Source organism: Alosa alosa, chromosome 12 (genome assembly GCF_017589495.1).
Source record: "Alosa alosa isolate M-15738 ecotype Scorff River chromosome 12, AALO_Geno_1.1, whole genome shotgun sequence".
In the NCBI taxonomy this organism is placed as follows: domain Eukaryota; kingdom Metazoa; phylum Chordata; class Actinopteri; order Clupeiformes; family Clupeidae; genus Alosa; species Alosa alosa.
Window position 1 is genome coordinate 33,931,100 of NC_063200.1, and position 275,928 is coordinate 34,207,027.

A 275,928-nucleotide genomic window follows, 5' to 3' on the forward strand; every position below is an offset into this window, starting at 1 on the left:
AACTGCATATCCTCCTCACGGAAATAACTGGTGGGAAACTGGGAAACTTAATATCCTCATATTGAAATAACTGGTGGGAAACTGGGAAACTTAATATCCTCATGTGGAAATAACTGGTGGGAAACTGGGAAACTGCATATCCTCATGTGGAAATAACTGGTAGGAAACTGCATATCCTCAATGGAAATAACTGGTGGGAAGCTGGGAAACTTAATATCCTCATATTGAAATAACTGGTGGGAAACTGGGAAACTTAATATCCTCATGTGGAAATAACTGGTGGGAAACTGAAACTGCATATCCTCATGTGGAAATAACTGGTAGGAAACTGCATATCCTCACGTGGAAATAACTGGTGGGAAACTGGGAAACTTAATATCCTCATGTTGAAATAACTGGTGGGAAACTGGGAAACTTAATATCCTCATGTGGAAATAACTGGTAGGAAACTGCATATCCTCATGTGGAAATAACTGGTGGGAAACTGGGAAACTGCATATCCTCATGTGGAAATAACTGGTAGGAAACTGCATATCCTCACGTGGAAATAACTGGTAGGAAACTGCATATCCTCATGTGGAAATAACTGGTGGGAAACTGGGAAACTGCATATCCTCATGTGGAAATAACTGGTGGGAAACTGGGAAACTTAATATCCTCATGTTGAAATAACTGGTGGGAAACTGGGAAACTTAATATCCTCATGTGGAAATAACTGGTGGGAAACTGGGAAACTTAATATCCTCATGTTGAAATAACTGGTGGGAAACTGGGAAACTTAATATCCTCATGTGGAAATAACTGGTGGGAAACTGCATATCCTCATGTGGAAATAACTGGTGGGAAACTGGGAAACTTAATATCCTCATGTGGAAATAACTGGCGGGAAACTGCATATCCTCACATGGAAATAACTGGTAGGAAACTGCATATCCTCACGTGGAAATAACTGGTGGGAAACTGGGAAACTTAATATCCTCATGTTGAAATAACTGGTGGGAAACTTAATATCCTCATGTTGAAATAACTGGTGGAAAACTGGGAAACTTAAAATCCTCATTTGGAAATAACTGGCAGGAAACTGCATATCCTCATGTGGAAATAACTGGTGGGAAACTGGGAAACTGCATATCCTCACGTGGAAATACAGTGGGTCCCCGTTAAGTTTGGACGGGTTCCTTCATGAATCACGCACCCCATTTTCTCAGCAGAAATGGCACAAACTGCAGTTGACACAAACAACCACAAGGTGTCACTTGGGTGCCACTACTATTTTTGATGCACTGACTTACTGATTCCATGACGAGCGGGCACGGGGTAAACTTTAAAATTGATCACCGAAGTTTAAGCTTACACTTGACAAAACATTCTAATATGAAAATGTAGATGCAATTGTTGTAAAATGGTGCAGCTCCTTTAAAGAAAGCACCGTGTGCAGGGATGGAGAGAGAAAAGCGAGGGGGATAGGCCTATGTGTGTTAGAACTTAGCGTGTGGAAAAAAAGTACGCTGCTGTTGAGACTGGAGCCGAGTCATATTCAAAATAATGCAAAAAAGCAATTATCCTCATTCATTGCAACCAAAGCATGCCTGCTTGCCGACGCTCAAACGAAAAATATATCAAAGCACCTTTTCGCGCTGAATGTAGCAATAAAAAAAATGTTTAAACAGCTGGACAAATGATTTAGCTAATTGATTATATAACCTGTACACCAGCAATTGTTGAACATTTACCTGTACAAGTACATTGACAGTAGCCCAGCCTAACAGCATGTTGTAGGCCTACTGTAGAAATTTCACTTAAATTGAAACCGCAACATGCCTGCTTGCCAATGTTCAAACGCGACGAAAAAAAGATAATAAAACAACAAGAGGGTTGAGTCTGAATGACACTGAGTTTTTAGACACTGAGTTTTTGTAGTTAAGAAATATTTTCAGATAAAAAATGGTCATTCTTCAATCTCTCCTTCACTGACTTATGGAAAAGGCTTTAACGGCCCCAAAACAACGATCAATGATCATCAAATTTCTCACATTGCTCCTCATAACCATCTATAAAAAGTGTTTTTTTTTTTCTTTTTTGCACATCCGGTCCCAGGACATAACGCGACTGGACCTTATAATAGGCTCGAGATATAATAATCCAAAGGGGCAGATAGGGGCCACTGCACTTAAAACTTAAAAAAGATGAAGCTTTCAACTTTGAAATTGCGATCAGTGACTGGCATCGGGTGAACGAAGCTTTTCGAAGTTGAACAGGCTATTAAAAACTATTTGCGCACCTCCAAGTCACAGGAGAGACTGGGCTCTCCTTCTATGAAAAAGACGTTAGGCTACCTGCAAACTGGCCTATGATTTCATTGCTGAGTTTGCGGCAAAGCAAGAAAATGTTTTTTCCTGAGTCAGGATATGGCGAAGTCAGTGTCATTTATTTGTCCAATGTTAGCCTATAGATACAGACCAGTACATCTTATCAATAGTTTGAATGTCGGTGTGTGTTTCTGCTCATTGACAAATACCGCTCAGCACAATGATTCATGCCCACACTCTAAAAAAAATGCTGGGTTGTTTTTTTTCAACCCAAACGCTGGGGTTGAGGCTGTTGGGTCATTTTGTTTGGTGGTTTTACTCATATTGGGTCATTTCTGTAACCCAGCTTGCTGGGTTGATAGTTTATCACTGCTGGGTTGATAGTTTAGGGTTGTGTTCCTCCTGTCCCCACCTGACGGGAGTACACTACCCAGCACCAGGGTGACTTCAACACAGCTGCATAGTTATTTGAAGGTTGAGAAAAAAAAATCGTCAGGCAGACAGGCATATTCTTTCAACCGTCAAGTCCAGCAGCTGTCAAAATGCAATGGAAATCAGGTGATTTCGGAAGGTATGTATCTGCTTTTATTTATTTATTTTTATCCAGATGGATTTTAAAAGTCCACCCAGAGACATACCCTTTGTGATATCAAGGAATATTCTGCCTTCCATTTCGTTCAGCTTCAAGCAGGTTAGCAGGTGTCATTCCAGCTAATATTAGCTATTGTTAATGTTAAATCTACTAATCTACTAAATCTACTATTAACCCTTAAAGGTGTTCCGTCACAAAGGGTGTGACGGGAATGTTGAGAAATGAACATTCTAAAGAATATCTGGGTTCATTGAATTCAACATAGAATTTTAGAACCTTCAATTGTTGCGGAACTTAGAATGTTCAAAAACCTACACGTTTAAGGGTTAAGTACAGACTCATAAAAACATAGTTCTGTATTCACTGGGTAGGAACTGTTGAACAGAAACAAAACTTTTACAACGAACTACAATTAGCACACCAGCAGCTGGTAGGTAACGTTAGCAGACTTGGAAACTTTATGCTAATTAAATATGCTTCAGTGGGCTAACGCTTGTCAACTAGCTAACACAGTCAAGTAGTCTCTTCACAACACGTAACTTACGATAATAATCATGCCAAACAACATCTTATTAAATCATTCAGGGTAGCCTCATATTATAGCCATGTAACCTACTGGGTGGTTCTTGGTGTATAACATTAACTTGGATTCACTAACTGAATAATGCTTTCGGAAAATCAGATCATGCCGCTGTTTTCCTACTGCCTATGTACAAACAGAGAAGTCGGACGGACCCCCCAGTGTGAGGATGCTGTTCATTGACTTTAGTTCAGCATTCAACACGATAGTACCTCTCACCTTGGTCACAAAGATGAAGGCCTTAGGACTGAACACCACCCTGTGTCACTGGATATTTGACTTCCTCACCAACCTGCTCACAAGTGGTTAGAGGGGGGTCTGACATCTGACTCATTAACCATCAGCACTGGTGCTCCCCAAGGCTGTGTTTTGAGTCCACTGCTGTACAACATCTACACACATGACTGCAAAGCCAACAGTAGTCATACCTCCATCATCAAGTTTGCAGATGACACAGTGATCTTGGGCCTGATTAGTAACAACAATGAACAGCTCTACTTGGATCAGGTTGATGAGGTGGCACAGTGGTGTCAATCTAACAGCTTGACACTGAATATCAATAAAACCAAGGAAATGGTAGTGGATTACAGAAGGCAGCAGCAGAACTACAGTTACACACCACTAATGATCAGCTGGGCAACCTGTAGAGAGAGTCACAAGTTTTAAATACCTTGGTGTCCACATTACTGAAGGCTTAACATGGACTGTTAACACTCAATATGTTCTGAAGAAGTCCAGACAACGACTCTACTTCCTTCGTCAGCTAAGGAAATTCAAAGTTTCTACATCCATCATGAAGGCCTTCTACACTTCAGCTGTTGAGAGTGTTCTAACTGGTAGCATCATCACCTGGTATGGGAACTCCACAGTTAGAGATTGTAGTACTCTGCAGAGAGTAGTGCGCCAGCTGAACGCATCTATAAGAACTCAACTCCCTGCTCTACAAGATATCTATTCCAGAAGAGTACTCCTAAGAGCCCAAAAGATTCTGAAGGACTCTTTTCTCATCCTAACAATGGATTATTCCTACCGGCTGAAATCAAGAAGGATGCCTATGTAGTCACAAAGCCAGAACTGAGAGACTCGGGAGAAGTTTTATCCCCAGGCCATCCGAACTCTGAACTCACACTATACTGACTTTGCACACATTCACTCCTCAGCACTCTCAAACATTTCCCAACTCTGAACTCACACTATACTGACTTTGCACTCATTCACCCTCAGCACTCATGACCCCCCACACACACACACACACCTACAAGACTTTTAGCACTTTTACATCCCTCTCCCTATGCTACAGACCTTTTTATTTATTTTCTTATTTCATCACACGCCAAAACACACACACACACACACATATCTGACTTTCTCCAACTTTTTGCACACTTTTTATTTATTATTTTTGATTTCTCCTCCATCTACCCATGTCCTTGATTGCCTAGCCTTTCTGCTGCCCCCCCCACCCCCATCCCCAACACACACACTTACATCATCACTGTCATCACTTCACATACATACAGCACACTGCTTGCTACAGTAAGCCTCCTCTACATACTTGCTGCACACTGCCCCCACATACACAGCACATTGTCTTCAGGATCTTCTCCAACACACATCCTCTACATACTTACAGCACACTGCCCCCACCTACCCACACACACACACACACACACACACACACACAGTCACTGCTCCACTCCTCCCTTCCACACACACACATCTTCACTGTCATCACTCACATACATTACATACAGTACTCTGCTTGCAATAGTAAGTCCCTGCCCCCCCCACATACACAGCACATTATTTCATCAGGAAGCTTCCAACACACATCCCCAACATACTTACAGCACACTGCCCCCCAATACACAGCACATTGTCTCATGAGGAAGCTTCTCCAACACACATATTGCACACTGCCCTCCCCCACATACACACAGCACACTATCCCATCTCCCCTGTCATCCCCCAACACACACACCAAGACCCCTGGCAGTTATTAGCCCCTTGAGCCGTGGATCTGCCCAAGGTTTCTTCCTTGGTAAGGGAGTTTTTCCTTGCCCCTGTTGCTCTTGGGTGCTCCCTTGTTGGTGCCCCCACCCAATCCCAATCCTCCCCACCTTTTTATGCAGCCCTTGCCACTTAATCTACTAAACCCTCTTCTACTGCACTTTTACCCCATTAATGCACAAATAGGCTGACACCAGACATAATTTCACTGCATTTCTTACTTCCAGTAACTATATGCATGTGACAATAAACTTCCTTGTATCCTTGTATCCTTGTATAATGTGTTACGTTAGCTAGCTAACGTTAGCACTGCTGAACTTATGTTTGTCAGCCTAATGTTAGGCTAATGGTAATGTTAGTGTTATCAAGCTCATCTGACATAAACGCACGTTTTGTAGGCTATTACTAGGATTATGTTTAAAACAACTCTGTAATATTAGGTGGTCATGGTTTCCGAGTGTGCTGCACTAATAATTTGTCTCCTGGTGGATTTCTATATCTGTCAATATAATTCACTGGTAATGGTGCATGCAAGTCTTGATATAAAGTGCTGTAGGCTGAGTGATAAAAATGCACTCTTTTTTTCTTTGATTGACAGGAATGACCCCAAAAACGGACTTTGGAATCTGCCTGCCTTCGTGGAAGTGTCACATGCATTTTATACTAGGCTATCTATTCAAAAATAAAGAAAACTATCAAATGAATAATTGTGTCGAACTGTTTTATTTCATTGCATGGCTTTTGATGGCCATTTGATAGACTGTTTATACCATGCAAGCTGTTAACAGAAGGTGTTCTTTCAAGTATACAAACTTTGAGTTATTAAAAGTTTGTAACAACAGAGTATTTTAAAAATTAACCAGTAGTTTTTGGGGATTTGGTTGCATAACCCAAACATTACGTAACTTTAACTAAACAGTTGTGTCAACATAACCCAACATATTGGTTAAATTTCAACCCAGTTGTTGGGTTAAATTTAGTAACCCAATTTGCTTGGTTAAGATAACCCAATGCTGTGTTGGACCCCATTTTACTCAGCGGCAGCATTTTTTAGAGTGCAATTAATTCCCCCTGTTAAAGTGTTCGCCTTTGTTACACTATTTGGTTTCGTGATGTAGCCTATGATAAACACCATATGGCCAAATATGTGACTCAGCTAATGTTATAGGCTATACAATTGAATTTCCCCTCTTAAAGGCAAGCTGGTGTAGCTTATTAGACTAGGCTACTATTAAAATACACCGACGGTAGCCTTGGCTATGTGTAAAGTAAGCTAACGCATGATTTTATGCACGTAAGTGAAAAGGGCCTTGTATCTGTCAAGTTCGCACAGGGCCTCGCATCCCCTTGCGACGGCCCTGCAGCTCCTCCTAAGACAGCGAGGAAAAAAGTTAAAATACGCTTATAAACCCGGGAAAAGTTGACAGGTTTGTTTCGGTCCCGGTGATTATTTGTGAAATTGTGCAAACGACAGCCTTTTCAAGGCATTTCAAGGAAGTAGTCGTAGCATGCAAGCTCCCAAATTGACCCAGTAGCCTAAGGCATCAATAAATTGTTGGGACTGGGGAGGGTCATGCGTTTTTTCTCAATCACTTTGGAGGGTCATAGAAAAAATTCTTGCTGGCGAGGGAGGGTCACGTCTTTTGACTAACGCCCCCAAACTCCTCCGTAGCCCCTTAATTAAATAAATAACAAACAGTCCCTAATTGATTAATAGCCTAGGCCTATACCAGCAATTGTTGAACATTGACCTGTACAGGACATTGACAGTAGCCCAGCCTAACAAGCAAATGTTGCAAAATACATCAAAAGACGAATTAATCAGAAATAAATAATGTAATCTGCACGCTTTATTTAACAAACTGCAAGCAACAAGAGCATTGAGATCGCTGTAAGGCCAAACCCAAGAGCAAAGCCTATCTGTTAAGGCAGTCGATAGGGCTATATAACGAGCTGTGTGCCTGGAAAGACGATAGATGACGGCTCTGGTCATCCCATACCCTCCCCCACTTCCTGTAGCCTACCATTATGAAGGCCTGTAGCCTAAAAAACTCGTTGCCGCTTTGTGACATTAAGCTTTTTCACGTTAAGCCCCCTCCCCCATCCCCTTCTTTCACAAGCAGTGGGGAGCTGGGCACAAAGTAACACTTTTTGGTAGACAAAGGAGGGTTCTCCGCGCTTCTGTCGTTTGGCCACAACCGCTGCAACCAGGCCAGGACAGATATTTTAGAGGAGAGAGCTGGGTGCAGCTCAGATGTCTTTTTCATTTTCTTTATTCTTCAGTAAAAGGTGCAGAACATTATTAAACTTTGACTAACATTTCGATGTGTCGATGTTTTTGACTAACGAACATCGAAACGTTAGTCAAAGTTTAATAATGTTCTGCACCTTTTACTAAAGAATAAAGAAAATTAAGAAGACATCTGAGCTGCACCGGCGTCTCCCCTTCTAACACTCTAACACTCCTTCTCTAACACTTTTTGGCTTTGGCTAAAATCATTTGAGTTTCACTAGTCACATGTTTTAACAAGCAACACTTGTTATTGAACTAATAACAGACGTGTGTCGAAAATTGACTTTATTTTCCATACGGAGAAATAACATATGCAGAGTCTAACCAAGGTCAATCTTGCCAAAAAAGCCCTCAAACCTGAAAACACATGAGGCAAAAGTGCAAAACATCACAAAACTAACTAAAGTAACACGCCGCGATATTTTTGTATTGCAATCATTGTAGCCTACAGTTGTAATAGCGCTGCGTAACAGTCGCTTTTACTCCCCGGATGCGCCATTATAAAGAACGCTTTAACGGTCCCAAAAACAGCTATCAATTAATCACCAAACGCCTTATAAACAAGTATTGCCAGGAGCAACACCTTGCAAAAAAAAATGATAACAATAGGCCTAGGCCTTTATATGGCTCTGCTCTGCCTAGATTCAAACTCAGAACTACCTGAAAGTTGCAGACCTGTTCTGGAAATACGCAGCATTAACCCACTCGACCGTCCAGACAACGCCATTCTGCTTCGAGTAGGCCTGTTGGGTAGGACTGTAGCCTACACTGGTTGCTGTGGCACAGTCTTGAGTGACCGAATTTGTTTTTCTTTGAATGCTGTCATTTTGTTAACATTACTGTTAAGGAGATGCTGTAGGCAAAGTCTATATTTCAACCTCGTTAGTGTAGTAAAAAAAATCAGAACTATTCACAAGGTTTCTGGGCAGCATATTTATGTTCTGTTAGCAAGCGAACTTCTCATGACTACCGACAAAGTAGCCTACTGCCAGCTGACGAAGCTCTCATTTTAAAACATTACTGAGAGACAGACACTGTACAATCAAGAAACAGTGGACTAGCATGTTGCAGGGGCTGCTAAAAACACAGAGAAACGCACTGAAAACTCGGCCAATCACAGCCCTTGCTGTCGAATGCGCCGTCTGGTTCGACCGTGGAACTCCACAGCGGACTATGCTGCCCCCAAGCGGCTTGCAGTTGTACTTACATTTCACCATTCACCATGATCGTAAATGAAGTGTCAATTTTTAACTGGGACCCACTGTAACTGGTGGGAAACTGGGAAACTTAATATCCTCATGTGGAAATAACTGGTAGGAAACTGCATATCCTCACATAGAAATAACTGGTGGGAAACTAGGAAACTTAATATTCTCATGTTGAAATAACTGGTGGGAAACTGGGAAACTTAATATCCTAATGTGGAAATAACTGGTAGGAAACTGCATATCCTCACATAGAAATAACTGGTGGGAAACTAGGAAACTTAATATCCTCATGTTGAAATAACTGGTGGGAAACTGGGAAACTTAATATCCTCATGTTGAAATAACTGGTGGGAAACTTAATATCCTCATGTTGAAATAACTGGTAGGAAACTGCATATCCTCATGTGGAAATAACTGGTGGGAAACTGGGAAACTTAATATCCTCATGTTGAAATAACTGGTAGGAAACTGCATATCCTCATGTTGAAATAACTGGTGGGAAACTGGGAAACTTAATATCCTCATGTTGAAATAACTGGTAGGAAACTGCATATCCTCATGTGGAAATAACTGGTGGGAAACTGGGAAACTTAATATCCTCATGTGGAAATAACTGGCGGGAAACTTAATATCCTCATGTTGAAATAACTGGTGGAAAACTGGGAAACTTAATATCCTCATGTTGAAATAACTGGTGGGAAACTGGGAAACTTAATATCCTCATGTTGAAATAACTGGTGGGAAACTGGGAAACTTAACCCTTAAAGGAGTACGACGGGAATGTTGAGAAATGAACGTTCTAAAGAATATCTGGGTTCATTGAATTCAACATAGAATTTTAGAACCTTCAATTGTTGCGGAACTTAGAATGTTCAAAAAACCTACACCTTTAAGGGTTAATATCCTCATTTGGAAATAACTGGTGGGAAACTGCATATCCTCACGAGGAAATAACTGGTGGGAAACTGGGAAACTTAATATCCTCATGTTTAAATAACTGGTGGGAAACTGGGAAACTTAATATCCTCATGTGGAAATAACTGGTGGGAAACTGGGAAACTTAATATCCTCATGTTGAAATAACTGGTGGGAAACTGCATATCCTCAATGGAAATAACTGGTGGGAAACTGGGAAACTTAATATCCTCATGTGGAAATAACTGGTAGGAAACTGCATATCCTCATGTGGAAATAACTGGTGGGAAACTGGGAAACTTAATATCCTCATGTTGAAATAACTGGTGGGAAACTGGGAAACTTAATATCCTCATGTGGAAATAACTGGCGGGAAACTGCATATCCTCACGTGGAAATAACTGGTAGGAAACTGCATATCCTCATGTGGAAATAACTGGTGGGAAACTTAATATCCTCATGTTGAAATAACTGGTGGAAAACTGGGAAACTTAATATTCTCATGTGGAAATAACTGGTAGAAACTGCATATCCTCATGTGGAAATAACTGGTGGGAAACTGGGAAACTGCAAATCCTCACGTGGAAATACATGTACGTTACAAAGTTTGAATGAAGTTTCTAAGTTAAACTGTTCAAGAGAAATAGCGTACGGAAAAAGTGGTAAGCAGAATAATAAGAAGAAGTTGTTGCCCAGGAAGAACAGTACAGTGCATTTTCATGCACTGTAATTAGAATCCCATGCCAGGTGTTCAGGCCACCTGCAGCCACTGTCTCAGGCTGTCTCAGTCTTTAAGCATACAATATGGCTGTATTAAGACTACAGACCCTGTTCAACTGCTTCCTGTGCCCACAACTGTTTCAAAATAAAAGTCCCTTCACACTATCCAACTTTTTAACTGTTCAACTACTGTCAACTGTTCAACTGTTGTAACTGTCAGTCAACTATGACTCAACTATGACTCCCATCAACTGTATCCTCTGCCTTCAACTTTTTCAAAATAAAAGTCCTCACTAGCTAGTTAGCATCATTAGCATCGTTAACATTGTTAGCATAATTAGCATTTTAGCATAACTACTAAAAATGATTAGCTAAGTTAGCTGAGTCACATGGTTAGCATGTTAGCATCGTTAGCATGCTAGCATTTTTTTAGCAAAGCTGCTACAAATGATTAGCTAAGTTAGCTAAGTAACATGGTTAGCATTGTTAGCATCATTAGCATTTTAGCATAACCGCTAAAAATGATTAGCTAAGTCACATGGTTAGCATTTTTTGCAAAACTGCTAGAAAACATGAGCTAAGTTAGCTAAGTAACTTTGTTAGCATAATTAACGTTGTTAACATAGTTAGCATAACTGCTAACAAACATTAGAGCCATTCCAACTGTCAGTTATCCTGAACTATCTACCTATATAGAGCCTTTAAACTATTTGTCTATCAATATGCATTAAACTATCAGTCTATCAACAACTTTTAAACTATCTACATTTCATTTTTAGACTTTCAACATTCATGAAACTATGTGTATCAACATCCATTAAACTATCTGTCTATTAACAACTTTTTAACTATCTACATTCAACTTTTAAACTGTCTACTTCTAAACTATCAACTTTTATTAAGCTAAGCTGTCTGTCCTAGCTTCATTTTCATGCACTCGTAATTCCCTGGAATTACATTCTCTAGTTACAGTGCATGAAAATGCACTGTACTGTTATTCCAAGGCATTTTATTATTATTACAGTGCATGAAAATGCACTGTACTGTTATTCCAAGGCATTTTATTATTACAGTGCATGAAAATGCACTGTACTGTTCTTCCTAGGCTTCTTCTTATTACAGTGCATGAAAATGCACTGTACTGTTCTTCCTAGGCTTCTTATTAGAGTGCATGAAAATGCGCTCTACTGTTATCCGATTTCTTATTATTATTATTCTTCTAACGCTTTTTGTGCGTTTAATACAGCTTCAACCGTTTAACTTAGAAACTTCATTCAAACTGTGTTGCGTAGGTCTTACTTATGTGACTTAAGCTATGTATTTTTCAACTTTGTAACTTTTATACTTTTTAATCTATTAATTAAAAACTACTAAAATTTCCCCATTGATTTAACATTAGATTATGACATCACAATAGAGCAATTACAATCTTATGCCAGGTGTTCAGGCCACCTGGAGCCACTGTCTCAGGCTTTAAGCATACAATGTGGCTGTATTAAGACTGCAGATCCTGTTTAACTGCTTCCTGTGCCCACAACTGTTTCAAAATAAAAGTCCCTTTAAACTATCCAACTTTTTAACTGTTCAACTCCCATCAACTGTATCCTCTGCCTTCAACTGTTTCAGATTAAAAGTCCTCACTAGCTAGTTAGTTAGCATCATTAGCATTTTTAAAGATTGTTAAGACTTTAAGCAAAACTGCAAAAAATGATTAGCTAAGTTAGCTGAGTCACATGGTTAAAGATAGTTAAGATGTGTTAACATTGTTAGCATTTTTAATAAAACTGCTACAAATGATTAGCTAAGTTAGCTAAGTAATGTGATTAGTATAGTTAGCATGTTAGCATTTTAGCATAACTGCTAAAAATGATTAGCCAAGTTAGCTAAGTCACATGGTTAGCATAGTACCATGTTAGCATTTTTTTCAAAACTGCTAGAAAACATGAGCTAAGTTAGCTAAGTAACTTGGTCAAAATAATTAGCTTTGTTAGCATAACTGCTAGCAAACATTAGAGCCATTCCAACTGTCAGTTATCGTCAACTATCTACCTATATTGAGCCTTTAAACTATTTGTTTGCTAACACGCATTAAACTTTCAGTCTGTCAACAACTTTTAAACTATCTACATTTAACTTTTAAACTTTCAACATTCATTAAACTATCTGTCTATTAAACTATCTGTCTATTAACAACTATTAAACTATCTACATTCAACTTTTAAACTGTCTACTTCTAAACTATCAACTTTTATTAAGCTATGCTATGTCTGTCCTAGCTTCATTTTCATGCACTTTTAATTCCCTGGAATTACATTCTCTAGTTCTTATTACAGTGCATGAAAATGCACTGTACTGTTCTTCCTAGGCTTCTTCTTATTAGAGTGCATGAAAATGCACTCTATTGTTATCCGAATTATTCTTAATTAGAGTGCATGAAAATGCACTCTATTGTTATCCGAATTATTCTTAATATTATTATTAATTATAGTGCATGAAAATGCACTGTACTGTTCTTCCTAGGCTTCTTATTCTTATTCTTCCGCTAACGCATTTAATGCAGCTTCAACCGTTTAATGTAGAAACTTCATTCAAACTATGTTACGTAGGTCTTACTTAGGACATGGGTGCTATGTATTTTTCAGCTTTGTAACTTTTATACTTTTTAAACTATTCATTAAAAACTAATCAAAATTTCCCCATTGACTTAACATTATGATTATGACATCACAATACGGCTGTTAAGCAATTTGAATCCTATGGCAGGTGTTCGGGCCACCTGGATCAACTGCCAGTCTCAGGCTTTAAGCATACAAACTGGCCCTATTAAGACTACACATCCTGTTCAACTGCTTCCTCTGCCAAAAACTGTTTCAAAATAAAAGTCCTCACTACAATATTTCACTGTTAAACAATTTAACCCTTTAAACTACTGAACTTTTTAACTGTTCAGCCATTGTAACTGTTACTTGTCATCAACTATGACTCTTACCCACTGTAGCTAGTTAGCATGGTTAGCATAGCTAGCATGTTAGCATTGCTAGCATTGTTAACATTTTTTGCAAAACTGCTATGCTAACTAGGATGCTAACTGTTAGCATGCTAGTTAGCATAGTTAGCATAACTACTAAAAAATGATTAGCTAGGTTAGCTAAGTCACAAGTTTAGCATAGTTAACATTGTTAGCATGCTATTTTTGCATTTTCATGCACTGTATTTCCTTCAGGAAATGCTTTTCTAGTTATTAAATTCTAACACAGTTAATGCTGCTTCAACCGTTTAACGTAGAAACTTCATTCAAACTATGTTACGTAGGTCTTACTTAGGACATGGGTGCTTTGTACATTTCATCTTTAACTTTTATACTTTTTAAACTATTAATTAAAAACTATTGACAATTTCCCCATAGACTTAACATTGCCCTTTATGACATCATAGCAATTAGAATCTTATGCCAGGTGGCCAGGCCACCTGGATCAACTGTCAGTTTCTCAGGCTTTAAGCATAGGCCTACAGTCTCATTCTCTTAAGACTATTCACCTATTTAACTGTTCAGTCATTCCAATTATATTGAACCTCATCTAACTAGCAAATAATTTAACCATTTTAACTATCCACCTATTTAACTGTTCAGTCATTCCAATTATATTAAACCTCATCTACCTAGTGCAGTCATTCCAACAATATTAACTAGCTGGTATTTTCGAAGAGATATCCAATCCTGTAGTTGCAATGTACACATCCCACTCACTTTATACACTAAACTAGAAATTATATTGATTCATTGATTGATATTCTGCAAAAACAAATACAGTGGGCAGTGCTTCGACTTGGCCAGCTTCACTTTCCTTGGTCCTATGGGGATCACGCTGTATCACGCTGACTTTAATTTGTATTTTTCCAGTGAGATGCTGCAACAACCCATACAACCGTAGATGGCTCAAGTGAGCAGGGTGTCTCGTAAAAGAAATGGAGCCTGGAAAACCCTACACAGACTTCACTACAGACTTTAGCAGACTGGTTTAGAAATAATGTAATAGCCAGAAATATGCCTGCCCTGCCCTAATAAAGAAATATTTGGTTAACTTCGAAAGTGAATCCCGCTTTGCAGCTGTAGAGACGCCGGACAAATTAAACATTCTGGTTTTCTCCGAAAGTGCAACGATGATAGACAGACATCATTTGGACAAAATATAGAGTATTAACCTCCGTTGCTCCAGCCAAATGCCTTCCTGTTATGTCCTGTTATCAATGGAGTTACAGGCGATAAACGATTTTTGATGGTCACAAGTTTACTTCATTAGGGACTGTTAGTTATTTATTTAAGGGGCTACCGGAGGAGTTTTGGGAGCATTAGTCCAAAAAGACGTGACCCTCCCTGCGCCAGCAATACATTTTGTCTATGACCCTCCAAAGTGATTATGAAAAATCACTGTCAACTTTTTTTTCCGGTTTATCGCCTACTGTATTTTAACGTTTTTCACATATTTGGCCATAAGCCGCTATTATCATAGGCTATCCGAAACCAAACTACAAAGGCAAACACTTTTAACAGGGGAATTAATTGGGCATGAATCATGCTGAACGCTATTTCGCTACCTTAGAATAATAAGGTTCTATCTGGCGCTTTTGAGTAGGTACAACCGGACGATTGAAACGGGGGCTAATGAAACATTCCGGTTTTCTCCGAGTGCAACGATGATAGACAGTCATCATTTGGACAAAACATGGAGCATATTAACCTCTGTTGCTCAGCCAAATGCCTTCCTGTTACGTCCTGGTATCACGGAGTTACAAGCGATAAACGATTTTTGATGGTCACAAGTTTACTTCATTAGCGGTTTATTTTTTGGATTATTAAAGAGTGTTTTCATTTAAAGGTTTGACTTCTGGTGGCTTATTCAGTAGAGCATGTAGTGCTCTCCCCAATCCCAGACGTTCACATTGCATGTTTGTTTGTAATGGATGCAACCGCTGAGATAGGCTATCGCGCTTGACAATGAGTTGTTAACAGAACCAAGACATATAGCCCAGCAGCAATCTAGGGACTGATCGTTATTTATTGAAGGGGCCACCGAGGAATTTTGAGTGCTTCAGTTGGAAGTTGCATGACCCTCTCTTGCCTGCTAGAAATTGTTCAATGACCCTCCGACAGAATTGTTAAAAAAGACATGACCCTCCCCTGCCAATTGTCTTCCGCCCACCACAGCCACACACTTTGTGATAACGCTCTTAAATCAATCTTTCCCGTGAGCTTGCATGCTACCAGTCCTTCCTTTTCAAATGTGTTTTCCTGTTTGCACAATTTCACAAATAATCATATGTGATTAATAGTATGACAAATAATTCCTGTGCACGGCCAAACAATGCATGCCAACTTTTTCCGTGTTTATCACGATTTTAACTTTCCCCGCTGTCTTGCCGCTTTAATGTTTTCCCGTAGAATATCCCATATTTTAATACTCTCAAAACAGCCCTGCCATCGGGCCTGTCTCTGTGTTGCCCTGTTGCTACCCCTTGCCCTTCCAACGAAACAGATGTCTTCAAATCATCGTTTTTCCTTGCTTGAAGGCTTAACTTAGAGTGATGTTAACCTATTTAAGTTTAACGGGCGCTGATTGTCATGAGAGCACGACCCATTGACGCTTGCATGTTCGGCCTTATGTTCACGCGGCGCCTGAGGCTACTCAGCTGCAAGAGAAATTATTTCCCTGTTTGTATGTTCACTGCAGGTTGGCCTACCATAACTTACCAACTCTGCACTGTAGACTGGCTATTTATATTTTTCTGTGAAATAAGCAAATGTATTTGTTCAACTTTATGAAGCAGAATTACGCATAGGGTACTTGGAACATAATACATTTGACAAAGGGCAGATGAATGTTGCTAGTGACAAATTATTAACTTTCAGTGTTTTACGATGTTTTTGTCATGGTGAAGTGTTTTTCCCCATGCATTTATTCTAGGTTACTGTCAGTGACTGCCGTGAGAGAGCTGGTTCTGTGTTTCGTTCATGTCAGTGACTGGACGCTGGAGAAGCTGGGTCTGTGTTGTGTTGTGTTGCGCTGCGTTAATTTATTTTTATTGGGCATACCGTGCGTGCCGTCCACAGCTCTTCAGTTCTGACAAAGCCAAAATTACTCCTTTTGAAACAATGAGTGCAGGAAGCGCGTTTGTATGGTTATATTGCTTGACGGGGGGGGGGGGGGGGTCCCAAGCAGCTTTCAGCCATAAGGCTACTTTGAGAACATTTCAATTCACCCGACACTAATATTCATAATGTTGAAAACTAAAGCAGTTTAATTAAATGGAATGTTAGTTGTAAACAAACGAGCTACTTGGTGAGGCTTAGCCTCACAGATGCTCTCGTGCCTCGAAGAAAAATCTTCACGATAGGCCTATTAACTAACCACCCGATTCACGTTGGCTGGGGGGAAGGGGGACATCAGACAATTGTGCCCAGTTAATCCGGCCCTTCCCCCAAAAAATCACACCTTCCCACCTCTGACAGCTTAAAAGAAGTCAAGAGGACTCCTTACTCACAGACCTATTCACAAACCTGCGGTTTTGAAATCCTATGCAGCTACAGGAGCTTCCAATGCGGCGAGGAAGCAATTTTGCATTGTAGGCATAACTAACATGCAATAACGCCGCCAACAACAACCAAAACTAGGCTAATCATTGTCAACATGTAAATTAAATGTAACATTAGTGTGAATCAAATTAAAATGTTCTCTTTTGCAAACGTAGGCATAGTAACAGAATAATTTAATAATGTTACAAAGATACTACATCAATCCGTATGTTTCATTGGGCTACTAGGCTATTTGTTTTGCCTTGATTCATTTAGGCTAGGCCTTTTATTCAGGGGTCAGATTCACAAAGAATTTTAAGGCTAAAAGTAGCTCCCTAACTGGCGAAATTTAGGAGCAACTCCTAAAAATAATGGGCATGTCACTCCTAACTTTAGGACTCTTAATTTTTTCACAAAAAGTAATTCACGAAGCATTTTAGACCTAAAAGTAGCACCTAAGTCTCACAGTAAATCGGCCAGTGTTAATTCTACTCTACGGGTGTTCATTTTAACACTATTCCAGAGTTTATATAATCCTCACTCATCAGTGTTAAAATAGCACTTGCCATAGTGTTGCCGTATTAACACTAGCCTAGTGTTTCATAATTAACTCTATCAGAGTTAAAATTAACTCTATTGGAGTGTATCATTAACTCCATCAGTGATTCATAATTAACTCTATTGGAGTAATTAATTAGTTTCTAGAGCCATATATTTATCAAAATAAACATATTAAACAAACCACAGCAAATTAATTACTTTTCTTTTTTTATTAACATTTGCCATGATATGGCTCAAATCAATGTGCAAAGGTACAATATATATGTCAAAGTTTGGTCCATAAGCATTTTGTTGAGCAAAGGCCTTATACTCATACAAATCATTGACTTTAACAATAAAACAATGTTCCTCACAATCCATAACCACATATGCATGAACATGCTCTGCAACACTGAGTAAACATTTCATAAACAAGAAATAAAACAATATAATCAAGAGTTTTTTACAATTTCACAAACTTGTGTGCAATAATGGGCCAATTTTCCATAAGCAAGACAGATAATGCACCATGAAGTGATGTTACATGTGGGTATACCCAAAGTCCCTCCACTCAGCAGCCATATTGCAATGCATTTTGGGCCCTTTCGGCAGGCTTCACAACACCAATCTTGCTCCAGCGGCAAGATCACAACACATGATTGGCACAATCAATGTCTTCACAACACACCACATGATTGGCTCAATGTATTTACATGTCCACGCTTTTGCCAATGGAGGGGTGTGATATATGTAGACAACACCATAATGCTTACAAACTAACCCCATGCATTTCTATGGAGGATTTTTGAGTGCTGTGTCTCCTCATTAAAAAGTCTACCTCCTTAAAAGCTCATGGTGTTCATGTATTCCAAGGCTCCCGAGCTGTTCTTGACCAAACGCTTTACACTCGTTGCTTTTAGGCCATGCCAGATAGCCCGGCCCTCTTCCAGCATCGTGAAATGTTCCTGCAAAATAATGTGGGCAAGAACTATGATTATCCAGATCAATAGTTGAACATTATTATTATATATAACCTTAAATGGAAATGAGTAAAATCTTACATAGCCATTGGTGGAGTAAGGATCCCTGAGATTAGGAAACAGTCACAATGAGTGCATATCTTTTTCCTTGACTTCGTACTGATATCCTTCTAAAAACAATAGGAAAATTATATTAGATATATTCAGACAACATTACAAGCTAAAAAAGGAAGAGTGATTAAACATGGATTATGGATAAAATATAGACTTAACGCTTCTTGCCACTAAAATATGCTTAAGTGATATTACATTGCATTACATTTAGCTAACACATTTTTAACCAAAGCGACTAACATGGTAGCAGTTTAAGTTTTTTAAAGCAATTCTCTCAACAATTTTAGGACAATTTAAAAACAGTAGAGTACAGTAAGAATAAGTGCATCAGTGAGTGCTGTTTTTAAACAGTTGAGTGTCAGTTCAAGACAGGTGGTAAGTACTAGGATCAGCAAGACTTGTTGTAAGTAGTGCTATGAGAGGAGATGTTCTCTAAAGAGCTGGGTCTTCAGGAGTTTTTTGAAAATGGAGCCACTGTGTAGTTGGTAATAGATATCCCTACAGCTAAGGTTCTGCCTTATAGCATTTATCAACCCCACAATCACCAGTTCAATATTGTTTTTACACAGCAATTCTACTACCTAATACCTGGATTAAAATACATCAATTTACTGCACACCATCAGCACCTGCAAAAGGGCTGTGCACAGGGATTGTGAACTTTGATTGATTTCAAATGTATTTCTTAAAAAGGATCATAAGGATCTGCATAAACTCCATTCAGGATACAAAGTGTGCGTGTGAAATCATTAAGAAACATGCCTAAGGTCAGGCTGATTCATAGTCTAAACAAGCTAGAAAAAAGAAAAAAAAAAGTGTTGCAATATGGCTGCCGAGTGGAGGGACTTGCCTAAAAGGACTTTGGCTAAACTCACATAAAACCTCACCTTCTCGAAACTTTGAAAAGAAAAACCAGGCTGCAGTTTGAGGTACTTTTTTCTCCATGGTACTGGACATTGATGAGCATTTTGCTGACCCTGTTAAAACAAAGAAAATTATTACATCAATACAAGAACAACAATGATTTGACTATCAGCAGTATATCAACTAACCAGCAAAGGACTTCTAAACTTTATTCTGACATTATTTACCACAGGTTACCAAATGTTTCAACTGCAAGTGTTTTGTCTTAAAATATGTTCATATAATCCCTACTTTTTAAGCAACATGACTGGTAATAACTTAAATAATTTCATTAGGCAGTAAACATTTTACCATATCCATAAAAAACTGCTCATAATTTCAGAGAATAAACATTTCTTACTCTGCTCAGCTGTAGGGTTATGCCTGATGGACTGAATATCCTTATGCACGTGCTTGCAAGCTATTGAACCACAATTTCTACAAATATCTAAAATTAGTATCAGCTAGCTAACTTCTATACTCTTTGGCTTACCTGCACCCTTTATAAGTTAGGAAACAAAGAAATTGATCTAACCCAAATAAAGCCAACAGACTCTAACAGAAACTAATACCAGTGCCATACAGAGAATGGAGACTGCACCAAACCAACCAGGCTAACGGTTACCTTACACCTCTGTTTGCTACAAATGCCTAACAGTTAAACGAATGCCCTCGTGGTCTCAGCTAATGTTAGCTAGCAGCAATTTTTTTTATAACCAAGCAATAGTGTTCAGTTCAACCAAACGTCAATGAGTCGACAGACTGTTATAATTAGTCAGTCAACAGATCCATTTGTGCCAGGTGAGCATTTGCCAGCACACTAACGTTAGATCGCTATGAACAGTGGAGTTCTGGCTGTAACTAATGTTAATCAGCTAGAATGCTAGGCTACGTTAGCATGTTAGAGCTATTCCCTCAGTGGGTATTCAAATTCCAACCGCCTTTTCGAATTTCAGAAAGGACTTTAAGACGTTGTCGACTCCAATATTATATTAATGTCAGTTTACAGTTTAAGTATTACAAATTAACATAAACTTAACCATTTCAATTTGATAAGGTTATAACCCAATCGGGTTATGTTAGCTTGCTGGATGTTTTACCAATAATTTTCTGAGCTAGCTAGTGCTAGCGACCTTGCTACTAGCTAGCGACCAAGCTAACGTCACCAATATTTCATAGTAGGTAAAACACGTTGGTATGAAAACATATACCTGTGATGTGACATTACTTAATTGTGTATTTGTCATAGTTTTCATGCTAGCTTACAGAAGTAGAGGGAACAAATTAATTTACCTTTTACGATCCCACGCTGTACTTCAATGGCGTCCATCTTCTTTTCAAAAATCTCAACTGAAGGACCGGAAGTGTAAATGACTCCACCCCAGAGTTCGTACATTCACCAAAGATTGTTAAGGCGGAGCAAGATACTTCGTCGTAGTTCATGTCTATGGGCGCGAAATGGGGATCGAATCCTGTCTGCATAAAGAGGCGTGTCGATGACGTATTGATGAGCATACGCTGTAACCGCCAACAGCAGCGGCATAAATAACCGGGCGACACCTGATATAAAGTCGATTTTCTCCAGACTGGAATGCTCAAAAATGCTAAAAATGTACCTGAAATGTTCAGAAGGGTTTGAGGATCATGAAAACGTGGCCGAAATTCACATTCCTAACTCTATAGAACCAAGACCTTAGCATATGTGGTAAAATTCTGAGCTATGCCCATAGACTTCAATGGAGCAGTCGCTGCCTCTGCTCTGCATAAAGGGGGATTTTGACCCCCCCTCGTGCGATCCGGGTTCCCGGAAGTGGCTTATTCAGTTATTAATCATCTTCCGTCCTTCGCACTACTTGTGTAGCGCACGCATTCTCCGACCTGTCACCTGTCAGTCATCATCGGAAGAGAGGTGTTTGGAATTCCCGCGTTACAATCGTCAGCCAATCAAGGTGGTCACTTCAGTCAAGCTCGTGCATGAGTAATGACGTCATCCATAGCCACGAAGACTCCTAGTTTAGGAGTTGTCTGAAAGGCTTTGTGAATAACTTTTAAGAGAAAACTCAACTAAACTAAAAAATTTAAGTGCGATTTAGGAGTAGCCTACTCCTAGTAGTAAGATAAAAGCCTTTGTGAATAGCCTACGGCCCCAGTTATTCATCATCTTCCGTCCTTGTGTAGCGCACGCATTCTGAGACCTGTCACTCATCATCGTAAGGGAGGTGTTTGGAATCATGCCCGCGTTACAATCATCAGCCAATCAAGGTGGTCACGCTTGCCCATTTACCCAAATTAATGGTCGAATATTACTGATGATCATTGTTATTTAAGAACATGCAGTGTCGCGTAGGGTACCAAAAACATCTTGCTCGTAAAAAAGCATCATAACGCATTATCATTCTGGCGGGTCTGTTATTTACTGTAGGCTCAGCAAACCACATGCCTTTATTTTGGGCAACCCTGCATTCATTCATTCATTCATTCATTCAACCTTTATTTATTCTCGAGGGTCATTGAGGGAAGCCCCATTTTCAATGAAGCCAAATTACAGAAGCCGGGCAAAGCTCCACAAACAAGACAACATTCGAGGCCTTCTGTTGAAGAATTGTATATAAAGCCTGCGCTGACAGTAATCCTCCTGCCCCTGATAGGTCTACCACAGCTGTGGATAGTGTGGAATGTTCAAGTAATAACACAATCCAATGTGTGTCTCAATTGTCCCCCGCTGACCACCTCACACATTTCTCTAGATTTTGCAACGAACTTACATGACACAATGCCATAAAATATGCCAGTTTTAGGACACAGAATAATGTTTGTAATGATACCAGGTAGGCCAGGTATTGTCGAAGGTGCATGGTGAAGTGAAATTCTTACTTTGGAAAACAAACATTTGCCGATATCATCGCCGATCATCAGAATATTGCAACAGATTCTGTGTTCTGGACTGTAGGTAACTTGTTAAGCCAGTGGTTCTCAAACTTTTATTTCATTCCCCACTTTGATCAAGGGGCATGACTGATGATAGTGGAGATAACGTGTTATCCCGAGGCTTTTGCAAGTCAGCATCTTCGACGGTAGTCTATTAAAAATATAAGTTTTCGATGTCCCAAACGGAGAGCCATAGCCTACTTTATTGTTTTTAACGATATCTATGCTACTCACAAAAATGTAGGCATGGGGACATGATGAAGTAGGTTATGAAACTGTCGTGTGTTAAATTATTGTGATTACGAGCCAGTGGTTTTCAAACATTATCATTGACTGACATCTAACTAACTGCAACAGGCTCATATCGTCCCTCGCATTCGCAAAATGAGGACCAGTGTTTTGTCAAATTGCAAATAGCTATTCGCTTTTAACTATTTTTTTATGATAGTAGCCTATACAAAAAGCACTTCATACTATCTTAATCTTGGAATATGGGGAGGGAAGTGGCCTGCAGTCAGCCAAATATGAATGTAATTCTGCGCATAAAGCAGATGTAATTGTTTATTGTACAGAAAATAAAAATGACATGTCAAAGCAGTCAATTGACTACATTGCAGTCAAGAAGTAGGGCAAATTAATTTACTGAAACCAAAACGTGGTCGTAGTTGTCTAAGCCTCTATTATGAGCCTGTTAAAAACGCCGCCAGATAGTATTAAATCGGCAACAACATTGTTTTCTGCAGAAGCCTACCCAAGGCTACAGATTAATTCTGAACAGTTATTTCTCTACTGGCTCAATTATCACACCACTGTTTTGATTTGCGTAGTTGCGTTAACCCCAACACTGTCAATCATGTAGACAGCAAATTTCGATTTCGATTTTCGTGTAGTCAAGCCTTAAGCCATACCCAAGTAGCCTAAATCGAGGTAATGTTTAATTATGCATGATTTATTTTGTTATTGAATTCGTAGGCTGGGATTACTCTCGGCAACAATTATGTAAGGGACTGCAGGCAGAGCGATGTACAGTGGCAGAGCGACTCACAGTGGCTGAAAGTGGTACTAAAGCTTCACGCAGCTTCACGCCGCGTAATGCGCGAATGAAGTGGTCATTTGAAAGCGATGCCCACTGTAAATATCGCAAAAGTACCCAATGTATAACTCTTGCATATACCCTAAGTTCTGCAGCCTATGCAGTGTTGAATCTCTGCATTCACTTTACTCACAACTGGATGAGTGGGTGTAGCCTAGCTGTCATTTATATGATTGTTATAGTCGGCACTGGACATTTTCTTAGCATTTGTTGTGATGATGCAAAACAAATGACAAGTAGAAGTGTTGTGAATGATGTGTTAGAACAGCAACTGATCTAATGAGAATACCATTGTGTGTTTGTGTTTTTAATAGGTGACAGTATTGTTAGACCTTCTGAGAAGCTTCAAAAAGCGTTCTACCCACCACGAAATAAGCGAATTGAGAAGAAGGAGCGGTTTCTTTTGGAAATTGAAAATGCTATTACACAAGGAAGTTTGAACTTATCAAAATAAATCACCTTGGATAAAAGTGTCTGTTAGATTAATAAATGTAAAATGAAAAAGAATACTAGGTGTTGGATGTTTCACTTCTCTGAAACCTAACATCTAATATTTTTTTTAGTTTACCAATATGTTGCATGGATTATTGGATATGGGCTATATTAACTCTTGTATCTTGTAACTCTATGTATGCTCTGTTATAGCCACACCAAAGGGTATTTGTTAAAGCACTAGCAGTTCACATCGCCTACTTTTTAAAAAGATTAAATATGTATGTTAGCGAATTTCCAAAATTAACAAGATTACGTAGGCGGATTCGGCTGTTATAATTTACTATGAGGCTTCTCACTTTTCTTAGGATTCAATTGTTCTTTTTTATTTCGTTATCCTCAAAAAGAAACAAGCATGTTTTTCTTTTGCCAGGTATAATGCTAGGCTGTTGCAATCAACATAACCAAAATAACACACGAAAAGGAACACGCCTTCAATGTTGGTTTGGCTACTTAGCCTATGCCAGACTGTTGCATACAGCTTCAGAGCTGGACATATCCAGAGATACTGACCTTCGCAGGTACAAGGTAAAGGTAGGCTATTTAAACGTTAGTCCGAGAAACAAACACGTTTATTTAATTTTTTTAGTTTATTTAGTTTAAACGGAGGACTTGACTGTCACATTGTTCAATAGCCTAGGCTACTATAGGCCTATATTTGCGTTAATGTAGCCTACTATAGAAAACGCATAGGCCATCACTGCATTTGTTGTCCATCCGACTGCAATTCAATGCCTATTTCAGTATGTTTTCTCATTCAAATGTCTTAATCATAGACTGTAAAATATAAGGTAGGCTATTGTTACGTCTTACAAGTAGGCTATTGTTACGTCTTCCGGAACTGCTCCCCCTGCTTTATATTCACGAGCGCACACCATATCAGACAGCTGATTAGAACGGTATTGTTGCGTCATCCGGAACTTTTTTCCTGGCCGGAACAAATTCACTGTGACAGTACCGTTAATATTGTATACTTCTGCCTAACCAATGACCCATTCCACATGTATCCGTACAGCGGCCAAACCACAAGTGGCCTCAACATCACAAAGGTTTAGTTGGTTCTTCCCTTTTGTAAATGCTGGAATGCTCAAATTGGCGGCACACATAAGCATCCCCAACATCAAACCCTCTATCAGCTATTATCAAGTCACCTGGCAGTAACTTGTCCAAAAATCTTTCTGTTATCATTTTGTCACTGGTACCCCCAGCCTTTTTATATAAAAGATATAATACCAATCAAATGTTTTGTTGTGTTGTGGCTTTTATAATTTGAATATGTTTGACATCTGGCTGTAAAATCACTTGCTTTTTCAATCAGTCAATAATACATGCACATTTTCTAAATTTGTAACGAAAGGAGACAGGCAAGCTATTTCTCAACACCTCTCCACGCCAAATGTGTATGCCTGATAGGTTTAGTCCAAGTCTCAGTCTCATCATGATTGCCAACAGCTGTTGAAAAAGTGTCAGTTTCAAGTTTCCATTAAGGTGAGGGGCGATAAAACTTAACACTACCATCAACACTGTATAGATTGGTAACCCAGTGTAATATTTGACCTTTTCATCATTACCCTCAAAGGCATGTTCTTCCAAAGACACTTTCTTATGTTCGTCACGAAGATCTAGGTAGGCCTACTGATTTCTTAAATTTTGGCATTCCAAGTGGAGGCGTTGAATATCCTCACCCGTGAGGTCAGTTTGTACCCCTACAGTTAGACGTAATGGTTTCCGTAGGCCTATCTTTATCATGCCATTCATCTATTTCATGCACAATGTTTTCTTTATGAACGTTAACAATATTAAGTAGGCCTAGGTCTATCGCGGACATACTGTATCGAGGAGAGCAGTGGCTGCTAAGAGTCTCTGTTTTTGATCCCTCTTTCTTTTTTTCAACTGCTACCTCATGTCAAACTTTTTCAAAGCTGCCACCAATCTCGCTTTCTCTGGTGTCCTGACGAAGGAGAAAATGCTGGGAATTTAGTCCAGCGAAAGGGGATGGTCACTCTTTCTCCCTACAAATGAATTACATATCTGATTATGATAGACTAGTCTAGGCTAAATATAAAATTAGATTTACACGGATTTAGATTCTATACTCAGATTAAAGGGACATTAGGCAACGTTTTCATGTTAATTAATCATCTTCGTAGGTCGGTATATGGCTAAATGACTCATTACAGGGTGAATGAAGACTCTCTCGCCCGCCCCTACTGCCTGTAGGAAGAATATCCCACTTGCAAGTTCGGTGTATCCTACCCGCCGACCTTCAGTCTCACAAAGTCTCAGACATCGCGAGAAGCAGGATCAGTTTACATCCTGCATCCCCAGCACAGAGGCAGGCTAATGAAACGCTAGCGATTGTTGCAAACATGTGTATAATGGCAGAGCCGGTGAAAAAGCATGCGAAAACCCTTGACAGAAGATGCAAAGAAAAGGAAGAGAGCTTCAGACCGAGGGAGGGCTCGCACACGTATTGACACGTACAGACGGTAGGGGGAGCTTCGTAGAGAAAAAGCATCAGGCTTGCCTGGTATCCCATATGCTATCTTAATGCAGAGGAAGTAGATTGGGACCCAAATAGAACGTTCAAGCCAAAGATCCTTGATTACTAGCAAGATAGAGCAACGTAATTCGTTACTATGGGAGCAAAACGGGACAGTTCCGGTCTGCATAAGTGGGAGTGTCACCTTATGTCACTAAATAAACTTTCTCTCTTAATAAGCAATAAGAACAGATAAACATAATTCTGTTCACAGTATTATTGTCTATAATCATGTATGATACCAATGAATCATTCTTTAGGACATGATATGAATAATTTAATTAGTCATCTGAACCAAGCTAGCTAGCTAGCTAGCTAACGCTATCTTAAAATGCTATACAAGTGGATGGGAGTAGCTATGACAATACAGCTATGCGCTAACAAGTGACTAGTAGTTGAAGGACTTCGCTTAAACTTAATATACTGTTGCAAATTCACTTGAGTATACACTATCCACTTTAACTAATGTCAGTAATGTTATTCAGCTAGTTGTCATTTCAAAGAAATTACACTTCTCCGTTTAAAATGTTATCTTAGCTAAGAGGCTAGCTAGCATGCTAACAACCGGACAGTAACTGGCAGCAGCATGGTCTGATATTAAGTTATTTTATTACAAATCCGAACACTAAAAAATTACACTTTTAGGCTTGAAATGATCCCAAACACTTACAGATTATGACAAAATTTTCCAAAAAACCCTCAACAAATCCAGAAAGACATAATGACCAATTTATTGGTAAAATTCCACAAGTCTCCATTGACATTAGTGCAGCGAGGGTTTACTCTGGTCTGCATAAAGGGGGATTTCCCCCCCTCCCCCTTGCAATAATCGAACGCGGAAATTGTTGAGCGTTTGCACCTCTCGCTCCGCTTTAACCCTCTCTGTTCAAGCATTGTTTTTGTTTTTATTGTTGAAAGGGTCTATAGAGTACCGAAGCGTGATGTTGCGTTTCCATGACAGCAGAATCACTGGATCTAAACAAACTTTCAAAGTGACTTAAATAGCATTGAATGTAGGCATCATTTCTAGCTAATAAAAACAAATATAGTCATTTAAACGTGTTTTACCTGCAGCAGCTTAGCCACAACACGGATTCCCTGGCAGGTGTAATAGAAACAAACAAAATTCCAGTGGATATTTCACGTCTTTTCAAAGACTGGCGGCTGTTAACTCATTGAATGCCAAGCTGTTTTCGGAAGCTTTGTCCTAGAGTGCCAGCAATCTAGACCACTTTCTGGGAAGTGATCAGCGAGACCTGGCGAGACTGCCACCTAGTGATAGACCCACGAAAATGGCCTGGTTTTGAGCTGACGTGGATGAGCCACTGATTCGACTGATTCGTTTTTGGCACTCAATGCAAGGGAAGGAAAATTTTTATATTACGTTTTTTGGCAATCAATAAGTTAAGAGTGACGTTTTTTGCCAAAAATAAAGGCAAAACACGTGAATTTAAGGATTTTAACCGCATGCTGAAGTTACATGCAGGTCTCTTTTACGGAGAAAACCCATGCTAAAATAAAACTCTGTAGTAACAAATTTGGTTGTGTTGGTATGAATATATGTTGTAGTATGTGATTCCTACAGTATAAAAGAAACGTTGTAAAATTATTTAAATAGATTAAGAAAGCCACCGCTATGGTGATTACTAATGGTAGATCGATTTGTTTAGATCCAGTGATATCGCTGCCTTCACAACGCTACGTCATGGCTTGATACTCTATAGCAAAGATTCTACAACAGAGCTCCGCTATAGAATCTTTGCTCTATAGACCCTTTCAACAATAGAGTGTCCCAGTGACTTCCGTTTGACTTCCGCTACAAGGGACCTATCTTTAAAAAAAATATGAACGGGAGTTAATGGAGAGATAACAATTATTTTTTGGTCCAGTTTGAATTGTGCCACGAATTTCACATATGATGTGTGTGAATTTAAAAGATAATTTTTCACGTCAAGAAAGTACTGTTGTTCAATAGACTTCAAAAGTTATGTTGGTTTTGTGCAAATCCGCTCAGTCGACTACATCTCTCGTCTCGAACGATGTACGTCACCAACGTAATTAAACGATAAGATTAGCTGTTATGCTAGTTAACGGTTGCATCTTGCTGCCTGCTATGTCACTTAACAGTATCTAATGTACAGTCTATGGACGAATACAATTTACAGTACCTGATGTGTTTAATCCTCTGACTCATGGTATTTTCATCGGCAAGGAAAGCCCAATTAAGACCTGTTGCTGGTATGCTTGTACCAAAGATTCTATAGTTAACTTATCAACCGTCTCTGCTTGTACAACCTAGTGTGGCTGTGAATGAGCTAACGTCACTAGCGCGACTGATGGGTTTGTAGTCGTTGGAATTACGATCTTTCACAAAGTTGTAATCTAATAGTTACAAAACAAACTGCAAATGTCTTTACATGAAAATTTGTCTTTATAATTGACAAACATCATATGGGTAATTCAAGGCACAAGTCAACCGGGACCAGAAAATAATTTCTTTTTCGTCATAGACTGGCGTTCAAATTTTTTTGAAAGATAGGTCCCATGGAGGCAAACGGAAGTGGCGTCACTGGGACACTCAACAATGCTTGAACATTCTATTTGGTTACCAATCTACTTCCTCTGCATTAAGATAACATATGGAATGTTAAAAAGGAAGTCTTGTGGGGCCAACTATGATGCTGATAATGGAACTCTCTTGAAAGGGTCTACCCTCTCCACCCTCTCCATGTCCATGTTTGAGTACTGACTGCCCACTACTGCTTACTACTGTTTTACTAATGTACACAGCCTAACGTTGTCACTACTGTTTTACTGCTACACTGTTTTTCATGCTATATTAGCACACATGATCAATGGCTGCGGTCAGGCTTCTGCTACAATACTGAATGAATGAATGGCTATAACCCTATTACCTCAACCTGTTCTTGCACTGAAATAGTTTTTTTTTTTTTTTTTTGTCTACATTATACTTTACTCTCCTATTTGTCCATATTATTTATGCTGGTCTCTAGACCTTACTCTAGCACTGTTGCACTGTTGGACTAATGTTGGACTACTTTTTGCACCTTCACCATGACACTCACTCTCTTGAGCACCTTGCCATGCACACATAACTAAGGACTATGGTTAGACTACTGTTTGCACCTTCACCATGACACTCACTCCCTTTAGCACCTTACCAGTCCCGGCCCTGTCACTTCAAGCGTCTTATGCTTGATCACCCTCAAGCACATTGGACTTTCTTAATTTATTTTATATAGTGTATTTAGTATTTAGCTTTGTTAGTTTTCTTATCTTTCTTCTCTTCTACTGTCTTTATTGTACAGTGGAGTTTAGTTATATGTTTATACTTATACGTATGTTTACCATTTCTGCTGTAAGTGCATGTTGTGTGTGATGTCTGTATGCTACTGAGACCCTTGAATTTCCCCTTGGGGATCAATAAAGTATCTATCTATCTAGTGCCCTCTTCTTGCTTCACTCTTCTATTACGTCACACGAAGGGTAGTCGTTGTGACGTCACAAAAGTATTCTCCAGCTGGGAACGATAATGTCATCAAATTAGTGGAGATTATGGCGGTTCGTAGATGAACGAAATCTGAACGACAGAACAGTTAGGATGCTGTTTGGATTGCGAATGCTTTAGTGAAATCGCTACCATTTATTGCCTAATAAGCAAAGCTAGATTTGACGATTTGGTTTGGCCTGATTTGTAATCCTGATCAAGAACGAGCCTGCTGTTCTGCGCACAGGATGGATAACGTCTTGAAATTCTCTAGGTTTTTTTACTCGAGAAAGAAATATGGGCGTAAGATAGGCTTATGATCGAAACAAAAATACTGCCATGTCTCCAACATGTATTGATGTGGATTTCTATCGCTGACCCAGTATGCCGTGCTGCCAATAGCGCTGCTTCGTGGTTTCCCCGTGTGACTAATCTACCAAGCAGGATTTTTTTTTAACGGTTCAGCGGCTCACGGGTGAATTAACCCAATGTATATCCTTGGAAAGATCATATAAATTGGAGGAGGATGAACATGGATATGCAAATGTTTGTTTTAGAGGGATACAAACGTTAACGAGCTGACAGAGTGGAACTTGTGCACTTTACACACAAACTTGTATTCCCTTCCAGCATCGACCTTTGCTGCCCGCACACTATTGGAATGTGTCTGCCAATCATCTTCTGTGTCGGTTATCGTGAATGCCAGATTGAGAATGACAATTGCGATACCCTGTTTTGTTTCATCCGCACCGATGCTTGCCATCATGCAACAGTAGCCTACGTTACTGTTAATTGGAGTTCACTTTTATCAGGGGAATTTATTATCTAACTGTATTGGAAATCATGTCGGGCTAAAGGGAACTTCATCCTGAAACCACCTTCAATCCACCATACCAACCTCTAGCAGCTAACGTTAGAGGAAAACATTCAAACGCCTCTCCGCTGTTTCACAACCGCGTCAGTTTGAATAACCAAGCAAAATGGGGTACGTAGCCTTACACTGTTGTATGGTCTCTGACTGTTGTTTCATATCACGTCAATCATATTCCATATACTCTGTTGTATTTACAACAAATGTTGGCCGTCATTCAAGAAACAGAGTAGGATAGTTGTTTTGCATTGTAAAACGTCTGATCTCAGCGTCATGCTAACGTTAAGCTAGCTGTCAAATAGACTGCTACACGCCGTTCACGGAAGGCTAACAGTTAAACATAATGCACACAGGGCCAAGCATTACGAACCTAAGCAAGAGAAGTGCACCAGACGAGACAGTATGACTAGACCATCTCTTACCTCGCATTATAATTGTTACATTCAGATCTATCTGGTGCACCTTCTGTGCTAGTAAGAGTGTAATTTCCTAGCCTAGGCTCAACGTTGGTCTAGAATTCATAGTGGTCTGGCTGAAATCCGCGAATGCCTTCTCGTCGGTGTATGGCACAACGTGGCTTTGCTTTATATTACCCAAGTTTTCTTTGACAGCGCCTAAGTTCAAAAGGCAATAGTGTCTGACATTGCCCAAGTTGCCACTACTGGTCTGGGGTAAAGAAGTTGGGAGAAAACGCGACTTTCCCCCATGAGTTAATTAATATTTTGTTTCGAGCTTAACTGTCTCCGTACACTGTCCCAAATTCAGATGTTGCACGGAAGGGGGATGGGAATATGGTCTTCGATCATTCTGAAGGGGGCACATAATTTAGCATCATGCATCTCTACATTGGGACCTTGCTGCGAACCCATGCAGATCAATTCAATTTCCAGACCACACTGACCAATATTACAAATATTTCCCTGTAAGGTAAAAGTCACTTTGTTTGCTGTCTAAATTGTGTTCCTGTGGGGTCAGTCTGAGTTATTTAACCAATTTGCTTGGTTATACCTAACACACTTTTAGTGATTACCCGTGAGGCACAATGATATTGGCCCCAGAATGATGTGCCAAGACATTTGTCATTAAATGTTGTTTATAGTACCTATCAGCTTTGGTTGCACTAGTGTTAGTCATCACAATATGCCAGCCAGTACCAATAGCTTCAGCCTTCGGGGGCAGCCGTGGCCTACTGGTTAGGGCTTCGGACTTGTAACCGGAAGGTTGCCGGTTCGAACCCCGACCAGTGGGAACGGCTGAAGTGTCCTTAAGCAAGGCACCTAACCCCTCACTGCTCCCCGAGCGCTGCTGTAGCAGGCAGCTCACTGCGTTGAGATTAGTGTGTGCTTCACCTCACTGTGTGCTGAGTGTGTTTCACTAATTCACTGATTGGATGATCACTGATTACGGTCTCAAAAGAGCATACTTATACACTTAGTACCTTACCATTAGAGCAAAAATGAGAGAAAGCATTTGGGACTGCACAGCTAGGGGATTTCAATATCTTTCAGTTTGGAAAGGTAAAAAACTGTCCTTAAATCTATAGTGATTCAACCAAGTTTGCTTAAACAACATGCTTTCAGTGGTTTGCTGAGGAGCACAATGATGTTGGCCCTAGAATGACAAAACATTATGAAATGTTTTTACAGTATCAGAGTTGGGTGCAACATAGTTAGCCATTGTTAGTCATCACAGTATGCCAGCCAATACCAATGACTATAATACTTTACCATTAGAGCAACACTTTGGGACCACGCAGCTATATTCTAACATAATTGTAACACACAATGGCTCTGTTCGAAACGGTAAAAACTGCTGCCTTTTAAGATATGTTTTTGAAGGTAGTATCACTGAACACTTAATGCTCCCTACCACCCATGATCCTTTGCAGTAACGTCTGAAACAGCTGTGAAAAGTAAACAAAGATGGCGGATTACATCAGGTAATGGCTGCTGAATCTGTTGAAATGTGATTTGTGTGACATTACTTGGCTTAGATTTGTAAACACATCTGATTACTATTGTTGTAACCATTGACAGCGTCTGGTCTGATATGTGCCACCCATCAAACTCATTTCTACCTTTAGCCTGCTAGCTAGTTGCGCGTGTAAATCCTCACACCCCTAACCTTAAGAACGCTTTAAACCGCCGAGTTGGAAGCCTGGGCTTTTAGCTCAGTGGTTAGCGTGTTCGGTGGCCGGTTTGAGGGCCATGAGCGGTGGACGAATTACGACCTCTGTTACACTAGTCTAGTATATGTAGTTTTGGCAATTTCTTTACTGTGTTCTCGGTTTTTGCTCGCAGGTTTCACTGCAGAGCTCCCCCTACAGCTTTAGAGTATATATTTTACAACACTCCTCAATCGGTCAGTCTGCCGTTTCCTCTTTCCCTGTTCCTCTGACAACGGTTTACTCGCTTTCTGCTTCTTTTCGCTGGTTCTGCCATGACAAATGTCTCCGTAACTCCATCGCTACCTTGTTCTAGCTGGTGCCTGGCATGTAGTGCAGTAAAGCAATTTGTTACATTGTGAGACTGCGAGACTTTCTGTCTCTGAGTCCGGCAGCCCGCCGGCCCACTAGTTCGAATTACAGGGGGTACTGGGGGTACTATACCCCCCAATGAAGACCCAGTACCCACCAAAGAGACAGAAATATCCGTTTTGGGGGGGTCAGATAATTTTTCTGATATTGTGAAAAAATATCATTACAGTTGGCTACAATACAAGTCAACTCCTATTTTCACTAGGAAAAGTTTAATGTAAAGCGATTTCAGACACCCCTATTATGGACCGTACCATTTTTAACCACCGTGGTGCTAGAACCCAAAGATATAGAGAACGACTTCAACTTCTCAAGCAAGTGCCAACGGCGTTGATTCCTCCAGTAGCCTAAATTCGGTTTGCTGCTGACGTGCATGGGTAAATGTAAGTTGCTAGTAGACGTCTAGCTTGTTGTGCTATTTTACAACCTTCATGTATTAACGTGTTTCTTTCATAGCTCATGTCACGTCTTCATACATTTAATTACCGGCTATTTACCTGCTACTTACTTACCCACTGAGGCTAGTAAAGTGGACCTTGGTTAGTTACCAAGGTTAGTTAGCAAGATAATTCTCTATTTAAATCATTTATTATTATTTTACATTGTGGTGAGGTAAAATCGATTGTCATTTCCAAGGAGAGGAACTCCAGTCCATAGCCTAGTTGTCCATTGATTCTCATTTTATCTTGAATAAATTATTGTGCCCTTTTGAAATTAGTTTGGCACAGATCCTGTGTTGTTTTTATTATGCACAAGAGGGTCTGATGTAGCTAAGCCTACATAACATTAGTGAAACCTGTGGAAACATAAAGAGCCAAGTAGCCTAGGCTAAATAGTGCTAGTATTTGAATTTGTTTTTAATTGGTTAGTAGGCCTATTGTTTTTACATTCTGGTTATCGGATTCTTGTAGGTTACCACTCTGTAGTTCTTATGTGGTAGTATGTTTTTTCATAGTAGGCTATATGCACCTTAATCACATTAAAGATTGCTTAGGCTTCACATATCTCTAGGCAATTGTGTTGATTTGACACTGACTACCATAGACTATAATGGAAAATTGGTTTCTGTTTATACAGTAGGCTAGGCTTTATTAGAGGGTTGGATCTTACCTCCAGGTCTTATGAAATCTAAAAATAAACCAAATCAATATGTCATGAAATAAGCAATAGGCTGTAAAGGTATTACTTTTACTAGTAATTAGAATGGTATTTCAGTGCACTTAACTTCTAACTTTTGAGAGTTGATCAAAACCGTTCTCTTTTGGACATGGTAACAATGAGATATTCTGTAGCCAACTGATTATCAGTTTGTCGCATGTTTACACCTTGTATGTGTGTTGCACAACACATCACTTGGCGATCACGATGGGGATTGATATGGTAGTGGACCATGATGGTCATAGAAGAAGTGAAGAAGCAGTACCCCCCAATTATGGTGGGGTAATTCGCACTCTGATCGAAACGGCCACCATTCGCCCCAGAAAAAACTCAAAACCATTCCAATGACTACGAAGCTGTGAAGTTAAGGTAAATTCAGCTAAACAAACTGCATAGTTCTCCTTTAACGTCCGGCTTTTGCTAACCAAAGATTCTAGATTGCTACGATCATTCAATCCAAAGGCAGGCCATCCTTAATATATATTTTTGTTTGCAGTAACAGCCAAAAAAAAAGTTTTTAAAAAAGTAAAATTTTGGTCATGGTGATTACATAGATGAATTTAACGTCACTGACTGTGTATTCAACCCGTGCCTTCAGTAGCACGTCCTCAATTGTTTGAGTTTCCTCCACCAAAACTTTAGTGGTCTTCCTGAGGTCAGTCAACACGGTCACCGTTAGACTAGAGGGGAGAAGGGATGGGAAAAGATCTGGGAACAGTTAATAATAATAAAGTTTCATTTATATAGCGCCTTTCTCAGACTCATGGTCACTTTACAAAGTCAGCACAAACAAAGCAAGACAACACAAAAACAAACAGACAGTCAAAACAAAAAGAAAAAAATGGGCATTTGCGATGAGTCAAGCGGTGGTGGAAGTTCACAGTTCTTCCAGAACTTCGTCCCAAGTTAAAGCGGTGTCAAGATGTTTTTGAGCACGCCTGTTCTCACTATTACCAAATACCAGCTCACACACCATTTCTAACTTACCTAGCATATGATATTTTCATATATTAAGAAAAGATAAACAATTTTGTAGTGTATTTCTGGGATGTTCTGCCTTTCACACTAAAAATGTGATTAGAAAATGGACATGCCACTTGGCTTTTTTGCCAGCTTTTCAATGTATCAAGCTTTTTAAAAGTGTGGGGGTTGTGGGATAGGAAAATGAAACAATCTGGCCAAATTATAAATAACTCCCTACAGGGACATTGTAAGTGTTTTCTGAGAGGGGTGCGGACTATATTGGTGTCCAGGAGTTTCTCCCCCGAACATTTTTTGAAATTCTGATTGCTAAACACACCATTTTAATGCAGTTTGGGGGGGACAGAAGAAGCAGCGCCCCTCATATGTGTGGCTCATGTGACATGTAGGCCTACATGATCTACCTGCGATCACTTCACTATTTGACACTACCCTATATGGAGACATATCTCAGGTTATACATCTAGAAATCATTTCAGAAATTATGTTTTGTGCATATGGTTTAGCAGGCTACAATAAATTTCGAGGTATCACGGACACAGAATAGTGACAGAACTGTAAGCTTAAATTCAAAAACGTTTGAAGTCTACCCTAACATATGCAAAGGGAATATAAATAAATAGTGTTGCATTAATTAATTAGCTTAATTAATGTAAATTTAAAGATTATAATTTGGAGTTTCTATGCTTTTTCCATTGATGGTTACAGGAAACTAAGCTACGTAGTTTAAACTATTGTTGCTTCTAGTCCACCTTACCTCCAGTTTCACTTGCTGCAGGGACGCACACATTGCATGAGCGCTCATAATGAGTTATACATAATGGAAATCTTAGTTCTCATCTTAATCTTAATTTCGCGGCTACGTGGACCTGTAGGTTAATTGTTGAGGAGGCCCATAGTTTGAGAAAAGCTGCAGATCATAGACAGAGAAAGCATAATGCTCTGAGAACAGTAGCCAAAGGTCTTTCTGCAGAAACAACAAGTGCCTTGGTGCGCGCACCGCCGTCTCCCTGCATCACATTGTGACAAAAACTGTCAGTCAGACAGTGAATTTTGGTTTACTAAATTAGCATAATGCGGTAACAATTATCATTTCAATTCTACCTGAAATCTGCTCACTGCAAACATAATGCAGACCCAAGCAGCAGCACAGCCTTGAAAGACGCACAATTTGAATTTGATCAGAGCGGCGCTGATTCTTCACTGGCTAACTTGATGTGATTGGCTGGATGACCGTTCAATCAAATCAACAGACCTATTTGTGTCTCTGTGTTTGCGTTATGGTAGATATGGTTCCAACTCTTTACGGGAGCGTTTATTTCCATATTTTACTTTAATTTTAATCTGACAAAAAGTGTGGGGGATAGAATCGTGTTCCAGCAAAAGCGTGTACGTTATAAACCCACATCCCCCACACTTGCTACGCGCCTGGAGTATTGTCACACAAGAGAAAATGTAACAGGTGTCATATGGCATCACAATGTGCTGCCATATGACTTTTGTTCTGTCCCCAGTCAAATTATGAGGCGGCAGCAACCAACCAAAACAGTCCTGTATGATCACTAGATCATACCTGTCAACACTCCCGTTTTTCCCGGGTTTCTCCCGTATTTCAAGGTCATCTCCCAGTTGTGTTATTTCTCCCGGAAAACCCCCGTAATTTGGATGGCCATCAAACTTCATTTTAAAATCATTGATCCATTCAGGTTGCCAGATTGTGTATGAAATACACCCTACACATACACGATCACTTAGTTTCAATTTCAACCGTTTTGTCATAGGCTAAAACCTGGCAACCCAAAACCCAAATAAAGAAGCGGGTACCAACTGCGGGTACCAACTGCGCAGCGTCTCGTCGTAAGCAAGCGGGCTAGTTGAATGGCCTACTCCAGAACTAGCTGTTGTGAAATTGTTGGGAATTTAATTGATTAACACATCACATAAACTGTTATTGAGTGTTGTTGATACACTGAACTTGTGCCCTCGGAACCAAATCTGACAGCAAGCACCTTTGGAGTTAGCCTAGGCTGCAGGCAGCTGGTGGTCACACAACTGGCATGTGTAAGGTAGGCCTAATGGTAAGGTAAAAGCAACGACCGAAATGCAGTGTTGAAATACGTGTGCAAACACAGATCCGGTATAAACACTGACCCCCCCCGAAAAAAAATCTCCCGTTTTTGGAAAGCTAAATGTTGACAGGTATGCACTAGATGGAATCCCTCAGGAATCACCTACGCTACAGAGAGGTTGTAGAATGGTTTGACTGTTTGATGATAACATTATGATAAGACCATCTATGTCAAGAGCAACTGTGTGTTTCATTGTGTCATTATGCAAACACAAAGCTTAAGAATTCAGGAGATGAAGCATTAAGTGCTGATGTGATCACACTGATCACACCAGCTTCCAGATTCCGGTACAATGCAACATCACCTACACATGACAAAGTATGGCATTAACAAAGAGCTGCCTAACAAAGAAGCAGCTATTGTGGAGTAGATTGCTGGTTCAGCGACACACAGGCAAGTACACACACATGCACACACATACTCTTTACATTTACACTAATGTTTCTTCGAATAACATTTGTAAGAGAAAACCAAACAAGTTATAAAATGTGATAAATAACTTTGAAGCTAATTTTGTTAGTGATGACCCCTTTATCAACATTATCAACACAATAAGTGTTATTATATCTGACACTATAACATTGACTGCCCCTAACTATTAATAGCCGCTTCTACCAAAGCAGTCTGTCTCATGATCAGAAGTTTCATGTTCCTCTGACAGCAAAAAATAAAATCTACCCAAGTTATTAATCTTATATTAAGATTAAAACATCTATTTAGTGTTGTTTTTAGTTTTTTGACACACTTTGTGTCAATTGGGTTCTAAGGGTTAATTTAAGAAGACTTTGACTTATTTTTTAGAAGTCTTGTCAAGACAAATTTACTCAACCCACTGGCAGACAAATTTGCTTGTTTTCAGAATCAGACGTCTTAAAGAAAGTCAAACTCTTCTTAAATTAAGTCAATTGAGTCAAAAGAGAAAGCCCTTGGTCGGTCTCTTAATAACACTTGGTTAGATTTTATTAGATAAGCAGTTTTTGCAGTGTATACTAGATTATTCTTGTGAGACAGATGATTTAGCCTTGTTTGTGGTGGGTTCAGCTACACACACCAAATTTGGTAGGTGTGTGGGGCTTCCAAAGACAAACAACTGTTGTATGTAAATTGCATTAGTCACGCCCAACAGGAAGTGAGGTAATTGGTATTTTGTGCATGTGGACACATGGTCAGTTTTAACATACTCCTAGACGGTTGGTCAGATTCATGTGAAATTTGGCAAACATGATGCCAAGATATTGCTGATTTTAAAGTGTGAAGGGATTTTTGATATGTTGAAATAGCGAAATAATGAATTTTTATGATTTTAATATAAACAGGAAATGTGTCATAAAGTCACAGTGCATTGAATGAATGGTCTGAAACTTCTCAGGTTAATAGATATTATGATTATGGTGATATCCAGACACCCAATGGGCCTGCCTGGCATAGCGCTATTACCTGGCCAAGCAGGAAATGTGCCAGAAATGGGCAATGCCTTAACGGATTGATCTGTAACTTTACAAAATATTGGATATCATTATTGTGATGATATTCACATGTGTAACTCACATGACTAGCATAGCGTCACCATCTGGCCAAGCAGGAAATATGGCAAACATTTTCAATGCTTTGATGGATTGATCTGAAACTACAAAATATTGGATTTCATGATTGTGATGATATTCACATAATTCACATGCCTAGCATAGCGCCACCATCTGGCCAAGCAGGAAATGTGCCAGAAATGTTCTGTGCTTTGAATGAATGGTCTGAAACTTCTCAGGTTAATATTAAAGTTAGATATTAGGATTATGATAATATCCAGACACCCAATGGGCCTGCCTGGCGTAGTGCCACCACTTGGCAATTGGCAATGCCCGATTGATCTGAAATTTTACAAAATGTTGGATATCATAATGATGATATTCATGTCCTATTAACATGCCTGGCATAAGCGCCACCAATTGGCACGAGAAGGAATGTTTTTTTTTCACTTCTGTTGGATATCACAATCAGATTAGGTGTATATGACATCCACATATACACACCAATATGCCTGTCTGGCGCCAGCAGCTGGCCAAAGTCAGAATAGTTTTTGGAATTTATTAAGAAAATTAGTTAATATAAATCTGATGATATCCTCATGCCCACCTGGCAAACTGCCAACCTGGTCTAGCACCACCAGCTGACCAAACAAGAAGTGTGCTAGACATTGACAACACCTTGGTTAATTGGTTGGAAATTTCAAAAATTTTGGATATCAGACCTGCCAATCTGTATGCATTTTGCGTAGCAACCACACATTTTTACATCAAAGTACGCCGGTACGATTTTTTATTTAAAACTATGCAAAAACGAGCAAACATCCAACTTCTCCGGAAAGCTCCTTGGTGCGTGTGAATTAGAATAGTTTGATAGTTTGATGTTTTCTTGGAAAGTTATTACTTGTTCACCAGTTATTTCAGTTAGCGTTATATTTTCCATGTGTCATTGATGGTTAAAGTTTTCATAACTAAAACGCTCTCAGGGAGCCCAGATCTTTCCAAGGCCAAATATAGTCATTGAGTCTGGCAACAGTGAGTCTGAAAGTGGGCTGTAGGCTGTTGTGAGTTAAGGGATAGCCTGCACACTGACAACAGCAGATGTCCATAAGCATCTATCTACTGTAGCCTATATTCAGGTGAATTCTGTGTTGACATAGCATGAGAGATAGATGTATTTCTTTACAAAAGAGATATGTAAGGGATATTGTACAGAACGTCATTATTGGGAAAATAAGTCCCAACAGGGCGGACCGGACCCTGACGCGCAGCGGAGGGGTCTTGTTCCGCCCTGAAGGGACTTATTTTCCCAATAATGACCAGGCGTGATACATTATCCTGCTTATTATATGGCTACTTGCCAACACACACACAAAAAAAATCATACAGTCCACTTTTATGAAGGCCGAAAGGCTTATATAATGACTTCAACAGCAGATAAAATAGTTCCCAAAAGTTTGGGGGTTGCTTGGCAACGTCTGTTGGGATTCATTCAGTTCCAGGCAGTGTGGCTAGCAGCAAGGCTACTTATTGATTTTAAACTGGACGTTCCCGTTGAAGGTGCAGCCGGAGATATCCAATATCTCTGGGTAGGTTGAAAGTCGTCGGACTTCCGTTAGCCTCACGAGCGATTTCCCCAACCTCTCTCGCAGAGACAGAGATAGTGTCAGGCGCATCTGGAAACAGAATATACCATGCTGAATAGGCTAGCTGGGTAGATCGGAAAAATGTATTAGACATTAGTGTTAGCAACTCACCAGAAAGGATCTGGCTCCACTTCTCCCAGTCGGATGTTGTGGGAGCCCAGTAGCTCTTCAGGCTGGTTTCGCACCTGTGTCCAGTAACCGTCATGGTCTCTCTGGTTTGCAGGCCGGCTTTTGACAGTAGTTGCACAGCTGTGCTGCGCAGGCTGTGGTTGGTGTAGCGCGTAGAAAGTGCAGCTGCCTTGCTGATGTTTGCCATCACTTGTCCCAGTGCATTATGTCCCATGGGCTACCTGGAATACCAGATGTTCTGCTGGTTGAGGGTATCCTGGGGCTTTCTCAGAGGGTGTAGGTAGAATGCATTGGCATCCGGTGGGCAATGGGAAAGATATGTTTTGTAACTTGCAACTGTGCAATTTGGGATAGCTGGCTCAGAAAAAATGCACCTGCGATACATCTGTTGCATCAGATCCCTGGGGTCTTTGTGGTTTTTCGTTTCTGCGTTGTGCGATAATGTGATGTATTCTTTTCCATTTTCATCTTGTTTTAGTTGAAAAGACTCCCGTGTTAGGTCTCGGTTACCCTCCCTTCCTCTACGTGCAAGGTGTAACTGAACATCAAACCATACCTTTCTTATAAGGTCGATGGTTGTGCTTGTATTGAGGACCCCTGAATCCATGATCTTCAAATCAGCACTGGAGATGACCGGATGATGCTGGCTGGTGTCTTTGCCACTCTTGCGATGTGCCTTTAAGACCGATTTGTACACATTGTTGCTGGAATTGAATAGCGGGTTCTTGAGGATGTTGAATTGGCTGTAATAGCGGCTTATTCTGCAAAGCCCACCCATCTGCATCTTCCGCAACAGTCTCTTTAACCCAATCTCGGAAGATTTTTATAGCCCAAACAGTACTATTTTTTTGTATTTTTTTCATGTCGGTTTTCCTCTATTTCATTAATCTTGTTAGCTGTTTATGTCTCTTACTGGTCTTCTCCTTTTCTTCATGGCTTTCTTCATGGCTTTTACGTTTTGGAGACTGCAAATTAGTAAATTGGGCCTCCCACCAGTGCTGAAAATCCCCGTACTCGCCGAAAATATTAAAATTCACTTTAAAGTCATTAATTTTTTTGACCACAGGGTGTCGCTGAAAGACCTGAATTAGAAGCACAAACTCCGTTGCCATTGACAGCGGTCATTATTTTTTTCAGAGGTCCTTTCCCAAGAAATAATGACCGCTAGAACTTTGGGAAATCCCATTCAAGTCAATGGAGCATTCTACTTGCATTGTGAAGAGCCGTATAATAACTAATAATAATGGATTGAAAAGAGGTAATAGACCAAACACGGTTGAATAGAGACCACATATCAGAAAATGGACAACATATTCACATCAGTCCTTATCAACACAAGTCTTTTTCATCAGGTCAGGATTATCAGGCTCTAAAAAAGATTGTCAAAATTATAGAGCTACTGTAAAAGATTCAGTTTGCATTTTCAGAAACTACTTGGATCAAATTTAGATAGATATGTGACAATAAAGATGGGTCGTTATCCAAAATGTATCTTGCATGTATGGCTTTGTCTGTTTTTGGCTGCATGCAATTTTTGTTTTTTCTCGGCTTGAGGTGCTACTCAAAAAATTATTCAAGGTTGGCAGGTCTATATTATTATTATGATGATATTCACATGCCTAATTAATGTGTGTGGTATAGCGCTACCAACTGGCAATAGAAGGATTTTTTTAATTTATTTTGGATATTGGTATCAGATTCATTAGATTAATTTAGTTTAGGTGCATGTCAACTTACTTCACACATCTACAGTGGAACACACACAAACACACAAACACACAGATATACACACACACTTAAAGATTCTGACACACAAAAAAGGTAATAACACTGACCTGACTGAACATTACAATAGGAAATATCTGCACACACACACATGTAGTGCACATGCATGCACACACACACACACACACACACACACACAGGCTGAATTTACACAGAATTTACATACCTCGCCAAATAAACAGGAAATGTATGATACATTTGTCATGCATTGATTGACATGGGTCAAACCCCACAGACTCTTCATTATTATGGAAATGATCAATCAAATGATTAATGGAAATCACATGCCCACAATGCATTTGGCATTTCACCACCATCTGGCAACAGATAAAATGGCTATTACACTGGTCTTACCTCTACCATTCCTAGAAATTTCATCAGATTCGTTTCACATTTGGTGTATGAACTCGCAGGCGTCCTAATTTTATATTAAGGGTGGGGGGGGGGTGGTAGTAGGCTGAAATCAATGGTTACCATGGCACCCATGTCATCCCTCACAGTCTATTCAGGGACAGGATTTTGTGTCAGGTGTGGCCCAGGGACTCCATAGTGCACCCTTATGTCATTGAGTCGTGTGGTCAGCAAATAATTTTACCCCACACAAAAGTTGGTAGGATGTGGACCTCTCTAAGACAAATGTGTGCAAGTGCTTCCGATGTAGAAAACATGCAAACAAATACCACAGACATCAGATATGTACATTTGACAAACGCACCACGTCAGTGCTTTGTTGGATTCCGAAATGTCACCACAGGTGCTCGGGCTCGCCATTACTGCTTGCGTTAACTACACATCTTTAGTGTAACACAGCAGACTCTCTGACCTTACTTGTTGAAAACGATCCTAGCCTCACCAACACAGTGCCCACAAGCACCAGGTAGCTCTCAGGACGCCCATGAGGTGCCCGCAGCATGTAGCTTCTAATTATAGCCAATGAGTGATCAGCTGCAAAGTTTTTAATACATATTTAAATGTTTAATTGAAGCATGTGAAGATTTTATACAATTTGAAACAGTAATGGCAGTACCTTACAAGTTGATACTGTGTTAAAGGTAAGTCTCTGTAGGGTAGTGAACATTTATTATTTATGCATATTATTTAGGCTATTCTTAATATATGAAGGCTTTCATGACATTCATAATTTAAAGGTAAGCCAAACACGTTATTCAGGAGGATTACCTTCCCTAACAGGAGCAAGTGTCTGCTGTCACCTGACTGCTCTTGTTTCAGATAAACAGTCCTCCATATGATTTCACATCAATCAGGTAGCCGTCATTCCCAAAAAGGGTGGAGACCCTGTTGTACAGGTGTAGATTTATGTGAATAAATGTGTTACTTATATGTAGGTGACTTACATGTAAGGATATGACTTGGGTTTTTAAACTTAGGTAGGCAGTTGCACCTCCATTACTTTATACCATTGACAGCAATTCTATAATGGCTCTGTTTGTGATATATATATATATATATATATATATGTATGTCTGGCCTTTTATTCATGTTTGCTTAACAAATTATTTTACAGTTTTTTACAATAGGAAAACCTTTCACCCAATCAACAAAACATTGTAGTTCTCTTGCAAACACCTTGCTTAACTCTTCACACCTTCGTAAAAATGGTGTTTTCGTATCAAACAGTAAACACAAGCCATAACAATAGTAAGCACACAATGTGCCAACTACACACTGATGGTATATGAATAAAAAAACACATCTGGCTTTTGCTTTCTCTGTGCACAAGGTAGACTATGTCAGTTTGCGGTCATACTTTTGTCATAGTTCTGTAAACATACAGGGATCCAAACTTCAAGTATTGGTGTTTATTTACACATCAAAACAAAGTCAAGTCAAGTCAGATTTATTTTTAAAGCGCATTTAACATGCACATAGTGCAACCCAAAGCGCTCCACAAACAAGACACATAACAACAAGACAAAAGATACCGGATGGAGCGGCGTAGTCGACAGCGTACCCATGACATCAAGACATGACAAATACATTTAAAAAATAACAAATACAAAAAATGCCGGACAGAGCGGCGTAGTCGCCAGCGTACCCGTGACACCAAGACAGACAACAAAACAAATAAAAAAAGAAAATATATTTAAAAAGGGGGAAAAGTGATTAAAATTAGTCCAATTTCCAAACCAGCTGAAAATGTCCAAGGGCAATGATGATCCGTGAAAACTGCGCACAGAGCTGTGTCTTCACAACCGATGCAATGCCAACAAAGTTCTTTAGCTGCTAGCAACTGACCAACCCGGTGAATTCACTGGCAGTCTGGAGATAACATTAACGTTAGAAGCTAGCCTTGTAGACTGCAGTCTGGAGATGACTGGAAGCACAGTCCAAAGTACTGGACGATCGTGTAGATCCGCAATTTGGTGGACTTAACAGCGACCGTTTGTTGCTCCGTGAGATTGCAGCTCTTCACCGTTAACGTTAGTCTGCAGTTGGCAAGGCAGCTCTCAGGTCAGCAACAGCTCGGCGGCCACGGCAGATCTTTCGCAGAGTAGCTAGCCTAGGTCCAACTTACCCGAGAGATCCCCTCGAGCAGACGGTGAAGTGCACTGTTCACGGATGGATGGAAGGATGTCAGAGGCCCAGTTAGTCTGCAGTTGGCATGGCAGCTCGCAGGTCAGCAACAGCTCGGCGGCCACGGCAGGTCTTTCGCAGAGTAGCCTAGGTCCAGCTGTCCTGAGAGATCCCCTCGACCAGACAGTGAAGTGCTGCACCGCTCACGAATAGATGGAAGGATGTCCGATGCCCAGCTAGGGCAAAAGCTAACCATAGCAAGCTCCCAATGGACAAATGTCAACGACATCAGCTGACTTAGAAGCAGTAAAAAGGACTAAGAATAACACAAAAAACTATCAAAAATAGCGTAAATAAATAGGGAAAACATTTAACTAGACAAACCAATTCAAAAAATAAACATGACATTACATAAAATTACGAACATTACATAAAAACAAACAAAAATATAACTGCAAGCAGCAATGAGGGGGGCAAGCAGGCAGATCAGCAGGCAAGATTTGCCATGTAACTCAAGGCCGTTGTATCAGACATATAGCATTAAGCAGTCACAGCAAGTTCAATGCCAAACAACCCAAGATTGGCTGAGTTACAAGTTCAAGTTTCACATCAAAACATAGCTGATTTTGTGGGGCTGAACCAGGGCTGAGTGTCGGCGCCCCCTCCCCCAGCCAGCCCACCGCCGCAACCGCCCGTGCCCATCCCACCCCGCCCCACCCTTGCACGCACGCATTAGAATGAACTCGATAGAACTTGCTGTAATCAGTTTCATATCAAAAATAAAAGATCGACTGAGATATGATCACACTTGCTGTGATTTAAACATAGAGGTCAAAGATTGACGTCATAGGGTGTGTTGAACTTGGCTTGACCCAAGGATTCTAATGATACCTCATTTTGACATTCTGGTCAACTGGTCAAAAGTTACGTCCGTGAACACACGTCCAACTTTGGCCTGTTTGTGGCGCTAGAGCGCTTGAGGTGCCGCCATGAAACTTGGTGAAATTAATTATTTGACTGTCCGGAATCAGTGTGCAAAGTTGTATAACTTTTTACCAGACGGTTCTATGGGCTGCCATTGACTTCCATTGCAGAATAATGCACATCAGCAACTACTGGCCAAAATGCATTATTGCCAATTACAGAGCCCCCTGGAGGTCAAAGGTCACCAAACTTCTTGAGCGTCCTTCCGATGGGGTCTGAGGTACATCTACTAAGTTTGGTTTTGATACATGAAAACGTTGCTGAGATATGAGCTCACTTCCTGTTTGATTTGGCAGCCAGAATTTCGATAGGCTGTTACAGACCAATGCTTTTGTCAATTGTTCCAGAAAGCAAGGCACTAATAAGGCATGGTCTGAAGATGGTCTCTGCCAATTTTGGTGAGGATCCGCTGAAATTTGTGACCTGCGAAAATTTGTACGTGTTTTTGATTAAATCCAATATGGCGGCCGAATCAATTACGATGACATCACAAGTTGGCTTGGGTCGGCCTAAGGACCTCCAACAGTATTACCAGACACAACTAGTGCATTTTAATTCTAAGCCAAAAGGCATGTTCCTAAATTACAGCGCCCCCTAGAGGTCAAAGGTCACCAGATTTTTTGAGCATCCCCCTGATTGGGTCCTGAGTCCATGTACTTAGTTTGGTTGAATAGATGAATGGGTTGCTGATATATGAGCTCACTTCCTGTTTGGCGGCTTCGCCGCAAATTTCGATTGGATATTACGGGTGAACGGTTTAAGTTCCGAAGACAAAACACCACAACTTTTGTTAGGCTTGGTCTGAAGATCATGTATGTCAAGTTTGGTGACGATCGGACAAAATTTGTGACCTGTGAAAAATGAGTTTCACTTTCAATAAAATCCAATATGGCGGAAAATCCATCATGGCGGAAAATGACGTCATAGGGTGCGTTGAACTCGGCCTGGTCCAAGGATTCCAATGGTACCTCAATTTTCAAAATCGGGCCAACGGGTCAGAAGTAAACGCATGTCCAAATTTGGCCTGTGACGCTAGAGCGCTCGGGATGCGGACTCGATATTTGGTGAAATTAATCCTGGGATTCAGCCTAATTAGTGTGCCAAATTTCACAACTTTTCACCAGACGGTTCTATGGGCTGCCATAGACTTCAATGGCAGAGGAAAGATGTGTAATAATAATAGGAAAAGCTATAAACACAATGGGTGCCTTTGCAGCTTCGCTGCTTGGCCCCCAAAAATGATGCCAGACGGAGCGGCGTGTCTCGCCAGCGTCCCCGTAACCTAGCAACACAAGTGTGTTTTTCCAATTCAAAACACAAAATGGCAATTTCACTGAGACAAAACAAATCAGTCTGTATCGGGTCGCCTCTCTCAAAATTTCGTCTACATCACATGCAATGTCCTAGTCCAAGGCACCGGGGAAAATATATTCTGGAATGCAGTATCCAGGCCTGACATGACAATATCCCCACATGTAGATTTTTTTTTGCCCGTAAAAAGGGCTATTTCTTTCTCTTCTTACCCTTCCTCTTCCCCCTCCTCGACCTCCTCGTGTTCCTCCTTGTCCTCTTCTTCTAACTTCACCTCCTTGTCCTTGTCATTCTCTCTCTCTCACTTCTTCACCTCCGTGTCCTCTTCCTCCTCTTACTTCTTCACCTCCACGTCCTATTTTTCGGCCTCCTTTAATTCTTATTCTTCTCACTCTTCCTGCTCCCTCTATTGTACCCATTGTACATTACCTGTGGCTTATTTATAGTGCTTAGGCTGATTGCAAAGTGAACTAATTATCTAAAACAGTTTTCACATGAAAAAGTGTGCCAGAGAGTTGGCAAAATAGTGAAAATAATAGCCATACATGTGTATAGATTTGCTAGGAGTGTGTTGATCATTTGGAAATTGAGTGTAAAGCATGAGTTGTGTTTACAGTTCCGCAAAAAGAGTGCTGTGCAGTGAATTGTGCCTACAGTTTTGCAAAGTGTGTGTTACAAAATTGCAAACTGAGTGCAAAGCAGTGTTTGTGCTTTTAGTTTTGCGACCTCAGTGAGAACTCAGTACTTAGACGAACCACTATACAATTCTATTGAATCAAATCCATCTGTTTAACCTCTATAAATTTGCTGGACCACCATTCTTCCCAGCCCCTGTTGAGGTCAGGGAGATTAATGGGATGATAAATGGCTTCTGTCATATAACACCTATACATTATAGTGATAAATGAATTTGCATGTCTGAAGGGTTTACTTCCTCAGAAACATTTTTATTTGATGTTGATGGGCAAATTATGATTAGGATTAATGACTTTTTAAAGAGGTCTCTGATTGTGCCCTCTTAATTGTACTGATTTTTAAGGACCCCACTGGTAAAAAAAGATAAAATGTTTCACCTTTATTTTTAAATCATGCACAAAGTAAGCAGTCAACATCATAGCTGAGGATTTCTGCTTTGGATTTGCAGTGTGCTGCTTACGGTCTCAGAAACAGCATAAACCGTTTTCTGGTTAAAAAATGTTAATTGAGGAAATTAATATTCAGGGCCAGATGTACGTACATTTGCGAACATACCCAGATCCGTTTTCATGATCTGGCCCAGCTCTGGGACGGCTCTGAACCGGATGTGTTTTTTACCAGATCCGGACCAGATAAGTGTTCGATAGTGGCGATTGCGGCCCTTATTTGGGCCAAATGCGGACCAGCTCATTTTACGTCTGGCACCCATTTGTACTACATAGTCAATGTCACTAACAAATCAAGGAGTTACAGTATTTGTTCAGAATTTCAAGCTTTAAAAAGTTAAGATTGTCAAATGTATAAATATTACTAATAAAGCTTTTTAAACAGTAACATCCAATACCCCTAGTTGAACTCAGTAGCCAGTAGTTTGATCATGTATATTGAGTGTTAAATGATCAACATCTTGAAATAAATTATCTAAAAATCAAAACCTTGTACTAATGTATTTCAGAAAAGAAGCACAAATTCAAAATTTTACTTACTTTATTAAATTTCATTTATCACACACACTTTCCCTCTCAATTTATTACACACACATATGTAGCATGCACTGGGTGGTGGGTGGATCTTGCCCTTACTGCCCCTGTTGAGACAAGAAAGCCAATCAGCACACATGACAATCCTTGGCTAATGCTTCCTGTACAAAAATGACATTACTCAACATTATCAAGATAGTTAATGATTTGAGAATGAATGATTTGTGATGCAGTGTGTAATGCTTCCACTAGATTGGAAATGTAAAAATCTTGTTTGAGAAAGATGACAAAGTCTTAGTCTTGGAACAAGAACATTTGAAAAATGTGAAAATGGAGGGTACAAATTAGAAGACAAAGTGGAATGTCTATTTCTATCCCTGTTCAAACAATTTAAGCAAAAAAAAAAAAAAAAAAAAAAAAACAGCGTTCCACATTTAGCTTTTAGAGAGACAGTTATCTTTGATTATGAGTGCACCACCAGGGACTCAAATTTCCAAATTGTCGATTGTCGATTTGACGATTGTCTGTCATACGAACGAGAATTTTAATCCTGATAACACCTTTATGTAATATATTTTGGTTTTTGAGTTTTAAATGTCAGAAACATAGGCTAAACAGTGCTACAAGACTTACACTCACCTTACTGAAAGGCAGGATTGCAGACAGGGCACGCCGAATTCACGCCACCTCAACGCCTTGGTCCTGGGGCTGAAGAGACGGGGGAGGAGGAAGAAGGCATGATTCACTCGATACCCGTCTAACAGTATAAAATCATTATTTTAACATACAAACACATATCTCACAACATAGATAACTCGCCAACATCCCAATTCCTTCCATTGTTAGGGACCTGAAACCGGTCTATACGGCTCTAAATTTTCATGGTAGATTACGTCGAATAAATCGACTAATCGCTGCAGCACTACAAAGAATCTGTCACTGTTTATGTTATAACTAGATTGTAACTCTGTAAAGTGTGTTTTCCATTGCTGCTGCTGCTTCAGTTTTCTCAACCACGATTACCGCGTTTTGAAAATGCTCCCTCCCGCTATGTAGCTGCTAGTCAAGATGGCGCACGCTGAGGGCGAAAGTTTCTAGAGTGAGCACGTATCCAGCGTTCCGCATTCAGCTTTTAGAGAGACCGTTATCTTTGATTACGAGTGCACCACCGGGGATTCGAATTTCCAAATGACGATTGTCCGTCGTACAAACGAGAATTTTAATCCCTGATAACACCTTTATGTAATATATTTTGGTTTTTGAGTTTTAAATGTCAGAAACATAGGCTAAACAGTGCTACAAGACTTATCACTTACCTTACTGAAAGGGAGGATTGCAGACAGGGCACGTCAGTCACGCCACCTGAACGCCTTGGTCCTGGGGCTGAAGAGATGGGGGCAGAGGGAGAAGGCATGATTCATTTGATACTTGGATACACGCCTAACTGTACAAAATCATTTTTTTAACATACAAACACGTATCTCACTACATAGAACACATCTCAATTATTTTCTGGCTTACAGAGGATGCGGTAGCGGTTAAGGAATCAGGCTAGCATGCCAGCCTGGAAATTGTGGGTTAAAATCTCAGCCTAAGTTGCTCTAAGGGAGACTAGAGCTAGCCCTGAAGTAACAAGTGTAGCAGGGCAAGAATGAACCGAAGGCAGGAATGAAGTGAAAACCCGACAACGCGGGTGTGTTTATTTTCTGTTCAACACTGTGGTAGCTTGGTGGGTGAAAGTGAAGACCCCTCGTCGTGGTCCGGTGCGGGAGGGAGAAGGTTCTTGGGGAAATCAGCCAGGCAGGCAAGGTGCAGATGAGGGGCTCACCACTGTGGAGAGGAAGGGAGGCTGGAGGTCACCAGGGCTCGAAATTAACGATGTCCCGACGTCCCGGGAACCATAAAAAATGCTTCCGGGACACAATAGAAGGATGTCTGGGACAACTCTGGGACAGTAGAAAAAATGGCAAAGCAAATTTCAAAATAGGTACTTTTTCCCTAAACTGTTCACATGGGAATCTAAACATATCTTTCTTGTCTGAATAAAATACAGAATCTGGCCTATACAAAATTTGACCTGGCGTGACGGGCAGCTGGCAAAAGCAGCGTTAGCCAGCTGATCTGTAAAGAAATCTGTAAAGCGGTTTTGTACACGCAGCCTTACAACACTGTTTAGGCTACTGCTCTTCAAATCACTGTAGGCTACAATGTTATTTTTGGTACAAATATAGTAAGATACCCAAATGGGCTGGGTGCTTGCGTTTCCTTAGGAATCTGCCATATTGGTTAAATGAATATTGTGACTTATAGGCCGACACAAAAATAGGGCAAGGGCGGTAGGCCTAATGGGTCGATATAGATATATCGATATATATCTTTTTATATTTATGATATATAGGTTAACTTACCTAACTAGCAGGCAGGTAAATGGCATTTGTTTTCATGACATTGTGAACATTTTTGACTGATAGTGTAGGCCTAAGGTTACACTGGTGTTCTAAAAAAAAAACGAGATGACAGTCCTCTCTGACTAAAACGGTACGTGTTTTCTGTCATTGACAGACAAACGTCACCAATATCATGCTGAGCTAAATAGCCTACTGCAACTGCGATTTGACAAAACGATAGTGTTGCAAGGTAGCCTATAACAATGAAAACAGTTATTTAAGTTAGCATTTGACATTTCGCTGTGGCAGTTCTAAGGGGTGTCCAAACTGCGGCCATGCACTTTAATCCGGCCCGCCGAGCATTTATTAGTTTATCAAATTATTAAAATAGGCCGCTCGCTATTTTTTCCAGCAATAGACGACGTTGTGGTTAACTTTAGGCTACTGCAAACTGCTTTACACTCTTCTTAGAGAACGTTTACAATGTCAAAACAGCTTGTTACATCGAGATACATATTCTAACTACGTTTTGCTAATTCATTTAATTGGGAACGCATTTGAGGGTGAGAGCGTGGCAGGAGAGTAGGCTAGCCTATCTGACAGCTTTGTGGTAATTTCCCACGCTAGGCTACTTATTGTTTTCACTGAGATCTGTGGCCATGACATCATACCAAACTGACATTGAAATTAAAGACACGTGAAAATAGATTATTGACGGAATGTTTTACAACCCTGTCCGTCAAAACGATGGACAATGAATGTCTAGTGCAACCTCAAAAAAAGCCAAAAAAGCCAATCTCTGAAAATGAGTGTTGTGTGAAACAGCAGATGATTAATGAAATGGTGTTTAATAAATTGTTCAGAACTGACATGGTGGACCAGAACGAGTTAATTAAGTGATGCAAGTTACTGATTATTATGCTGTTTATTATGTAGAATGGGAAAAAACAAGAACTTGAATTTGGGACACTGGTGTTTAAGTCCGGGACAGTGGCAAGTAGAATTCGGGACAGCTGCGGGACACTGAGAAAAAAAGTTAATTTCGAGCCCTGGAGGTCACCACTGTACGCCAGCTTCGGCCAGTCGGGGCTCCAGTCGTCCGTGGGTCGTCTTTTGTTTAGTCACCTTCTGTGGAAAACGGATATGGGAGTGAGGGTTAGAAAATCCAGAACTCACATCTCCTCGACGGCGCTGCTCCTTTTGTGCTTGGACAAACGAGGTCTGATGCGATGTGGGTGGCGATGATTGGCTGCCAGCCGTGCCTCGTTGAAGCCATTTGCGTTGGCCATGTGCTTCTGTTGACAAACCCCGTGTTTTTAGCCGTGCATGCCCACCAGAGGGTGCTGAAGCGACTCTTGGTGGTGTGTGGCCGGCATGACACCGACTTGAGGGCCGTCTGGTCACACAAGTAAATTGACCAAATTAAGTCGATTCGGATAAAAAGCGTTGCTAAATTAATTTGTACATGGATAAAATGAACATTTCATTAACCCTTGCTTACCCCAAAAGCTAACGTTAGCTAATCGTCCAAGACCAGTTTAAAGTAGCGTAAACGTCAAAAGGATCCATTAACATTATATGAAAGCAAAAATAATGTATTTCATTCTAATATAGTTGAAGCAAATGGGCTTACCTGAAACAAATCAAACGAACTCTTCTTTTCACTAGCTCTCGTGTTCACCAACCGCCTCCGTTAATAACTCCGCTCTGGCGGCGGTTACGCAGTCGACGAAATCGTAGAACTAAAAATTCGCGCTTGCGTTTCACTACGGCTGGCCGTATCAGTTGTGACTGTGCTTCCCGCCCCCTGGTGTCTGATCCGGGTCAATGTCTCCATCACGACAGTAAAACAGAGGTGACAGTTACACGGATTTGCCGGTTTGAAGGCGGAGTCTGTCCGGAGTCTACTGTTATCTGGGTAGCGTTATCAGCGCCATGGACAAGCCGCAGATAACGAACTTAATGTACGTTGTATTTATCAAACTTTCACTTCATCAGTTTCTGTGCCTTTCTCCGCCCCCTACCGCAACGTCCACAACTGAACGGCATAGTCTACAAGTGCAGTTGAATGAAGTTAACTGATGACAACATTAAAAAGAATCAAACGTTTCAAGCGATCATGAAATAATACAATCCATGATGTCAACAAGCAGGGAGATAATGAAGATCAGTAGTTCTACTTAAACTACTTGTGCACGTAGGCTATGGAAGATTTGTCAAATCTAGCAAGTAGGACAGTTGAAAGGAGCCCTATGCAACAATTTTAGCAAAAATTACCTTAATTATGCAGGTTGAGAGTCGTTCTGATGGTTCTATAACACTTTCTGGGTTGTTTGGTGGGTGCTTCGTCTCCCCTTGCTTCTCCGCGGAAAAAACGAATATGCAACTTTCTGAACCCGGACTGGGTAAATCTGGATGTGACTCAGCGGAAGTAGCCAATTGCGCCTCGAAAATGTAGTCAGATTGTAGTTTCTAAGAAGACTGCAAAACGGACGCCGACTTGGCTTTGTTGCTGTTGAAATTGTAAGTAGCCTATCCTTAGGTGAACTTCGTTTTGTAATGCGGTTTGATAGTCTCTTGAACAATGTGTTTGCTCGACCGTTTTATTGTGAGCCCTGTATGTGTTTAGCTTGGTTTCTTGATGGCTAGCTCGCTAGCTAGTGGGGGTTTAGCGTAGCAGTCACTTGCTACCGAAGCTGCAGGGGGAGCCATGTTGTGAAAAATGCAAGCCCAAATCCGGCGAAAACCCAGAAACAGCGAAGGAATAACCAGACCTGCATAGGGCTTCTTTAAGTGGATGACGTGAAAGTAAGACATTCGAAAGGCCAATGAAGGTTAAGGTTCCTTTTGATATAGCACAAATATGCAAAACTGGTCCTCTAAATAGCGATTTTGTTTTCTTTGAAAGGTTCTGTTATTGACACATTTAACCACAAACTGCATTTAACACCTGCTTTTACAAGGCGGAAATATTTAAGCGCAGAATAGACGTGCACTTTCACTGGCAGTTTTTGTACATACCACGGAATACATAATTAGGCGCTTCTTTATGCTTCCCCTCCCATCTTTTTACACTAAACTCCCACTTTCCCCTTGACCCTCCCATGAATGCATATGCATGACAAGGAAATACGCAATTTGCCAGCTCCCGCGACAGGCAGTCTGCGCTTTTACCCTGTTTGTACATACCTCGGCGACGCACAAAAACAGAAGACGGGTCTATTTTTTTTTAACGTAGCCTACGTGCCTCTATCACATCTGGTGTAGCTAGTTGCACTGATCACAGTAGAAGGTAATTGATGTAGCCTCCCTGTCAGTCTCACACGCATGCATTGTATTGCCATAAGCAAAACTGTATACTGTAGCACCAGTGCTACGTTGGTAAATCTTCCATCGCACAAACTATTTTTTTTGTAGCATGTGCGACATATGTCGCACTGTACAGCCCTGCTCGCTATGTTTTTATGCGCACGTTGCGAAACAAATACGCCTGAAGTGGGCGTAAAAGCATTAGTACATCTGGCCCTCAGTGTCACCATTAAGGGACTGTACGATATTTACCAGGGAGGGGGGAGGGCCGGTCATCAGGGGAGGGCCTAAGAGAATTTTTTAAGCCTTAGGGGAAGGCCCAGGAGAATCATTTGCGGGCGGGTCAGTTAAAATTAATTAAATATATATTTTCTACAAATAGGCCTACTTAAAATATCACGAGAAGACTAGCATCAATACAGTAAAGCATCAATACAGTTAAGTCAACAGACAGATAGATAGATAGATAGATAGATAGATAGATAGATAGATAGATAGATACTTTATTGATCCCCAGGGGAAATTCAAGGTCTCAGCAGCAGCATACATACAACACAAACACATTCTTTAACAGCAGAAAGAGTAATTAAAGTATATAATATAAAAACACAACTAAGCAGTAAGGACAGTAGAAGATAAAGAATATGCTAAATATACTAAAATACAAATTATACTAACACTTAATACAATATATAAAATATACTAAAATACAAATTACAAAAATACAAATTATGTAACACTTAAACACTTAATCTAAATCAATTCTAAAAACAGTATCCACATAGTGGTGATTAATAAATCAGAGGCGCTTGCAATGACTGAGGCAGGGACTGAGCCTGTGATTCTCTGTGCATAGTAAGGTATGGTAAGGTGCTCTAAGGTGCTCTGTGTGAATGAGTGTCATGGTGGTAGTGCAATGGTGATAGTGGTCATGGTGATAGTGCAAATGAGTAAGTCAACAGTGCAACAATGCAGAAATAAAGTAAAGTAAAGTCTATATATTTAACTATTTAAGAAAATGTATAAGTGTGGCCACAGTTCGGCTGTGGCATGGAGGGGGAGGGGGGGGGGGTTATGCATATGCTGATGTGCTAATATAGCACGCAAACAGTGAGGCATAAAGACAGTGGTACAAGTTGCTAGTGGACAGACAGTACCAAACATGGAGGGGGTGAAGAGGCAGACAGACTATGCAGAGAAGTATATCTCTCCTCTTCCCTTAAGTGAGGCATTGAACAATTCAATGGCCCTGGGGACAAATGACTTTCTCAGTCTGTCAGTTGTGCAAGGCAGTGAGCGAAGTCTCCAGCTGATAAGGCTCTTCTGCTTAACAATAGTGCTGTGGAGTGGGTGACACTCATTGTCCAAGATGTTGATCAGTTTGTTCAGGGTCCTTTTGTCAGATAGTGAAGTGATGCACTCCAGTTCAGCTCCAACTACAGAGCCAGCTTTCCTTACCAGCCTGTCAATTCGCCCCACATCCTTCTTCCTTGTGCTTCCTCCCCAGCATACTACTGCATAGAAGAGGACGCTGGCAACAACAGACTGGTAGAACATCCTGAGGAGCTTACTGCACACACACCGCAGCCTTCTCAGGAAGTACAGCCTGCTCTGCCCTTTCTTGTAGAGTGTGTCAGTGTTGGCTGACCAGTCCAGTTTATTGTCCAGGTGGAGACCCAGATACTTGTAGGTGCTAACCACCTCCACATTGACCCCATCAATGTAGACTGGTAACAGAGTGGGCTGAGACCTGCGGAAATCCACCACCATCTCCTTGGTCTTTGAAGTGTTAAGTTGAAGATGATTGAGTTTGCACCATTGCACAAAGTCCTCCACCAGGCTCCTGTACTCCTCCTCCTGCCCGTTCCTGATACACCCCACAATTGCAGTATCATCAGAAAACTTCTGCATGTGGCATGACTTCGGTGTTGTAGCAGAAGTCAGATGTGTACAGGGTGAACAGGACTGGAGAGAGCACAGTTCCCTGTGGCTCGGTGCTGCAGATCACAGTGTCAGAGAGACAGTTCTTCAGTCTGACGAACTGTGGTGGCTTCGGTCAGGTAATCTGTAATCCAGGTTACCAGGTGGCGTCCCACACCCATCTGCAAGAGATTGTCTCCCCAATCTGAGGGGCTGGATGGTGTTAAAAGCACTTGAGAAATCAAAGAACATGATTCTCACAGCACTTTTCCCCTTGTCCAGGTGGGAATGTGTCCTGTGTAGAAGATAAGTGATGGCATCGTCCACGCCCACTTTCTCCTGGTAAGCAAACTGTAACATGTCTAGTGCATGGCGTACCTGGGGTCTGAGCATGCCTAAGCACAGGCCTTGAGTAGCCTTGGGCACAGTCTGTCAGGCCCAGCTGCTTTATTGCTGCGCAATTTCTTAAGTTGGACTGTCACTTGATCTTTTGTAATGGTGAGGGTTGTAGGGGTGCATCTGGGATCTGTGTGTCTGATGGCTGTTGACTGAGGTCGTTGTCACTTCATTGTTCATGATCGCCATGTGGGGGAGGGGTGCAAAATCCAGTGATGGTGGGGGTACGATAGCCTGTGATGATGGAGGTGAGTGTTGCGCTGGTATTGAGGGGGTGTGAGGGTGGGGGCTGGGGGATGGTGGACAGACCACCGCCATTGGAGCTGGAGCAGGGCAGTCAAACCTGTTGTAGAAGTGGTTCAACTGGTTCGCCCTGTCCAGGTCCCCCTCCACAGAGCTGCTGTTCTTCTTCAGGCCAGTGATAACCTTCATGCAGTCCCATGTCTCCTTCAGTAAAGAAGCTGAAGACGCTTTATAGAGGTTAAACAGATGGAGAGTTAAAATAGACACCCTTTCAGGAAAAGCGATATAGGCTATGGGAAATACTGGGAAAAGTTCTTAAAGAAGATGACAGTAGTACAAGTTATGGTCTATGTAGGCCTTCTCGCGAAGCCATTTAAAAGGATGACAGCCAAAACAGGCAGCCTGCAGGAATAAATGTTATGGCACAGACTACACAGCCATATCTACCGGTATGTATAGGTTCGCGCATGCATAAAAGTTACCTTAGTTCGTTGTGTTTGTGACTTTAAACAGTGGATGTGCTTTAGTAAAGCTTTGTGCTTCATTCAGCATTATAAACCAGTTCTTACGCTAACGTTTTGACCAACAATGTATCTCTCTTGCCTACCTTGCCTCACCATTTCTGTTTTCGAAAGAAAGATGTATGTCCATGGCCTTCAAATCTTATCCTAGTGTTCTAATTCTTGGTGGTTGCGTGCATGCTTGCGTGTAGTTCTACTGCCTAAAGTTTCGCAAATAAATTAGTTTGTTTTACAGAAATGGCCTACTGTCACACTGCATGCAGGCTATAACCAAAAGCACACATTTTGTAAATAAGCGGGTCGGATCGCGGGTCGGGTATAATTTTGTCCTAATTAATATTCGCGCTCTAAGTTGCGGCCGACCGCGTTGATTAAAATATCGGGCGACCGCGGGCTGCTTGTGACCAAACCCGCGTCATTTTTCGACCAGTTTTATTTGATTCACGTAGGGGGGAGGGCCTAGGAGAACTTTTTTGAGCCGGGGGGAGGCCCCTGGAAAAAAAAAAAAATTGACCAGGGGGGAGGGCCAAGCAGAACATTTTTAACCCGATCGTCTGGCGACTGGCCCTCCCCCCTATAAATATCGTACAGTCCCTAAGTAAATATATTTTGATGCATTGGATTTATTGACTAGAAATGTTGAGCATACATCAGCATAACTTAAAGAACCCCACACAGATAAAGGAATCATAATCAATAACGTAGCCAGAAATGGGTGGGCACAGAAAAAAACGGGCGGGCAAACCCAATTTGATTGAACATAAGAGAGGCCTAGATTTAACATTAATCATAGGCATGTTATATTTATGACATAAAAGTGGAATTTATTGAACGCATTTGATCAAAGCTGACATCGGAGCGTCGCATAAAACAAATTTAAGCAACAGATTGACCATTGGACAATCCTACTGCAAAGCCTTTCCATAGGCATGCTACGTTTATGACATAAAAAGTGGAATACTGTATGAACGCATTTCATCACACATGACAATTAAACGGAGCTGCCGGCTGTTTGCGATTTGACTGATTCTCTAATTGGACGGGGAAGACTGACAAGTAGACGGGCCTAGGCCCTTCCAGGCTCGCCTGTGTCTACTCATGATCATAATATTACAATCCTTTACAAAACGACGGCTCTATATGTTTCTTAATCAGTCATGGGTGTGTTTTGGGCGTAACATCTTTTAAATCAATGAGAATGACATTTGTCATTCCCTTTAAGTATATAGTATATATAAGTATAGTATATATACTTTTTTGATCCCGTGAGGGAAATTTGGTCCCTGCATTAAACCCTAACGGTGAATTAGTGAAACACAAACAGCACACAGTAAACAATGATGTAAACAACGATGATAGACAGACATCATTTGGACAAAATATAGAGCATATTAACCTCCGTTGCTCAGCCAAATGCCTTCCTGTTACGTCCTGTTATCACAGAGTTACAGCGATAAAAAGCGATTTTTTGATGGTCACAAGTTTACTTCATTAGCGTTTATTTTTGATTATTAAAGAGTGTTTTTCATTTAAAGGCTTGACTTAGGTGCTTATTCAGAAGAGCATTTAGTGCTCTCCCCAATCCCAGACGTTCACATTGCATGTTTGTTTGTAATGGATGCAACCCGCGAGATCGCTTGTCATAGGCGCCCGATACCGTGGGTGCTCCGTCTCTCGGGCACCCACTGAAAACATCGAGCACCCACGTGTGCCAGCTTACAGTCCCGGCTAAATTTACATTAATTTAAAATCAAACATCGCAGTTTATGTCAAATTCAGCATCTCTCATAATGTGATTGGATATGTTCCTGTCAATTCCCTACTCCATATACTAACCACCAATGAGAGCGTCTCTCGTATGAAAATTCCTGACACTTCCCACCTGAAGAATTAACGCAAGGCTTTGTCGGGTCTTCAGCCCCGAATGTTTAAAATGTATATAGCCCTGAATATAATTTTAAAAGTAGTCTGACAAAGCTTATTGTTTTGTGACATAGCTAAACACTGGTACCAGAACGTCTATAACATAGCCTAGGTGGTCGCAACTCACAAAAGTAAAGCAGATAGAAAGAACTTCAAAAAATCTAGCCTACAACCATAGACAGCTTCATGCGCGGGAAGAGAGCTGTGCTTTATGATTGTTGGCTTCTGATGGTATCTTGCTAATTCACTGAACTGCATTAGGTGACACAAATGGTATTGCCTTTATCTTATAACTCCTTGTCTGAGCGACTACCAGGCCTATGGTTTTAAAAGTTAGATGTTCCTGACAAAGACATTCGAAAATTAAGAATGTTTATTGACTTGAAAAATACACTAATTTTTGCAAACTCCTTCATTCAACCCTTGAAGACATTGCGGTCTGGTTAGCTAAGTAGATCGTTTCATACCATTTAATTTCTCAGAATGTAGGTCTACTAGGCCTACAATAACGTCATCACCAAATACATCTTTTATTTTTAGTTGATCAACCACAAAGAGTAGCATAGGCCTACTGTGCACAGTGCACTGACGACTGTAGCAGCCCAAGGTAACCAGTTGTTGTAGATGAGAGGCAACCCCTTGTTTCAGATAGCCTGGACAACATGTTACCTGGGTGTAGCCTACGTTATTAGATAGATAGATAGATAGATAGATAGATAGATACTTTATTGATCCCCAAGGAGAAATTCAGGGGGTCTCAGTAGCATACAGACATAATTAATGGTAGCCTACAATAGGTAATTGATTCGCGTAACATATTAGTTGGCTCAAAGAGTAGGGAATCAGGATGGAGAGAGTCACGCGTGTGTTGCTTTTGCGGGATCGAATCCAGTTTAATGCATAAACATATATTTTTTTACATGTCTTTTGTCCGAGTGGCTGTAATGTAGCCAAGCGACTTCAAACCGCCTAAAACAACTTGTTTGTGAATGTCTGACAACTGCTGCAGCGCATGCACGCGCAATGTTTGTCTACGAGCGCACCTGCCTACCATCAGGCTACTCAGCTACTAGAAAAATAATTTCCCCTGTTTGTATGTTCACTCCAAGTTGGCCTACCATAACTTACCAACTCTGCACTGTAGACCCTAAACTGGCTATTTATATTTTTCTGTGAAATAAGCAAATGTATTTGTTCAACTTTATGAAGCAGAATGCACTAAAGGCTACTTGGAACGTAACACATTTGACAAAGGACAGATGTATGTTGCTAGTGACAAAATATTAACTTTCAGTGTTTTACGATGTCTTTGTCATGGGGAAGTGTTTTCCCCCATGCATTTATTCTAGGCTACTGTCAGTGACTGCCCTTGAGAGAAGCGGGTTCTTTGTTTCGTTCATTTCAGTGACTGACGCGAGAGAAGCGGGGTCTGTGTTGTGTTGCGTTACGTTGGGTTGCGTTAATTTATTTTCATTGCCCTGCCGTAACGTCCACAGCTCTTCAGTTCCGACAAAGCCGAAATTACTCCTTTTGAAACAATAAGTGCCGCTTGACAGGGGGGGATCCCAAGCAGCTTTTAAGCCATAGACTAAGGCTACTTTGAGAACATTTCCTAATTCACCCAACACTAATATTCAAAATGTTGAAAACTATTTCGGCATAGCCTATAAGCAATTTAATTAAATGTAATGTTAGTTGTAAACAAATGGGCTACTTGGTGAGGTGCTTGGCCTCACAGATGCGCTCGTGCCTTAGATGGCAAGAAAAATCTTCACGATATAGCCTAGGCTAGGCCTATTAACTGACCACCCGATTCTCGTTGGCTGGGGGGCAGGGGGGCCATCAGACATTTGTGCCCAGTTAATCCGGCCCTGCCCCAGCGTCGGCCCCAAAGTTCTCTCCCTCACATAAAAAAATCTAAATATTATTATGCATGATTGAAATTAAATCCATATTGAACACTGATGTTGAACACTTAGCCTACTCAAAATGAAACATGACATGTGTCAACTATGCTACTGTTGATTATGTGCGCAAACTGCGTGATGCAAACTGCGCGATGAAAAGGGAATCTGCACACTCGGACACCGTTGCAATGAGTGCCACCGATATATTTACCACGACTCCTGCAACGCCAAATGAGCATAAATCTCGATCAGTAGGGTTTTTAGACACTGCTGCATAAGAAATCCAGTAAAAGGTCTCAAGATAGATCTGGGAATATAATGGAAAATACAAGGTTTTTCGTATGACCGCAGGATGACCCAAGCTGAATGCATGATCTGTTAATCTAAATTGCAGAAACTATAAAGGGCCAAGGCACTTATGATAAAATATTTTGTCGTCTTCCTTCGCAATCGTCCTTGTATAAACGGCCCCTTAGTGAGCGCAACACAGCACGGGTCTTAACCTGCTTTATCCAGAGGGAGACATTTTTGGAAGCAGTGACAAAAAGCCCATCATGGACCTGGCTGGGAAATGTGACAGTGGAGTCGGCATTCGTAGGCTATAGCCTGTCGCTGCAAGTACTTCTCCAAACTCAAAAACAAGTAGACTTAAAAGTGGCAATAAAAGTGGACTGTCAGAGCAGCACAAAATACTAAAAGTCATACCGAGTGTCCTGTTTGCTCTTAAACTTTCCATCACAATTGGTGCATTTACCACTTCGTAAATGTGTTAGAATTTGTTCTGTAGGCTACTTTAAAGAACATTTTGAGGGATCACATAGCCTATGTGCAATGTTGTGATATTATCAGTATGTGTAATTTGCTTTTGAGCAGGATCTTACAAGAACATTTCGAAATGAATGGAAAGACACAGTGAAGCCTATAGCCTAGGCTTTTTAGTGGTGAGTCTGTTATAGCCTATTTACTTGTATTGTAGCCTATGCAACGCTATTCTATTAAAATTCTATTATTCTAAACGTTGTGTGCTAGTTTATTCAACGGCTATGACCGCTATGTTCTTGCACTATTTCCCCCCTTGATCATATTGATTCAGTTATCCAAAAGGCTCGAAGGATGCTCTTTATTATATGGCAAAATAACGAATAAAAGTGAGGTGAGGTGCCCCCCCGTCAGTGCTCATAGCCCCCCCCAGTTGCTCTCTGGTGCCGCGCTGCCCTGCCCCCCAACAAATCACACCTTCCCACCAGCTGTGACAGCTTAAAAGAAGTCGAGATGACTCCTAACTCACAGACCTATTCACAAACCGGTTTTGTGGCATTTCGCCTGTTTTGAAATCCTATGCGGCTACAGGATCTTGCAATCGTGAGGAAGCAATTTTGCATTGTAGGCATAACTAACATGCAATAACGCCACCAACAACAACCAAAACTAGGCTACTCATTGTCAACATGTAAATTAAATGTAACATTATTGTGAATCAAATTAAAATGTTCTCTTTTGCAAACGTAGGCATAGGCATAACAGATTAGGCTAATTTAATAATGTTACAAAGATACTACATCAATCCATATGTTTCATTAGGCTACTAGGCTATTTGTTTCGCCTTACTCTTGATTCATTTAGGCTAGGCCTTTTTATTCAGTTATTTATCATCTTCCGTCCTTGTGTAGCACACGCATTCTCAGACCTGTCACCTGCCACTCATCGTAAGGGAGGTGTTTGGAATCATTCCCGCATTACAATCATCAGCCAATCAAGGTGGTCACTTCAGTCAAGCTCGTGCATGAGTAATAACGTCATCCATAGCAACGAAGACTCACTCACTCTTAGTCAAAGATTCTAGAGCGCTCAGCTCCAGAATCTGTTCAGGAGTTGTCATTTTTCCTTACTAAGAGTAGCCTATGCTAGGTCTGAAAGGCTTTGTGAATAACTTAATAAGAGAAACTCCTAGCTAAAATCTTTTATTGCTATTTAGGAGTAGCCTACTCCTAGTGGTAAGATAAAAGGCTTTGTGAATATGGCCCCTGGTGTCTAACCCAATGTTAACCACCTCACACATTTCTCTAGATTTTGCAACGACCTTACATGACACAATGCCATAAAATGCCAGTTTTTAGGACACAGAATAATGTTTGTAATGATACCAGTTAGGCCTACATTCAACAGTAACATAAGTGTAATGAGCTATTCATTGTTGAAGGTGCATGGTGAAGTGAAATTCTTACTTTGGAAAACAAACATTTGCCGATATCATTGGATAGGGGATAGGCCTAGGCCTACTTGTTTATTTTTTACGTAGCCTACAATGGCCAGTTCAGACAAAGCCAAAATTACTCATTTTGAAACATTTGTATGGTTATATTGCTTGACTTAAATCCCAGAGAGTAGGCTACCGCACCCCACAGTGATGGGCCTAGCTAGCGGTCTTATGCGTTCAGTGTGGGGTAGGCTATAAACAAGCTGAGAATTTAGCGGTGTCACGTCTGCCTGTCACAGACGTGGGGAGCTGAAGCTTGGGATACAGTTACAGTAACAGTATTTTATTTTACTTCTTATGGAATATTTTTTTTTCACTTTTATAAAGGCTTTGTTTGAATGCTGTTGGAACAAATAGTAGTTGATTATAAAGGCAACTTTCTGTTGCAATATTCTGTGTGTTCTGGACTGCAGGTAACTTGTTAAGCCAGTGGTTCTCAAACTTTTTCTTTCATTCCCCACTTTGATCAAGGGGGCATTGACTGATGATAGTGGAGATAACGTGTTATCCCGAGGCCTTTGCAAGTCAGCATCTCCAACGGTAGTCTACTAAAAATATAAGTTTTCGATGTCCCAAACGGAGAGCCATACTTTATTGTTTTAACGATCTCTATGCTACTCACCAAAATGTAGGCATGGGAACATGATGAAGTATCCAACTGTCGTGTGTTAAATTATTGTGATTACGAGCCAGTGGTTTTCAAACATTATGCGTGACTCGGACATCTAACGAAATGCAACAGACTCATATCGTCTTTGCGCGTCTGAAGAAGTTAGCCAAATATGAATGTAATTCTGCGGCATAAAGCAGATGTATTTGTTTATTGTAAAGAAAAATAAAAATGACATGTCAAGCAGTCAATTGACTACATTTTGTTATTGAATTCGTAGGCTGGGATTACTCTCGGCAACAATTATGTTTAATGGTAGATCCTGCTTTTTCAGAAGGGGCGGCAGGCAGAGCGATGTACAGTGGCAGAGCGACGCACAGTGGCTGAAAGTGGTACTAAAGCTTCCCGCAGCTTCACGCCTCGTAATGCGCGAATGAAGTGGTCATTTGAAAGCGATGCCCATAGCTCCGCTGGTGGGAAAACGCATGGGACTCAGCGCTGTCCTATTGTGTGCAGAGGGAATTTGAAAGACAACCGATTATCCCGCCCCTCGGACTGAGCACTGCGAACGGTGAGTGCCCAGACCCTACATTTTAATGTGGGTCTGGCTTGTCAGGCTATATGGAACAGGCATTTACTAAAACTTAGCAGAGTATAGGCTACACCAGCGGTTCCCAAACTTTTTTCCCTGCGTTCCACCACCTCATACTGACTCGGCTCGCGTACCCTCACCATCATAAAAACGTAACACATTCTATTGACACATTCCAGGCATCATGCTTAGGCTAATTAGCTGCTTTAAATGATAACAAATAACAAAATCAAAATGTGCAACTGGTCTATGAGCTCTCACACTAAAAAACAGTGTGGAGAACATTATGAAACACAAAGAACAAAAGAGAACAAAGGCATAAGATTAAAATAATCATTTGTAACACCTTTCCGACATTGCCCTTTTCAACTTGCGTACCCCCTAGTGGAAGCTCGCGTACCACCGGGCTACACGTATCCGCACTCGTCTATTATTTGAACTGATAGGCAAAGTGAAACTAACTTCACCGTGGTAGTCAATGACAAAACAGTTATACGCAGTTAACTACTTTCACTATTGACTGACAATGGGTTACCATCGAAAACAGCCTGAGAAAAGCAACACTTACCCCAATAATGTTCAAATGACTGAATAAAAAAGCGAAGGACATTTATCCTGCAGAGGAGTTGCTGCTTACATCTTGTGACAGTGTGTCTCAGCTGGCGTCTTGTTTGTGCGATACACTACAGACTGTACATTTAACAATTATTTATTAAACACTACATATTAAATAAATAACCAGCTTCTCAAACTAACAGTTAACAAAGTAATAACACCAAACAAACTATACAACAGTATACAAATATTTCAAAATATTTATGTAATTTGTGCAATTTCAACAAAGACTATTACACACTATAGAACAAGTGCAAAAGAAAATGCAAAACAACAAAATGTGCAAATGTGATCAGTCACTATGGCTGGGCTGATAACTAGCATCGCTACAAGTCATTCTCCTTGGCTTAAAAAGAACATTTCAAGGGCCCTTTGGTAATTGCACTCTTTTACTAGTGGACCATTAATGCTTATCTTCATGCAGGCTGTCAGACTGTTGCCCTCCAGTCTGTTCTGCAAGTCTGTCCTGATCTATACACCGAGAGTGAATGAAGTTTAGATTATTTTATAGTTTTGTGTAATATGGATGGAATTTGAGTGTGGAGCCCAAACCCACCCAGATTTCATGTCTTCCTAATAAAACCAAGATTGTTACATTTCAAAGATATTGGCCATAGTATTGGCCTTAGTAATAATTTAGAAAGGAAACTGATAAGTCAAACAAGTGTACTATTCCTACAAAATAACAAGATACTAACAATGTAGAGCAAGAATAACCACGTGGTGACACAGTTTAAAGATTAATTTTGGAATCTAAGAGGACACATTTCGCGGAAACATGAGAGTGTGCTACGGAGAGCAAAGAAAAACGTGAGCAATTGAATATGCTTCATATCAAGTAGAAGGCTAAAGTAAAACTTGGACGCTAAACCTGATCCCTTTAGTTTTAGGCTTATGTGTATCAACGCTGCCAAGCTTGTTTGTTGTTGCACTCATACAATCTTTTAAAATAAATATTCTGAGTGAAATATATTGCCGTTGCTCTTAGTTCTTTGGATTTAAGTTTTCTGTTTAAAGGAGAATTCCGGTGTGATGTTGACCTAAAGTGTATTGAAACATGATACCGAGTGTGAACGTATGTCTCATAGCCCATCTCGGCTTGTCCCCTGCACTCCAAAATCTGGCGCTAGTTAGCCGATGCTACCAACAGCTTTTTCAATAGTGGTGCTTCGGCATCGGGCTAGCCATGCAAATAAATCACTGTTTTACACCCATTTACGAGGCTCAATGTATCTCCACACTTCATTGGTAGACTTTTTAGTTTAATAAAAGAGAAGCACATGATGAAAAATTCCAGTGTAAGATGGGAATCGCCAAGATAGAGCCCATGATGTATCATCTGATAACTATATAGCATTATACAGAAAATGATATGGACACAACATTATAGTGTGTTTTGTATGTCAATGTAATCAGTATTACAAAGCCAAATTATTTCGGTACACTGATTCCACATGTTTTGGTTGTTTTGTGTTGCTGTTCAAGCAGTTCAGATTGTGTTATTGTATTGTATTGGTCAAAAATCATTGAGTAACCAAGGGGTAGAAAGAGTAGGGGATAGAGGGGGTATCTGAAGTGTGCTTTTTTATCACATAGTACGTGGCCACACTATGCCAAACCCATGTTGAGTAATTGAGTAATTCACTTCATTTGTTTTTGGATTGACTGCTTGTGATGTCCATGCCAAGAAATCTATGATCACGAATGCCGTTCACATAGAGCACAGTGTATTGTGAGTGCTTCTACTGCAGAGAAGTTGTTTGGGACTGCTTGCTAAGGGCTGCTTACATTTCGTGACAGTGCATCTTGAGCTGTGCTTTACAGGCGCCTTTCGCTATAGACCAGGTTTTTCTTGGTCAGTGGCGTAATAATTTTTAGAGGGTGTAAGATAGCGATTTTTGGATCATGCACCAGATCAAACCTTATGCCACACCCCGGGGGCAAGGTTTAAGGCGAAAATTTTGTCACTGACTGGGTGTAGGATATGAATAAGCCTTATGTCGCACTTTGCACCATGTTGCGCCAGGTGTACGATAGGGCCCATAGTCTTATAGACTTTTCAATGCAATAAATTGGATCAAGATACCCCTGAGATCATCTGACAGAATGCTTGAATAACTTGACTTTTTTGGTTTCGATAGAGAACAGAATTATGCTGATCTTCAATTCAAAACCCAGGCATCTCCGCCTGAACCAATATGGTAGGCCAGTGGTTTTTCTTGCATTTTTTGGCCCGCTATCTTGAGAGAGTTACGGCATAGTCTACTCTTAACTAATTATTATTAGTTTATTAGTTATTTTTGTCTGTGCAGTCTGTGCACTATCATATGCGCAACATACAATTACAGTGATGGTTCCATGGAAGGCAAGCCATTCTTGTGGCTGTGAATAGACCTCTCTTAATAGACAGTGTAGCTTGGAAACATTTTTTGGCTAAAGTTACTATTGATTGTTAACAGATAACATTATAAATATGCATTAAGGATGGAATAATGGATGAGATGGCGTTCAGGTATCACAACATTTTAATGCAGGTTTGAGGTGTTAATGCGGCTCCCTCGAACGTGCATTATTTTTCATGCACGTTCAAGGTGGTAATGCAGCCACCTCGAACATGCATTATTTTTCATGCATGTTTAAGGTGGTAATGCGACACAAACACCATGGAGTCCATTGTCCACTATTGCCACACTTATGTTGTGTAGCTGCTATAATTTCCACCTTCTGATCATTAAAACTAGCTTGTTTGCAGAATTACTTCTTTCTGTCACACACCAACTCATTTCTCAATTTTCAGGACAAACTGCTGTTACTAAAATGGATGGTTGCTATAGCCAAAGGCCAGTTGTTAGTTCCATCTCTCTCATTGCCAACTAAGTCAGCATATCCCAAGATCATAGTTGTCAACCCTTCTGTTTTTTCTGGGTTACTCATGTATTTTAACTTTTTTCCCCGCTGTCTTCCTGTTTTAATATTTTCCCTTAAATATCACGTATTTTGATAGGCCTAAGCTAATAACATTAGCCCTACCACTGGACATGTCAGTGTCTGTACAGTTGTCCTGTTGCTACAACCTCCTTGTCCTTCCATCGGAACAGATGAATCATTTTGCTTGCTTTGAGGCGACCCCAGAGTGATATCCCATTTAAGATAATGCTGTGATTGTTGTGAGGACATGTTGTGACGCCAATCTGTAAGCAAAGCCACGTTAGATCTAGCTTCAGTGGTTAGTTAGTGGTTCAGCAGTTTTGAATTTGTGTTGTTGGCAGAGGGATAGCAACAGAAAGATGAATGTTGACATTTTCCCATATTTTGGGTTAGAAATCTGAGAAATCTCCTGTTCTGTTTCTGTTGAGCATTAGCTTTGTACAATCACTGTTTTACTTGGCCTACTGCTGTGTAACTGAGCTAAAAGCCACTTTAGTCTGTAACATATGACTAAGGTGGTTTTTAGCTCATTTACACAGCAGTAGGCTAAGTAAAACAGTGATGTTGCTATGAATGTTGCTATGCTCGCTAATTTATAGGTCTGACACAACATGACGGTTTATTTTAACTTCACAACGAGTTTGTCAAATTAATATTCTGTACTGTAATGTGGGTAAAAAACTGGAATTACTTCATAGGTGTGCAAATATCTGGAAAAACTAAGACGGATCAAATGGTTCCGTGTCATCCTTGTGGGGCCCACCAAATTTTGTGCAGCCCGGTCTTTCAGTGTCCTGGGAATCGTTGACACAAAATTTCTGAAGAAGAAAAAAAAAACTCTGACTAAACCTATATGACCACCGCTTCACTTGCACGACGGTCATAATAATTGACTTTCTAAAGGGCGCATCACAATTCAACCAAGCAACAGTATCCGATTTGTTATATGGATGTTACCCTTGATTATATCATCTGGCTGCACAGCTACATTAATTACTCTGTTAGAGATGAGTGATTTTTATTTTACCCTCACTAAAACGGAGATGATGGTGACAAGGTTTAGCTTACAGGTTGTGAACGCTAGTAAACATTTTTGGATGAAAAAGCCACCCGTGATGTTGGATTTAACAACCGGATAACAGAAAGAAATTGACTTTCTATACTGTGCATCATAATAGGAAATTGAACCAGGCAGTGGGAAAATAAAGACTTAAAGGCTAAAGTTAATTGAGACATCTAAGCTTGGGCCCATTATATTAATGTTACAATACTTATTTGACTCCCAAAATGGCAACACTAGAATTATCACATCTGTGACATCACCTAATCCTCAATAGAACAGAACTTTATGAACTCTGTCCCTTCACAATTGAGATTCAGACGTGATGTTCATCTAATGGGACTTTATTGAAGCCAGAATAATCATGTGGTGAGACTGGTTAGCTTCTCTGGCACACCTTGATTTAACCTAGGCCCACCTATCAGCCACTCTATACACCTATTCACCACTGCAGCAGAGCTCCATTTTTCTTACTTACTTTTCTTTGGGAGAGAAGGCCATGCAAATTCAGATTCTATCAAAGCTGGGTTGGGGAGCTCCAGCAGTGGTTTCACCATCCAAAAGTTGAGGACTGTCTGGGTCAAGGGCACACATTGCCTCCACCTGCTAGCTGTTCTGTTCACTAAATCTTGTGTTCATCTCCCCAGTGACACTGTCCAGCGTGCTGAAGAAGAGCCGCTTGCACTCTGTCTCATCTCCTCTGTCCTGCTGCTGCTGGCCTACAGTGCTCATCACCCCATACTGGCTCAGGTGTGTAGGGACTTGGCGCATTCTCTTATCTGTGTCTGATGCGTCATATGCGTCAGTGGTATGCTGTGCCAACTCCAAATCACTCGAGATTCTCCATAAAATCCAATCAAGGCGAGGTTTCTGTGAACCATAGCCACAGTACAGTGTGCTCTTAAAGCCACTATTTCAAGGATGACTTGAGTAGTGATAATACAGTATAAATGAAATGCAGATGCATATAACACACCAGGGGGATTGAACAACACAATAGTGATGGTGCAGAACAGGCAGTAATGATGCAGGTGTACGACAATTTGTTGGGATGGGCTTGGTATTAGAGCAATATGCAGATGCATTGCAGTCTAGATGGGCAGCAAAGGATGAAAAAAGGCAAAGATTCTGTGGATCCCAATCACAGTAAATATGAAGTCTGTGACGTTGAAGGAGCCTTGTTGCCTATGCTTTCAGTTCCTTGAGCCATTGTTGTCAATATCATTAATTAATCATATTAATCAACATTATTAATTAATTAATTAATAAATCGCGACTTCACTCGTCTCGCTGGACTGAGCGCATAATGTGGGCTGTTGCGCAAAGAAAGGAATTAGGGAGATGATCTGCATCTCCACTTACCAAACGCTATAGTTTTGCTAACATCTCCACTGTTAATGTAAAATATGTCTCCATGCAGGCAGGGTAGTATCAAGCAGCAGTGAAGTGATAACCTTATGCAGGTAGCACGTCACCTGAGTCAGACAGAAGACGGGCCCTGCTTGCTCTGTTAAAAAGTATTTCTGCCCCTTCCAAACTTGCGTTAAAATGGTGTATTTAACAGCCAGAATTTTATACATTTTTCCAGGGAAGACACCCCTGAACCTGCGGTAATATAATCAGTACCACCTCTCACAAAATACTATCAACGTCCCTGCTACCGGTCCATCAGAAATATGACAACTGTTGTCCGGTCTGTGTTGGGAAGGTTGGGAACCCCACAGAACGATACTAAAGATCACCTCGTTGAAGTTATACAGTAGACTAGGCTAAATCAGAGCCTAGTTTTTTTTATCATCAAGCTGGGGCCAGAATTGACTGCCTTTGGGCCTAGTTTAGGACTACTCAAAATGAGTAAAACCAAATTTGGCAAAATCTTGCACTTTTTCCCCTTTCCACTTTGCACAGTAATTTCATTAATTCCAATCAGAGGAAAGAAAGACGCATGCAGTTTTCTTCTTATTATTATTATCTGCTAGGCTATAAGCCTAATGTGAAACCATTTTGTGATATTTTGTATAGATTGGCTATATGAAGATATCGATATTCAATCCACATTTCAAATCCGTTCACACGCTCACAGCTCACACGCCACACTTTCTATTGCTCTGAAAGGGGGCACCTTTTTTTTAGGCCAGAAGTGTCAAGTCTATTTCATCGAGGGTTTCTCCCCGGGATATTAAGTTGATGTTTGTGCACATGCTTGTGGCCAAGTTTTTAATATTTGCCACTCTGTTCACTCTAGATCATGAACAGAGAAGCGTAACTGAAGAAGCAGTAATAAAGCCAAATTATGTAGGCCTATTCTTTGAACAGCACTGTCTAAGCATTCAGTGAACAGGGTAAGCTACCCAATATATTGCAGACGCGCACCCGAACAGCAGTCGTGTATAGCCTAGTTTCAAGCAAAAAATGCTTAATGTAAACATCACCCAAATAATTTGCTATTGTACCTAAATTAAAAACTGTTTCAGATGGGAGCCACCAACCCCAGTGCTGGAGACTACCATCCCCGCTCATATGAGGCTGACTTCTGCGCTTGTAGATCAATGACAGCTTATTTCCATGACACTAGCCAGCAGAGACATGCCAAGAGCAGCTTCACACATCAGATCAGCTTGTGGGCCATTAGATGACCCCCAACTCCTCGAACTCAAGCAGGATCTTCCGACAAAATTGTGCATGCCTTTGCTAGGAGAGAGGGAGATAGAGAGCGTGTGCATTGTGACGATTATTTATGGTGGTAGCAGAGTAGTGGATACCTACAAGAATTGTTTCGAATAAAGCCCTCCTTACACTGAAAGCCTTTGCAAATATTTGGAAAAGATTTTTGAAAGACTAGTCTCAGACCCTCTCACATCTAAAGACAAGTAATAGATTTGTTGAGTCACAGACTAGTCACAGACTATGATTTTGCAACAACTAGGGATCATGCAAGGTCACTATTTACAAGACTGCTACTAGATTCCTTTAAATTATTTCCATCGTGCACTACCTATCAACAGGAACTCATATATAGCCTACTCATATCAGTCATTTTTTTGTGTTTCTGCAGCATTGTTTCATGTGTGACATCCCTAACAGATATAGAGTTGTTCTGTCACGTGGAATAGCCGACTAATAATTTATAAGAAATTAAATAACAAATAATCATATAGGCTACAGCTGTCGCCTACTTTGCTCCTTCCTGTTTGGTGTTGGAGAGAGGTTTTTACATTGCTCACATCACTATTTGCATGAGCCACGACTAAAAAGACTTGCGATAGTATCAAACATGTTTGATACTGTCGTAACGGCAAAACTATAAAACACTGACTCCGACTGACTTAAAACCGCTAAGAACAAACAATTTTTGGGGCAGCCGTGGCCTACTGGTTAGCACTTTGGACCTGTAACTGGAGGGTTGCCGGTTCAAACCCCGACCAGTAGGCACGGCTGAAGTGCCCTTGAGCAAGGCACCTAACCCCTCACTGCTCCCCGAGCGCCGCTGTTGAGGCAGGCAGCTCACTGCGCTGGGATTAGTGTGTGCTTCACCTCACTGTGTGTACACTGTGTGCTGTGTGTGTTTCACTAATTCACGGATTGGGATAAATGCAGAGACCAAATTTCCCTCACGGGATCAAAAGAGTATATATACTTATACTTATACTTAGATTTGTACCTTACACTAAACGATCTAGTTGACGGGAGCACGCTGCGATTCTAGTACAACTCCCACAATTTCTGTCCGACTTTGGAAATGTAGTCGCCGACTGAGAAAACAGACCAAAATCGTACAATGTAAGGCCGCCATAAGACAAATAAACATGTAGGCAATGAATTAAATGTTAGGTATCCGCGCGCAAGGGGGTTGGACAGCGGGTTAAGTGAAATGGATCAACCTATTCTGTTCTTGCTGTTTGTCTCACGATACGGCCCGTACTGAAACCTATAGAAAGCCCCAGACGAATAGGGATGTTTTGTGGTGTGTCGGAAAATGAGAGATTTTTCCCAAAAAGTGGGGTAGCCACTGGCCTTGTGATCTCATGAGCTAAACCATTAATAAAAGCAAAACAAACAAACAAAATGGCCAGATACCTCTTTATAAAATAACAAAGAGACCTTCATAAACAACAGGGCTCTACACTAAAAAAAAATTCCAGGAGCACAGACACAAATTTGGGCGCACAGTCAGTTCTGTACTTAACTTACACATAATCTAACATTACACTGCGGCTAACAGTTAAACATGCCAGTGCACCAATTGCAAAGATTAAGAATGACTGACGACATTTAGGCTACAGGAAACAGGATTTTAAAGATCAGTGCCTACTTTATTTTCAGTCTGTTCTATTTTCCTACATTTTGTTAATTTAGCTAATCCAAATATGCCTATGGTGACCTATCTGACTGCATACTGAATACTACTACTAAAATAGTCCATTTGCTCTTCCACAAAACCCAACATAGTCTAATCAAGGATATATTTTTTATACTTTTATTTTTTATTTGAAATATCTGCATTGATGGGGGTAGTTAGGCAAACTTTAGGCCTACTTTCGTTTTGCACTTCAGCTTCAGTGTAAACAAACAAGAATGCGTGGAAGCCTGGAGTTGTCAGCAGCGTTCTACCTTTGAATAAAATGGGATTATTACGGGAGGCTACTTTTGTGCCTGTTCGCTACAGCTATATTTTGCATATTGCAGCCAATACGTCAACTGGGCTAAAAGGCATGCTAGGTTACCTTTCCTTCTCTCACTGCATTCTCAGAATCTCATCCTGTTCCTCCTATATCCGATGAATTCGGTGGATAGAAGAACTAATTTCTTCAATCTTTGCATCTTGGCTGGCTAGTCTAACTTTCCGCTTTTTCTGTGCGCTCTTGGATTTGATAGACGCGACTACTAGCGAGTCACAACACGAAACTGCTAACGTTGATGGGAGATGTAGTTTTTATCCTGCATTCGCGACGTGATTCTATGGTTTGCACCAGTAATGTTTCTCGATGTTGCGGTGTATTTTGTAAACAAACATTGACATGGTTGAAGTCATTCGCACCAGTGCGCCTAAATATTTTTTTGCACTCGCACGCAATCATTTTTACTCGCATGTGCGAGTGATATGGGCGCACTGTAGAGCCCTGAACAATAACACGTTTTATCGTGAGACTGCGTGTCGTTTGGAGCAGCTTATCGGTAGGCTATATTAAAAGCAGAAGATTTTCAGTTTGCTTCGGGATTTAATTCACTTTTGGATTGTTTTACAGTGCGTACTGTAGGCCTATCAGCTATCGAAATGAAAGCTCATCAGAGGGTAATATTGTGGAAACAACTGAAAAAAATGTTGGGTAAATATATGGGGCGTGCCACGACGAAATGAGGCTAGTTTGACTCAAAACCCCCGAAAAATGGGTTTATTAGATTTTCATAATCCACAGACCTCAGGGTTTAAAATAAGAGGTAATTTGTTCAATTCCATTTAGCCAACCCAGAGATATTGGCCAAAATGTGAAGGGTATATTCATCTCAGCAAAAAAACAAGTTTTGAGAAAATCAGCTTTAAAGTTCAAACTATACAGCGCAGCTTCTAAATGCTCCATTCACGCAGGCGGTAAAACTACGAAACTAGACACTCTAACACACCTTATATGTGATTTTGGGAACTCTGTGATGAATGGAAATGAAATATATGACGATCGAAAACTCATGAAAACGCACAATCTGGACATTTTATCTGGACATTTAATCTTAAAACTTGCTTTTGATGGTTGCCGCTTTGGGTTGAATCAGTGACACATGCACGTCAGGTCAAAACCAGGCCATTTTCGTGGGTTTATCATTTGGTGGCAGTCTCGCTAGGTCACTTCCCGGAAACTTTACAGGCAACACAAAAGACGCTACATCTCAATTTCTAGAAATAAAACAGGGATTTTGATGAAAACTAGCAACTGTTTAGCTTGGGATTTCTTAGAGGCATGTAGAAATAAACTGTTTGTACCCACTGAGAGCTTAAAGTCTCACCTTTCAAACAAGCCATATGTGTCCATAGCTATAACATAGAATACGCTGTGGCTCTACAAAAATCGTCAACAATGATCAAGATTGCTGGCACTTTGGGCCAAAGCTTCCGAAAACAGCGCGGCATTCAAAGTGTTAATGCACAGCCTACACATTTGGCCTTCAAAACCATATTTCTAGGTCGTTTTTACAGTAAGAAGAGGTAATGGAATGTGTTAGTGGTGAAATTAGAAAATGCATAATTTTGTCATTTTTTTACCCTCGCTGCATTCAAATCGCTATGTCTGAAATGGATTTCTGCGACACAAGACTCATTTTGTCGTGGCACTCCCCATATGGTCCATACTGTAGCATACTGGCGCGCATAGACTCAAAGCGGCAAAAGCCGACGTTCCTTACCCTGCTCACAAGTGCCATCTGGTGTTGTTGCCAGTGTCCTCTTCTATGCAGTAGTATGTTGGGGAGGAAGCACAAGGAAGAAGGATGCGGGGCGAATTGACAGGCTGGTAAGGAAAGCTGGCTCTGTAGTGGGAGCTGAACTGGAGTGAATCACTTCACTATCTGACAAAAGGACCCTGAACAAACTGATCAACATCTTGGACAATGAGTGTCACCCACTCCACAGCACTATTGTTAATTTCTTTATTTCTGCATTGTTGCACTGTTGGACTTACTCATTTGCACTATCACCATGACCACCATCACCATTGCACTACCACCATGACACTCATTCACACAGAGCACCTTAGAGCACCTTACCATACCTTACTATGCACAGAGAATCACAGGCTCAGTCCCTGCCTCAGTCATTGTAAGCGCCTCTGATTGATTAAATCACCACTATGTGGATACTGTTTTTAGAATTGATTTAGATTAAGTGTTAGTTAGTATCATTTGTATTTTAGTATATTTAGCATATACTTTATCTTCTACTGTCCTTATTGCTTAGTTGTGTTTTTATATTATATACTTTAATTACTCTTGCTGTTAAAGAATGTGTTTGTGTTGTCTGTATGCTGCTGAGACCTTGAATTTCCCCTGGGGATCAATAAAGTATCTATCTATCTATCTATCTATTTGGGTCATTGCAGCTTCACTGGGGAAATATAAATAAAAGAGGCGTGATTATTGAATGCTTAGAGCAGGCCTACTAGCGGGCATGTAGTCTAATTCGGCTATGGGGTTTGTAAAGGAATAGCTTTTGAATGGGCACGCACTAGTTGCTTTAATTGCCAAATGTGAGATTGTATTAGTGCACAATCTGACAACTTGTGAAACGTTAGGCAGACTTTAAAGGGAAACTTGGCAGGATTAGCTATATTTCCCCCTCTGCTAGAGAAGTTGTGCATTATGCTATTTCAAACTGTGGATAAAGGTAACAATAAAGCACATGGATTTGTTTACAAGCTAGCGAAACAGTTAGCATAAAAAAAAAAAAAAAAAAACGGTGAAAAATTTGGGGGATTCGACTTCGACATTTTCAACCATGACATATGCACAATTCCGGATTTAAAACGTAGCAGAGTCTCAGAGATAATCACGCAATCAGCTTAGATGTCTGGGCTAGCCTACATGAAGTCGAATCCCCCTATATTTGGCCTGCACATGTGTGCACGTATAGGCCTATGTAATGTCATGATGTGTAATGTGATGATGAACCATCTTATGACATTGATACTCAGAAAACCACAGTTACGTTAAGTAGGCTAACCCTCCGTTTTCAAAACAAAACTTCAAAACTTATCATCAAAAGATGAAGCAAACCCGACCTTTCGCATTTGTGTTGGGGAGCGCAATGTTCCAACATTCCATTTGTTTAACTATGTGAGAGTAGGGGAGAAGTGGCACAATCAACACTTTTCTATTCTCTCCGTTCAAACTCAATTTACAATACAGCCGCAAGCGGCAATGGCGGGCCCGAGCACCGGCGGGCCGCAACCCGTGACATGTCGGAATCAAACAAAGCACCGACGTGGTACGTTCGTGAAAAGTACATATTTGATGCGTGTGCTATGTGTTTTTGTATTTTATTTTCTGCCACATTTACTTGCTTGGCCATGTGGGGGCGCAATGCAAGGCAGGCCCATTGGGTGTCATCATAATCATAATATATGTTAACCTGAGAAATTGCAGACCATTCATTTTAAGCAAAGAACATTTCTGATACATTTTTTGGTTGGCCAGATGGTGGCGCTATGTTACAGTAGGCATGGAAATTACACATGTGAATATCATCACAATAATGATATCCCAAATGTTTGTAAAATTTCAGATCAATCGCTTAAGGCATTGTCCATTTCTGGCACATTTCCAACTTGGCCAGGTGGTGGCGCTATGATAGGCAGGCCCATAGGGTCTCTGAATATCATCATAATTATAATATCTATTAACCTGAGAAGTTTTAGAACTTTCATTCAAAGCATAGAGCATTTCTGGCATATTTCCTGTTTGGCCAGATGGTGGCGCTATGCTAGGCATATGAATTATATGTGTGAATATCATCACAATAATGATATCCAATAAAGTTTCAGATCAGTCACTTAAGGCATTGTCCATTTCTGGCACATTTCCTTCTTGGCCAGGTGGTGGCGCTGTCAAGCAGGCCCATTGGGTGTTTGGATATCATCATAATCATAATATCTATTAACCTGAGAAGTTTCAGACCAATCATTCAATGCACTGTGACTTTATGACACATTTCCTGTTTATGTGGTGAGATATTAAAATCATGACATATTACAACATATCAAAAATCCTTTTGCAATTTAACATCAGCAACATCTTGGCATCATATTTGCCAAATTTCACATGAATCTGACAAACCGTCTAGGAGAAGTATGTTAAAATTGATCATGTGACATCAGTGTAATTGACATTCTTTCTGTTGCCAGGTGGTGGCACTATGCCAAATATGCATTATGGGCATGTCAATATCATCACTCCCATGGTATTCAAAGACCTGTGAAATTTAAAACATTTCAAGCCATGCATGGTGAATTAAGACACATTTATTGTTTATGTGGAAGGGTATTAAAATTCAGTTTTGCCATTTCACAAATTACAACATATCAAAAAAGCTTCACAATTTAGAATCAGAAGCATATTGGCATCATATATACCAACTTTCACATGAATCGGATCAACCGTCAAGGAGGAGTATGTTAAAATTGATCATGTCCACAATGCACAAAATCCATATTACCTCACTTCCTGTGGGCGTGGCTAATGGCATGTGAATACAAAAGTTGATTGTTTTTGGGAGTTACACACACCCACCAAATTTGGTGTGTGTGTATCTAAAACTATCTGCCAACCACAAGTCACAGTGACATAAGGGGGCGCTATGGAGTTCCTGGGCCAAGCCCAGCGCCAAGGCTTTTCCCCTGTGTATTCATGGTACCTCTTGACGTGTGTGCCAAATTTCATGCGTTTTCACCGATGGGAAGAACCTCTTTTGGCATCCCAATTCATGACATTTTAGTCCGCACAAAATCCCAAATACCTCACTTCCTGTTGGGCGTGGCTAATGCATTGTACATACGAAAGTTGTTCATCTTGGGGAGATACACACACCTACCAAATTTGATGCGTCTAGCTGAAAGTATGTGCCAACCACTGCCTCAATCACCTAAGGGGGCGCTACTGAGTCCCTGGGCCACGCCCGGGGCCAAGCTCTTGTACCTAACTGCTTTGCATGACACCTGATGTGTGTGCCAAATTTCAAGACTTTTCACCCATCTTAACCACCTCAAAAAAGGAAAACGCTCTGAGACAAAGTTAATATAATAATAATAATAATAATCCTTACAAAAACAATAGGGCCTTGCGCCCTTCGGTGCTCGGGCCCTAATAATGCTGCTAAATGTGAAATCTGGCCAGAAAGGAGTCATACATGTTTAGTTCATGAAAAAATGTAAAAATATATGTTCTAGTTTGTTGTGAATTTAACTTAACAGCGACGTAGGTCTAGGCTAGCTTTGTTACAACCTGACGCAGCCATTAAAACGTGCGATAGCCTACAGTTGTGACATTAGCATAAGCATCATGAATGTAACAGTTCTAAAATCGTGATAGCCTTGTTGATAACCTATTTCTTTCATGTCTGAAGGATTTGGTCCACTGGTCTTTGAAGTCTAAAGTTTAATTGTCTGTGATGGCTGATGGCAGCGCAAAATTCATAATCCATTTTTTTTAATTATTTATTTATTTATTCATGTATTAATTGGGGGATACCGCAAAACCGTGGTAATTTCTTGCTTACCGACCGCGGTAAGAACATGTAAGTTATGTCCATAACTATGGATCTATGAGACCGACCGATGACAGTCACCACGGTCTACACCTTGAATGATGCCATCCTTCTACCTTTTCTCGAGACCATTATATCAACAATGTCATGTGACTGACCTGGAGGCTGTCCCGCAGCAATATAATGCATTCAGGGACATCCCTCTTCCTCTTGCCTGGAACGCCTCAGCTTGTTCCGAGCGACAAGAGATGGTGACAGTCATCGGTCGGTCTTATAGATCCATAGTTATGGACATAACTTACGATCTATTTCGACCTCCCTCAGACCGTCACCACGGTCTACACCTTGGATGACTAGTCCCAACAGTGTCGCAAGGACAGAAGACTACTCATCACCAGTCAGGTCGGCAATCAACATAACAGTGGAGCCGATAGTGGCGGATGTCACATTGACTCGTTAAAGTCTGGCAGGGATCCATGGAGTACTCCAGGATGCCGCTGCACATGCCACCAAGAGCAACCCCTTTCAATGGTACCCATGAGACGGCCGTACTCCGTGTGGAATGAGCCGCCAGGCTTTAAGAGATTAGAAAACACTGCCCAGAGAAGGCCTGAAAAATTGCCTCCACCAATTGGTGGGTCAAACGGTGTGTAGACACTGGGTGAACCAGCTACTTACCCCCATAGCACCGAAAGCTGTGTGTGCGCCTGTCAACGCAGCCACGTGTGATCAACACAAGCTCCCAATGCCTTGACTGGGCATAGAGCATTAAGAGCCCCTTCAGCTTGGCAAGCTGGCTCAGGGCAAAATAGCTCCAGTTCAATGACATGGTTAACTGACTGAGGGTTCATCCCCTAAGGGAAGAATAATGGTTTCCACCTCAAGCATGTAGTACTCATGGAGGGTGCACATAGCTCACTTGCCATCTTGGCAGAGCATGTGGCCAAAGATGCAGTTTTATTTTTGCATGTGGCCACACATGCAGTTTTATGCAACACAAACTTGATGCCCCAGGTCCCCCTGGGGTTGCGCTCAAAGGCCTCACCACCCAGGGGAGGTTGCAGGATTGAGCTCTCAAAAATCTGCCTGGATGCAGGTAGTCAGCTTTTTCAGGAACTGCGACCCCATAGGGTCTTCTCCAACAGACAAACCTTCTACCGTGCCATGGGACACCAAGGCATAGACTTACAAGATACTGGATCAGCTGCCCTTCCCACATCCCAAAGGGAGTGAAGAAAGTGTAGCACCAAGCATTGGATGTCACTGGATCTAACTCCAGGCCCTGCCACCATGAGGAGAACAATTCCCATCTCTGCTGGAAATGCTTGGCAATATTCATGGGCTCAGTTACAGCCAGTTTTAACCCTGAGAAGGGCTGAGGATAGCCAGACCAGATGACAGCTTGACTGGAATTCGAGATTCCGAGCTTCTGGCACTGCTTTGAGTGAGGCCAGGCATGGAAATGTCCACAGCCGAGGTTTCTGAGTAACTTAGCAGCCACGCTGAGCCCTTAAGCCCGCTTTGTGGTTGATATGGTACATAGCAGCAGGGCTGTCTGTCCGCACAAAGACATGCTTGCCCTGTATACAAGAGAAGAGAGCCCTCAGGGTGAAATGCACTGCCCCCAGCTCCAGAAGACTGATGTGCCCCATGTTCCATGGGGGCTCGCAGAGACCGCTCACGGTTCTGCCCTCCCAAACTGCTCCCCAGCCTATCTGGGAGGTATCTATTGACACAAATGTACTAGACTGCCCAAGTTCTTGTACACACATCCTGCTGCCCAGTCATGGGGGCAGAGCTTGCAGACATGACCATCACATGTGGAATCTTAACATGCCTGTTTTTCCCATGAACACCAGTTTGAGGCAGTCAGCCAGTGCTGCAGAGATCTGGCTCTGAAGAGACTGTGTGGGAACACCATCACTGCTGCAGAGATCATCCCCTGGATTGTCTAAAAGCCAATCCAAGGTTTGCTGAGGCAAATGTCATGTAGGACTGCCAGAACTCTTGCTATCCTTTAAGGGGTAAGAGTGGCCCACATTGTGAGTGGGTTCAGGTGGAGCCCTAAAAGACTGCCTCCTGAATTGGTTGAAGGTTTCTTTCCTTCAGTTGAGTTTTACTGAGGGACTGAACATGGTACATCACAGTGTACTACATGACCTGTACCCAAAAAGTGTATCGCAAGTTGGTAGTGGTGAACCACTTCCTTAGTATTTTGACGGGTAAGATTTGATGTACGTGTTGAAGCGCCGGAGGACTAAGAAGAGGCTGAGCCCGCCCCTCCCGTTTTGGAAACAAGGAAATATGCTGAGTAAAAGGCAGCCTGCTGTTCGCTTAGACTTTACTGTGACAATGGCGCCCCTCTGAAATGGTGTTGCTATTTCCTCTGCCAAAGCATTTGCCTGGACTGAGGCCCCTTACTGTTATAGGGACCCTAAGACAAAATGGAGGCCGAAATGGGAAACTCCAATGGGTGGGGGAGCGGTAACGTAGTGGCCAAAGAGCTGGGCCAGCCAGCAACAGCCCCCAGCCAAACAAGCCTCCCAGTCAATATGAGGACATGGCCATTCTAATATCACGGGTGAGTTAGGAATGGGTAGACAGCAGCATTTAACAAGTTCTTGGTGTCTGGACCACTAGCGCTACCAGACTTTCTGATAGCTGCTAACAAAACACCCAAAGCAGTCTCAGCACAGGCTTCACTATACACATTGGGCGTGTCTCATTTCAGGGGCCGGATGCTTTGGAGCATTTGTGCTACCTAGCACTGGTCTTCTGTGACCGCATAGACCGGACCTGGCTGGACCAACGTTTTTTTAAATGGGACGGTCTAGCCTAAAAGAACGGATCTGTTACGTCATTAGCCCGAGTAGGCATAGGCCTACTGATCTTTCTAACTGTTAAGTGAAAAGCATCCTTTCAGATCAACGATACGTTTTATGTATAGGTTACAATAATATGAACTAGGCTAACTGAGTGAGAGCAATCATCAATCTATTTGAATTATTAAAAGATATACAATTATGCAAGTCCTTCCAAACTAAAAGGATTGAGTTTTTTTTTTTTTAGCTGCTGCTCCTTTCCCTATCATTTAGCATGTTTACATTGATTAATTTAGCAGACACTTATCCTAATAACAACATTCAGGCTACAATGCAAGAAACGTTATCATAGAATTAATTGCGGCATCTGTCAATATTAATTTATTATAAGACTAGTCAAAAATGTGATAGGAGGGCACATGCCCATATAGCCTTTGCCTGCCTCGTCCATCTCCAATTTTAAATAATTTGTTCACCCACCGGCTAAAAAGCAATCACACAAGTGTCGCTTTACTTTTCAAGAGATGGCGATTTCAAAAGGGAGTTGGAGCATATTCATGTGAGTAGCCTTGGCCTTTTCTTTCTAGCCTGGTTAAAACCAAACATTAAAGTGGTAGGTGGGCATGGGCAGCGTAATTTCTTTCTCTGATTGCTGTCATGTAGGCTAATTTCAAAAACTTAGGAGGGAATATCAACAGTCAAGGTAGCCTGGCTAGGACGGCAGGATAACGTAGCCTATAGCCAGACAGCTGTGATCGGTTGAGTAACTTATGGTGGTGACTGTAGCTAATGGTCGTTTGCAGACATATCTGATTGAATGCATCATATTGCACTTCATCTTACTTGTTAACTGACCTGGCTTGTAGACCGATAAGTTTTTCCAACTGCAACGTTGACAAATATCTTTGTGGTTCTGATGAGCATCCATTTAGCAGAGGTTTTCATCTCTTGTGCTGTGTGCTAGATGTCTTTCATTATCTCGATCATGCACAAAGCATCATGACCACATGCCTTTGCCACATAAAATAGATCGATATAGTAGGCTATTTTCTTAATGCACATTTACAATGTTAGTAATCAGACTTTAGGCTTACTGGCTATGTTAGGCTACACCTCGCGAAAACTATGTTGTGATCTACAGCGGCATCGTGTGTGTCAGGCTGCGGTTCAAACACATTAGTTCAATTTGAACTGATGAAATTGTATTTGCTGCTTTGCTAATGGACAAATTAATAATTTATCAAAATGAATTTGGCCGCGAAGCATACACCCGATGCACACTCCGTTTCGGGGAAAAGAAGGGTGGATTTGTCGGCCGAATTCGAAGGAGCCCACGAAATGGGACAGCACTAGTCGCGCTACTATGACGCAACCGGTCTACGAATCTGGCCTTAGAACCATGTAGCCCCTGAAATGAGACACGCTCATTGTCACTAGCAGACCCAGAGCTCTGAAGCTGTAAGGAAAGTTAAGCAAAAACCCAGCTACATCCGGCCTCTCTTCTCAATAGGAGAGCCAGTGTACAGAGGAAGATGGACTGTATCAGCCATATGTGGTTCCTGGAAAGGTGGCAGGTGGACAGGGAAAGTCCCTGCTGCCTAACCTGCCATGGATGGAGCTGGCCCTTGGGAGTGAGCGTCCCCTGGCCACTCAGTCAATCAGGCCCCAAATAGAGGCCAGAATCTTTAACTGCATGTCCTCTTCCCCTACTAATTGCCTAGAGGGGGGAATTAAGCTACGGCCCTCTATGGCTCTTTTCCTCCTATACCTATAGGAGTGCACACAATGCTGTCTGCGTGAGTGACGATCATGGATACTGTCCTGCTCTCCATCATAGGTGGGAGGAGGAACAGTCACTGCATGGGGATGTTCAACCAGGCCAGACCACACTCCTCAAATGGTCGATACCAGCCAGACATGGGCATTCCACATCTTCTGTGAGATGCACTTTGCCCAAACATGGTTAACACTTCCTGTCTGTCCATGATTGTGCCGCAAATGGGGCAAGTATTTGGTGCCATAGTATTGTCAGGCGGTAACAGAAACCTTTTACCACTGCACCATTGCTGTGAATGGTTCCAAACATAACCTAGCCCAGCTGCACACAGTAATTTGACACTGAGTCACTGGCCCACAAGAACAGAGGTTACGGGAGATAATGTTAGAGTATTAAATGTTAGAGTATTAAGTGTAACATTAAAATATTGTAAACTTAATCCCACATGGATTACATCCCAGCAGCCACGTGACTGTCATCGTGCGACTTCTTTTCAACGGTTATGTAACTTTGTCATTGTGTGATTGTCATGCAGTCATGAGACTTCATGTCATCATGAGACCACATATCTCGTGTGTTTAAATGAGTTATTTCCTGTTGCATCGATTACAGCTAACAATGGCGTTTGGATGAACACCAGAACTTCTTGCACCTCGTCATCCCGGCTAATCCCATGTTAAAATTAACCATTTTAAAAGATTGTAAACTCAAAGTTAAATAAACTCACCACTCACGTATGTGTACATACACGGGAGAAATACAACCTCCACTCACAAGAACGTATGAGGGAAACATAGCAACCAATTTAACAGCTGCGCACAGTGTAAAGGGGGGGGGGGGGGGGGGTATAGACCCTGACAGAAAAATATGTTACAATGTAACAGTTACAATTACAATTACAATTACATCACACACACCTCCACTCTTGTATGTGAAATACAAAGGGGCAATAGACATCCACTCCTGCACACGGATGTGCGAGGGGAATATAGCAACAATCTCACCAGTTGCGCACAACAGTTAAGGGAGATAGTAATTTAACCAAACAAAAGGGCTTTGCACCTCTGGTGCTTGGGCCCTAACACTGGAAAACGAAGTAAAGTGAATATTCTCCCACCACATGTGAACACACCGTCTAGGCCGGCAGAGCCAAAACGACTCACTGTGCAGGAACACACTAAACTGGAGAACAAACTTCTTCTACTACATGTGAACACACCATTTAGGATGGGAGAACAGAAAGACTCTCAGTACGCGGACGTACTGCTAGACAGGAGAACAAAGATTTCCCACTACATGTGAACACTTGGCCTGCACGCCATTTAGGCTGAGAAAACAGAAACACTCACCATGCGTGAACACACTGCCTAGGCAGACAAACATCCCCACTGCGTCTAAACGCCCTGTTTAGGCTAGTAAACAGAGAGACTTACTATGCGCGAACACAGAGCTCTAGCTACTCCTGCTGCATTTGAAAAGGCCGTTTAGGCCGCAGGACCAAAAAGGCTTATCGTGCGCGAACGCACTGCTTAAATAGGGAAATGTTAAGGTTAGCCGACTAGAATGAAAGACAAGCCGCAACCCACCGCACGCGAACACCTCTCAGACAGTGATACATACTGCCCAGTAAACAAAAAAGACTTACTGTGCGCGAACACACTGCTTTCTTTACTCCTGCTGTATTTGAGCCGACGGTTCAGGCCGCCGGACCAAAAAGGCTTACCGTGCGCGAACGCACTGCTTAAACTGGGAAATGTTAAGGTTAGCAGACTAGAAACGAAAGACAAGCTGCAACCCACCGCGCACGAACACACCGTAGGCCAGTAAACTGAGAGACTTACTGTGCGCGAACACACTGCTTCCTTTTTATTACTGCTGTATGTCATGTATCCTGCAGGACCAGAAAGGGTTACTGTGCGCGAACGCACTGCTTAGGCAGGGGGACAGCTTTCCTCCTACTGCCTGTGAACACCGCCGTTTAGGCTGGATGAGCAGAAAGACTCACTGTGCACAATGCACCGCTTAGGCTAGTTTTTTTTATTTTTTTTTATTTAAGGCCATTTCAGCAACTAGGGCTATTTAATGGCCAGAGCATTGTGTGTTATAGAAGCTTAAATATTTGTAAAACTATGCTAGTCAGAAATTCTTAAACCTTCCAAGGTGGGACAATGCACCGCTTAGACTGGATAACAGACTCCAGGTCAGTCACATGACATTGTTGATATAATGGTCTCGAGAAAAGGTAGAAGGATGGCATCATTCAAGGTGTAGACCGTGGTGACGGTCTGAGGGAGGTCGAAATAGATCATCCATAGCGTCCCAGCCCTACATCCGATTTCTAAACGGGTTTATTAAGTTGAAATAGTTGCCAAGTTCCCCTTTAAAAACGTATAGATCTGGGTAGCCTGCAGTTCGGGTTTAGGAGGCATCTGTTGGCATAACACCGTAACTGGTGTAAACAACAGTATAACAACTTCTGTCCCTCAACATTCAACATATTCAAGAAATGCATCAACTGTGGTATGCTCCTACAAACATTGGACATATGTGACAAACATATAAAGGGCGCTAGGGAGTACCTGGGCCAGACCTGGGGCCAAGCCCTTGTCCCTGAGAGCTTTACCTGCCAACTGTTGTGCGTGCAAAATTTCATGAGTTTTCACCAGAGCTGTCAGCATTAATGCGTTAATCACAATGCGATTAGATGACAGTTGACATGGAATTAAAATATCACCAAAACACCTCAAGTTTAAGCTTCTACGACATGTGTTGGCAACAGGCGGCCAAAGCTGGCCCGCCAGCCAAATTATTCTGGCAGTCTGATTTTTTTCTTTAAAAATCTTTTATTTTTACAATAGATTAGACAAATATAGATTTACAAATAGCCTATCCACCAATCAGACCGCAGGTGGGTGCTTAAACAAATATGAGAAAGAACACCAGAACGCATTGGATCCTGCTAGCCTACTCTGTGCATAACCCTCAGCCAGTGCTTCAATACTGCGCTTTTGTGCCTCTGTTTGGAGTGGATAGGCCACCTTGAAGGTGCCGCTCCATTTCGTAGTGCGGTATGATATTCAAAACAATTGAAAAACTGATTTCAAACAGCGACAGCGTTGTTGCATATCAGATACACGGGCTTTGCATTTGTGAAACCGGGTAAGATGAACGCAAATTTTTTTTTCCATTCCTGTTAATAGGCCCACCTGTAGTTCTCACCCTGCAGGTTACTATTTCTCGTAATTTCCCCTGTGTTCCCCTGTGTCTTCTCTTTTCCCGGAGTGTGCGTGTGTGTGTGTGTGTGTGTGTGTGTGTGTGTGTGTGTGTGTGCGCGCGAGAGAGTGTCTGTGTCTCCCTCTCCCTCCTGTGTCATAGAACGTGTCAATGAGTTCTGATATGTTTTGATTGGGGGGAGGTGTCCGGGAGGGAATATTTAGGGGTTCGGATAGGTTCTAAGACGTCTAGTAAGTTTAGTCATAGTAGAACTTGGATGATTATAACACATAACGCATAACTATCCAAAAATGTTTTATCACCAAATGAACTGTCTATGTTTGTGACAGGCCAGCAGTAGGCTATAGCTGATTGTTTTCTGTGCTAACGTTACCAGTTAGCCATGAGTATTTGTCATAGGCCTACTATGTAGCATTCAGTAGCCTACACTAGCCTTACCATCTTTTTTTGGAATATGAATTTTTGGAACTGGTCTTCCTGCTTTGATCCTAAAGGACTGTATTTGAATGTATAAAAGATGGACATTGTCCTCTGATTCCATTGTACTGTTTATTTTACGAGCAAAAAACAGGCTTTCCTTTCAACACAAGATCAGATTCTTAGCTGTATGACTAATAACGTTCTTGCACCTTTGCCGCTATAAACAGCACCCCCTATCGCAATTGGAAATTACTGTACGGAGAAGCTTCCTCCCTTGGCCATTGAAAACGACGTGATTCAGGATCCGCTGGGGTCCGAGGCGCTTATAATGGACTTCAATGAGGGGCTTGAGGAGGAAGCTCCTCCATACAGTAATTTTCAATTGCGATAGGGGGTGCTGTTGGCATTTTGACCTAGGGGAACGATTTTGTTCATTCAAAGTGTTAAAAATAGTAATATTAACAGTAATTTATCAGATTAGTAATTCACTTTATATATTTTGTATTTTTCTCTGAAATTTTAGGGAGGGTGTTCCTCCCTTTCCTCAATGAAGGAGCCTCCTCTGGTGTGGACTAATAGACCATCCACCAGAGCTGCATTTTATAGTAGCCTAAAGGCTACTTTGGCCCGCCAACTATTGGCTAAGAAATATAGTGGCCCGCGTTACTTACCTTCTGATTTACGAGCTAAACACTGTTTACACTCATACACTGTTTGACGTTTTCAACTGAACTACAGTGGGCATTACTTCAAATTGGCCAGCTTCCCTCACGGTCTGCGCATGGGATCACACAACTTTAATGTGTATTTTTCCAGTGACACTGCAACGATGCTGCAACGACCCAAACAACCGGCAGATGTCTCTTGTGACTAGGGTGTCTCGTAAAAAGAAATGGAGCCTGGAAAACCCTACACAGACTTCACTATGTAACCTGCGTTGTGTTGAACCTGGCGCGATTCAGCCCTGCACACGCCCCGGACTCGAACCAGCGAACAGCAGCACCTCGGATCGAGGCGAAGCGCTAACAATTGAGCCAATAGCCCAGGCTACTGGCTCGCATGCCAGCAGCACTCTTGAGGCGGGGAAAATATGCCTGCCCTGCCCTAATAAAGAAATATTTGGTTAACTGCGAGTGAATCCCATGTGCAGCCGTAGAAGAAATGTATATGCCCTGGCTGTCAGTAGACGGAGGAGGAGCGCAGTCTACGAACACCCGATGCTGCAGCTCAGCGATGCTTAATGACTCAAAAATGACATTTTTAGAATCAGAGAATGAAGAACACGTCAGAATCATTAAAAAGTATTTTCTATGTGTCACGAAAGGCTTCAAATTTCAATAGCCACAGAATGGACTTCGTATATGTTTTAGGAATCATTAGCCTACATGCTTTAGGCTACTTCAGGACATGGCCGCCGTTACCAGTATTGCCATGGCAATACTACTTTTCAAAGTAGGCTAGTATTGCCTGGCAATACTAGTTTTCATACATGAGGTTACACTAATAAACAACGTCACAAACTGCTGCTGCGCGGCGCTTATCATCAAAGTGTTTTTCCCCATGCATTTATTCTAGGCTACTGTCAGTGACTGCTGCGAGAGAAGCGGGTTCTGTGTTAGTTCATTTCAGTGACTGGTTCTGTGTTGTTTATGCGTTCGCGTTCATTTATTTTCATTGGGCATGCCCTGCCGTGCCGTCCACATCTCTTCAGCACAGCAGCAGCAATGGCAACTCTTCGTTGAACTTTTAAGTGGTGTTCAATGGTGTTGCTAAGTAGGCCGAGTTAGGCCTATAAGCCTAAATCAACATTGAATTAGTTATTTAATGATATTAAAAAGAATCAGAATTATTTGTGGTTGAGCTGGAAATTTCAACTTGGTGATCAAAAAGTTTTGGATTTCATGTTGACCGCGACTTCAGAGCATTGTTACTTTGTGTCAGTGTAAAGTTAGATAGCCTAGTCTAACTAAATATTTGTCTTACAAATCTAAATTACAGGCTCACATTAATCTAATGGGCTTTGAGACATCTGTTTTGTCTTGTGACAAAGTCTCCTGGTTCCGTTGTTTCCAGTTTCATAGAAATGAGGGTGTTACATTTGCAGTAGCCTAACTACAAAATCCAACCTAATAACATTAGGCCTACCAAGGCACAGTGTTGAAGTATGTTTTACTAATGATTCAAAATAATAAAAAAAAAAAGTCAGTTTGGGTTTTCGAAACATATATTTGAATGGTAGGCTATGGATACATTACTTGGGCTTAGGAAGCAAAAAAAAAATTAAACCCTACAGCAAGTAGCCTGCCTTGGTAGGGACGTTTGAATCATGTAAATCTGACATCAAATCAACTGAAACACTTCAAAATGAACGTTCAAATAAATCCCAGAGTTTGGTTTCATTAAGGTTGCATTATTTACCTAATTTACATCTGCATTGGATGACACTTTTCTTACTTCTGGAAGGGACCGAAATCCGTTCGGCCTACCCGCGCGCTCCCTTTTCCTCCTCTCTCAGGTTTAAGGATTGTAAGGCTGTTCGCATAGGCTACTTAATGGTGCTATTTCACACGCATTATAGCGACCCCCACTCACCGGGGCTAGGTGGAAGGTGTTACAGTAATAGCCGATTGGCGTAGCCTACAGTGGACTAGGGCTGTCAAAATTGCGCAATAATTGCGCAAAAATGAATTTTCCCTCTAAAATAAACACATGTATTCGAATATATTGGAATATCTAGGCTATATTATTTGCGCATTATGTCAATGACGTGCATCCCGTCATCTGTTTTTTAACTTTTTGGAAACTTTTGAATTAATTAAAAGAAGATAAATATTTTTCGTTAGTTTTGGAAGTTTATTTTTACGTAGCCTACAATGGCCAGTTCCGACAAAGCCGAAATTACTCCTTTTGAAACAATGAGTGCAGGCGGCGCGTTATATGGTTATATTGCTTGACGGGGGGATTCCAAGCAGCTTTCAGCCGTAAGGCTACTTTGAAAACATTTCCTAATTCACCCGACACTAATATTCAAAATGTTGAAAACTGTTTTGGCATAGCCTATAAGCAGTTTAATTAAATGTAATGTTAGTTGTAAACAAACGGGCTACTTGGTGAGGCTTGGCCTTCATGATATAGACTATTAACGGACCTTTCAGATGGGGGGGGGGGAAAAAATCTTCCCAGGGGTCTATGAATTGTATAGGCCTATTAACTGACCGGACAGCTTAAAAGAAGTCAAGAGGACTCCTAACTCACAGACCTATTCACAAACCGTTTTTGTGGCAATGTTTTGAAATCCTATGCGGCTACAGGAGCTTCCAATCGCGAGAAAAGCAATTTTGCATTGTAGGCATAACTAACATGCAATAACGCCTGTATGTTTCATTAGGCTACTAGGCTATTTGTTTAGCCTTACTCTTGATTCATTTAGGCTAGGCCTTTTTATTCAGTTATTCATCATCTTCCGTCCTTGTGAAGCGCACGCATTCTCATACCTGTCACCTGTCACTCATCATCGTAAGGGAGGTGTTTGGAATCATTCCCGCGTTACAATCATCAGCCAATCAAGGTGGTCACTTCAGTCAAGCTCGTGCATGAGTTGAGACACCCATCTTTAATGATGTATAGTTAACTAACCGTTAGTCGGAATTCATTCATTACATTTAAATTAGCGTTGGTTAAAAGGAATACATCATGAACAAAATGTGACACAGGAACAGACATAGCGAACAGTAGGCCTAGCCTACAAATGGAATGTTCAAGTAATAACACAATTCAATGTGTGTCTCAATTGTCCCCCGCTGACCACCTCACACATTTCTCTAGATTTTGCAACGACCTTACATGACACAATGCCATAAAATGCCAGTTTTTAGGACACAGAATAATGTTTGTAATGATACCAGTTAGGGCTACGTTTAACAGTAACATAAGTGTAATGAGCTATTCATTGTAGAAGGTGCATGGTGAAGTGAAATTCTTACTTTGGAAAACATTTGCCGATATCATTGGATAGGGGATAGGCCTACTTGTTTATTTTTTACGTAGCCTACAATGGGCAGTTCAGACAAAGCCGAAATTACTCATTATGAAACATTTGTATGGTTATATTGCTTGACTTAAATCCCAGAGAGTAGGCTACACCCCACAGTGATGAGCCTAGCGGTCTTACGCGTTCAGCGTGGGGTATAAACAAGCTGTTTATAGCCGGTGTCACGTCTGCCTGTCACAGGCGTGGGGAACTCTTTGAAGCTTGGGATATTGTGGTACAGTTACTACAGTAACAGTATTTTATTTTACTTCTAATGGAATATTTTTTTTTCACTTTTATAAAGGCTTTATTTGAATGCTGTTGGAACAAATAGGCTAGTTGATTATAAAGGCAACCTTCTGTTGCAATATTCTGTGTGTTCTGGACTGCAGGTAACTTGTTAAGCCAGTGGTTCTCAAACATTTTCTTTCATTCCCCACTTTGATCAAGGGGGCATTTTCGAGCCCCACCTGTCCCTCATCGCTCTAAGAAAGTGGTAGGTCAAGCTTAAAATTGTCAAATTTATTGAAATAATGACTAGTTCTAAATATATCCTCTTCAACAGAGTTAAAATCAGCTGGTGCTGCAGATATAATAATAAATAAATACATAATGTTCCATTGTAAATTAAACACACATAAAAACGTTGCTAGATAGTATTAAATCGCCAACAACATTGTTTTCTGCAGAAGCCTACCCAAGGCTACAGATTAATTCTGAACAGTTATTTCTCTACTGGCACAATTATCAAAAAGGTGCTTTCTCTTCGTTCTCTGCAAATGAAGCAGGTAGTTCCATATAGAGACGTTAGAATAAATTAGCGTTTGCGATTGACAACGTTGTGATAAGTATGCTATAACACTAACTTTGCAAAGTTAACTTGAATGCATCAATTTTGAACAAAGTTGTGTAGGCTACACCGTGCCAGTTGTAGTCTGCATGAACAATTCTTGCACAAGACACTTTTTTTGATTTGCGTAGTTACCCCCAACGCTGACAGTAACGTAGACAGCAAATTAAGATATTTGTTCGTTTTGTGGAGCGGCACCGGTAGGCTTTCAAAAGCAGATTTCGATTTTCGTTACCACTGTGTAGCCAAGCCTTAAGCCATACCCAAGCCTAAATCGAGGTAATGTTTAATTATGCATGATTTATTTTGTTATTGAATTCGTATGCTGGGATTCCTCTCGGCAACAATTATGTTTAAAGGTAGCCTCCTGCTTTTTCAGAAGAGGCGGCAGGCAGGCTACTGACAGAGCGATGTACAGTGGCAGAGCGACGCACAGTGGCTGAAAGTGGTACTAAAGTTTGAAGTGGCCATTTGAAAGTAATGCCCACTGTAGTTAACTGAACTGAACATAGTAAATGGAGATGGACTAGGCTATTTCTGTTTGTAATGCACTTCATTGAAACATGCTTTTACACATGCACTTGCATATTTCTCAATATGAAAACTTTATGATGTGTCCTACATGTTGTGCATGCACTTCTTCTGTAACATTTATTTCAGTTTATTCAGCTATATTTCTGAAGAAGACATTGTGTTGCCTCAGTTCTTTTGAAATTTGATTTGAAATAATCAAATATGTCTTAAAGTTAAATCATAAAGTAACTTTCTTTGCATTTAATTTGATTCCCAACCAAGATACACTGCTAATAATGGCTTTACATTGTTAATAAGGACTTCTGGAAAGTAATCGCGATTAACTATACAAATTTGGCGATTAATCGCAATTAAGAACAAAATAATCGTTTGACAGCCCTAGTTTTCACTCATGGAAACCACCTCAAAAAAAGACAAAGTAAAATCGGGCATATTGTTAGTTTAGGCTGCCCCAAGTAGGTTAGCAACACAAACTTAAGAGGGGGAAGTCAGCAAACCAGCTTAACATTAGTCTACTATTATTTGTTGATGTTCGGCCACAGCATCACTTAACTTCATATGGGATGGGCATTTTTAGGCTTTTCCCCCCCGAAATTGCACATCCTACTTCTGAGGCCACTGTTCCCACCTAGTTTGGCCTACCATCAAATGCATGACCTCTTTAGAAAGCTGAGACCGTGTAGTTTCTTAGAAAACAATCAGAATAGTCGTGTGAAGTACTGGCACAGAGCTACAGAGGCTAGAATATTGTTTTTTATTTCTGCCAGATAACAAGCATCTCTGAACTGACCACATTTCTGCCCTCTAGGTCACTTGATATGACTTTAGAAACACAACTGAGTAGTCTTGTGAAGCTTTGTGCAAAAGTAGATCATTATAGAATGAAAAATGAGTACTTAAGACGATTATTTGCCAAGGTATGCTCATGCATTTTGTAAAATGCCCTATGGAAACTCCCCATAGGACAATGCATACTGACAATAAAAGCCTTACTGTGTAACAACCTCTTGGTGTAGAAGCATAAGTCTGGTCTCAATTGAAAGGTAACACTCTGAGGTTTTTTGTAGACTATTTGGATTGTATGTCAGAGGTTCTGATATAGAATGGCTACATAAAATATGGAATAATTACACACGCAAGTCTTTTTGCATTTTCTTTTTGGTTCAATGGGTGTGCATCTACTTATTGCTAAAGATACACACTGCAGCTAGAAGAATAAAGAACCAATGGGGTAGGAGGGCATTTTTTATACAAATTAATTGAGACGTAGTGAGATTAACCTGACCATGTAAAGCACTATACAGATTGTACATAACAATTTTTGTCATGTATGGATTCCCAAGAGTCCAAGCTTTCAAATGGTGTATAATATTACCAAAGATCCTATAGTGAACTAAGATGAATCATAAGACGATTCACTAATGGAACGAAATGGCACTAGTTCCGGACTCCAAAATAGGCGTGTCAAAACATAAACTTTATTGTGAATAGGCAATAATAACATATAAATATAACTTTGTATACCATTTTATTTACAAATAATTTAATAATTATAAATCATTTATAATTTTGTATACCATTTGTTTGTGTGTGATGCCAATGAAACACTCGTTCGGACACGGAATGAAAAATTTAATTTTGCCCGTTAACCGAGCTAGCTAGCTTGCTAACTAGCCAACGTTAGCACAGTAAACGGAAAGTGAATGGGAACAGCTAGTTATGTTCGCTAGCTAGCTAGCAGCTAAGGACTTTGGTTAAACTTGTATATTGTTGCAAACTAACCTGAAATAACATACGTTCAGCAACTTTGTGGTAGTCTATGAATTCTAGCAAAAAATAGGTTAGGTTGGTTTATCAACAGTCTCTGAGAACAGGAGCTTTGAGCCAGAGCTCACCAGAGCTTTGAGGAAACAGTGAGAGATCACAAACAAAGCTATTTTTGTCTTTATTTGTTTTGTTCCATATCAGGTTTTAAACTAGTGGCTACGTCTCGCTACTTATCACATGACAGCTGCAGGTTAAAGGGTACTGTTACGTTTTTAATTTCAGGGTATTGTGATACTTTGTAGTATTGGTGCACCGTGCAACACTAGTCAAATGAGAACAAAAGCTTAGTTTTTGCAGAGACAGCAGATGTGAGGAAAGTCTAGGCCTCACCCTTATGACGTTAGGTGCACCAGTGCAACCCAGGACAAATTTTAGTCACACCTTTTTGGTCACATGTGCGACCACTCTAGCGCCCTGTAAGCATCAGATTTATTATCTTCAGCTAAAATAATTCAACAGTAAATTCAACTTGTGAGAACAACTTTACTAAGAAAATTCTTGGAATAGTTCAACCCTGACCTATGTAAGCTGCATAGCATTGAAAATGCCCTTCAGAAGGTTATACATGATTTGTTGGTGGTGTGTGATAACAGTGCTAGACCTTGGTGGCACATTCAATAATGTTGCTAGACCTTGGTGGCAAATTCAATAATATTGATAAACCAGTTCTACTCTATAGAAAAAAACACTGGGTTGGTGTATGTGGGACTGCCATGTGGAATAGCCTATTTATGTTCAGTTCAGTTATGTTCTCTTTTAAAATTCAAATGACAAAATAGATTGAATAGAATGGAATAGAACCTTTTAGAGTATATAAACTCTTTTGATCCCGTGAGGGAAATTTGGTCTCTGCATTTATCCCAATCTGTGAATTAGTGAAACACACTCAGCACACAGTGAACACACAGTGAGGGGAAGCACACGCTAATCCCGGTGCAGTGAGCTGCCTGCAACAACAGCGGCGCTCGGGGAGCAGTGAGGGGTTAGGTGCCTTGCTCAAGGGCACTTCAGCCGTGCCAAATGGTCAGGGTTCGAACCGGCAACCCTCCGGTAACCAGTAGGCCACGGCTGCCCCCTATTTTCAAGTATCTCTTAGGCCAGGTCAGCATTTTACCTTGAATTACCACCCCTCCCCCCGTTGGTCCAGTTTAAGTTTAAGTTTATAATGTGATTTCATGGCTCACTATAATGCCTTCAAACAATATTAATATACCTAGGCATTTTATTGTCCATACACCAGAGGTTAAGTTTGTGAATTGTAAACGAGCGTATTATGTATATTTCCTCTCAACCAATCACCACAAGACTATGTATCCTGGTAGAGTTGCCTTTGGAATTTAAATAGCCTCAGTGTATGGAGTTACATTTATTCCTTTTTTTATGTGCGAGCAGTAGAACAATTTGAGCGCTGAAAAATGTTTTGAGCAAGCACACAAATTATATTTTGAGGAAAAACGAAACTCGAGCACAAAAAAACAGGAATCTATTTTGTGCACCACAAATGTCTGCATGTTTGCTAACATCAATATGTGCAACAACATCCCCCTTTCATTCAGTTTCACTCTACATGCTCACATAAACTGTTTCTCCGCTCGCTCTGGAGATCTCTCGCGCTCACTCAACTTCATCTGTCCGCTCGCTCAAAACTGTAGACAGCGTTACGTTTGTATCACATTTGTCAACCAATCAGAAAATTCAGGGGAGATAACTTCACTAAGTCCCCCCCCCTTAGGTACTGTTGCTAAGTCCGACAACCTTACCTCAGTTCGATCAACTTCTAAAGACGACAAGGGCAAAAATAGCCTAATGCTTAGCCTAATGTTTTTGTTTTTAAATAAGCCACCAACTCCAAAACATATTCAATCGGACCAATCGGGTGCAATCTCTGTGAGGAATCTGGTCAGCAACAACTGTGTTTAGGCTAGGTTGCTGTTCCTCTTCCTAAATCTCTTGGCTAAAATATACATTTTCTTCAGAATAATTATGAGTGGATAGCCTATTTATGATGACTTCTTGAAGAGGCCAAAAGCCAAGTTATCAGACGAAAGAAAAAGGAAACTTTCCTGTTCTCACACAGCAAGCGTCTTAATGAGGAAGAAAAAGGTTTTTTTATCCAAACTTTACTGCGCAGCCTACACATTTGGCCTTCAAAATCATTTTTCTAGGTTCATAGAAGGGTATGTCTGTGTTGACTCAGAATTTTTGTCTTGTGATTGATTGTGTTGTCAGCTTATGGTAACCTGATACGCTATTGTTATGACCATATGGCCATTGCAACAATTTAATATTTTGCAGCAAGGTGCTGATCGACCGATATCCTTGTTTTCTCTAAATACAGACCGATGGCGTGATGCTAATTTTTTTGTGTGTCTATTAGTTCAATTTAAAAGTGTTATAATTTGAAAATAAACTGACCAAATAAAAAAAATAAAAATACCAAATAAAAATTGTTTTAAATAAATTTAATGCAACACAATATTTCTACATATTTTAACAAAAATGGGGAATAATGTCTATCAAGTCCCCTTCTTAAAGTGTCAAGTGGCGTAACCACAATTCAAGGAGCCATTTTGTGGAAATTATTCAAGACCATCATGTGACAGGAAATGTAGATAACTCTACAAGGAAGGAACTCTTGCCTAAAATGAAAGAAGCCAGAGAGAGGGGGGACATTGCCTTTTTGAGGTATGACAAACTTATCATTCGGCAAAGCAAGAAAAAAAAATCTACAGATTAATAATTGGACATTCAATGGTAGAACATCAAACAGTGACTTTATCTTTACTACAAATGATGGATATTATGTTTTCATGGAGATATTTTCCCCTGAAATGGATTTCTATCTGGTACTGCATTTGCTTTAGGTTTCTGTATCATTGCTGCTTTTTTCACACATACTTTTCTGTGATTATGAAACCAGACTGTGCGGCTTTTATGTGTGAGCTGTGAACTTGGTGTAAGAGTGACCGTGAGAAAGGATGGATGACAGTGTGTGTGACTGAGGGTGAGTGTTCTTATGACATACTAGTGATACTACATGTGGCAAGAAATGGGTGTGTAAGCATACAACTGAGAATATGGATGCACATGAATGGATGGATGACAGCGTGTATGACCGAGGGGGAGTGTTCATATGACATTTGTGATGTTGCAGTAAACGGATGCGCAAGACTACAACTGACATTATGTTTGACTTGGATTCAGACATAGATCCAGAGAGTAACTCCTTCAACAATGTGACAAATTGTGACTACTATACGGAAAATCAGTTCAACGAAATGTTTAGGTCAGAACACAATATAAAGATCATACACTTCAATAGTAGAAGCCTTTACGCTAACTTTCACAAGATCAAAGACTATTTAGACCAGTTCACCTCACCTGTTCAGCATAATCGCCATCTCAGAGACCTGGATTAGTCTGGATAAAGGGGTGGATTTTGAGCTGGATGGTTATAATTTGAATTATGTGAACAGAGGAAACAAAAGGGGAGGGGGAGTTGCACTTTATGTTGATAGAAGACTTAAGTACAAGATTGTTGAAAGTATGACGCCTGCAATTGATGATATATGTGAATGTATTACTATTGAAATTTATATGGGGAAAAGGAAGAACATCATTGTCAGCTGCGCATACAGGGCTCCCAACAATAGCATAGAGAAGTTCTAGGAGGTGATGAAAAGTATGGTTACAAACACCGAGCAAAAGGTAACTTTCCTCTGTGGCGATTACAACTTAGATCTTCTGAATCCTAACAAACTAACACCGATAGATGAATTCATTGATGCAATGCACAGCAGAAGCTTATATCCTATTATTACTAAACTTAGTCGAATGACTTCTCACTGCAACACTTATAGATAACATATTTACTAATAACCTAATAGATAATATAGAAAGTGGATTATTATTAAATGATATCAGTGACCATCTACCAGTGTTTGTAATCTACAGCTGTGCGCTCAGGTTGGCTGAAAGGAATGAAATGATAGAAAGGAGATTAAGAACGGTTGACACTCTAAACAAGTTCAGAAATGAATTAAGTGCACAAGACTGGAGAAAGGTTATGATGCAGAGGAGGTTGATTATGCTTATGATTCCTTCTTGCAAACTTTTTTGATGTTATATGACAGAAGCTGTCCAATTCAGCAAAGCAGAAAACGAGCAAATCGCTCAGATAAACCCTGGGTTACAAAGGGTCTGTTGAATGCCTGTAAAAAAAAAGAACACCTTATACAGAGAGTTTATTAAGTATAGAAATAAGGAGAAAGAAAGGAAGTATAATGAAATAAAAGAAATATAAGTATATATGACCACTTCGCTAGCGGTGGTCATAATAACATAAATATAACATGGAAGATATTAAATTCAATTATAAGAAATAAATCGACCAGCTCTGGCTTGCCAGAAGAATTTCTAGACAATGATAAGATTATTAATAATGATAAAAAGGAGATGGTGGAAGGCTTCAACAAATTCTTTGTAAATGTGGGCCCCAAACTGGCAGAGCAGATAAACCTTCCTCAAGGGGTAAGTGTATCACATTATTTGGGTAAGAGGAACCCAGATACCATATTTTTTTGAAGGATACAGATAAAAATGAAATTATTGATATTGTTAACAAGTTTAAAAATAAAACATCAACAGACTGGAATGGTATTGATATGACAATAGTAAAACAAGTTATTATTAATATAGCAGATCCCTTAGCACATATCTGTAACCTTTCACTTAAAACGGGCTCCTTCCCAACCAAAATGAAAACTGCTAAGGTAAATCCAATCTTCAAAGAAGGTGGATAAAATCTCTACAACTAGATGTACCGCATAGCGGTACAAAATATGACCGCTGCTCAGTCCTGTACATCTGTTCCGCGAAAATAAATCACACTTCAATTTGTCTCCATATTTTACTCCATCCCCCACTCTTGAAACTTTTGTGTATGCTTGTTTGGCATGCCTGAGTGTGTGTGTGCGGCTGCACAGAAAGTAGCCTACTGGTGCTGAAAAGATGAATAGATTGTAGAATAGCCAAAGAAGATGTAGCATTGTTATAAAACCTTTAAAATCTCTAAACAATCACAAGTAGGGTAGTTCATCACAGTTCATCCATTGCAACTGGATTGATGAAAGGTCACTTACACCTGTAGGCTACATTGTATTTGGGAAAAGCAAAAGGTATCAGCATAATGTTATTTATTTATTTGTTTTTTATGTATTTATAAACAAAAACATCTCTGTCAGTTCCATGCCGTTTTCAACAGCTATCAAAAACAAAGGTCATTTTTGGATGGATGGATTTTTTGTGAATGTTTCTTCTTCTACATAAGATTTTAGTCATCTTTAGTTCATGTAATACTTTATTGTCAATGCACAAATTAAGTAACAGTAGTCTGAAACGTTATTGTTAATGCACAAATTAAGTAACAGTAGTCTGAAACGAAATGCTGTTTTGCATCTAACCAGTGGTGCAAATAACTGACATGTCCAAATGGGCCTTGATGAAATGCGTCGCTAGACTGTTCATACACATTTTAACGGGCCAAAGTTGAAGAGCTTTTGTCCGTGCAAATATAGGCTGATTCATGTTCCCTTGCATTGTGTAACTGAGGTCCATGGCTAGTCTGGCTTTCATCAGACCAAGCTCAATCTTTTAAGAAATCAAAAAATAAATAGCGGGCAGATCAGGCTGGGTTCACCCAGCCTAGTCCATAGGCACCCGATATTGTTTAATTTTCCGATTGAGATATACACGCTCTGGCTATTCTAAATGCAAAAATGCATCAGGGAGTTATGACAAAACGGTAACTAACAAACTAGATCCTAATAGAAAGCTGTTAGCTTCCCTAAGCTACAGGTAGGATTAGGCTATAAGGTAAGCCTATTTACAACATAAATTGTCAATAGGCTATGCTGGCTTACACAAATAAAATCTCCTTTGAAACCAATGGCTTCGCCTTACAGTATCAAGCGGACTTAAACTGCCATATCGCATTGGCGAAAGTTGTAATAACATTCACGCAGCTCCATGAGTCAAGGAAAGCGCGAATGAAGTAGGCCTAGCCACTTCTAAATGGGACCCACTACACAGTAGCTTAAGGTGTGTTGCTAAAGCAGCCATAATGAAATTAAGGTGTCATTGTTTGGATACTTCACACACACGTGCTTTTTAATTTCACAGACTACAACTACCAAGCTGGAATCAAAGCACATCGATTCCCCTCTCACACCCTGCACGCACTTAAAACAAAATAAACAGGCGTCTCAGTCTCACGCATGTATAGGCAAAACTGTATCAGACCGGTGTAACGTTGGTAAATCTTCCATCGCACAGAATGATTTTGTAGCACGTGCAATAAATGACAGTCGAAAGATACAAACAGTGCTGCTATCAATTTGCTTGGTATAACTGCATTTATAGTTTTCTACAAATGCAATCAATCAAATGGGCCTCCATCACTCAACCAACGCTAACGGTAACACTACCTAGGTCCTTATTGATATTACAAGATTAACGTACCTGCAGTAAAAACCAAGCATGTCCGATAAACATCCTCAGATTTATTTCGGCTTCAAGAAGAAATGGGAATTACACTTCATGTGAACATCGTCCTATCCTTATTAGATGTTCGCTGCGGTAAATTACAGTCCTTGTAGGAAGCGTCCATTGTTTTTCCAACCCACTTTTAACTTCCAACAAAATTACATCTCACTGCAACGATGCGCCATCTAGTGGACAAACGACTACTTATCGCCAATACTGAAAATGCAGCCATGATGACGATGATGAATATTTATTTTGGCTTTCTGTTAATCCTACTGAATTTGTAATTATGTATCGGCCGTTCTAATACCGATAGTATGTGGGTGCCTGTGTGTGTGCATGTGTATATGTGTGCACCGCCATTTACAGGCCAATGAGTGTACAGTCACTAAATGTACACATAACCTAATTTTTTTAGACCCCCCCCATGGATGAAATTCTACGAAACTGGGCATACCCCCAGAGAATGCCAGGTCAATCATACACATAAAATTTGGTGCAGTTCTGAACATCTTAACTGAAGATAGGGGCGATTAAAGCAGAATAATATTGCATTTTCATTTTTTACCGGGGGGGTGGGGGTGCAAATCACAAATGAGTGATTATGAGCCAGGTTGATGTGGGCCCTTGAGACCAACATACCATAAAAGATTCTTCATCCTCAGTGCCACGGTTCAGGTAGTTATTTAGGAAAAACTGTTTTTTTTTCGGTTCGGGGCCCAGCACAGGGGTTGTGGTGTTGGTCCCCGGACGAAATGACATTTTTCCGTAAAAGTCTAGTGGGGCTACATACCCACCAAATTTCATGTACCCCGGTGGTTCGGTGTCCCGGGTATCAATGACCAAAAATTCAGGAAGTAGATGACGGGAAAAATTCTTGAATTGTGTGCATGTGTGCGTGTACAAGTTTATGTTTATGTGTGTGTGTGTATGTGCGTGCTTGTGTGTTTGCCTGCGTATGTGTGTTTGTGCATGCATGCGTACATATGTCTACTGTGTGAGTATGTGTCATACGTATGATTACTGTAAATGTATGTGTGTGCGTGTGTATCTGTTTATGCACATGTGTGCACATGGAATGGGTTAACATGACCCCTGGAGGCAAACGTACGGAAAAAATTGGTCATCCTAGGCCCTACAGTTCTCAAGATATTCACAGAGAACTGTGTCTGCCCTACCCTCCTTTCGGGAGGTCCAGTCCAGCGGGGGGGCTACAGATCAAAACGAAAAATGACGGTTCCATGCTATCCATGTGGGGGTACATGCCCACCAAGTTTTGTGTACCCGGTCTTTCAGTGTCCCGAATCCTTGTTGGTGTGCGTCACTAAATGTACACATAAATTATTTTATTGTAAGGCCCCCATGAACGAAAAGACTTGGCATGCATTAGAGGGTGTCATAATGATCCTACAATTTTGTGCAGTTTTGACCTTGTCAGCCAGAGATATTGTGATGAAAGCACCTAATTTTTTGCTTTTAATTTTTAACTAGGTGGCTATACATGAAATAAGTGGTAATGGGATGGGTTGACATGCCCCTTAAGTCCAACATATATAAAAAGGTGGACCTCCCTAGGCCCTCGGTTCTCGAGATATTCACAGAAAACTGTCTCCGCCACCTACAGGCCAGTTGGTGTATAGTAACATAAATTAATTTATTGTGTGGCCCCCATGAACGGAATTCCACAAAACTTGGCATGCATACAGAGGGTGTCATAATGATCCTACACTTCCAATTTCGTGCAGTTTTGACTATGTTAGGTCACAGATACCTTCAATTACAACACCTCATTTTTACTTTTTGTGTTTAACTAGGTGGCTATACATGAAATGAGTGGTTATGGAATGGGTTGACATGGCCCCTTGAGATCAACATACAAAAAAAAATGGTCCTCCTAAACCCTACGGTTTTCAAATACTCACAGAAAACTGTGTCTGCCCTACCCTCCTTTCGGGGGGTCCAGTCCAGCGGGGGGGCTACAGATCAAAACGAAAAACGATGGTTCCATGCTATCCATGTGGGGTTACATGCCCACCAAGTTTCGTGTACCCCGGTCTTTCGTGTACCGCTTCGCTGCGCGGCGGTCATAATAACTACAGACCAGTTTCCCTGCTCTCCCAGTTTTCCAAAATTTTGGAAAAAATATTTTCTTCTAGGTTGGACAGTTTCATAGACAAACATGAATTACTCATAGATAGTCAATATGGTTTTAGGACATACCGATCAACAACATTGGCACTCATGGACTTAGTAGAAGAACTGACAAGCACAATAGATAACAAAAAGTTTGCAATAGGGGTATTCATTGATCTTAAGAAGGCATTTGACACAATAAACCATGATATATTGCTACACAAACTGGAAAGATATGGGATCAGAGGGGTTGGACTTAATTGGTTAAAAAGCTACATAGGACAAAGAAAACAGTTTGTGCAGATAGGGGACAACAGGTCCACCCAAATGAATATTACCTGTGGTGTGCCGCAAGGGTCAATACTGGGACCAAAACTATTTATTATATAAATGACATAAGTAATGCTTCTATGATCATGAAAAATTTGATTTTTGCTGATGACACAAATGTATCCTGTGCAGGAGGGAACCTCAAACAGTTGCTGGAGGTTGTCTCTACTGAGTTAACCAAGTTGAAATTGTGGTTTGATATTTAAATAGATTATCACTCAATGTAAAGAAAACCAAATTCATGGTTTTTGGCAAATGTAACACACAAGCAAACACACACATTGAACTAAAGATCGATAATATAAAAATCGAAAGGGTGTTTGAAAACTCCTTTCTAGGTGTAATGATTGACCACAAGTTCAGCTGGAAACCTCAGGTCACCCGTGTACACTCAAAATTGGCACGATGTGTAGGGATACTAGTCAAAGTAAGACATATATTGAATATAAAAACACTGCATAAACTGTACTGTATACTGTTTTCCCTCTTTTTGAGTTACTGTGTGGAAGTGTGGGGTAATACCTGCAAAAGCACCCTACAGACAATATGCACAATTAAAAAAAAAGCTAAGGATAGTTAATAATGTGGGGTACTATGAACAAACTAACAAATTATTTCTGAAATTACAAATATTAAAGTTTATGGATTTAAAAGATTTTAAAACTTCACAAATTGTATTTAAAGCAAGAAACAGCCTACTTCCAGGAAACATTCAAAGATGGTTTATTGACAGACTAGGAGATTATAATTTAAGCGGGAGACTGAAACTGAGGCAACCAACGGTACACTCTACACTCAAAAGCAGGTGCATATCTGTCTGTGGGGTGAAGTTGTGGAAAAACTTACCAGATAACATATTGCAGTTTAAAAAACATCTCAAATTATACACAATAGCAAAATATGAGATGTGTGAAAATAATCAGTGATGGAAATGACAAGTAGTTTACTATCTTAAATTGTACTCATTAAGGGCTATGTGTGTGTGTGTGTGTGTGTGTGTGTGTGTTTGTGTAGGTATGGGTGTCTGTATGTATGATGAACATATGAGTGATTTTAATCTTCAACATAATTATTTGTGAATATAAATAAACATAGGAGGTATGTCTGTTAAATGTGCATGTATAAGAAATAGGTGTGGAAATATATATATGTAAATACTTAACGTTGATCATGTAAAAGATTCATTTAACCGAAAGATGGGGGTAGGGACCTACAAGCTTTTGCTTCCCTCTACTCCTTTTTTTTTTAACAATTTTTTTTTTTGTTGTCTATGTCTATGTTGATTCTTAAATATTTTATTTGCTAATGTCTACATGTTCAAAAAAAAATAAATGATCCAAATCCAATCCAAATCTTTGGAAACACTTAACTCTCAAGGTTAGCTTGGCATGCTATACAGCGTTTCTTTGAAGAGAGTTGTGTATAATCCATAGTTTGAGGGAACAGCATGCATGTAATGTACACAAGGTTTCACTATAGTCATGTACGGTCTGATAAGGTCCTGGCTGATCAGACACAAAGTGACTAACTCGGGCTGACTGCCGTAATGTGGTTTGCTCTGTATCATGTGACATACACATTTGGAAGGGATTTTACAGATAAACAAAAATTCCTAAAAAAATATTTGTCTACTGATTGTATATTCAATTTCTCCTGCACTGCATGTATTAATGCAATTATAAGAAACAAATATATCCAAAGAAATGTAGCATTTAGGGGATGCAGCTCCATAACCCCCCATTCATTCTCCACTTGTTCACGCGTGCCTTCTCATTGCAGTACCACCCGGAAGTATTTTGAGAGTGAACGTTCTCCCCCTATTAAAAATTCTCTGCTATAGGCCTTTATACTTGTGCTCACCAGCGCAACACTAGTTGCCTTCTTTGAGATGTACAGTAGAGAGGTTATCACCACTAGCCTGGCTAGCGCCACCACTTCTCAATGAGACGTGGTCTGGGAACCAAACGTTCATTTTCTCGTATTTGAAAAAAATGCCCAGATCCGTTTATTGGGTGCCACGGATGTCTATCAAATGCGTCTGTGCATAGCTCATCATCGTCTTGCTTTCCCACCTGTTCTGTGATTGGTTCCCTATCTCAGGCGAAAATTTGCTTCATGGTCTCCAGGCTGCCTTAGCAGCGTGAATCAAATCGCGCGCAAGGCAGCATGGGAACACCCAGGCTATATCACCACTGACTCTGCACAACATCGAAGAAGCAAAATAATTAAACAGGAGGAACAGCTAACAGTGTCAAGAGAGGTCTGAGAGGTAGAGTTGAAGTATAGTTAAATAAATATTTTCATTACTTTTTGCTGGATCCCTGATTCCTTGTTCCTTTCTCTTAATTCCCCCGTGCTGCAACTCTCCCTGGTAACTTCGTTAACTTATCCAGCTGACTATCAAAACTTATTGACATAATTCAGGCTACAAATCAGCCATTCCCCTGTGCTGCAACTCTCGCTTGTAACTTTGTTATCTTCTCAAACTGACTATTCAAACTTAATGACTACAGTTCACAATTCAGCTCCAATTTTACCACAAACCACTTGACCTCTGATCCCAATTTTTAAATGTAGTTTTCAAAATAATTTATATTTATTAATTTGTTCTACTTTCATGCACATTGTGTGAGTTAAGCCTTTTAAGTCTATTTTTAAGACGTGGGCGATGTGAAATGCTGACATGCCGGGCTGCTATGTTGTGCTCTGGTAATTTAACTTAACAAATATGTGGTAGAGGTACACACCTGCTCCCTGGTCTTGGCTTATAGCTTGTCCATCCTACTTTCAATAGAGGCATAGCGTAGCGTGTGTCGGCGCGCACAATGCCGGGAATGGCGAGTATACAGATGCATTGATATTTCAGCTAATTTCAGATATTTCATTAAAGCAATACCAAAGAGTTTTTGTACCTTACAATAATGTTTCCAAAATTGTTTCAGTGGTTCATAAACACGTAACAGAGCGAACGGCACTTCTGCATTCGCTTCGCGACCCTCTATCGGCTATAATCGCACTTTGCCAGATCGGGTAGCGGATCTGTAGTTCGATGGAATGAGACATAAGAAACTACAAATTTGACTTGCTTCTGATGTCGCAATACATCATACTTTCATAAAATCATGCAACATACTCTACCTTGTCTGTGGACATTGTTATTTGCAAAGCCGGTGCTGGATAAACAAATAACGTGTGTGCAACAAAGGAAAAGTGCTTTGGTGTTGCTTTAACCTCGCTAAAGGCCATACACCTGGCTTATTTTGATAAGTCTCTAATTTTACTGAGAGTTCCGTTCCATTAGTGTGGTTTATGTTAATCCCAGCTTGGTAACTATGGGAATTCATGCCACAGAACTAACCTGGTCCGTAGTAGGTTAACTTTCAAGCTTAATCAAGCTGTTGCGTCAACCTGTAATTTCATGTTCTCATCACCTGTAGCCTACAACTTCAAAAATAGAGCTCAGGATTGTGTCATAAAATCGTTAATAATTGTGGGAATCACGGTAACGCTGGCTACTGTACAGATAGAAAGTCAATGGGGTAGGCATACCATGTCAATTTACGTAAAATGCTGGCCAACATGGAAAGGATCTCTATAGATATATACCTATATCTATTTTACCTAGTGGATGTAAAACAACTTAATACGAGTGTTTGTAGGGGCTCCTCTAGTATTGCCTTAATTAATTTTACGACATATATCCTCTTTTCGTCAATCTACTGCTTTGGTCTACTTTTCTACCTTGTGCACGAGAAGACATGAAGCTTGACCTAAGCCTCGCTTGAATAAACGAAGGCAATATGCTAACTTGAGTTGATGGAACGCCTTCATCCCCAAGTAAAAGTCTATGCTAGTTCAAGCCAGGCTATTTCTGTTAATTGCCGCCTTAATTAGCGAGGTTCATGGAATACCCCTCATCCTCAGTAGTGGAAGAATTGCTATTGTGTCCATTTTTGTTAGTGTTGAGCCACCCAAGTATCACTGTCAGAGAAATCCAAGTTTTGTAAAATTACTTTAAAGTCAATTATTGTCTGTTACCATTCATACGTGACTAGTTTTCTGTTGGCCCATACCATGTTATTAATTAGAGATGATAAAGACGTAGGTTTCTTGGCATTTCGTTGGATAAGAGCACTTCTACCTCACATTCGCTGGAAATAAACTCTGTGTTTTTATTTGATGATTTCAATTATTACATTTTGGAGCAGGTTTGAGTACGGATGGATCCACAAATGAGTTTTCATTCTTATTAATATTGCGGGATAGACCATTTTGTCTTCACGGAGGTCTGCGCTCTCCAGTGGCACTCTAGTTAGCATATTAAAATACATTTGTTTCATACATTTGATTTTTTTTTTTTGTGTAAAATGCATGGCAGCAAAAGTTGCCGACCAGTGACCGTTTTCATTTTGGCACCCAGGTTAACAGGTTAGAGTGTGCATACTGCCTGCGTGACACGCATATCTCAGGTGCGGCTTGAACCACGCTGAAAACCTGTGTATGCTAGAAATAGGAGAAACGTCTGCATGCTAAAAATAGGAGAAAGCGTTTCCATTCAAAAAAGACAAGTAAAGAGATGCTTTAATAGGCAGACTGCCCGCAGCAGCGCCACATCTGAGACGTCTCTTGTATGAATGCACAGATAAAACGTGACTCAGCAGCCACGGACCAGACACGCAATGCACACGCCACGTGACCACAATAATAAAATAATACAAAGATAGCACCAACCAATAAGAATGACATTAATATTGGACAAAACAAACATAATAACATTTTACACAAGTAGTTTAAGAATGCAATACTTATGTGTAGCTTAACATTAATAAGAAAAAAATACCAGAGTATACTACAAAGTATACTACAAAGAAGACAAGTACAAGTACACAAGAATGCTATGCTAGTTAGATAAATAATAGCTAGTTGGATTCTACAAACTTAAAAATTACAAGGACAAAGATTGGTAAAAGACACAACAGAGTCCTCCTCCTTAATCTCAATTATGATAGTCATGCATTATTGAAGGCATGTGAACACCATTTTGAAATATCAGAATTCATGGTTAAAATGAGCTAGCACTAGGTTGCTATCAGCAGCTGTTAACCTACTTTTAATGTTAGCTAATCATTTGCAGTTGACAGTATTTATTACCACCCGAATTTCCTTACATTTTAACTAAACCTTACCTCTGGATAGCTGTGCCTCCTCTTTCACAAAGATTATTCCATCTTGCACACGTGCTTCTCACACTTCAGAAGCTCCTCTGTTAAAATTTGCTGCATCACTTCACTTGGTGAGTGAGTGAAGAAAAAAGTATCGGACGACCGAACTCCCCTCCCCCAACAACATTTGAGTGAAACATGTTCAACTTTTTAAGCTGCTGCATGAGCGCCAGCCAATCAAATGGCGGTTATGCTAATGAGCAAAGGCGGCTCTCAAAGTAAATCAAGATGGTGCCCGGAGTTCATTAGATGGTCCGAGACGCATGTATTTGCAGATAAAAGTAATTTGTTTGGCTTTTTATGCTTGGATTTTGTGACCGTTAATGAGAAATAGATGCTGTAAAAGCTGTTATTGTAATCCCAAAGAACATCTGAAATGCTGTTTGAGCCTATACCATCTAACATTAGCAAGTTAGCAGACAATAGACCTCTCCAGAATAAGTCCCGCCTCCGTAACTTCCGTATCCATCCAACTTCCGGTCGTCAAATGTCTATGGGAAATAACATGGCGTTTTGAAAGATCGTACCTGTCAAACTCTGTAGGTGACAAAGTAGAAAAAGCTGGTGGGCCGATTGGCCTACACACTTCTGCCATCTAGTTTCCACTGGATTTTTGATTGTCGGTGCCGTTTAAGTAGTAAACAATTATTAATGCTAACCGGGAGCTAGTTCCGATGTACGCGGGCAGAGGAGGGCGTTAGATCTTGCTCACAGCCAACCAGTCACAACTTAACGTGATGGTCATTTTCACGTGTGATTCATGCGTGGTTTCAGTGGTCTATAAATGTAAATCATTTGCAAGGTTCAGCCTCTTTTCAACATGACTTAACTTTGGTTTGACTGTGCGAGTTTGTTGGCTGTTATTGAGATATTTGAAAAAGAAAGAAATTGTCGACGAAGACACTAAAGACATGACAAGATGAGATTTTTTTTCACGAATAACAGATAATGTTAAGCAGACTAGGAATCGGAGGCTAAATCGTATTGAGTCGATAGCTTTATTTTGCATGACCTTGATCAGAACAGTAACATTTTCAGAATGTATTAACAACCTATCAAACATGATGATTTCACTCAGGGTTAGTGCCACCTCCGTAGACAGGCTCTGGTGTCACGAACTCCATTTCGGTGAAGACAAACTATGAAACATTGCCGTTGCTATGCAACCTTGACTGGGGGAGTCGCGGCGTCTGAAGCGTACGTTAGCTTAGTGCTTCTTACTGATATATTTCTACTTTAACGGCACCGACAATCAAAAAACCCAGTGGAAACTAGATGGCAGAAGTGTGTAGGCCAATCGGCCCACAATTTTTTTCTACTTCGCTACCTACAGATGTTTTACCGGTATGATATATCGAAACGCCATGTTATTTCCCATAGACAATCGACGCCCGGAAGTTGGATGGATACGGAAGTTACGGAGGCGGGACTTATTCTGGAGAGGTCTATGGTTAAAACACAAGCCTAAACATTTTTTCACAGTGATGTGCGTTTTTACACTGATAACTACTAAGTTAACAGTCTAAACCTTTTAAAAACGGCACAATTGTGTTTAAAAAACGGTGGATTCTTCTCATTTAAACATTGACATTGTCTGTACTTTTACGGCAGTCTTACAGGAGAAACCATATTGTTTATGGTAAATGTCTGTTAAAAACTTTACAGTGTACTGTAAAAAACAAACCAGTGTTACAGGTTTTTTGTGTACACAATGTTTTGGTAGGAATTCCACACAAGTCTTTGTACATGAGGCCTCTGTTCTCTGTATCCACCTAGGCTAGGGCTAGGGCGGATGGCCTGCAAATCTATCTATTGCAAATTTACCATCATAATGACTTTGAAGCTGTTATACTAAGACAGGGTTGCCAACTCTCACGCATCTGGCGTGACACTCACGCTTTCAGCACCAATCTCACGTTCTCACGCACACTCAAGAAATGTCACGCCAAATCCATTCTTTTTTTTTGCAATCCGTTCATTTTTTGTTGATGACTAGACTAGACCACAGCATTGTTTCTAAATGACAGGATACAAGTTTAAGGCATACATATGTCTAGACTAACAGCAGGTAGATCTAATATCAGCCTACAACGTTCTCAGCGCAGTTTTCTCTGATTGTTGATTCGCTGACTGTTTAATCCCGTCCGCGACACCTTCCCGGAACACGCTGCTATTTAGACATGAGGCAGACCGACATAAAGTGTGGCCGCCTATTCTTCTCTAGGAACTACTCGCGAAGTAGCCTCACAGACATCACATGAAATAACTTTTTCTCATCTTTTATAAGGTATAGCCGCTATTTGCTGCGATAAACAGTTCGCGAGAAAATTAACTTTCAAGAAATAATCATATTAGGCTACTATAGCTCTGCGCTCATTTCAATTCATATAGGAGGAATATTTCACAAACTTTTCGTTCCACACATGACAAACCGTAAACCAGAATAAACAGCAGACCTTACCGAACACAAAGGTGTAATGCAATCCCCTGTACAATAAGCCGTTCCAGAGTAATCCGGTTTTGAAATGGTAGCAAATTTCTATATGGTCTCCAATTTTGGGCTTTAAGTGTCTTAAAACTGAGCTGTGCTTAAATACCTACATATGTGTAAATATTAAAATCAGAGGATATACAGCTCATGGCTAAGAGTTTGTCGATGTAGCCATAATGATTTGTTTTCACAAAATGCTAAGCATGCATGTATTTAAGTGTCTTAAAAAAGTGTGCTTATATTGGTCAATGCATAATTTCATAACAGGCCAAATAGAAAATAAATGTTAAATGTTAAATATAGCCTAGACATAATATTAAAATCAGATTAAGATAAAGCTGGATGGCTCCAGAACTCACACCAGTGGATTGGGTCTTAAAGGAGCCACACCACTTTTATGACACTATAGTCTGTTGACCTTTAGATTTGTTGCTACTGGGCATGAAGGGCAGGCCAATTATGAGTTCTGTCCAACAATGATGGTAGGTTTAGAAAAAAAGTCAGCACATTTTAATCATATTGCAATAATACCAATAACCGTGATCATTTTGGTCAGGATTTTTCATCAAGACTTAGAAAGAAAAAAATATTTTAGGCTATTTCCATCCCTGATACATATGTACACTCATACACACATTCATAAGTCTCAATCTGTCCATTTCTTACCACAAAACTCGCCAGAAGTCATCATTTAAGGGGTTATTTTTCAATTTTTTCTACTGAGCTACTACATTTTTCAGGTGAGCAGGGGGGCCCTTTTTATGTCTGTGCCCAGGGGCCCAGTGGCTCATAATCCTTCCATGCCACGGGGTTAAAACACTGGTCTTGTTTTCAAGTGCAATCAATAATTTAATTGTATATTTTGAAGAAACTTTTCCATTCTATTAGGTTTTTTTAAAAAAAAAAAAACATAAATCAGGGATTATACTGTACATAGCAAAAAAGTCAGACATTTTTAAAATGAGGTTTAGGGAAAAATTTAACGCACACACACGATGACTTCACAAAATCTCACTCCAGCCAAACCCTGACTAAGATAAGAAATCGAACACAATTAAATGAAAAGTTTGGTGTGATATTGACCTAAAGTGTGTTAAAACATGATACCGAGTGTGAACTTTTGTCTCATAGCTCATCTCGTCTTGTCCCCTGCACTCTGTACACTTGTCCCTGAAATCTGACGCTAGTTAGCTGATGCTACCAACAGGTTTTCGATGGGGGTGCCTCGGTCATCGGACTAGCCATGCAAATAAATCACTGTTTTACACCATTTACGAGGCTCAAAGTCCACACTTCATTGGTAGACTTCCGAGGGCCCTGACATTTAAAACGAGACATTGAGAACTTTGAAAAAGCACTGGTAGTTTATTTACAAGACGATTTATACAGACAGTACCTTCAGGAAGTTTACCGTTCGCCGCCATCTTGAATTTAGTCATGATAAGTCGAGCGACGAGTACGAATGAACAGGTATGATAAGGGATCAGATTCCAAAAATAATTCTGTGAAAATGCATTCCAGTTTCTGTTTCAACACACTTTAGGTCAATATCACACCAAACTTCTCCTTTAAAAAAAAAAAAATTAATTAACTAAAACGTTTTTCCCCATTGACTTTCTGTGGACCGTCCTTACAGCAAAATAAGGCAATCAATCTGCCTTGCAGTTGTGTTCTAATTCCTTGCCCTCTGTCCCTCTCCATTCAACCCTAACAAAATTGACTGTGGACTGTGATCTCCGGTAGGTCAATACGGCACACTTTTTGTTTGCTACCCCAGAGCTAACTTGCAATGTAACTTACCATAGGTAGTTTTTATGATAGTATGAAGTACTTTTTGTATAGGCTACTATCCCCTTCTGATACGGTTGAAGCATTAGTCTAGGCTACTGTAAGTGTCGATGATATTGCATCTGTCTTATGCAAGTGAGAATGTGGCAGGTGATCTACTGTATAGGCTTAATAAAATAAAATAAACAGATTGCTAATGGCCTACAAGCTGATCTGATGTCTGATGTGTGATCAGTGGAATATGGGGAGGAAAGTGGCAGTGTTTTTTTGCGCATCTGCAGAAGTCAGCCAAATATGAGGGGACTGACATGCGATTCTCTGTGCTTAATGAAAGTATACATTATTCCCAAATCACAAAATAATGGTCGAATATTACTGATGATATTTCATTGTTATTTAAGAACATGCAGTGCGGGTAGGGCACCAAAAACATCTTGCTTGTAAAAAATCATCATACCGCTTATTGTGGCGGGTCTGTTATTTAGCCTACTTACTGTAGGCTGTGCAAACCACAGGCCTTTATTTTGGGCAAGCATGTATTCGAGGCAGGCCTTTATTTCATAAGGCTTCTGTTGAAGAATTTTATATAAAGCCTGCGCTAACAGTTGTCCTCCTGCCCCCGCTACCACAGCTGTGTGAGGGCGTCCCTGGATAGTGTGGCATGCTCACGTGTTATGTCTCCTCCTTGCAAACTTGACTATAGTGAAACCATTAATGAAAGCAAAGCAACCATTTACGTCTTCATAAAATAACAACTTGCGTTTTTGCGTCGTTAACCACTGTGTAGCCCTTACCCAAGTAGCCTAAATCGAGGCCATTTTTAATTATGCATGATTTATTTTGTTATTGAATTCATAGGCTGGGATTCCTCTCGACAACAATTATGTTTAAAGTAGGGCTGTCAAAATAACTGATTAATTTCGATTAATTAATTTGAGAAAAAATAACTGATTAAAAAAATAGTGCAGATTAATCGATTCTGTATGACCTTTGACCCCGAGCCGTTCTAGTCAGTAACCAGACTGTAAAATGAAGGAGAGAGAAGAAAATATGCTGCCTAGATCATTGATTGGAACATTTACTTTTAAAAAAACGGCCTGATGATATTGATAAAAATAAAGTGTTGATTAAAATAAAGTCCTCTGCCATGTCTGCAGCAAAGAATTTGCATATCACCGGAGTTCGTCAACTCTAGTCGCACATCAATGCAAAGTAGTGTTGACATTGACGGGAGTGTTAATTTATTTTCATTGTGTCCCCTAGGTTATATATGTGGCCTGAAATGCCTTGTATGTGAAAAGAAAACTTCTTCCGGAAGCACTTTTGAATGTATTTCCTCAGAATATTAGGTCATACAGTATCATTGATTATTATGGCCATTATTTGAACAGTGAAAATAAAAATAAAAGAGTTTTTGAACTTTAATGTCACTAACGCTGATAATTCAATGATTCATTTGAATTTAAATATTTAAAATACTTTCACAGCAAAAAATATATATGCGATTAATTTAGATTAATTAATTACAGAGTATGTAATTAATTCGATTAAATTTGTTTAATCGATTGACAGCCCTAGTAAAAGGTAGCCTCCTGCTTTTTCAGAAGGGGTGGCAGGCAGGCTACTGACAGAGCGACGTACAGTGGCAGAGCGACACACAGTGGCTGAAAAAGTGGTACTAAAGTTTCACGCAGCTTCATGTCACGTAATGCGTGAATGAAGTGGCCATTTCAAAGTAATGCCCATCCAGATCTCCTTATATGGGCAAAGATGGCAGCTTTGGGTACTTTTGTAGGCGGACTTCAGAGGTCTAAAGCAAATAACACATTGCATGCATTAATATTAACTTGAGAAAATGCATCTCTGTTCATTTCTTTGTATCTCTCCTTCTAGAGAACAACCGATCTTCAGCACTCGGGCCCATGTTTTTCAGATTGATCCCAACACCAAGAAGAACTGGGTACCAACCAGTAAGCATGCAGTCACAGTCTCCTACTTCTATGACAGCACACGTAATGTCTACCGCATCATCAGTCTTGATGGCTCCAAGGTGTGTGTTTGTGTGACATGTGTCTCTTTGCACTGATTGTGTGTATAACTAGTCCACTAGATCTAAGACACAATCTAACATATGTACAGTATCATACTGGTACACCAGTCGTATCAGATTGGGGACAGAATATAAGTCTGAATATCTTGTCCACGACATACACAATTATAAGTGCTGAAATAAAAATCCTTTCAGTACTCAAAAACAAGGTACAAGAATCCGGCAGAGTTCAATGCAAAAATGATTTATTGTCAAAATAGAGCAGTGTTTCCCAGGATTGCACTGAAGAACAAAGACCCTACACTAGCTTTTATACATTGCCTAGGGTTTTTTGCAGGCATAACAACGTGTGCTAATCACTGCTGCTGCTATCATTCATTCCTCTTAGTCATCACTATTCCAACAGAGAATGTGCTTTTTGTTTGAGAGATAGCAGTGTGAGATTTAAATGAAATATCGGGTCACCGGGGTGCAGAGCTAGTTCAGTTGGGTGACAGCCGCAACTGCTTTGTGTGCTTCTGCTTCGAAGCTTTGTGTGAACCTGTTAGGTAAAGCTTCCTTTGAACAATGTTAGGTGCTGGACCTCCTCCCTGGAGGTGCAAATGCCAGGTGCAAAATTCTTTTTTCGTTTTGTTTACATACAAGATGAAAAAAAATTACCATATATTTTTTTTTATGAAAATGTCACATTAATCAGGCCATGAATGATTTATTAACAAATCCCTCTGTAAATATCTTCAGAATACTGCTAAGTCAGTGTTTCCCAGAGAACTGAATTCCATTTGTGGTGGTTGGTTTGCAGAATTAACTTGAATGCAACAGTTTTTAACAAATTAGCACAGCGTGGTTATGATGCTAACCAGATTTAAGCACAATTTAGTACAACCTGGAAAATCATTGTGTGGTGGTCAATGTTGATATTGTGGTGGGCCACCACAAATAAGTCAATGTATGGGTAACACTATAAGTGTATAACTGGAAAGTTTGGTGTACATAGATGCTACATAAGCTGTGGTGTTCATACTGGAGAATGACAAAAACTCATTTTTCAGCTGATGTTTAAGGAAATAGCATAAGGGGAATCAAGTCTACCCAAATTCTGGACAGTACAGCACCAGCTCCTCTAGCACTTGCATCCACTTTAAGTAGAAAAGAAAGCTGGAAAGTTGTCGTAACAAGCACAGGAGTGCTATAGCAAAAAGCCTGGGTGTTTCTGAAGACAAACAGACAATCTGCAGACCAAACAAAGTCATTAGTACAAGGCAGCACCTTCTGGAAATTCTGGAAATGAGCACAAGAGACCAGAACATTGCGTAGACCAAAGCAATCCTCCTCAGCAGAGAAGACTGACATGACTGGGTCAACATCCAGCTTTCCCACGTCGCTAGAGGCACAAGACTGCACCATAGACAGAAAAGGCAACGGCACTGTCTCTACAGACAGCGGCAACAAATCTTCATTTTCAGCCCACTGATTGTGGACAGCGACTCAGGCACAGATAGCGATAACACGGACTAATTTTCCAGACATAAATGGGTCAGACAAATTCACGGCATGTTCATATTTGCGTATATGGGCCAGAGTAAATGCATATGCTGGAAAAACGGACGAAGGAGTCCAATCTAAATTGGTGCTTTGTGCTAAGGGATTCACTACAACTTTCGGAGGAGGTGGCACTTTTCTGCCTGCTAAGTCATTACCCAAAATAAAGACAACTCCTTTTACAGGCAGATCAGAACGAATAGCCACTTTAATGAGGCCAGAAACTCACTTTTTAAGTGCATGGCATGTAATGGGACTTTAGCAAAGGCCATCTCGATTCCCTGCACCAACACATCAGAACTACAATAGCTATCATTCAGGGGTGTGATTCTTCTGTTTTTAAACGGAATTCCGTTTTTTGGACTTGAAAATGAGACCCACACAATTCGTATAGATCCGATGTCGATCAGATCTGTCGATCTGAGGTAGGCTATATTTCTGTATAACACAGGCCATTATTATAACAGGCCGCTGACATTGACGACGGGTTTTGTGCTTCACATCTTTCCGAATATCCGCTGCTTCTAGTGTATTTCGCCTGAAACAGCTGTGAAAGGTAAACAAACATGGCGGATGACATCGGTAATGGCTGCTGAATCTGTTTAAAATGTCATTTGTGTGACCTTATTTTGCTTAGATTCGTAGATTACAGATTAGAAATAAACAATTTTCTATCTGATTATGCCATTGTTGTAACCATTAATAGCGTCTGGTCTGATATATCTGCCGGCCGTAAAACTAATTTATACCGTTAGCCTGCTAGCTTACGTAAGCTAATTTAGTTTAACGTCAGGCCTTTGCTAACGTCATACCGTAGTGTTAACCAAAGATTCTAGAGTGCTACGCTCATTTTTAAAAGATGCATTTAATCCAAAGTCATGTCTAGTGAGACAGCTCTCTATGTAGGGAGGGAGGCAGTAGGCAGCTGTCTCCCGTTTCGAACACACCCTAAGTTGCAATCTCTTCAATCAGCATCAATATCAGTAGGCCTATCACATGAATCACTATTTTGTACGTAGGCCCAGAGGACTGTTAGGGGACAGGCTATATATTATCAAGTAGGCCTATAGTAAATAATGTACTCAATGTTGGTTTAAGTAATAAACAAAACATGTTATAAATGGAAAGAATCCATGGTTCTGCATCACTGTTGGCAAAATGATCATGATGGCCTATATATTTCAGCCATGTATTTGATGAAGTGTAGGTGACAGGTAAATTAAATATATACGGTAGCCAACACTAAAGTACTCGAAACACCGGGTAACTCCGTGCTTCGTATATTTTCCTTTTTTTTCTACCTTTGCCAATCACACCCCTGATCATTAGAGAATGGAAGGACCGGATTAACAATAAAACTTTGTGCAGGACCGGTATCTCTTAAAATGTTTACAAATACGTTATCTTCTTCATGGCCAGTGAGAGAGACAACTCTGTTTAAAATAAATGGTTCATAACTAGAATCAATTTCATCGGATATTTTCTCTGACATCATGGTGCGCACAAATCCCACACTCTTCAGTGTTGATTGCTTGAGAGCCTGATTTTTCTTTTCCAAAATTGGACACACGCTAATAAGATAGCCTACCTCATGGCAATAAAAACATTCTCGTTTTGCGAGGCTCTCAAAATTTGAATTCCTCCAACTTAGTTTTGGACTGGAGGGTGGTGTTCGAACATGATGAGGTGGAGAAGACGGGAGAGGAACAAACACATTTCTATGCGTCAAGGAATATTGATACAGCTGCTTGAGCCAATGTTGTCACGTCCCGATCATTTAGATAGGTGGGTACATTTTCCGGAATGCAACTTTTAAATTCCTCCAGCAAAACTAATTCACAAAGTTGCTCTCTTTATTGAACATGCTCTGATGTGCACCAGCGGTCAAACAGACCCTGTTTCTCACGTGCAACTTCAACATAGGTTACCAACAGGTTAGGTTAACAACATAGGACATTTTTGTCTATGCCTCAGGCACTAATTCAAAAGCATTCAGAATTGCTGTTTAACCACATTATAATCAGATTGTCACAGACTCAGACTGGTAGAAACAGATCTTTAGATAAACAGGTTCCTTTATTGGCTCAGAGGATAATTCAGCCGAAAGCAAAACATTACTAAGGATTAAACACTCAAAAGATTCAGTCCTTCAAAAAGCTCAGAAGATGATTTCCAAGGAAATATGAACAAATTCTAACAAAGAGCTCACGTATACTGGAAGAGGCAGGAAACAGAGGAGCACAGCAAGATTGACGAGACCAGACACAGACTGGAGAATGCGGGAAACCTTTGTAGGAGAGTTAATGATGCGGTGATTGCTTGCAGGTGAGTAGAGCTAATAGGCAGGAGAGTGTGAGAGATTCCATGTGACTGGGGAAAGCGGGGGAGTGGCAGTAGGAGAGTCAGGTGCTGGTGTGGCATGAGGGGGCGTGGCCGAGGGAGAGCCCGGTGCCGGTGTGACATTACCCCCCCCCCTCTAGGGGCCGCTCCCGATGGGCGAGGACCCCGACGCCGTGGACGACCCCGAGAACGAGGGGCAGGGCAAGATGGATGTTCTCTGTGGAAGGTGGTGAGTAGGGTTGGGTCCAGGATGTCACCTCGTGGTACCCAGGAACGTTCCTCCTGGCCGTAACCCTCCCAGTCCACAAGATATTCGAGGCGGCCCCTCCGGCGTCGGGAGTCCAGAATGTCGCGCACTGCATAGACAGGGCCATCCTCAAGCAGGAGCGGCAGGGGAGGTTCTGCAGTGGCACCGGACTCTGTGGGAGATGGAACAAATGGTTTGAGTAGGGAGACATGGAAAGTGGAGTGTATTCTATATTGTGGCGGCAGCTGCAACTTAAAGGTGACTGGATTGATCTGTTCAAGAATAGCAAAGGGGCCAATGAAACGAGGACTTAGCTTCTTGCTCGGGAGGCGCATCCGGATATCCCTAGTTGACAGCCACACCTTCTGTCCGACAGAGTATGATGGAGTGGGTCCTCGTCGGGCATCGGCATGGTGCTTGTGTCTCCGGACGGCTCTCTGCAAATGATGGAAGGCCTCATTCCACACTCTGGCTCTGACGGAACCAATGGTTCACAGCTGGTACCTCTGATGGTTCTCCTGTCCATGGAAACAAGGGAGGTTGGAAACCAAATATACACTGGAAGGGGGTGAGGTCTGTAGCAGGCTGTCGGAGGGAGTTCTGCGCGTATTCGGCCCAGGGAAGGAACTGGTGCCAACTGTGCTGTCGATCATGACAGAAGGTCCGAAGGAAGCAGCCAATTTCCTGGATCTCAGTTTGGCCGTTTGTCTGGGGATGGTAGCCCGAGGAAAGGCTCACGGTCACACCTAGAAGAGTACAGAAAGCCCGCCAGAACCTAGAAATGAACTGGGGTCCACGGTCAGAAACAATGTCCTCAGGAATGCCAAAATTGCGGAAAACATCATTAAAGAGTGTCTGGGCTCTTGAAGGGAATGAGCTTACAGAACTTAGAGAATCTGTCCACTGAAACAAGTATGCATGTGTGTCCGTCAGATGATGGGAGATCAGTTATGAAATCAATACCTAAGTGGGACCATGGGCGTTTAGGGACAGGCAGCGGAAGCAGCTTCCCTGCAGGTAGATGGCGTAGGGTCTTCGTCATGGCGCAGTCGGCACAGCCAGCAACAAAACGACGAACCTCATTCGCCATTTCCGGCCACCAATAATGGTTCCGGATGAGACTGAGGGTCTGATGGACTCCAGGGTGCCCAGTGCCTAGAGAAGAGTGAACTACAGAGGTTACCTGGCGACGGAGTGCGCTGGAGACATAGGTGAGGTTGGCTGAGGTGTTGGACGGAGCAGGATCAGCAATCGAGGCCTCAGCAATCTCCTCATCCAGGGTCCACACGATAGGACTGACAATCAGGCGGGATGGTAATATTGGTTCTGGCTGGTGGTGACTCTCCTCAGAGGTATGGATTCGAGACAATGCATCTGCCTTGACATTTTTGGAACCTGGACGATAATAAATTGAAAAGGTAAAACGAGTAAAGAAGAGGGCCCACCTGGCTTGTCTTGGATTTAAGCGTTTTGCTTCCCGGAGGTACTCTAAATTGCGGTGGTCAGTCAGAACCAGAACAGAATAATAATCTTTATTATTAATAAAGCGGCGATAGAAATTACCAAAGCCTAGGAAGCGCTGCAGTTTCTTAATAGTTGTGGGCCTGGGCCAAGTTCGTACCACCTCCACCTTCTTCTTGTCCATGCTTATGTGGTTGTGGCTGATGTTGTAACCCAAGAATTGGACCTGAGACTGGTGGAAGGAGCATTTCTCAGCTTTAAGATAGAGGTGATACTCACGGAGCTTCTGGAGGACCATGGCTTCGGTGATCGGCCATGTTGTTGGAATATACGAGTATGTCGTCAATGAAGACCAACACAAATCGGTGGAGTTATTCTCATTCATGAAGGCTTGGAATACAGAGGGAGCGTTCGCTAATCCATAGGGCATCACTAAGTATTCGTCAGACGAATCAGTAATAATAGGAGATGGGACATTAAATGGAGCAGTAGAATCCTGACCAGAGGAAAAATGAGATGTAGAAGGCGATAATGTATTCGAAGCAACCCCATTTGAAATATTAGGAACTACCGCATCTCTTTTAGAAGCTAATTCTCCAACTCCAACTTTTTCAACGCAAATTCATGGTCTTTTCTTTCGCGTTGATGTGCACGCTCCCTTTCTCGTTCCTCATATGAAGCTCAATCTTTATTTCATGAATTTGAAGCTCTTTCTGAATCTTAGAGATGCACTGATATGGAATTTCATATAGGAGTAAACGCTCAACGTAGATAAACGGCTAAGCTGGGAAAAAGCTATAGCGACCAAATTAGAGTTTGTGAGGGAAACTGCGATTAACTGAATAAAGCTGCAACTCCTCGGACTGTATCTTATGCAGGGTCGGACTGGGAACAAAATTCGGCCCTGGCAATTTTCTCCTGGACCGGCCCACCACTGGACCGACGACCCCCAAATAAACAATAAAAAATCCCCCCATAAATGTTTCCCCCATAAATGACACACTATGCTGTAGCAACACTTCATAAACGGAACCCAAACATTTAGATTTGGACCTAGCCTAATCACAAAAACACGGGGGTCCGGGGGTGTCTCTTAAAATTTCTGTCTCTTTTAAAAATTCTGGTTGCTAATCACACTTTTTTAAAGTGATTTGAGAGGGATTTGGGATAGGCTACTAAAGACAGGCTCATCTTCTGTCTGTCTCACGTCATGTTACCCCATGCATTAAACCACATGTCACTGCTTGACTAAATGAAAAATATAGGCTACTGAACATGGATGTCGTCATACAATAGTTGACAGAAATTACGTTTTGTGCAAACATGTTGTAGAAACACAACCACAGCCTTTATTTGGTGCAAATCTCCTTTAGCCTATTTTGGTTATAGTCCGCGATTCACATTAACTGTAGGCTATCGCCACAAGTGTAGGCCGATACTAAACGTTTTTGCCCAAGTTTGTGTGCCGTCATCACATTTTGCAAAATTAGGCTACCTTCGTTACTAACCTACCAGTTGATACTTTTTACCTGCATAGACTCACGATTGATTGTGCATCTAATGTAACACTCGGTGGAGAGACTTCCACTTTCAAAGTTTCACTTTCACTGTCGTTGTGAACTATGGATATATAATATGGAAAATACTTTGAAGTTCCTTTTGATTAGGATCAGCTCCAAAAATGAATGGGTTTTCTTTAACCTGTGCTACACTTTACCACCAAGTTGTGCGAAAATTGTAGGCTAGCCTACCTGTAGTTTTTTTTATGTTGACAGAACCGCAGTAGCCTACATGGTGCAGTAAATGGAAGCTCTTGGTAGCGCGTGCAACTAATGTCTATAAAAACAATATATTTATGGAATAAAACTAGACCTCTGATTGCTGTTTACGGTTAAAATGCGATGATGTGAACATCAGCTAGCGGAGAGCACTTATACAGCCTAGGCTACCATGCACTCGTAGGCTATATTTCCCCACAAACCTAGCGGCTGCTTGGACAAATCCACTTGAGGGGTGGGGCAGGGGGGCGCGATCGTAACACACACTGAACCTGTTATGAAGAGGCCAAAATGATTGACCTGTCACCCCCCAAGCCAAATGGATGCAACTGCATTTGCCTAGGCCTACATGACGGGCCGCAAATAGGCTAAATGATCCCGAAAATCCCGGAGGTCACCGGCCCACATGTGGACCGGCCCACCGGGCATTTGCCCGGTTGTACAGATTACCAGTCCGAGCCTGATCTTATATCTGTCTATTCTGTTGCGCACAACCTGCTGCAGAAATGAAAGGGATTAGCCCCGAAGGTTTTAATTACTTATTATGATGACCTGTCTGGAACTGAAGCAGGAATAGCATATTTCTCAGTAATAATACAAAACCCAAGGGAATGAAACTTAGACCTAGGTCTACTCATGTACTCGTCCCACCGAAGAATTTGTTTGTTTCCCCGACTAGCGTGGTAAAGTGCAAACACACCAGCACAAGACGGCTGTAGGCTGAGCTCTGCTCTGCTAAGGTTAAACGGAGGATCATTCACGAGAAGATTTTGGGATGCACAGATTCAACGCAGATCCACAGATCTTGTTAGAATGGTGAAATACATTAACACTGCTGACATAATATTGAGGAAGAAGTAGCCTATAGCCAACCAAGCTCAAATGGCTCATTGTAGCCAGACGGGCCTTACATAGGCCTATGGAAATTAGGGCTTTAAAAAAATATCGGCGCAAATTATTGGCTGGAAATCGGAACGATAATAATATTTTCATTTTTTAATTTATCGGCCTATAAGTATAAGTATATAAGTATATATACTCTTTTGATTCCGTGAGGGGAAATTTGGTCTCTGCATTTATCCCAATCCGTGAATTAGTGAAACACACTCAGCACACACTAATCCCGGCGCAGTGAGCTGCCTGCAACAACAGCGGCGCTCGAGGAGCAGTGAGGGGTTAGGTGCCTTGCTCAAGGGCACTTCAGCCGTTCCCACTGGTCGGGGTTCGAACCGGCAACCCTCCGGTTACAGGTCCGAAGTGCTAACCAGTAGGCCACGGCTGCCCCAATAATATATCGGCCGTCGATATATCGTGCATCCCTGCTCAATCTCCTTCTCTCTCACAGATCGGCTGATGTTCAGCTCTTAATTTGGTTGCCTCAAATTGCATGCAACGTTCCTGAAAAGAATATTCTCTGAGTTTTAAATCAGCTTCAGACAAACTCGCAGCTGAAGACACTGGAGATGTTAACCCATTGGTTTTAGCAACTAGGATATTTTTTTCCACTAAGCCCGTCTCTTCTGCTTTAAACAGCAGCTCTTTTTTGTCTTATCCTCATTCGCTATGTCAATTGAATATTTATCAGCTATCTGCAACAACTGTTCTTTCGTAAAGCTTAACAAAAGCTCAGTTGAAGGGCGCTTGATAAATTCATCAACCACAGACATAGTTAATGACTTTAAACAAGCCACACAAAATCTTATAACCAGCGATAATGAAGGGTCAGGCCTGTAATCCTGTGCTTCATTTACAACGGACAGCAAATATCAGTCTCACTACTCCCCCCAACCCAAAATTAAACAAATTCTTACAAAAAAAAAAAAAATCAAGGGAAATCAATTCTCATGGCTAAGAAACAGAAACGAACAAAAAACAATGCTCTTACCACTGCCACAAAAAACAAGGCCTGTTCTTTGTCCACAAAAGGCGTAGGCTACTTAACTCATTGAATGCCAAGCTGTTTTCGGAAGCTTTGTCCTAGAGTGCCAGCAATCTAGACCATTGTTGATGATTTTTGTACAGCCACAGCATATTCTGTGTTATAGCTATGAACACATACAATGGCTCGTTATAAAGGTGAGACTTTAAGCTCTCAGTGGGTGCAAACCAGTGGCTAGTTTTCATCAAAATCGCTGTTTTTTTTTCTAGAAATGAAGATATAACGTCTTTCATGAAATATGAAGTGTTGTCTGTAAACTTTCCGGGAAGTGATCAGCGAGACCTGGCAAGACTGCCACCTAGTGATAGACCCACGAAAATGGCATAAGATTGTGCGTTTTCATGAGTTTTCGATTGTCATATATTTTATTTCCATTCATCACCGAGTTCCCAAAATCACATATAAGGTGTGTTAGAGTGTCTAGTTTCGTAATTAAAAAAAAAAGCTAAAAACTTAATGTTACATTTTTGGCACCTCAACGCATGAGAAGGAAAAACGTAATATTACGTTTTGGCACTCAATGAGTTAAGCAATAAGCCCCGAGAGGCCGTTCTTTATCGTGAATAGCACAGCTGAGAGGTGTTTGTGCCCAACAACACCCCTCAGCTATACTATATTCACGATAACGGCCTCAAGGGGCTTATTGCCTTTATAAAATGGCTACCACATATAGGACATTAAAGATTGATACAAAATAAACAAATAATCTTGAAATGTAAAAGCTATTTCATCTAAAAATGTCCATTCTTCTGGCGGAGTCCCCATAGAATAGTTCCACCACTAGTAGATTCTTATCGGAATAGTTGCTCAGCATTCGCATTAATATAGAATGAAATGCTGTCTCAGCCATGCTATATCAGGAAAATATACAACAGCATCGAACACGATTCAACCAATCATAATCAAGGACTGGAACTATCCGTTTTATATGCATACAGCCAGAAGGCTATTGCGAACATCGAAACGAGGAAATATTCTCATAACTAAGCCCCAGCAGCATTGGAAAAAAGTGCAACAACAAAACAAAACTTGATTGAAGACACGCAACTTAAACACTTTGGCTATGAGCATGGGAACTCTGATCCTCCAGCAGGCCTCAAACTGAAACCAACTGAAACCTCAAAGCTCCCCCCGGGGTTTGCCCTTCAAAACACCACCCAAACATAAAACTCCCCAAATAATCATATAAACAAAACAACAAAAGTGCCCCGATGGAAGGATTACTAAAACCCAACTGGAGACACCTAACTCACCAGAGTTCCAGAAGTTAAACTGAAAAAAATTAGTGAGAAAAAATTAAGTGGATGAGCCTTCACTTTTACTATAGGGTTCAAAAAACAGCTGGAGAGCAATTTTGTTATGTGCCAGTCTAGGGGTTAAAAGTAGCCTAAATATATAAATGAATGAAGGACATAAAATCCTTAACGTGAAAAAGGTTAACGTAGCTTAACGTCCCAAAACGGCAACAAGTCGTTTTACTCCCCGTATGCGCTCATTATAAAGAAAGTTTAATGTGTCCCAAAAACAGCTATCAATTAAATCACCAAACGTCTTATAAACAAGTCGTGCCAGGAGCAACACCTTGCAAAAAAAAAAAAAGATAAAAATAGGCCTAGGCCTAATAATGGTTGGAAAAGCAACGTGTTTTAGTGAAAAATATTTATTTCTTTATGAGATTTTCCTTTTTCTCAAAATAAATTTGCTTCCCTTCAAGGTTGGATTTTTCCTAATTTTTCCATTGTGAGATTACAATAAACACCAACAGATTGTTTTTTTAGGGCCCGAGCACCGAAGGGCGCAAGGCCCTATTGTTTTTGTAAGGATTATTATTATTATTAGGGCCCGAGCACTGAAGGGCGCAAGGCCCTATTGTTTTTGTAAGGATTATTATTATTATTATTATTATTATTATTATTATTATTATTATTATTATATTAACTTTGTCTCAGAGCGTTTTCCTTTTTTGAGGTGGTTAAGATGGGTGAAAAGTCTTGAAATTTGGCACACACATCAGGTGTCATGCAAAGCAGTTAGGTACAAGAGCTTGGCCCCGGGCGTGGCCCAGGGACTCAGTAAGCTCTTTAGGTGATTGAGGCAGTGGTTGGCACATACTTTCAGCTCGACGCATCAAATTTGATAGGTGTGTGTATCTCCCCAAGATGAACAACTTTTGTATGTACAATGCATTAGCCACGCCCAACAGGAAGTGAGGTATTTGGGATTTTGTGCGGACTAAAATGTCATGAATTGGGATGCCAAAAGAGGTTCTTCCCATCGGTGAAAACGCATGAAATTTGGCACACACGTCAAGAGGTACCATGAATACACAGGGGAAAGCCTTGGCTGGGCTTGGCCCAGGAACTCCATAAGCCCCCCTATGTCACTGTGACTTGTGGTTGGCAGATAGTTTTAGATACACACACACCAAATTTGGTGGGTGTGTGTAACTCCCAAAAACAATCAACTTTTGTATTCACATGCCATTAGCCACGCCCACAGGAAGTGAGGTAATATATGGATTTTGTGCATTGTGGACATGATCAATTTTAACATACTCCTCCTTGACGGTTGATCCGATTCATGTGAAAGTTGGTATATATGATGCCAATATGCTTCTGATTCTAAACTGTGAAGCTTTTTTTGATATGTTGTAATTTGACGAAATGGCAAAACTGAATTTTAATACCCTTCCACATAAACAATAAATGTGTCTTAATTCACCATGCATGGCTTGAAATGTTTTAAATTTCACAGGTCTTTGAATACCATGGGAGTGATGATATTGACATGCCCATAATGCATATTTGGCATAGTGCCACCACCTGGCAACAGAAAAAATGTCAATTACACTGATGTCACATGATCAATTTTAACATACTTCTCCTAGACGGTTTGTCAGATTCATGTGAAATTTGGCAAATATGATGCCAAGATGTTGCTGATGTTAAATTGCGAAGGGATTTTTGATATGTTGTAATATGTCATGATTTTAATATCTCACCACATAAACAGGAAATGTGTCATAAAGTCACAGTGCATTGAATGAATGGTCTGAAACTTCTCAGGTTATAGATATTATGATTATGATGATATCCAGACACCCAATGGGCCTGCTTGACAGCGCCACCACCTGGCCAAGAAGGAAATGTGCCAGAAATGGACAATGCCTTAAGTGACTGATCTGAAACTTTATAAAATATTGGATATCATTATTGTGATGATATTCACACATATAATTCATATGCCTAGCATAGCGCCACCATCTGGCCAAACAGGAAATATGCCAGAAATGCTCTATGCTTTGAATGAAAGTTCTGAAACTTCTTAGGTTAATAGATATTATAATTATGATGATATTCAGAGACCCTATGGGCCTGCCTATCATAGCGCCACCACCTGGCCAAGTTGGAAATGTGCCAGAAATGGACAATGCCTTAAGCGATTGATCTGAAATTTTACAAACATTTGGGATATCATTATTGTGATGATATTCACATGTGTAATTTCCATGCCTACTGTAACATAAGCGCCACCATCTGGCCAACCAAAAGTGTATCAGAAATGTTCTTTGCTTAAAATGAATGGTCTGCAATTTCTCAGGTTAACATATATTATGATTATGATGACACCCAATGGGCCTGCCTTGCATTGCACCCCCACATGGCCAAGCAAGTAAATGTGGCAGAAAATAAAATACAAAAACACATAGCACACGCATCAAATATGTACATTTCACGAACGTACTACGTCTGTGCTTTGTTTGATTCCGACATGTCAGGGGTTGCGGCCGCAGGTGCTCGGGGCCGCCATTGCCGCTATGCGGCTATATTTAGGGCCGAGCAACTGGCCGGGCAAAGGCCCTATTGTTTTTGTAAGGATTATTATTAGGGCCCGAGCACCGAAGGGCGCAAGGCCCTATTGTTTTTGTAAGGATTATTATTATTATTATTATTATTATTATTATTATTATTGTTATTCCACTTTTTTGCTTTCCTGTTTTTGAGGTGGTTAACATGGTGAAAACTCTTGAAATTTGGCACACACGCCAGGTGTCACGATCGCAGTTAGGTACAAGAGCTTGACCCTGGCGTGTGTAGGGACTTCGCTAAGCGCCCCTTAGGTGCCTGATCCGTGGTTGGCAAATATTTTAAGGTGGTTAACATAATCGAAAAGTCTTGAAATTTGGCACACACATCAGGTGTCACACAAAGCAGCTAGGTAAAAATGCTCGGCCCTGGGTATGGCCCAGAGACTCGCTAGCGCCCCCTTATGTCACTGTGACTTGTGGTTGGCAGATAGTTTTAGATACACACACACCAAATTTGGTGGGTGTATGTAATTCCCAAAACCAAACAAGGTTTGTATTAACATGCCATTAGCCACGCCCACAGGAAGTGAGGTAATTGAGAATTTGTGCGTTGTGGACATGATCAATTTTAACATACTCCTCCTAGACGGTTGATCCGATTCATGTCAAAGTTGGTATACATGACGCCGAGATGTTCCTGATTCTAAATTGTGAAGCCTTTTTTTGATATGTTGTAATTTGACGAAATGGCGAAATTATGAATTTTAATACCCTTGGACACATACAGTAAATGTGTCATAATTTATCGTGCATGGCTTGAAATGTTTAACATTTCAGAGGTCATTGAAGACCATGTTAATGATAACATTCACATGCCCATAATGCATGTTTGGCATAGCGCCACCAACTGGCAACAGAAAGAATGGCAATTATGCTGATTTCACATGATCAATTTGAACATACTCCTCCTAGACGGTTTGTCAGATTCATGTGAAATTTGGCAAACATTATGCCAAGATGTCGCTGATGTTAAATTGTGAATGGATTTTTGATATGTTATATATTTGATATGATTTTAATATCTCACCACATAAACAGGAAATGTGTCATAAATCACAGTGCATTGAATGAATGGTCTGAAACTTCTCAGGTTAATAGACATCATGATTATGATGATATCCAGACACCCAATGGGCCTGCCTGGCATAGCGCCACCACCTGGCCAAGCAGGAAATGTGCCAGAAATGGACAATGCCTTAAGTGATTGATCTGAAACTTTATAAAATATCAGCTATCATTATTGTGATGATATTCACATTCCTAATTCACAGGCCTAGCATAGCGCCACCATCTGGCCAAGCAGGAAATGTGCCAGAAATGCTCTATGCTTTGAATAAAATGGTCTTAAACTTCTCATGTTAATAGATATTATAATTATGATGATATCCAGACACCCAATGGGCCTGCCTGGCATAGCGCCACCACCTGGTCAAGCAGGAAATGTGCCAGAAAATGGACAATGCCTTAAGTGATTGCTCTGAACGTTTACAAAAAATGTGGATCATTATTGTGATGATATTCACATGTGTAATTTCCATGCCTAACATAGCGCCACCATCTGGCCAACCAAAAAGTGTATCAGAAATGTTCTTTGCTTAAAATGAATGGTCTGAAATTTCTCAGGTTAATATATATTATACTTATGATGACACCCAATGGGCCTGCCTTGCATTGCGCCCCCACCTGGCCAAGAAAGTACATGTGGCAGAAAATAAAATACAAAAACAAATAGCACACGCATCAAATATGTACATTTTACAAACGCACCACGTCGGTGCTTTGTTGGATTCCGACATGTCACGGGTTGCGGCCCGCAGGTGCTCGGGCCCACCATTGCCGCTTGCGGCTGTATTTGTACTGGTTTTTAGTCAACTTTAGCAGAGGTGCCAATAATTCTGGAGGGTGCTGTTGGTTGCTAGTGTCAAAATATTAGCTTTGTGTGGTACAATCTCTAATTACGGATTAAGACGTGTTTCATCCGTCCTGGCTATCCCTGCTATTTGGATCTTATCTCACTCAATGAACAACATCTCAACACTAAATGAGTGATAATCCGTAATTTAATCTTATCATCGGATAGCCTAATCATATGGGTAGACATTCAGTGTGTTTGAACTAATTAATTCGATAATATTTTCCAAATTTGCAGAGCAAAAAGTTTTGTGTGAAGGGAATTAAAGTCTCATCAAAATAACGGCGATTTGGGAAAATGAAAGCCCGGGCTATTATTTTAAGTTTTACGGTATTAGCTACAGTGGGCATTACTTTGAAATGGCCACTTCAGTCGCGCATTACGCGGCATGAAGCTGCGTGAAATTTTAGTACCACTTTCAGCCACTGTGCGTCGCTTTGCCACTGTACATCGCTCTGTCAGTAGCCTGCCTGCCGCCCCTTCTGCAAAAGCAGGAGGCTACCTTTAAACATAATTGTTGCCGAGAGGAATCCCAGCCTACAAATTCAATAACAAAATAAATCATGCATAATTAAACATTACCTCGATTTAGGCTACTTGGGTAGCCTATGGCATACGGCTTGGCTACACAGTGGTACCGGTGCCGCTCCACAAAACGAAAAAATATCTTAATTTGCTGTCTACGTTATTGCCAGTGTTGGGGGTAACGTGTTACAAAGTGCAATTCAAATTTCAGTAATTCGTTACAGTTACTGAATAACTGTAACATCCATTCCTTCGTTACTCTTGATATCTCTAATACATTGACTTATTGTTTCCAGGCATGCAGTGCTTGCTTATTGAAAATATAGATTAGCCTAGACACATTATTTTATGGTAGAGATATGCGCAGGACAGTCTTGTGCAAGAACTGTTCATGCAGACTACAACTGGCGCGGTGTAGCCTACACAACTTTGTTCAAAATTAAAGCATTCAAGTTAACTTTGCAAAGTTAGTGTTATAGCCTACTTATCACAACGTTGTCAATCGCAAACGCTAATTTATTCTAAAACTCTCTACGGAACTACTTGTTTAATTTGCGGATGACGAAAGCACCTTTTTGATAATTGAGCCAGTAGAGAAATAACTGTTCAGAACTAATCTGTAGCCTAGGGTAGGCTTCTGCAGAAAACAATGTTGTTGGCGATTTAATACTATCTATCGACGTTTTTAACAGGCTACGCAATAGAGGCTTAGAGAACTATGACCCACGTTTTGGTTTCGTAAATTAATTTGCCCTACTTCTTGACTGCAATGTAGTCCATTGACTGTTTGACTGGTTATTTTTATTTTTCTGTACAATAATCAAATACATCTGCTTTATGCCGCAGAATTACGCACTTGGCCAGCCTATAGAACGGGCACATTTTGGAGAGAATAGAGAATATGCACGCAAGAATCTGTAGGCTATTTGTGGCGGGTTACCAGCAAACAATGTTTAATGCATTAACTGAAGACGTCAAACGTTTTCTAAACAATAAAAACAGAAAGGATGCAGCAGGCAGCAAATGTAGAAGAGTAATTTCCAGTGGAAGAACAAAATGCTGAATGAAGCCCAAAGCTATGAAGGCATATCTGGCAAGTTGTTATTTTTTGAAGCGTAAATGGTTGCGCTATAGGCCTAGTCAAGTTTGCAAGGAGGAGACATAACGTGTGAGCATGCCACACTATCCACAGCTGTGGTGGCGGGGGCAGGAGGATTAATTCTTCAACAGAAGGCCTGCCTCGAATGCAGGCTTGCCCAAAATAAAGGCCTGTGGTTTGCACAGCCTACAGTAAGTAGGCTAAATAACAGACCCGCCACAATGTGCGGTATGATGATTTTTTATGAGCAAGATGTTTTTGGTGCCCTACGCGCACTGCATGTTTTTAAATAACAATCAATGATAATCAGTAATATTCATTATTTTGTGTAAATGGGCTATGCATTGGGTTAGACACCAGGGGCCATATTCACAAAGCCACTAGGAGTACTCCTAAATAGCAATAAAAGATTTTACCTAGGAGTTTCTCTTATTAAGTTATTCCCAAAGCCTTTCAGACCTTCTCTTAGTAAGCAAAAATGACAACTCGTAAACTAAGAGTGAGTCTTCGTTGCTATGGATGACGTTATTACTCATGCACAAGCTTGACTGAAGTGACCACCTTGATTGGCTGATGATTGTAACGCGGGAATGATTCCAAACACCTCCCTTACGATGATGAGTGACAGGTCTGAGAATGTGTGTACTACACAAAGACGGAATATGATGAATAACTGAATAAAAAGGCCTAGCCTAAATTAATCAAGAGTAAGGCAAAACAAATAGCCTAGTAGCCTAATGAAACATATGGATTGATGTAGTATCTTTGTAACATTATTAAATAAATCTGTTACTATGCCTCTGCCAACATTTGCAAAGAGGAGAACATTTTAATTTGATTCACAATAACGTTACTGTCAGAGATAACGGATTTGGACCCAAGTGCAAGACTCCTCCAGGCAGATTGTAGAAAAAAACACACTTTAATGACTTACTAACAGACAGAATTTACATGGTAAACAGAGAGACAAGCCGACAAGGAAACAGGAGGGTAGAAATACACATACCAATTAACAGAAAGACTGGACGAAACCAACGAGACACTAACAGGGAACAGGTGAGGAGGCAGAAATGGAGGGAAAACTAACAAGACAGGAAGCACAGACCAAATAAGGAGATGGGGCGGAGGGGGCAGGTAACACAAAGCACATGGGGAACAGGCAAAAACAAACACAGGACAATTCACAAAATGGCCACCAGGGTGGCACAGACTTATCAGTCCAGTCCAGATCCTGACAGTTACATTTACTTTACATGTTGACAATGAGTAGCCTAGTTTTGGTTGTTGTTGGTGGCGTTATTGCATGTTAGTTATGCCTACAATGCAAAATTGCTTCCTCGCGATTGGAAGCTCCTGTAGCCGTATAGGATTTCAAAATATGACGAAATGCCACAAAAACCGGTTTGTGAATAGGTCTGTGAGTTAGGAGTCCTCTCAACTTCTTTGAAGCTGTCAAAGAGGTGGGAAGGTGTAATTTGTTGGGGGCAGGGCCAGATTAACAATTCATAGACCCCTGGGCACAAATGTCTGATGGCCCCTCCTGCCCCCCAGCCAACGTGAATCGGGCAGTCAGTTAATAGGCCTATATCGTGAAGATTTTTCTTGCCATCTAAGTCACGAGCGCATCTGTGAGGCCAAGCCTCACCAAGTAGCCCGTTTGTTTACAACTAACATTACATTTAATTAAACTGCTTATAGGCTATGCCGAAATAGTTTTCATCATTTTTGAATATCAGTGTCGGGGGAATTAGGAAATGTTCTCAAAGTAGCCTTATTGTTGAAAGCTGCTTGGGATCCCCCCGTCAAGCAATATAATCATACAAACGCGCGGCCTGCACTCATTGTTTCAAAAGGAGTAATTTCGGCTTTGTCGGAACTGGCCATTGTAGGCTACGTAAAAATAAACTTCCAAAACTAACAAAATATATTTATCTTCTTTCAGTTAATTCAAAAGTTTCCAAAAAGTTAAAAACAGATGACGTGACGCGCGTCATTGACATAATGCGCAAATAATATAGCCTAGATATTCCAATATATTCGAATACATGTGTTTATTTGACATACATATATTTGACAACATATCATGAATGGTATTTCAAGTATGTGTTATTTTAGATAGATTGCTGCTGGGCTATATGTCTTGGTTCATGTCTGTTAACAACTCATTGCCGTCAAGCGCGTATCTCGTGGTTGCATCCATTACAAACAAACATGCAATGTGAACGTCTGGGATTGGGAAGAGCACTAAATGCTCTACTGAATAAGCACAAAGTCAAACCTTTAAATGAAAAACACTCTTTAATAATCAAAAAAATAAACCGCTAATGAAGTAAACTTGTGACCATCCAAAATCGTTTATCGCCTGTAACTCCGTGATAACAGGACGTAACAGGAAGGCATTTGGTTTCTTTATTAGGGCAGGGCAGGCATATTTCTGGCTATTAAATTATTTCTAAACCAGCCTGCTAAAGTCTGTAGTGAAGTCTGTGTAGGGTTTTCCAGGCTCCATTTCCTTTTACGAGACACCCTGCTCACAAGAGACATCTGCCAGTTGTTTGGGTTGTTGCAGCGTCACTGGAAAAATACAAGTCGCGTGTACAATGTACGCGTGTAATACAAATTAAAGTCGCGTGATCCCGCGTGATGTTACGCGCGGACCGTGAGGGAAGCTGGCCAATTTGAAGTAATGCCCACTGTACATGTAATTCGCTACGTGCACGTAACTAAGGAGTTCTACTTCCGCGGTCTGAGTGTGCGCTCGACCGCTTCCGGTTGCTATAGCAGTGAGACGGCTGATTTTGATTGCGAAAGATGGCATATTTCATCCGTTGTCTACAAAGCCTCCCGAAAATCGACGTGAACGACATCCACAGGATTGTCGACCACTGTTCACCTGCACCCGGCTGCAAGCGTGAAAAAGGGTTTAAATTGTACATATCAAGCTACATCCACAATGAAGGTGAGTAGCGATAACTCAGCTGTTGCAGTCAGATCAGCTGTTAGCAGCCAGATCAGCTATTGACGTTACTAGCTAGCAGCCAAGTATTTTAACTCACATCAAATCATGTCAATATTACCAGATACTTTATTAGTGTTATTAAATACCTTGTTATCTTGATATGATTAGCAACTAATTTTTGTGTGTGTGTTTTAATTTATTTCCTCTCAGTGTCCAAGAAAGATCCAGTGACAGGAGTAGTGTGTGTGAGGGCGTTATGTCATCCGTCAATGGACAGATCAAAACCACCTCACAGTTTAAGTGTAGGATGAGTGTAGAGTTAAGATAGCGTTAAGATGGTTACCCATGTTCCTGGGTTAATCGTGTTCTTTTGGTTCTTTGCCCTAGGTTAACCATGTTCATTTGGTTGACCATGTCCCCCATTCACGTTAAAATGACCAGTGTACCCTTAGTGCTACATTAGCCTACTAGGCTATGTTTTCACTAACAGCAATCAGTGGTGTAGTAGTTTGTTTTTCCAGGTACGCTGAACATCCCAGGTTAAAAGTGAAACACATAAAATAGGTATAGAAGTTTATGTAAACATGTTAAGTCTAAGTAGGTATACTGCAATCGTGGTACTTTTTTAAGTTTCTGGGATTCTGAGTGTAGGCCTACCTGCAAATCAAATAGACTGCTCCACACTGACCACATTAAAAGAAAAAGATTATTACCTTTACTAACAGTGAAGAAAATAGTTAAGTTTTTACTAGCTATTTTAACTAAAGAAAAATAAATAGTAGCTTACTTAAATAAGTCCATATAAATATGACAAATCAGTTATGCTACTCTTTTTTATATATATATATATTTTAACATCTTGTTACAGGTGGGGCTGAAGGACTCAATCCCTGTTGAGCTGGCCCATCACAGCTGTACATGTGTAGCTGGATTAGTGCTCTGTACCCATTGTGTGGCTCTACTTTTCCAGTCTGCACATTATTCTCAGCTAAACATTCCAGTTGTTCCACCAGTGCTTAGCTGTACGGAGAGTGAACAACAGTCGCACAAGCCAAGAACCCTGGTAAGTCTTGAAATAATGTAACAATAATTTCAATACTACATCTACACACACACATACACACATCACATACGCTCATCACTGCTTATGGCCTATATTCACAGGGTGTTAAACCAGGTCCCGTCGAGAAGATGGCTGTGATGTCTGCTAAACCAAAGCAGAGGACCATGGCCGAGGGAGTAAGGTGAGAATGTGGCTAGTCGTTAGTAATCTATGAATTAATTTGTTAGGCCTACTTTTCTCAATCAAATCAAGAAAACTGTAGTTTTGTTACTTGTAGTTATGAAGTGATGTATCTTACTGGCGTTTCTCAATTTGTTTCAAATAGGTTCACACTGTACAAAGCCATCAGTGGAGAGTTGCTGGACCTGTCCATTCTCAGAGTGTCAGAGATCTACAAAGAGTTCACCCCTGTTTCTGCACCAACCATTTGTACAATGGGTATCACCTGTGAGGTGCCACTAGTGGACTCTGCACTCGGTTTGGTACAAGCAGGCAGTCCCCTGTCATACCAACAACCCAAGGCAAGAAGTCGCTCTGTTGCTCACCATGACGCTCCACCATGCCCAGATTTGCCACTGGCTGGCATCATGCAGTATGTTTGTTTTCACTGAGCATCAACATCTACACTTTAAGTCACTTGAGGTTACCAGGGAGATGGCTAACAAAATAGAGGCTGCAACTAGGGGTCAAAGTGCATCAGCAGACTGGCATAGACTGAGAAAACCCAGACTCACTTCCTCAAATTTTGATGAAATATGCCATGCTAAACCATGCACCTTAAATAAGATGGCAGACCGGCTGCTCAAATGGGTCCGTCAGACAGCAGCAATGAAGAGGGGTCTTGAAATGAAAGCTGATGCCATCAAAGAGTACTGCAAGCTCAAGAGGGTGAACTACTATCCTTGTGGCTTTATTATACACCCCGACACTCAATGGCTAGGTACATCACCAGATGGGGTTATCTTTGACCCAACAGAAAGTACTGAATTTGGCCTTGTGGAAATAAAATGCCTAAATGTTAAGAGCTATGTAGATTATCCACATCTGAAAATGAACGGCAACCTGGAATTGAAGCAGGACCATGGCTACTACTGGCAGGTGCAGGGCCAGCTGCTCCTAACAGGGATGGAGTGGTGTGGTTTTGTGGTGTTTGCTGAGGAAGACACCCTGATCCAAAGAATATATCAGGACAGTGGTGTAACATTCTACACATATCTACATAAATGCTGTAATGCTGCTGTAATAAATTAATTATCAGTAAACAATAACTTCTAAGACCTGTCTTGTTCTTGTTGATATCTCATTATAGTGTGAGGCCTTCAAGTGGGTTGTTTTAACTTAATTTAAATTTCTCAAGTTACTAATCAGAAAATATGCATTAAACAGAGTTGTAACACTTTTAGGATTGACCACTTGACTTAAAGTGTAGGCAAAGCAAAGGTGAACCCACACCACACCAGGCCCTCCTTAACCCGCCTGATTAGCCTTTCAACATGAACTCGCAGTCGCGCGATTGACTGGGTCTCCATTTGTTCCTTGTTGGAGCGGAAGGCAGGCCTGTGAAGTTTTCCTGGCACAAGGTTGTCCACCATCACAGCCATGTCAGGGGACAGGAGAGGTATGATGCCCGACAATCTGAAAAGCTCACGGTCACTGATGGAGCCCCCATAGAGTGCAGAAACAAGGAGGAGGACCATGTGGTGCCATGCCAATCATGGCCTTAAAGGTACAGTGTGATTTGTAGTGCGAGTACACCTCAAGTGAGGATGGAGTTTGGCACCACAATTCTGTGCAGTCAACAATGACCTGAGTGTCTGCATATTCCTTGAACTCAGGAGGTAGGTTGGCTGTGATTTCTTCAGGTGTCATTCAGATACACACAGCTCCCAGTACACAGTAAAGAAAGTTGGCCCAGGTTGTGATAATCCTGCTGGCTGTTGTCCGATGGATATTGGTGGCCAAGCTCTGTCTGTGTGCATCCGGTTGATAGATCATTTAGAAAAAGAAATAGCTCATCAATGGGCAGCAACTTAGTTGATCTGTTCGATGTTGTTTTCTCTGCCACAGAGGCTGATGCTTCTCTTGCCACACTTGTCACACGGATCATCCTTGATGTTGCTGGTTCGATGAGCCTCCAGAATGCCATCAGGTGGTCATAAGAATGGAATCTTTTAAACAAAATACAAAAAAATAACATTGTTGTTAGTCATGGTAGACTAATTTAGTTACACATGATCAATTATCTTAATTTTTACTCTACATTACATTTGTTTTGAAGAAAAGACAATGAAAGGTTGTGTCTACGCATCTGTCCGAGTGCTGTAGGTAGCACAAGTTTGGGCCTGACCATATCATTATGTTAGTCATAAATTACACTACTTTTGCTTTTGATATGTGATGTACACTTGAAGGAAAATACTCTACCTCTTGTAAGGTGGACTTTTAGTGGAGCCCATCTTTTCTTACACTAAAGTACATGACTTGCGCTATTTTTTGTCCATCACTGTTAATATGGTACAAGACATCAGCTTCCTGTAATTCAAAACACCTTAATTATGACTTACCTGGTATAAAATCGGATGTCCTCGTCCGATCCTGCAAAGCGCTTCAATCCAAAACAACTCCGCAGCTGGAGAGCCTGAATTTGTACTGTGAGCTCCTTTACTTTCTGGCGAAGTGTATCGTTTTCCTCAGCAAACTGATCTGGGACCATTGCTGTCGTAGGACTAATACAATAATCATGATCTGGTGCCAGGGTAGCGACCTCCATCTCTTCTTCTGAGTCGATGTCATGGACAGGAGGAGGGCTATCCGCTCTGGGTCTCCGCTCCCACACACTCGCCCTCGGTGCCGGTATTTGAAAATTATTCCAGGAAAAAAAGAGAAGGAATGGCCCCTTTCTTCAACCTTCTCAATTTCCCCAGCTTGCTAACAAAATCGTTCTTCTGGAAATGCCTGCTGCAAACACGACTTGTCTTGCTTGGGGTGAAGTCGTCCTGCCGTACTCTTACCATCCATTCAGCTCTCACCGACACATCCACTGGAAAGCTATGAAAGCTTATAGTACTGTTGTACCTAGACGAATTCGCATACAAGGGTACACAACAATGGAGTGCGGTCTTTTTCACGTGTTGATAGGTTAATCGCCTCTCTTTTACCCGAAATCCGCTCATATTGAAACGTTGTCTATTCAAAACTAGCGCCTCCGGAAAAGCTCCACTGCTACCTCAACACGACCTACAGGAAGTAATCCAGCGTACACTCTACACCAGAGAATAGGCGTGTTCGACTTGAGGCAGATCTGTGCAGATCTGACTTGATGTGATGCATGCTGGGTTGAACACTGGGATGGACGCAATGCTTACTGGTTAGAAATTCTGTCCGACTTCTGTCAGCCGGGGAGGGACTTACCACCGTGACACCATGTCACATGACATTAAAATATCGCGGGAGTCTTAGCCTGCAGACAGATCTTGCAGTTGCCTTCCACGAGCTAAAACACGCCCTCATGACGTCAGTTCAAAGACGTGATAGGGCCATTTGGGAGGAATGTCCTCATGACGATTTTGACGGGAGTCTCATGCTGCTTCCTTATGTTGGAATATACGAAAATAAACAGAAATCGAAGGGATACCTTCTTATACGTGATTTCTGCAACAATGGTAGGCTAGCCTACTGAAAACGTTTGGATATTCTGTTATTTCCTGCTGTTGGTTAAATAGATAGACACACATATAGGGAAAACACTTGATATTGAATTTATGTGCTACAATGCAGACCTGTTAACTGTATGACAACAGTGGTTTATTTAAACTACATCATAAGAATTTATTTCGTCAGTCATCATGCTCATTTTAATGAGTAAGAATAAAAGTTCTGCTGTGTTTATTGCAAACAAAATTCCGCGATATCTCCCGCGATGTCTCCCGTGAGTCACGTCAGGCAGACTGTAGCCTGTCTGTCCGGGATGAGCTGCCCTCTGTTGTAGCTCCTCCCGGCTAGCCTCTGAAGATCACGTTTACGTAGAAAGCCAGACCAAGTCAGACTCAGTCCAAGTCGAACAAGCCTAATGTCTAATTGAGTGTCCCAGTGATGCTACTTCCGTTTGCCTCCATGGGACCTATCTTTCAAAAAACATTTAACGCCAGTCTATTCGCGAAAAAGAAATTATTTTCTGGTCCCGGTTGACTTGTGCCTTGAATTACCCATATGATGTTTGTCAATTTTAAAGACAATTTTTCATGTAAAGACATTTGCAGTTTGTTTCGTAACTATTGAATTACAACATTGTGAAAGATCGTAATTCCAACGACTACAAACCCATCAGTCGCGCTAGTGACGTTAGCTCATTCACAGCCACAGATTGTACAAGCCTACAAGCAACAGGTCTTAATTGGGCTTTCCTTGCCGATGAAAATACCATGAGTCAGAGGATTAAACACATCAGGTAAGTTGTATTCGTCCATAGACTGTACATTATATACTGTTAAGTGACATAGCAGGCAGCAAGATGCAACCGTTAACTAGCATAACAGCTAATCTTATCGTTGAATTAAGTTGGTGACGTACATCGTTCAAGACGAGAGATGCAGTCCACTGAGCGGATTCGCACAAAACCAACATAACTTTTGAAGTCTATCGAACAACAGTACTTTCTTGACGTGAAAAATTATCTTTTAAATTCACACACATCATATGTGAAATTTGTGGCACAATTCAAACTGGATCAAAAAATAATTGTTTCTCTTTGAAAGATAGGTCCCTTGTAGCGGAAGTAAAACGGAAGTCACTGGGACACTCTATAAGGGAAGAACTGCCACTTTCGGAAAACTTCCGGTTCCTGAACTGGTTGCAGTTCCTTCTGTGGTTCCACATGAGGGCGCTCGTCCACGAGTGCAGAATGCATGGAGGTCTATGGAGCTGTACCCTTCAAAATCCACTTTTCTTGGGATATAATTTTTTTTTCAAGTAATTTGAGTATTGCATTCGAAAGGGGAGGCAAAGAAAATACACTTGGTTGAGTACTATATTTTTTAAAGTCACTTAATTGTTCTAAAAAGCCTTTCAAATGTGTCAATGACGTCATTCATTAGCACAATGCTAGCGTGTTATGTGCAACAACGACCCAACCTGTAAGAAATCAAAAGGACATAAGTACTCGTTCATTCAACTTTTGACCTATAACCCATGTTGAAGTTATACAAACTACAATCAAATCTGAAATTTGTCAATGACAATCAGGTGAAAGAGACCAATTTAGCTGTCTAGCTCCATTGACTCCCATTCATTCTGCACTCATGGCGATCGCCCCCAGTGGAACTCTGGTGGAACTGCATCCAAAATTCAGTACAATGGGACTTAATACGGAGTGGCAAGGCTCTCCGTAGACGGGCTCTGCTCTACACACATAAGTTAACCGGAAATTCTATTGTGCACGTAGGCAATTAAGTAGGGATGGACTGGGACAAAAAATTGGCCCTGGCAAATTTGTCCGAAGCGGCCCTCAAATTGGCCTGGCACACCTAATTAAATACAACATCCTTGCATTACCCTTAAATATGCGTATCTTTTGAACTAAGTGTTGTGGAGCACTGAAAGTGGACAAATGTAGGCCTCACTTATTAGCTCTCTGACTTACTGGTGATCAGAGGTAGCCATGAAGCAAATAATCTCTATATTCAAGTATAAAAAGGCCTACAAGCAATTCCATTTCAATAACCTGGCAGCTTCGAAAATCTAAGGCTGAACGTTCATAACATATTCTGTTTAGGTTACTATGTTATAGTAGCTTAGGTTAGTAGACCTAGTTCATAAAACAGAGTAGGCAAACCTTTTCTAAATCGTCATAAGCCGACGACATAGGCTACTGTTGTTTAACTAACCCAACTCCACACGTCGTTCTCTGTTTACAGTAGGCTACATTACGCGTCATTTCACTCAGTGGCCACACGCACAGCAATGGTGGTAGTTCACTGTGATAAACATTAAAATTATAGCCTGACAACCCAGACTAGGCAATGACATATTTGCTGCCGCTAAGGTGCGTCTAGATTTCTAGGCTATTAAAATTAGCTTTGAATTTAATCAAAAAGATGTAGCCTTATAGCCTATGATCTCTCTGTAGACAATAGCCTAATGAAAACTAAAAAGACCTATCTGTCTGTGCCTTGGCTACAGTAGGCCTACAGTACATGCACTCCTATTGAATTTTCAGAACCAAGGAGAGAAATTAGAAAACTGTGTTACAGCTCTGTCTGCTATTTACACCCATTCTTCTTGATACATAATGAATAAATATGAAAATGTATCAAATGTTTATCAGTACATTAGACTACTTTGCAAATTGCTAAACCATATAATAGCCTGTCCCACCATCATCATTGAAATAGCATAATGCTAGAATTTAAATCCAAAAAAAAAAAAAAAGTCCAGCTCAGGTTCAGATGATTAAAGCTTTATAGGCTAGGGAATAGGAAATTATTTTGATAAAATTTGCATGTAGCCTATGTATTCTCTATTGGGTTGTAATCAAAATTAAGTTTTAAGTAAAGTTAACACGTTTTCTGAAAATTTTGTTCCATGTGCCCTTTTTTTAAATTTGAGCCCCTGCCCCTTCAAAGATCTCTGCACGCCCCTGCTGTTATTATATTGTTACTGCTACTACATTGCACATATGTACATGTAGTTCATATTACATACATATGTATTCTGTTCTTATAAGGTAACTGCAAATACACTGCACATATTTATATTCTTGTCCTGCCTATGCACCACCTATCTATACTTTGTACATCACATTGCACTTTTCTGCTCTTTTGCACTTCTGGTTAGACACAAACTGCATTTCGTTGTCTTTGTACTCGTACTCTGCACAATGACAATACAGTTGAATCTAATCTAATCTTATCTAATCTAAGAGCTAAATTATCCACAGGTTGTGGGAGGCATTACTATAATTTATAGCATAAGCCTATCCAGTTACCACTATAGGGCAACTGAAACAACACAAAATAAACAAAATCCTGTTGCTGGCATATCTTACATAGGCAGCGTTGCAGAACTGTTTGTATTTACATAGTTGGTTCAATATGGCAAACAACTCATCTATATTATATTTTACCACGTCTGCTCGTGGACCACTTGGGATAGCTTGCGGACCATCAGTGGTCCCCGGACCACACTTTGAGAAATACGGTTCTACAATCTTTTAGCGTTCTTTATCAAAGAAACCCTTCTGAGATATAGGGCCCAATTTTTGCCCTAGAGCATGGCGGAAAATGGGTTATTTTCTTGGCGCAACATTTAAATTGTCTAAAAATCGCTATTGTACACTACCTAAAATGCATTACACCACTGACCAAGAGAATCCTCGACAGGAATCCATGGCGGATCCGGCCCGCCAAGCACTTTAATCCGGCCCGCCGAGCGTTTAGTTAGGTTATCAGACTGCTCGCTATTTTTTTCCTACGATAGAGACGACGTTAGCTAGCTTTACTGCAAACTGCTTTTCACTTTTCTTAGAGAACGTTTACGATGTCAATGTCAAAAGATGATACATAGAGATGATATCTCCTTTACAGCAGATCTAACTTGAACGTTATGCCACTCCATTTAATTGGGAACGCGTCTGAGCACTCAAGAGCGGGCGAGAGAGTGGCAGGTTCCGGCTGGCTTATCATTGTTGATAATTGATATTTCCTTCTTATAAGAAACTTTTCAAAGGAAATCATGAAAGCAACAGTAGTTCCCACTACTGACCATTTAACTGTCAGAGGGCACAGCCGGCAAAGCACCACTACTGTAGCCATTTGAAGCAATTCATATTTTGAAACAAACAAAATTACTTTTGATACTAAATGATAGGCTATAAAAAACATATTTTTGGGGTGTGTTGTTATTTCATTAAAAGGAAAAAACTAAAAAAATACACAAAAAATGATAAAACAAAAAATGCGGTTACTTAACACTTAAATGGATGGAGGGCTCAGCCCTGGCGTGTCAATGCATACATCAAATTTTACCCATCAAGATATTAAGGAAGTGGTTCACCACTACCAACTCGAAATACACTTTTTGGTTACAGGTCATGTAGTACACAGACACTGTGCTGTACCACGCTCAGTCCCTCAGCTTAGACTGAACTTGAAGAAAAACCTGCAACTGATTCGGGTGGCGATCGTTTAGGGCTCCACCTGAACCCCCTCACAAAGAGGGCCACTCTTACCCGTAAAGGGTAGCAAGTATTCTGGGAGTCCTACATGCTATTTTCCTCGGCGAGCATTAGATTTGATTTGCTTTTAGAGAATCTGGGGGATGATGTGCAGTTGGGTTAGCCCCTTGAGCCGTGGATCTGCCCAAGGTTTCTTCCTTGGTAAGGGAGTTTTTCCTTGCCCCTGTTGCTCTTGGGTGCTCCTTGTTGGTGCCCCCCACCCAATCCTAATCCTCCCCCACCTTTTTTTATGCAGCCCTTGCCACTTAATCTACTAAGCCCATTAATGCACAAATAGGCTGACACCAGACATAATTTCACTGCATTTCTTACTTCCAGTAACTATATGCATGTGACAATAAACTTCCTTGTATCCTTGTATCCTTGTATCCTTGTATGATCTCTGCAGCAGTGATAGTGTTCCCACATCTCTTCAGAGCCAGATCTCTGCAGCTCTGTCTGACTGCCTCAAACCTGCATCCATGGGAAAAACGGGCATATTAAGATTCAACATGTGATGTCTGCAAGCTCTGCCCCCATGACTGGGTAGCAGGATGCATGTACAAGAGCTTTCCTTGGGCAGTGTAGAACACTTGTGTCAATAGATACCTCCCAGACAGGCTGGGGAGCAAGCTTTGTGCGGACGGACGGCTCTGCTGCTATGTACCATATCGACCACAAAGGGAGACTAAAAGGCTTAGCTTGGCCTCTAAGTTACATAGAAACCTCTGCTTTGGAAATTTCCAAGCAGTTTATGTGCCAGAAGCTCTGCATCTCGAATTCCAGTCAAGCTGTCATCTGGCCTGGCTCTCCTCAGCCAGAGTTAAAGGAGAAGTTCGGTGTGATATTGACCTAAAGTGTGTTGAAACATGATACCGAGTATGAATTTTTGTCTTATAGCTCATCTCGACTTGTCCCCTGCACTCCGAAATTTGATGCTAGTTAGCCGATGCTACCAACAGGTTTTCAATGGGGGTGCCTCGGGCATCGGGGTAGCCATGCAAATAAATCACTGTTTTACACCATTTACGAGGCTCAAAGTAGCTCCACTCTTCATTTGTAGACTTCTGAGGGTCCTGACATTTAAAACGAGACATTGAGAACTTTGAAAAAGCACTGGTAGTTTGTTTACAAGATGATGTATACAGACAGTACCTTCAGGAAGTTTACCGTTCGCCGCCATCTTGAATTTAGTCACGATAAGTCGAGCAACGAGTACGAACGTACGTAGCAGCAACTGGAATCTATGCATTTCCACAGAATTATTTTTGTGTTATACAGTATTTGGGGGGGAAACATTGCATTTTCAGAAATAGCCGTGTCCCACCAATCAGATGATGTTGGCTGAAGTGGCCCCCAGCTCATTTGAGTTTGAGACCCCTGCTGTATAGGCTACTGTTGAAGCTTCCACATTGGTGTTATTGTTGCACAATTGGCACTACCTGCATCCACCTGGAGCAATTTCAACATGCAGGCTATTTCGATTAATTTTGATGCGCTCTGAGCCAAAATGGGAGGGGTGGAGCCCGACAAGAACTGTTATTGGATCAGTCCAGTGTCATTATGGAAAATTAATCAATGGGCCGCTGACTGTCCTTGCTTTGGGCCGATCGTTGACCAAACAAATTAAATTAGGCTACAGTCTATCGCCCCACCGGGAAAACGACCGGTATGCCATTATATCAGTAATGTTCATGTATGCACTTTTGTCATGATTTATGAATAATGCCTATTGTGAATTGTGTTGCGATGGTTTGTCATTGTAAAAAATGGGTCACTGGGAAAAAAGTTTGGAAAACACTGTTGTAGTGTAACGGTGCGGCTGCCTGTTATGGCTACAGTTCATTTCACACAGAACGGACAATGTGATTTACAAACACACGTTATTTGCACACACAAACACGAACGGCATCCAACATGGTTGTAACGGCAACTGTAAAACGCAAACGGAAACGTAACGATATTAGTTAACCCTCTAGGCGCCACGGTCGACTTTAGTCGACAAGATGCGGTACTGAATAAAACGGCCGATTTAGTCAAATAGGGTGTCGAAAAAAGGGCAGGCTTTAAACAAAACTTTCTAGCTACAGCGCATTGAATCAGTGCGTGAAATACCAGAGCTAGTGTGCGTGTGAGCCACTTTGTCAGAGCGATATTGTCAACGTCAGCGAGTATTTGCATTAGATTATCGCCTAATGGCATCAAAAAAGTTTACCGAAATGAAGTGTTGGGTCTTCTATTCAGCGGACCCTGATTCTGAAGGGGAATATCTGCCTTCAGAAAATGGCGGTGATTCGTTTAGTGAGGCTTCAGATCGTCCCTGCCTTGCAATGATGCAGCTGGACAAAGTGAGAGTTTACTCCATAGTTTAGCTTACACCAAGCACAAACGTTGAATCGTTTGCCCAATGTCACTGGTGGGAATAATGTTTCACGGGTTCGGTGTTCATCGGGAAGTTAGCAGGGTGTTAGTGGTGTGGCTTAACGAGGCTGGAGGTAGCCTAATGTCCATAGCGCTAGCTTCTGTCTTCTGAGCGTGTGCCTCTCCGCTTGTCGCGGCGACAGTAACGCGTGGTGGAGCCTTTGTCTAATGCCACTGGGTATGTTAGACGAGGTCGAAGTGCTCATAGGACAGTTAGGCTTTACACATAGCCAAGGCTACCGTCGGTGTATTTTAATAGTAGCCTAGTCTAATAAGCTACACCAGCTTGCCTTTAAGAGGGGAAATTCAATTGTATAGCCTATAACATTAGCTGAGTCACATATTTGGCCATATGGTGTTTATCATAGGCTACATCACGAAACCAAATGTAACATCTGCATTTTTGTAACAAAGGCGAACACTTTAACAGGGGGAATTAATTGGGCGGGCATGAATCATTGTGCTGAACGGTATTTGTCAATGAGCAGAAACACACACGACATTCAAACTATTGATAAGATGTACTGGTCTGTATCTATAGGCTAACATTGGACAAATAAATGACACTGACTCGCCATATCCTGACTCAGGAAAAAAAAACATTTTCTTGCTTTGCCGCAAACTCAGCAATGAAATCATAGGCCAGTTTGCAGGTAGCCTAACGTCTTTTTCATAGAAGGGAGAGCCCAGTCTCTCCTGTGACATGGAGGTGCGCAAATAGTTTTTAATAGCCTGTTCAACTTCGAAAAGCTTCGTTCACCCGATGCCAGTCACTGATCGCAATTTCAAAGTTCGGAAAGCTTCATCTTTTTAAGTTTTAAGTGCAGTGGCCCCTATCTGCCCCCTTTGGAATTATATCTCGAGCCTATTATAAGGTCCAGTGCGTTATGTCCTGGGATTCGGATGTGCTCAAAAAGAAAAGACAAAACACTTTTTTATAGATGGTTATGAGGAGCAATGTGAGAGAGAAATTTGATGATCATTGATCGTTGTTTTGGGACGTTAAGCCTTTTCCATAGGCGTCAGTGAAGGAGATTAGACAGTGAATTAGCTAAATCATTTGTCCAGCTGTTTAAAAAAATTTTCGTGCTACATTCAAACGCAAAAGGTGCTTTGATATATTTCTCGTTTGAACGTCGGCAAGCAGGCATGCTTTGGTTGCAATGAATGAGGATAATTGCTTTTTTTATGACTCGCTCCAGTCTCAACAGCACGTACTTTTTCCACACGCTAAGTTCTACAGTAACACACATAGGCCTATCCTTGTGTCCTTGTGATGTGTGTGTTTTTGTCAGCTAAGAAAAAAACATCAACAAAAACAACAAAAAGAAAACAAATACTAACATTGTCTCTTGTCTTGTCTCGTCATCTCACTCCTGATCTATGCCTTGCCGTGGCAAGTGAGCTTTTGAACTAAACAGGTCTTGTCTACTTGTGTTTGTGTGTCATCTGAATAATATATATGTGCCCCATACATGGAATCAGAGTGCCTACTGTATGTAGTAAATGGAAAATCTCTACAGCAAAAGGCGCCTACCGCTACATGCATTTGGTTTGTTTCTGCCATTTATTAGTAATGATTTACATAGTTTGTTTACTACTTAGTATTTACCTGAGCATTCAGTATTGTGCAATATAGCATACAGAAGGTGAGGGATATTTTGGGGGGAAAGAAGTGGTGCATTTTATCATTCAAACATGCGACTTTTCATGAAAATTCAATAATCCAAGATGGCCGCCACCATATGACGTCATAATATGCAAATTAGATATAAACATTTAATCCCTACATAAACTTTGGGTCATCCTTAATATTTCTATAATTTACAGAAAGTCTCTATCTCTTATCACTTTTAAGATATAGCCTTTTGAAATGAAGATGTCAAAAACATTTCGAAAAAAAACCTCTGGCGCCTAAAGGGCTAAGAGCCTCACTTTCAGGGTGGCCGACAAGGTTGAAGAAACACGGACATTTAGCAAATACTTCATTATAACGGACAATAGCAAAACTCACCGAGTTGCATGTTTAATTCCTGGTCTGTGGCCGACGCAAAGACCCGATGGAAAGTCGAAAGGACCCTTTTAAGTTTGTGGAGTGTGACGTTGTGGACGAGCGGAGGTCAAGTTTAAGTATAAGTATAAGTATATATACTCTTTTGATCCCGTGAGGGAAATTTGGTCTCTGCATTTATCCCAATCCGTGAATTAGTGAAACACACTCGGCACACAGTGAACACACAGTGAGGTGAAGCACACACTAATCCCGGCGCAGTGAGCTGCCTGCAACAACAGCGGCGCTCGGGGAGCAGTGAGGGGTTAGGTGCCTTGCTCAAGGGCACTTCAGCCGTGCCTACTTGTCGGGTTCGAACCGGCAACCTTCCGGTTACAAGTCCAAAGCGCTAACCCGTAGGCTACGGCTGCCCCCAAGTTTACGGGACGAGAGGGGTGTTTGGGGGCTTTCTGTAATTTATGCTATGTATTGTGTTTGATTTAAAACTATTGTTTTGGTTTTTCTTTTTTTCTCCCGATTTCTCCTGACTGGCATGTCACATATAGGCAAAACTGGTGGCAGATCATTGTAGCCTATGTGACATTGATGCTGAGAGAGGCCGTAAGCTCTCTGCAACATGAATTTAGGGAGGTAATGGCTCAATCACAAGAAGTCAGTCTGCAAGAGGCACATCCGCTTAAAAAAACATTAAATAAACATTTACAAAATAAAACATTTTCCCCATTATTTCCCAAAAAACTTGAAAGGGTCTTGATCGAATTTTCCGGAAAACCCGTATCTGGGGATTAATCCCTACAACTCTGTAGTTATGTAGGCTAATGGTACTGTATTAATGCTAACATTACTGTAAGTGCTAGCCACTGACATTATTAAATTTATATTGAGTTTTTGGGAAAATGTCGGTAACACTTTACTTGACAGTATCAACATAAGAGTGACATGACACTGTCATGACACATGAAACCTAACCCTAATCCTAACCTCTAACCCTAATCCTATAACCCCAACCCTAACTCTAAACCTAACCCTAATCCTAACCCTAACTTGTTATGACAAAAACCGAATGTCTTATGCAGCCCTTGCCACTTAATCTACTAAACCCCTCTTCTACTACACTTTTTACCCCCCCCTCATAAATGCACAAATAGGCTGACACCAGACTTAATTTCACTGCATTTCTTACTTCCAGTAACTATATGCATGTGACAATAAACTTCCTTGTATCCTTATAACAGAAGCGTTATGTCATAAACATTTATGACTTGTTTATGACGCGTTCATGACGGTGTCATGTCACTCTTATGTCGACACTGTCAAGTAAAGTGTAACCAAAATGTCTAAATGCCATTTGTTTTAATCTGTTTAGGTTAAGGTACCCAATTTATTTTAACTGTATTTAACCTGTAAGAGGTTTATTACAGTATGTTTGAAGGAACACTTTGCTTGACGGGTGAGTTCATAACACATTCATAGCAGCGGTCATAAACTGCACATAAAGCATTCATGACTGTTTCATGAGACATGACTCAACATTCATACCAAACCTTTCATGAATGTGGAAGACAGAACGACGACAACTTGTCAAAATAAAAGCAAGTATCACAAAGCAGCATTGCCGTTTTTGTTCCAAACCTCTTACCTGATCACGTCACATCAGAGTGAATGGGTCAAGCATATATTTTATATTTCATAAAAATGTATTTGTTTTATGATGTAACCTTTGCAGATGATTTCTCATCTTTTGCTACTGGGAATGTCCAACCATTCCAGGTTACACAAATATGGGTCAGCTGAATGTAGGCTAGTTTACCACCCAGTGTTAAACTCAGTGATTACGAATACTTCACAACTTGTATAATAAAGTGACATTTGATGTAGACTTCATAAGATATTCATGAAATATTTACAAAGGCTGGAGAGATTAAATCAATGGTATCCAGGTTACACAAATAAAAGTTGTCGTCGTTCTGTCTTCCACATTCATGAAAGGTTTGTTATGAATGTTGAGTCATGTCTCATGAAACAGTCATGAATGCTTTATGTGCAGTTTATGACAGCTGCTATGAATGTGTTATGAACTCACCCGTCAAGTAAAGTGTTACTAGTGCTGGGCGGTATGACCAAAAATGTATATCATGGTATTTTTCAAAATTCTTACGGTTTCACGGTATATGACGGTATTTTTTTCCATGCATAATCAGATGTTCACAGCATTTTCTACAAGTTGGGAGAGGAATTGCTGCATTGAGTAAGGATGGTCTATTTTACGGTCATGATGTAGAATAACTCCACACTGACTAGTGGTAATGCAGTTTTGCATGGCCCCAGAAAATGATGCTGTTTACAAAGAGCCACTCATGATTCTAATGAAGAATCTAATCAGAATGCAAAGACAATTGCAGTCAAAATACAGAACTTTTACTGTGCAAATTTCACAAACATTTTGTATAAAACCAATACAAAAAGTAGTGCAACTTGCAATAATTATACTTTTTTGAAAATTATACAATTTAAAATAAAACCTCTCTGCTAATATGCTTACTCTGTCAAATAGGCCTATCAGAAACATGCCTTATTGTTATTGTGTGGTTTACATGACGTTAGTGGTAGGCTAACGTTAACTTCATGTGGATGTGGATGTCTTGTTAGCCTACCATGAGCTTCGGTTCGGTTCGCTAGGCAAAACATTAAGAAAAAAGTTCATTTTGGTTCACTGATGACAGTCAGGATCATTTCTAACTAGCCAGCTAGTATTGCTCAGTGCATGTCTATAACATGCTTTACTTGCTACCTGGATAATTTCAGCAAATATTCTTAAGTGTTCGGTGGGTTGCTAACTAACATCACCTACTAGCCAGCTAGTTACAGCTGTTAAACAATCTCAATAGAATTTTTGTGACGGTAAATCCAGAAAGGGTTAAAGCGGAGCTAGTAATCAAGGATCTTTGGTAAATCCCTTTCAATGCAGTATCCCTTAACGTTTTTTCTTAACTAAAGAAACAATTTAAGGTATTCTGTGCAACACCCTTAAATAAACCCCTTACCTAAGGAGAAATTAAGCCTTAAGGGTCATACTTCAGGGGAAAAACTTAAGGTGTTTTGTGTTTACCCTCACTATGCCTCGCATTGGCACCATGCGTGCGTGTGAAGAAAGTCCTGTCTGAAACACTGTCACGCGGCGCAGCGTTCCAAGCGTTGTGTAATCAAATACACCGGTATGGCGGTATATTAAAAATTCATATCATAACGAAAATATACACCGGTATACGGTGTGAACCGGTATGTTCTGTTGCTTGAGATTAGATTTAGAGAGATGGAATACACTTCCTATTTCTTGGCTTGGCTTGCCCGTGTGGCTGTTTTAAAGATGAATATTCTCACTAGACTGCTTTATCTCATTCAGATGATTCCAGTTATCTTTCCACATTAAACCATTAATATTTGAATGGGTGGTACAGCTCCTTTATACAGCTCCTTTATATAGGCTCTCATCCTCAGAGGGTGGACTTGACCTCCCTGACATTCGAAAATACCAACTTGGTGCACACTTCTACTGGATGCATAAATACCCTACATCCCTATGGTTAGACATAGAGGGCTCCATGTCCAAGGTGCCTCTTGTTAACTTGCTGTTTATAAGGAAACCAAAATCTTTAATTAATATATGCCAACATCCTTTACAGTTTGTACTGTTAAGGCATGGCATATTGTTAGAAAATTAGAGGGTAAAAGTAAATTTACATCCATCTTTACACCAATATGTGACAACTCTGATTTAATGGATGTCCTTCAGTCAGTTGTCTGAGAGATATGATATTCAGAAAAAAAAGAGTTGGGTTACACTTTACTTGACAGTGTCGACATAAGAGTGACATGATACTGTCATGAACGTGTCATAAACAAGTCATAAACGTTTATGACATAACGCTTCTGTTATTAAGTGACATTCGGTTTTTGTCATAACAAGTTAGGGTTAGGATTTAGGGTTAGGTTTAGAGTTATGGTTAGAGTTTAGGATTAGGGTTAGGTTTCATGTGTCATGACAGTGTCATGTCACTCTTATGTCGATACTGTCAAGTCAAGTGTTACCAAAGAGTTTTACCGTTATCTACAAATAAAAGACTTCATGTATAACTAGAAAATGTAATTTCGAGGAAATTACCAGTGCATGAAAATGCAAAACTGTATATTAACATAAAATACAAAACAAACTATTTGGAAACAGTTGTGGGCAGAGGAAACAGTTGGCTGGAGTCATAGTTGATAACAACTGACAGTTGAAATGGCTGAACAGTTGAGTAGTTCAAATAATTAAATTATTTAATAGTGAATTATTGTAGTGAGGACATTTATTTTGAAACAGTTGTGGGCAGAGGAAATAGTTCAACAGAATCTGTAGTCTTAAGAGAGCCAGATTGTATGCTTAAAGCCTGAGATAGATAGTTTAAAAGTTGAATGGTGAATAGTTTGAAGAGGATGAATGGATAGAAAGTTGGATGGAATGTGCCTTATATCCTTGTAGAATGGAGAGACACAGAGAGAGTTGGCCTAGTTGAGCAGAAAGCAGTTGATACAGGTGCAATCAGTTTAACTGGCCCTTTGATGGGTCCTAGTTAAGCAGCTGGAAGTTGATACAGGTGCAAATCAAGTTAATTAGCCCATTGTGATGTCATAGTGCCAATGCAAAGTCTATGGGGAAAAATAAGCTTGTTTTTTTATTAATATCTCAAAAAGTCTAAAGTTTACAAAAGTGAAAAATACATTCCCTAAGTGTCCTTTTCAAGACCTACGTTACGTAAGGGATAATGTATTGTCCGCCGGTAATTATCAGAAAATAACTCCCGACAGGGAGAACAGAACCCTGACGCGCAGCGGAGGGGTTTTGCTTCGACCTGAAGGGACTTATTTTCTGATAATTACCGGCGGACAATACATTATCCCGCTTATTACACGACTACTTGCCAAAACGAGAAAAGAAACCTAACACAATGAATCTTTAAAAATGATTTTGCTACCGTTTAGGTGTCTTCCGCTGACAAAATAAATAGTTAAGCCACACAGATAGAACTTGACAGTTTCAGGTGTTAGCGTGTGGCAACGTCTTACTAGCTTACTTTCCCTTTCAATGAAATTCCATTGCAATAAGCGAACGGAATTCTTGCGGAGGGATATGAAAGACGTTGCCATTGACAGCGGTGATTATATTTTTTGCCGGTGATTTATATAAATTTAACATAGGCCCGAACGTTGGGAAGGCCCATTCATGTGAATGGAACTTTCTGCAGCACTCTGAAGAGCCGTGTAATAAAAAGTTTGAACGAAGTTTCTACGTTAAACGGTTAAAGCTGAATTAGACGCAGAAATTTGGTGGGAAGAATAAGAAGAAGAAGAAGAAGACTTCGGATAACAGAACAGTGCATTTCCATGCACTGTAATAATATTATACATGAAGTATTTTATTTGTAGATAACGGTAAAACTCTTTGGGTATGGGTATGGACTATTGTTTCACTGTAGTGCATGTTTCTGTAACATTGTGGACATATTAATGGTGTATATTTTAATTCTTTGCTCATGTTAGGCTTTTGATAATTATATATTTGACAATAATAATTATGTATATATTGTGTAGATATATTTGAGGGATGTGAACTATTCAGTTGTCTTAAATGGGTATTTATGGGAATATTGGATATTGGCATTTAAAAAATTATGACTTTAAGAACAACTGGTCATGTGACTAGAAGGCACACCTGAAAGCTCAGACTATACCTAAGTGAACCTGAGGATGCTGTATGCGAAGTGCGTTGTTCGCACTTTGTTGAATAAAATAGAGTAAAGTCAATAGTGTGCGGTAGGATGTTGTTATTATTGCTATCGGAGATTAATAGGATTTTATCTAAGAATCTGCTATGTGAACCACAATGCATGTTGCTTGGAATATCAATTGACTTTATTGTTGATAAATATGAACAGAAACTGTACAAAATGTTAACTTTCTGTGCTAGAAAATAAATGTATTGTCTTGAACTGTATAACAGATAGAGCTCCCTCTAGAGTAAAGTGGCATAATGTTGTAGAATATGTATCTCTTGACTACTTGACATGTGTGCTACATGATAAAGACATCTTTCATAGAATATGGGAGCCTTTTATGTCATACATAGGACTGAATATTGCAACCATATTTACACAAGGATTTACATAAGATTGGAATGTGTGGGGTGTGTAACTTTTTGTGTCTATATAATTTCTAGGTCACCTGTTGGGGAAAAAAATATTATTTTTTTTCGCTGTTTGTTATTAAATCTGTAAGCTGTTAAAATCAATAAACATATTGTTTTAAAACAAATGAAAGTAAACTAAGTGTAAGACGTTGTTTTGTCATTCCCTACGAGTTCAAATACTAGGTGAGTGCATCTATGCATTTGGGGTATACTCTGCTCGTCACACACACGTTTTAGCAAAGCAGGCTTTAGTCAGTGCGCTCACTCGTTATCAAAATACATGCTGTTTCATTTTGCGCTCCTTGCTCTTAAAGGGAATGCCAGATTCTCATTGGTTTAATGGATGTTACGCTCAAAACACACCCTTGACTAATTAAGAAACATTAGAACAACCCTTCTGAACTACTGTACATGCCTGGTGCAGAGACCATTTTCACCGATGTCAAGATAGCAAATTTCAATCCAACGCCTTAAATTACCATGCGCATCACACTTCTGACTTTGCACTTAGATTGTTAAAATAGAGCCCTATATCTTTGTAATAACAAACATCTGTCTAATAAGTTCCCTAGAATATGTAAAGCCAGGACATGTACTGAGAGGTTTTGCAATAACTGGATTGCCATACAGAGAGATGGTAACAGGCATGCAAAGGTTGTATAATAAAAAAGGCAGAGCTTATCACTGTCATACCTCTCTTTTCTCTTTCATCTGAGCTCTGCACATTTGAACTTTGTGACAAGAAAATTGAGTGAAGTCATCAGGGGTGGGTAGTAACGTATTATAAGTAAAGCATATGAGTAAAAAAAGTATTTTTTTCCAGGAACGGCATCTTTCCATATTCCTTTTTCAAAACTGTACTTCTACTCTTACTCAAATTTTTAAGCCAGTAATCTACTCTTTACTCCTTTACTCCGCTACATTTTTAATTGCCTTTCGTTAGGTGAACAAGTTTATTATCGTCCTGTCAGCTACTGCATCTTCTGGTGAGACTGCCAGAGTTGCAACGAGACGATAGGATGACAAGAGACATTCACCTATATTCATTTCTGGCCAGGACAAGATTAGATTAGATTAGATTAGATTAGATTAGATTTAACTTTATTGTCATTGTGCAGAGTACAAGTACAGAGACAACGAAATGCAGTTTGTGTCTAACCAGAAGTGCAAAAAAGCAGAAAAAGTGCATTGTGATATACAAAGTAGGTAGTGCATAGACAGGACAAAATATATAGTGCAGTGTAAACAGTATACAGTTGTTTTCAGAAAGTGGCTTAGAGTGGTATAAATTAAATATAAGTATGTGCAGTGTATTAGCACTAACCTTAAAAGAGCAGAATGAATATGGCTATATTGTATGAAAAACATGTACAGATATGTGCAATGTGGTGGCAGTACCATTATAGTAGTAGTAAGAACAATATAGATACAGTATGCAGTGTATTAACAGAATATATTACAAAAAACTGAATAATATGGATATTTAGTATAAACCATATAAACAGATATGTACAGTATGTACAGCTATGTGCAGTGTGGTAACAGTACCATTGTGCAGAGACAGTACATTATAATAGTATTAACTAGATGTACCGCATAGCGGTACAAAATATGACCGCCGCTCACTCCTGGACATCCGTTCCGCGAAAATAAATCACACTTCAATTTGTCTCCATATTTTACTCCATCCCCCACTCTTGAAACTTTTGTGTATGCTTGTTTGGCATGCCTGAATGTGTGTGTGCGGCTGCACAGAAAGTAGCCTACTGGTGCTGAAAAGGTGAATAGATTGTAGAATAGCCAAAGAAGATGTAGCATTGTTATAAAACCTTTAAAATCTCTAAACAATCACAAGTAGGGCAGTTCATCACAGTTCATCCATTGCAACTGGATTGATGAAAGGTCACTTACACCTGTAGGCTACATTGTATTTGGGAAAAGCAAAAGGTATCAGCATAATGTTATTTATTTATTTATTTATTTATTTATTTATTTTTATGTATTTATAAACAAAAACATCTCTGTCAGTTCCATGCCGTTTTCAACAGCTATCAAAAACAAAGGTCATTTTTGGATGGATGGATTTTTTGTGAATGTTTCTGCTTCTACATAAGATTTTAGTCATCTTTAGTTCATGTAATACTTTATTGTCAATGCACAAATTAAGTAACAGTAGTCTGAAACGTTATTGTTAATGCACAAATTAAGTAACAGTAGCCTAGTCTGAAACGAAATGCTGTTTTACATCTAACCAGTGGTGCAAAATCTTTTAAGAAATCAAAAAATAAATAGCGGGCAGATCAGGCTGGGTTCACCCAGCCTAGTCCATAGGCACCCGATATTGTTTAATTTTCCGATTGAGATATACACGCTCTGGCTATTCTAAATGCAAAAATGCATCAGGGAGTTATGACAAAACGGTAACTAACAAACTAGATCCTAATAGAAAGCTGTTAGCTTCCCTAAGCTACAGGTAGGATTATAAGGTAGGCCTATTTACAACATAAATTGTCAATAGGCTATGCTGGCGACACAAATAAAATCTCCTTTGGAAACCAATGGTTTATGCCTTACAGTATCAAGCGGACTTAAACTGTCATATCGTGGCGAAAGGTTTTAATAACATTCACGCAGCTCTATGAGTCAAGGAAAGCGTGAATGAAGTAGCCACTTCTAAATGGGACCCACTACACAGTAGCTTAAGGTGTGTTGCAAAAGCAGCCATAATGAAATGAAGGTGTCATTGTTTGGATACTTCACACACACGTGCTTTTTAATTTCACAGACTACAACTACCAAGCTGTAATCAAAGCACATCGATTCCCCTCTCACACCCTGCACGCACTTAAAACAAAATAAACATGCGTCTCAGTCTCACGCATGTATAGGCAAAACTGTACCAGACCGGTGTAACGTTGGTAAATCTTCCATTGCACAGAATGATTTTGTAGCACGTGCAATAAATGACAGTCGAAAGATACAAACAGTGCTGCTATCAATTTGCTTGGTATAACCGCATTTATAGTTTTCTACAAATGCAATCAATCAAATGCCTCCATCACTCAACCAACGCTTGGTAACATTACCTAGGTCCTTATTGATATTACAAGATTAACGTTACCTGCAGTAAAACCAATCATGTCCGATAAACATCCTCAGATTTATTTCGGCTTCAAGAAGAAATGGGAATTACACTTCATGTGAACATTGTCCTATCCTTATTAGATGTTAAGCTGCGGTAAATTACAGTCCTTGTAGGAAGCGTCCATTGTTTTTCCAACCCACTTTTAACTTCCAACAAAATTATGTCTCACTGCAACGATCGCCATCTAGTGGACAAACGACTACTTCTCGCCAATACTGAAAATGCAGCCATGATGATGATGATGATGAATATTTATTTTGGCTTTCTTTTAATCCTACTGAATTTGTAATTATGTATAGGCCGTTCTAATACCGATAGTATGTGGGTGCCTGTGTGTGTGCATGTGTATATGTGTGCACCGCCATTTACAGGCCAATGAGTGTACAGTCACTAAATGTACACATAACCTAATTTTTTAGACCCCCATGGATGAAATTCTACTTAAACTTGGCATACCCCCAAAGAATGCCAGGTCAATCATACACATAACATTTGGTGCAGTTCTGAACATCTTAACTGAAGATAGGGCGATTAAAGCAGAATAATATTGCATTTTCATTTTTACGGGGGTGGGGGGTGCAAATCACAAATGAGTGATTATGAGCCAGGTTGATGTGGGCCCTTGAGACCAACATACCATAAAAGATTCTTCATCCTCAGTGCCACGGTTCAGGTAGTAATTTAGGAAAAACTGTTTTTTTTTTTTCGGGGGCTGGGGGTGGTCCCCGGGGGCTAAATTAAATTTTTCCGTAAAAGTCTAGTGGGGCTACATACCCACCAAATTTCATGTACCCCGTGGTTCGGGTGTCCCGGGTATCAATGACCAAAAATTCAGGGAGTAGATGACGGGGAAAATTCTTGAATTGTGTGCATGTGCGTGTACAAATTTATGTTTATGTGTGTGGGTGTGTGTGTGTGTGTGTGTGTATGTGCGTGCTTGTGTGTTTGCCTGCGTGTGTGTGTTTGTGCATGTGCATGCATGCATACATATGTCTACTGTGTGAGTATGTGTCATACATTATGATTACTGTAAATGTATGTGTGTGTGTGTATCTGTTTATGCACATGTGTGCACATGGAATGGGTTAACATGACCCCTGGAGGCAAACATAATGGAAAAAAATTGGTCATCCTAGGCCCTACAGTTCTCAAGATATTCACAGAGAACTGTGTCTGCCCTACCCTCCTTTCGGGGGTCCAGTCCGGGGCTACAGATCAAAAACGAAGAATGACGGTTCCATGCTATCCATGTGGGGTACATGCCCACCAAGTTTTGTGTACCCGGTCTTTCAGTGTCCCGAATCCTTGTTGGTGTATCGTCACTAAATGTACACATAAATTATTTTATTGTAAGGCCCCCATGAAAGTACACAAAACTTGGCATGCATTAGGAGGGTGTCATAATGATCCTACACTTTTAATTTCGTGCAGTTTTGACCTTGTCAGCCAGAGATATTGTGATGAAAACACCTAATTTTTGCTTTTAATTTTTTAACTAGGTGGCGCTATACATGAAATAAGTGGTAATGGGATGGGTTGACATGCCCCCTTAAGACCAACATACATAAAAAGGTGGACCTCCTAGGCCCTACGGTTCTCGAGATATTCACAGAAAACTGTCTCCGCCACCTACAGGCCAGTTGGTGTATAGTAACATAAATTAATTTATTGTGTGGCCCCATGAACGAATTCCACAAAACTTGGCGTGCATACAGAGGGTGTCATAATGATCCTAAACTTCCAATTTCGTGCAGTTTTGACTATGTTAGGTCACAGATACCTTCAATTACAACACCTCATTTTTACTTTTTTGTGTTTAACTAGGTGGCTATACATAAAATGAGTGGTTATGGAATGGGTTGACATGGCCCCTTGAGATCAACATACAAAAAAAAAAATGGTCCTCCTAAACCCTACGGTTTTCGAGATATTCACAGAAAACTGTGTCTGCCCTACCCTCCTTTCGGGGGTCCAGTCCAGCCGGGGCTACAGATCAAAACGAAAAACGATGGTTCCATGCTATCCATGTGGGGTTACATGCCCACCAAGTTTCGTGTACCCGGTCTTTCAGTGTCCCGGGAATCATTGACGGAAATTTGGGCATGCGCGAAAAAAAAAAAAAAAAAAGAAATCTGACTAAACCTATATGACTGCCCGGCTTAAATGGCGGTCATAATAATAAGTGTATGTGCAGGATGAAGAGCAGTAGAATACAGCTATGTTTAAGTGTAATTACAGTATGTACATTTGTAAATAAATAGACACTATGGATGGGATAGGGTAGTGCAGTTGTGGGGGTGGGGGGGGGGTCCGCCTTCTTGTTGTCCCTGAGCTTAATTCGTTGGATGTCACTAGGATGCAGAGCTAGAGTTTAGTAGGGTGACAGCCGGAGGGAAGAAGCTTCCTCTGAACCTGCTGGTTCGGGTGCGGAGAGACCTGTAACGCCTCTGTGTCTGTGGTTGGGGTGAGAACAGTCTTTGATGATGCTGCGTGCCTTACGGAAGCATCGCTTGCTCTGGACGGCCTCGATGGAGGGGATTGAGGAACTGGTGATGCGTTGGGCAGTTTTCACCACCCTCTATAGTGCTTTCCGGTCATGGGCAGAGCAGTTGCCATACTAAACTGTGACACAGTTGGTGAGGATGCTCTCGATGGTGCAGCGGTAGAAGTTCACCAGGATCTGAGGAGACAGATGGACCTTCTTTAGTCTCCTCAGAAAGAAGAGACGCTGGTGAGCCTTTTTGATCAGGGTAGAGGTGTTGAGGGTCCAAGAGAGGTCCTCAGAGATGTGGACACCCAGAAACTTGAAACTGGTGACATGCTCCACCTCAGTCCCGTTGATGAGAATGGGTGTGTGTGTGCCAGCTTTGGACTGGTAAAGGAAAGCAGGCCTACAATTTCATTCACAAGCAAAGCAAATGCACTGGAAATTGAGGACACCTAGCAAAAACATAGCATTCGTTTATGTAGCCTCAATGTTGTCAGTGCAGGACATGACAGAGACGGTCAGCTGAGAAAAAAAGATAACCTAGCCTACTCTGTCGCTCTGTCCGAGTGGACATGCCTAGGCTATATGTAACCTAAATATAGGTCTACCCATAATATAGCAATTATGCAAAGCGGGGAGTAAAGGGAGTAAAACAATTATAACATAAACCAGATGACAAATCTTAATATTCATTTTATTGTCTTTTATTGTTTTTTCCTATTTTAGTCAACTATTTTCATTGGAGTATGAGAGCTTTGCCTCCCCTGACCACACACCCCTGCAATTACAGACTAACACTGAAACATGCTTGATGTTGATGTTGGTAAAACATCCAAGGTGAAAATTGGAAAATTAGCCTAACCCTTGGTGGGATTTATGTGGGAGAAATCAGAGGGGAAAAAACTTTCCATTAACCTAAATATGGTTTCCAAGATATTAGTAAATATGCAACTGTGAAAATCAATAAAATCAATAGTTTTGTGTTTCAGTACATAAATTTAAATAATATGGATCCAGTTCCAGTAGCTTTTCTGCTTGGAACTCTATACAAAACCATGTTTATGTAGTGATAACATTATAATGATAACAATGATCAGAACCAAACCAATCTCAGTCAGGGCGTTTTTCGACCAGCGAAAAATGTGTTCTGGAACCGTTAGGTTCAGAATGTTTGGAATCTTAGTGCTATGTAGTGAACAAGCCTGCATTTCCACCATTTTGAACGGAACTAAGGATGCGTCAACAATGGGTGTTGTATGCATAAACAAAAGTTAATGAGATGCTTAAACAGAAGAATGATATGACAGCTGTCCCCAGAAATTAACTGTGTAAAATGCTAGTTAACGTCTGCAGTGCAGTGCTAGTAGTTAGTTTTGTTTACTCATGGCAACAGTTGATATAGAAAACTCATGCTTTAAGCTTTTTCCTCTCTGAACGGTAGAATGACACGCCCACTCCGGTTTGCTGGAAAAATGAACTATTTTTTGGCTCCAGCTCCTAACCAAAGCGCCACGTTCTGAACCGTTTTCTGTTCAGTATCAGTGCCTCTAAACACTATTGGGTGATTCATCATTTTTGTTTAGTTGTATAGTGTTTATCCATATTGTCAGTGTAGGAGTAACATGCATGCTAAGTTCTTTGAAATTCAAATATCATCGGTGATGTCTGATAAAAGAATACCAATATGCTGCTAGTGAATGTGATGCAGTATTTGCAATTTACAGGCCATCATTAACAGTACCATCACTCCCAACATGACCTTCACCAAAACATCTCAGAAGTTTGGCCAATGGGCTGACAGCCGAGCCAATACAGTCTACGGCCTTGGCTTCTCCTCAGAGAGTCAATTGGTTAAGGTGAGTGTGGGAAAGTATTATAGGATCACTGATTCTTGGTTGAAATTGATTGATTTTTCACAGTAAGTGTCAATCTATTGATCAAATAAATACATAAATATAATTTCAAAAACTATTTCAATTACTTTTCTTTTTTTCTTAATTTGTTTTTATTTTTTGATTTAATGACACATCTCAAAAGAATTGAAACATTTATTGAAGTATATATAGAAAAACAGATTGAATGTCTACCTCACCACATTATTCACAGAACAATCACAAAAGGCCTGTTTTGAATACTACAATCAAAGTCCTTTTAGGCAAGTCCCTCCACTCGGCGGCCATATTTCAACGCATTTTGAGCACTTATCGGGCATCTATTGTGGGCAGAATTGCGTATGCGCAAGGCTCGATGACACCAACCTGACTCCAGATTACAACACATGATTGGCACGATGTATTTACAACATACCACATGATTGGCATGATGTATTCACATGTCTTTTGTTGGTTGAAGGGGCGGAATATGTGTAGACGACTACCATGTTTGCGTTACGAACTAACCATATACATTTCTATGGGAGATTCTTTGAGTGCTGTATATGGCAGTCTATCCTTCAATCTAATTTTCAATTCATCCTTCAATTTGAAATTATGCAAGATTGAAATAATGTTTAAAAATAAATTGGGTATTGCTTTAGAATAACATGTGCTTATTATGTATTAACAGTGCATAATAAGCAGTTAACAATTCATTACTAACAGTTAGTTAACTGTTGTTATCCTTTAATAACATTAACTAACGGTTAACATGCAGATTTTTAAGTTACTTACAAGCATATTTGTTAACAGTTAACATGCAGCTTGTAAGTGTTAACAAGCAGCTTGTTAATGCTTGTTAATGGTGTATGAGACAAAGAGGTGGATAACTAATACGCTTATAAGACCTTTCTCACCTATTTGTAGTACATTTTGCAGCCCCCCAATCTAAAGCAAGGACCATGTAGCCTATTCTACAAGCCCAACCTTCTATCTCTATATATCTACTGCATCTATCTAGTTTGTTTAAGCTGTGAGAAATGCACCTTCAAAATTGCTGCAGCGAGCAGGAATTGAACCCCGGTCTCCTGTGGCAAAGAGTGAAGTGCTACTGACTGAGCCACATTCCAGTTATGCCTTTTACAAATATGTTTCTGATAAAAAAAAAAAAGTGGCGTTTAATTTCCATAATCTTTGTTCAGTGAACAGTCAGTTTGTCAGCAGTCTAAAGATATTATCAGAGGGGGTTAATCAAGGATCTTTGATATTATGCCAGCTTTGTTTATAGTTTGGTTACATAGCAACCGAGAGTTAAAGACGACAAGTGGGTGTGTTCAGAGAATGTCTAATAAGGGGAGAACTGCCACTCTCGGAAAACTTCCGGTTTCTGAACTGGTTGCAGTTCCTTCTGTGGTTCCACATGAGGGCGCTCGTCCACGAGTGCAGAATGCATGGAGGTCTATGGAGCTGTACCCCTCAAAATCCACTTTTCTCGGGATATCATTTTTTTCCAAGTCATTTGAATATTGTATACGAAAGGGGAGGCAAAGAAAATACACTTGGTGGAGTATTATATTATATTATAACACATTGTTCTTAAAAGACTTTCAAACGTGTCAATGACGTCGCTCATTAGCACAATGCTAGCGTGTTATGGGCAACAACGACCCAACCTGTAAGAAAACAAAAGGACATAAGTACTCGTTCATTCAACTTTTGACCTATAACCCATGTTGAAGTTATACAAACTACAATCAAATCTGAGATTTGTCAACGACAATCAGGTGAAAGAGACAAATTTAGCCGTCTAGCTTCATTGACTCCCATTTATTCTGCACTCATGGCGATCGCCCCCAGTGGAAATCTGGTGGAACTGCAACCAAAATTCGGTACAATGGGACTTAATACGGAGTGGCCAGGCTCTCCGTAGACGAGCTCTGGTGCGTTCAATGTCGCAAACATAGGCGAATGTTCGCAATCGATTTGAAACCTTTGCCTTGAACAGAGGCGAACATTTGTGGTCTGTTGCTGCATCAATGTCAATGGGAGACTTGTGGAATTTTACCAAAAATTGGTCATTATGTCTCTCTGGATTTGTTGAGGGTTTTTGGGGAAAATTTGTAAACAAAATAACTTAATATCAGACCATGCTACTGTCAGTTACTGTCCAGTTGCTAGCGAGTTAGCTAGCCGTCTATCTAAGGTAACATTTTAAACGGAGAAGTGTAATTTCTTTAAAATGACAACTAGATGAATAACATTACTGACATTAGTTAAAGTGGATAGTTTATACTCAAGTGAACTTGCTAAGTGAACAGTATATTAAGTTTAAGCAAAGCTCCTAACTGCTAGTCACTTGTCAGCGCATAGCTTTAGATTGGTGGGCTGCAAAATTTACTACAAATAAATAAGAAAGGTCTTATAAGCGTATTAGTTATCCACCTCTTTGTCTTATACAACATTAACAAGCATTAACAAGCTGCTTGTTAACACTTACAAGCTGCATGTTAGCTGTTAACAAATATGCTTGTAAGTCACTTAAAAGGCTGCTTATTAACACTTACAAGCGGCATGTTAACCGTTAGTTAATGTTATTAAAGGATAACAACAGTTAACTAACTGTTAGTAATAAATTGTTAACTGCTTATTATGCACTGTTAATACCTAATAAGCACATGTTATTCTAAAGCGTTACCATAAATTGAATGTATGTATTTAATTATTATGACCGGCGCTTTCTTCAGGATATTTTTTTTTACAAGACGATTTATACAGACAGTACCTTAAGGAATTTTACCGTTCAACGCCATCTTGAATTTAGTCACGATAAGTTGAGCGACGAGTACGAACGAACAGGTATGATAAGGGATCAGATTCCAAAAATAATTCAGTGGAAATGCATGGATTCAGTTGCTTCCAGTAGCAGCAACTGGAATCCATGCATTTCCACGGAATTATTTTTGGAATCTGATCTAACTAGCGCCAGATTTCTGAGTGCAGGGGACAAGCCGAGGTGAGCTATAAGACATACATTCACACTCGGTATCATGTTTCAACACACTTTAGGTCAAAATCACACCGGAATTATCCTTTAAGCGCTTCTTATGCGTTATGGTTTGTATAGGATTGTTTATTTTCATTAGGCTGTTGATTGACATTGTTGTTTTTATTTATATTCTCCTTAATCTAGTCTGACCATGCTATTTTTTATTGTTTTTATATTATTGATTGAATAATAAACATTTTGTTTATTATTGCTATTTTCCTTCATTTTCATGTTCCTTGTTAGATTTAAGTATTATATTGTTTACACACACACACACACACACACACACACACACACACACACAAGCAAACACACACACACATACACAATACAGACACACAGAGAAGCACACATACACAGATGCACACACTCATTTACATACACAAAAGTTGCAAGAGTAGGGGAAGGAGTAGCAGATGGAGACAAATTGAGTGATTTATTTTTCTTGAGAGAATGTGCAGGACTGGGTGGCAGTCATATTTTGTCACATCTAGTTGATGCATTTATTGACCAATAGATTGACACATACAATTAAATGAAATACAATGAAAGATTGATCAATATAATTAAAAATATGTGATAAAAAAAAATCCTCCATACTATCCCAATGACTGAGTATGTTTCATAGTTTGCAGAAAAATTTGCAGAGTTTAAGGAGGCCGCACGTCTGGCGAAAGAGAAGTCCCAAGAGAAGATGGAACTGGCTACCACTCCTTCCCAAATAACTCTTCCCTCTCCCACACAGGTTTATACATCTTTTAAACTTGTCCTCTTTGTACATTCAGTTAATGTGGTGTATCATGGCAGTTCCAGTAGCAGTAGCACTGCCAATGCGAAATTGTAGGGGAACACTGCTATTGGTCATTATGTCAGAATGCATACAGTATGTGATAGACTCACTCTGCAGATGACTTATTCTACCAGGGGTGAATGCTTTGCTAATGGTTCTGGGTGACCTGCGTGACCACAGTGAGCATCAGTCCTCTGAAGGAGAACACAAGACGTTAACCCTTTCTTCCTCATTAGCTGCGTTTACCTGTTACATGAACCCTAAATAAGTTGATTGGTGCTTAATCTGTGTTAACACAAGCATTAAAGGGCCGTTCTATAACTCTTCATTTCTTCGCCAGTTTCTCACTTTTGTTATTGCATGTTTCTCTACGTAGCTTCCCCTACAGCTTTGGGGTGCATACAGTATTTCACAACTATTTGGTCTTTTCGCTGGCTCTGCCATGATGAACATCTAAAAAGTGAGGCCATCTTATAGTTAGCCGGCATGGCTTACCGGTGCTTGAGGGGCGCATATGTATTTACAGAGAATTTTACAGGACTTCTGGATTCCAAGACTGCCGGGGTGCTAGTGCAGATCTTACAAGGCTGGTTTTACGCTAGGAGACAGTAGGGGGAGCAGGGAAAACCACCATTCTCGCCACAGCAGGTCATTTAACCATAACAATGATTTCTAAACTGTGTTATTAAGTTGGGTTGGAAATTTAGTCAGATCGGGCTGAATGCGATCGGTTGAGTTGTTTACATAAGGCATTTTTATTCCGATTAAGCCATTACTCCATTTACAATCAGATTAAAAGTGTCCATGTAAACGGGGTTATTGACTCCTGGGCCCAGTTGTTCAAAAGAATTCTGATCGGATTTCGGTTATCGAATTGGATCAAATCCTTAAAATGTGAAGAAATTCTCAGAGATAATGGATGCAACTAGATATTAGTGCAGTGATTTAAAGTAAAGCAAAATCTTGAGACATTTTTTAGTTTATACAGTAAATGTTTGAGTTTGTAAAAAAAAATGCAAACACTGCTATTTCTTTGAAAAACATTCCCTTTTCTTCACTTTTTGAAAGGTATAACACAAACTTGATCCATTTTGGTCATGTTTTGATTTGAAATTGAATGTGCCGTGTTTCCAATGCATTAACATTATGGAATTAACAGCTAGTATAAGGATTTTGAGCTTTATTACATTTTTTAAAACACACTGCTATTATTCTGCACATAACTGTACATAACCATACGTCCTCTTTCAGCCAAGCTTACTCAACGTCAACCAATGGGACACGTACATTATACCATAGCCCTCATCGCCATTGAACTCCTTCCCATATTACCCCAGAGGAAGCCACACTCAGTGGTGTGGGCTCTCAATCGTTCAGGAGGGGCTACACCCAACGCTTTCTATGCCAGAGTGATGGGCTTGACCAGCTAGTGGGGAAGCCTTTGCTTTGATAATGTGCAGCCAGTTGCTTGAGCCCTGTAGCAGACAGACAGTCGGTTAGTTCTGTAGAAAATCGGTGTATGCCCGAAGCACTCTCATCGGGCAGCGATCAAGTAGCCATTTTTCTTTCTGTCGAATGTTGAGGTAGTTCAATTACTCTGCTCCTAAGGGTCGAGGTCAGTGCCTTAGGCTGGCAAAATGGATTCACGGCCATGTAACACCTGATTTGAAGTCTGAAGTTCACTGAGAGATCTATTAAATCCCTCAACCGCTTTACCGCAGTCAGGACAAGGAGGGAGGACTGTTTGAGCGAAAATAATTTCAGCTCAATATCTCCCAGAGGTTAGGAGGGCGTAATGGAGAGAGCCTTCGGCACTACCGAGAGGTCCCACGGAAGTATTGTTGTGGTGCTCAGAGGCCATAGGCAGCAAGCACCACTTAGAGACGCTAGGGGATGAGATTCTGACGCCATGCCACTCCAACCTAAGTGGCAGGCTAAGCTTGGTATACTTGGTAGACAAGTGTAGATGCAATGCATCCCAGTCCCAATAAGTACTGTAGGAACTCAAGTACTGAGTCAATGGGCCACAACAGTGGGTTACAATCATTACCAGCACACCATTCTGCAACACCTCCGCTTACGTGTGTAGAGTTCTTGTGTCGCCAAGGCTCTAGCACTTTGTATGCTTTCAACCACTGAGGGGGCAGTCCCGTACTCAGGAGCCTTGTCCACTCAGGAGCTACAGATGGGACTGCAGGTGTAAATTGGGACTGCAGATTAGCCTAAGACTAACTCTGGTACAATGCATCAAATGGTTACATTTATGTTTGAATTGCAAACTGTCCCCTTACAAGTGAAGTTAAATTGAAATTGAGCCAGATGGTCAGTTGCAAACTCTCTAGGTTTTGCCCTGCGCTTGAGATAGGAGGTTGCTGCCCTAGCTGCACATGTACGATCAATCAGAGGTCTGGTTCGCTCAGGGGGGCTTACCAGAATGATCGAGTGTTTGCCCGTTCGTGCTCCTCAAAGGAGAGCTGAGATGAGCACTGGAGGGAGTAATGCATGCTGACACATCTATTCCCAGCGGTGGGTTGTTGTCGTGAATCGAGAACCACATCTAGCAATGGGCTGTCTCAAGATGCAAACAGCAGCAAACAGCTTCCGGAGAACAGAGCTGTTCCGAACATCAGACAATATTACATGTCGTGACCGTACCTGTTAGTGTGACCACAACGGAATCTTCCTCATATAGGTGGCCCAGCTGCTGTGTGCTAAGGCCACCATGGCAGTTGATATAGGCTACTGCAGCCATGTTGTCGGAACATGACAACTGGTCAAATGCTGGCCAATATGCCCCAAGTGTGTAGCTCGGTCGAGTGCTTGACCAACATTCGTCTGGGGTCTAGTACGAGTCCAACAACCCCAGCTGTTGAGTGGGTGTCAGTGCGCATTTCTTCCAGTTCACTTCTAAGCTAAAGTGGCTGTAGTGACTGACTGAGTGTGCCCATAAAGTGCGGTTCTAGGATCATTTGGGATGATGCCATCGCCGCACAATCGTCCAAAAAATTCAACATGTGGACGCCATCTTATCTCAGGGGGGCCATAACTGCGTCTCTGCACTTTGAAAGCCTTGTTTGGGGTATTGGAATACCCTGAACAGGAGGACTATAACCTCTCGTGCCTTTCTGCACTTGTGAGCTCCTCTGTGGCCAGCAGTGTGTATGACTGTTAGAGGTGTTTACCGTGTCAGACCTGCATTGGGGCTGCGGTATTAATTGCTTGGCATGACTGGCCAATGCATGATTGATGTCTGCCTTACCAAAGATGCCATGACAAGGCGAAAGCCGAGTAGCCCGGCACCGGCAAGCAATGCAGTGGTGCAGCCTATTGCTCTGTGGAACTGAAGCATGAGTCAGTCCGTGGGGAATCATCGGCTTTTTGGCTGGCTGAGACGTCTGCTGCCTGGGATGGAGAGACAAAGCTAGATGCTTCAGGCTAGCTGTCAAAGGTAGTGAAGGCCCTGTCATTATGGCCTAGGTTGGAGGGATCAGGAGAATATTCCCCAGACACTGTTTTGTACAGTGTGAGACATGTAAACTATTCCCCTAGATGCCATAGGTTAGTGTTGAGTGAATTCAACGAGATATTAGTACATGACTATCCTCCATAGGCATGTATATTGTATGGCCAATACAGTATATTATTATTATTATTATTATTATTATTATACATTCCCATTGACCAACTGCTGCTAACTATACACTATAAAAATAAGTAGTCAACAGTGCCTCTGCATAATAAATAGCCCTCTTAATTTAACTCTGTGCCAGTCTCGCGAGAATTCAGAAACCGCATGAATTAACTCACCATACATGGAATTTCTTATCTCACAGAAGTTTTGGCCCTACTGGCCTTTCATAGTAGGGAAATACAGAGGGTAGGCTACACCGGTGCCTGAACCCCCCTCGAGCACGTTAACTTCACGTGTAACCGTGTACAATATGCTCTGTGACATTGTTTGTTGGGCAGGTAAGCAAGCGCTTGAACCCTTGTATGCCCTAAGCGTGTGTAGCTCCACGTGTAACCACGCATGCAAACGCTCTATTATCTTATTTGAGGGACAGGTAGGGTAGTGCCTAAACCCTTGTATGCCCTGAACGTGTAAAATGCTCCATTATCTCATTTGTGGGGCAGGCAGGCCAGCGCCTGGACCTTTTCAAGCCCCATGATTCCTAGACACGGAACCTCCGCGAGAACCGCGGGGAATATGCCCTTTGGAGGATAACTTACCTGAAACACAACAACCAGGGAGAAAGCCTTCCGACAATTCTCCCAATACCTACCTGATAGTTACCTGGTAAGCGGCTTCTGTTGTGTCTTCATGTGAAGATCAAAAAAGCACTAGTCCCACGCCAACACAGGTGCTTTATGCAGCACTAATCAAGGGCGTGGCCGGTGCAACCGATGTGTCTTAAAGGTGCTCTAAGCGATGCTGGGTAACGTCACTTCTGTTGACTTTCAAACAAAACAGAGAGCTAGCTCTCTACTTCCTCCCCCTCCCTCCCGTGCTGCTCCAATGCAATTGAAACTCTCTTAAACACGCATCTCTTCTGTGATTTACTAGAACAGTTTGTTATGTTTTTATAGGCTAGGTTTTTTTTGCCCTGGTTGTTTTTGTTGCCGTTTTTGGAGCCTGGGCTGTCCACAGATATCGTGTTTACAGTGTACTAAGGACACAGACAGCTAGTGGTTGGTTAGGTGATGTTTGCAGTAAGTGACATAAAATGTTTTAGCCTAAAAAACGTGTGGCATCGCTTAGAGCACCTTTAAAGAGTATCCACATTATTCGATCCGGTAGGTCGATCCCCGTACATATGGAATAGTGGAGAGATAGTCTCGATACGATAGAGAACACATAATTTAATCTTGGTTTTGATCTGGATAAAACCTTCACTTTGTGTTGTTCAAAACACAAGTTGGATTGGGATACATTTGATCCAAAAATTAGGATTACCCTGATCCCAACAGAAGGGTGGATTTCAGGCACAAAATGTTACAGTAATAAAAGACAAAGTATGATTTTTTGTATTTATTTATTTGTCATGGATAAGATGTGGGGTCTGATAATGGAAGGGGATGTTTGTATTGTTTTATTGGGGTGTTTTTGGTCTCTTTAGATAACACAATCAAAGCTACCTCAGGCCACCTATTCTAACTGTTGTTCCTTACGTAGGCTAGTTTGTGATATAGTTCCATTTAGAAACAATTTCGTAATCCTGAAAAGACTGTATCTGGATCAGTTTGATCCCACCCCAAATTGCTTTGAAAAAACGGCATAAAAGTAAGATGGATTACCTGATCCTGCATTGTAAAACATGGGATTTCCAAATCCGGATCATTCTGATCCAGATTAAACTTTTTGAACAACTGGGCCCTGAATCTGAACATTCGGTTGCTTCAGAATGTTGAAAGAGGAAGAATATAACACAGGCACTGGTTCAGATCAATGACGTCAAGATTGACTTCCCATTGGTTAACATCTTCTGTTCTCCTTCAGAGAACTGTGGGTATATACATAACTATACGTTTTTTTGTTTCTGATGTTTTTCATTATTAAAGGAATTAGCAACAGGTGACCTCCAGTCACCTCTGACACCGGAAAGTGTTAATGGCACTGAGGATGAGAGGCTGATGCCTGATGCAACCCAGAACACAGACCTGCGTGTAGATTCTAATTCAATGCTTTTCCCTCACAGGTAAGCAGTGGCACAAAAGCCAGGATTAGAAATAAAAAAGGTTCCAGAATTGAGGTCAGCTAAGAGATGTAATGACTTTGCACATGACTAACACTAGAATCCATAGGATCAGACAAGCCATTAGTGCATCTTCATCCATGCTCGATGGTGTTTTATGCCCCCAACGTTGTCTTCCAGGCAGCGCTGCCACCGCTGACTTAAAGGCACCTAATCCTAAACCTAACCCTAACCTTAACCCATGCCTTACCCTAGTGCCTTCCAGGCAGCGTTGCCTTGAAGACAACGTTGGGGGCATAAAATACCAAGACACTGACCCTGTGCTCTAGCCATCACCATATCAAGATAACTAGTATCAATAATGTACTAGAGCTATCAATAATGAAACTTTTAACCAATAAGTAATCTCAAATTATCTATTTGTAAAGCAAGGCAAGGCAAATTTATTTATATAGCACATTTCATACACAGGAGTAATTCAATGTGGTTTACATAAAAAAACAAAGAGTTAAAAGTACATAAAAGCAGTGGTTAAATGTAACAACGTACAAATACTTTGTTACTGTACATAAGTACATTTTCCATGTATCTGTACTTTACTCAAGTAGAATCTATAGTGCATAATTTTACTTCGTTACATTTTGCAGCAATTATCTATACTTTCTACTAGGGCTGTCAAAATAACTGATTCATTTCGATTAATTAATTTGAGAAAAAATAACTGATTAAAAAAAATAACGCAGATTAATCGATTCTGTATGACCTTTGTCCCCGAGCCGTTCTAGTCAGTAACCATTAAACTGTAAAATGAAGGAGAGAGAAGAAAGTGTGCTGCCTAGATCATTGATTGGAACATTTACTTTTAAAAAACAGCCTGATGGTGTTGATAAAAATAAAGTCATTTGCAATGTCTGCAGCAAGACATTTGCATATCACTGGAGTTCGTCAACTCTGAAGTCGCACATCAATGCAAAGAAATACAGTAGTGTTGACATAGAGGGGAGTGTTAATTTATTTTCATTATGTCCCCTAGGTTATATCTGTGGCCTGAAATGCCTTGTATGTGGGGAAAAAAACGTATTCCCGAAGCACTTTTGAATTGATTTCCTCAGCATATTAGTATCATATTAATCATAGATTATTATGGCTATTATTTGAACAGTGAATAATAAAAGAGTTTTTGAATTTAGATTCATTAATCACAGAGTATGTCATTAATTCAGTTAAATGTTTTAATCGATTGACAGCCCTACTTTCTACACCACTACATTTCTTCAACACCATTGTTCCTTTCCATTACATTTTACCTGAGCGGCACACGTTTGTCTTACCAGTGGAGTTGGGGTGCAACCAAAGATTCTAGAGCGCTACGTGCCCCTCTCTAAATCTTTGAACCGGCTTGCTGTCGACACAGATGAAATGCACCAAAGATTCACTTAGCCGTGGTCACATTGTAAGTCAGAATGTAAACTGAGCCACACATTGTAAGCACAATTACATTAGCTTAAAACTAACTAGCCTAGTATAACCTAAAACTAACTTAATTAAAATGCCACAGCCCATACTGTTTTTTTTATTACAATAATAGACATTAAGCAAATACTTTTTGTAAAAAAGTAAATTTTTATTTTTATTTAAGTAGGGTTGTCATTGTGGTACTTTTACTTTTACAGTAAGAGTAAATATTTATCTGGTTATTTGTACTTTTACTTAAAGCGATGGTTCGGAGTAATTTCACTCTAGGGTCCTTTGCACCATGACCCCGAGCCAAACACCCTCCCAGAACCTGTTTTCCCTAAGTCGAACCCTGGTCGAGTAGCGCTGTCAGAAACGAATGACTTTCTGCAGGCGCTAATGGAACCAACTTAGTATCTCGTAAATTACCCCACTAATAATTCCCAGAATGGTACAAAACTTCTACAATAGTACAACTATGTTCTTTACTCATAAAACGAGGCATTGGAAGGTTTGTAAGTACACCAGATGTTTATTTAAATAACACTTGCCTGATAGCTTCTACAGTGGGCAGTGCTTCGATTTGGCCAGCTTCCCTCGCGGTCCGCGCGCGGGATCACGTGGTATCACGTGACTTTAATTTGTATTTTTCCAGTGACGCTGCAACGACGCTGCAACAACCCAAACAACCGGCAGATGTCTCAAGTGAGCAGGGTGTCTCGTAAAAAGAAATGGAGCCTGGAAAACCCTACACAGACTTCACTACAGACTTTAGCAGACTGGTTTAGAAATAATTTAATAGCCAGAAATATGCCTGCCCTAATAAAGAAATATTTGGTTAACTGCGAGTGAATCCCGTTTGCAGCCGTAGAAGAAACGCAGGACAAATGAAACATTCTGGTTTTCTCCGAGTGCAACGATGATAGACAGACATCATTTGGACAAAATATAGAGCATATTAACCTCCGTTGCTCAGCCAAATGCCTTCCTGTTACGTCCAGTTATCACAGAGTTACAGGTGATAAAATATTTTTGATGGTCACAAGCAGGGTAGGAATTTCACGACGGCCATGGCCGTCGTAGCTCCCTTGCGCTGGCCGTGGACGCCCTTTGAGAATCAGAGGTTTACAGGCCACGGTGGCCTTGGTGCCCCTTCTTTCAATATTCTGCTTTATGTCCTACTAATAGCGATATATATTTAGCCTATGGCCTGTCAAAACAATCTTAGCATTCACAGCTAAATTACGCGAGTGGAGAAAGTTAGCAAGAAAGAAAGTGCATCCAAATTCACCCATTCTTCTCAGTTGAACTAAGTAGCCTACTCATCACACAGACATCACAATTAAAGAGCTTTTTCTCAGCTTTTAAACGATGTCAGCCGCTAATTGTGTGAATGTGGTGAACGGTTCGCGAGAAAAGTAAATAATATCATTCAATTTACTCATAAATTCTACTGAAGGTTTTGCGTCCATCTCCCTACCCATTCATCTCGGCGGAATACTTCACGAACCCCTCGTTTAACACATGACAAACCATATATCAGAATAAACAGCAGACCTTACCGAACACAAAGGTGTAAAGCAGTCCCCTGTACAGTTAGCCGTTCCAGAGTAATCCCGTTTTTAATTTGCAGTAAATTTCAACATACATGGATGTCTCCAAATTTGGGCTTTAAGTTTTACACTGTGTTTGTTTGTTCCACATTATTTTATAATGGGCCAAATACTAAATAAATATTACAAATATCGCCTAGATATCGGTAAATCAGAGGACAGCTGACTAAGAGTTTGTGAAAGTAGCCTTAATGATCACAAAATGCTAAGCATGCATCTAGGCTATTTGACTTTCTTAAAGCTGAGCTGTGCATAAATTGTTCAATACATGATTTCATAACAGGCCAAATATCAAATCAAATATCAGTTATATGTAATGTGTCATGTTTCATTTTTTTGTAATGTTTCATACAGTGATGCAGGTCTACTGCAGTGAATAGGCTAAATACAAATTTTTATAGCCTACTACTGTATAGTTAACGTTGGCCTTAGTGCCCTGACATGTGGCCTTTGTGCCCTCCACCAAATATGTCCAACTGAAGGCCAAGTGGCCTTGCCCCCAGAATGTTGAAATTCCAAGCCTGGTCACAAGTTTACTTCATTAGGGACTGTTCGTTATTTATTTAAGGTGCTACCGGAGGAGTTTTGGGAGCATTAGTCAAAAAAGACGTGACCTTCCCTCGCCAGCAAGAAATGTTTCTATGACCCTCCAAAGTGATTATGAAAAAACGCATGACCCTCCCCTTCAATTTATTGATGCCTTCTGTAGGCTACTGGGTCAATTTGGGAGCTTGCATGCTACCACTCCTTTCTTAAAATGCCTTGAAAAGGCTGTCGTTTGCACAATTTCATAAATAATCACCGGGACCGAAACATAGCCTACCTGTCAACGTTTTCCGGGTTTATCACGTACTGTATTTTACCTTTTTTCCCCGTCTTAGGAGGAGCTGCAGGGCCATCGCAAGGGGGTGCGAGGCCCTGTGCGAACTTGACAGGTGCGAGGCCCTTTTCTTGCATGAAATCATGCGATAGCCTATTGACGGTGCATTTTAGTAGTAGGCTAAAGGCTACACCAGCTTGTCTTTAAGAGGGGGAATTGTATAGCCTATAACATTAGCTGAGTCACATATTTGGCCATAAGCCGTTTATCATAGGCTATCACGAAACCAAACTACAAAGGCGAACACTTTAACAGGGGGAATTAATTGGACATGAATCATGCTGAACGCTATTTGTCAATGAGTTGAAACACACATAACATTCAAACTATTGATACATTGTGCACTATGGACACTGGTCTGTAGGCTACCATTGGACAAATAAATCACATTGACTCGCCATATCCTGACTCAGAAAAAAAACATGTTCTTGCTTTTTGCCACAAACTCAGCAATGAAATCATAGGCCAGCTTGCAGGTAGCCTACGTCTTTTTCATTTCATAGAAGGGCGGATGGATGCAACCGCGAGGAGGCAATGAGTTGTTAACAGACATGAACCAAGACATATAGCCCAGCAGCAATCTATCTAAAATAACACATACTTGAAGTACCATTCATGATATGAAGTCGTGGGAAGTTAAATAATTAATAATTTAATCTGTAGGATGTTTCATTCGTCCCCCTTAAATAACTCTTGAACGGTTTTGTTCAGAGCTATACATGCAACTGCTTTCGACAAAGGACAGATGTATGTTACTAGTGACAAAATATTAACTTTCAGTGTTTTACGATGTCTTTGTCATGGGGAAGTGTTTTTCCCCGTGCATTTATTCTAGGCTACTGTCAGTGACTGCCGCGAGAGAAGCGGGTTCTGTGTTGCGTTCATTTCAGTGACTGACGCAAGAGAAGCAGGGTCTGTGTTGTGTTGCGTTGCGTTAATTTATTTTCATTGGGCATGCCCTGCCGTGCCGTCCACAGCTCTTCAGTTCCGACAAAGCCAAAATTACTCATTTTGAAACAATGAGTGCAGGCCGCGCGTTTGTATGGTTATATTGCTTGACGGGGTACTTTGAGAACATTTCCTAATTCACCCGACACTAATATTCAACCACCCGATTCACGTTGGCTGGGGGGCAGGGGGGGCCATCAGACATTTGTGCCCAGTTAATCCGGCCCTGCCCCCAACAAATCCCACCTTCCCACCTCTATGACAGCTTAAAAGAAGTCGAGAGGACTCCTAACTCACAGACCTATTCACAAACCGGTTTTGTGGCATTTCGCCATGTTTGGAAATCCTATGCGGCTACACGAGTTTTCAATCGTGAGGAAGCAATTTTGCATTGTAGGCATAACTAACATGCAATAACGCCACCAACAACAAACAAAACTAGGCTACTCATTGTCAACATGTAAATTAAATGTAACATTGTGAATCAAATTAAAATGTTCTCTTTTGCAAACGTAGGCATACGTAGGCATATTAAAAGATTAATTTAATAATGTTACAAAGATACTACATCAATCCGTATGTTTCATTAGGCTACTAGGCTATTTGTTTTGCCTTACTCTTGATTCATTTAGGCTAGGCCTTTTTATTTAGTTATTCATCATCTTTCGTCCTTGTGTACCGCACGCATTCTCAGACCTGTCACCTGCCACTCATCATCGTAAGGGAGGTGTTTGGAATCATTCCCGTGTTACAATCATCAGCCAATCAAGGTGGTCACTTCAGTCAAGCTCGTGCATGAGTAATAATGTCATCCATAGCAACGAAGACTCACTCACTCTTAGTCAAAGATTCTAGAGCGCTCCGCTCCAGAATCTGTTCAGGAGTTGTCATTTTTCCTTACTAAGAGTAGGTCTGAAAGGCTTTGTGAATAACTTAATAAGAGAAACTCCTAGCTAAAATATTTTATTGCTATTTAGGAGTAGCCTACTCCTAGTGGTAAGATAAAAGGCTTTGTGAATATGACCCCTGGTGTCTAACCCAATGCATAGCCCATTTACACAAAATAATGGTCGAATATTAGGCTACTGATGATCATTGTTATTTAAGAACATGCAGTGCGCGTAGGGCACCAAAAACATCTTGCTCATAAAAAATCATCATACCGCACATTGTGGCGGGTCTGTTAATTAACCTACTTACTGTAGGCTGCGCAAACCACAGGCCTTTATTTTGGGCAAGCCTGCATTCGAGGCAGGCCTTCTGTTGACGAATTTTATATAAAGCCTGCGCTAACAGTAATCCTCCTGCCCCCGATACCACAGCTGTGGATAGTGTGGAATGTTCAAGTAATAACACAATCCAATGTGTGTATCAATTGTCCCCCGTTGACCACCTCACACATTTCTCTAGATTTTGCAACGACCTTACATGACACAATGCCATAAAATGCCAGTTTTTAGGACACAGAATAATGTTTGTAATGATACCAGTTAGGCCTACGTTTAACAGTAACATAAGTGTAATGAGCTATTCATTGTAGAAGGTGCATGGTGAAGTGAAATTCTTACTTTGGAAAACAAACATTTGCCGATATCATTGGATAGGGGATAGGCCTACTTGTTTATTTTTTACGTAGCCTACAATGGCCAGTTCAGACAAAGCCGAAATTACTCATTTTGAAACATTTGTATGGTTATATTGCTTGACTTAAGTCCCAGAGAGTAGGCTACCGCACCCCACAGTGATGGGCCCTAGCGGTCTTTGCGCGCTCAGTGTGGGGGTATAAACAAGCTGAGAATTTAGCGTGCCACGCCTGCCTGTCACAGACGTGGGGAGCTCTTTGAAGCTTGGGATAATGTGGTACAGTTACTACAGTAACAGTATTTTATTTTACTTCTTATGGAATATTTTTTTTCACTTTTATAAAGGCTTTGTTTGAATGCTGTTGGAACAAATAGTAGTTGATTATAAAGGCAACTTTCTGTTGCAATATTCTGTGTGTTCTGGACTGCAGGTAACTTGTTAAGCCAGTGGTTCTCAAACTTTTTCTTTCACTCCCAACTTTGATCAAGGGGGCATTGACTGATGATAGTGGAGATAACGTGTTATCCCGAGGCCTTTGCAAGTCAGCATCTCAGACGGTAGTCTACCCTATTAAAAATAATAGAATAATAAAAAAATAAAAAAAAAGTTTTCGATGTCCCAAACGGAGAGCCATACTTTATTATTTTAACAATCTCTATGCTACTCACCAAAATGTAGGCATGGGAACATGATGAAGTATCCAACTGTCATGTGTTAAATTATTGTGGTCATATTGTCCTCGCATTCGCAAAATGAGGACCTACAGACTGCTCAGATAACAGGTGTACCTCCAGTTTTGCACGGTTTTAGTCAAGTTATAGGCCAGTTTTAGTCAAGTTATAGGCCTGTTCTGCATTCTGCATTTTGCAATGAGCAGTGCTTTCCCTTTTGAATTGGAAATGCTCTGTGTCATTGTGTGTGTGTGTGTTTCTATGAATTGTTAATCCGGCCCTGTCCCCAACAACTCACCTTTCCACCTCTCCACCTCTGGCCTATTGTCCAGGAGGAGGAGGGGCCTGAGGCCTGGACAAAGTCATCAACAGTCATAGAAGGGAGAGGCAACTGGCATGTGATCTCCCAACGGGCCAATGAATGTACAAGTTTTCTCCTGTGCCTACGATATTTAATCCAGTGTTTTGGCAAATTGCAAATTGCTATTCGTTTTAACAAATTTTTATGATAGTATGAAGTACTTTTTGTATAGGCTACTATCTTAATTGGTTTATACTCAATACTTGACCAATGGCTATTGCATCTTTCTATTGCAAGTGAGAATGTGGCAGGTGATCTACTGTAGCCTATAGGCTTCATAAAATAAACAGGGGTGCGTTTCCCGTACAACTACGGAGGTTAGCTTTTTACTAACGTGGTACGATGCATCGTTCAACTAACCAACATGTAGGTTACGACTGTTTCCCAAAACTGTTGTGCTTACATAGTACTTGTAAGTTTGGACCATGATAGTTTCCAAACTTCAGCAGTCTGGACTAAGGTGGTTAATGACGTTTAGTAGCATGTGAACGGGCACACCTGCACATACAGTAACAGAGACTTAATGATGGACTACCTTAGTTTAATCCGTGAAATCTGTTTTTCTCAGGGTCATCAAGTTAATTCATTGGTTCATATAGACTGACCTTGTAAATTAACCACTGCTTTGAATTAACGTTTAACACGTGTCATTTACATGTGCTGGTGAAACAGTTGTGTACTCTATTGTTATTTATCCCCTATTCACCCACGCCGTCAATTCTGTGGCGCAGTGCGTTAAGGCCGGCTGATGACAGCCGCCATTACGCAGCAGTTATCAGTCCCCTTTCCAAGAGTTCGAATCTGGTTAAGCGTAGTTAGCTTTTGGGAAACGCACCCCTGATGTCTGATGTGTGATCAGTGGAATATGGGGAGGGAAGTGGCAGTGTTTTTATGCGCGTCTGCATAAGTCAGCCACATATGAATTCTGCGGCATAAAGCAGATGTATTTGTTTATTGTACAGAAAAATAAAAATGACATGTCAAGCAGTCAATTGACTACATATTGTCAATTGCCTCTATTGCGTAGCCTGTTAAAAATGTCGCCAGATAGTATTAAATCACCAACAATATTGTTTTCTGCAGAAGCCTACCCAAGGCTACAAATTAATTCTGAACAGTTATTTCTCTACTGGCTCAATTATCACACAAGACACTGTTTTGATTTGCGTAGTTGCGTTACCCCCAACACTGACAATAATGTAGATAGCAAATTAAGATATTTTTTCGTTTTGTGGAGCGGCACCGGTAGGCTATCAAAAGCAGATTTCGATTTTTGTTACCACCACAAGCCTTAAGCCATACCCAAGTAGCCTAAATCGAGGTAATGTTTAATTATGCATGATTTATTTTGTTATTGAATTCGTAGGCTGGGATTCCTCTCGACAACAATTATGTTTAATGGTAGCCTCCTTCTTTTTCAGAAGGGGCGGCAGGCAGGCTGACAGAGCGATGTACAGTGGCAGAGTGACGCACAGTGGCTTAAAGTGGTACTAAAGCTTCACGCAGCTTCACGCCGCGTAATGCGCGACTGAAGTGGCCATTTGAAAGCAACGCCCACTGTACTCTGCTACTATCTACCGCGGTGTCGACGTTACTTCAGTGATTTGGGAAAAGCCCGTAAAAGTCCTGTTCACAATTACTCTTCACTATGCTTTTCACTGTGGTTACAATATTTTTACTAATATCATGAAATGATTGAATATCCATATGTACGGTGTTCATTTTAGGATCCTCAGATCTCAGACTCAGAAAAACCTCTTCAGGCAAAACTGCTTCCGCATCAGAAAAACCTCTGTCATCTTCAGACAAAACTGCTTCAAACCAAACGGCCTCAGCGTCAGAAAAACCTCTGTCAGTCTCAGACAAAACTTTGTCAGAAAAAATGCAAAATGCGGCAAACGTTTAGAAGCAAAAAATAACGAAAAAAGCGGATCCTTGATGTCCATGAAAATAGCATAAAGACTAGGGCTGTCACTTTTGTGAAAAAATCCTGTTTGATTCTTAAGATATAATTGTCCATTGAATCGATTGTACAATCGTTTTTTTTATGTCTAAAGACGTTTCAATTTTCAACGCCAAATATAGTACAATCCACGAACAACTAACAGGCATTAGGGCCTAACGTAAAGGGGCGCTTTGAAGACGCACAATGGCGTGGAGTTTCGCGTAACAATGACAAACAGGAGTGCAACATTCTCGAAAAAACAATGAGCAGAGTGGACTGTCATAACATCAGTGAAAAACAAGGCTTCAACGTTGGCTGCGTTTACAATTAAATGTCAAACAAATTTAGCCCTACGAGAACTCACTTACTGCACAGTTTGCATACCGCTTTGTCCTTCTCCATAGTTTGATATACCCAAACCCCGGTGCTTCCATATCAACTCCTCAATTAGGGGCCTATCACTCATGATCTTTCATGTCGCACAGGTTGATCGGTTGTCCTCAATTTTGGCGAAACACCAGCAGCACAGCAGCCGATTGAAAAAAAGCTGTTTCGGTCGTAAAATTGGTGGGAATTTTCTTTTTAGCTTTCGCAATGCTTACTGCACTTCGGAATTCTTTGTTATTTTTCTGCTTGTTCCTGAGTTTTGTTACATCTATCTTTTCATTTGTTTAATTCGTTTAAAATTAATAGTGTACATATTTGGTTAAAATCGATTCCCTATTTTAGTTTTCGAAACTTGTGTCGGTCGGTCCAATCGATTGTGCAATCGATTTTCGAACGTAAAGTGACAGCCCTAATAGAGACTGGCTAGTCTTATCCAAAAATGGAAATATCAGGTCTTCGAATTGACACACGAAATTAGACTGTTGTAGGCCTATACTGCCCTGCAAAGCCAAAGTGCAGTATCTACGAAAACTCCAAACTGAGAAAAACAGCATTGTTGTTTGTCTTTCACACTGTATTTTAGCATATACTGTAAAGTGAAAATCCCTATATCTTCAGGAAATGTTTCAGTAGATTAATTAATTCAGTCGATTAATTTTGATAGATTGATCGGAGGATATGGAATTTTATATTGGTGTAAAAAAGTGAATAAAAAAAATGCAGTTACTGCACTATGGCTTTGTAGGGCAGAATAGTAGCAAATAGCCTATGGGGATGATACGGCTTTTAAAACATTTATAAAGCATGGTTTTACTGGTTTGGTTTTAAAATGGTGTTTTTAGCAGTCAAAATGTATTTATTTTTTTCCTGGGAAGAAACCCCTGGACCCCTGCTGACATCATCCGCACCTCCTCTCAGAAAATACTTCCAACGTCCCTGTCGTGACATTATGAGCTAAACCATTAATGAAAGCAAAACAAACATAAACAAAACAGCCAGATGCCTCTTCATAAAATAAAAAAAGACACCTTCATAAACAATAACAAGTTTTATCGCAAGACTGCGTGTCGTTTGGAGCAGCGTATTGGTAGGCTCCAACCAGACTCAAAGGTAGGCTCCAGACTCAAAGTGGCAAAAGCCAACGTTCCTAACCCTGCTCACAAGTTCCACCTGGTGGTTGTTTGGGTCATTGCAGCTTCACTGGGGAAATATAAATAAAAGCTGCGTGATTCATGCGTGAAGCCGGCCAATTTTATGTAGTACCCACTGTAATCCCGACTGCGGCGCTCAGGGAGCAGTGAGGGGTTAGGGGCACTTCAGCCGTGGATGTGGGCACGGGAGAGCAGTGCTCAACCACTTCCCCCGCTGACATTTTTCCTACTGGTCAGGGATCGAACCGGCAATCCTTCGGTTACAAGCTCAAAGCCCTGACCAGTAGGCCATGGCTGCCCTAATGCACCTCCACACGTCATAGATGTTGGGTTTCGAACTGAGCACTAGGCCCTTTCCTCTTTAGCCCAGATGAGTCCATGATTTCCAAAAATAATTCAAATTTTGATTGGTTACACACACACACACACACACACACACACACACACACACACACACACACACACACACACACACAGACAGACAGACAGACAGACAGACAGACAGACAGACAGACAGACAGACAGAGAGAGAGAAAGACTGGGGCAGTCGTGGCCTACTGGTTAAGGCTTTGGGCTTGTAACCGAAGGGTTGCCGGTTCGATCCCCGACCAGTGGGAACAGCTGAAGTGCCCTTGAGCAAGGCACCTAACCCCTCACTGCTCTCCGAGCGCCGCTGTAGCAAGGCACCTCACTGCTCCTGGTTATTGTGTGCTTCACCTCACTGTGTGCTCTGTGTGTTCACTGATTCATGGATGGGATAAATGCAAGTTTACATCTCCTAATCACTTCCAGTGTGGAGTAGCCTGGTAAGTTCATGTGTGTAGCCTACTCCACACTGCTCTGATAATAAAGTCTTAGAATACACTTCCCCACCTTGACCTAGGCTAAAGAAAAACGATGCTCTCAAGCAGCTAACATAAATGCAGTTAACATCGCTGTTTCTGTTGCTAATAGATGGAACGATACACAGAAATCACGGTTCGGTACAATGGAGGGAAAAGCATAACAAAAATGCAGAAGGCAATACTTTTTTTATTGTGCATGTCTCAGGCTGTACCACCTAGTGTCTTACAGTATCTCCCCTGAGCTAGCTGCAACAGCCTGAAGTGTGTAAAGTAAGATGTAAACAAGTACCCCACATCATCTCCAGACAACATCTGTACCTTGTAAACAAAATAAGACAATCAGCTTTAAAACTGAAAATAGGCCTACAGCATCTCTTATTTATGAAAGTGCAAATTACATAGAATATTTTTTCAAAATCCACTTAGGCGAGACTTTCAACATCTGTGTTTGGTTACTGGAAGTAAGTAGTTTGCCTCAATATTTTTCAATGTGTATACATTAACTGAAAATGTCACACTATTTTGCTTTCTTTTTTAAAAAAATAAAAAATAAATTGCTCCTTTTGTTTCATAAACGGACTAGCCTGCAACTAGAAGTCATGTGACTTTTACCCCTCGACATTAGTCACCGTAGCTTTTTGTGTTTATTAGCCTGGTTAGTATTGACACTTAACACTTAACAGGTTAGCCTACTGCCAGCTCTTCATGTGAGTAAGAGCACAACACAAATGACCCTAATATAATATATATAGGTAATCACCACGCGGATTACATCGCTTTCCATCATTACAGAATAATTTTACGCCATAGGTTTTGGCCCTATTTGTATGTGTATCTAAAGGCTGGTGAAGCACAGGGACATCTGGGTGATGGCTTCGATGTATTTCCATTCACATAGCCTACCCAACAACTGCTGAACAACAACGCCGACACACAGTCCTCATCTTATCCATCACTCTCTCACATGTACTACTGTAACTGACTGGGAAACCAAAGTTTTCCCAATCTTGCAATCTTAAAGAGACCATCGTCCTCTAACTCTTGTGGGTCGCCACCACTCGGCATACTCGTCCTTACGGTCGGTTTCCACACGGCGAAATTTCACATCACTCTCATTGAGGTTGAATGGAACGAAATTCACCCTGGTTGGGCAAAATGAGAGCCGAGGCAGGCGAAACAAAGTTGGCGAAAGTTTAACTTTATTCAAATGAGGACCATTTGAGAACCAATCAGTTTTGCGTGTTTGGAGGCGGGAGTTACAAAAAAGTCTGACCAAAATGGCGGAGACCCTAGTTGCTAACGCTGTTAGTATGAGTATGACTTCTACAGCAGTTACAAAGCCACAAACAGTTAAAGTTGAAGACAAACCAAGAAACAACTTACCAAATAGCTTACCATCAAGGACTCCAACAGACTCGTAGCTGAGTCGAGGCCGCCTTCCATCCCATTGTTGGTTGGTCTATGACCATTTGGTCGAACCACTTCCAATTCTTCCTGCTGAACCTGCTCCGTCCATTGTGGTCCTTAACCCATTCGCACTGGATGCTGCATGACGCAACATTCTATCTCCCGTCTGATGCTGCATAGCGCAACATTGAATCGCCGCTGGTTGCTGCGTAGCGCAGCATGCTTTTTATTTCATGTTTCTAGGTGCTATAGAGGCTTAGATATTAAATTTTGGTAGACGTTGACAATTTTTAGTATGTTTTCAGAAAACCCTCAGGAAATAAGGTTATTTAGTCTAGAATGCCATAGGATTCTATATGCGTTTTTAGCAGACATTTTAGGAGTAAATGGGTTAATACTCAAAGGGATTCAGTAGTTTTTACATTTCTCTCGACACTGCTGAAATGACCTCTGGTAGCCATATGTGGCCATCTGAGGAGAGATGTTTTGAAACACCGGTTCGCGTTGCCCCATCCAACTCCCGTTGGATCCTTTCATTGGCGACCAATGTCAAGAATGTGTTCACTTCCTCTACACACCACAGTAAAGTAACTCAGGCTGCCATTATTTATCAGTTTATGTTTTACATATAAATTACGTTAAAAGTTTTGTTGGTTACTGACGTGACGGCTCGGCTCGAGGTATTTAAAAATGACGGGCTTGTTCAGAACGTCAACATTGTTACGCAACAGTGTCGTCGACCAATCAGTAACCTGCCATCCTTACGTCACCTTTTGGAACCTCATCGGTGATACCAAAAATAGTACCAGGTACCAGGTATCAGTTTTTGCTAATGGAAAACTAAAAAAAAGCCAGTAGAGTCGAGTTGAGCTTATACTATGCAGTGGAAAAGCCCCAACTGCCTACATTGCAGAGCCACTTCAACTTTAATAATTTATGGTGAATACATGTTACACTACTGTGCACAGCTCTATGCTTTTCTGACGTGACGATGCTAGCACGTTAACAGTGGTTAACTAACTATGCTAACATTACAGTAGTTATCTTCAAGTCTCCTCCAAGTGACAATTATATTATGCTGGCAATGCTAAGAACAACAAACATCCTTGTTTATCTTATTTACATTGATTTGACTGTGTGGCTTAATCCACAGATGTGGTGGAGTACCGTTTCGTTATGGTTTGCTAAAGAGTAGCTAACCCTTTGCTCCCCTAGCAGGGGAGAGCTGGAAGGAGAGAATTTAATCTAATTTAACATAATTACAGAAAACATAATCAAGATTGAAAGCCATTATTCTGTGTATCGGTGTTGTATTAATCCCTCACATGTTGTTTGGCCGTCCTTTTCAACTCGCATCACTATACAATCCCATAAAACCTGACAAAAATCACGGCTCCCAATGCATGCGCAGAGCTACTGGCCTGCCATTGGCTCATCTGCGTTCGATGGGCGGGGCTTGTGGTTCCATTGTTGCGATATGTATGCAACAGTAGGGACACAAAAAACTTAATTCCTTGAGGCAACCTGTGAGTTAAGATCTGCTACTTCCACTAAGTTTCAAACAAACAGGCAAACCACACTGAAAACACCTCCTTGGCGAAGGGAAGGGCAGTTTGTGAGCTGTAAAATTACTGCTGCTACAAGCCATAATTCCTGGATCCCTCACCCTCAATTACTTAGTTCTGTGGTTTCAGCAGCTCCACCATAACCAAGCACTGGGAGGCAGAGCTTACGGCCCTGAAGGGGAACAATGCCAAGCTGACTGCAGCACTGCTGGAGTCTACAGCCAATGTCAAGCAGTGGAAGCAGCAGCTGGCAGCCTACCAGGAGGAGGCTGAGCGATTGCACAAAAGAGTGAGAGACATAATGCACACATACAGTGCCATTTCAAGGTGTAATGTATCTATAGTTTGTGTTCATATTGATTCATATTTCTCTGAAGACCCAAATAGTACAGATGCAAATCCTACTAGATTCAGTGATGGATTTCTCTTCCTTAACCACCAATTAAATCATTCCAAGATTCTTCCTCTTACTTTACTAAGTGTCTAAAATCATGATTATTGTTTATTTCCAAGGTGACGGAGCTAGAGTGTGCGAGTAGCCAAACCAGTGGTATTAAGATCCAAAAGACAGAGCTCAATCAGACTATAGAGGAACTGGAGGCAGTGCTGAAAACCAAGGAAGAGGTTACCACAACTTCCAAACACTGTTAACTGGCTGTCTATAACTGATTATCTGTTATTTAATCTTCTGGTTGAAAGTGTCTATGTTTTAACATTATGCCCTCTATGTCTTTAGGAGCTGGAGCAGCTAAGAGAAAAAGTACAACATGCCAATCACCTGCAGACCCAAAGGGATTCAGTTTCTGAGAAACTTAAGGTAAATATGCACACACAAAAGTTTTCTATTATTGTTACTTAAACTGACCTTGATCATGTATTTCACAAATTTGTATGCATATTTGTGCATTTTCACAAATTTGTATATATATGTGTATGTGTGTGTGTGTGTGTGTGTGTGTGTGTGTGTGTGTGTGTGTATGGGTTCCTTCAGGAGACAGAGTTACATAATCAAGAGCTGGAGGTGCAACTTCGTGAACTAGAGCGACGTTTGGAGAGCAGTCAGCATGAGCAGGAAGCCTTCAGGAAGAGCTTGGGTTCTCTGCTAGAGTTGCTAGATGGCAAAATCTTTGAGCTGACTGAGCTTCGTGACAGCCTTGCAAAGCTAATTGAGGGCAGCTAGGGACTGCAGAATCACTCACTGTAGGCAGAGATTACTAAATTATGCCGTAGAGGCACAACTGAATTGCTGTTTACACATATACTCAACACACAAACCTCACAACACACACACCTGTACATGTTCACATATGTATGCAAATGTGTCTCACATGCACAGAGAAACTCTCCACATACATATACCCTCACACAGGATCCCTGTGAGAAAATTCTGGTACCAACACAAGGACATGTGACCTAAGAGTTTTCTTTCTTTTTTCATCTTTCCTTTTGTTCCTTTTTCATCCCCTACCTAGTTTGTATTCCGCTATGAGGACTCCTCCAAGTGAGACTGGATTTATATCCTGTGTGTTTGGTTCTCCTGTTGTTATATGCTAGGACATTGCAGTGGATTATTTATTTATTTTTTCGCAGTGTCCTGTTCAGGATTTTTTTCAATAGTCAATATGATTATTGTAATTGCATATGTAGGTGCCTGTACCAAGAGCCATGTACAGACTGACTGACTTATTGACTGACTGACTGACTGACTGAACTTGCCTGCTGTTATCAGCTGTTCATCAGATGAACAGATTCCGCCTCTGGTAAAATGTCTCAGAAATTCTGGGAAATTGAAAGACTAGGACTAAGATAAGCAATCCAATTTCCAAGCCAAAATCTCTGGCCCTCTCTTGGTGGCTTCATGATCCCTTTTACAGATGAGCGCAGTCATGTGGTCAACGTTCAAAAAGTGATATCTAAATTGGACAGGAACACTCCACTATTTGAGCAATACAAAATAAACCAATGGATGAGACTGAATAATGGGAATGCAGTCTCACTATCAGGTATCTACTTCCTTCTTTTTAACATGGGGCGGGGACAACATCCATCATCTATGATTTTTTTTAGAAAAATATGAATACTTGGAATTTTTAGTGCACGTGTGGGAAAAAAAAGCCTTGTATGAGTTAAATGAAACAAGTGATGTTTACTTGTTATCATTTTGTTCCATTCCTTTTAAGATGCATTCTTTCTTGGTTATGTGTGGATATAAAAATAATTGCAAACATTGCTATTCATTATTTAATTAAATTAGAAATGTGTATATATCAGTTGGCCACATGACATATTTTTCAATGTTTGATATATGAATGTCCTGGTTTTTTGAAGTAATGGCAATATTTTTCAACTATTTAAAAGTGGATATGAAAGATAAATAATGAAGATAAGAATTTTTTTCCTTTGCCAAAATGTTTTCCTGTACAACCTTTTTGCAAGAGTTGCCTTTGGTACAAAGCCATGCGTCAAGGGTAACTGATTATGGTACTTTTGTGGGGTCATTATTGCCAAAAATCTGTGTCTGATGTAAAACAAATAAAATACAATACAAACTTGGAACTCTTTAAGGGCTTGTAGTTGGTTCTCATGCACTGGAAACAGTTTGATGAGTATGTAGTAGTATGACTTTCTCATACATTTTAAAGTTGGGGAGATCATGTTTGAGTAATAGTTTTAGTGTCAATTACACAACATACTTAAACACACAACTGTAATTATGACTTTGTAGGAAATACTAATAAAATATTAACATAAACAACTGAAAAAAGATTTTCTGTCATTTATGAAGTGAAGCTTACAGGCTGATTGCCCTTAATGGATTGGACCCATTAGTGATCATTTCCATCCTACCCCAAGTTCTCCAGCCATTTAGATTTTTCAGGAGAAAAACTTTTTTGAACTCCTTCAATCTAGATTAAATCAAATGTTTATTTACCAGTAGGGATGTATCCTTGATACCAAGGCTTCTAAGCTTAAGTATAAGTATATATACTCTTTTGATCCCGTGAGGGAAATTTGGTCTCTGCATTTATCCCAATCCGTGAATTAGTGAAACACACACAGCACACAGTGTACACACAGTGAGGTGAAGCACACACTAATCCCGGCGCAGTGAGCTGCCTGCATCAACAGCGGCGCTCGGGGAGCAGTGAGGGGTTAGGTGCCTTGCTCAAGGGCACTTCAGCCGTGCCTAATGGTCGGGGTTCGAACCGGCAACTCTCCGGTTACAGATCCGAAGTGCTAACCAGTAGGCCACGGCTGCCCGAAATGTCAATGACATATAATGTTACGCTTATGTCAATAACATATAATCCATGCCATTTTAGTTATTGTTTCATGGTGATTTTTTATTGGGTATACAACCTTAGAGTTAGAAAATAAATTATAGCATTGCATTGGTGAAAACTTTTAAGCCTGCATGAAGCATACAAGTAATAGTAATAATAGCAAATCAAATATATCCGCAAGTGGCTGTTATCGGGGTCCAAGTACACTTGGAGCATTGTATATTGAACATTGATAGATGAATGGATGTAGATAGATACTGTACATTGATGAATATTGACAGCCGAATAGTTATCAGTGAGTGAATACGAATGGCTGGGTGGATGTCGAGTTATTTATATATGAATGGGTTGATAAGAGATGATACAGTACATAGGTATGACAATCTGCCCCTCAACAGCCCCCTTCCCCCGAACAATTGCACTACCCAATCAAATCCATAGTATTTTATTTATTTATAAAATGTACTGTAATTACACTTATAGATAACCATATTCTACTGCTGTTTATACTGTTCATACTGCACATAGACTTATTTCTACTACTCTTATAATGATACTGCACATATTTATATTTAATTTATATTACTGTAAACCATACCACTTTCTTAAATGTATAATGCCTACACTGCATTATGTCCTGTGCTGTTTATACTGCACCACCTCCCTATAGTGTGTATATTACATTGCTTATTGTTAAATTAGTTAAATGGTGGATGCAAATATACAAATAGATGGATGGATGTACAGTGCATACGGAAAGTATTCACAGTGCTTCACTTCTTCCACATTTTGTTATGTTTCAGACTCATCTTAAAATGAATTCAATTATTTATTTATTTTCTCATCAATATACACACAATACTCCAACATCCCACAAAAAAGCTAGTGTTTGGAGTGTTTTGTACATGTATAAAAAAAATAAAAGACTGAAATAATCTATTTACATAAGTATTCCCACCTTTTGTTATGACACTTGCCATTGAGTTCTGGTGCGTCCTACTTCTATCAATGGTCCTTGAGATGCTTCTACAATTTGATTGGAGTCCACCTGTGCCTAAATGAATTCACTGGACATTCTCTCATATTCTCAAATGAACTCTATATCTCATTCATAGTGATCATTGGGTCCTTGTCTGTGTGTGTCACAATAATAATTGACACATTGATAATTGATGTGTAGGGGTGGACCAATAATAGATTCTGGGATGTTCTTGGGACCGCCATTGTTGCTGCAACTCAAGCTTTTATGTACTGTAAGGAAGAAGCCCAGAGAGACAGCCCTGCAGACACTAGGAAAGACAGAAAGAAACTAAATGTGAACAGTGAGAGAAAAGAGGTCAGGGCAGATCTTCTGGACAGATAAACAATAATAACCACTAAAAATATTGTATGCTAATATTTCACCTTATACTGAACACAACCTCAAGCTCAGGTGTCCACTAACCAGAAGAAGCCCAGAGAGACAGCCCTACATCCACTAACTAAAGACAGAAAGAAAGGAAATGTGTAGAAACAGGAGAAAAGAGTCTTCTGGTATGGTAAGACAAGATAAGGATACAGATGAAGGTAAGGAGGCTGGAGTGAGAGGAGGCAGATGTGTGGAGAGGGAAGAGTGTGCTGGAGTGAGAGGAGAGATGGATACATGTCATTCAGTTCAGTTTGATGGTAAACTTTATGGGGGAGGGAAGCTTAGTGTAACATTAGTACTGTCAAAGAAAACTAAAAAGTGAAAAAGGCAGAAAAATTTCTAGACTACAAAAACATATATGTCGCAATTCATTCCGTCTCAAAGGGTGTAGTACATTTTACAACTAATTTCTGGTCAGAGGTAGCCAAAAAGGTGGCCCTGTGATAGACCAGATAGTAAAAATTGTAGTGTGAAATAATTGTGAACATTTGTACTCAACATAGGCTCTTGATTTATGTTCCTTATTGAGATAAGTAGCAACACTCTCACAAAAAGCAATGAACAAAAAATAAATCCCTTCAGGGTCTAAACAGCAGACCCCACAAGTCTGAAAAATAATTTCGGTTCTCATTTTCAGAGTACATGATCCCTTCTTTTTAAAAATGTGTCTTATGCAAATCTTTCTTTTTTATTTTCCACCCTGAACATGGGCAAAATGCACCATTGAGATCAATTTGTTTTATATACAGTTACTACAGTGCCACCTGTGGTTGTGTAGAGTATCTGTGGTAGGTCTATACAAAACATATTGATCTCAATGGTGCATTTTGCCCATGTTCAGGGTGGAAAACAAAAAAGAAAGATTTGCATAAGACAAGTCATGTTTGCATAAGACAGTTCATGTTTTTAAAAAGAAGGGATCTTGGAGAATAAAGAAAAAAATATAAAATAAATCTTTGTATATTCCCACAAGGTGTTTGGGTGCTCTGAAAATGAGAACCAAAATGATTTTTCAGACTTGTGTGGTCTGCTGTTTAGACCCTGAAGGAATTTATTTTCTGAAATTCAGAAACGTTACTCATGTAGTCATTTTATTATAATAGTATAATGTATCAATCTGTCATTCGCCTTATTCACCCGGCGGCCATTACGAGGCTGAAGGGTACACTTATTGATTACACCTCAGTCCAGCAGATGGTGGTGGTAATGCACTCCGTTTGTAAACTGCCAAAAAAAAGCTCACCGAAAAAGAAGGGTTCACTGGCCTGTTCTTCTTCAGTGAGTTTTTTTTTTAACAGTTTGCAAACGGAGTGCATTACCACCACCATCTGCTGGACTGAGGTGTAATGGCAAGTGTACCCTTCAGCCTCGTAATGGCCGCTGGGTGAATAAGGCGAATAGTCTAATATTTTCAGGTATTAGCCTACCTGTTATCTCGTTGCTGCCATGGCATAACGTTAGTGAACAAACTAAGCAGCTGGGGCACATTAACTTAAGGCAAAGTGTCAATTTCTTTGCCCAATTAAATTGTTAAACATGTCATTTTCTAGAGTTATGTAAAGACAAAGGTTTCCACTTGTCTGACGATATCCGTATTATCTGTCTCCTAATATGTTGTCAAATACGGTCATTTGAATGTTGGTTGTCAGAAAGCTTGCCGTAGTGAAAAAGTAACGTTCGAAGTGGCCAAATCTAATGGCGATTGACTCATCTCCTATATTAAACCATTAAAATGACCAAAAGTCATAGTCTTTTTGATGAAACAGATATGTCAAATATTTAAATAAAGCCGAAATTTTATTGTAATGAGTTTGGGTGTTTTTTTCAATTGTTCTCAAATAAATATTTATTTATTTTAGCTACCCCAGAGCTAACTTGCTAACTAACTTAATGGCAAGCAAGTTAGCTCTGGGGTAGCAAAAATCAAAGTGTGCCACCTTCACATACTGGAGATCACAGTATCCACTCAAAGGCAGAGGACAAAAGTGTGTAGAGCAAAACGCTTGCATTTCCGATTTCGTCCCCACGAGCGTTTCACAGGTGTGATAATTCCAAATCCTCATGTTATTTTCCCATAGGAAAAATCTCAAGATACCGGATCTCCTTATATGGGCAAAGATGGTAGCCCGTCCTTTGGATGAGACGTTAAACCGAGGTCCTGACTCACTGTGGTCATTAAAGATCCCATGGCACTTATCGCAAAGAGTAGGGGGTTCCCCGGTGTCCTGGCTAAATTCCCAACCTGGCTCATTCAATTTGGCCCCCTAATAGTACAGTACGCTGTGTTTGGAAAATAGGCTCCAGCTAGATTTTCATGTAAAAATGTTTTGCATATTTTGCTAATATAGAGTCTAAGATTTGTTTGTCTTCAAATTTTCACGATCCATCTTTACTGTTTTTATCTGTATGTTTTCAAATCAGCGATTATATCTAGTCCGAAAAGTGATTTTCACATTTTCTTCAAATTTGTTGACAATTAATTCCACTTTTTGCACACAAAACCCACAGATAATGTAGAAAGGTTGTTGGTTCTAAAACAATATCCATAGTTTTCAAACTTTGAGTGTCTGAAAAGTGTAAAAAGACCTCCTCCCTTGTTGCCTACTGTATGTCAAAAACGATTTCTTAATCTTTGCTTTTCTTGATGCTTTCCTTAGCCTGCCATGTCATTCTGTTGTCTACCTTAACAGAAATTTGTCTTGGAAATAATCTATAATAGTACAGGCAACACTGTACACAATTAGGTGTCATAGGCATGGGTTGTTAAGTAGCAGATAAGGACTTAATATAGAATATGATGACAAAAAGGAACACAGCTGTTCATTTACAAAGGATTCTAACATCTTAGCTAAACATGGAAGCTTGGAGATTGGCTAGTTTTTCAAATCACTTGGGTCTCCTCCTTTAAGTAAAGGGGTCACAAGGGCTGATTTCCAGACTTCTGGAATAGAACCAGAGCAGAATGTTAATTTAAAAATGGGAGTTAAAGGTTCAGCAATGACAGGGGCTGCAATCTTTAAGAGATGTGGGTCTAACTGATCTGCACCCAGAGAGCTTTTCATACACTTGGAATTACACAAGAGAACCTCAGATTGGTTTACTGGTCTAAATGAGAAGGAAGGGTTATTAGGCCTATTTGAAAACAAAAACCTCTCTTCTTCAGGACTAGTGACACTGAAATGGACTTGTGTCTCTGGTGCCATATCCACATTATTCAATTGATCAAATAGAGTACCACATTTGATAAAGTGATCATTAAAAGCATTACAAATCTCCATCTCATTTACCACTTTAGAATCTAATCTCCATCACTACCAGTGGATCTTGCCAATGCCCAAGCTTTATTTCTTTGAGAAATAATCTCACCTAGATCATGACTTTATCCTAAATCTCTTAAAAGGGGCATGTTTATCTGCTAAGGTTTTAAAAATAGTCTGGAAGTATTCCAATGCAAGTTCAGCATCTGGAATAAGATTTAAAGAAGTAAGGTCACTGGCATGTAGATCATGTAAAAATGCCTGCTCATCAAATCTTTGAAAATATCTCTTATTTACATACAGAGGCCCTGACCTTTGTCTTCTGCCATCTCTAATGCAGCCCACAGGACAATGATCACTGAAATCCATTGGGAATACACAGCTATGCATATAATTATGAGGCTTATTTGTATCATAATCAATCATATCAATATCATATTTACTTAACTGATTTTTTAGTTTTAAACCTGCTAATTAGTATTTGCGGCCTAAAACTGGCCTCCATAGGCAACATAGAATGGGTGAATAGGGTAAAAAATTTAACTCCTTGATATTCTATGAAACTTTACTAGTTGATTATTTATGTAGAGACAATATTTTTTTAAATTACAAGTTTTCTGAAAATATATGTTTATGGATGTAATTTAACAATATCTCATTAATTATGCACTAATTTGCATACATTTCAATTACAAAAAAAATAATCTGAATATTGGATAGTTAACATTGAATGTAGTCAGGTTCAGGTTTGCCTTCAGAACTTTTTTCTGTATTCAGAGCCTTAAAAGAACGGCTTGTTCAAGCACCAGTCCTAGGTTATGCCGATTTAAGTCGTCCCTTTATCTTAAAGACGGATGCAAGCCACGCAGGATTGGGGGCAGTTCTGTGACAGGAGAAGGATGGGTTACAGCGACCAATAGCCTTTGCTAGCCTGGGCTTGCGGCCAAGTGAGAGGAACATGTCAAATTATAGTGCTATGAAACTCAAACTCCTTGCAGTCAAGTGGGCAATCACGGGAAAAAAATGCAAGTATCTCCTGGGCAAGTTCACCGTGTACACTGACAACAATCCCCTCCAATACCTGCAATCAACGAAACTGGGCGCTCTGGAACAGTGCTGGGTATCTCAGCTTGCCCTCTTTGATTACAACTCAAATATCAGCTAATCACAATGCTTCCCACAACCCCACTAACACTTTGCGATCTGTGTCACACATCCCCCTGCCAATTGCCATAGCCAACATGTAAGCCTCGAGTGCACCTATCCAAGACTCTTGGATGACAGAATCTTGTACGGTGGACACCATCCCTGGTCGAACCAAAAAAGACCAAAAAACGTCCTGCAAGGGACTGATCCCTGTATTTCCAGATACCTGTGGTTTTGGTGACAGGGACGACCACCTACCCATTAAGACAAGTGGAGTGAACCAAGGGAAGTCCAGCAGCTGATAAAGCAGTGTCCCAGATACAGGAAGTGGATGGGTACTTTTACCGAGCGATCCAGGCTCCTCCTTCCAGGGATCCAGTGCTGCAGCTTTTACTGCCCAAGGTGTTGCGAGTCAAAGTGCTCACTAGCCTACACAACAACCATGGCCATGCATCTGGGGGTGGACAGGACCACAGATTTGATATGCCAGAGGTGCTACTGGCCCCAGATGTGGCATGAGGTGCAAAATGGGTGTTGTGAGTGTGAGCACTGTGTGGTTGCTAAAGCAAGACAACCCAAGACAGAACCTTCTTGGGAAATCTGTTAGCCACTAAGCCTTTGTAGATTATCTACATTGACTTTACTCTCTTGGATTGGGCTACTGTACCACAGGACAAGAGAATGTTCTGGTAGTCACAAATGTTTTCTCAAAGTTGACCCAGACCTTTCCTACCTATGATCAGAGAGCTTCCACCGTAGCTAAGATTCTAACTGAGGGATGGTTCTACTGTATGTGTATGGCATGGCAAGGAGAATCCACTCTGATCAGGGGCGCAGCTTTGAGGGGGAGCTGTTGAAGTACCTGTGTGACATCTACAGCATAACAAAGAGTAGAACCACCACTTATCATCCAGAGGGGAACGGTCAATGTGAACATTTCAACAGGACACTTCATGACTTGCTTAGGACCTTACCCCCCGAAAAGAAGTGTAAATGGCCCCAGTTGCTCCCTCAGCTCCTGTTTGCCTATAATACCACCATGTACCAGTCAACACAGCACTCCCCATACGAGCTGATGTTCGGTCAGAAGCCACAGTTGCCAGTCGACCACCTACTTGGAAATACTGGAGGTGACCACAGGGACAGTCCACCGATTGATTGGGTGGTGCAACATCAAGAGTACCTGACTTCTGTCTATGCTAGTGCTAGGAGACACTTAGAAGAGGCTGCGGCATATCGTAGGCATGGTGGTCCTGACACTGTACCCATATTACCACGTGGCACTCTAGTCTTTTTCTAGTGGGCAGTGGTAGTGTAGTGGTTAAGGAGCTGGGCTAGCGTGCAGTAACCTGAAAGTTGTCGGTTCAATTCCCAGCTTCCACTGTTATGCCCTTGAGCAAGGCACTTAACCCCAAGTTGCTCCAGGGACTATGTGATCCTTTGTAATTGACATACAGTATGTAAGTGACTTTGGTCAAGAAGTGTCTGCTAAATGTAATGTACATGTACACTCTTTTGCAAGAACCATTTTCACGGTCGCCACAAAATCCAGGATACATGGGTGTCCACCAAGTATGAAATTGTGGAGTGTCTGGATGGAATTGGCTATAAGATCAGGCCGTATGGACAGGAGGGCCCCCTTAAGACCATGCATCGCTCCGAGCTTAAACCTGTTCCCACCAGTCAAGATTCATCCAGCCCACCAGCACTGGCTGATCCACAGCCTCATGGAGGTATCGGGAGGGAGCCAGGCCTCAGTAACCCTGCAGTTGGAGAGCCGTTGAGGATAGCCATAGTCCACACCAAGACTAGTGCTTAGCATCACCAAGATGTTGTTAACTTTAGCCTTGACCAACTATCCCAGGCTCATTTGGAGGGCGTACCAGATTAAAGAGAGCAAATGCATATGGTTTAGTGTCTGACCAATGTTTTCCCTTGAGTCATTTGTTTTTTGTATTAGTTCAGGCTGTGAGAGGGCCATCCGTGGTTTGTCTGTCTGTTTGTTTGTTTGTTTGTAACTTATATCCGTGGTTTGTCTGTCTGTTTGTACCTTATATTCTTTTGTTTGTTCATTTTGCCTACTGTGGGTTCAGAGCTGGCCACAGCACAATTACAGCAGCAACTGCTGTAGGAAATGATATAGCTACTGGCAGTAAGAAACATTGTGCAGCTTTGTTTATTGACTTGTCAAACAGGTTACTTCTTGAAAAACTAACCTCTTTTGGTCTAGATGAAGTTTCCTTTAAATGGTTTTAAAACTACCTCTCTAATAGAACACAGTGGGTAGATGTGACAGGATCAACCTCAGAGCCATTGAGACTAAATAATGGTGTTCCACAGGGCTCAATTTTGGGACCACTGTTGTCTACACTGTATATCAATGACATCTGTGCTTCAATAGAAAATTGTAAAGTGCATTTCTATGCAGATGACACAATCCTTTATGCCTATGCACCATCTGTAGAGCAAGCAGTGTCATATCTTCAATGTGCATTTGATTGTGTGCAAAAATCCTTGAAAGATCTTAAAGTGGTTCTAAATGAAGCAAAAACAAAATATATGATCTTTACTAGATCGAGAAAGTGTGACCTTGATGCCTATAACATTTGTTCCCTAAATGGGGCACAAATTGAGCAAGTTTCTCAATACAAATATCTGGGCATTTGGCTAGATAACAAACTATCATTTAGAACACATGTGCTTGATCTCACAAAAAAAGGTAAAAAATTAAATTAGGTGCACTGTACAGGATTAGGTCTTGCTTCTCTTTAGAAAGCAAAATGACCATTATTCAAGCAACTACAGTATAATGTCAGTCCTAGACTATGGTGACATTGTGTATATGCATGCAGCCCCTTCCACTCTGAAATCACTTGATGCAGTTTACCACAGTTCACTACGTTTTATAACTGGAGATGGGTTTCAAACTCAGTGTAAATTATACCAAAATGTAGGATTGTCTTCCCTCTATGATAGGCGGGAAAGGCACTGCCTCCTTGTTGTTTATAAGGCATTACTGGGAAAGTTACACATTACTATTACTAAGTATCACAACCTTTAGTTCATGTATAACCCAATCACACATTGGGTTTCAGAAGAACATTGTAACAGATATTTTGAATATGCAATTAAATTCCATGTCTCGCATAAGCAGTAATAATGTAACATATTATACAATTATACCACCAACAAGTAAGTATACTATGTGTATGTAGCAGAAATCATCTAACATCCAAGTTATTCATCCATTGATACCCTCTCTCATAAGCAGTAGACATGTAACAGGTAAGTATTACAGATGTGTATGTAACAGTAATCATATAACTATTCATCAAATGACAATCTCTCTAATAAGCAGAAACCATGTAACAGGTAAGTATTTGTGTGTGTGTGTGTGTGTGTGACGGCGCCAATTGTGTCTGTGCTCGCGCGCGTGTGTGTGTGTACAACATTCATGTATTGATGCCTTCCTTCAGAACCACATAGAGAGTGTAACATAGCAATAACCTCTATAGTAATGCAATAACCTCTATCGCGATTAGCGTTAGCTAACATACATTCACTCATTGGGACTGACGCTGACACAAACTTGGAGCTAATACACAAAATGATACCTTCAGTATTTACTTTTAGCCTATTTTTCATAACAGTAAACATCATACATCATTACATACACAGTATTCATTTTTGAACTGTATTATTCCTCTAGCTGACAAGCTTTCGTATAATGTAACAAACATACTCAGTGGCTTTGCCGATAACCGTTAACTGACCGCGCGCCACTGTACCAGAAGAAGCTAGTTAAAACTCACAAGAAAACTCGTTGTTGTAGAGAGTTAACATTACCACAGGTCGTACTTCTACTACTGTTAACTAATTTCAAGATTCTGTTTTAAGTGTATTTACCTGTTGGGAATACAAAAAGATGTGACAGTTCATCAGCGCACTTCTACACACGTAACTTACTTGACAACTCTTGTTCTGTCGTCAGCTATTTACCAGTAGTTGCCTATGTGTATTACAGAGCGCCATCTGCTGGAGAGTTTACTCTTAACAGGGATGAATATCACAATGAGAGGTCTACAGAATCAGTGGTAGTGTTCCAAGTCTAAAAAATTAAATGGGGTTCAGTCTTTTATGTTTTCTCAAATCACCCTATGCCACACATGCTTTTAGGAAAACAATCTTTTTATCATAGTTCCATCTTCAATGAGCGATTACCAGCTCGTTTTTGTAACAGAGATAGCTGTTTATTGTCCCTAGGTTTACAGAAACACCTATTCATATTAATACGTAGCCTATGGAGTGCTGCCGACCACTGTTCATTACGGCCCAGAATGCCTTGCATGTCTTTACAACAAAACAACACAGTAAAACCTAAATGCCCGTAAACATATGCATTTGCATACTCGTAATATTTTTAATAATACTCTCCCATCATGATATTTAACAATAATGAAACATTTTATTTGAATACCGTCAATGTGAAAACAACTATTATGTAAACTATATATAGCTACTGTTCTCCTTGCTATTTCAGTTTGTAAGTCCATACTATCCCATGGCAGAACAAGGATTTCATGATTGGGCAAGGTTGCCCGGAGACATTGTGACTGCCCAGAGACATTGAGCATACTTGGAAGGTGATTGGTGCAAAGGTGAGAGTTACCAAATACCTGTGGGTGGTTTGCCAAATGATGGAAACTTTTGGAATGTTTTCTTTTTTTTTTTTAGCTTATGCACCCTCACATTGGAGTCCCGAGTTCAAATACAAAATTTGGTATCGATATGTGACAGTGTTCCTGAGATATGGACGACTTTCTGTTTGAAGCTTAGCCGCCGATTTCGTTTGGCTGTGACGGGCAAACGCTTTTTAAAAATCAAAATTCCTTCCGGTAACTTTTGTGAGGCTTGGTCCAAGGATAATGTACGTCAAGTTTCGTGGCGTTCGGACCAAATTTGTGACCTGTGAAAATTTAGTTTCGCTTTCTGTTCAATCCAATATGGCGGACGAACGACACGCCCACCTGACGTCATCTCCGCGACCAACTTACACCGGTACTGACCGGACGTTTTAAAGTTGGAACGGTGTCTCTGTCTCAAAGGGCCGATTTCGTTTGGCTGTGACGGGCAAACGCTTTCGAAAATCAAAAATCCTTCCGGTAACTTTTGTGAGGCTTGGTCCAAGGATAATGTCGCGTCAAGTTTAGGTGGCGTTCGACCAAATTTGTGACCTGTGAAAATTTAGTTTCGCTTTCTGTTCAATCGAATATGGCGGACGAACGACACATCACCTGACGCCATCTTAGCGACCAACTTACACCGGTACTGACCGGACGTTTTAAAGTTGGAACGGTGTCTCTGTCTCAAAGGGCCTAGGCGCTAGAGCTGACAAAAAATTAGGGAGACGGGAATAATAATAATAATGATAATAATAATAAAACTTAAGAAGAACAATAAGTGTGCTGCTTTGCAGCAAGCACACTTAATAAAAATGTGCTTTAAAACACCAACACCATTAAGACAGCATCCAAAAATAAAAGTGGCCTATGACCTATCCGATCGACATTAAGGACATTCTGAAAAAGCCAAAGCCTGTTAATTGAAGCTCACCAGCTAAGACAGCCTATCATCGTTGCACATTTGGAAAACATAATAAGTGATGCTGACCTGCCAGTTGGTGAAACTACACTTTATGATCCTCGTGGGTTTGTGTCCAGGAAAACTAATGAAGTTGAGCAGGAACTGCTTTAGTGCAAGGCAAACTTTACGCACCGACCGACAGCTTGCCGATATGCTCTGCGTCTCCAACACTACAAAAAAACTCCTAGTCGGAGAGTGTAGCCTATTAAAAACTATTTTATCCCAAATGCCATCAGCATTCTTAACCAAACTTAGTGACAACACGCATGCCCGGCTGAGCTGTTATGTAGCCTAGTCTATATTTAAACTTATTTATTAATTTTCTATAGGTTTTCCCTTTTTTTTCCACTGTACTTGTTTTAGTTATATCAATGTGTCTGAGATGTTGTTTGTCCATCTGTCTGGTGAGCCAAACACAAATGTCCACTATGGTGTAGGCTAGCTAGCCTACATTAAAGATTTATTTTATTCTACTAATCCACCATGCAATGCATAATGTAGGGATGGATAATGATTTTCAAGTAGCCTATATTTAGGATTCAGCTGAAAAACTCTAGCACTCTTGAAAAACTTGTTTGGAAAAGAATGGATAGGCTATCATGTGATGTCGTGGTCTTATCGCCCTCTCACGGTGAATTGCACAGATGAATATTACATGATTTTGTGCTTCTTTGTCAATCGGACCTTCGTCAAAATGAAACGCCATTGTGTGACAAGTGTAAAAATAGCAGCCTGATTGAACATGCACTGAAATAACCGAACATAATTGAACATAACCTGAACAAAACCTACCCCCTACCAGGTTAAGTTCAGAGCCTATGTTACCATAGTTACTTACATAGCCTGATCATTTTTGAGCTTTCTGGAACTGAAATCCCAGGTTTACCGTTTACTCTGGGTTTACATATCCAGTTCAGTTCAGAGCCTATGTTACCATAGTTACTTACATAGCCTGATCATTTTTGAGCTTTCTGAAACTGAAATCCCAGGTTTACCGTTTACTCTGGGTTTACATATCCAGTTCAGTTCAGAGCCTATGTTACCATAGTTACTTACATTGCCTGATCATTTTTGAGCGTTCTGGAACTGAAATCCCAGGTTTACCGCTAACTCTGGGTTAACATACCCAGTTAAGCCAGTAAACCTGCTTTCTGGAATACCCCCCTGGTTGAAAAACATCCCAAAAAAATACTTTTCTATCCCCCACAATTGAAATGAACATGGTGTCATTGGAATGTAATGCTTCTTTTTTTATGCCAATCTCAGGCCATGTCCCTGGGTAAAAAAAAATCCAGCGAAAGCTAAATTCTTTGTCCAGGTGTGCCCTTATTAAGGTTTAGCGGAGTTGTGCATGTTTGGAGAAGAGTGATCCATGATCAGCATCCAAGATGACAAAGTGATCCATTTTGAGATGGAGCGAAAATTTCAACCACCAAAACACCATCCATAATGTGGAGATTATCTACAGAAATGTATTAGTTTTGCAGACAATCGAACATGGTGAACTTTAACGGTAACACTAAAAACACTAAGATTTTTCAGGGGTGCCAATAATTGTGAGCAATGTGTTTTAGTTAAATATTTATTTCTTCATGAGATTTTCCTTTTTTTTCTTAATTTTTTTCATTGAGAGATTACAATAAATCACCAACATATTGTTTTTTATAGGCTACCGGTTTTTACTTTAGCAGAGGTGCCAATAATTCTGGAGGGTACTGTATGTTGCCTATGCCCCTTTTGAAATACGGGTTTATGAGGTTCGAAGACTATCACATTCTGTTCATATTTACATTTTATAGGGGTTTTTTTTGGGCACCAGGCTGTTTTATAAAGATCTGAAATTCCTAACCTATTCTGAAGATCCGCTGTAGCCACATAGGCCCTACTTCGATTCATTTGAAAAATTTCAACTGATCTGTGCTTTGCTCAAGGAGATTTGAAAATTCCACAGTGGACATTAATGGGTAAATAAATAAATTTTAATTTGTATTATTTGTTGTTGTATTGTAGTATTATGGATAATGTTTTATAAAGGTTTATCTTCAACAACAAAACCCAACTTAAAAGCTTGATTATTGGTGAAAGAAAAAAAAAAAAACTTTCTTTGCTTTTCAACCCATCCCACCTTTCTTATACCAATTCTTGCCCAGCTTTATCTCACTAGGCAAGTTGTTTGTCTTGAGATCCAGAGGTTCTCGATGTGAGACCTGCCTTTGTCAGATTTCACATCTTTTACTTCCTCTGTAGTTGAGGTTTAGAAATTAAAATGCTGACTTTGGTTTATTGGTTTATTTCAGGAATGAGAAAATTATTACAACTGCAGTCTTTCCTCCTAAACCCAGCTGTATCAGTCTCCTACAGGTCAATGTTAAATCAAGTTTGAAAAAGATAATTTGCCCCACACCCCTGCCTTACTTAAGGGGGCATGCATTTTCTAATTACCAAACAGTTAACAGGAATACATTAATCAGAAAAGCAAAATGAAACAAAAGAAGTTTGAAAAAGCATTTTATATCAGGATAGTATTGCTATACATTTTTTTCTATATTAAGTCTTCATAAATATATATGTAGTTTAAGCGATCATGCAAATGGACCTCGAACTTTATGTTGAACTTCAAATACACATGAAATAAAGGTTTTCAGTTTTCATAATATAGTATTGCACATATGTAGTGACCTCTTGAAACTAAGTTTAAGTGTAGTGTTGGCTGCAAACCAGTTGTAACAGTTATAAGGAAAAATAAGTTTACAGACAAAGGCCAAAATATTACAGAGAACAACGTAATCCAAAAGTCAGCCACATAGATGCTTACGGGGCACAGAAGTAAAATATTAAGCTTGTTTCTTACTCCCTGGCTAGTCCATGAGAGGCCTTTAATACTTGCTGGGGTCTTAATACAAGTTCTGAGCTCAAGCAATAGCCATTTTGCATCCTCTCAATCAATCGGTCTTTTGCAGTTAGCTACTGTACAGTACCTAGTGGGTGACACAAGTGGAGTGCGAAGTCGCGGACATCTCACTCACAAAATGCAACAAAATGTCTGTCAGAATGATGACACCAAGTATTTTAGACCCATTTGTCTGCAGTGCACAATAAAAGTATCTATCTACAGGAATACAGGAACAGCTAATTGAGCTGAAGAGTGACTACACTGTGCAAGATGCTGCAGTGAGTCCAAGTGTCGACAGGTACCCAGGTTCAAATCCAACCCGGTTCATATTCCAATCCTACCCCATCTCTCTCCCACTCACATCCAGTCACTCTAGTCACGGTCCTGTCTGAATAAAGGCAAAAACTACCCTCCAGCCCTTTGCATAGCATGCGGTCATACAAAATTAATCTGAGAAGCCTTGACATAAACCAATGAAAAAAATATATAACATTTTCCAAATTACATCACTTAGTAAGGCAAAGGACTGCTAGCTGTAGTTGTTCAGAACTATCTCATGGTACACTTACAATGAAGGTGATGTAGGGAGGATGACTGATTTCAGGAAATAAATTAATAATAAACGGTTAACATTTTGGTTCAACCCATTTTTAGCCTTAGGGCTAGTTGGCAAAACATGTAGATCAATGGAGAGGACAGCAAAGCAGTAATTGCTTTGGCTTAGAACTCATGCTTGTAAAAATAATCAAGGTCCATAATAAATGTGTTTGTGTACATATACCCAAATCATGTGTGCCCCTTTCACATCGATATCCATTCAAAGTACTGCATACATGAGCTATTAGGCTGCAAACGTTTTTAGTCCATAAACCAAGACTTGAGTTGAGAACACAGTGGGTCTAAATACAGGACATGAATACAAGATTGACATCTTAGTTTTTCAGCCTTTTTTTGTATGCCAGTAGAATATACTACAAAATAAGATAATGCATAGAGTGTAGAATCAACATGGTTATGTCAACATTGAAAGAAATAACAAAAGATTACAAAAACACTATACATGTGAAAAAATGAAACAAGCCGAGTTCAGTACAGTATGACAATCCATTACTCCTCCAGATGTAACAGTGTAGTGTGTTGCTATGAGCGCTAAATCTATGGGAGGTGGCATATTAGCCTAAGTGATTTTGCATTTCCCAGTACTAGCATGCTTAGAGTGCAACAACACACTATCTACAGTAGAATTTTGCATGTTGACTGGAATGAAACCTTAATGTTCAGTTCAAGATTTCTTGAGACATACAGGGTCCATGGCAACTCATCACTCTCATTAAGCAATATCTCACGCTGAGATTGCTTAACGAGCATTTTTTGTGTTTTGTTTTTGAAAACATGCTTAGAATGCAAGAACACACTTTCTACAGTAGTCTTGCATGTTGACAGATATGAAACCTTACTGGTCAAAACCTTTGGAAGTAATCAGGTATTCCTAATATGGAGTTAATCTGAATTTGGCCCACCAGATCATTGGGAAGAACAGGAATGAAATGCACTGCCTCACCACTGGGACATTTGTTTTCTTTTTAAAAATAACAATAGTGAAACACAATAACATTGTTAATGTCCATTCAGAACCATTACACAAGACACTGTAAGAGAGACTTTTTTACTGTAGGTGGCAGTACTACACAGTTTACGGGGGACATTTTCTTGGGCCTCACCCAGTAAGAGAAATAAAAAGTAATTTTAATACAATTTAAAAAGTCTCCCTTTCTCGTAATGTCTTAACTCACGGACGCAGGAGGAGACAAAACAGACTTCTTTCTGAGTCTTTCTAAACAGCTGGAAAGAAGCACAAAGTGAAAACACATTACACAGTTATTACACATATACTGCAGTACAGATAATCACTTGCCTTGGTCAACATTATATGAATGCAAAAAACATATTTGCTATGATATGGACAGAGGCACAGGGTTGGAATGCATAAGAAGCTTTTTACAAGGTGTTATAAGTTCTTTATATGTGCTATGATTATTGAATAAGCTACACTTTTAAGGACCCAATTATTTCCAGGTTTGGTAAACTAATTTATACACATGCCAGATATGAAATCTCAGACATAGAGGGAAGATGTGTGTGTTGACTAATGGGTCTGTGTGGACGTTTCAAACAAGTGACCAAACCTTAGTCATAAGTGTAGCCTATACACATTTACATTTTATAATGTATGTATGTCTTTCCATATTTGTGTGTGAGAAGTATAAATGTCTGCATGACCTAGCTCTCCCAATCTGTGCAGGGAGGTCCCTCATCCTCAGACTCTGACTCAGGGGAAGCTTCTTTGATACGACGCAGGGCTTCATGAATACTACGAGTTAAGGGGTCACAGGTGTCAGGGGGCAGACTGCGGCCCCCATGTGGTGGCACCTTCCTCAGTTTGACACCTTTGCGGATTTGGGCCAGAATGTTGCTGCCGTCATCTGTGTTTGGGTCAGGTGCCATCACGCGCAGCTCTGCTTTGCGTAGGTGGAAGCTACCACGTTTCAGGGATGCCAGCACCTCATCCATTGGAGAGCTTGCTACTAACAAAAAGCATAAAGGAAGACAATTCATTATGTTAGATTTTTAATAATTTACTGCAGTATATAAATGGTGAAAATAGTGTGACTTATTTCTACGTAAAACACTAAACCCATACAATTGCTTCCGACACATGAGCTGGATGAGACAGGTGTATGTCAAATACTACAAATATACACTGCTCAAAATAAATTAGGGAACACTTTCATAGGAGTATAGCATCAAGGCTATCAAACGTGTAAGCTATTGGTATGGCCAGTTACATAACAGAGGGGGTTGTGAATCAGTTTCACCTGCTTTGGTGTCATCAAAGTTAACAGCAGGTGCACTAGAGGGGCAACAATGAGAAGACCCCCCAAAACAGGAATGGTTTTACAGGTGGTGGCAACTGATAATTTTTCCATCTTTATCCTTCTTGAGTGATTTTTCACAAGTTTCGCATTTGGGTAGGGTTAGTGTCACTACTGGTAGTATAAGCCAGTACCTGGAGCCTACAAAGGTTGCACAGGTAGTCCAACTCCTCCAGAATGGCACACCAATACGTTCCATTGCCAGGACTTCTGTGTCTACCAGCGCAGTCTCAAAAGGAGATTCCTGGAGACAAGCAGTTACTCTAAGAGAGCTGGGCAGTGTGGTAGAAGATCCTGTACCCAGCAGCAGGACCAGTATCTGCTCCTTGTGCAAGGAGGAACAGTAGGAGCCCTGCCAGAGCCCTACAAAATGACCTCCAGCAGGCCACTGGTGTGAATATCTGTGACCACACTGTCAGAAACAGATTTCATGAGGGTGGCCTAAGGGCCCGATGGCCTCTAGAGGGGCCTGTGCTCACTACCTAGCACTGTGGAGCTCAATTGCCATTTGCCATAGAATACAAAATTGGCACGTCCGCCATTGGCGCCCTGTGCTTTTCACAGATGAGAGCAGGTTTATCCTGAGCACATGTGACAGACGTCAAAAGGGTCTGGAGATGTTGTGGAGAACATTTTGCTGCCTGCAACATCATTCAGCATGACCGATTTGGTGGTGGGTCAGTGATGGTCTGGGGAGGCATACCCTTTGGAGGGACGCACAGACATCTGTGGGCAAGACAATGGCACCCTCACTGCTCTTAGGTATCGGGATGAATCTTCAGGCACATTGTCTGACACTGTACTGGTGCAGAGGCCCCTGGGTTCCGCCTAGTGCACAACAATGACCGGCCACATGTGGCGAGAGTGTGCATGCAGTTCCTGGAGGATGAAGGAATTGATAGCATTGACAATCCCCCACACTCCACTGACTTAAATCCAGTAGAACACCTCTTGGACATTGTGTTTTGGTCCATCCAACACTGGCAGGTTGCACCACAGACTGTCAAGGAGCTCAATGATGGCAGTGTCCACATCTGGGAGCAGACCCTCAGGACACCATCTGCCGTCTCATTGTCAACCATGTGGGGTCCATACGAACTACTGAGTACCATTTTGAGTTGCTGCAATGAAATTTAGGCAAAATGGACGAGCCTGTGGCATCATTTTTTTTTACTTTTTTCAATGATTTTCGTGGGGGTCTTTGAATTCAGCCATCTGTAGGTTGATCATTTTCATTACCAAAAAATATTGTGGCATCCTTTACCCAGTACACATTACCCAGTGCATATCAGTATAGATATCCAGCATGAGTTTTTTCCCATTGAGATCTAATGTGTTTTCAAAGTGTTCCTTTAATTTTTTTGAGCAGTGTAGATAAACATGTCTCAAAGATAATACTTTATTTTGCCACACAACAATGTCGGTAATTGTTGATACAAGATAGCTCAATTCTAATTGAAAAAAAGCAACAAAAATAAAATACAGTAAAAAGCACGAGTGAGTATATGGAGAAAGTGAGTAGGTAAAGATCATATGTCCACTGTATGCTCAACGTCCCTGTAATGTACACCATGTTCCAAATTATAATGCAAATTGGATTTAAGTGTCATAAACATTTATTTTTTTGCTTTTCAATTAAACTCATGGATGGTATTGTCTCTCAGGGCTCTTTGGATCATTGAAATCAATCTCAGACACCTGTGATAATTAGTTTGCCAGGTGAGCCCAATCAAAGGAAAACTACTTAAGAAGGATATTCCACATTATTAAGCAGGCCACAGGTTTCAAGCAATATGGGAAAGAAAAAGGATCTCTCTGCTGCTGAAAAGCGTGAAATTGTACGAAAACATTGGATATTTCCCGAAACGTATGCGTGATCATCGTACGAAGTTCACAGAGGTTCAATGGTGGTAAACAGTATACGAAGTTGTACGTCTTAACTAATAAATGAGAAGTTTTTAACAGCTAGTGTGGACATTTGCATTTCTTGATACCAGGAACATTTTATACAGATAAGAGATGAAAATGACAATGTGTTTTGGTTTGAGTATTGTGTGTTGACCCGTCACGCATTGAACGTGTTACCTAAAAATGCAACAAAAACGCATGAATCAATCAAACGTAATTAATCAATGCCAAATGGTGGTTAATAAAATAATGAATAGTAAAACCAGAAATAAATAGGTAGACTGTAAAGACAATGACGTAGCCTAATGACAAACACCAGAAGAAATGCCTATTTAGTGCTAAGTGACTGGTTGTGGTCACGGCTCAGAAGTTGAAATAAATTCGGATCGGCCCATGAATCTGCTCATTTTTCCGATCCCCGATTCAGCTAATTTGTCAATATCGGGGCCAATATCCGATCCTAATATCGGATCGGTGCACCCCTACTCAAAACTGCTATTCATCTCATCTCGTCAAGGTACATAACCTGAGTCTGACATTAGATATATGTAGATTATCTTGTGTGTATTTGAATGTGCTTCACCTCTTCTCCACTGGGATGACTCCAATGACGTGGTCTTCCTGAGTTTACGACGGGCACTGAGAAGTTGACTACTGTCAAACCGGGCACTAAAAGACCCATGAGGTGAGGGGGAGGCTGCGGAGGGCTGCTGCTTGGGGCTGACGGCATCTGTAAGCCCCTTACTGCCAATATCATCACAAAAGGGTGGTGGAGGTGGTGGTGGTGGTGGAGGGGAGGAAGGCAGAACAAAGGCAGTGGCTATGTTTGGGTGCAAAGAGCAAGGGGCAGAGAGGACGGGCTTAGCTCCGTCAGCAGGTAACGAGAAACAGACTAAACTGCCTGCAGACCCTTCTGGAGGGACCATGGAGGTGTCACAGTCATCTGTCTGCACACTGGCCACCTGTGTCTGTGTCATCATCTGTGTATGCAGCTGCTTTTCTGTTGAAGTCATGGACTGGATGGCTCCACATTTCTTCCTATTGTGGGCCAATCGCAGCCTCTGGGACTTCAGGGTGACCTGACCAGGGTAGCGCTGAAAGGAAAAAAGCAAACATCTGACTTAGTACTAAAAAATTTAGCTCAAGAAGTCAGTGTGCATGTAACCAATATGCCCAGAGTCGATGTCCAGTCTATTCTAGTATATGTGCATGGCTCTACTCACTACCCTACCTGCTTGAAGCTACGTAGGCGGTCCAGGGTCTTCTGTCTCTCCTGTCTAACTCTTGAGTTCCTGAGCTCCTCCTCCTCTTCATTCTTCAAATGTCAGGAGAAAACAATATAAGCTTAGTGGTCAAAGCATAGAAAACACATTAGTGCATTATGAAGGGGGCATATGGAGGCTCAAAGCAGTCTGATATCAAGGTGAAGTTCAAGGCCACTCACCTGGTGAAGACCATGCTGCGAGTCGCCACTGACTTCATTTCTGCGATGCTGGATCTTCTGGTTGTGATTGATGACACAGATTTCCTGATGAGAGCAAATGAATCATGTCAAGCACATTGCTAACAATTACTCTCTTTAAGATACCAGTCTATGCTGTCTGTTGATGCTATGGTGATGGCGCCACAAACTGTTACAGAATGCAGCCTGCCTGTCCCTTTTGAATTATTTCAGCTATTTGTTTTTCTCCTTTGATAGATAGATAGATAGATAGATAGATAGATAGATACTTTATTGATCCCAGGGGAAATTTAAGGTCTCAGCAGCATACATACAAGACAAACACATTCTTTAACAGCAGAAGAGTAATTAAAGTATATAATATAAAAACACAACTAAGCAGTAAGGACAGTAGAAGATAAAGAATATGCTAAATATACTAAAATACAAATTATACTAACACTTAATACAATATATACAAATATACTAAAATACAAATAACACAATTACAAATGATACTAACACTTAATCTAAATCAATTCTAAAAACAGTATCCACATAGTGGTGATTAATAAATCAAAGGTGCTTGCAATGACTGAGGCAGGGACTGAGCCTGTGATTCTCTGTGCATAGTAAGGTATGGTAAGGTGCTCTAAGGTGCTCTGTGTGAATGAGTGTCATGGTGGTAGTGCAATGGTGATAGTGGTCATGGTGATAGTGCAAATGAGTAAGTCAACAGTGCAACAATGCAGAAATAAAGTAAAGGAAAGTCTATATATCTATATATTTAACTATTTAAGAACATGTATAAGTGTGGCCACAGTTCGGCTGTGGCATGGAGGGGGGGGTTATGCATATGTGCTAATGTGCTAATATAGCACGCAAACAGTGAGGCATAAAGACAGTGGTACAAGTGGCTAGTGGACAGGCAGTACCAAACATGGAGGGGATGAAGAGGCAGACAGACTATGCAGAGAAGTCTATCTCTCTTCTTCCCTTAAGTGAGGTATTGAACAGTTCAATGGCCCTGGGGACAAATGACTTTCTCAGTCTGTCAGTTGTGCAAGGCAGTGAGCGAAGTCTCCAGCTGATCAGGCTCTCCTGTTTAACAATAGTGCTGTGGAGTGGGTGACACTCATTGTCCAAGATGTTGATCAGTCTGTTCAGGGTCCTTTTGTCAGATTGTGAAGTGATACACTCCAGTTCAGCTCCCACTACAGAGCCAGCTTTCCTTACCAGCCTGTCAATTAAGCCCCACATCCTTCTTCCTTGTGCTTCCACCCCAGCATACTACTGCATAGAAGAGGACGCTGGCAACAACAGACTGGTAGAACATCCTGAGGAGCTTACTGCACACATTGAAGGACCGCAGCCTCCTCAGGAAGTACAGCCTGCTCTGCCCTTTCTTGTAGAGTGCATCAGTGTTGGCTGACCAGTCCAGTTTATTGTCCAGGTGGAGACCCAGATACTTGTAGGTGCTAACCACCTCCACATTGACCCCATCAATGTGAACTGGTAGCAGAGTGGGCTTAGACCTGCGGAAATCCACCACCATCTCCTTGGTCTTTGAAGTGTTAAGTTGAAGATGATTGAGTTTGCACCATTGCACAAAGTCCTCCACCAGGCTCCTGTACTCCTCCTCCTGCCCGTTCCTGATACACCCCACAATTGCAGTATCATCAGAAAACTTCTGCATGTGGTATGACTCGGTGTTGTAGCAGAAGTCAGATGTGTACAGGGTGAACAGGACTGGAGAGAGCACAGTTCCCTGTGGCGCTCCGGTGCTGCAGATCACAGTGTCAGAGACAGTTCTTCAGTCTGACGAACTGTGGTCGCTCGGTCAGGTAATCTGTAATCCAGGTTACCAGGTGAGCGTCCACACCCATCTGCAAGAGCTTGTCTCCCAATCTGAGGGGCTGGATGGTGTTACAAGCACTTGAGAAATCAAAGAACATGATTCTCACAGCACTTTTCCCCTTGTCCAGGTGGGAATGTGTCCTGTGTAGAAGATAAGTGATGGCATCGTCCACGCCCACTTTCTCCTGGTAAGCAAACTGTAACGGGTCTAGTGCATGGCGTACCTGGGGTCTGAGCATGCCTAAGACCAATGCTCCATTGTCTTCATCACATGTGATGTAAGAGCGACAGGTCTGTAGTCATTAAGCTCACTAGGGTGTGGCTTCTTAGGGACAGGGGTGAGACATGATGTCTTCCACAGTGTTGGAACTTGTCCAAGGTGTAGGCTCAAATTGAAGATGTGCTTTAGTGGTTCCCCCAGTTCAGCAGCACAGGCCTTGAGTAGCCTTGGGCACAGTCTGTCAGGCCCAGCTGCTCCTTTGCCATGCAAGGCAATGCCTTTCTATCGACTGACACTTTTACTTTAGTTTTTGGCTTACACTAGATCAGATTAGTTTTACATTTTCATGGAGTAACAATCTATTTAAACAATGGTGCGCTCAAATACAAGAGATGGTGTGAAGGCGAGAGTGAGACACGAAAGAGAGGCAACGGAATCGGGGAATCACCAGGACATTCAAACATATGTGTCCACACTTGGGTGACAGGCTAGTAGGCTCCAACGGACGGCAACATTCAGGCACCATCACCAAATTCAGAAAAAATGCTATGGTTGCTAGGGTATTGCTAAGGTTCATATGGTGGCATATAAATTTGCTGCTATGCTGGTTGCTAGATAGATAGTTTGATCAATGTTGATAAACAGTTTAATGGATGTGTATATGTAGATAGTTTAATGGATAGATGAATAGTTTGAAGTAGAAAGATGGAGACAAGGTAATGATGTTGGTTGCTACGGTGGTTGCTAGGTTGTTGCTAGGATAATTAAAATGGTTGCTAAGGTGTTGCTAAGGCACATATGGTGGTTGCTATACCAAATAAAGCAGTTGCTATGCTGGTTGCTAGGGTAATCATGTTGGTTGCTATGGTGGTTGCTAGGTTGACTTTATAGTGGTGGTTGCTAGATTGTTGCTAGGGTAATTAAGATGGTTGCTAGGGTGTTGCTAGGGAACATATGGTGGTTGCTATGCCATATAAACCATGTGCTATGCTGGTTGCTATGGTGGTTACTAGGTTGACATGGTTTAACCATTGGAGCCCGATTGACGCAAATTGCGTCAAAAAACACACCCATTCTTCTCGGTTACATTGCTCCGGAACTATTAGTCGCAGCGAGATAAAACCTTTATTGGGTGACGGAGCAGAAGTGGGGTTAATTAAATCATCGTGTCAGATTCCATCATGGCGGACAATGAACATAAATTAATCTTATTTTAATCTTTGTTTAAACTGGTTTAACTAATCCAGGGTTAAAATTAAGATGTCCCTGGTCTCTGGTTAATTAATCCCCTATTTAAACCTAGATTTACTAAGCCTAGTTTAGCTCTGGTGGTGCATGTTGCTGATATTGGCCCTACACATAAAACAAAGCACCAACAACTACACCGTGTTCCAAATTATTATGCAAATTGGATTTAAGTGTCAAACATTTTTCTTTGGTTTTTCAATTAAACTCATGGATGGTATTGTGTCTCAGGGCTCTTTAAATCATTGAAATCAATCTCAGACAGCTGTGATAAGTAGTTTTCCTTTGATTGGGCTCACCTGGCAAACTAATTAAGAAAGATGTTGCACATTATTAAGCATGTCACAGGGTTCAAGCAATATGGGAAAGAAAAAGGATATCTCTGCTGCTGAAAAGCGTGAAATTGTGTACTACCTTGGACAAGCTATGAAAACATTGGATATTTCCCGAAAACATATACGTGATCAAAGTACTGTGAAGAAATGTGTCGCTGATTCAGAGCACAGGCGGGTTCGTGCAGACAAAGGCATAATAAGGAAGGTTTCTGCCAGACAACTTCATAGGATTAAGAGAGCAGCTGCTAAAATGCCATTGCAAAGCAGTAAACAGGTAATTGAAGCCGCTGGTGCCTCTGCAGTCCCGCGAACCTCAACGTGTAGGATCCTCAAGAAGTTTGCAAGTGTGCATAAACCTACTTTTCGGCCACCCCTAAACAATGCTTACAAGCAGAAATGGTTGCAGTGGGCTCAGGAATACATGAAGACTAATTTTCAAACAGTTTTGTTCACGGATGAGTGCTGTGCAACCCTAGATGGTCCAGATGGATGGAGTAATGGATGGTTGGTGAATGGCCACCATGTCCCAACAAGGCTGAGACGTCAACAAGGAGGTGGCGGAGTCATGTTTTGGGCCGGAATCATGGGGAGAGAGCTGGTAGGCCCCTTTAGGGTCCCTCGGCAAAGTATGTAGAGTTTCTGACTGACCACTTTCTTCCGTGGTACAAAAAGAAGAACCGTGCCTTCCGTAGCAAAATCATCTTTATGCATGACAATGCACCATCTCATGCTGCAAAGAATACCTCTGGCCATAAAAGGAAAGAAACTCATGGTGTGGCCCCAATCAACAAATGACCATTTTTAGTTCTTTACAACTTACAAAATGTCTTGAAACTCAGTTGTGCATAATAATTTGGAACAGTGCATTTTGAGTTTTTAGTTTTGAAAAAAATACTTTTATCATTGGGAGGTTTGTTCAATAAAATTCAAATTATTAACGGTTGATGACTTCAAAATTATACTGACTGTCATTCGCATCAACTATTTAGGAAAATCTGAGAAAAATGTAATTTGCATTACAGTAGTCGAGGCAAGAGATAACTATGGTCTGTACTAAGAGCTGGGGAGCATGTTGGGTTAGGTACGGCACCTATATTTATTCATTGACATGCCTAAAATCACACAAAATCAATAAGAAAAATATTGTAAAATTCCGGGGCTTTTTAACCTCAAAATCGTTCAGGGTCACCTCGTGATTGGGGAAGCAAAAAACCCGACAAAAATCGACTCTACCAAACCAGAGATCTGCACTGGCTGCCAGCGCTTCGAAATTAGCTATAATGCTAACCTTGGGGGGCATGATATTTAACCACGTTTGGGGCCTCTAAACACACTCAGAAAACCATTCCAAGACCTTACGAGACACCACTGTGCTCGTTTAACTCAAATAGTGTGACGAAACATTATAAACTTTGTGTTTTTGCGTGGGTCACTCACCTCAGGCTACCCCGTTGACATATCCAGCCCATTGCGCCGACGCGCTCTCATTCATAGCCACAGAAACAAAAACGTTTTCCTTGGTGTTTTGATTTGTTAACAAAAAGAGTCGAGCAGTGCAGTCGCCATGTCCGTAATCTCCATTAAGCGGTCATGTCCATATTTATAACTATGTAACAACATGGCAATGATTGCTTACAGATAGAGATGCACCGATTGATTGGCTGGTGACCGGAATTGGCCGATTTTCACGTGATCGGCCATGACCGGCGACCAGCCAGTCAGTCTGAGACATGCCGATTTTATGTCGGTCAAATGCCGCACTTGTAACAACACCCAGCTAAGTTTGCAAAGTTTGAAGAAGCTAGCAACCAGTCCAACACTGAGGGCTGGATGTACAAAGAAAGCGCTGGTAGGCTATTGAGTTTTTCTATGCAGAGAATGCTGTGCTTTGCCATATTGCGTGGAATAGTGTTAATTTTGTCACCTATTTTTAATTTAGTCTTAGTCTTAGTCTTGTGACGAAATGTCCTTTTTAGTCTTTGTCATATTTAGTCATTCAAATATCATTTTTGTTAGTCAAGTTTTAGTCGACTAAAAGTCTCGTCATTTTAGTCTAGTTTTAGTCATAAGAAAACTAAAGGTATCTTAGTCTTAGTCAGTTTTAGTCAACACATTTTAGTCTTTTTTTATAACAAATTATTTCCGATTACCATTTCAGTCAAATAGTGTTTCACACATCTCAATTTTCCAACAATATTGTGTGTCCACAGGGCTACTCGTCTGTTATAATTACTCATTCTGATTTTTTTGTCAGTCAGTATGTTTACATGCACAGGTAAGTCGAGCTACAGTTATAGCTCGGCTGGGATTTGACCATAGACAGTAAAAGATTTGACTGGACCACTGTCATATTCGTAGACCAGTGTTTCTCAAAGTGTGGTCCGGGAATCACTGGTGGTCCGCAAGCTATCTCAAGTGGTCCGTGAGCAGACGTGGTAAAATATAACATAGATGAGTTGTTTGCAATATTGAACCAACTTGTATGTAAAAACAGTTCTGCAACACTGTCTATGTAAGATATGCCAGTTTAAATCATACAGTATGAATCCACACAATAAGCAAAGTGCAAAGACAATAAGCAAGGTGGTTCAGTGAGTAGGCCTATAGTGTAGACTAATTATAGGCTACTGTTGAAGTAGGCCTAGGTCTAATCTTCTTTTTTTTTTAGCTAGGGTTAGTTAAGTGGTCCTGAAACTGAAAAAGTTTGAGAAACACTGTCGTGACCAAAAGTATTAATGTTTTACTCCGCCTTTTCGCTAGATGGCGATATGCTAAAACACAACACATTCCCCAAACAGACTCTCCATCTTAGCCATAGCTAACTTGCTAGCTTAACTTTCCATATTAGCTTACTTGCTAGCAAACTTTGCATCATCAGTCTAACTAGTTAAATAGTTGACATTACATGATGAACATTTTCGTATGGACATTCTGGTGGATGTTAATTTGTATGAGAGAAGCTTCAACTTCTGGGTATGTAGCATTGTGGCATAAAGCTAAGGTAGTTAGCTTGCTAACTCTGGCAAAAATCTCCAGTGTTCTTGTTCCATGTAGTTTCGTGTTGCAGCCACAGGGTTGCAGCAACAGCACGTAGACTAGCCTACAGGAAAGCTGTTGCGTATGAACTCATTCGGAATATTTTGAAAACGTAACAGCTAGATATTTGTCTTCTCATTTTGTAGACGAAAATGAAGAGAGATTTTATCTTAGTTCTTATTTCATGCAAAACATTTTAGTCTCGTCTTTTTTCGTCAACAATAATTAATCTTAAGATAGTCTTAGTCAGTGTTTCAGGACATTACTGCCGTCTCGTCATCGTTTCGTCTTAGTCATGAAAAAAAAGGTCGTTGACGAACATATTTCCTCTCGTCTCCTCTGACGAAATTAACACTAGCGTGGAATTTACTAAGCTGTCACTTCATCAGGCTACATAAACATCGCTCATCATCGCCCATCCCTGCCGCTAATTGCGTGCCCACAGCTGAACCACAAGCTCAGCTGAACTGAGAAAGAATAAAAATTTAGCGATCATAGGCTACATGATAAGATGTCAACAAGCAGCAACATACAGTAGCCCTAGTAGTTCTACTCCACTTAAAAAAAAAATAAAACTCAAACTATTTACTGCACGTAGACTAGGGCTATGCCGTAATACCATAGTCTAGCAGGTTGGGAAGTGGATGTCGTGAAAGTGAATATATGATAGCCTATTAGAAAGGCAAACAAAAGTTAAAAGTTGCTTTTGACATAGTAGCCTACAATAAAGAACACTGATGCTCTGAATACTGAATCAGCTGTCTCTGAAAGTTTCTATAATTGATGCATTTAACTGGAATTTGGATTTAAGCTTTTCACCGCACAATAGACGCGCGCTGTTTTCATATATGGTGGAGTACCTAATCAATCGAGTTTGATACTGCAGCTGAAGTTATACTTGAAGAAGAATCTGTCTGCTCACCGGTTTTTTAACAGCCATTCCATTATTGATAAGTATTGATATGTTCTATTAAAGAAAAGAAAGAAAAATAACTATTTGTGTGTGCTATGAAGTGGTTAAAAGAAACTAAATCAGAATCGGCAAAAATCGGTAGGCCTCATGCCTCATTCCTGACCATATTGACCAGGACCCTGCACCTCAATCTTTGTTTGAGCTTTTGCGCTGCAGGTTCAAGTCTGGTTGCACCACAGTGCACTGCAATAGCCGTCGTCAAGGCCTCGACTGCTAGCTTGCACAGAGTGCAGAGACGTATGTGCAAATATGTCGGCAAACTTGGATGAGAACATGTATTGAACTTTTTTTGCTGTTGCCACAGAGTCAAATCTATATGTGGATTTTACAGCCGTGCCACAGAGGATAACAATGGTTATTTTCTCTTTTGATAATGGTCTAATTTGCTGCTCTTCATTTACATTCATTTACATTATTACACGGCTTTTCACAAGGCAAGTAGAACGCTCCATTGACTTGAATGGGCGTGTCGGGGTCCGGTTCGCCCTGTCGGGACTTATTTTCCCAATAATGACCGGCGTCATCTATACATTATCCCTTCCTAAACATAGTTGGTGGTTTTGTTTGTTTTTAATACTGTACGCCTGGAAGAAAAAAAATGGCCTACCTCTTATTTTGTATACACTGCTCAAAAAAATTAAATGAACACTTTGAAAACACATCAGATACATCATGCTGGATATCTATGCTGATATGGACTGGTTAATGTGTTACGAATTGAAAGGAGGGTGTTGGATGGACCAAAACATAATGTCTGAGAGGTGTTCTATTGCATTTAAGTCAGGGAAGTGTGGGGGACAGTCAATGGTATGAATTCATTTATCCTCCAGGAATTGCCTGCACAATCTTGACACATGTGGCCATCGTTGTGCACCAGGAGAAACCCAAGGCCCACTGCACCAGTACAGGGTCAGAATATTTCATCCCGATACCTAAGAGCAGTGAGGGTGCCGTTGTCCTGCCCACAGAGGTCTGTGCATCCCTCCAAGGGTATGCCTCCCCAGACCATCACTGAGCCTCCACCAATCCGGTCATGATGAATGATGTTGCAGGCAGCATCATGTTCTCCACGACATCTCCAGACCCTTTCATGTCTGTCACATGTGCTCAGGGTGAACCTGCTCTCATCTGTGAAAAGCACAGGGCGCTAGTGGCAGACGTGCCAATTTTGTATTCTATGGCAAATGTCAAATAAGTTCCACGGTGCTGGGCAGTGGGCACAGGTCCCTCTAGAGGCCATCGGGCCCTCAGGCCACCTTAATGAAGTCTGTTTCTGACAGTGTGGCCAGAGACATTTACACCAGTGACCTGCTGGAGGTCATTCTGTAGGGCTCTAGCAGGGTTCCTACTGTTCCTCCTTGCATAAAGGAGCAGATACTGGTCCTGCTACTGGGTTAAGGACCTTCTACCACCCTGCTCTGCTCTCCTAGAGCAACTACCTGTCTCCTGGAATCTCTTCCATGCTCTTGAGACTACGCTGGGAGACACAGCAATCTTTCTGCCAATGGAACATATTGGTGTGCCATTCTGGAGGAGTTGGACTACCTGTGCAACCTCTGTAGGCTCCAGATACTGGCTTATGCTACCAGTAGTAACACTGACACTATCCAAATGCAACACTAGTGAAAAATTAGTCAAGAAGGATAAAGATGGAAAAATTATCAGCTGCCACCACCTGTAAAAGCATTCCTGTTTTGGGGGTCGTCTCATAGTTGGCCCTCTAGTACACCTGTAGTAAATTTCGTTGACATCAAAGCAGGTGAACCTGATTCACAACAACCTCTGTTGCATAACTGGCCAGATCAATATCCCACAAGTGTGACTGACTTGATGCTATACTCCTATGACCAAGTGTTCCCTTTATTTTTTTGAGCAGTGTATTAAAGTTCCTACTGGGCTTTCTCTTCTACATCTGTCTCTTGAGTTGTGGTTTTGGGTACGTATTGTCTATTTACAGATTTCAAAATCAATGACTTGTCTGTTAATAGTGGTTTCTGTTGAAAAATGTATTCCCTTTCACTTTAATCTTTAAAGGGTGTTTTCTCAAAATTAGGTTTCCGTACACTGTGGTGGAGAAATATCCACGTCAGTAACACCTACATAAACTATTCATTACAGATTTCTTCCTATCTATATTTTGTGTTTGATCAGGGAGGAGTTATATTGATATATTTCCAATAGCCTGATATTTTCTACATTTTATACCAAAACATCTGACTCTAAATAGTATTTTCTAATGTATGGGATGATAGAGAAACATAGCCACAGTCCCTTCTTTAATTTTGTCTTTCTGTATTGTCTCAACATAATGAAACAATACTTTTTTAATCTGGCTTCATCCAATTTTCAGATTGTGTGTTTTGTAATATATGCAAATGATGGTACATTTTATGAATAAATGCCTAATTTGCATATATAAACATAAAATCTCAAAAACTTCTAATAGATTTTTTCTTTGGTATGATGTCACTAATCAACTGGAGAAGTTTCATAATGATAGCTATTAATTGAAAATGTGCCCGTGTTGTTCACAACAATCTCAAAAAAACTATATGTTCCACTCCATCTACGACTTTTAGCATCTGATTCAGGAGGGTATTAGGACCAATAAAAACTGTGAGACATTTCTGTTGCAATTTTTTTGTCTTTTTGGGCTAGATTGACTGGCTGTCAAACTCTATGAAAAATCGGAAATCGGACCCAAAAATTGCAATCGGTGCATCTCTACTTACAGATAATAAGCAGCCTACAGCTACATCAACAGTAAAAGCTAGTCTCTATTTCCGTGGTACGTCTGGTCGTCAGGAGATTGAAATGAGTGATTGGTCGTAGAAGTCCTCTTTTGTCAAAATGATTGCTGCATACAGTCTTTCTCACGCAGGACATCTAACGGAATTTGCACATCAAGGTGAAGTGCTACCAGCCACAACTGCAATGTATTCAATTCCTTGAATGGTAGCCGGTGAAAGCTCAACCCATTGTATTTTCTCGTTCGGTTTTCAAAATTGGGATGCAATCACAAACCATTTCCCCCACTGATATAAATATACACACACAGGCGTCTTCCTCTTTCAAAACTTGATCTCACTTTGATGAGAGACTGCCAGTCAGGCGCTGTCACTACCAACACAACTATTGTGACTGAGGAGATGTTTTCACTGCAGGTTCAGTTGTCAAGGAATCTTAATATGTCGTTACAGACATAAATATGGACATGACAGCTTCATGGAGATTATGGACATGACTACTGCACTGCTCGATCATTTTTTCATCAAGATCATCAAGTTTTCGTTTCTGTGGCTATAGTGGATGAGAGCGTATCGGCTCTGCAATGGGCTGGATATGTCAACGGGGTAGCCTGAGGTGAGTGACCTACGCAAAAACACAAACTTTATACTGCTTCGCAACACTATTTGAGTTAAACGAGCACGGTGGTGTCTCGTAAGGAACCAACCTGTGTTCCATATGTCTTGGAATGGTTTTCTAAGTGTGTTTAGAGGCCCAAATGCATTTAAATAGCATGCCCTCAAGGTTAGCGTTATAGCTAATTGCAAAGCACTGCCAGCAAGTGCAGATCTCCGGTTTGGTCGAGTCGATTTTTGTCAGGGTTTTTGATTCCACCAACACGGGTTGACCCTGAGGAGAACGATTTTGAGGTTAAAAAGTGCTGGAATTCTCCTTTAATTGATTAGTTGTTAACTATTATTTTATAAATATTCCGTTTGTGTCATTTTTTAAGGAAAATACATACAAATTCTCTGATTGAAGCTTCTAAAAAGGGTGTAGGGCTGCAACTCAATAAGAAAAATACTGTAGACATTGTTTACAGAGTAACTAACTATTGAAGCAGAGAATGGCTGATTTTTAATGCAATGTTTAAATAATCAAACAGAAGCCCATTATCAGCAACCATCCGTCTTGTGTTACCAATGCCACTTTGTGTTTACAAATTTAGGGGCCCTATATCATCTTACACCTAACTAGGGCTACAACAGTAAATTGATTGGTTATCTATTAAATTAGTTTATGAATATTCGGTTTGTGTCATTTTTTAAGGAAAATACATAAAAATTCTCTGATTGATTCTTAAACTTTAATATCATCAGCATTACTTACTCCTCTGTCAAGGTAAATCAAATATCTTTTGTGTATGGAAAAAACAAAGCATTTGAAGACATTCCTTTTTTTACAAGTCCCAAGATAAAAATAAAGACATCGGTCATTCCCTTTAATGGCACGAAGCAAGTCATCAAAGAATGCATCGGTATTTTGACCGTCAACGGCGCATTGGAAGGAGGCTGCTTGCGAGACCGTATGGAATGGTCATTCCACACTAAACCATGCTTTACTAAAATCTAGCATAGCCTTCACACATTTGCACTCGTCTATAGACCTCTGAAGTTCGCCTACAAAAAAGCTGCCATCTTTGACATCCAGTCTCTGGCGATTTTTCCTATGGGAAAATAACATGGGGATTTTGAATTATCGCACCTGTTAAACTCTCGCGGGGATGAAAAAGTCTGGAATGCAGACGTTTTCCTGAGCACACTTTTGTCCTCTGCCTTCGAGTGGATACTTTGATCTCCGGTATGTGAAGGCGGCACACTTAGATTTTTGCTACCCCAGAGCTAACTTGCAATGCAACTTACCATAGGTAGTTAGCTTCAATTAACAACCAGATCTCCTTATATGGGCAAAGATGGCCGTTTTGGGTCTTTTTTGTAGGCGAACTTCAGAGGTCTATTATTTGAACTCATTGGCAAAGTGAAACTAACTTCACCATGGTGTCAGTCAAGGACAAGACAGTTATATGCAGTAAGTTACTTTCACTATTGACTGACAATGGGTTACCATCGCAATCATAGGCTGGAAAAAGCAACACTTACCCTAATCTTGTTAAAATGACTGAATAAAACAACTTTATCCTGCAGAGCTTATATCTCGTGACCGTGCGTCTTCAGCTGTGCTCCATATATGTCTCTCACCTCTCCCCTAATCACTTTTAACCGTCATTACCAATTTGCAAATAATGGTGAATAACTACTCATCATGAGATCAGGGTTCCTACACATTTTCCATTTCAAAATTCCATACTTTTTCCATACCCAAATTTTCAAACTTCCAGATTTTTCTACTCATAATCTTGAAATTGCGGCCACTTCTGGTTTGGGATAACTCTGTGAAAAAAAAAAAAAACGTATGGACATCTGAAGTGAATTAAAAAAATGACACTTAATATTCGTCCATTTAGTCAGGTCATTTGTCAGGCAACTTGTGCAGGCACTCGCTCAATCCAGTTGTCATCAACTTCAGACTGTAACACTTTTGCCATTCTATCTGGCGCATCACAGTTTTCAATGAATAAATACAACCACAGGGTTTTGTTTTTACCGAGCGGAGCTCATAGACCAGGGGTATCAAACTCATATTAGGTAGTGGGTTGGATTTGTTGGAATGAGACCTTGTGGTGGGCCGTCATTGTCATCATTTTCTGCATGGGTATCAGAGTGTTATTTGATGATATCACTTATGAGCAAACAAGTACAAATAATGTGCTGCTGTCATGTACTGCTCTTTCTCTCTTGAAATGCTCTACTACTTCCATGTTAGTTTTTTCCGCTTCTTCCTTCCTGAAAATGGTTTGTAGTGCTAGGTTATCAATTTATCATATCATAGAGATATTGCTTATTACACTTTGTTGAAGACAACTGGATGTGATCTTTTTTTTTCTAATTTTCCCTTCCTACCTCAAACATCTGGGGGGCCATATGAAACGTGCTGGCGGGCCTGATCTGGCCCCCGGACCTTATGTTTGACACCCCTGTCATAGACAATGCTTTAAGTCAGAAGTTAATGTCATTACCGCAATGTCTGGGATTTGTCCTCAAAGATACAAAAAAATAAGGCCCAAAATTTTCTTTATTTGAGGCAATTTTTTTTTTTTTTTTAATTCTACGACAAAGATCCTCCTAAGTACGATCATCAGTCAAACGCTCCAATATGCCACACAACAGCTTTAGTTAATGCATGAGACATGGTGCTCATTGACTGAGAGCCCTAATTTCAGCAATGGGAAAAGTGCAAAGTCAATTTTTATAATTTAAAGAAATGATAGTTGACAGTTAAGCTACACAACAGGAATGGTTCATTATGACCTGAGTAGTGATTAGTACTGTAGCTGCAATTACAGATATTTCTCCATACCCTTTTTTCCATACTTATCCAGACCTGGAAATGACTAAAATCAAATTCCATACTTTTCCATATCTTTATTCTAATTATGTTTCCCATTGTAATGGTGCAATTTGTAATGTTTTCCATGGACGTGTGTTAGTGTGCGTTCATGGATGATAGAAGGATGGTGCGTTGTGCACCCGCCAATATGACTGTTGACAATGCGCTCTTAAAATAACATATTAACAACTCGCCATAGACTTCTGACCAGGTTTCTCTTGGTCAGTGGCGTAATGAGTTTTAGGTGGTGTACAATAGTGATTTTTAGACAATGCGCTAGGCCACTCCCTAGGTTGTTAATTACCACACCCCTGGGCTCATTGTTTAAAAAATAAACATGCAAAAAAAGTAGTGCTGTCAAACGATTACATTTTTTAATCGTGATTAACTATAGGAATTCAGTGATTAATCACGATTAATCGCATATTTATCACATGATTAAAATTCTATTAATTTGCATTTCTTAACTGTCTAGGAGTCCATATTAACAATATAAAGCAATTATTGTGTATCTATTGTGTATCTTATACTTTATTAACTTAACTTTATACGTAGGTCTATTTGATTATTTCAAATCAAATTTCAAAAGATGTGCAGCAGGCCTTGAGGCAACACAATATAAGCCTATTCTTCAGAAATATAGCTGATATAAACTGAAATAAATGCTACCGAAGAAGTGCATGCACAAAATGTACACACATTATAAAGGCCATAACAAACAGAAAATACTATAAGTATAAATACTATAACTTATTCATACTATATTCATTGTCTGAGTTCAGTTGAAAAGAATGGAATCTAATGTAAATGAATGTCGAAAGCAGAGTGCATCACACTCATGTCAGCATTGGTTTCCACAGCAATTTAAAACACCATTCAGCCGACCACCGGGAGTTGGTGTTTATTATCTCCACGACTACAGGAGGAGGACTAGGAGGAAGTTCTTAGAATATTTGCTACTAGGAAGTGTCTGGCAGTTTGAGGACAAGAAACGCTGCATCAAAGCCACATAAAGCCAAAGAGTCAAAATAGTAGCAACCAAAGAGGATTGTTAACAGAACAGAACAAGTGACGGTGAAAAAATCTTTGGTAGCACACGATTAATGCTACTCTTTGGCCGGCTCGTAAGCCCAAACAAGTGTGTGCAGCATGCCTTTACGTAGCCTAGCCTACTAACAGCAAATCATCATAAAGATACATTTGATCTCCTGTTAGAAAACTGCAAGAGCAACAAATAGGAACATAATGGTCACATTAATCCCATAAACACACAGATAACTCTTACACCAAACTTATTTTGTGCCTTTTATTTACGTTTGTTTCAAGATTTAGTAAGTATTTAAGCCCTTTTAGTTCCGCACTTCGATTCAGCATAGGTTTCATTATATCCAAACAGTCATCTTTCCCCTAAAAGGGGGCGTGTAGGTGCAGCACATACAACGTTCCATTCCATTCGTCAGTGCATATTGTTTAGTTTCCAGTCTAGCTGGATCTGGGGCCTGTACTACGAAGGGAGCTTAACCTACCCAGATGTAACCCAGGGTTACTTTGTTAAACCGGGGTTGACAAAACCTGGTTATCTTAAGTGGTGTTAATCGGTACTACGACGCTGATTATGAAGTTGATTTGTTGAGCCAGGGTTAACCTAATTGGAGTTTGTGCGCATTCACATAAAAGGGGCGTGTTGCAGCGCAAGTCAAAACTTTCAATGATGACGCAATCACCTTTTACGGATGAGGAATGCACAATTATTATGACAAGTTATGAGGAATTAAAACCCACTCTACGACAAAAATCAAATACGTTGGCAGTGAACAAAGCAAGGCTGTTGGCAACGTATTGCAGATCGGGTAGGCTTAATGCCTAAAAGTAAAGTTTTATTTCCACATGTTCTTCAAATATGTGTTACGGAGGATTAGCTTGCGGAATGTCTGAAATGAGTTTAAATAATTAAATTGCCTATTTTGAGTTCATAGAAATGCCTACAGATGCAACACAATTTAGAAGTGGGCATATAGATTACAGTAATAGGATAATTTAATGTTTAAGTAGCCCCCATTGACTGATTTAGTGTATGCCTAATCCTGTGAACATTTCAGATGCAACACCATTGCCAAACGCACATGGCGGCAGGTGAAAATGAAACACAAACACATTATTCAGAATAGTAGGTTTATATAGTTATAGCTTGCATTAATATTTCTTAATTATGAAAACATGTAGGCCTAGTATGCTTATAGCCTTCACTTGGCCTCTGTTTTACAGCTAACAAGAAAAATGTGTCTTTGAACACTAGCCTACTAAGGAGTGTTTTACAGTAGCAGAGGAGTTGGCCTTCGCAAATAATAGTGGAAGGGCGATTGTGGAAGGGGTTGAGGGAGGCATTCGGTTGGATTCTGGTGCTGTGGAAATATGTAGCCTTTATGTGCAGGGTACAGTAATATGACATTCAATTCAACAAGTTTGTTAAAATTGTGATTTTCATTTATTAGGCCTACTGTAGGCTAGGCTATGTCCGATTTGTTTTAGGCTATTCTTGCTCAGATGTTCAGCATACTGTAGGCTAGGCCTATGTCCGGTCTATTTTCGGACATACAGTATTCTTGCTCAGATGTTCAGCATCACCGATTAGATGGAATACATGAATGTCCACGTAAGGGTATTGCTATGACGGGTGATATAAGAGACTTCTGCCTAGATCATCTGACAAAGATAATGAATGCCTTCGGCTGACAATCTATATGTTCATAGAGAATATCGTCCGGGTATATGTGTATATATATATATATATATATATATATATATATATATATATATATATATATATATATATATATATGCTATAGTCTATATATGGCGGTCTCTAAAACCCCTCGCCCTGCAAAGAGAGCCCCTCATGATTTGCGCTCCAATGTCGTATGGATCATCCAGGTACGCCGACATTGTCTCGAATTGTTAGTGGAGGGGTGGTAGGCTACTTATAAAGGGTGTGGTTAACAGAAACCTCGGGTTAACCAAGAACATAACCTGGTCGGAGCAGGTTTGAGATGCAGGGTAAATTGACATGGCAGCATACCTAGGTTAAAACATATCCACCTTTCGTAGTACGAGTTAATCGGGAAGTTATGCCACACGTGATCAAGTTACTCTCGAAGTTACCCAGATAAGCCAGTAACCCCGCTTCGTAGTACAGGCCCCTGGTGTGGTGTTGTAGTTGTTCTAACATTACTAGTTGTTGCATGTGCAGCAACAGCATGTGAAAAAACTACAAAGTTTGTCAGACCAAAAAGAACGTTAATCTCGTGATAAAAAAATTTACGCCGTTAAAATAGGTTTGCGTTAACGCCGTTAATAACAAGTTTAACTGACAGCACTAAAAAAAGAAAATAAACTTTGCACCAGGTGGAAAACGAGTTTTACGCCATGCGCCAGGGAGCAAAATAGGGCCCTATGTCACCATTTTCTGGCATTTTATCAATTAAGGCGAGACACGGCAGGTGAAAACATTGTTTTTTCATGCACTGGTCAATTTCGAGATTTTGAGCTAGTATGTTACCTTAGCAAGTATTCTATCACACTACTACAACAAAAAAGTCCGATTTACACATTTAGGTGTTTATTTCATTATATTGTGTCTCGTGCCTGTATATTTCTCCTAAATTCAGCAAAAGTTAGCATTCTAACCTTGCATGCACTCCCACGACCGTGAGCCAAAACATATCATGTGTAGTACCGTTGGAAAGCTCTGTTTTTCCTGTATCATGTGATCCATATATGGACACTTCCTTTGTATCAGCAACCAATCACGAAAGTTCAAAGGTGAGTCTAGGCTGAGAACGGAATCTCATTGGCTGTCTTTCAAGGCTGTTTTCTCAAAATGAGTTTCCTCTCCCACTCTGAGCACGTAAACTCCACTTCAGAAGCAGGGTCATTCCACGTCAATTCAACCAGGGCCCACGCACTTAGGTCTCAAAAAATTCTGAAAAAATTACCAGGTGTACCTATGTTACCCAGGAGACACACTGTAAAATTGATTTTATGTAAGATCAATACTTTCCAAGATACAGCCAGTTTTACGGGGGGAGGGGGGTGTCGATTTTGCTCGGCCTCTTTTTTTTGTCAAAGTTCACAAGCCCATAGAGCAAGAACTAGGCTCAAATTTTGCATGCTGGTACATAAATAGGAATAGTATGTAGCAAAATCACCACGTTTGATCTGGATGATCCTGCATGTTCATAGCTGTCCCTCAAAGTTGATCAAAATGTTATTGGATTTTTTGGCTGGGCTCGGTTTAGGCCTTCAGAAGACATATTTGCACTCAACAGGCTAGGCTCTTGATTTATTTTCCTTACTGAGATAAGTAGAAACACTCTCAGAAAAAGCAAACACTCTCAACAAAAAAGAAATCCCTTCAGGGTCTGAACAGCAGACCTCACTTAAATAACTGCTACCTTGCATCGTTTTGTCAAATCGCAGTTGCAGTAGGCTATTTAGCTCAGCATGGTATTGGTGACGTTTCGTCTGTCACTGACAGAAAACACACAGCGTTTTAGTCAGAGAGGACAGTCACCTCGTTTTTTTAAGTCAAGTCAAGTCAGATTTTAAAGCGCATTTAACATGCACATAGTGCAACCCAAAGCGCTCAAAACACCAGTGTAACCTTAGGCCTACACAGTCAGTCAAAAATGTTCACAATGTCATGAAAACAAATGCCATTTCCTAGCCCACCTGCCTGCTAGTTAGTTAAGTTAGCGTAGGAATATCGGAAAGTGACCCATTAGGCCTACCACCCGTGACCTATTTTTGCGTCGGCCTATGCGTCACTTAAAGCAACACCAAAGAACTTTCCCTCTGCCGCACGCACGCTATTTGTTTATCCAGCACCGGCTTTGCAAATAACGATGTCCACAGACAAGGTAGAATATTTTGCATGACTTATAAAAGTACGATGTATTGCGACATCAGACGCAAGTCAAATTTGTAGTTTCTTATGTCTCATTCCATCGAACTACAGATCCGCTACCTGATCTGGCAAACTTACATAGTGCGGTTATAGCCGACAGAGGGCCGCGAAGCGAATGCAGAATTGCCGTTCACCCTGTTACGAGTTGATGAACCACTGAAACGATTTTGGAAACATTATTTTAAGGTACAAAAAACTCTTTGGTGTAGCTATAATATATTAATTTTTATAAACCAAAACGGCGGATTCCTAAGGAAACGCAAGCACCCATCCCATTCGGGTATCTTATACTGTATTTGTACCAAAAATGACATTGTAGCCTACAGTGATCCGAAGAGCAGTAAACAGTGTTTTAAGGCTGCGTGTACAAAACCGGTTCTTTATAGATCAGCTGGCTAACGCTGCTTTTGCCAGCTGCCCATTACGCCAGGTCAAATTTTGTATAATTTTATTCAGACGAGATACGTTTAGATTCCCATGAGAACGGTTTAGGGAAAAAATTTAAATTTGCTTTGCCATTTGTTCTACGGTCCCAGAGATGTCCCAGACATCATTCTGTTGTGCCCCGGAAGCATTTTTCATGGTCCCTGGGACATTGTTCAATTCGAGCCCTGCTACACCCGACGCCTTTGTGGCACCAAGTGCGGTGCAAGTCTTGTTCCCATCTTACACCCAACTCAGTGATGATTGTTCCGCAAAGCACTCAAGTTCACAAGCTGTCAAATAAACATTGCACACCCACAGGTGTGTCAATAACAGAAATAGGTGTGGTCAGGCGCATTGTCAAAAATCGCTATTTCAACATCACTAAAAATGATAACGCCACTGACCAAGAAAAACCTGGCCTAAAGTGAAAGGCGCATGTAATCCAGTATCTAGTATGTTCATGTGTACAATGATGAATCCTGCAACACATCGTTTCCCAACCTTGGGGTCGCCTAAAATTCAAATCAGGTCGCCTGAGATACTGGGTATCTTACTATTGACCAGTATATTACATTAAAATATACATATATTAGTGCTGCTGCGATTAGTCGACTTAGTCGGCCTAATCGACCATGAAAATTAGTCGACGGCTATTCTTTTAGTCGAAAAGTCGTTTTACTATTGACCGCCTATTTATTTTTGGTCTCAAACGGCTTACTGTAATGTTATATTAACTCTATGTTATTAAGACTGTCTTTGGATGTTAAACAGGCTACTAAGACTTTGGCAGTTTTAAACCCGCTATGCACGCAAACTACGCCAGCAGTAAAGCTGCGTGCCTGCCTGCTTTTAGCGCAATTCATTCTTAGGCAGAGCTAAGTGGGGGGAGCTAAGCTAGTAGGTTATGCTAGTCCAGACTCTGATATAGTATTGTGGAAATTGAAATAAATTAAGTGAAGAGTGTCTCACCGCAACGGCGTGTCATTACTTTAATTCATAAAAAAAAAAAAAAACGTTAAAACGAACATGCCGCCGCCCGTGATATCATCAATCAAGGTGCGTGTCATTTGCATGGTCAATAAATCACGACGCATATTTTTTTAGCGTTTAAGCCAACTGATAAAGTGAGGTAACCTATGTGGTAAGTGCCTGTAGCCTACTTGCTTTGAACATGCTGATGTTAGGCTCATTTGCAAAGTCCTCAACTTCTGTCGCCTTTCAAAGTTCAGCGTTTCTCAAACTATGGGCCGCGCGGACCAGCACCGGCCGTAACGTGGAAACTGCTGGTCCGGAGCCGTGGAGGGAAATTATTCCCGGGGCTTCATCTGATAATTTGCTGCGCAATTGATCAAGGAACCACGGACCGACAGAAAAAGAAAACAAACGTTTTTGCAAAAAGTAGGAAATACTTGCTAATTTGGTGTCATCAAACATACAATACAATTAAATGATGGTATGAGCGTTCATTCAATGCGTGAGAGAAACTGAAACCACTTGATAACGTTGGTAGCAAAGCTCCAATTCAACCTATTGGAAGGCTAGTTAACCCATTCGTGCTGGACGCAGCATTGACTCTCTCGCTGGTTGCTGCGTAGCGCAGCATGCTTTTTATTTCATGTTTCTAGGTGTGCAGAGGCTTAGATAGTAAGGTTTTGGTAGACGTTGACAATTCTTAGTATTTTTTTCAGAAAACCCTCAGGAAATAAGGTTATTTAGTCTAGAATGCCATAGGATTCTATAGGCGTTTTTAGCAGGAATTTCAGGAGTAAATGGGTTAATTATGAAACTACATTTAATAGAACAATGTGGATTTATGCAACTTCCATAAAAACAGAGCACAGACTACACTACACTATCTAGAGTATTGTATAGTCAAATTTGAATAACGTGGCCAAAAGCTTATGGCATAACTAAATATGTCAATATTATTTCCATTTGCCTACCAGTGTATGATGCTTGCATGAGGGAAACATCCCAAAACGATGACACCCATATAATTGCTGTTTTATTGAGAAGTATTTATCATGCAACCATGCAAAAGCAATGGAACTATTGTAATTATATTTTACATTAGTAAAGCAGTCCTCTGATGTGCATGTTTTCACAAACTTTTTGTGAACAAGCACTTTAAACACTGGCTGCTTTGAAGTGCATGTATAACAATATAGCATAACAATAATAATTGTGATGTGATATAAGGATAATTTGATGGAGGTGGAGATTTCATGTAGGTGGGCCCTATGACCCCAAAGTATGCCATAACCGGGTCTCAGGTCAAAGAATTTGTCAATGTCCATGGCAACACTGGCATACAAATAAAGTCTATCAAAGGTCTGACATCAGATCTGAAGGTAGCATTTTAAATGGGGTTTTTTTTATACATAATGTTTTTGAACAGTTTACTTACAGTAATACAGCTTCTAACAAAAGTAGGGTGATATATATTTTACCTTTTCCCTTTAGTTGAGTTCAAAATAAAACGGACACAACAAAATAACATTTTTTTTTTTTTTTTTTTTAATTAGTCGTTTAGATTAGTCGACTAATCAAAAAATTAGTCGAAAGATTAGTCGTTAGAAAAATAGTTGTTAATGGCAGCACTAACATACATTAAATAAAAAAATATTAAAAACCCCATGTAATCAGATCCTTCATTACAATCTGGCTACATACAAATATGGACAGCCCACATTAGATGCTTGATTTACGTAATCATGCTTGATCAACATTTCAAACTAAGTAGCAAAACAACCACACACGCAAAGATATCCATTTGGGGAAAATCAAAGTCCCACTGCAAGGCACCTAACCCGTCACTGCTCCCCGAGCGCCGCTGTAGCAGGCAGCTCACTGCAAAGGGATTAGTGTGTGCTTCACATCACTGTGTGCTCACTTTGTGCTCAGTGTGTTTCACTCACAAATTGGGGACAGAGACCAAATTTCCCTCACGGAATCAAAAGAGTATATACGTCTACTCTATATATATATTTGCAAAAGTCGTCTACAGACCAAAAAAAAAAAATCAACTAAAATTTCTTGCATCAGCTCAATATTTTGTTGCTTTTGTACCTTCAGTAGTTAACATGATTTTGTTTCTGATGTCGGAAGTGCCTCATACCTTTTTGTTTCTGAGATAGGCTTTTTTAGCGGTAATGCGCCCCCTTATGGCCTCCAGTTGCCGGGTCTTCTGTTGAAGTTTGGCGATCTCATCTCTAAGTGGGGGGGCAAGGGATGCAGTGTCATCAGTGGCCTGCATGGCATCTGGACTCTCATACGCATCATAATATACCACCTCATCCTGCCTCTCTAAAAAAAAAAAACACACACACAAAGAAGAAACACAAATAAGAAAGCACTTTAATTAAACCGTTTATACCCGTTTTCTCCATGTACTTTTGTGGTGGTTGGCCGCCGCCATATAAATATTGCAGCCGCTGTTTCAGGATTAGGGCAGGCACAGAATATAGTGCCAACTGCCTTGTAAGTTATCCTTCTAACCGACTGGCCAGTGCACACCTTGCAATTATACAATTACATACTAATTACTAATACTACTCAAAGTTTATTAGGACCCATCCAGTTTTATTCCACAAACATATTATGGTCATATTGTTGTCTTTGTGCACTTTACAAACTAAATGTATTATTATTATCAAAGTCTCCACTCTAAGTTACATGTAAAACTCCATGACTTTTCCCTGACAAAAAAAAAAACAAGTTTCCATGACCTAGGCCTACTATATAATGAATGGGACATTGAAATTACTTCACTGACCAAAGATTTCAGAGCTTTTTTCTTTTCAGTGATTGAATAACTGGGCATTGAAAAAACAAAGTAGTGCTAACCACAACAACTCAAGCAAGCAGTAATGGATAAAGCTAATTACCCACTGTAATAATATGCTTTGTGGAAATATATTTGTATTAATGTATTTTGGCAAGTAGATTTTAAACTACTACAACAAAATTCCCTGATATTGCCCACAATCAGGGAATTGTATTGGACTTTCCATGTCTGGAACAGACTTGATTATAATTCCTTGACATTCCAGAAATGCCATGACCTGTGGAAACCATGTATTATTACCCTGGAAATCCAGAGTTCTCGCGAGAGCACAATGGAATTGTCTCTGCGAGACACTCTGGCAATGAGCAATGATGCACGTTACTTTTACCCCGATACCCCGGAACCAACTAAACTGATGAAGACAGCGCTGCAACGTTGGAGGACAGTACATATTGGTAGTAGTGTTATCCGATTGCGTCGAAGTCCGAAATCATTCAGAGTAAACATGGTCTAGTGTTATCCAATTGCGTGCAGTGAGATTTTTAAATGCATGCTTGTTGCCGCACCTTGAGTTGGGCCATTACATTGTTCGTGGCCAGACCCAATTGCAAATTGTGCAAATTCGTTGGAAAATGAACCCTGCAACACGGCCTTTAAATCTTAACAATGTAGGCAATTATTACCCCGGCTTATTTGGAGACTGGCCTTTATTTATAAATAGAATCCCGGCCCGTAGATTTGAGGATCTATGGTTTGCACGCGTGTTTCAGGCATAGTGCAGGTCCTAATCTCTGACTGAAAATAAGCAGAACTTGTGCATTTACATAACAATATTGAATACATTTCTCTGACTGTATGAAAAAATATCTGACCTGTCGCAAGTTCACCAAGCTCCCGATCTCCTTCTGGTCCCCTTTTAGTGGACTGAGGTAGGTTCTTTTAAAAGGGACTATGTGAAAATGCCCTTAAATATCATCTTAGACAATATACACTGCACACCCCTAGTCTACAGTGCAACAAAAAATAAGCTTAGCCTGCATACAGCTTTGGCAGTTATTGAGGACCCTCTTTGACTCAGTTTGACAAGTCCATCTGTGTGTCAACAAATGTCTTACCCATCATCTGTCTACGCAGACTTTGTAGCTGTGCAGAAAGCAGCAGTTCCTCATACTTCAGGATCTCAAACTGAATCTCATAAAGCTGCAGCTGCAGTTCATAATACAGTGCCTCCAGGTGGTCCAAGTGTTTCATTGCATCTTCCCCATCCTGAAGAGCCTGCATCTAAGAAAGAGAGAACAGACAGATTAGGGAAAAGAAGAGGTGGGGAGGTAAACAGTGAAAGTATTGTAAATCAGCTATGGTCATTTACCCAGGTGGAGCTCATGTGTGTGTCCTATGCGAGCATCCTTTGCTTATCCTTGAATGATTATAATTCAGTAGGGTCTGTCTAGGGACCTTTTGGGTTATCCTCAGGTGTGACTTTCTTAATTCATTAATTCACATGGATTAGATTTGAAGATTTGATTTGAAAAATATTTTACATTTTAACACGTAAATGAAGGGATATCGGGATTAACCGACATGTCTATTACATGCACATGGGTAGACCTGTACCGGTATTGAATATCATCATTATTATAATAAAACGTGCAGTAAGCAGAATTTAAATATGGCTGCATTTGACACTTTTACATATTAAAATGACATAGTCCTAACAGTAGGCCTACCAGCTGTTTTGAGTTAAGGCCATGTTGAATAACTTAATGATGGAGAAGATATTTTCAGACCTGCCATCCTTGAAGAAATGTCAGTATTACCTCAAACCAGGGAAAACACATTGCCCACCTTGGCCTTCATGTATGCAGCCAAAAAACAGACCAAACAACATAAATGCTGACAATCTGTTTTAAAGCCTAATCCTTATCTATACAAATCACTGGTGTTGATAGAAAGGGACTGTGGATATCCATTTTCTGGTATCTGTTCTAGCATGTCTGGTTTATTAGTACCTCTTTTCAATCCATTATTATTTGATATTTTTTTTTTGTGAAGAAATACATCTATCACTCATGTTATGTTGGTGTCTTTCTGCTCCTCTCGTGTCTACTGAGGCTGCAATGATCACTTTTCCGACTAAAGGGGTGGGTCTCAGCAATAGGTGCGTTATGTCAGTCTACTCTAGAAGCCTAGGTCTTGCTTGTTTGCGCGCTAATTATAAAGAATTATGAGCTATATGCTACACAGAAAACAAACAAATTAAACACCCATCACTGAGCAAGTCAAAATATTTTGCTAGGTCCACTTTCAGATTTGTTGCTAATAACTACATTTGGCCTTGGAAAGGTCTGCTCCCTGAGAACGTCATGTCTAACCATCATCGACACATGGAAAATATAATGCTAAATGAAATAACTCGTGAACAAGCAATAACTTTCCAAGACCAGAACCTGTTTTCCCTTGGTCGAACCCTGTTCGAGTAGCAGAAAACGAATGAACGAATGTCAGAAACGAATGACTTTCTGCAGGCGCTTATGTAACCTATAGAGTATCTCGTAAATTACCCCACTAATAATGCCCTGAATGGTAAAAAACTTCTACAGTAGTACAACTATGTTCTGTATCATACAACAAGGCATTGAAAAGTTTGTTGAAAAGTTTGCATTGAAAAGTATACCAGGAGTTTATTTAAATAACACTTGCCCGATGGATTCTACTCTCTGCTGCTATCTACCGCTGCGTCGACGTTATTTCCGTGATTTGGGAAAAGCCCGTAAAAGTCCTGGCAGGAAGCATGCATAAGGATGTAGATCCAGGAATGCACTAATAATAATAATAATAATAATAATAATAATAATAATAATAATAATAATAATAATAATAATAATAAAGGGGCAATAATAAAGGGGTAATAAAGGGGCAGCGGGTTAGCGCTTCGGACTTGTAACCGGAGGGTTGCCAGTTCGAACCCCGACCAGTAGGCACAGCTGAAGTGCCCTTGAGCAAGGCACCTAACCCCTCACTGCTCCCCGAGCGCCGCTGTTGTTGCAGGCTCACTGCGCTGGGATTAGTGTGTGCTTCACCTCACTGTGTGTTCACTGTGTGCTGAGTGTGTGTCACTAATTCACGGATTGGGATAAATGCAGAGACCAAATTTCCCTCACGGGATCAAAAGAGTATATATACTTATATTTTGTTCGTAGTACCAGTTTGCAACAATTATTAGTTAACACTAAGTTGTAAACACTTCGGAAAAAAATCAGACATGAAATCCAAAATAATTGACGTTTGAAGGGAAAACTTTCTGCTGAAAGGAATGATACTGGATCTCCAAACCAGATCAATGAGAGACAACCTGATATTCAGTGGGATTCAAGAAGGAAACAACGAGAATGTAGAAGAAACTCTAAAATCATTCATGGAGAGCAAGCTAAAAACACCGAAAGCAACTATAGCTGAGATTACCTTTGCCCAAGTCCATCGGATTGGGAAGAAAAGATCCTACACAAATGCACTTCAAGGAGGGAAAGCCATGGATCCATCAGCCAACAGTGAGGGTCAACTTCTACAACCTCCTCTTGACACCAGCTCATCCAAAACGCCCGGACCCAGGCCTATCGTTGCACGGTTTGACCACTCCAAACAACGTGACTACATCAAAGGACTTGGGAGAAGACTCCGGGGCAAGTCGTTCGGCATGAACGAGCAGTTCCCGACTACCATACTGGAGCGCCGCCGAGTGCTTCTCCCTATATACCGTAAAAATCGAAAGGACGGGCGCTGGGTGAGTCTGATTGCAGACGAACTTTATATTGACAATCAACTATTTAAAGATCCAAATATTACACCATGGCTAGAACAAAGACAAAACTAGAGCAATAGCCATCCCAGCTCGATTAGTGCGGACTTCTCAGCGGCTATTTTCACTTAAAATTTGAGAACAGGCTCCAGTGAATTAAAGACTTCAGTATTAAGACTATAAGAACAGGCTTTTATATATTTTTTTGTCTTTCTATCATTATGTGGATGCAGGAGGCCGTTACAGACTATAGGCTACGCTACATACAGTAAAATCACAAATCTAACGGCTCTGTCTGTATACATCACTTAATTGCCATGACATCAAAAGGCCAATCCAAAACCTACTCATATTCGAGTTATACCATGTTCTTCCTCAAACTCATGTATCAACTTATCAGTGTTTTCACATAATAAGTGGTCAAGCAGAGTCCTGCACGGGTTCGGTACCCGCGGGTACCCGACGGGTGACCCGCACATTTTGATGAAACGGGTGAAAAATATTCTACTGTGTCGGATGCGGGTCGGGTCGGACACGTAGCCTACATACGTAACAATATTTTATACATAGTAACACATCCTAAATAATATGCCTGCAATTCAAGTTGATAAAAGCATTTGAAATGCATATTTCTTGTGTAACCTACGTACCTTCCCAAAACTCTCTAGATGCCTACTTTCACTTTTAAAAATCACATGCGCGGGATCTGCCTGCAGTCTTTCAGAACGAAGTGGCTGCTTATTGATTAAAAACCACCTAAAGATGACTCTTTTGACATTGTCATGGTGGAGAGAGCATGCTCGTTTATTTCCCAATATTGCTTAGATTTCGAGATCTATTGCCATCCCTGCGTGGGAAAAGGTAGGCCACATTTTTTCCCATTCAATCTTGCACTCAAATAATATTTATGTTTGCCTATATTTGCATAAAGTTTCACAGGCTAATGCATAATCCGGTGTAGGCTATGACCGAACCATTCCTTCATTTAGCCTACTACTGCTGTTAATGTAAGTTTAATGATGTGTGTGCAAGGCGGTGTTTGAATCCTAAATTAGGCATTTGCGTGGCGATAGCCTTGTAGCCGCATCTGCTTGAAGAGTGGTAAAATGTTATCACTCGGAGTGTTGTATTGTGGTTTTCATCATGTAGGATAGGCTTGTCAACTTCAGCTGAAGTTGGATCTGCAGTGTTAATGGTTGTGTAATTAGTTCCTTAAACGTGTCTGTTTAACTTGGGTGGTAGACTGATTTTAACTCGGGCACGGGTCGGGGGCCAGTTTTATTTAATGCGGGTCGGGTACGGAATTTAACTATCTCTGGTGTCGGAAAACGGGTCGGATGCGGTTTTAAACATGACGGGTACGGGTGGGTGCGGATTTAAAAAATTGGACCCGTGCAGGACTCTGTGGTCAAGTAAGCTGACAGCATGTGCTCTGCATGTTGTTATACTGTATAAGTCATTTTGTTTAGGGCATGTTTTTTGGTTTTTGTGGATATAGGTTGTATGTTCTGTAAGAATGTATATTTGTCTGCATGTCAAAGTGTTTGCTTGCTTTCTCATGAAGACTTAAGCTTTAAAGTAGCAGCACAGTACGCTCTTGTGGGAAGATATCACAATGTAGGGTCCTTTAATACAAGTCCCATAACTGATTCATGGTAGTCCCGGTAAAGATGATATCTTGGAACGTAAGAGGATTCAGCTCCCCAGCAAAAAGAACAAAAATATTCCATCATCTAAAAGGACTGGGATCTGATATCTCGTTTTTTGCAAGAAACCCACCTCAAAGAAGTAGAATAAAAAAAAAACTTAAAAGTACAATGGATAGGGCAGACAAACCATTCTACCTTTAACTCTAAAAAGGGAGGGGTTTCTATCTTAATTGCCAAAATAATCTCCTTTTCATTTAGTTCCTCATTGATTGACTCAGAGGGGCGCAAATAATTGTGAACGGGACCATTGGGAATAACAATATAGCATTTGCTAATATAGATGGTCCAAACACAGATGACCCTGCCTTTTATCATTCTTTATTTGCCGCATTCTCCAACTTTTCAGATTCATTTATTATTTTAGGGGGGGACTTTAATACCAAACTGGATCCACAAATGGATCGCTCTTCAATAACTCCCAGACAGAAAACAAATCACTCTTCTTCGACACTTTAAGCAATACATGCTAGATAATGGACTGATTGATGTGTGGAGACTGAAAAACCATGCCTCTAGAGAATACACTTACTATTCAACTGTTCATAAAAGTTTTTCCTGACTAGATTATTTTTTGGTTAATAACTCTTGCGCATGCAACATTATAGACTCAACTATTCATAGTATTATCATCTCAGATCATGGTATTACCCTTTTAGCAGACCAACACTCCTTCCCACCTCCAAGGTGGCATTTTAACACCTCGCTTCTGAGTGATAAAGAATTTTATAATTATTTCACATCTGACTGGAATTCTTTCTTGTTTAGGAATGACACTCCTGAGATTAGTTCATGCACATTGTGGAAAACTGCCAAGGTGTTCATGAGGGGAAGAATAATTTCATATTGCTTGTATAAAAAAAAAAAAAAAAAAGACAGGGCAGAGGAACAACAACTACTGAAAGAAATTAAGAGACTGGAAATTCTGACACCTGACAGACCAGTAAATAAAGAGTTATTGGATGTTAAATATAAATTGAATAGCATATACAGTGGGGAGAATAAGTATTTGAACCCATGCTAAAGTTGACTAAAATGCTCATTGGGTTCAAAAACACACCATGCCAATCTCTAGGTATGGTGAAGGGTATGTGATGATGTGGGGCTATTTTAATTCCAAAGGCCAAGGGAACTTTATCAGGATGCATAGTATCCTGGATCCATGAAATAAGTGGCCTTTAAAAATAAAAAATCTGCCTGCCTCTATGGGAATTTAACATAGGGGTCAAATACTTATTTCCCCTGTAATTTAAGGAAGGAACATTTATTTATTTATGATACATTCTTCATTCACTAAGAAAATTGGTGTCCTTAAAGGTTGGATTTTTACTAGTTGTTTTAATTAAGGCATTAAGATCAATTTCTAACATATTTTTCTTTTTAGTCAACTTTAGCATTTGGGTTCAAATATTTATTCTCCCCACTGTATAACAAGAAAACAAGAAGCGGTATGTCTCAAGCTCCGACATCTTCATTTTGAGTTTGGAGACAAGACAGGCAAACTCTTAGCCAATTAAATTAAACAGCAACATGAGAAGTCAATCATATCCTCAATAATAGATGCATCTGGCACTGCATCCACAAAGGCTGAGGTGATTAATGGAACCTTTAGATCATTTTACAAAAAATTGTACACCTCAGAGCAGGATGCCTCAACTCAGAAGATTTCCTGGGGAATATAGCCTTACCCAAGGTGTCTAAAATACAAACAGAGCAGTTAGAGAGCCCTCTTTCATTAGAGGAAATCACTAAAGGCCTCAATCTCCTGCCCAGTAATAAATCTCCAGGGCCTAATGGCTATCCGGCAGAATTTTATGAATAATTTCCCCACTCTTCATTAAAATGGCAGCTGAAATGCAACAAAAGGGTACTATACCCAATCACGGCATATATTACACCGATTCCCGAGCCGCATAAAGACCATAGCCAATGCGCCAATTATCACCTATATCATTGATTAATAATATAATAATAATAATAATAATAATAAGCTTCATTTGTATAGCACCTTTCATACACAGAATGCAGCTCAAAGTGCTTTACATTTGAAGCATGTAACACAATGATAGTCAGTCAGTCATTATCAATCACTTTTCTTTGCTGTTTATGTTATACTCAGCAACATATCAAAAATATAGAAAATGACGTCATAAGACTGGCAGCCTTAACCCTCTTACCCCCCACAAGCACGCCATATGGCAACTGTGGCAAGGAAAAACTCCCATATTCCAGGAAGAAACCTTGAGCAGAACCTGACTTAATAGGGGAGCCCATCTGCTTCTGGCTTGCTGCTACCCTCCAATAGTAGCAGATGTAGAATAATCTGAAAATGTAGTCTACAGGATAAGATGAGTTAACTAAAAGCTTTCCTGTACAGGTATGTTTTCAGATCTTTTAAAAATATTTACTGAACTTCGCCTGCTTGATGTACAGAGGCAGGGTGTTCCATAGTTTGGGGCATAATGGATAAACGCAGCTTCTCCACTTTGTTTGTGGAGCACTTTGGGTACGATTAAAAGATTAGAATTGGATGATCTAAGTTTCCTTTGTGGTTGATAAGATATTAAAAGCTCAGAGATATATGAAGGTGCTATGCCATTCAGAGCTTTGTAAGTAATTAACATAACCTTAAAATCAATTCTATAGGAAATAGGGAGCCAGTGCAGTTCAGCCAACACAGGGGTGATGTGTTCTCTCTTCTTAGTCTTAGTTAAAAGTCTAGCCAGAGTTCTGTATGAGTGCCAATTTCTTTAGATGTTTTTGGGAAGACCAGTGAAAAGTGCATTGCAGTAGTCTAACCTGCTAGTGATAAAGGCGTGAATTAGTTTTTCTGCATCTTGTTGAGTTAAAAAGGGCCGCACTTTGGCAATGTTTCTCAAGTGGAAATAGGCTGTCTGAGTAATAAACTAATGTAGATATTAAAATCATCAGCAAAGTGATAGCAACTTGAATGGAGTCAGTAATCACACCTTTAATACATTTAGACCAAACAGGCTTCATTAAAGGAAGGCGATGATCAGATAACACCCGAAGATTGTTTAATCTAATTAGTGCCCACAGGAATAGCCTCACTAAATCCAACTCGCCATTCATCATAGCCACCCTCAACGCTGAAAAGGCGTTCGACAGAGTAGAATGGTCCTTCCTTTTTGCAACATTAAAATAATTTGGTTTCCCCCTTTATTTTATCAATTGGATAGAAACAATCTATAACTCACCACAGGCCTTAGTAATAGCCAATGGAGTAATCTCCAAACCATTCCAGTTACAAAGGGGTACCTGGCAAGGATGCCCCCTATCCCCAATGCTATTTGCCTTATTTACTAAACCCCTAGCAGCTGGCATTAGACAATGTGGAAAGATATCAGGAATAACATCCGAGTCTTATCACCACAAAATAAGTCTTTATGCAGACGATATCTTACTATATATTACCAACCCCTCATCATCACTCCCACTGATCCACAAGCTGATAAAAGACTATGGCAATGTGTCAGGATATTATCAATTGGTCAAAATCCGAAATATTGTCAGTATCAGACACAGCAGACATGGTTTGGAAGGCTGAGGAGTGGAATCTCCCTTTTAAAGAACCTTCCAAAGTAATTAAGTACCTCGGCATTCAAGTACCTTCTAACCTGAATGATCTATTCAAGATTAAAAGATAATTCTGGTATTTAGCACTTTTAGTCCCTTTTCTAACTAACCACTCAGTGAGTTACAGTTTTGAAATGAACGTTAAAGGTGAAAATGAACGTTAAGGGTTGTTTTAAGGACATGTTTGTGCATGCCTGTAGGCAGCCACTCTGAAGCAGTAAAGGCGATTCAAAATGAGTCAGAAAAGTGGAGACAGGACCAATCGTCAAAATGTCGGTGTCCACCACTCTAGTTCATCTAAAACAAACCAGAAAAGGGACTCAAAGTGCTAAATACCGGAATTATCCTTTAACTATAACACCCTCCTGCAGGATATCAAAGATAGCCTTGAAAGGTGGAATAAGTTGCCATTATCCCTACTCGGACGAGTCTCCACCAATAAATTGAATATCCTTCCGAGAGTAAATTATCTTTTGTCCATGATCACTGTTACCCCTCCCTCTGGATGGTTCTCCTCCCTTAATAGCGCCATCACCAGATTTTACTGGAAAGGGGGTAACGCACAAATCAGTTTAAGCTCGCTTCAGAGGCCAAAACACAGTGGAGGACTTGGAGCCCCAAATTTTCATTATTATTTTTCTACATGTTTGCCATTGGATTAAGTTTGACAATCCTCCTTGGTTAGATATTGAAAATACGTTAACTCAAGGGCCGAGACTGCAGAACCTTTTATTTATGGATAAAACTATTAAAAAATCTATAGGTTACGATAGTTGTACAATCAATACATCATTACCAGCATGGTGGAAGACAAATGAAATCCTCAAGTCTAACTTCTCAGTTTCCATACACACCCCACTATGGAACAACCACGTTTCTTGTGAACAATAAACCCCTTTTAATGCCAATATGGAAGAGGAAACAGAATTGGGGCATTTGTTCTTGCAAAGCAGCATACTTATTGTTCTTCTTAAGTTTTATCATTATTATTAGGGGTCCGAGCAGCGTAGCTGCCCCTATTGTTTCTGTACCGTTCATTTTTTGCCAAAATTCTGTAAAAGTAATACTGCAGCCTAAACCGTATCTCCAAAACTCTTGACATTTTCAGGTATGGTTACCAGTACCCCCCTCTACCCATAACCCAAAATTTGGGGTACTGCACCCAAAGGTGGCGCTATTGGAAACTCAGATGCATCTTTTTGGCCCTGGTGTTATGGTCTACAAATGTTTACTTTTGCCACAATTTCATGGAAAAGCCAAACATTATAAAAAGTTTCACACTCTTCAAAAATAATCAAATCTTCACCAAAATTCTCACAGACAATGTTTAGACCAAGCCTCACAAACGTTATCGCTCAGAATTTTGATATTTTGTTCCATTTCAGAGATATAGGCCAATAAAGTTAGACCACTTAGGCCTTTTTTCCTAGATCACCTATATTCCTATAAACCTTAAGTCCTAGAAACTTGACATTTTCAAGTATTATTACCAGTACCCCCCACTACCCATAACCCAAAATTTGGGTTACTGCACCCAAAGGTGGCGCTCCTGTCAAAAACGCTTATTTCTCCTTACCAGATTGACCTAGACTCAAAATTCTTTCATTATATTAATCTCTACATTCAGATGCATCTTTTTCACCCTGGTCTTATGCTCTAAAAATGTTTACTTTTGCCACAAATTCAGAGAAAAGCCAATCATCATAAAAGGTTTCACAGGCTTCAAAAATTATCAAATCTTCACCAAAATTCTCACAGACAATGTTTAGACAAAGCCTCACAATTAGACAACTGCCTGCTTCAATGGCGGCGCTCGGGGAGCAGTGAGGGGTTAGGTGCCTTGCTCAAGGGCACTTCAGCCGCGGCCCACTGGTCGGGGCTCGAACCGGCAACCCTCCGGTTACAAGTCCAGAGTGCTAACCAGTGGGCTACGGCTGCCCCAACCAGTGGCACCTATACCACCTATATTCCTATATATACCCCAACCAGTCCTATATCACCTATATGAGTATTTTTTCATACAACCGCTATTAGGTGGATACCATTAACAGTGCACATTTTCAGATCTGTACTCTTTTTTATAAAGCCCTTAATTCTATTGTCAAATGTATGCTAGGAATTTTCTTGATGTTGTGTGTTTGCCAACACACATTTTCACCATGTGAATGTGACTACCAAATATGTAGGATTGTCAGTGGCTCAGTGGGATAATGCCTAGTGCTGGTGTTTGTTAGGTTGAGAGTTCGAATCCTGGTAGAGCTTTAGGCTCAACCTGCATATGCTATTGGTTATTGAAGATTCACACCATTGAACAGCACCTGAATGACATCAGGCAATCAACATAGTCATTAGTTGCCAAGAATCAGAATTCCGGGACTCTCTATTACATTTAGGGGAACTTCTTTGTTTACTATTTTTCCTTCATCATTAAGTCGATCATATTTATATTTCATCCATTAGTGTTCTTCTCTACAAATGTCTAATTGCCCCAGAATTTCAAAAAGTTTTCAGGTGTACTCTTTCAGGAAAGCCCTTCATTTTATTGTCAAATGTATGCTTGGAGTTTTTCTTGTGTGTTTATCAACACGCATTTTCACCAAGTGAAAGTGACTGCCCAATGTGTATCACTGTCAGTGGCTCAGTGGGATAATGCCTTGTACTGGTGTTTCTTAGGTTGAGAGTTCAAATCCCTATTACAGCTTTAGGAGCAATGTGGACATGCTATTGGTAATTTAAGATTCACACCATTGAACAGCACCTGAATGACATCAGCCAATCAACATTCACACTCATCAGTTGCCAAAAATCAGAATTCCGGGATTCCGGGATTTAGGGGAACTTCTTTGTTTACTATTTTTCCTTCATCATTACGTCTATCATATTTATATTTCATCCATTAGTGTTCATCTCTACAAATGTCTAATTGCCCCAGAATTTCAAAAAGTTTTCAGATGTACTCTTTTAGGAAAGCCCTTCATTTTATTGTAAAAATGTATTCTTGGAGTTTTTCTTATTGTGTGTTACCAATACACATTTTCACCATGTGAATGGCCAACATGTAGGGTTGACAGTGGCTCAGTGGGATAATGCCTTGTACTGGTGATCCTTAGGTTGAGAGTTCAAATCCCACTTGAAGCATTAGTGTTCGAATGCTGTTGGGTTGTGGAGGTTAGCATACTAGAATAGAATGCTGTTGGGTTCTGGAGGTTAGCACACTATAACATTGCAGCTACTTGTCAATATGGACTTGTAGTGCAAGGCAAGTATAACTGTATAATTATAGGCTGTTTATCTTATCGTCTCCGACACAGCTGTAGCCTATAATTATTTGTTATTCTTATAATATTTGTAATTTCTTATCCATATTTAGTCGGCTCTTCCACTTGACAGAACAACTCTATATCGGTTCTGTTGCCATGGCGCCGCCGCGTTCGGACGCCTTTTTGGTTGCTCCGCCTAATTTGTGCTTATATTTACTTTTTTACCTTGTATTAACCCCTAATTTTTTAAAGGTTTAATGCATGGGGTAACGTGAGGTGCATCAGAAAAAAAAGATGGGCCTGTCCCTCTCAAAACATGTTAAAATAGTGTGATTAGCAACCAGAAAAGAAAAAAATCCCGGGGGAGACATCCCCGGACCCCCGTGTTATTATTAGGCAATTATGACTGGCCTGCACTGCTAAAAAAAATCTAGAGGTCACGGTCATCTCATTTAAATGGTGGGAACGTCAAATGTAAGTAGGCCTATAAGTCAGAAGAGCTACATATGCGACTGATTACACATTTAATTTACCTGAACAGTGTTTGATTCCTGTTTGTAGGCTACTCACTGGAAATCTTGGACCTAACAGTTACTGTGCAAAGCACAGATTCCATTACTGTTATCTGTTATCACAGATTTCATTCCATATTAGCCACCAACAACTGGGTAATTGGAGGCGGACAGAGTACACAGCTTCATTACTTGAGTAAAAGTACAGATACCCTTTGCTAAATTTTACTCAAGTACAAGTAAAAGTACAACAGTCAGATGTCTACTTAAGTAAAAGTACTGAAGTACTTGTTTTAAAAGTACTTGAGTATCAAGAGTACAAGAGTAGCCTACATTTTTTTTTTTCAAATATTGCATTACTACTGCCACAGTGCTTACATTTATGTACAGAAACATCCTACATGGAGTTATGAAAATGTTTAATGTTAATACCTTGGAGAATGTAAAAGGAATTGAAATTAAAATCAAGTAATTTTCATCTTTTTACCATGTTGCCAGGGATGGGCAGTATTTCTAATACATAAAATGTGTATTTCAAATACAAAATACTATTTTGTAATTGAAACACTTGAAGCGAAAACTATCATTAACTTGTTCAGAAAATGTAAATAGTCTGGTGAGGTGGGGCCACAGTTTGGCACATTCCCGGGATGGACCTGCTGTGTCTTCATCCATTGTTTCGTCCATGGTTATGTCTCTTATCTAAATCTGACCATGGAGTTGACTTTGGTGGAAAGCTGAAGGTGATTGCTGATAGGCTGTCCCAATCAGTGGCGCCTGCACAATCCAATCACGTTTGAGAGGGAAACAACAAATTGAGGATTTCCGAGATTTTTCTTTTTTCTTTTTTTTTTTTAGAAGAAGTAACGGTTATGGATAGAAATGTGGTGGAGTAAAGAGTACAATATATGCCTCTCAAATGTACTTGAGTAAAGTCATGAGTACTCCCCAAAAATGATACTTGAGTAAAGTACAGATCCCTCAAAATTGTACTCAAGTACTGTGCTCAAGTAAATGTACTCTGTTACTGTCCGGCTCTGTGGGTAATGATGTTGTTATGCATGTACAAAATACAACATTTGAACACCCATATTGCTGCTGTTGTACTTCATTGTATACAGCTGTTAATGTGATGAGGCTACTCATATTTCAAGCCACATTTCTCCGGCCCCTCAGTTGTGATGCTTTTCATGAACTGGCCCCCATTACAAACTAATTGAATAGCCCTGCATTAGATTATCGTCTAATGGCATCAAAAAAGTTTACCCGAAATGAAGTGCTGGGTCTTCTAGTCGCGGACCCTGATTCTGAAGGGGAATATCTGCCTTCAGAAAATGACGGTGATTCGTTTAGTGAGGCTTCAGATGCGTCCCTGCCTTGCAATGATGCAGCTGGACAAAGTGAGAGTTTAGCTTACACCAAGCACAAACGTTGAATCGTTTGCCCAATGTCACTGGTGGGAATAATGTTTCACGGGTTCGGAGTGTTCATCGGGAAGTTAGCAGGGTGTTAGTGGTGTGGCTTAACGAGGCTGGAGGTAGCCTAATGTCCATGTAGCTAGCTTCTGTCTTCTGACCGTGTGCCTCTCCAAGAATCAGCGGCGACAGTAACGTGGTGGAGCCTTTGTCTAATGCCACTGGGTATGTTAGGCAGGTCGGTGCTCATAGAACAGTTAGGGGGTCAGAGGCAGTGTGGGGAGTCGCAATGAGAATGACAGTAGGCCTAGTCCGAGCTGGCGCAAATTCTCTCCACTTCGGCGCCGAATGAGGCAGATCTGGCCATGCTGCTGCTGGGAGGAGAGGTGGTGACACTGGGCAGGGGAGCCATTAGGCCATGCATAGTCTATCACAAGATGATGGGAATGCCGGCCCTGTATGGATAGGGATAGGGAGTCATTATCTCTACAGCAAAAGGCCTGCTACATAAAAAAAAATTGTCAGCCATTTATTAGTAATGGTTTACACTATCTATTTCCCTGACCATTTAGTACATACACTATGTGTTCTTTTTTGTGTGTTCATGTCCTTGTGATGTGTGTGTCCTTGTCAGCTAAGAAAAAAACAACAACAAAAACATAAAAAATACTAACATTGTGTCGTCTTGTCTCGTCATCTCACGCCTGATCTGTGCCTTGCCGTGGCAAGTGAGCTTTTGAACTAAACATGGCTTGTCTACTTGTGTTTGTGTGTCATCTGAATAATATATATGTGCCCCATACATGGAATCAGAGTGCCTACTGTATGTAGTAAATGGAAAATCTCTACAGCAAAAGGCCAGCCTACCGGTACATGCATTTGGTTTGTTTCTGCCATTTATTAGTAATGATTTACACAGTTTGTTTACTACTTAGTATTTACCTGAGCATTCAGTATTGTGCAATATAGCATACAGAAGGTGAGGGACATTTTGGGGGGAAAGAAGTGGTGCATTTTATCATTCAAACATGCGACTTTTCATGAAAATTCTATAACCCAAGATGGCCGCCACCATATGACGTCATAAAATGCAAATTAGATATAAACATTTAATCCCTAAATAAACTTTGGGTCATCCTTAATATTTCTCTAATTTACAGAGTCTCTATCTCTTATCACTTTTAAGATATAGCCTATTGAAATGAAGATGTCAAAAAAGTAGCATTGCTACCCTTTGCATGGTCACCGGGGTTTGATTCCTGACAATTGCCCATCCCTTGGTTTTAAAGGTCCGTCACAAATACTGCACTTCAAGATTTCTACAACAACTGGTTTTAATGTTCATATGCTATTTAAACCCCTCAATTGCCACTTGTGTCTCTTATTATTATGATTGTAATAAATTAATTGTAATTGTACTTGCATTCTACATTCATTATGCATATTCATTAATTTTCTCAATTGTCTAATTCTTATTACTATATTCCTTAGAGAAATTAGGTCATTTCTAATCAGTAGACCTATTTAAAATATTTTTTTTAATAATGGTATTTTAGGAAGTGTTCTTTTGTAAATTGTTCTTTGTTGGGGTGGCAGCTTGACAATAGATGACAGGAACAGGATAAACAAAGTCCTTAAAATGCAGGTTCCATAATTGGTCTGAGCCCGTGTTCTCTGGAGGCCATTTTAGAGCAGAGAACTATGAGGGAGGACCATCCTCTGCATAGCATCTTTGTAAATAATGGTAGAAGTAAACAACTTTTATTACCCAGTTGCTCCCCTGAAAGGTTTAGAAGGTCCTTTGTTCCCTCAGCAATCAGGCTTTTTAAAAACTGCTGACTAATGCTGCTGTATAGTATCTGCTATCTCAGTAGTGTTTTTAGTGGCCATTTTCTGACACAATGGTACTTATATATTCATTTTTGCACACATCAGTGATGTGGTGGTAACTGCTTTGACCATGACGAGCATCATGGGTACCTCTTCACAAAGACTATGCTTCTTCTGCTCCAGGCATATCTCTTTGGCCCTCATCAGCTGCAGTGTCTCCTTAGATACAGCATACTGGAGCTTCTCCATGCGCTCCACAGCTGCAGTCCATGCAGCTTTGCCAAACTTACGCTGGTCAACCTTCATACGCTCGTACATCACTAGAAAGGTAAAAACTCTGATCACATTTGGATCAATTTGGATGTCTCATAGCAAGTAACACTGCAATAGTCTGTGTACATGTGTACGTAGGACACTGTAGTGTTGTCATTACATTTCTGTGCTCGAGCTGTAGTCTCAAAGTACTTGACCGTAAGGTCCTGAATGGAGAGAGCAGCGGTGTGAGCCTTCTTTTGCCAGTCTTCATCCTCATGCTTCAACCCCTCCACACGTCGTGGGCCGAGGTACTCTGTCTCAAGGGATATCTTAGGGGAAAAACATGAAGTCAAAGTCATGAAGTGCTTCTTCTGAAGGAGTTCCTAAAGTTTCACATAGTTCATTACATGACAAAATGTAATGCTGGCTAGTGCCAGTAGGCTGTGTGCTGTCTACACTTCTGTAGTTAACCAGAACTTAAAATCAATCAAATTAATCACCATGATTTTGTGAGGGTTTGTTGAAAGCCGTCTTCTGTCAGAATCAACTTTATAATTAAGATCATGTGGGGTCAGGTTGCTGATGGTATTTGCCATTTGTGCGATTAATCACTACTGCCAGCCACATAGACAGGTTTAAAGTCACTTTCGGTGTTGGCGGCTGCCATAGTCTTAATCCCTGGCCAGGACTCTTTTTTTTTTTTTTTTTTAGATAGACTCGTTGCTTGACTTATCGTGACTAAATTCAAGATGGCGGCGAACGGTAAACTTCCTGAAGGTACTGTCTGTATAAATCGTCTTGTAAATAAACTACTAATACTTTTTCAAAGTTCTCAATGTCTCGTTTTAAATGTCAGTGCCCTCGGAAGTCTACCAATGAAGTGTGGAGCTACTTTGAGCCTCGTAAATGGTGTAAAACAGTGATTTATTTGCATGGCTAGGCCGATGCCCGAGGCACCCCCATCGAAAACCTGTTGGTAGCATCGGCTAACTAGCGCCAGATTTCGGAGTGCAAGGGACAAGCCGAGATGAGCTATGAGACAAAAGTTCAGTTTTATTTTTAAAAAGTTGTGGGCAGAGGAAACAGTTGAACAGGATCTGTAGTCTTAAAAGGTGCCCTGCCACACAAAACCGTTTTTACTTGTATTTTTTTCAACATGTTAGGTCCATATGTGTTTGTGCTATGTCGTGAATGTGAAAATGAACAGCTAACTCCTCTGTCAGCTCTAGCCACTGAAAAGAAATAAGCGGAGAAATTAGGCCAATTGCAAAAGCTCTTCAGATTGACGTGGAATTGATGAGCTCATTACTATTCATGAGCTCGCCCAGTTGAGACCATGCCCACAAAATTTGTTTAGCTCTGACAGTTTTCGTAGGCCTATGCAAGAATGGCTGAATGTCAACGGACTTAAACAATGCATTTTGCCCAAGAACCCAGACTTGAGGATCAAATGGCTTCAGTTTATTTTTTGGAACAATGTCACAGGCTTTGCAAAAAAGTTGCTGTTGAAGCCTGGAGCAGGCTACCATCGCAGTCTACGACCAGTGCCTGTAAGTAAAACGTAATTGTCAACTCAATGAAGTGCTATGTTATACAGGTTTAATGAACTCACTAGCCTAGCAGGTTTTATTTATGCACATTTGGACAATGCTAGCACTCACTAGCCAAGCTAAGTTCATGCCATGAAGCTTAAATTAGTTGATAACGGCGGTCATGTTATGGACGAAACCTACTAGCTGTTAGCCAATCAGAGTCAAGCAGCTTAGCTCGTTGAATATTAATGAGAACTGGCGCAAATCGAGCTGAGTCTTCAAGCAGGCTTTCAATACCACACTAGAATGGCTTGAAACAAGGTAACAAAGGCATGTTTTCCACAAAAAAATGTACAGAGTCCATGGTAGAACTTCAGACATTACCACAAAGTAATGGAATACGTGTGCCAGGGCATCTTTAAGAAAGCCAGATTGTATGCTTAAAGCCTGAGACAGTAGATTGTTTAAAAGTTGAATGTAGATAGTGTAATGGATGTTGATAGACAGAAAGTTTAATGGATGTTGACAGGCAGATTGGTTTAATGGATGTTGATAGATAGTTTAATGGGTGGATGAGTGAATGTTTGAAGATGATATCTGGATAGAAAGTTGGATGGAATATGCCTTATATCCTTGTAGAATTGGCCTAGTTGAGCAGAAAGCAGTTGATACAGGTGCAATCAGTTTAATTGGCTCTTTGAGGGGGCCTAGTTGAGCAGCTGGCAGTTGATACAGGTGCAAATCAAACTGAATTAGCCCATTGCAATGTCATAGTGACAATGCAAAGTCTATGGGGAAAATAAGCTTGTTTTTTGTTACTATATAAAAATACATTCCTTAAGTGTCCTTTTCAGGACCTACGCTACAAAGTCTGAATGAAATTTCTCCGTTAAACGGTTGAAGCTGAATTAGACGCAGAAATATGGTGGGAGGAATAAAAAGAAGACGACGACGACTTTGGATAACAGAACAGTGCATTTTCATGCACTGTAAAAAGACGCCGACAACTTCGGATAACAGAACAGTGCATTTTCATGCACTGTGATAAAAAGAAGAAGAAGAACAAGTCTTCGGAGAAAGGTTTTGAACAACTCTTCTTTTTTTCTGCCCGCCGCCATCTTGCCAGACAAGGAGTGAGTTGTCCAAAACCTTTCTTTTTAGTAAACTGTGTACACGAACAATGTTCTCAATGCTCGAGTTCATGTGTAGAGGCACTGATGATACTTAAATCAAAGTTTCATGTTGTGTCGAGCCTTCTTAGTGTTTTAAAAATAGCGATTTTGACGCCATCATGTATCAAAATAGTATTGCCCCTAGGATTCCCATTCAAAAGGCCATTTCACCCAAAAACGGCAACTCAACAAGTTTAAAAGTGGCGCTTCGGACACAATTATGTTGTTAAACGAAAGTTTGACTCCGGTACATTCACAAAAACACCCTCGGATGCATTTTGGCAAGAGTTACACTTTAAGCAACAGATAACATTGCGACCAATGCAACACTCAGGGTAGGTGCAGTATATGTGTAAACAAGGGAATCCATGTTAATCACCTTGATCTGCTGTCGGCGTAGCATAGCCAGCTCCCTCATGTCTCTGAAGGGTTGGAGCAGGTAGTGATATAATTCAGTGGTGGCCTCCACAAGGTCTCCATATGCTTCATCCTGCTGAGTATACAGATCAAGCAGCTCCACCATGCTCTCCATGCTGCGCTGCCTCTCTAACAGCTGGGCAAAGACGAAGACAAAGATATTTCATTAGTTTTCCACAATGTGCTACCAGCTGAAACTAGATGTACCGCAAAGCGGCACAAAATATGGCCTCCGCTCAGTCCTGCACATTCTATCTGCAAAAGTAAATCACGCTTGTCAATCTCCTACTCCATCCCCTACTTTTAGTGCTGCCGCGATTAGTCAACGTAATCGACCATGAAATTAGCCTACTTATTTTTGGTCCCCCATCTCAAATGGCTCGCTGTAATGTTATTAACTCTGTTATTAACTCTTGAGAGTTCATGTTTTAAACCCTGCCATGCACGCAACTTTTGAGTATGTAAAGGAGTGTGCATGTGTGCGTTTGTGTATAAGTGTTCACTTGTCAGTGTGTGTGTGTGTGTGTGTGGGGGGTAGTAATGGTGTGTGTGTGTGTGTGCGTTTGTACCTTAAATTCTTGTACCTTAAATAACAATTTAATATCATTAATATTATACTTATTTTTTTACTTCTGATTTAGGATTATGGATTATGATTTTTGTGCCGTGATCACACCCAATTAAAGCAAATTCAAATATCACTGTTGGAAAGAGCCCGACCAATTCATCGGCGAGCTGATATTACCAGCCGATATTAGGCATTTTCCAAACTATCGGTATCTGCATTTCAGGGTTCCCACTCTAAGTCAAATGTAAAATTCATTGACTTTTCCTTCATTTCCCTGACAAAAAAAACTGAATTTCCATGACGTACTAAGCTAATTACTAACGTATAGCGTTCAAGAATATTTTTCTTTTTGGAGTGGGAGATGAATAAATGGGCATTGAATAAACAAAGTTGGGATACTCAAGGAAGCATTAAAGCAAATAACCAGATTACCGTATTTTTCGGACCATAAGTCGCTCTGGAGTATAAGTCGCATCAGTCAAAAAATGCATCGTACTGGACTATAAGTCGCATATTAGAAATGTATCGCACGAAATCCAAGACCAAGAACAGACATTTAATCTGGAAAGGTAAATTATTCAACTACACAATAGCACACAGAACAACAGGCTGAATAGGTGTCTGATATGTTAACGTAACGCAGTTATTCAGCTACACTATTTAGCCAGCTTGATGCTGGTTAGCTTGGTGACAAGAAAATTAAAATGTCAGTTCCTGGTTGCACAGTTTGTTGCATGAAGTACGATGCATCCTTAAAAACAGTTCTGTTTGCTAAAACTGCTGTTTTGTGTTGACGGTCACATCGCTCAGACTGTCCTTGGTGGTTCTGTCAGTGCCGTCAGTGAGTGTAAACATTACAGAGTGTTACATTAAGCTCACAAAGACTGCACACAAAATAAATGTAAGCATATGAAACAAGTTTTCTGAGCTAACATTAATTCCCAAATACTCACATACTCCTTAGTCTTGGTCTTCTTTTTTTTGCATTTCAACATAGGTGTTTACACCAAGCAAGAAAGTGCAAGGTTTGCAAAGGCTAAAAGTAAAGTAAAACGTTTGCTTGCATAGCCCACAATGTAGATTGTGCAATGGCAGTTTTCAAAAGGTGAAAAGACTATACACTACTTAATTTTTAAAAAGTACTGTATAAGAGCCTTTCATTAGGAAACCAGATAGTTAGGCCTATTTAAACAGATAATGCCCTACCTTGATCAAAATTGTTATGGGAGAACATTTTTAAATTGTGTTGGTTAAAAATTACTATCAGCCGATAAATCGGTTATCAGCTTTTAAAGCTCTCAAATATCGATCAGTATCGGTCTTCAAAATCCCATGTCGGTCAGGCTCTACAGGCCAAATGCTCCAGACTTCTAAGAAATGAGCAGTTTATCAACCATCTTTACTGGTTTTATCAAGTCGATATGACCAAAATAAACAAGGGATAATGTAATGTATACGCCGGTCATTACTGGGAAAATAAGTCCCGACAGGGCAAACCCGGACCACTATCGCGCAGGCCCGAGGGTCTTGTTCCGCCCTGAAGGGACTTATTTTCACAGTAATGACCGGGCGCTCTATACATTATCCCCGCTTTATTATACTGCTACCAAAACAAAATAATAAACTCCCCACGATATGACTTTTTAGCCTACATAACCTAGCCTATTTGTTACCGCTCATGGGCATTTGCTGAGAAACAAATAGTTCGCAACAACACACGCTGCTGAACTTGAATCAAACATTCTTTAGAACACAGCTGATCAACCGTCTGCTTTCACATTTGAATGAAGTTCCAGTCCTTGCGTAGTGATATGAAAGACATTAATCAGAAGCACAAAACCTGTTGCCATTGACAGCGGTGATTAAATGCTTTGCCGGTGATTTATGTAGATTTAACATGGGCCCGAACGTTGAAAAGGCCCATTCATGTGAATGGAACTTTCTGCAGCACTCTGAAGAGCCGTGTAATAAGCATATTTAAAGATTATTGTGAGCTAGCATACAGTGGGTCCCAGTTAAAAATTGACACTTCATTCACGATCATAATGAATGGTGAAATGTAAGTACAACTGCAGCCGCTTGGGGGCAGCATAGTCCGCTGTGGAGTTCCACGGTCGAACCAGATGGCGCATTCGACAGCAAGGGCTGTGATTGGCCGAGTTTTCAGTGCATTTCTCTGTGTTTTTAGCAGCCCCTGCAAGATGCTAGTCCACTGTAGCCTAAGCCTTGTACATAATGTTAAACATAGTTTTGGATTCAGTGGCAAGATTTCTTGATTGTACAGTGCCTGTCTCTCAGTAATGTTTTAAAATGAGAGCTTCGTCAGCTGGCAGTAGGCTACTTTGTCAGTAGTCATGAGAAGTTCGCTTGCTAACAGAACATAAATATGCTGCCCAGAAACCTTGTGAATAGTTCTGATTTTTTTTACTACACTAACGAGGTTGAAATATAGACTTTGCCTACAGCATCTCCTTAACAGTAATGTTAACAAAATGACAGCATTCATATGACAAAGAAAAACGAATTCAGTCACTCAAGACTGTGCCCCAGCAATCAGTGTAGGCTACAGTCCTACCCAATAGGCCTACTCGAAGCAGATAAGCGTTGTCTGACGGTCGAAAGTGGGTTAATGCACGTTTTCCAGAACAGGTCTGCAACTTTCAGGTAGTTCTGAGTTCGAATTTAGGCAGGAGCAGAGCCATATAAAGGCCTAGGCCTATTATCATTTTTTGCAAGGTGTTGCTCCTGGCAATACTTGCTTATAAGACGTTTGGTGATTAATTGATAGCCGTTTTTGGGACCACGTTAAACGTTCTTTATAATGGCGATCCGGGGGGGTAAAAGCGACTGTTACACGCTGTTACAACTGTAGGCTACAATGATTGCAATACAAAAATATGCGGCGTGTTAGTAGTATTCTCCGTATGGAAAATAAAGTCAAATTGTCTGTTATTAGTTCAATAACAAGTGTTGTTTGTTAAAACATGTGACTAGTGAAACTCAAATGATTTTAGAAATATTTAGCCAAAGCCAAAAGTGTTAGAGAGAAGGGAGGCAGCTGGTGCAGCTCAGATGTCTTCTTAATTTTCTTTATTCTTTAGTAAAGGTGCAGAACATTATTAAACTTTGACTAACGTTTAGATGTTCGTTAGTCAAAAAACATCGACACATCGAAATGTTAGTCAAAGTTTAATAATGTTCTGCACCTTTTACTGAAGAATAAAGAAAATTAAGAAGACATCTGAGCTGCACCGCCTCTCTCCTCTCTAAAAATATCTGTCCTGGCCTGGTTGCAACGGATTGTGGCCAAACGACAGAAGCGGAGAACCCTCCTTTGTCTACCAAAAGTGTTACTTTGTGCCCCGCTCCCCACTGCTTGTGAAAGAAGGGGATGGGGGAGGGGGGCTTAACGTGAAAAAAAGCTTAATGTCACAAAACGGCAACGAGTCGTTTTAGGCTACAGGCCTTCATAATGGTAGGCTACAGGAAGTGGGGAGGGTATGGGATGACCAGAGCCGCCATCTATCGCCTTTCCAGGCACACAGCTCGTTATATAGCCTATCGACTGCCTTAACAGATAGGCTTTGCTCTTGGTTTGGCCTTACAGCGAACTCGATGCTCTTGTTGCTTGCAGTTTGTTAAATAAAGCGATGCAGATTACATGATTTATTTCTGATTAATTTAGATCTTTTGATGTATTTTGCAACATTTGCTTGTTAGGCTGGGCTACTGTCAATGTCCTGTACAGGTCAATGTTCAACAATTGCTGGTGTAGGCCTAGGCTATTAATCAATTAGGGACTGTTCGTTATTTATTTAATTAAGGGGCTACGGAGGAGTTTTGGGAGCGTTAGTCAAAAAAGCGTGACCCTCCCTCGCCAGCAAGAATTTTTTCTATGACCCTCCAAAGTGATTGAGAAAAAAACGCATGACCCTCCCAGTCCCAACAATTTATTGATGCCTTAGGCTACTGGGTCAATTTGGGAGCTTGCATGCTACGACTACTTCCTTTGAAATGCCTTGAAAAGGCTGTCGTTTGCACAATTTCATAAATAATCACGGGACGAAACAAACCTGTCAACTTTTCCCGGTTTATCGCTGCGTATTTAACTTTTTCCTCGCTGTCTTAGGAGGAGCTGCAGGGCCGTCGCAGGGGATCACGAGGCCCTATCTTAACTTGACAGATACAAGGCCCTTTTCACTTACGTTGCATAAAATCATCGTTAAGCTTACTTTACACATAGCCAAGGCTACCCGTCGGTGTATTTTAATTAGTAGCCTAGTCTAATAAGCTACACCAGCTTGCCTTTAAGAGGGGAAATTCAATTGTATAGCCTATAACATTAGCTGAGTCACATATTTGGCCATATGGTGTTTATCATAGGCTACATCACGAAACCAAATAGTGTAACAAAGGCGAACACTTTAACAGGGGGAATTAATTGGGCATGAATCATTGTGCTGAACGGTATTTGTCAATGAGCAGAAACACACACGACATTCAAACTATTGATAAGATGTACTGGTCTGTATCTATAGGCTAACATTGGACAAATAAATGACACTGACTTCGCCATATCCTGACTCAGGAAAAAAAAAACATTTTCTTGCTTTGCAGCAAACTCAGCAATGAAATCATAGGCCAGTTTGCAGGTAGCCTAACGTCTTTTTCATAGAAGGGAGAGCCTAGTCTCTCCTGTGACATGGAGGTGCGCAAATAGTTTTTAATAGCCTGTTCAACTTCAAAAAGCTTCGTTCACCCGATGCCAGTCACTGATCGCAATTTCAAAGTTCGGAAAGCTTCATCTTTTTAAGTTTTAAGTGCAGTGGCCCCTATCTGCCCCTTTGGAATTATATCTCTCGAGCCTATTATAAGGTCCAGTGCGTTATGTCCTGGGATTCGGATGTGCTCAAAAATAAAAGAAAAAACACTTTTTTATAGATGGTTATGAGGAGCAATGTGAGAGAGAAATTTGATGATCATTGATCGTTGTTTTGGGACGTTAAGCCTTTTCCATAGGCGTCAGTGAAGGAGATTGAAGAATGACCATTTTTTTTATCACGAAAAATATTTATTAACTACAAAAAACTCAGTGTCTAAAAACTCAGTGTCATTCAGACTCAACCCTCTTGTTGTTTTATTATCTTTTTCGTTGTCGTTTGAACGTTGGCAAGCAGGCATGTTGCGGTTGCAATTTAAGTGAAATTTCTACAGTAGGCCTACAACATACTGTTAGGCTGGGCTACTGTCAATGTACTTGTACAGGTAAATGTTCAACAATTTCTGGTGTACAGGTTATATAATCAATTAGCTAAATCATTTGTCCAGCTGTTTAAACATTTTTTCGTGCTACATTCAAACGCAAAAGGTGCTTTGATATATTTTTCCTTTAAACGTCGGCAAGCAGGCATGCTTTGGTTGCAATGAATGAGGATAATTGCTTTTTTTTGCATTATTTTGAATATGACTCGCTCCAGTCTCAACAGCACGTACTTTTTCCACACGCTAAGTTCTAACACACATAGGCCTATCCCCTCTCGCTTTCTCTCTCTCCATCCCTGCACACGGTGCTTTCTTAAAGGAGCTGCACCATTTTACAACAATTGCATCTACATTTTCATATTAGAATGTTTTGTCAAGTGTAAGCTTAAACTACCGTGATCAATTTAAGTTCCCGTGCCCCCGCTGCGTCATGGAAGCAGTAAGTCAGTCGCATCAAAAATAGTAGTTGCACCCAAGTGACACCTTGTGGTTGTTTGTGTCAACTGCAGTTTGTGCCATTTCTGCTGAGAAAATGGGGTGCGTGATTCATGAAGGAACCCGTCCAAACTTAACGGGGACCCACTGTAACACCATATTATATTATGTTAATTATATGTAGAGATTAGAATTTTAGGGTCGATAACAATAACCGATATTTATTGGTTTGTTGTGGCCGATACCGATACGATAACCAATAATATTACAATATTATTAATATTACTAAAATTGTGAAAAGTATTGGGGACAGCATTCATAAGCATCATTTAACTGCAGTAATTTTACCTACCACCAATGATGGTGATAGCGGGGATACGTCACTTCTGTTGATGTTCAAACAAAACAGAGAGCTAGCTCGCTATTCCCTCCCGTGCAATTAAAACTCTCCTAAACACGCATCTCGTCGGTTATTGGTTGAAACACTTTATTTTGCCTTTGAGGGGTTGCCAACCCTTGTTGGTAGCATTTGTTTTTGTGTACAGATCTCAGAGCCTAGGTTGTCTACAGAGACACGTTTTTTTTTTTACTGCCTGCTTATGGAGCAGGCAGCTAGCGGATCGTTAGGAAGGATTAGATGAATGTGATCATTTATGATTGGGCCTTTTTTGGGCCTGAAATCGCAACCTTTAAATTGGGTATATATGTATATTCTGTTGAGATAGATATAGATAGATAGATAGATAGATAGATATATAGATATATAGATATATATCTAAACAGAAGTGACGTATCCCCGCTATCACCATCACCCCACTATTAAGTGTGTTGACTTTTTTGCGTGCACACTTTTCCCTATGAGAAAGTAGTAGGCTACTGGAAAGAATTCAAAACTACTTTCACCCCTGCTTTTACATGCAAATATAAAATAAAAACCACCTATGAATAACCAAGAATGTTTTATGCAGATCATTATTGGCAGGGATTGGCCTGAATTATGATTTAGTCTAGCCTACAGCATCGTAGTGGTATGATTTAAAACATCACAGGGTGAAAGTGAGAATTCATGAATTATTTTAAAGTAAATTTCTAAATATCGAGATATATATATATTGTATAATTTTTTGACGAAATAGACTAAAAATATTGCGATATTATTTTTTAGCCATATCGCCCAGCCCTACATGCCATGTTTGGGCATTAATATTGGGGGCAGCCGTGGCCTACTGGTTAGCGCTTCAGACTTGTAACCGGAGGATTGCCAGTTCGAACCCCGACCAGTAGGCACGGCTGAAGTGCCCTTGAGCAAGGCACGTAACCCCTCACCCGAGCGCCGCTGTTGTTGCAGGCAGCTCACTGCGCCGGGATTAGTGTGTGCTTCACCTCACTGTGTGTTCACTGTGTGCTGAGTGTGTTTCACTAATTCACAGATTGGGATAAATGCAGAGACCAAATTTCCCTCACGGGATCAAAAGAGTACTTAGATAATTACTTATAATATGTTAACAAATATGGTCCCTAGCCTCCCCAAATTTTCTAGGTTGGAAGACCAACTCATAAAAAGCATGTGTAAACAATTTAAAGAAGCACTATGCAGGTCTGGTTATTCCTTCGCTGTTTCTGGGTTTCCACTGGATTTGAGCTCGCATTTTTCACTACACAGCTCCCCCTGCAGCTTCGGTAATGACTGCTACGCTAACAATCTGCTGTACTAACAATGCTTTTTGGCAATAAATCTTATACTGTTGGAAAGCCTGTTTAGTTCCCTTTCAAATGGTATCCCATGTGTAAGGAATATGCACTTGTGGGATGAGCAGCAGGGTTGAGTATGTGGGCTGCGCCCATGGAAAATTTGCCAAATCTTCTCTACCATTGCCAAACAGCTTATTCTGCCATTGACTTGTTTGATGTTTGTTGGATTGGATGATTGAAGTTTGAAGAAACAAGAGACATTTTTTTTGTTCTAAGTTTATATGGATATTTAATGCGCAAAGTACTAATATTGTACCATGTCCCATTCACAGAATAAATGCATATAGTTACAGGTGATTTGGGAATACCAAAATAAACATTTACAACTAGAATGCATTTCCGGAGGAACTGCGAAGTGTGCTTGCTCTGGTGCGGTCACCAATGTGAGCAGACAGTGGCAATATCTCAAAAGCACTAGGAGGGCTATTCAACTATTGGCCTACGGGGCGAATGCAGCCCGTTGGATTTTGTCTGCCTGCCTTCAAATCTAGCTTCCATAACTAAGATCAAATCAATAAAATAAAATGACAGCAGTGATTGGCTGTAAAAATAAACAATGTTACGCGGCTTGCGCCTCTCACACTGGGCTGTCAGATAACCTACAGAGGAATTGACCAATGGCAGCAGTTAAGGTTTCACTGTGGTTTATTTAACAAATGTAAAATATGACTGGCATTAAAATGCTGCTTGTTTGTCATAAACTCCCGTTTTTCCCCGGTTTCTCTCGTATTTAATGATCTCGCCCTCCCGTTTTGTTATTTCTCCCGAGAAACTCCTGGAACTTGCATGACCATCAAACTTAATTTTACAATCACGGATCCATTAATTTTTTCTGTTAGTCTGACATTCCCATTTCCCATTTCTTCAAACTCAAAAGTAGAATTGACGATGCAGCCACACCCCAATGTCACGTCCAGCATGTATGCCAAGATACACAAATGCACACGCACGTGCTGCAGCGTCAACTCTCCTCTAATTTTAGACTGCAGACAATTAAAATATACACATCAACCTATCGAAATCTTGCTACTTTGAAGTCACCGGTGTGTATTTTGTCGTTCATTCACGACAATTAAAGCAACACCATGGAAGTTTTGCTCTCGGGGTCCCCCTACAGTTGAGAAACAGTATTGTCTTCTACTACTGTCGTAAAATCTGTCATGGTTACACCAGGGGATACACGTGTATTTGTTGACAAGCGATACCCCGCCAGCGTTGTGTGTGAAATGTCTTCATCCCAGGTACAGTGGCATATATTTCAGCATGTCATATGAATATAATTTCATGGGTTTTATTTTTTTCAAAACGCCAAAAGATCGCGTAGCTCACGTTTACAAGCCAGCGTCATTATAGTAGCCTATTGGCTACTGTTTTACAGAATGGATATGCTAATTCAATTTAATGGTTGTGTGGTAATAGCCATATATCGTCAATATTATAATATCAAGCTACCATAGATGAATCTGCAAAGTCGAAAAATCGATTGCATTAGCCTGAGGCAAGACACTTTCACCAGAAAAATAAACAAACAAACATGACTATCAGCCTGCAGTCATTAGGCTAGTTAGCCTAAAAGATGATTTCAGTGTTTCCCATACATTGACTTATTTGTGGCGGCCTACCACAATATCAACACTGACCACCACACAATGATTGTCCAAGTTGTACTACTTAAATTGAATGAAATCCTTTCATTGTAGAGCTATGTGCACCTTTGCACAGCCTCTCCTTGAGTCTCTGTCCCTTAACAAACCTGCATGCATGTCCTGCAAGGATTGTTGTTGGCATAGAAGACAACTGGCTAAATTGTGATTAAATCCGTTAGCATCAAAACCACGTAACCATAGCGATTATATGTCAAACATTTGCGATTTACAGGTCATCGATTTCAATGCTCAAATCAGAACGAGAATGCTACCAGATTATTGATAGGCTAATTCACTCCTCTACTAGCATTAGATTAATGAAGATAAATGGAGACAGCTAGGCAGCATAGCTAGGCAGACAACAACTTCGAAAAACTAGAGATAGTATGCAAGAAATAGGACTACACTTACTAGTCCAACAGCATGACGACCAAGTCAGCATCGGTTGGGCACCCCTCCTCCTCCTTTAGCTCATGCCAGCGAGCGAACGCTGATATTGATCCTCGTCCTGCCTTTGATTTTGTCACCCTCCCTTTCTCTTTCTAGTCTCCTCCGACAAAACCTATGCCTTCTTCGGTTTCGTTACTGCTTCGGCCATGACAACAACATACGTGTGACAGCCGGCAAACAAACGCTAGTTCTCTTACGTCCGAATTTGAGGAAATGGGGGTGGGGGTGGGAAGTGAGGTATGCCGTAAAGCAGTCGAATTTTGTAGTTCTTTTTGTGCTCGGGTTACTACCCGCACCCAGAACTTCCGTAGTGCAAGTAAAAGCGATACAGACCCCGTCAGGCTATGGCATACGTGTCATTCAACCTATTGTAAGTCGATGTACCATCACAAGGGTCTTGGAAATATATTATGAAGGTTGAAAAACTCCATAGTGTTGCGTTCTGTTTACATTACAACCTCACAGTTGGAACGGTTTCAAAATAAAAAGCGGTTTCAAAATAAAAGCCCCCCGAAACAGAAATGGAAATAAGGAATGCATTAATAGTAATATTAAAAAAAGATTGAATCGAATCGTGGATTTGGAGAATAGTGACATCCCTATAGGCCATACATACATACATACATACATACAGACAGACAGACAGACAGACGGATGGATGTAATGTAGCATAGTTGTAGGCCTAGGCCTAATGTTTATTGTGAATTAAAATAAGTAGCCTAGAAGGTAACATTTGAAATGAGGAGAAATAAGCCAAGATAAGAGTAATTGGGAAGAAAAACAGAGTAGCCTTAGCTATTTTAAGATCTTAACGTCAACTTGAAATAAGATTTGAGCTGAGACAAGGAGGGACATTCCACAGCTGGTTCCTTGAACCTGTCTATCAGGAACTTTAAATGCTTTTTTTTATGTTGAACAGAAATCCTGCTTTGTCTAGTAACGTTGTTAGTGGTGCTTCAAATTGACACTTTTAATGATAGGCTAGGCTACTGTCTCAGAATATAAACATGTATAACAGACGTTTCAATTGTTATTAAAAGCTCTTTCTTCGCTGTCTAGCTTTCTCCTCGTTAAGCAATCAATGATTTGAAAATAACTTACTTATCGCTAACTTACATATTTATCCAATTTCACTTCCTGTCTCCTCTCTTTCTGTTCACCATGGTAACTTCACTCACTGACTCGACTGTATCAGAATGCACAGATTTGATTGGTTGAGTAGCAGCAAGTGAGATGATGATTCCTGAAGCTACTGAAGTTAATCCTCTGTTAAAGCCTACGAAACATTTAGCACAGCTTTGAAATCTTCTGTGAAAATATCTCAATATGGTCCGGGTCCGGATAGGATTACGTCAAGGTCCGGACCCGGACCGTCAAATTGTTAGAAGAAATGTTGTGATTAACACATTATAACTGTTATTGTTGATACACAATAGGCATCCTCGGAACATAATCTTTGGAGCATCTTTGGAGTTTTGGAGGAAGGCTGCAGGCAGATAACTGGCATGCGTATCTATTTCGGTAAGGTAAAAGCAACAAACGAAATGCTACTGATGCAGTGTTGCAAGGAGTGTATGAAACATGTTAAATATGCAAACACTTGATTCTGTACAAACACTGAATCCCCCCAAAAGAAAAGAAAAAATCTCCCGTTTTTTTAAAAGCTAAACATTGGCAGGTATGGTTTGTCAGGATACTGGTTTCACTGACTTATTTTAAAAATATGAGCTATGACAGAAGTTGGGTGTGAATGGTATTCATCCCCTAATACTGTTTTACTGGTTTATTTGACAAATAATCTGTATGGACCTGCTCTATAAGCACCTTATGTCTGTATGAAATTGTTTTGAGAGCCTATTCAAGGTTTCCCCAGGTTTGACCACCCCAAATTTAAGACTTTAAGACCATTTTAAGACCACTTTAATGAAAATTCAGACCTACATCGTACCAATTATGCAGTCGTAAAACACCAGATCAGATCCCCATACCGTATTTTCCAGACTATAAGTCGCATCAGATGTGTCATGAACAGGAAAAAAACATATAAGTCGCACCGGACTATAAGTCACATTTATTTAGAAATGTATTTCACAAAATCCAAAACCAAAAACAGACAGAGCTTATGTATGTAAAAGATTGATGAAGACGAAGGAGTGAAGGCAGCCAAGAGGAGGGCCGGAAGGTAATTGAAAAAAATGCTGATGTGGTACATCAAAATTTAGCTAAAATGTGATGAATACAATGCAATCAAGCTTTTTGGGCAATGTGGAGTCACAAGCCGGCAGCAGATTAAATGCTCAGGAGAGAGAAAAAGATGCAGTTTTTAAAAGGACGTGACCGAAGGCAAAGCTGAGGCATGCCAGGCGTTAAGAGTAGGATTAGGCCCGACGGTAATTGTAAAGCAATTTATAAAAGATTCACTGAACAAAAACGCTGATGTGGTACATGAAAATTTAGCTAAAAATATGGAGAATGCAATGTAATCAAGTATTATGGGCAATGTGGAGAGAAAGCCGGCATTAATACTCACGAGAGAATTAAATACTCACGAGAGAAAAAGATGCGGTTTTAAAAGGATGTGCAGACCGAAGCTGCAGCAAGCAGGTGATACTTAGAAATGTATTTCACAAAATCCAAGACAGGGTATCTGCACATTTTCCAAGTGCAAATTTAAAGACATTTAAGACCTTTTCAAGACATCTTAATGGAAAAATTAAGACCACAGCAAAAAGATACATAAGACAACAGTTTTTTTTTTCTACTAATTTTAACCCCCACCCAATTTTGGATGTCTACAGAAGTTACGAAATATATTTTGGCGAAAGAAAATGAATTGTGACCTTCACAGCTATAAATGCCCAATTTTAGGGTCTGGGCTGCTTGCTTTTGAAGCTGGCTGTACATCTGGTTGTGCTTACTAGGCCTACTTTATATCATTTACTATGTGCATCTATTCCCAATCCCATATGCATCATATGCCCCATATACAGCACAGCAAATTACAGTTAATCCACTACTTTACATTTTGCATACCAGTTGTATTTAAACAAACCAAAGCTTGACTGAAACATTGTAAAACATTGTTTTGTTTTAAATTAATTAAGAGAGAGGTCCTCCTCGGATCCTGCTGAAAACTGCTGGTTTCATCTCAAGCACGCACATATTATGAACGCACGTTTTTTTTTTTATGTAGCAGTCGCCGACAATCAAAAAAAATATGCGGTTATATTTCACAACTTTTGCGAAGTAGGCCTACTGGGAAAGTCTGGCAAACAAGCTGCTGACAGATATTGGCCTACAGGTATTATAACTTAGACAGATATTTCCCTAGGCTAGGCCAGCAACACACGCTGGAAAGATGCAAACAGATCAACTTAACATGTACAGTATTTCCTTCTGATTGCGAAAATGCAAGTCAGTCCGTGGTTCCTTCATAAATTGCGCAGCAAATTATCAGACGAGTGACAGAAGCACTGCGCATAATTTGACCAGCAGTCTTCGCGGCCATAGTTTGTGAAACCATGCTGCATCCGAGCAAAGATTCTAGATGCCCAACGCAACTCCAAAAAGGACGACAAATGACGTCCGGCTTGAGGCTGCGCCAGACGCCGGACAGAGCTTTTAAAATCCATATGTCCGGCCTAAATTCGAACATATGGCCACCCTATCGCTAACTGGCTTATCAACTTTCTCCCGCTCACGTAGGCTACCTGTGTATCTCTCAGGCCTCGGCTACACCACGAAAACGTCAGGCATATTTGTACATATTATTACCGTTTTCACACCTTTAACCACACCCGTGAAAATAATCTTCACTCTGCAACCACTACACTTCCTCCCGTGGCCTTATATAGTCACTTATACAATTGCGTTTGGATGGATGGAGACATTTCACTCGCTCTCTTAAACAAACTCACTTTCGCTGGCGGTCCCATACATAAAATTTAATACCTCCCTTTCGAAAATTTAAGACATCCCCGACAATTTAAGACTTTTTTAGGCCTTAAAAACCGAAAGTTGTATTTAAGACTTTTTAAGGATCCGCGGGAACCCTGCAAGACCAAGAACAGACAGACTATGTAACTGGACACATAGAGGCCAAAAATATTGAGAATTCTACCGGGAATGTTAATGAAGACGAAGGAGTGAATAGTGGCAAGGTGAGGCAAGTCAAAGGCTGCCAACGAGGGCCCGACGCTAAATCAAGCAATTTACTGTGGTACATCCTGTGAAAGAAATTTGGTCTCTGCATTTATCCCAATCCGTGAATCACACTCTCAGCACACAGTGAGGTGAAGCACACACTAATCCCGGCGCAGTGAGCTGCCTGCATCAACAGTGGCGCTCGGTGAGGGGTTAGGTTCCTTGCTCAAGGGCACTTCAGCCGTTCCTACTGGTCGTGGTTCGGCAACCCTCCGGTTACAAATCCGAAGTGCTAACCAGTATGCCACGGCTGTCAACGAGGGCCCGACGCTAATTGTACAGCAAGTTACAAAAGATTCACTGCAAAATGAACATCAACAAAAATGCTGATGTGGTACATGAAAATTTAGCTAAAAATGTGGAGAATGCAATGCAATCAAGCATTTTGGACGATATATTTGCACAAGCTGGCAGCAGAGCAAACGCTTGGCACACCACCTCCGAGAGTGAGAGAAAAAAAGATGCGCAGATAGATAGATAGATAGATAGATAGATAGATAGATAGATAGATAGACAGACAGATACTTTATTGATCCCCAGGGGAAATTCAATTTAAAACCAGGGCCTAAATTTCAGCGCGGGATTGCGGGTATTGGCATAATAATAAAGTCCCGCAACTCTAGCCATCATAATGCGAGAAATTACCGCACACATTTTACAGTGCTGTCTGATAACGTTAATCTAATAATGGAGCGGCCTGAATGCGGGACTATTGACTGGATGGACCAACTTTGACTTCAATTGAACGTAGCCCCATGCAGACACGCGCAGGACCACTTTGCGGGTGCCTCTCTCTCAGCAGGATTTGTCACCGCTGAAGTCAAATTATAGCCTAGGTGCTTCTACATCCACCGCTATCGACAGGAAAGGAAAACAAGTTTAGCAATCAGGAGCACAGCACCTTTATTTGGGGCAGGCTTGTGTGAGGCAGCTAGGCCTTCATTTCTTACGTGGTGCGTTTTATTGTGAGACATAGACCTATTTTGGAGCAGCATACCGGTAGGCCATCAAAAGCAGAAGATGTTCGATTTGGGATTTAATTTACGTTTGGACTGTTTGATTATATTGCTAAATATTGGGACTGATGACCATTGAAATCTGTGGGGTATTTGATGGATCACTATTAAATTTCATGTAGTTGAAAGAGTGTCGGGTTTTCCGCTTATTATCCGCTTATTGCGAGATAAGGTATCCACTTTCATTTATGCATGGAACGTGTGCTGTGCTGTAATGGAAACCTTATTCTGTATAGCTAAAGAGGTCTACGATAGCCTAAATTGAGTTTTTTTTTTTCATTTTGCATGATTTACTTTTTTATAAAATTCATAGGCTGAGGCAGCAACAATTGTGTTTAAATGTAGGTTACTGCTTCAGCCTCTGGCAAGCTCAGAAGGGGGCGGCAAGCGACTGCTAGCTTGAGAGTGACATGTTGGAGACTCATGGTGTAGGACAATGACCTTTCATTGGCAACAATATTAAACCAACCAACAATATAAAATATCAGAAAATATGACAATGGCAGATCATCAATATGAGATCCTTGAGTCATTTGGAGCGTCATGTGGTGCGACCAATAAAAGCAATAACTGTGTTAAATTCAAAATGAAAAATAGAATTTCTGTGGTTAACATATTCATCAGTCATATAGTATGTTTAAGTCAATGCTATTTTTCAGACTTTTCCATCAGTTTTATGCAACTTACAGGGAAAATAAGGGATCTAAGTATTTTTATATTTTATAAGGTGACAATGACAGTAAAGAGCAAAAATATCAGAATACTAAAAATATTTAGAAAAAGTAAAGAAATGTAAATACTTTGTTTCTAACACTTCATATTTCTAAGAACTTTTAAGTTTATACTAAGAAATGTTAAACGTGTTAAGGAAATACATTTAATTTTAACCACATTGATCTCAATAAAAATGTCAATGTCTATTTACAAGGGCATTGTTCCCACCTCTTTTGGGGCCAACCATCAAATGCTGGACCTCTATAGAAAGCTGAGAACCTGTAATTTTCGTAGGAAACAGTCAAAATATTTGGCACAATGTTAATGATGTTTTTTCATCATTAATTAAATATTAGTTGAAATCTGTATGTTAAATTCTTATGCGTATGCCCCATTTTGAGTTTTTTGCCTGACATTGCACATCATCTACTTAGGAGGTCAGAGCTCCTACATACTTTGGCCTATAATCAAATGCCTGACCTCTTTGGAAAGCTAAGACACTGTAGTTTCTTGGACAACAATCAGAAAAAACTGTGTGATGTACTGACAAAGAGTTACAGAGGCTAGAATATAGTTTTTTCTTTCTGCCGGATTACAAGCATCTCTGAACTGACCACATTTCAGCCCTCTAGGTCTATCCCTTAGAAACACAACTGAGCCCTAGCACCAGGTCTTGTGCAGCGGTGTGCAAAAGTAGATCAATATAGAATGAAAATATGAGTGCTTTAGACTATTATTTGCCAAGATTTGCCCATGTGTTTTGTAAAATGCCTATAGAAACTCCCCATAGGACTTTTTGTTATCCAAAATGCATACTGACAATCAAATGCTTACTGCACATGAACCCCTTTGTGTAGAAGCATAATGCTGGTCTCAAAAGAAAGATAACACTTTGAGGTTTCTTGTGGACTATTTAGATTGTATGTCAGGTGTTCTGATATAGACTGACTACACAAAATATGGAATAATTACAAATGTCTTTATTTTTGCATTTACTTTGTTGGTTCAATGAGTGTGTATAACTAATATTGGATAATACAACATGAAGATAATACAACATGGATTCATGTGAATATTTCAGCACCCAATATGTTGCATCTACTTATTGTGCTGCAGCTACACTGCAGCCAGAAGTCAGGGTAGCACCAAAAGCGGAGGAGGGGGAGGGGAGCATTTTGGATCAAATTTAATTGAGACATAATAAAATTAATCTGAGAATGTAAAGCACTATACAGATTGTACATGATTCCCAAGAGTCAAAGCTTTGAAATGGTGTATAACATTACTATGCTACATAGCAATATGGTGCATACAATTGATTTAGAATGTAAGGTAGGTAGGTAACCGTCCCGCGGGCAGGACACTGAAGATAATCTATGGTTGCACCACATGACATTTTTTAAGGCCGCAACCAATTCATCCTCGTGAAAAACACTAAAATCACTTTACTTGAAATTTGAATATGGATTTTCGTATATTTTAATATGGATTTTTGTATACCTATATTTCGTAACATTCTTAATGTTTGAACAACTGCAACAAAAATTCTTATTTTCAAAATTTTAAATTTGGCCTGTTGAAAAACCTTATGTCATTGACCCATACCATCAGTTGCTTGAAAATTACACAAAAATACAAACATGCCTTGTTTTATCCTTATAATAGTCATGGTCATTTGATGTGGAGACTGTTTTGTTGTTGAAAAACATTAATAAACTAATGTATTTGAAGAGGAAATAGTGACTGATACCAAATGGAAAAAAAACTGTTTAATACCCTCAATATCACACTTATTGCACATTTTTTCGAAATCTAGGGCCCTTTTCGAAAGTCAGGAGACATTTAGTACAGACTTTAAATTGTTTTTACATTTTTTTTATGAGTTGGTCTAACCCTAGAATTTGAGGAGGTTAGGGAAAATACTTGTCAAGATAGTAGTGCCCAAACATGGCACATGTTTTTAAAGTTGTAAAGATGAAACAATTTCCAGGTCTGAAAAAGATATTAGACAGAAGATTTGCACAGAAATACTTTCCAGGCCTTGATTTTAGGACCCATTGATGATATGGTTTGAACAAAATCTGAGACGGTGCAGCAACAACCTTATCTGATCTGACATGGAATGACTCATATTGGTAATGGAGTAACACATTTTAACCTGAGAATATTTCCTATACTTGCATGAAAATTTTCAAATCAAATATTTTAGATATTATTTACATTTTTGGGATTAATGCCTTTGAGGGAGGAAAACAACATTTTATGGTAACGGAGTTACAGAACAGCTTATTTTGAAAGTCTCCTAAAACCCCTTTAGATATATTTTTTCTTCATTTTTATGTCAAAACTATATCAAGAGAAATGTGTGTAACATAAAACAAGAATAGAATAAGCAACAAGTGGGCAATATCTTTCCCAATTACTTTCAGATAAATTATGAGCTTTTCAAGAGCACAAATCTATACTGCCTGACACTCCACTTGTTATCTTCAGATCTTCAGAATGCTGTAACCTTTGATCTAGGGCAAATAAAAACAAACTTTAACCTGTTTTGTAAACTTTAAGTGATTGGTAATCATACCAGATGTGTTCTATAGAGATGTTTAAAGTTTAATTTTTTACCCTAGATGTTAACATGCGTGTGATCGCATGATGTGTTCACAATTTATCACATACAATTGCAATTTATTTGTTTTTCTTTCTTTTTTTTTTTTTTTTTTTTTTTTTTTTTTTTGGGGTCCTTATGATAGGCTCACATTCACCCAATTCAAAAACACCTTCATTAGCCTATTCATGTGGATGCCAGAAATATTAGGCTAATCTAAATCCAACCGCTTAGTCACACAACCTCCTTCCAAAGTATCCTCAAAAGCCTGCTTCAGTAACATGCATTTTCATCAAATAAGCTTATTCTTGGCTTTGGTAAATCTGTAGTTCACAAAAACATTCAGCAAACTTCCCTGCTTTGGTATTTGTATTGTGCATCTGTAAATGTACCCTTGTGTTGTATGTAAAATGACACGTTATTGCAAGCTTATAGTGTGATTATCCTAAATACTGCCCTACCTGACCATCACCTGCAAAAAATTGATTTAGTTGATAGTGGTACCTCATGCAAGCGTCTCTTGGCTCTGTGAAGCGCTTCCTCGTAGCCAGTTTGACGAAGCTCACTCAAACTCTCATAGTACTCTTCCGAGTCACCATCCGCGAACAGCACCTGTGAGAGGATCTTCCACCCACAGGTATCTAGGGCATGACCTAAGTAGACCTGCAGCTGGTAGCATAGAATCTCAGTCTCTCGTTGGGTGAGCTCTGGGACCCCGAACAGCACAGTCCACATTCCTGAATGTTCCTCGGGGAAAGGGGGTAAACACGGTTCCAAGTCAGAGTTGACCGCACAGAGTTGCAGGTGAACGGTTCGCATGTCTTGAAATGAGAACAAGCTGGCCCAGCTGAAATCCTGCCTTAAAAAACAGTCTAAATCCTCCAAACCCCCTGCGTTGTCAGTGTCACCAATTAGGGTGGATGGGTCAATTACTTCAATATCAGAAACTTTAGTGTTGTCTACAGGTAATAGTAGCCTTCCATTCGTATAACTTCTTACTGGCCTCGTCTCCACAGTTTTCCCCGTAATATGTCTCTTGGTAACATTTAGTCCCTTCACCGGGATCTCCCCTGACATTGTGGGGACACATATATCCGTTCGGTCTGTCGAGTGACTTTTGAGTGAAGACTTCTGTTTATCTGATGCTGGTTTCTTTTTCTCACCCTTTGCGGAAACGAATTCGCTCTCGGCAGCTTCAACGAGAGAATCTCTCACTGCAGTCCTCTTCTGAATAGTTCTATTATGACATGTAATGGCAAACTTTCCTTCAATATCATTCCAGGCGACAATAAAAACGAATTTGTGCTTTTCCTTCTCATCAAAGACATTTGGGCGCACAGAGACCCAACCAGACTCTAAAGAATCTTCCATAGCGAATGACATTTGATCTAACACAGACTTATTAACGTTAGCGCGGAAAACTGCTAACCTATGAACGTTATACCTATTCCAGTCACATCCAGTGGTTAAAACTATCAAAATACTTAAATTAGCACGCTAGCTATCTCATTTCGTTAACTAGATTTGCACCATTTACTCAAGTTATTATTTACGATTCAGATACCCCGATGGAAAAATGAACGGTTAGTTTGTAGGTATAACGTTAAGGCCGTCTTTTAATTCAAAGGATCATCATAATTAACAATTTAGTGGGACGTCGATATGCTAGGCGAGTTGCAAGCTATGATACGTTAGCTTCCTATCTGCTAGCTACAGTAAATGTTAACATTAAATCCTTCACACGCATCGACAAAAACATGCACCTGGTTTTTAATTTCGTTGTTTTTTCTTTATCGACATTGAAACTTTCCCTTGCCCGACAGCAAACGCCCTTACTTTCCGCCATTGTTGAAGCTCACTCGTTAGTTTAAATTAATGTTCGAAGGCACTGCGTTAGCTCTTTTGTACTCTACGAACAACGCTGAGTCGCAGCTCCGTGAGGGTCTGTTTACAAGGACACGAGTGTTTGCTGCCTATGCTGTAAATCCATGAAAGTGGTAACTTCGTGGTGGAAAGGGATGGCTGATTTTCCGTCAACGACTCATTTAGTAAGACCGCATGTAACCGAAACTAATAACGCTAACAAGGTAGCTTTAATCGACGCAATTTTACGGATAACGACGCAATCTCATATTAATTTTCTTTGGTTTTTCGATGGATAATCCATACTTCTCGGTGGTCTAGGGATGGCGAGTCAGTCGCTGCTGATGACGCTAATGAAGGCAAGCGGCGTAAACATCTACACGTGGGTCACGCAGTATACGTAGTGACGTTTTTAACTCCAACCCAACCAGCGCCCCAAGTGGTTGGTTGCGTTTTGTCCGATCGAAGAGCAGCTCAATGTATCAGCGATAGCGGGGATACGTCCCTTCTGTTGATGTTCAAATAAAACAGAGAGCTAGCTCACTACTCCTCCCCCTCCCTCCTGTGCAATTACAGTTTTTTTCAACTGCTTACACACTAAATCTTTGCTTGTCACACAATTTTCTAAACATGTCTTCCAAACATCATAACCCCACACCAAATCTGCAAAACCATTAACTAAACTCAGTGTTTGACTCAGTTTTCAATTTACTAAAACACATTTTGCAAAACACCACACACAATTTTCTACCTAACACACACAAATCTAACAGGAAGTAACTTGAAATCACCAGTGCTTCACTCTCTCTCTTCACATTACTTTATTGAACACCATCTAATCATTGCCTTAGTATAGGCTAGGCCTATGAATAGTACTCTCTAGGTATAAACCCTTTCAATCTGCTCCTAGAGAATTTCCGGTTGAAATATTCAGAACCAATGCAAATACTTTGAAAGGAAAA

General features: G+C 40.4%; 2 protein-coding genes across 8 annotated transcripts; one reads left to right on the forward strand and one right to left on the reverse strand.

The window, feature by feature from the left end:
* The first annotated feature begins 30,307 nt into the window (after positions 1-30,307).
* On the forward strand, positions 30,308-190,610 carry LOC125304209 (homer protein homolog 1-like). 6 transcript variants are annotated; one of them, XM_048258280.1, is made up of 10 exons: positions 30,308-31,282; positions 57,457-57,516; positions 116,367-116,443; positions 163,481-163,612; positions 167,305-167,421; positions 173,026-173,162; positions 188,101-188,260; positions 188,485-188,595; positions 188,708-188,788; positions 188,963-190,610. In XM_048258280.1, exons 3-10 carry the CDS (start codon positions 116,396-116,398, stop codon positions 189,149-189,151), a joined length of 975 nt encoding a protein of 324 aa, XP_048114237.1. In that variant the 5' UTR covers positions 30,308-31,282; positions 57,457-57,516; positions 116,367-116,395; the 3' UTR covers positions 189,152-190,610. The 6 variants fall into 6 exon arrangements, with proteins under 6 accessions (XP_048114237.1, XP_048114235.1, XP_048114233.1 ...); XM_048258278.1 differs by lacking the exon at positions 57,457-57,516 and adding an exon at positions 68,380-68,439; XM_048258276.1 differs by lacking the exon at positions 57,457-57,516 and having other exon boundaries at positions 116,367-116,523.
* A 14,594-nt stretch (positions 190,611-205,204) lies between these two features.
* jmy (junction mediating and regulatory protein, p53 cofactor) lies at positions 205,205-275,335 on the reverse strand. 2 transcript variants are annotated; one of them, XM_048258586.1, is made up of 10 exons: positions 273,608-275,335; positions 254,415-254,588; positions 251,510-251,660; positions 251,227-251,396; positions 236,076-236,241; positions 234,292-234,479; positions 211,888-211,971; positions 211,675-211,758; positions 211,027-211,537; positions 205,205-208,184 (listed from the first exon to the last, which is right to left on the reverse strand). In XM_048258586.1, exons 1-10 carry the CDS (start codon positions 274,484-274,486, stop codon positions 207,883-207,885), a joined length of 2,709 nt encoding a protein of 902 aa, XP_048114543.1. In that variant the 5' UTR covers positions 274,487-275,335; the 3' UTR covers positions 205,205-207,882. The 2 variants fall into 2 exon arrangements, with proteins under 2 accessions (XP_048114543.1, XP_048114542.1); XM_048258585.1 differs by having other exon boundaries at positions 205,205-208,187.
* Between the last annotated feature and the right edge of the window lie 593 nt (positions 275,336-275,928).

Excerpts from the sequence above, each read along its gene's own strand:
- LOC125304209 (XM_048258276.1), top strand. Across the intron at positions 116,524-163,480 it reads TCAGTCTTGATGGCTCCAAG|GCCATCATTAACAGTACCAT; the intron begins GTGTGTGTTTGT and ends TGCAATTTACAG. Across the intron at positions 163,613-167,304 it reads CAGAGAGTCAATTGGTTAAG|TTTGCAGAAAAATTTGCAGA; the intron begins GTGAGTGTGGGA and ends TATGTTTCATAG.
- jmy (XM_048258585.1), bottom strand. The coding sequence starts at position 274,486 with ATGTCATTCGCTATGGAAGATTCTTTAGAGTCTGGTTGGGTCTCTGTG. Across the intron at positions 254,589-273,607 it reads CCAAGAGACGCTTGCATGAG|CTGTTAGAGAGGCAGCGCAG; the intron begins GTACCACTATCA and ends GTCTTTGCCCAG. Across the intron at positions 234,480-236,075 it reads TCTGCGTAGACAGATGATGG|AGAGGCAGGATGAGGTGGTA; the intron begins GTAAGACATTTG and ends TTTTTTTTTTAG.